The sequence below is a fragment of the Ursus americanus genome, chromosome X (assembly GCF_024610735.1).
Source record: "Ursus americanus isolate L20-20 chromosome X, mUrsAme1.1.p, whole genome shotgun sequence".
NCBI classification, from domain to species: domain Eukaryota; kingdom Metazoa; phylum Chordata; class Mammalia; order Carnivora; family Ursidae; genus Ursus; species Ursus americanus.
Window position 1 is genome coordinate 76,721,876 of NC_142164.1, and position 288,358 is coordinate 77,010,233.

General features: G+C 41.2%; 5 protein-coding genes, 1 non-coding gene and 1 pseudogene across 18 annotated transcripts; 3 read left to right on the forward strand and 4 right to left on the reverse strand.

Moving 5' to 3' along the window:
* Window positions 1-93,311: 93,311 nt before the first annotated feature.
* ALAS2 (5'-aminolevulinate synthase 2) lies at window positions 93,312-118,275 on the forward strand. Of its 2 annotated transcripts, none has more exons than XM_045793859.2 (11): window positions 93,312-93,446; window positions 98,415-98,610; window positions 99,274-99,396; window positions 100,241-100,351; window positions 103,105-103,327; window positions 103,885-104,069; window positions 109,961-110,140; window positions 111,906-112,070; window positions 112,636-112,904; window positions 114,062-114,224; window positions 117,990-118,275. In XM_045793859.2, the coding sequence occupies exons 2-11, from the start codon at window positions 98,430-98,432 to the stop codon at window positions 118,151-118,153; spliced, it is 1,764 nt and encodes a 587-aa protein (XP_045649815.2). In that variant the 5' UTR covers window positions 93,312-93,446; window positions 98,415-98,429; the 3' UTR covers window positions 118,154-118,275. The 2 variants fall into 2 exon arrangements, with proteins under 2 accessions (XP_045649815.2, XP_087715662.1); XM_087859536.1 differs by having other exon boundaries at window positions 114,131-114,224.
* A 949-nt stretch (window positions 118,276-119,224) lies between these two features.
* APEX2 (apurinic/apyrimidinic endodeoxyribonuclease 2) lies at window positions 119,225-128,321 on the reverse strand. The gene is made up of 6 exons (XM_045793881.2): window positions 127,847-128,321; window positions 126,734-126,817; window positions 124,583-124,763; window positions 123,892-124,038; window positions 123,061-123,130; window positions 119,225-120,501 (listed from the first exon to the last, which is right to left on the reverse strand). Exons 1-6 carry the CDS (start codon window positions 128,178-128,180, stop codon window positions 119,593-119,595), a joined length of 1,725 nt encoding a protein of 574 aa, XP_045649837.1. The 5' UTR covers window positions 128,181-128,321; the 3' UTR covers window positions 119,225-119,592.
* LOC123789960 (small EDRK-rich factor 2 pseudogene) lies at window positions 126,164-126,343 on the forward strand (annotated as a pseudogene).
* A 1,376-nt stretch (window positions 128,322-129,697) lies between the features above and the next one.
* Window positions 129,698-216,402, forward strand: PFKFB1 (6-phosphofructo-2-kinase/fructose-2,6-biphosphatase 1). 10 transcript variants are annotated; one of them, XR_015723271.1, is made up of 16 exons: window positions 135,636-135,791; window positions 173,750-173,875; window positions 177,252-177,345; window positions 178,198-178,264; window positions 179,478-179,552; window positions 180,051-180,107; window positions 182,962-183,083; window positions 186,672-186,879; window positions 189,642-189,788; window positions 193,955-194,059; window positions 203,623-203,752; window positions 206,416-206,478; window positions 207,542-207,606; window positions 214,396-214,534; window positions 215,785-216,063; window positions 216,191-216,402. XR_015723271.1 is itself a non-coding variant. In XM_087859539.1 (14 exons), the coding sequence occupies exons 1-14, from the start codon at window positions 129,991-129,993 to the stop codon at window positions 212,489-212,491; spliced, it is 1,398 nt and encodes a 465-aa protein (XP_087715665.1). In that variant the 5' UTR covers window positions 129,698-129,990; the 3' UTR covers window positions 212,492-212,509. The 10 variants fall into 10 exon arrangements, 7 of the variants coding, with proteins under 7 accessions (XP_087715665.1, XP_087715664.1, XP_087715663.1 ...); XR_015723270.1 differs by having other exon boundaries at window positions 215,785-216,402; XM_087859539.1 differs by lacking the exons at window positions 135,636-135,791; window positions 214,396-214,534; window positions 215,785-216,063; window positions 216,191-216,402 and adding exons at window positions 129,698-130,018; window positions 212,381-212,509.
* On the reverse strand, window positions 209,679-219,649 carry LOC123789890 (uncharacterized). 3 transcript variants are annotated; one of them, XM_087859535.1, is made up of 6 exons: window positions 214,023-214,046; window positions 213,887-213,929; window positions 213,415-213,477; window positions 212,737-212,851; window positions 210,080-211,968; window positions 209,679-209,905 (listed from the first exon to the last, which is right to left on the reverse strand). In XM_087859535.1, exons 4-5 carry the CDS (start codon window positions 212,761-212,763, stop codon window positions 210,091-210,093), a joined length of 1,905 nt encoding a protein of 634 aa, XP_087715661.1. In that variant the 5' UTR covers window positions 212,764-212,851; window positions 213,415-213,477; window positions 213,887-213,929; window positions 214,023-214,046; the 3' UTR covers window positions 209,679-209,905; window positions 210,080-210,090. The 3 variants fall into 3 exon arrangements, with proteins under 3 accessions (XP_087715661.1, XP_087715660.1, XP_087715659.1); XM_087859534.1 differs by lacking the exons at window positions 213,415-213,477; window positions 213,887-213,929; window positions 214,023-214,046 and adding an exon at window positions 219,482-219,515; XM_087859533.1 differs by lacking the exons at window positions 212,737-212,851; window positions 213,415-213,477; window positions 213,887-213,929; window positions 214,023-214,046 and adding an exon at window positions 219,482-219,649.
* On the reverse strand, window positions 213,082-213,210 carry LOC123789985 (small nucleolar RNA SNORA11). The gene has a single exon (XR_006778970.2). It is a non-coding gene; the product is annotated as a small nucleolar RNA SNORA11 (small nucleolar RNA).
* On the reverse strand, window positions 215,379-217,887 carry LOC148106948 (trophinin-like). The gene is given in 4 exon segments (XM_087859541.1): window positions 215,379-215,805; window positions 216,693-216,955; window positions 216,958-217,467; window positions 217,470-217,887. Coding segments are annotated over 4 exon segments (1,521 nt in total). The 3' UTR covers window positions 215,379-215,475.
* Window positions 219,650-288,358: the final 68,709 nt, after the last annotated feature.

Genomic DNA, 288,358 nt, shown 5'->3' on the forward strand with positions numbered 1-288,358 from the left:
TGGAAACTAAGAACCATCCTGCTCAAGAATGATTGGGTAAACCAGGAAATTAAGAATCAGTTTAAACAATTTATGGAAACAAATGAGAATGAAAACACAATGGTCCAAAACCTATGGGATACTGAAAAGGCAGTCCTAAGGGGAAAATACATAGCCATCCAAGGCTCATTCAAAAGAATAGAAAAATCTAAAATGCAGTTTTTATATTCTCACCTAAAGAAGCTGGAACAGGAACAGAAGAAAAGGCCTAATCCACGCACGAGAAAGCAGTTGATCAAGATTAGAGCAGAGATCAATGAATTAGAAACCAAGAGCACAGTAGAGCAGATCAACAGAACTAGAAGCTGGTTCTTTGAAAGAATAAATAAGATCGATAAGCCACTGGCCAGACTTATTCAAAAGAATAGAGAAAGGACCCAAATTAATACAGTTATGAAGGAAAAGGGAGAGGTCACAACCAACACCAATGAAATAGGAAGGATCAATAGAAACCTTAATCAACAGCTTTATGCCAATAAATTAAACAACCCGGAAGAAATGGATACCTTCCTGGAAACCTATAAACTACCAATACTGAAACAGAAAGAAAGTGATTATTTAAAGAGACCAATTAATTATGAAGAGATTGAAGAGGTGATCAAAAACCTCCCCAACACAAGAGTCCAGGGCCTGAAGGATTCCCTGGGGAAATCTAACAACCATTCAAAGAAGAAATAATACCTATTCTCCTGAAGCTGTTTCAAAAAATAGAAACAGACACTCTGGAAAACAGTGTGGAGGTCCCTTAAAAAGTTAAAAATTGAGCTACCCTAGGACCAGCCATTGCACTACTGGGTATTTACCCCAAAGATACAGACGTAGTGAAGAGAAGGGCCATATGTACCCCAATGTTCATAGCAGCAATGTCCACAATAGCTAAATCATGGATGGAGCTGAGATGCCCTTTAACAGATGACTGGATTAAGAAGTTGTGGTCCATATATACAATGGAATATTACTCAGCTATCAAAAAGAATGCTTTCTCAACATTTGCTGCAACATAGACAGCACTGAAGGAGATAATGCTAAGTGAAATAAGTCAAGCAGAGAAAGAAAATTATCATATGGTTTTTCTCATCTATGGAATATAAGAACTAGGAAGATCGGTAGGGGAAGAAGGGGATAAAGAAAGGGGGTAATCAGAAGGGGGAATGAAGCATGAGAGACTATGGACTCTGAGAAACAAACTGAGGGCTTCAGAGGCGAGGGGGGCAGGAAATGGGATGGACTGGTCATGGGTAGTGAGGAGGGTGTTATATGTAACTAATGAATCATCGAACTTTACATCAGAAACCAGGGTTGTACTGTACGGTGACTAACATAATATAATAAAAAACATTTAAAAAAGAAGAAAGAAAGAAAAGAAAAAATTAATAAATAAAATTTGATAAATTTGAATAATGAAGCCAATCCTGAATTTCCTGGAATAAATTCCACTTGATCAGAAAAAAAAACAAGGAAAACTACCAAACTCATTCTATGAGGTCAGAATTACCTTGACCCCAAACCAGGAAAAGACCCATCAAAAAGGTGAATTAAGACCAATTCACCTAATGAATATGGACACCGAAATGCTCAACAAGATCCTAGCTAAAAGGATCCAATAGGACATTGAAAGGATTATCCATCAAGACCAAGTGGGATTCATCCGTGGAATGCAGGGGGGTTCAACATTCACAAATTGATCAGTGTGAATGATCACATTAATAAGAGAAGAGACAAGAAATATATGATCCTCTCAATTGATGCAGAAAAAGCATTTGATGAATTTCAGCATTTTTCCTGATTAAAACCCTTCAGAGTGTAGGGATAGAGGGTACAATCCTCAATGTCATAAAAACCATCTATGAAAAGCCTACAGCAAATATCATTCTCAATGGGGAAAAGCTGAAAGATTTCCCCTTAAAATCAGGAACACGACAAGGATGCCCACTCTTGCCATTATTATTCAACATAGTACTAGAAGTCCTTGCAACAGCAATCAGACAACAAAAGGGATAAAAGGTATCCAAATCAGCAAGAAGAAGTCAAACTGTCTCTCTTCACAGATGATGTGATACTCTATATAGAAAACCCAAAAAACCCCACCCAAATTACTAGAACTTACAGAGCAATTCAGTAGTGTGGTAGCATACAAAATCAATGCTCAGAAATCAGTTGCATTCCTTTTTTTTTAATGATTTTTTATTATATTATGTTAGTCACCATACAGTACATCCCCGGTTTCCGATGTAAGGCTCGATGATTCATTAGTTGTGTATAACACCCAGTGCACCATGCAATACGTGCCCTCCTTACTACCCATCACCGGTCTATCCCATTCCCCCACCCCTCTCCCCTCTGAAGTCCTCAGTTTGTTTCTCATAGTCCATAGTCTCTCATGTTTCATTCCCCCTTCTGATTACCCCCCCTTTCTTTATCCCTTTCTTCCCCTACCGATCATCCTAGTTCTTATGTTCCATAGATGAGAGAAATCATATGATAGTTGTCTTTCTCTGCTTGACTTATTTCACTTAGCATTATCTCCTCCAGTGCTGTCCATGTTGTAGCAAATGTTGAGAACTCGTTCTTTCTGATAGCTGAGTAATATTCCATCGTATATATGGACCACAACTTCTTAATCCAGTCATCTGTTGAAGGGCATCTCGGCTCCTTCCACAATTTAGCTATTGTGGACATTGCTGCTATGAACATTGGGGTGCATATGGCCCTTCTCTTCACTACGTCTGTATCTTTGGGGTAAATACCCAGTAGTGCAATGGCTGGGTCATAGGGTAGCTCAATTTTTAACTTTTTAAGGGACCTCCACACTGTTTTCCAGAGTGGCTGTACCAACTTGCATTCCCACCAACAATGTAGGAGGGATCCCCTTTCTCCACATCCTCTCCAACAATTGTTGAGAAATCAGTTGCATTCCTATACATGAACAATGAGATGGAATAAAGAGAAATTTGGGGATCCATTACATTTACAATAACACCAAAACTCATACGTTATCTCAGAATTAACTTAACCAGAGAGGTAAAGGATCTATATTCTAGAAACTACAAATCTCTCGTGAAAGACATTGAAGAAGACACAAAAAGATGGAAAAATATTCCATGCTCATGGATCAGAAGAATTAACATACTTAAAATGTATACACTACCCAGAGCAATCTACACTTTCAATGCCATCCCGATCAAAATACCAATGACATTTTTCAAAGAACTGGAACAAATAGCCCCTAAATTTGTGTGGAACCAGAAAAGGCCCCAAATAGCCAAGGAATTATTGAAAAGGGAAATCAAAGCTGGGGGTATCTCGTTGCCGGATTTCAAGCCGTACTACAAAGCTGTGACCACAAAGACAGCATGGTACTGACACAAAAACAGACACATAGACCAATGGAACAGAATAGAGAGCCCAGAAATGGACCCTCGGCTCTTTGGGCAACTAATCTTTGACAAAGCAGGAAAAAACATCCGGTGGGAAAAAGACAGTCTCTTCAATAAATGGTGCTGGGAAAATTGGACAGCTACATGCAAAAGAATGAAACTTGACCACTCTCCCACACCATACAGAAAGATAAACTCCAAATGGATGAAAGACCTCGATGTGAGACAGGAATCCATCAAAATCCTAGAGGAGAACATAGGCTGCAACCTCTTTGACGTGGGCCACAGCAACTTCTTTCATGACACATCTCCAAAGGCAAGAGAAACAAAAGAAAAAATGAACTTGTGGGACTTCATAAGATAAAAAGCTTCTGCATAGCCAAGGAAACATTCAAAAAAACGAAGAGGCAGCCCATGGAATGGGAGAAGATATTTGCAAATGACACTAAAGATATAAGACTGGTTTCCAAAATCTACAAAGAACTTCTCAAACTCAATACACATGAAACAAAAAATCAAATCAAAGTATGGGCAGAAGATATGAACAGACACTTTTCCAAAGAAGAAATACAAATGGCGAACACACACATGAAAAAGTGTTCACAATCATTAGCCATCAGGGAAATTCAAATCAAAGCCACCTTGAGATACCACCTTACTCCCATTAGAATGACAAAAGTTGACAAGGCAGGAAACAAGAAATGTTGGAGAGAATGTGGAGAAAGGGGATCCCTCCTACATTGTTGGTGGGAATGCAAGTTGGTACAGCCACTCTGGAAAACAATGTAGAGGTCCCTTCAAAAGTTAAAAATAGAGCTACCCTATGATCCAGCAACTGCACTGCTGGCAATTTACCCCAAAGATACAGAAGTAGTGAAGAGAAGGGCCATATGCACCCCAATGTTCACAGCAGCATTGTTCACAGTAGCTAAATCATGGAAGGAGCCGAGATACCCTTCAACAGATGACTGGATTAAGAAGTTGTGGTCCATATATACAATGGAATATTATTCAGCTATCAAAAAGAACGATTTCTCAACATTTGCTGCAACATGGATGGTACTGGAAGAGATAATGCTAAGTGAAATAAATCAAGCAGTGAAAGACAATTATCATATGGTTTCTCTCATCAATGGAACATAAGAACTAGGAAGATCAGTAGGAGAAGAAAGGGATAAAGAAAGGGGGGGTAATCAGAAGGGGGAATGAAGCATGAGAGACTATGGACTCTGAGAAACAAACTGAGGGCTTCAGAGGGGAGGGTGTTGGGGAATGGGATAGGCTGGTGATGGGTAGTAAGGAGGGCACATATTGCATGGTGCACTGGGTGTTATACGCAACTAATGAATCATCGAAGTTTTCTTCAAAAACCAGGGATGTACTGTATGGTGACTAACATAATATAATAAAAAAAAATTAAAAAAACTACAAGATGGTTCTTTGAAAGAATAATAACATTGATAAACCACTGGCCTAACTTGCCAAAAAGAAAACAGAAATGATTGAAATCATCCAAATTAATAAAATCATGAATGAAAGGGAAAAGATCATGACTAACACCAAGGAAATTGAAACAATTATGAGAAATTACTACCGGCAATTATACGCCAATAAATTAAGCAACCTGGAAGAAATGGATGCCTCCCTGGAAACTTACAAACTATCAAGACTGAAACAAGAAGCAATAGACAATCTGAACAGACCAATTGCCAGTAACAAAATTGAAGCAGTAATCGAAAACCTCCCCAAAGACAAGAGTCCAGAGCCAGATGGCTTCCCAGGGGAATTCTACCAAACTTTAAAGAAGAAATAATACCTATTCGACTGAAGCTGTTCCAATAAATAGAAACAGAAGAAAAACTTCCAAACTCCTTCTATGAGGTCAGCAGTACACTGATCGCAAAACCAGGCAAAGACCCATCAAAAAGGAGAATTACAGACCAATATCCATGATGAATATGGATGAGAAAATTATCAACAAGATCCTAGTCAATAGGATCCAACAATACATTAACGAGATTTTTCACCATGACCAAGTGGGTTTTATTCCAGGGATGCAAGGGTGGTTCAATATTCACAAATCAATCAATGTGATAGAACACATCAATAAAAGAAAAGACAAGAACCATACGATTATCTTAATTGGTGCAGAAAAAGCATTTGACAAAATACAACATCCTTACCTGATTAAAACTCTTCAGAGTATAGGGATAGATGGATCATTTCTCAAAATCATAAAAACCATCTATGAAAAGCCCACAGGGGATATCATTCTCAATGGGGAAGAGCTGACAGCTTTTCCCTTAGGATCAGGAACACAACAGGGATACCCATTCTCACCACTATTGCTCAACATAGTACTAGAAGTCCTAGCCTCAGCAATCATACAACAAAAAGAAGTAAAAGGCATCCAAATTGGCAAAGAAGTCAAATCTCATTCTTGCAGGTGACATAATACTTTTTGTGGAAACCCCAAAAGACTCCCCCTCAAAAATTGCTAGAACTCATACAGAAATTCAGCAATGTGGCAGGATACAAAATCAATGCACAGAAATCAGATGCTTTTCTATAAACTAACAGTGTAACTGTAGAAGGAGAAATTATGGAATTAATTCCATTCACAATGGCAACAAAAACCATAAGATACCTAGGAATAAACCTAACCAAAGAGGTAAAGGATCTATACACTAGAAACTACAGAACACTTATGAAAGAAATTGAGGAAGACACAAAAAGATGGAAAAACATTTCATACTCATGGATTGGAAGAGTCAACATTGTTAAAATGTCTATCCTGCCCAGAGCAATTCGCACTTTCATTGCCATCCCTATTAAAATACCATTGGGGAAGAAAGAGATAAAGAAAGGGTGGGTAATCAGAAGGGGGAATGAAGCATGAGAGACTATGGACTCTGAGAAACAAACTGAGGGCTTCAGAGGGGAAGGGGGTGGGGGAATGGGGTAGACTGGTTATGGGTAGTAAGGAGGGCATGTATTGCATGGTGCACAGGGTGTTATACGCAATTAATGAATCTCGAACTTTACATCAGAAACCAGGGATGTACTGTATGGCGACTAACATAATAAAAAAATTAAAAAAATAAAATACCATTGGCATTTTTCAAAGAGCTGGAACAAAATCCTAAAATTTGTATGGAACCAGAAGAGACCCTGAATTGCTAAGGGAATGGTGGAAAAGATAAACAATGCTAGAGGCATCATGTTACCTGACTTCAAGCTGTATTTACAAAGCTATGATTACCAAGACAGCATGGTACTGGCACAAAAACAGACACATAGATCAATGGAACAGAATAGAGACTCCAGAAATGGACCTTCAACTCTATGGTCAACTAATCTTTGACAAAGCAGGAAAAAATATTCAGTGGAAAAAAGACAGTCTCTTTAATAAGTGGTGTGGGGAAAATTGGGCAGCTACATACAGAAGAATGAAACTGGACCATTCCCTCACTCCATACACAAGGATAAACTCTAAATGAATGAAAAACCTTGATGTGAGACAAGAATCCATCAAAATCCTAGAGGAGAAAATAGGCAGTAACCTTTTTGACATCAGCCACAGTAACTTCTTTCAAGACACAACTCCAAAGGCAAGTGAAACAAAAGCAAAAATGAACTTTGGGGACTTCATCAAGATAAAATCTTTTGCACAGCAAAGGAAACAGTCAACAAAACTAAGAGAAAACCCACAGAATGGGAGAAGATATTTGTAAATGACACTACAGATAAACAGCTGATCTCAAAGATCTATAAAGAACTTCTCAAACTCAACACCAAAAAAACCCACTAATAACCCAGTCAGAAAATGGACAGAAGGCATGAACAGACACTTCTCCAAAAAAGACATAAAAATGGCTAACAGACACATGAAAAAATGTTCAACATCACTAGCCATCAAAACCACAATGACATACAACCTTACACCAGTTAGAATGGCAAAAATTAACAAAACAGAAAGCAATTGTTGGTAAGGATGTGAAGAAAGGGGAATCCTCTTACAGTTTTGGTGGGAATGCAAGCTGGTACAGGCACTCTGGAAAACAGTACGGAGTTTCCTCAAGCTGTTAAGAATAGAGCTACCCTATGACCCAGCAATTACACTACTGGGTGTTTACCCCCAAAGATATAGATATAGTGAGAAGAAGGGGCACATGCACCCCAATGTTCATAGCATCAATGTCCACAATAGCCAAACTGTGGAGGGAGTTGAGATACCCTTCAACAGATAAATGGATAAAGATGTGGTCCATATACACAATGGAATATTACTCAACCATCAGAAAGGATGAATACCCACCAGTTGCATCAATACTAATGGAAATGGAGGGGATTATGCTAAGTGAAATAAGTCAAGCAGAGAAAGACCAATTATCATATGGTTTCACTTACATGTGGAACATAAGGAATAGCATGGAGGACATTAAGAGAATGAAGGGAAAGATGAAGCGGGGAAATCAGAAGGGAATATGAACCATGAGAGACTATGGAAATAGTCTGAGGAAATAATCTGAGGGTCTCTGAGGGGCTAGCCCAGTGATGAGTATTAAAGAGGGCACGTATTGCATGTAGCAGTGGGTGTTATGCACAAACAATGAATCATGGAACACTACATTGAAAACTAATGATGTACTGTATGGTGACTAACATAACATAATAATAAAAAATACAGAAAAAAAAAGAAAACTCATGAGTTATTTCTGGAAACACTCCAACTCATGGCCTTATAGTTATTTCAGCTATAAGTGCAACAAAATTCTGCGTTCTTGTCCTCAAACACAACAATTTCTCTCCCGTTTGTTGTTTAAATTTGCGTTATGGCAGCAGTGACTTTTGGCAATAAGGGGAGAACTGAAAAGGACAGAATGGATATGGAGACGTATTTACATATAGTTTGTACACACAAACTCCTCATCCCCACACACACCTTTTAAAGGTCATTATATTGCTGCAAAATAAACCAGGAAGCTCCTGCATTCAGAAAGTTACAAACAAGTGGGGCGCCTGGGTGGCTCAGTCGTTAAGCATCTGCCTTCAGCTCAGGGCATGATCCCGGCATTCTGGGATCGAGCCCCACATCAGGCTCCTCTGCTGGGAGCCTGTTTCTTTCTCTCCCACTCCCCCTGCTTGTGTTCCCTCTCTCACTGCCTGTCTCTCTCTCTGTCAAATAAATAAAATCTTTAAAAAGAAAGAAAGAAAGTTACAAATGAGCTGTGCAAGACAGAAAATTCAAAACCATAACCAAAACCTGGCATAGGAGGAAGAAACTACTGCACAAGGGGAAGTATTGGTTAACTTTGAGTGTCACTGAAGTATTCTCTAAGCTCAGCATTAGAGGACAAGACACCTGAGAGGGGCCTTGAGCACAGTCTGGTCACTCCTTTGGAAGCTGTGGTGCAGGAAACAGTGGAAAGCAGAAGCTCTTTTCCACAGGTGTGAAACCTGCCCCATGACCTCACTGAGGTGTTTGGGACACAGTGAGGTCACTGGTCCAGGTGCTGCAATAGGAATAGGAGTTTGGTGAGCCAAGCAGAGTGGCTCTGTTCCCCTGTAGAGGAAGAGGTGGAGAGCAGATGGCCTTGTTTCAAAGTATAAGACTCCGCATCTTTGTGTTTATAACCCTGGCTTAGGTGCTCTGGAACTGGCCCCCAGTTCATTCCCCAGTTTCCCTCACACACCAGACTTCTTCCAGAGACCCTCTCCCACGTCCTCCATCCAAGGTTGATCCCTAGACATCTTTGGGGGTTTCTCCTATGAAAAAGTACTCGCCTGTCTAAGGGAAGAGCCTAACTCACACACTTTGGACTCAGCTCGAAGGGGGAGCATTCCTGTCCTCCTTTCACTGGCTCTCTGATCCACCCAAGATAAGTTATTTAGCAGTTTCTTCAGACCGTCTCCCCACTTCAGAATAGTGATTCCCTCAGTTCTGGGTTCAATAGTGTCTCTTCATGGCAGCCATGAGAATGTGTCTCACAGACCTCCTACTACATGGAGTGTATTTTGTGGAAGGCCCCAGCTGCTGAGTTTTGCAGTCCCTAATATGCTCAGCTGTGAAATCCATCACAGGTTCTGTGTCAGTGCCAAGCCTCCTGCAGGGTTCTCTGGGCTAATGACTGAGTATTGTGGGAATACTAAGGTAGACCCAGTCCTGGGAGACACGTTGGTTCAAGCACTCTCCAAAGGCTCTGTCAAACCTTCTTTATACAATACAGCAGTCTAGGACATCTTTATGCAACTTCCTTTCCTTTTCAGGCTTGCATCGCAATCTGATGACTCTGCCTACCTTCTCTAGGTCCCTTCCAACTTCTTTGCACTCAGGTACTTTTCTTAACAAAATGCTTGCATGTTAATTTATTCTTGGCATCTGCTCCTCAGAGGACCAAGACTTACACAAAACAATCCTCTATACAGAATTTCTTGCCATTTTTTTCTTTTCATAACCCATCCATCTCTCTTTGTTGTTCCCACTTTCCCCAAAAACATCCATCTTCTCTTGCCTCAAAAATAATTCGAATTTCCCAAATAGCTGTTTTACTTTTTAAAGCTCTTATTGGAGGGAAGGAAGTACAAAGTATTCCCTGCAACCCTGCCATTACTTTTATGATGGACAAACATTTCCGATTTAGTGAGCCACAGCTTCTCTGATTGACTTATCCTAAATGTCCTTCTCCCAAAAGAGTAATAATCACACATGATGGAGAAAGATACAGTCCAAAGCACATCTCAACATTTGAGCCACAACTTGCTTTCACAGAGTGTTGACCCACAGACGGCCAATAGAAAGCACATGGAGGGGAAGACAGATAGGAACAGAACTCTTGTTTTTTGGGGTTTTTAAAATCATGTTCTATTTTTTTATGTCCTGTTATGTTAGTCACCATGCAGTACATCATTAGTTCTTGATGTAGTGTTCCATGATTGATTGTCAACGCAAATGGATGCTATTCATTCATTCTGATGGTTGAGTAATATTCCATTGTATATATGGACCACATCTTCTTTATCCATTCATCTGTTGAAGGGCATCTCGGCTCTTTCCACAGTTTAGCTATTGTGGACAATGCTGCTATGAACATTAGGGTGCATATGGCCCTTCCCTTCACTACATCTCTATCATTGGGGTAAACACTCAGGAGTGCAATTGCTAGGTCATAGGGTGGCTCTATTATTAACTTTTTAAGGGACCTCCACACTGTTTTCCAAAGTGGCTGTACTAACTTACATTCCCACCAACAGTGTTAGAGGGTTCCCCTTTCTCCACATCCTCTCCAACATTTGATGTTTCTTGCCTTGTCAATTGTTGACATTCTAACAATGTGGTTTTGATTTGAATTTCCTTGATGGCTAATGATTTTGAACATTTTTTCATGTGTCTGTTAGCCAGTTGTATGTCATCATTGGAAAAGTGTCTGTTCATATCTTCGGCACATTTTTTGATTTGATTATATGTTTCACATGTATTGAGTTTGAGTTCTTTATAGATCTTGGATACCAGTCTTTTATCTGTAGTGTCATTGGCAAATATCTTCTCCCATTCTGTGGGTGGCCTCTCTTTTTTGATGACTGTTTCCGTTGCTGTGCAGAAACTTTTTATCTTAATGAAGTCCCACAAGTTCATTTTATCTTTTGTTTCTCTTGCCGTTGGAGATGTGTCATGAAAAAGGTGGCTGTGGCCGATATCAAAGAGATTGCAGCCTGTGTTCTCCTCTAGGATTTTGATGGATTCCTGTCTCACATCGAGGTCTTTCATCCATTCAGAGTTTATCATTGTATATGGTGTGAGAGAATAGTTAAGTTTCATTCTTTTGCATGTAGCTGTCCAATTTTCCCAGCACCATTTATTGAAGAGACTGTCTTTATTCCACTGGATGTTTTTTCCTGCTTTGTCAAAGATTAGTTGCCCAAAGAGCCGCGGGTCCATTTCTGGGTTCTCTATTCTGTTCCATTGGTCTATGTGTCTGTTTTTGTGCCAGTACCATGCTGTCTTTGTGATCACAGCTTTGTAGTACAGCTTGAAATCCGGCAATGTGATGCCCCCAGCTTTGTTTTTCCTTTTTAACAATTCCTTGGCGGTTTGGGGCCTTTTCTGGTTCCACACAAATTTAAGGGCTATTTGTTCCAGTTCTTTGAAAAATGTCATTGGTATTTTGATTGGGATGGCATTGAAAGTATAGATTGCTCTGGGTAGCATAGACATTTTCACTATGTTAATTCTTCCAATCCATGAGCATGGAATGTTTTTCCATCTTTTTGTGTCTTCTTCAATGTCTTTCAAGAGTGATCTGTAGTTTCTAGAATATAGATCCTTTACCTCTCTGGTTAAGTTAATACCGAGATATTGTATGATTTTTGGTGCTATTGTAAATGGAATGGATTCCGTAATTTCTCTTTCTTCAGTCTCTTTATTCTTGTATAGAAATGCAACCGATTTCTGAGCATTGATTTAGTATCCTGCCACACTACTGAATTTTTTTTATCAGTTATAGTAATTTGGGGTTGGAGTCTTTTGGGTTTTCCATATAGAGTATCATGTCATCTGTGAATAGAGACAGTTTGACTTCTTCTTTGCTGATTTGAATACCTTTTATACTTCTTTGTTGTCTGATTGCTGTTGCAAGGACTTTTAGTACTATGTTGAACAATAATGGCAAGAGTGGCCATCTTTGTCGTGATCTTAAGGGAAATGCTTCCAGCTTTTCCCCATTGAGAGTGATATCTGCTGTAGTCTTTTCATAGAGGGCTTTCGTCTATCCCTACACTCTGAAGGGTTTTAATCAGGAAAGGATGCTATATGTTGTCAAATGCATTTTCTTCATTAATTGAGAGGATCATATGGTTCTTCTCTCTTCTCTTATTAATGTGATCATTCACACTGATAGGTTTGTGAATGTTGAACCACCCCTGCGTCTCAGGGATGAATCCCACGTGGCCATGATGGATAAGCCTTTTAACGTCCTGTTGGATCCTATTACCTAGGATCTTGTTGAGAATTTTGGTGTCCATATTCATCAGGGATATCGGTCTGTAATTGTCCTTTTTGATGGGGTCTTTGCCTGGTTTGGTGATTAAGGTAATACAGGCCTCTTAGAATGAGTTTGGTAGTTTTCCTTCTGTTTCTATTTTTTGAAACAGCTTCAGGAGAATAGGTATTATTTCTTCTTTGAATGTTTGGTAGAATTCTCCAGGGAATCCGTCAGGCCCTGGACTCTTATTTTGGGGGAGGTTTTTGATCACCTCTTCAATCTTTTCATAATTAATTGGTCTGATTAAATAATCAATTTCTTCCTGTTTCAGACTTGGTAGTTTATAGGCTTCGAGAAATGCATCCATTTCTTCCAAGTTGTTTAATTTATTGGCATATAGTTGTTGATAATAATTTCTAATGATTGTTTCTATTTCCTTGGTGTTGGTCACAGTCTCTTCCTTTTCAGTCATAATTTTATTAATTTGGGTCTTTCTCTATTCTTTTGAATGAGTCTAGCCAGTCCCTTATTTTTCGTGTTTATTCTTTTATGGAATCAGCTTCTAGTTCTGTTGATCTGCTCTATGTGCTCCTGGTTTCTAATTCATTGATCTCTGCTCTAACCTTGATCACCTGCCTTCTCGTGCATGGGCTAGGCTTGTTATTCTATTCTAGCTCCAGCTTCTTGAGTTAAGAATATAAAAACTGGGGGGAGGAGTTAAGATGGCAGAGGAGTAGGGGACCAGTATTTCAGCTGGTCCCCTGAGTCGAGTTGGATAGGTACCAGACCAGCCTGAACATCCACGGAATCAGCCTGAGATGCAGGAAGATACATCTGGATCTCTACAAATGAACATCTTGAGCACTGAGTATTGAGGTAAAGCGGGGAGCCATGAAACCGTGCACAAATATCGGAAGATAAATGGAAGGGGGAGGGAGCTGCCGTGTTCAGGCCCTGGCAAGCAGTAGCCACCTGCACAAGGGAGCGGGCAGACTCATGGACCAGCACACACTAGAGAGCAGACTGAGACTGTGAGCCGGGGAATGCGTGCCACCAGACTGTAACGGAGCTCCGGTGTGCTCACTGCAACCAGACTGAGACTGGGAGCTCTGGGAGCATGTGGGGGCAGCTGGCGGCTGGCTGTGTTAGAAACACAAAAGAAAGAGATGCGCTGGACCTGAAAGTGAGGGCTGGGATGCCAGGTGTGGGGCACACATCCCGGGATGATGCACGGTTGAGCAGCACCAACAGAAACAGAGTTAAAGTGGCCAGAACATCAGTGGAGAATGGTCGGCGATCCCTCTGTTCTGAGACAGAGGCTGAGATTCGGCCACTGCTGCTCTGACTCTCAGAAGAGGCACAGCAAACCACCAGGGAAAGCCGCCACAGAACAAAAGCCTGGAAATACCAGCTCACAGTGTGCCCACCCCCATCCCCTTTTGCAGGGGACATGAAGACTCTACCCAAACAGGGTTGCCTGAGTATCGGCATGGCAGGCCCCTTCACCAGAAGGCAGGCTGAAAAATCAAGAAACCCACATCCCTAAGATTCCTATAAAACAAGGGCACATGGCCTGGGTCCCGGTCAATAATTTGGGCTCTGGACAACCCCACAACCTCTCCTCATCAGAAGGATGAGACGGAGAAATCCCCCCCCCCAGCAAAGAAAAGAAAATGAGTCTGTGGCCTCTGCCACAGAACTAATGGACATGGATGTAACCAAATTATCAGAAATGGAGTTCAGAGTAACAATGGTCAAGATGATGTGTAGACTTGAAAAAAGTATTAATGAAAATGTTAATGAGAATATAGACTCTCTAAGGGAGGAAATGAGTGCAAATTTGGCAGAAATTAAAAATTCTGTGAGCCAAATGCAGTCAAAATTAGAGGCTCTGACGGCCAGGGTGAATGAGGCAGAAGAACGTATCAGTGAATTGGAGGATGGGATAGTAGAAGACAAAGCTAAAATAGAATCTGGACTTAAAAAAATCCACACTCAAGAATGTAGCTTATGGGAGATTACTGACTCAATGAAACGTTCCAATGTCAGAATCATCGGCATCCCTGAGGGGGTGGAGAAAAACAGAGGTCTACAAGAGATATTTGAACAAATTGTAGCTGAAAAGTTCCGTAATGTAACAAGGGAAACAACCATTTGTGTCCAAGGGGCAAAGAGGACCCCTCCCAATCTCAACCACAACAAAACTACACCACGTCACGTCATAGTGAAATTCGCAAATATTAGATCCAAGGATACAGTATTGAAAGTGGCCAGGGCAAAGAAATTTATCACGTACCAAGGCAATGGTATCAGAATTATGTCAGACCTGTCTACACAGACCTGGAATGAGACAAAGGGTTGGGGGGGCATTTTTAAAACTCTTTCAGAGAAAAACATGCAGCCAAGGATCCTTTATCCAGCAAGGCTGTCATTCAGATTGATGGAGAGATAAAGACCTTCCAGAATCGCCAGTCATTGACCAATTTTGGAACCATGAAACCAGCCCTACAGGAGATATTAAAGGGGGTTCTATAAAGGTAAAAAGGCCCCAAGAGTGATACAGAACAGAAAGTCACAATCGATAGAAACAAAGACTTCACTGGCAACATGGCATCATTAAAATCATATCTCTCAATAATCAGTCTCAAGGTAAATGGCCTAAATGCTCCCATAAAATGTCACATGTTTGCAGATTTGTTAAAAAGACATGACCCATCCATTTGCTGTCAATAAGAGACTCATTTTGAACCTAAAGATATATCCAGACTGAAAGTAAAGGGATGGAATACCATCTTTCACGACAATGAACCTCAAAAGAAAGCTGGGGTAGCAATTCTTATAGCAGACAGATTGGATTTTAAACTAAAGACTATAGTTAGAGATACAGAAGGGCACTCTATTATTCTTAAAGGATGTATCCAACATGTGGATGTGACAATTATAAATATATATGCCCCCAACAGAGAAACAGCAAGATACACAAGCCAACTCTTAACCAGAATAAAGAGACATAGATAAAAATACATTAATAGTAGGGACCTCAATACTCCACTATCAGAAATAGGCAGAGCACCCATGCAGAACATCGAGAAAGAAACTAGGGCTTTGAATGCCATACTCGACGAGTTGGACCTCATAGATATATATAGAACACTACACCCCAGAACCAAAGAATACTCATTCTATTCTAATGCCCATGGAACATTTTCAAGAATAGACCATGTTCTGAGACACAAAACAGGTCTCAACCGATACCAAAGGACTGAAATTATTCCCTGCATATTCGCAGACCACAATGCTTTGAAATTGAAGCTCAACGAAAGGGAAAATTTTAGAAGAAACTCAAACAGATGATTCTTAGAGACTAAGAACCATCCTGCTCAAGAATGATTCGATAAACCAGGAAATCATAATGAAAATTAAACAATTTATGGAGATGAATGAGAATGAAAACACAACGGTCCAAAACCTATGGGATACTGCAAAGGCAGTCTTAAGGGGGAAATACATAGCCATCCGAGTCTCACTCAAAAGAATAGAAAAATCTAAAACTCAGTTTTTATATTCTCACCTCAAGAAGCTGGAACAGCAACAGAGGAACAGGCCTAATCCACGCACGAGGAAGCAGTTGACCAAGATTAGAGCAGAAACCAGTGAATTAGAAACCAGGAGTACAGTAGAGCAGATCAACAGATAGAAGCTTGTTCTTTGAGAGAATCAATAAAATTGAAAGACCACTGGCAAGACTTATCCAAAAGAATAGAGAAAGGACCCAAATTAATAAAATTATGAATGAAAAGGGAGAGGTCACAACCAACACCAATGAAATTGGTAGGATTATTAGAAACTTTGTCAACAGCTTTATGCCAATAAATTAAGCAAACTGGAAGAGATGAAGACCCTCCTGGAAACCTATAAACTACCAAGACTGAAACAGGAAGAAATTAATTTTTTAAACAAGCCAATTAATTATGAAGAGATTGAGACAGTGATAAACAACCTTCCAAATAACAAAACTCTAGGCCCAGACCATTTTCCTGGGGAATTATACCAAACATTCAAAGAAGAAATAATACCTATTCTCCTAAAGATATTTCAAAAAATAGAAACAGAAAGAAAGGTACCAAATTCATTCTATGAGTCCAATATTACCTTGAACCTCAAACCAGGCAAAGATCCCAACAAAAAGGAGGAAAACAGACAGATTTCGCTAATGAATATGGAAGCCAAAATCCTCAACGAGATCCTGGGTAATACAATCCAACAATACATTAAAGGGATTATACATCATGACCAGGTGGGATTCATCCCTGGGATGCAAGTGTTGTTCAACATTCGCAAATTGATCGATGTCTTCGATTTTATCCAGAAAAAAAATTCAAAAATCATATGATCCTCTCAATAGATGCAGAAAAAGCATTTGACAAAATACAGCATCCTTTCCTGATTAAAACCCTTCAGAGTGTAGGGATAGAGGGTACATTCCTCAATCTCATAAAAGCCATCTATGAAAAGCCTACAGCAAATATCATTCTCAATGGGGAAAAGCTGGAAGCCTTTCCCTTAAGATCAGGAGCACGACAGGGATGCCCACTCTCACCACTATTATTCAACATAGTACTAGAAGTCCTTGCAACAGCAATCAGGCAACAAAAAAGGATAAAACGTATCCAAATTGGCAAAGAAGAAGTCAAATGGTCTCTCTTCACCGATGACATGATACTCTATGGAAAATCCAAAAGAATCCACTCCAAACTATTAGAAGTTATAGAGCAATTCAGTAATGTGGTGGGATACAAAATCAATGCTCAGAAATCATTTGCATTTCTATACATGAATAATGAGACTGAAGAAAGAGAAATTAGGGAATCCATCCCATTTACAATAGCACCAAAAAGAATACGTTACCTTGGAATTAACCTACCCAGAGATGTAAAGGATCTATATTCTAGAAACTGCAAATCACTCTTGAAAGACATTGAAGAAGACTTAAAAAGATGGAAAAATATTCCAGGCTCATGGCTCAGAAGAATTAACATAGTTAAAAAGTCCACGCTACCCAGAGCAATCTACACTTTCAATGCCATCCTGATCAAAATACCGATGACATTTTTCAAAAAAACTGGAACAAACAGCCCTTAAATTTGTATGGAACCGGAAAAGGCCCCAAATTGCAAAGGAATTGTTGAAAAGGAAAAACAAAGCTGGGAGCATCACAATGCCGGATTTCGAGCTGTACTACAAAGCTGTGATCACAAAGACAGCATGATACTGGCACAAAAACAGACACATAGACCAATGGAACAGAATAGAGAACCCAGAAATTGACCCTCGGCTCTTTGGGCAACTAATCTTTGATAAAGCAGGAAAAAAACATCCAGTGGGAAAAAGACAGTCTCTTCAATAAATGGTGCTGGGAAAATTGGACAGCTACATGCAAAAGAATGAATCTTGACCACTCTCTCACACCATACACAAAGATAAACTCCAAATGGATGAAAGACCTCGATGTGAGACAGGAGTCCATCAAAATCCAAGAGGAGAACATAGGCAGCAACCTATACAACATGGGCCAAAGCAGCCTTTTTCATGGCACATTTCCAAAGGCAAGAGAAACAAAAGATAAAATGAACTTGTGGGGCTTCATCAAGATAAAAAGCTTCTGAACAGCCAAGGAAAAGTTCAAAAAAATGAAGAGGCATCCCATGAATTGGGAGAATATATTTGCAATTGATGCTACAGATAGAAGACTAGTATCCAAGATCTACAAAGAACTTCTCAAACTCAATACACAAGAAACAAATAAACAAATCATAAAATGGGCAGAAGATATGAACAGACACTTTTCCAATGATGACATACAAATGGCTAACAGACACATGAAAAATGTTCAAAATCATTAGCCATCAGGGAAATTCACCGGTGATGGGTAGTAAGGAGGGCATGTATTGCATGGTGCACTGGGTGTTATTCGCAACTAATGAGTCATCGAACTTTATATCGGAAACCGGGGATGTACTGTATGGTGACTAACATAATATAATAAAAAATCATTAAAAAATTTTTTTAAAATGGAAATTCAAATCAAAACCACACTAAGATACCACCTTACACCAGTTAGAATAGCAAAAATTGACAAGGCAAGAAACAACAATTGCTGGACAGGATGTGGAGTATGGGGATCCCTCCTACATTGGTGGTGGGAATGCAAGTTGGTACAGCCACTCTGGAAAACAGTGTGGAGGTCCCTTTAAAAGTTGAAAATTGAGCTACCGTATGACCCAGCCATTGCACTACTGGGTATTTACCTCAAAGATACAGACGTAGTGAAGAGAAGGGCCATATGCACCCCAATGTTCATAGCATCTTTGTCCACATAGCTAAATCGCGAAAGGAACCGAGATGACCTTCAACAGATGACTGGATTAAGACGTTCTGGTCCGTATATACAATGGAATATTACTCAGCTATCATAAAGAACGAGTTCTCAACATTTGCTGCAACATGGACGGCACTGGAGGAAATAACGCTAAGTGAAATAAGTCAAGCAGAGAAAGACAATTTTCATATGATTTCTCTCATCTATGGAACATGAGAACTAGGAAGTTCAGTAGGGGAGAAAGGGATAAAGAACGGGGGCGGTAATCAGATGGGGAAATGAAGCATGAGAGACTATGGACTCAGAAACAAACTGAGGGCTTCACAGAGGAGGGGGATGGGGGAATGGGATAGGCTGGTGATGGGTAGTAGGGAGGGCACGTATTGCATGGTGCACTGGGTGTTATACGCAACTCTTGAATCATCAAACTTTACATCAGAAACCAGGGATGTACTGTGGCGCCTGGGGTGGCACAGTAGTTAAGCGTCTGCCTTCGGCTCAGGGCATGATCCCAGAGTCCTGGGATCGAGCCCCACATCAGGCTCCTCTGCTGGGAGCCTGCTTCTTCCTCTCCACTCCCACTGCATGTGTTCCCTCTCTCGCTGGCTGTCTCTCTGTCAAATAAATAAATAAAAATCTTAAAAAAAAAAAGAAAGAAACCAGGGATGTACTGTATGGTGACGAACATAATATAATAAAAAAGTATTAAAATAAAAAAATTTAAAAAATATAAAAACTGTATTTTAGATTTTTCTATTCCTTTGAGTGAGGCTTGGATGACTTTGTATTTTCCTCTTAGGACCGCCTTTGCAGTATCCCATAGGTTTTGGACTGATGTGTTTTCGTTTCATTGTTTCCATACACTACTTAAGTTCCTTTTTAATTCCCTGGTTTTCCCAATCATTTTTGAGCAGGATGGTTCTTAGTTTCCAAATGTTTAAGTTTCTTCCAAATTTTTCCTTGTGACTGAGTTCCAGTTTCAAAGCAAATGTTGTCTGAGAATATGTGGGGAATAATCTCAGTCTTTTGGTATTAGTTGTGACCTGTTTTGTGACCCAGTGTATGGTGTATTCTGGATAAAGTTCCACGTGCATTCAAAAAGAATGAGTATTCTGTTATGGGGTGTAGTCTTCTGAATATATCTATGAGGTCCATCTGGTCCAATGTGCCATTCAAAGCTCTTGTTTGTTTGTTGATTTTTCTTCTTAGATGATCTATCTATTGCTGAGAGTGGAGTGTTGAGGTCCCCTAATATTAATGTATTTTTATCTGTATGTCTCTTTATTCTGGTTAAGAGTTGGCTGTGTATCTAGCTGATCCCTGTTGGGGGCAAAGATATTTATAATTGTCATATCCACTTGCTGGATACATCCTTTAAGATAATACAGTGTCCTTTTGTATCTCTAACTACAGTCTTTAGTTTAAAATCTAATCTGTCTGATATGAGAATTGCTACCCCAGCTTTTTTTGAGGTCCACTGGCATGAAAAATGGTTTTCCATCCCTTCACTTTCAGTCTGGATGTATCTTTAGGTTCAAAATGAGTCTCTTGTAGACAGCAAATGGACGGGTCATGTCTTTTTATCCAATCTGCAACCCTGTGGCATTTATGGGAGCATTTAGGCCATTCACATTGAGAGTGATTATTGAGAGATATGATTTTAATGATATCATTTTGCCTGTGACGTATTTGTTTCTACAGATTATAAATTTCTCTTCTGTATCACTCTTGGGACCTTTTTACTTTTATAGAACCCCCCTTAATGTTTCTTGTAGGGCTGGATTGGTGGTCATGTATTCTTTCAGTTTCTTCTGGTCTTGTAAGGGCTTATCTCACCATCCATTCTGAATGACAGCCTTGCTGGATAAATGATCACTGGCTGCATTTTCTTCTCAGTGCTCTGAATGTGTCTTGCCAGCTTTTTCTGACTTGCCAAGGCTCTGTAGACAGGTCTGACATTATTCTGATGTTCCTTCCTCTGTAGGTCCAGTTTCTTTTCCTCATGGCCACTTTCAAGATTTTATCCTTGGACCTAATATTTGCGAAATGCACTATGATGTGACGTGGTGTAGGTTTGTTGTCATTGACCTTGGGAGGGGTCCTCTCTGCCTCTTGGACACGAATGCTTATTTCCTTTGTGAGATTAGGGAAGTTCTCAGCTACAATTTGTTCAAATATCTCTTACAGACCTCTCTCTTTCTCTACCCCCTTGGGGATGCTGATGATTCTGACATTGGAATGTTTCATTGAGTCAGTAGTCCCCCATACTCTACATTCTTGAGATTGGATCTTTTTGAGCCACGTTTCCGTTTTTACTTTCTCTTCCACCATCCCCTCTTCCAATTCACTAATTCATCTTCTGCCTCATTTACCCTGTCTGTCAGAGCATCTAGTTTAGACTTCATTTGATTTGTAGCATATTTAATTTTTGCCAGATTCGCTCTCATTTCTGTGCTTAGAGATTCTATATTCTCATTAATATTTCTGTTAATATTTTTTTCAAGCCTACACATCTTCTTTACCATTGTTACTCTAAACTCCATTTCTGACAATTTGGTTATATCCATATCCATTAGTTCTGAGGCAGAGGCCACAGTCTCTGTTTCTTTCCTTTGTTGAGGCTTCCTCCTCATTATCATTCTGATGAGGAGAGGTTGTGGGGATGCACAGAGCCCAAATTATTGACTAGGACACAAGCAATGTGCACTTGTTTTATAGGGAACTTAGGGATGTAGGCTTCTTGGTTTTTCAGCCTGACTTCTGGGGGAGGGGCTTGCCGTGCTGATACTCAGGCAACCCTGTTTGGGCAGAGTTGCCCTGTCTCCTGTGTGAGTGGGGGATGGACACAGTGCAAACTGGTTTTTCTGGACTTTTGTTCTCTGGTGGCTTTCCCTGGCAGTTTTCTGTGACTCTTCTGAGAATCAGAGCAGCCGTAGCTATATCCTAGCCTCTGTCTCAGAGCAGAGAGATCGCAGTCTGCTCTCCACTGAGCTCTCCAGGCCACTTTAATTCTGTTTCTGTTGGTGCTCCTAAAAGCCCCGCAGTGTCCCATGTTGTGCACCCCACAGCCGCTCTCCCAGTCCTCAATCCCAGGGTCAGCATGTGTCTGTCCTTTGTGCTTCTAACATTGCCAGCCGCCCCTGGTTCCCACGGGCACTCCTGAGCTCCCTGTTTCAGTGTGGTTCGTGAATGCTCCGGAGCTCCAGTTTTCAGTCTGGTTTCTCGGCGGCTACTGGTCTGCAAGTTGGGCCATTCACCAGTGAGGGAGGCTACTGTTTTCCGGTGCCCGAGTGGGGCGGTCCCACCCCCTTTTTTTATCTTCCAATATCTGTGAGCAGATTCACGGCTCCCTGCTTCGTACCTTAATACTCAGCCCCAGGGATGTTCATCTGTAGAGATCCAGATGTATCTTCCTATGTCTCAGGCTGATTTCATGGGTGTTCAGGATGATCTGGTAGATATCCAGCTTGATTCAGGGGACTAGCTGAATAAAGGTCCCCTACTCCTCCGCCATGTTTTTTCCCTTTGTTGATTTTCTGCTTAGACAATCTGTCTATTGCTGAGAGTGGACTATGGAGGTCCCCTACTATTCATGTATTATTATCTATATGTCTCTTTATTTTAGTTAACAATTGGCTTATGTAGTTGGCTGCTCCCATGTTGGGGACATAGATATTTATAAAAGTTAGATCCTCTTGTTGGATAGACCCTTTAAGAATGATTTGGTGTCCCTCTGTGTCTCTAACTGCAGTCTTTAGCTTAAAATCTAATTTATCTGAGTTGAGAATTGCTACCCCAGCTTTCCTTTGAGGTCCGTTGGCATGAAGAATGATTCTCCATCCCTTCATTTTCAATCAGGATGTATCTTTAGTTTCAAAGTGAGTCTCTTGTAGATAGCATATGGATGGGTCATGTCTTTTTATCCCATCTTCAACCCTGGGGTGTTTTATGGGAGCATTTAGGCCATTGATATTGAGAGTGATTATTGAAAGATATGAAGTTGCCTGTGAAGTCCTTGTTTCTATAGATTGTCTCTGTTAATTTCTGTTCTGTATCACTCTTGGGATCTTTCACCTTATAACCCATCCCCCCTTAATATTTCTTGCAGGGCTGGCTTGGTGGTCACACATTCTTTCAGTTTCTGCTCATCTTGGATGCTCCTTGTCTCCATCCATTCTGAATGACAGCCTTGCTGGATACAGTATCCATGGCTGCATGTTCTTCTCATTTAGTACCGTGAATATGTCTTGTCAGCTCTTTGCTTTCCAGGTCTCTGTGGACAGGTCTAATGTTATTCTGATGTTCCTCCTTCTGTACTTAAGATATCTCTTCCCCATCTCCACTTTCAAGATATTTCCTTGGATCTAAGATTTCCAAATTGTACGATTATATGTCATAGTGTCGGTCTGTTCTCACTGATTTGGGGAAGGGTCCTCTCTGCCTCTTGGACACAAATACTTGTTTCTTTCCCCAGATTAGAGAAGTTCTCAGCTCTGATTTGCTCAAATATATCTTCTAGACCTCTCTCTCTCTCCACCCTCTCGGGGATCCCAATAGTTCTGGTATTAGAACATTTCATTTATTCAGTAATCTCTCTTGGTTTGATTCCTTGAGATTTAATTTGTTTTTCCCACACCACCTCATTTTCCTTCTTTTCCATCCTCTTATCCTCTAACTCACTAATTCATAGTTCTGCCTTGTTCTTAGTCATTCTGTTGAGGAGCAGTTGCAGGAATGTACAGAGTCCAAGTTATTGACCACAAACCAAGCAAGATGCACCTGTTTATAGGGACCTATAGGGACGTGGGTTTCTTGTTCTTCCATCCTGCCTTCTGGGGGAGGGGTCTGCCATGCTGTTACTCGAGGCAACCCTGTTTGGGCAGAGTTGCCATGCCCCTTGTGGGGGGGGCGGTGAAAACAGGTTTATTGGGGCTTTTGTTCTCTGGTGGCTTTCCCTGGCAGCTTTCCATGTCTCTTCTGAGAGTCAGAGCAGAACTTACCATAGAACAGAGAGATTGCAGTCTGCTCTTCACTGAGCTTTCCATGCCATACTGTCTCCTTTTCTGACTGAGCTGCTAAAACACATAACATCTTGGGTTGGGCACCCCACAGCAGCTCTCCCAGCCGTCACTCCCAGGACCGGGCATGTCTCTGCCCTTTGTGCTTCTGAAACCACCAGGAGCCCCTGGAGCCCCAGGAGCCACACACAACCTCATAGCTCCAGGTTTCAGTCTGGGGGCTGCCCTAAAATCCTTTCCCCACTGCTACTGGTCTATGAGCCTGTGCTTGGTCTCCAGCACGGGAGGCTTTTGCCTTTGTGGCACAAGAGCACAGAGGCTCCCTCCCCCTTCCATTTATCTTCCTATATCTGTCAGAATCTCAGCTCCCTGCTTCATACCTTGAGACCAACCTCCGGAGAAGTTCTGTTTGTAGAGATTCAGATACATCTTCTTACATCTCAAGCTGATTTTGTGGGTCTTTGGAATGGTCTGGTGGATATCCAGCTTGATTCAGGGGACCAGTTGAAATAGGGTACCCTAGTGCTCTGCCATCTTTCCCCTCCCTCAAACATTGCCTTTCTTAGAATATTATATAGTTGGAATCTCACAGTATGTGGCTTTTACAAATTGGACTTTTTTTACTTAGCAATGTGCATTTAAGATCCCTCCATATCTTTCCATTGCTTCATACCTCGTTATTTTTAGTAATGTATATATTCCATTGTCTGAGTGTACCACAGTTTACTTACCCATTCACCTACTGCAGGACATCTTGGTTGCTTCCAATTTTGGGAATTATGAATATAGCTGTTATTAACATGTGTGCACAGGTTTTTGTTCGGGTATAACGCTAACACTTTTAGGTAAATATGAAGGAGTGTAATTGCTAGATCATATGTTAAGAGTGTCCTTAGTTTTTTTTTTTAATGTTTTTTTATTATATTATGTTAGTCACCATACAGTACATCCCTGGTTTCTGATGTAAAGTTCGATGATTCATTAGTTGTGGATAACACCCAGTGCACCATGCAATACATGCCCTCCTTACTACCCAACACCAGTCTATCCCATTCCCCGAACCCCCTCCACTCTGAAGTCTTCAGTTTGTTTCTCAGAGTCCATAGTCTCTCATGCTTCATTTCCCCTTCTGATTACCCCCCTTTCTTTATCCCTTTATTCCCCTGCCGATCTTCCTAGTTTTTATATTCCATAGATGAGAGAAATCATATGATAATTGTCTTTCTCTGCTTGACTTATTTCACTTAGCATTATCTCCTCCAGTGCCGTCCATGCTGCAGCAAATGTTGAGAATTCGCTCGTTCTGATAGCTGAGTAATATTCCATTGTCTATATGGACCACAACTTCTTAATCCAGTCATCTGTTGAAGGGAATCTCGGTTCCTTCCACGCTTTGGCTATTATGGACACTGCTGCTATATACATTGGGGTGCATATGGCCCTTCTCTTCACTACGTCTGTATCTTTGGGGTAAATAACCAGTAGTGCAATGGCTGGGTGTTAGGGTAGCTCAATTTTCAACTATTTCAGGGACCTCCATACTGTTTTCCAGAGCAGCTGTACCAACTTGCATTACCACCAGCAATGTAGGAGGGATCCCCTTACTCCACATCCTCTCCAGCAATTGTTATTCCTTGCCTTGTCAATTTTTGCCATTCTACCTGGTGTAAGGTGCTATCTTAGTGTGGTTTGGATTTGAATTTCTCTGATGGCTATGGTTTTGAACATTTTGTCCTGTGTCTATTAGCCATTTGTATGTAATCATTGGAAAAGTGTCTGTTCATATCTTCTGCCCATTTTATGATTTGTTTATTTGTTTCTCGTGTATTGAGTTTGAGAAGTTTTTGTAGATCTTGGATACCAGTCTTTTATCTGTAGCATCATTTGCAAATATATTCTCCCATTCCATGGGATGCCTCTTCATTTTTTTGACTGTTTCCTTGGCTGTGCAGATTTTGATCTTGATGAAGTCCCACAGTTCATTTTATCTTTTGTTTCTCTTGCCTTTGGAGATGTGCCATGAAAAAGGTGGCTGTGGCCGATGTCGTATAGGTTGCTGCCTATGTTCTCCTCTAGGATTTTGATGGATTCCTGTCTCACATCGAGGTCTTTCATCCATTTGGAGTTTATCTTTGTGTATGGTGTGAGAGAGTGGTCAAGTTTCATTCTTTTGCATGTAGCTGTCCAATTTTCCCAGCACCATTTATTGAACAGACTGTCTTTTTTCCAATGGATGGTTTTTCCTGCTTTATCAAAGATCAGTTGCCCAAAGAGCCGAGGGTCAATTTCTGGGTTCTCTATTCTGTTCCATTGGTCTATGTGTCTGGTTTTGTGCCAGCACCATGCTGTCTTTGTGATCACAGCTTTGTAGTACAGCTCGAAATCCGGCATTGTGATGACCCCAGCATTGTTTTTCCATTTCAACAGTTCCTTGGCGATTTGGGGCCTTTTCTGGTTCCACACAAATTTAAGGACTATTTGTTCCAGTTCCTTGATAAATGCAATCAGTATTTTGATCGGTATAGAATTAAAAGTGTAGATTGCTCTGGGTAGCATAGATATTTTCACTATGTTAATTCTTGCGATCCATGAGCATGGAATATTTTTCCATCTTTTTATGTCTTCCTCAATGTCTTTCAAGAGTGATTTATAGTTTCTAGAATATAGGTCCTTTACATCTCTGGTTAGGTTAATTCCAAGGTAATGTATGGGTTTTGGTGCTATTGTAAATGGGATGGAGTCAATAATTCTCTTTCTTCAGTCTCATTATTCGTGTATAGAAATGCAACTGATTTCTGAGCATTGATTTTGTATTCCTCCACATTACTGAATTGCTCTATAACTTCTAATAGTTTGGGAGTGGATTCTTTGGGGTTTTCCATATAGAGTATCATGTCATCTGTGAAGAGAGACATTTTGACTTCTTCTTGCTGATTTGGATATGTTTTTACACTTTTTGTTGTCTGATTGCTTTTGCAAGGACTTCTAGTACTATGTTGAATAACAGAGGCGAGAGTGGGCATCCTTGTCTTGTTCCCGATCCTAAGGGAAAGGCTTCCACCTCTCCCACATTGAGAATGATATTTGCTGTAGGCTTTTCATAGATGGTTTTTATGAGATTGAGGAATGTCCCCTGTATCCCTACATTCTGAAGGGTTTTAATCAGAAAATGATGCTGTATTTTGTCAAATGCTTTTTCTGCATTAGTTGAAAGGATCATATGCTTCCTGAGTCTTTTCTTGTTGATATGATGTATTACGCTGATCAATTTGTGAATGTTGAACCATGCTTGCATCCCAGGGATGAATCCCACGTGATCATGATGGATAATCCTTTTAATGTACTGTTGGATTCTATTAGCCAGGATCTTGTTGAGGATTTTGGCGTCCATATTCATTAGGGAAATCGGTATGTAATTCTCCTTTTTGATGGGTTTTTTGCCTGGTTTGGGGATCAAGGTAATATTGGCCTCATAGAATGAGTTTGGTAGCTTTCCATCTGTTTCTATTTTTTGAAATAGCTTTAGGAGAATAGGTATTATTTCTTCTTTGAATGTTTGGTAGAATTCCCCAGGAAAACCGTCTGGGCCTGGAGTTTTGTTATTTGGAAAGTTGTTTATCACTGTCTCAATCTCTTCATAATTAATTGGCTTGTTTTAAAAAATCAATTTCTTCCTGTTTCAGTCTTGGTAGTTTATAGGTTTCCAGGAAGGCCTTCATCTCTTCCAGATTGCTTAATTTATTGGCATAAAGCTGTTGACAAAGTTTCTAATAATCCTACCAATTTCATTGGTATTGGTTGTGACCTCTCCTTTTCATTCATAATTTTATTAATTTGGGTCCTTTCTCTATTCTTTGTATAAGTCTTGCCAGTGGTCTGTCAATTTTATTGATTCTCTCAAAGAACTAGCTTCTAGTTCTGTTGATCTGATCTGCTGTACTTCTGGTTTCTAATTCATTGATTTCTGTGCTAATCTTGGTCAACTGCTTCCTCCTGCGTGGATTAGGCCTGTACCTCTGTTGCTGTTCCAGCTTCTTGAGGTGAGAATACAAAAACTTTAGACTTCTATTCTTTTGAGTGAGGCTTGGATGGCTGTGTATTTCCCCCTTAGGACTTAATTTGCAGTGTCCCATACGTTTTGGACCATTGTGTTTTCATTCTTGTTGGTCTCCAAAAATTGTTTAAATTGATTTTTGATTTCCCGGTTTATCGAGTCATTCCTGAGCAGGATGGTTCTTAGTCTCCAAGTGTTTGAGTTTCTTCCAAATTTTTCCTTGTGGTTGAGATCCAATGTCAAAGTGTTGTGGTCTGAGAATATGCAGGGAATAATTTCAGTCCTTTGGTATCGGTTGAGACCTGTTTTGTGACCCAGAACATGGTTTATTCTTGAGAATGTTCCATGGGCATTAAAATAGAATGAGTATTCTTTGGTTCTGGGGTGTAGTTTTCTATATATATCTATGAGTTCCAACTCGTCAAGTATGGCATTCAAAGCCCTTGTTTCTTCGTCGATTTTTTGCATGGGTGTTCTGTGTATTTCTGATAGTGGAGTATTGAGGTCCCTACTATTAATGTATTTTTATCTATGTCTCTTTATTCTGGTTAAGAGTTGGCTTGCGTATCTTGCTGCTCCCCTGTTAGGAGCATATATATTTATAATTGTCACATCCACTTGTTGGATACATCCTTTAAGAATAATAGAGTGCCCTTCTGTGTCTCTAATTATAGTCTTTAGTTTCAAATCCAATCTGTCTGATATGAGAATTGCTACCCCAGCTTTCTTTTGAGGTCCATGGGTGTTAAAGATGATATTCCATCCCTTTACTTTCAGTGTGAATGTATCTTTAGGTTCAAAATGAGTCTCTTATTGACAGCAAATGGATGGGTCATGTCTTTTTATCCAATCTGCAACCCTGTGGTCTTTTATCGGAGCATTTACGCCATTTACATTGAGACTGAATATTGAGAGATATAATTTTAATGATGCCATGTTGCTTGTAAAGTCTTTGTTTCTATCGATTGTGACTTTCTGTTCTGTATCACTCTTGGGGCCTTTTACCTTTATAGAACCCCCTTTAATATCTCCTGTAGGGCCGGTTTCGTGGTTACGAGATTGGTCAATGACTGGCAATTCTGGAAGGTCTTTATTTCTCCATTAGTTCTGAATGACAGCCTTGCTGGATAAAGGATCTTTGGCTGCATGTTTTTCTCTGAAAGAACTTTAAAAATGTCCCCCCAACGCTTTGTCTCATTCCAGGTCTATGTAGACAGGAGTGATGTAATTCTGATACCTTTGCCTTGGTAAGTGAGAAATTTCTTTGCCCTGGACGCTTTCAATACTGTATCCTTGGATCTAATATTTGTGAATTGCACTATGACGTGACATGGCATAGGTTTGTCGTGGTTGAGCTTGGGAGGGGTCCTCTTTGCCTCTTGGACACGAATGGTTGTTTCCCTTGCTAGATCAGGGAAGTTTTCAGCTACAATTTGTTCAAATATCTCTTGTAGACCTCTGTTTTTTTCTACCCCCTCGGGGATGCTGATGATTCTAACATTGGAATGTTTCATTGAGTCAGTAATCTCCCATAACCTACATTCTTGAGTGTGGACTTTTTTAAGTCCAGATTCTATTTTAGCTTTGTCTTCTACTAACCCCTCCTCCAATTCACTGATACGTTCTTCTGCCTCATTGACCCTGGCCATCAGAGCCTCTAGTTTTGACTGTATTTGGCTCATAGAATTTTTTATTTCTGCCAGATTTGCTCTCATTTCCACCCTTAGAGATTCTATATTCTCATTAAAATTTTCGTTAATACCTTTTTCAAGTCTACACATCATCTTGACCATTGTTATTCTGAATTCCATTTCTGAATATTTGGTTACATCCATATCCATTAGTTCTGTGGCAGAGGCCACAGACTCATTGTCTTTTCTTTGCTGGGGGGGATTTCTCCTTCTCGCCATTCTGATGAGGAGAGGTTGAAGGGTTGTTCATAGCCCAAATTATTGACCGAGACCCAGGCCGTGCACCCTTGTTTTATAGGGATCTTAGGGATGTGGGCTTCTTAATTTTTTCAGCCTGCCTTCTGGGGGAGGGGCCTGCCACGCAGATCCTCAGGCAACCCTGTTTGGGTAGAGTCTCCGTGTCCCCTGCAAGGGGGGATGGGGGTGGGCATACTGTGAGCCGGTATTTCCAGGCTTTTGTTCTGTGGCGGCTTTCCCTGGTTGTTTTCTCTGCCTCTTCTGGGAGTCAGAGCAGCAAGAGCCGAATCTCAGCCTCTGTCTCAGAACAGAGGGATCGCGGACCATTCTCCACTGATGTTCTGGCCACTTTAACTCTGTTTGTGTTGGTGCTGCTCAACCCTGCAGCGTCCTGGGATGTGCGCCCCACACCCGGGGTCCCAGCCCTCACTTCCAGGGCCAGGGCATCTCTGTCCTTTGTGTTTCTAACACCGCAAGCTGCCAGCTGCCCCTGCGCACTCCCGGAGCTCCCAGTCTCAGTCTGGTTCCAGTGAGCACAACGGAGCTCCGTTTCAGTCTGGTGGCGTGCGTTCCCTGGCTCACGGTCTCAGTCTACTCTCTCACAGGTGCCGGTCTGTGATTCCGCCTGTTCCCCCATGCAGGTGGCTACCACTTCCCGGGGCCCGAACACGGCAGCTCCCTTCCCCTTCCGTTTATCTTCCAATATCTGTGTGTGGTTTCACGGCTCCCTGCTTCGTACCTCAATACTCAGCACTGGAGATGTTCATTTGTAGAGATCCAGATGTATCTTCCTGCATCTCAGCCTGATTCCATGGACGTTCAGGCTGGTCTGGTACCTATCCAGCTCGACTCAGGGGACTGGCTGAAAAAGGGGTCCCCTACTCCTCCGCCATCTTAACTCCCTCCTCCAAGAGTGTCCTTAGTTTTTTAAGAGATTGTCAGATTGTCTTCAAGATTTGGTTAAACCATTTGTATTCCCACCAACCATGAATGAGACTTTATTTGCTCTACATCCTCGCTAGCATTTGGTCTTGTCAGTATTCCAGAATCTGACCATTCTAATAGGTGTGTAGTAGTATGTTGTTTTTTTAATTTGACTTTCCATGGTAATATATGATGTGTAGCATATTTTCATATACTTATTTGTCATGTGTATATCTTTTTTTGGTAACACATGCTCAATGAATATACAGGCTAACAATGATAATGAGTATTAGGGAAGCTAGTACTCAGCATCAACTATGAAAACCCAGCACTAAATAGCTAATTTCATCAAATGAACTTCCAAATTTTATTTACTATTCAAAATGATAACAAGTAATTTCATATTATCATTTATCAGAATATTGCAATATGGACCTAACCTCAAAGAAAATTTATGTTTGAAAATTAATATTCAAGCATTGGAATGTAGCACATGGCACAGAAAATTTTTACTAGTTTTCCTTAATTTTGTAAAACAATCTAACCATTCTGATTCTTCACTTCCACATCTATTGTAAAAAGGCATCATAATAAACCAATGGAGAAAATCAGCAAAATCCAAAAGTTGGTTTTTTGAAAAGACAAATAAAATTGATAAGCCTTTGTCCATGGTAACCTAGAAGAAAAGAAAGGGTGTGAATTGCTAATATCCAAAATGAGAGGGGAGCCTGCCTGGCTCAGTTGGTAGAACATGTGGCTCTTGATCTCAGGGTTGTGAGTTCAAGCCCCACATTGGGTGTGGAGATTATTTTAAAAGACATTTTTTAAAAATGAGAGAGATCAGACAAGATTGGGTGCATTCAGGGTGGATACAGAATGGAGAGGTTGAGGGATGGGGTAACCAGGTGATGGGTATTAAGGAGGGTACATATTAGGATGAGCACTGGGTGTTATACATAACTAATGAATCATTGAACACGTCAACAAGAACTTATGTTGTACTATATGCTGGCTAACTGAACATAATAAAAAATAAATAAAAGTAAAAATATAAATTAAAATTAAAAAATGAGGGAGAAGAGATCACTATCAATCACATAGGTATTGAAAGGATAATAAAGTAATACAATGAACAAGTGTATGCCCAAACCTTGATAACCCCAATGAAATGAATAATTCCTAGAAAGACACACTCAGCCAAAACTCTCACAAGAAGAAATAGAGAGAAAATAGGCACTATGAATAACCCTATATCTATTTAAATATTTGAATCAATATTTAATAACCTTCCAAAACAGAAAGCAACAGGCCAAGTTGGGTTGGCTGTTGAATTCTAACACACACTTAAGGAAGAAATTATACCAATTCTGTACCATCTATTCCAAAAGATAAGAGCAGGTAGATTATTTCTTAACTCAGTTTAGGAGGCCAGCATTACCCTAATACCAAGCTCAGATATAGATCTTACAAAAGAAGAAAACTACAGATCAATCTCTCTCACAACACAGATGCAAAATCCTTGACAAAGTATTAGCAAACAAAATACGATAATTTATAAAACAACCATACACCATGACTATTTGGAATTTATTCAGGTATTTAAGACTGGTTCAACATTTGAAAATCAATTAATGGAGTCTATCATATCAACAGGCTAAGGAAGATAATTCACATGTTCATATGTAGATGCAGAAATAGCATTTGACAAAATCCAACACTCATTTATGATAAACAATTTCATCAAACTATGAACAGGGGGGAACTTCCTCAACTTGATAAAGACCACTTTATCCGGCCCACCATCTAAGCCAAAAGTCCATGAAAAGACACACTGAAGAGGGCAAGAATAGGTTCACTTTATTCATATCACTCCTCTCCAAAAACAGCACAGCTCAGTGCCAGGACAGCTCCCCTCAGCCCATGATTTATCTCACGGGTGAAAGTGAAACCTTAGTGAGCTTCCCCATCCATGTAGGATGCTACCCAAGAGGTCCACTTTTTTGTTTGCTGTTTGTTTGTTTGTTTTGTTTTTTGTTTGTTTGTTTTTCTTTTGTTTTATTTTTGTTTTTGTTATGTTATGTTAGTCACCATACAGTACATCATTAGTTTTTGATGTAGTGTTCCATGATTCATTGTTTGCATATAACACCTAGTGCTCCACACAATACATGCCCTCCTCAATACCCATCACCAGGCTAGCCAATCCCCCCATCCCCCTCCCTTATAAAACCCTTAGTTTGTTTCCCAGAGTCCATAGTCTCCCATGGTTCATCCCCCGCCCCCCGTCACCCTCTTCATTTTTCTCTTCCTTTTCCTAATGTCTTCCCTGTTATTCCTTATGTTCCCCAAATAAGTGAAACCATATGAAAATTGTCTTTCTCTGCTTGACTTCTTTCTTTAAACATAATCTCCTCCAGTTCCATCCACGTTGATGCAAATGTTGGGTAATCAGCATTTCTGATGGCTGAGTAATATTCCATTGTATATATGGACCACATCTTCTTTATCCATTTATCTTTCAAAGGGCATCTCGAAGAGGCCCACTTCTTTTTCATCCCTCCAAGAATACTGAGGTGATCAACATGTCTGAGAGGATGGGAGAATTTGGGTGCAGGGAAGAGAAATGGGTAGGTACTCAAGAGCCAGGGATCAGTTTCAACAAATGGACATCGGTCCTACTAACTGCTTCACAGACCCCATCAGGAAGCACTTTCATGAGTCACTTGTGATGCCTCATCTTCACACCTTCCCCCTAACTGGCCTACGGTAACTCCCAAAAGATGGCACTCCACTCCTTTTATTATGTTCAGTTCCCATTTGTGACCCCACAGCTGATGAGTGGAAACTTCCGCAGACAGCTTGAGAGAGTATGCAGATAGCCATCTTGACTCTGCAGGATTGGATGAAGGCATACAAACTTAAGCATTTCAGGACAATGATCCATGGAAAACAAACAGGGAGCTCTCAGCACCTTGCCTGGCATTGTGGGATCAAGAGAAGTTATACAATCTTAGGAATTACCTCCCCTACTTCTATGCAGTGAATGCATCCATGGAAAATGCCTGAATGCATCTCAGAATCTTTAGCTGGGCTGATTGGTGAAGGTATTTCTCTCCATACCCAGTCAGTACAGACTGGAGGAGGTGACTGCATCTTCAAGTATATAAACAGCAACACGAGACTTCATAGAACATGGGATATCAAGGAAACATGACAGCACCAAAGGAAGACAATAATTTTCAAGTAACTGACCCCAAAGAAATGGAGATCTTCAAATTGTCTGACAAAAATTCTAAATAATTGCTTTAAGGAAGCTCAGTGAGCTATATGGGAACGGAGATAGATAACTCAATGTTCCAATGGTGGTCTGGAACTATGAAGGATGCTAATTATAGCACAAAATAATATGAAAGTATAGAACTCAGAGACTGGAGTTAAGATGGTGGAGGAGTAGGGGACCTCCTTTTCAGCCGGTCCCCTGAGCCGAGCTGGATAAGGACCAGACCAGCTTAAACAACCAGGGAAGCAGCATGAGACACAGGAAGATACATCTGGATCTCTACAAATGAACATCTCCAGCGCTGAGTATTGAGGTACGAAGCGGGGAGCTGTGAAACCGCGCACAGATATCAGAAGACAAACAGAAGGGGGAGGGAGCTGCAGCATTCGAGCACCGGGAAGCGGTGCCCACCTGCACTGGGGAGCGGGAGAACTCGTGGTCAGCACCCGCGAAACAGCAGACTGAGACCCTGAAACGGGTGCATGTGCCACCAGGCTTCTCACGGAACTCCAAAATCCCGGTGTGCTCACCAGATATAGACTGAGACCCGGAGATCCGGGAGCGCGCGGGGGCGGCTGGCAGCTGGCGGCGTTAGAAACACAAAGGACAGAGACTCCCAGGCCCTGGAAGTGAGGGCTGGGACGCCGGGTGTGGGGCACACATCCCGGGACGCTGCAGGGTTGAGCAGCACCAACAGTAATGGAGTTAAAGTGGCCAGAACATCAGTGGAGAATGGTCTGCAATCCCTCTGTTCTGTGACAGAGGATGAAATTCGGCCGCTGCTGCTTTGACTCTCAGAAGAGGCCCAGCAAACTGCCCGGGAGAGACACCAGAGAACAAAAGCCTGGAAGTACCGGCTCACAGCGTGCCCATCCCCATCTCCCCTTGCAGGAGACACGGAGACTCTACCCAAACAGGGTTGCCTGAGTATCAGCGTGGCAGGCCCCTCCCCCAGAACACAGAAGGCAGGCTGAAAAATCAAGAAGCCCAAGATGCGGGGCGCATGGGTGGCACAGTCATTGATAGCCTGTCTTTGGCTAAGGGTGGGATCCCGGCTTTCCGAAAAGGAGTCCCTCATCGGGCTCCTCCACTGGGAGCCTGCTTCTTCCTCTCCCACTCCCCTGCTTGTGTTCCCTCTTTCACTGGTGGGCTCTCTGCCACATATAAATAAATAAAATCTTTAAAGAAGAAGCCCACATCCCCAAGATCCCTATAAAACAAGGGGCACGGCCTGGGACGCAGTCAATAATTTGGGCTCTGGACAACCCCGCAACCTCTCCTCATCAGAATGACAAGAAGGAGAAGCCTCCCCCCCCCAGCAAAGAAAAGACAGTGAGTCTGTGGCCTCTGCCACAGAAATAATGGATATCGATGTAACCAAATTATCAGAAATGGAATTCAGAGTAACGATGGTCAAAATGATGAGTAGAATTGAAAAAAGTATTAACGAAAATGTTAATGAGAATATAGAATCCCTAAGGACAGAAATGAGAGCGAATCTGACAGAAATTAAAAATTCTATGAGCCAAATGCAGGCAAAACTAGAGGCTCTGACGGCCAGGGTCACCAAAACAGAAGAACAGATTTAGTGAATTGGAGGATGGGTTAATAGAGGAAAAAACGAAAATAGAAGCTGGTCTTAAAAAAATCCACGCCCACGAATGTAGGTTATGGGAGATTACTGACTCAATGAAACGATCCAATGTTAGAATCATCAGTATCCCCAAGGGGGTGGAGAAAAACAGAGGTCTAGAAGAGATATTTGAACAAATTGTAGCTGAAAACTTCCTTAATCTAGCGAGGGAAACAAACATTTGTGTCCAAGAGGCAGAGAGGACCCCTCCCAAGCTCAACCACGACAAACCTACGCCATGCCACATCGTAGTGCATTTCGGAAATATTAGATCCAAGGATACAGTATTGAAAGTGGCCAGGGCAAAGAAATTTCTCACGTACCAAGAAAAAGGCATCAGAATTACATCAGACCTGTCTACACAGACCAGGAATGAGAGAAAGTGTTGGGGGGGGCATTTTTAAAGCTCTTTCAGAGAAAAACATGCAGCCAAGGATCCTTTATCCAGCAAGGCTGTCATTCAGAATTGATGGAGAAATAAAGACATTTCAGAATCGCCAGTCATTAACCAATTTCGTAACCACGAAACCAGCCCTACAGGAGATATTAATGGGGGTTCTATAAAGGAAAAAAGGCCCCAAGAGTGATACAGAAAAGAAAGTCACAACCAATACAAACAAAGTCCATACTGGCAACAAGGCATCATTAAAATTCTATCTCTCAATTCCTAGTGCCAATGTAAATGGTTTGAACACTCCCATAAATGACCACAGGGTTGCAGATTGGATAAAAAGAAATGACCCATCCATTTGCTGTCTACAAGAGACTCATTTCGAGCCCAAAGATGCATTCAGACTGAGAGTAAGGGGATGGAGTAACATCTTTCATGCAAATGGACCCCACAGAAAGCTGGGGTAGCAATTCTCATATCAGATAGATTGGATTTTAAACTACAGACTATAGTTAGAGACGCAGAAGGGCACTATATTATTCTTAAAGGAAGTATTCAACAAGGGGATATGACAATTATAAATATATATGCCCCCAACACTGGAGCAGCAAGATACACAAGCCAACTCTTAACCAGAATAAAGAGACATATAGATAAAAATACATTAATAGTAGGGGACCTCAACACTCCACTCTCAGAAATAGACAGAACACCCTGGCAAAAACTAAGCAAAGAATCAAAGGCTTTGAATGCCATACTTGACGAGTTGGACCTCATAGATATATATAGAACACTACACCCCAGAACCAAAGAATACTCATTCTATTCTAATTCTCATGGAACATTCTCAAGAATAGACCATGTTCTGGGACACGAAACAGGTCTCAACCGATACCAAAAGATTGAAATTATCCCCTGCATATTCTCAGACCACAACGCTCTGAAATTGGAACTCAACCAAAGGAAAAATTTGGAAGAAACTCAAACACTTGGAGACTAAGAACCATCCTGCTCAGGAATAACTCGATAAACCAGGAAATCAAAAATCAAATTAAACAATTTATGGAGACCAATGAGAATGAAAATACAACAGTCCAAAACCTATGGGATACTGCAAAGGCAGTCCTAAGGGGGAAATACATAGCCATCCAAGCCTCACTCAAAAGAATAGAAAAATCTAAAATGCAGTTTCTATATTCTCACCTAAAGAAGCTGGAACAGCAATGGAGGGACAGGCCTAATCTATGCACGAGGAAGCAGTTGACAAAATTAGAGCAGAAATCAATCAAGCAGAAACCAGAAGTACAGTAGAGCAGAACAACAGGACTAGAAGCTCGTTCTTGGAGAGAATCAATGAAATTGACAGACCACTGGCAAGACTTATCCAAAAGAAAAGAGAAAGGACCCAGATTATTAAAATTATTAATGAAAAAGGAGAGGTCACAACGAACACCATTGAAATTGGAAGGATTATGAGAAATTTTTATCAACAGCTATATGCCAATAAACTAAGCAATCTGGAAGAGATGGAATCCTTCCTGGAAACCTATAAACTACCAAGATTGAAACAGGAAAAAATTGATTTCTTAAACAGGCCAATTAATTATGAAGAAAATGAGTCAGTGATAAACAACCTTCCAAATAACAAAACTCCAGGCCCGGACTGTTTTCCTGGGGAATTCTACCAAACATTCAAAGAAGAAATAATACCTATTCTCCTAAAGCTATTTCAAAAAATAGAAACAGAAGGAAAGCTACCAAACTCATTCTATGAGGCCAATATTACCTTGATCCCCAAACCAGGCAAAGACCCCCTCAAAAAGGAGAATTACAGACCGATATCCCTAATGAATATGGACGCCAAAATCCTCAACAAGATCCTTGCTAATAGAATCCAACAGTACATTAAAAGGATTATCCATCATGATCAAGTGGGATTCATACCTGGGATGCAAGCGTGGTTCAGTATTCGCAAATCAATCAGCGTGATACATCATATCAACAAGAAAAGACTCAGGAACCATATGATCCTCTCAATCGATTCCGAAAAAGCGTTTGACAAAATACAGCATCCTATCCTGATTAAAACCCTTCAGAGTGTAGGAATATATGGTACATTTCTCAATCTCATAAAAGCCATCTATGAAAAGCCTACTGCAAATATTATTCTCAATGGGAAAAAGCTGGAAGCCTTTCCCTTAAGATCAGGAACACAACAATGATGCCCACTCTCGCCACTATTATTCAACATAGTACTAGAAGTCCTTGCAACAGCAATCAGATGACAAAAAGGGATCAAAGGTATCCATATCGGCAAAGAAGAAGTCAAACTGTCTCTCTCCGCAGATGACATGATACTCTATATGGAAAACCCAAAAGATTCCACTCCCAAACTATTAGAAGTTATAGAGCAATTCAGTAATGTGGTGGGATACAAAATCAATGCTCAGAAATCAGTTGCATTTCTATACACGAATAACGAGACCGAAGAAAGAGAAATTAGGGAATCCATCCCATTTACAATAGCACCAAAAACCGTACGTTACCTTGGAATTAACTTAACCAGAGACGTAAAGGACCTATATTCTAGAAACTATAAATCACTCTTGAAAGACATTGAGGAAGACATAAAAAGATGGAAAGATATTCCATGCTCATGGATCGGAAGAATTAACATAGTTAAAATGTCCATGCTACCCAGAGCAATCTACACTTTCAATGCTATCCTGATCAAAATACCGAGGACATTTTTCTAAGAACTGGAACAAATAGTCCTTAAATATGTATGGAAACAGAAAAGGCCCCGAATCTCCAAGGAACTGTTGAAAAGGAAAAACAAAGCTGGGGGCATCACAATGCCAGATTTCAAGCTGTACTACAAAGCTGTGATCACAAAGACAGCATGGTACTGGCACAAAAACAGACACATAGACCAATGGAACAGAATAGAGAACCCAGCAATGGACCCTCGGCTCTTTGGGCAACTAATATTTGATAAAGCAGGAAAAAACATCCGGTGGGAAAAAGGCAGTCTCTTCAATAAATGGTGCTGGGAAAATTGTACAGCTACATGCAAAAGAATGAATCTTGACCACTCTCTCACACCATACCCAAAAATAAACTCCAAATGGATGAAAGACCTCGATGTGAGACAGGAATCCGTCAAAATCCTAGAGGACAACGTAGGCAGCAACCTCTACGACATTGGCCAAAGCAACTTTTTCATGACACATCCCCAAAGGCAAGAGAAACAAAAGATAAAATGAACTTATGGGATTTCATCAAGATTAAAAGCTTCTGCACAGCCAAGGAAACAGTCAGAAAAACTAGGAGGCAGCCCATGGAATGGGAGAATATATTTGCAAATGACACTACAGATGAAGGACTCGTATCCAAGATCTACAAAGAACTTCTCAAACTCAATAAATGAGAAACAAATAAACAAATCAAAAATGGGCAGAAGATACAAACAGACACTTTTCCAATGAGGACATACAAATGGCTAACAGACACATGAAAAAATGTTCAAAATCATTAGCCATCAGGGAAATTCAAATCAAAACCACACTGAGATACCACCTTACGCCAGTTAGAATGGCAAAAATTGACAAGGCAAGAGACAACAATTGTTGGAGAAGATGTGGAGAAAGGGGATCCCTCCTACATTGTTGGTGGGAATGCAAGTTGGTACAGCCACTCTGGAAAACAGTGTGGAGGTCCCTTAAAAAGTTAAAAATTGACCTACCCATTGCACTACTGGGTGTTTACTCCCAAGATACAGACGTAGTGAAGAGAAGGGCCATATGCACCCCAATGTTCATAGCAGCAATGTCCACAATAGCTAAATCGTGGAAGGAGCCGAGATGCCCTTCAACAGATGACTGGATTAAGAAGTTGTGGTCCATATATACAATGGAATATTAGTCAGCTATCAGAAAGAACGAATTCTCAAATTTGCTGCAACATGGACGGCACTGGAGGAGATAATGCTAAGTGAAATAAGTCAAGCAGAGAAAGACAACTATCATATGATTTCTCTCATCTATGAAACATAAGAACAAGGATGATCAGTAGGGGAAGAAAGGGATAAAGAAAGGGGGGGTAATCAGAAGGGGGAATGAAGCATGAGAGACTATGGACTCTGAGAAACAAACTGAGGGCCTCAGAGGGGAGGGGAGTGGGGGAATGGGATAGACTGGTGATGGGTAGTAAGAAGGGCACGTATTGCATGGTGCACTGGGTGTTATATGCAAATAATGAATCATAGAGCCTTACATCAGAAACCGGGGATGTACTGTATGGTGCCTAACATAATATAATAAAAAATCATTTAAAAAAGAAAGAACTCACTGGTAACGTTAAGTATACAGTCAAACTCAGAATATTTTAATATTGTAATGGTGGTGTGCAAATCACTTTTAACTCAATCAAAAATGTTAAAAGAGAAAATAATTTAAAATAGGATAGTGATGAGCACTGGGTGTTTTACACAACTAATGAATCATTGAACACTACATCCAAATCTAATGATGTACTATATGTTGGCTAAATGAATATCATCATCATCATCATCATCATCATCATCATCATCATCTATAATAATAATAAACCAAAATAGGCATAGTGAAATAATTTAAAAATAGATAAACAAAATAAAACAATATATATTTTGTCATCAAAAACATGAATGTGAGGGGAACTAAAAGTACAGAATTTTTGTATCAAATCAATGTTAAAGTGTAAAAAAGCAGTTAAAGTGTTATCAGCTTAAAGTAGTCTATTATAATTATAAGATATTTTATGTAAGCCTCCTGCTAATAACAAAGGAAAAACCTCTAGTTGATATACTAAAGAAATGAAGAAAAGAATCATGAGGTTTGAGAGTCAATCAAGAGCTAGGGTAGGATTAAACAATAAGGCTTATTTCCTACATTAGTCTGGAAGGAGGTGGCTGCTTTATTTAATGCATAGATACCAACACAGAGTTCAAGTAAAATGAAGAAACAGAAGAATAAGTTCCAAAGAAAGGATGACATAAAACTGCAGAAAAAGAAATTCATGAAATGGAGACAAGTGATTTAACTGATAGAGTTCAAAATGATGGTCATAAAGGTACTCACTGAGCTCAGAAAATGAATGAATGAAAAAAAGTGAGATGTCAAAACATATAGAAAACGTAAGTACCATACAGAAGGCACAGTGCAGAAGAATACAAAAACTAAATTAAAAAAAAATACACTAAAGGGTTTCAAAAGCAGACTGTGGATGAAGCAAAAGAAAGGATCAGTGAACTGGAAAAATGAGCAATCGAACTCAACCAGAGCAGAAAAAAGAAAAGAGAATAAAAAGGAGTGTAGATCGCTTAGAGGACTTATGGGACAATATCAAGCATACTGATAATTGAATTATAGGCATTCCAGAAGGAAAAGAGAGAGAAAAAAAAAGGCAGAAAACTTATTTGAAGAAATACCTGTTGAACCCCTAATCACTAACCCCTAAACCTAACCCAAACCATACCCTGACCCTAAACTTGACCTTTCTGAGGGGTGTCTCAACAGCAGGAGAATAGGCACATACCCTCACCCTGGCCCTAACCCTAACCGTAACCCTTATTCTAGCCTTAAACCAAACCATATTCCAAGGTCTGAGGAAATAAAAGAATTGGTATAGATGTACAATGGAATTTTACTTGGCCTTACAAAAGAATGAAATCTTGGCATACATGACAACATGGATGGAGCTAGAGAGTATTATCCTAAGCAAAAACTTCCTCTTAACCCAAATACTCACCCTAACCCCTAACTTCTAATGCCTAACCCTTATAGTAATCATAACCCTATCCCCAAATTTATCCCTCCAGAGAGGTCACTGAACTGCAGGAAAATAGGTACACATCCCCACCCCAGCCCTAACAGTAACCCTAACGCTTATTTTACCCCTGAAAGGAGCCCTACACCAAAATCTGAGAAAGATAAGATTATATATATAAACGATGGAATCTTACACAGTGCTACAAAAGAATGAAATCATGCCATTTGGGATGACATGTTTGGAGCTAGAGAGTATTATTCTAAGCAAAAATCTCATCCTAACCCACATACTAACCCTAATCACTAAGCCATAAACCTAGAACCAACCATAACCTTATCCCTAAAATTCTCTCTCTGGAGAGGTCTCTGAACTGCAGGATAATAGGTACATATGTTCACCCTGGTTCTAAGCCTAACCCTAACCCATATTCTATCTCTAATCTGAACCCTAACCAAAAATCTCAGAAAAGAAAATATTTGGTATGGTTATACAATGGAATATTGCTCAGCCCCACAAAAGAAAGAAATTTTGTCATTTGCAATGAAATTGATGGAACTAGAGAGTGCTTTTCTAAGTGAAAAACCTCATCCTAAACATACAACCTAAACCCTAATCACGAACTCCAACCCTAACCGCAAATAACCCTAACCAAAACTTCTCCCTTCAGAGAGGTATCTGAAATGCAGAAAAATAGGCATATACCTTCACACTGGCCCTAACCATAACTCTAACACTTATTCCACCCCTAAACTGAAACATATTCCAAGATCTGAGGAAAGAGAAAATTTGGTATAGATATACAAAAGAATCTTACTCAGCTGGAAAAAAAATAAGAATGAAATCTTGGCATTTGTGACAATGATAAAGCTAGAGAGTACTATTTTTAGCAAAATCCACCTCCTAACGCAAACACTCACCCTAACCACTAACCACTAACCACTAAACCCTAAGCCTAACAAAAACCATAAAACTAACCTTGAATTCCCCCTCTGGAGAGGTCCCCAAACTGCAGGATAATAGGCACATACCTCCTTTTCGCACTAGCCATAACCCTAACCCTCATTCCAGGCCTAAACTGAACCCTAATCCAAGATCTGAAGAAATAGATACACAATGAAATCTAAATGTGCCTTACAAAGGAATGAACTCTTGCCATTTGTGACAACATGGATGGAGCTAGAAAATATTACTCTAAGCAAAAACCTCATCTGGGGTTCCCTGGGTGGCTGTCAGTTAGGCATCTGACTTTGACTCAGGTCATGATCTCAGGGTCCTGGGATCGAGTCCCATGTGAAGATCCACACTCAGCAGGGAGTCTGTTTGTCCCTCTTCCTGTGCCCCTCCCCATGCGTGTGCTCTGTCTGTCTCTCAAATAAATAAATAAATAAATAAAATATTTTTAAAAACCTCATCCTAACCCAAACACTCACCTACTACTTAACCACTAACCCCTAATCCTAATCCCAACCATAACTTTAACCCTCACCCTGGCCATAAACTTAACAATAACCCTTATTTTATCCCTAAACTTAACCCTACCCCAGGATCTGTAGAAAAATATGATATGGTATAGACGTGCATTATTCTGCCCCAAGAAAGAATGTATTTTTGATATTTGCAACAACATGGATGGAGCTAGAGAGCATTTTTCTGAGTAAAAACCTCACTCTAACTCAAAACACAACATAACAACTAACCCCTCACCATAACCCCAAATTTAAACCTCTCCCTCCACAGAGGTCTCAGAACTGCAGGATAATAAGCACATACATTCATCATAGCCCTAATACTAACAGTAACACTTATTCTAAAACTAAACCAAACCCTAATCCAAGATCCGAGGAAAGAAAGGATTTGATGTAGACATACAATGGCAATTTACTCAGCCTTACAAAAGAATGAAAGTTTGTTTACAGTGAGATGGATGGAGCTACAGAGTACTATGCTAAGCAAAAACCTCATCCTAACACAGATACCCTAATTATTAACCCCTAACTCCAACCATGACCCTAACACTAAACTTCTCCCTTTTGAGAGGTCTCTAAACTGCAGGCTAATAATAAGCACGTACCTTCACCAGGGCCCTAACTCTTATGCTAGCCCTTATTCTAGCTCTACACCGAACCCTAACCCAAGATTTGAGGGAAGAAAAAGATTTGTTATAGATATACAATTGAATCTTACTAAGCATTAAAAAAATAAAATAAAATCTTGCCACCTGAGATGACATGGATGGAGCTAGAGAGTATTATTCTAAGCAAAAAGTTCATCCTAACCCCAACACTAACCCTAAAACATGATCACTAACCCCTAACCTTAAACCGAACCCTAACCTAACCCCAAACTTCTCCTTCTGGAGAGGTCTCTGAAATACAGGATAACAGGCACATACCCTCACCCTGGTCCAAACTTTAACTCTAACCCTTTTGTTTTAGCCCTAAACTGAAACCTACACCAAGATCTGAGGAAAGAAAAGATTTGGTATAAATATACAATGGAATATTACTTGACCCTGCAAAAGAATGAAATCTTGCCATTTACAATGACGTGGAAGGAGCTAGAGATTACTATTCTAAGTGACAACCTCATCCTAACTCAAAACACTCACCCTAAGCACTAACTCTTAACCAAAAACCAACCATAACTCTAACCTGAAACTGCAGGATATTAGGCAAATTGGCTCACCTTGGCCCTAACCCTAACCCTAACCCTTATTCTAGCCCTAAATTGAACCATGTACCACAATCTAAGGAAGGAGAAGATTTGGTATAGATATACACAAGAATCTTACTTGGCCCTACAAAAGAATAAAACCGTGCCATTTTCAATGACATGGAAGGAGCTAGAGTATTATTCTAAGTGAAAACCTCATCCTAACCCAAAAGCTTACCCTAACCTGTAGCCACTAACCCCTAACACTAAACCCAACCATAAGCTTAACCCTAAATTTCTCCCTACAGAGAAGTCTGTGAACTACAGGATAATAGTCACAAACCTTAACCATGTCTCTGCCCTAACCCTATTTATTACTCCATCCCTAAACTGAACCCTAATCCATGATCTGAGGAAAGAAAAAATTTGGTATAGATAAACAATGGAATCTTACTTGGCAAAAAAGAATGAAATCTTGCCATTTGTGATGACATGGATAGACCCAGAGAGTATTATTCTAAATGAAAACCTCATCCTAACCCAAACACTCACCCTAACCCCGAACCACTAATCCCAGACATAATCCTAACCTACACTTCTGCCTCTGGAGAAGTCTCTGAACTGCAGGAATAAAGACATACACTAACCATGACCCTAACCTTATCCCTAAACATTGTTCATTCTCTACTTTGAACCCTAATCCAAAATCCAAAGAAAGAAAGAAAAGATTTGATATAGATATATACACTGGAATCTCATACTGCCCCAGAAAAGTATCATATCTTGCCATTTGTGATGACATGGATTGAGCTAGAGAGTATTATTCTAAGTGAAACCTCATTCTAATCCAAACACTCACCCCAACTCCTAACCACTAACCCCTAACCCTAACCCCAACCAAATCCTTAGCACTAAATATCTTCCTCTGGAGCGGTCTCTGAACTGCAGGAAAATAGACACATATCCTTACTCTGGCCGTAACTCTAACGCTAACCCTTACTCTAGCCATAAAATGAAACTCTCTAAGATCTGAGTTTAGAAAAGATTTCTTACAGATCAACAATGGAATGTTAATTGACCTTAAAAATATGGAAGCTTGTCAATTCTAACAACATGGATAGAGCTATAAAACATTATTTTAAGCAAATACCTCATCCTAAAAAAATACTCTCCATAACCCCTAACTATTAACTGCTAACCCGAATGTTTACTATAACCCTAAGCCTAAAATTCTCCTGCCTCAAAGGTCTCTGAACTGCAGGACAATAGGCACATATGTTTAAGATGGCCTTAACGCTACCCCTAACCTTTATTCTAGCCCTAAACCAAACCTTATTCCGAGATCAGAGGAAAGAAAAAATTTAGGATAGAAAAACACTGGAATTGTACTAGCCCTGCAAGAGAATGAATTCTTACCTTTTGAGATAACATGGATGTAGCCAGAGAGTATTATTCTAGGTGAAGACCTCACCCTAACACAAACACTCACCCCAACTCCTAACCACCAACCCCTAACAATAACCCACCACAATCCTAACCCTACCTTTCTCCCTCTGGAAGAGTCTCTGAACTGCAGGATAATTGTCACACACTAACCATGGCCCTACCATAACCCTAAACCTTATTCTAGTCCTAAACCTAACCCTAATCCAGGATAGGAAGCATGTGCGTAGATACACAATAGAATCTTACTCTGCCGTTAAAAAAAGAAGAAGAATGAAATCTTGCCATTGCAACATCATTGATGGAGCTAGAGAATATTATTCTATGTAAAAACTTCATCCTAACTCAAACACACACCCTAACTCCTAACCACTAACCTATAACCATTATCCCAACCATAGCCCTCACCCTTAAATTCTCCCTCTGGGTAGGTTTCTAAATTGCAGGATAATGGGCAAATACCCTCACCCAGGAGCTAACCCTAACCCTAACCTTCCATCTGGTCCTAAGCAAAACCCTAATATGGAGTTTGAGGAAAAAACAGATTCGGTACATATAACCAATAGAATGTTACTCAGCCAGGAAAGCAGAAGGAAATGTTGCCACTTGCAATGACATGGATGGAACAGAAATTATTATTCTGAGCAAAAACCTAATCCTATCCCAAACCCTCAATCTCACCACTGACACAGCACCAGAAGCATAAACATGACCCTGACCATCACCATAACACTAACCTTCATCTTATCCCACTAAGGAGTTCTCTGAACTGCTGGCTAATAGGCACATACCCTCACATGGGTCCTATCCCTAAATCTTACTTTTCTTCTGGCCCTAACTGGAACTCTAATCCTAGGTATGGGACAAAACCAATTTGGTATATATAACCAAAGTAATATTAGTCAGCCAGGAACACAAAAATCTTGTCATTTGCATTACCAGTGATAGCTCTAGAGAGTATAATTATGAATGAAAACTTAATCTTAACCCAAACCCTCAGCTTAGCAAATGGTCCTTAGGCCCTGAGCCTTAAATCAAACATTGACCTTAACCATAACACTAGTCCTCTCCTCAGGAGAGTTCTATGAACTGCCAGTTAATAGCACATACCCTCACCTGGGAGCTAACCCTAACCCTTCTTGTGGTCCTAACTAGAATCATAATCTTAGGTTTGAGGAAAAACTGATTTGGGCCATGTAACTGAGGGAATATTACTCAGCCAGGCAAACAGAAGGAAATCTTGCCATTTGCAATAACATGGATGGTGCTAGAGAGTATTATTCTGAGTAAAAACTTAATTCTAGCCCAAACATTCTGCCTAGGCACTGAACCCTAAACCTAACCTTGACCCTAAACAATAACACTAACCCTCAATGTATCCATCTGGAGAGGTCTCCAAACTTTGGGCTAAGAGGCACATAGCCTCACCTGGACCCTAACCTTAACCCTTACCTTTCCCCCAGACCTAACCCAAACCCTAATGCTGGGTATGAGGGGAAAACTGAATTCGTGCTTAAAACCTACATGGTATTACACACCCAGGAAACAGAAGGAAATCTTGCTATTTGCAACAACATGGATGGAGCTAGAGTTTATTATTCTGAATAAAAAAACTAATTTTAACCCAAAAATTCAGGCTCACTCCTGATCCTTAGCCTCTGAAACCTAAACCTAAACTTGATCTTAACCAAGAAACTAACCCTCAACTAATCCCTCCAGAGAGGTCTCTGAACTGCCAGCAAATACCTTAAACCTAACCCTAATCTTTGTTCTGACCCTAACCTGAACCTTATCGCTAGGTCTGAGGGAAAAAATGATTTGGTCCATATAACCAATGGAATATTACTCAGCAAGAAAACACGAAGGAAATCTTGCCATTTACAAGGCCATGGATGGAGCTACAGAGTCTTATTCAGAGTAAAACATAATTGTAAACCAAATCCTCAGCATGGCCCCTGAATCCTAAACTAAACCCTGACATTACCCATAATTCTCACCCTCAACTTATCCCTCCTGAAAGGTCTCCAAACTGCCTTTTAATAGGCACATAACCTATTCTGGGTCCTGACCTGAACACTAATCCTTGTCCTTCCCCTAATCGAAACCCTCATCCTGGGTCTGAGGGGAAAAAAAACTTTTTGGTATTTATAACCTATGGATTATTATTCATAAAGGAAAAGAGAAGGAATTCTTGCTATTTACAATGACCCTAAACCTAACCCTGACCCTAGCTTTCAAATTCTGCCTCTGGAGAGGTCGCCATACAGCTGACTACTAAGTAAAGACACTTACCTGGGCCCTAACCCTAAGCCTTGTTCTCGCCCTAAACAGAACTTAATTCTTTAGTATGAGGGGAAAAACGACTTGGTCCATATAACTGAAGGAATATTATTCGGTGAAGAAAACAGAAGGAAATCTTGCCATTTGTAATGACATGGATGGCCCTAGAGATTATTTTTCTGAGCAAACACCAATACTAACCCAAAACTTCTGCCAGACCCTGAACCCTCAACTTAAACCTGACCTTAAGTTCAAGTACAGTGCTCAACTGATCCCTCTAGAGAGGTTTTTGAATGGCTGTCTAATAGGCATGTACTCTCACCAGGGCCCTAACTGTAACCCTGTCCCTTGTTCTGGCTCTACACAAAAGCCTACTCCTGGTTCTCAAAAAAATTTTTTATTCGGTCCATATAACTTATGGAATGTTACTTAACCAAGAAAACATCAGGAAATATTGCCTTTTGCAAAGACATGGATGGAGCTATAGTGTATTATTCAGAGTGATACATAATCCTACCACTAATCCTCAGCCTAGCCCCTGAATCCCAGCTCCAAACTCCTAACCCCTAAATGCTAATCTCAGTCATAATCCTAACCCTAATTTTCTCCCTCCAGAGAGATCTCTGAACTTGCAAATGGCAAGATAGTATTCTTTTTGATGGCTGACTAATATTTCATATATATATATATATATATATATATATATATATATATATATATATATATATCACCTCTTCCTTATCCATTCATCTGTCAATGGATATTTGGGGTCTCTCCATGATTTGGCTATTGTTGATAATACTGCTATAAACATTGAGGTGCATGTACCCCTGTGAATCTGTATATTTTTTAATCCCTTGGGTGAATCCCTAACAGTGCAATTGCTAGGTCGTAGGGGAATTCTAATTTTAACTTTTTAAGTAAATTCCATGTTGTTTTCCAGAGTGGCTACAATAGTGTGCACCCCACCAACATCACAAGAGGGCTCCACTTTCTCCCAATCCTCACCAACACTTGCTATTTCCTGTGTTGATAATTTTAGTCATTCTGACAGGTGGGAGTATAGACTATCTTTGGGGAGTATAGATATTTGAACAATGTTTATTCTTCCAGTACATAGGCATGGAATTTTTTCCCATTTCTTTGTACCTCTTCAATTTCTCTCATAAGTGTTCTATAGTTTTCAGAGAACCAATCTTTTTCTTCTTTAATTAGCTTTACGCCTAGGTATATTACGGTTTTTGGTGCAATTATAAATGGGGTCGATTCCTTTCAATCTCTCTGTTCTCAGACAGAGGCTAGGATTTGGCCACTGCTGCTCTGACTCTCAGAAGAGCCACAGAAAACTGCCAGGGAAAGCCGACAGAGAACAAAGCCCAGAAATACAAGCTCACACTGTGCCTATCCACATCCCCCCTCGCTGGGAATACGGTGACTCTACCCAAAAAGGGTTGCCTGCATTACAGCATGGCAGGTCCCTCCCCCAGAAATCAGGCTGAAAAATCAAGATGCCCACATCCCTAAGGTCTCTATGAAACAAGGGCACACTGCCTGGGTCCTGGTCAATAATTTGGACTCTGGGCAACCCCGCAACCTCTCCTCATCAGAATGACGAGGAGGAGCAATACCCCCCAGCAAAGAAAAATAATGAGTCTGTAGCCTCTGCCACAGAACTGATGGATATGGATATAACCAAATTTTAAGAAATGGAGTTCAGAGTAACAATGGTCAAGATGATGTGTAGACTTGAAAAAAATATTAACAAAAATATTAACGAGAATATAGAATCTCTAAGGGCGGAAATGAGAGCGAATCTGGCAGAAATTAAAAATGCTATGAATCAAATGCAGTCAAAACTACATGCTCTGATGGCCAGGGTAAATGAGGCAGAAGAATAAATTAGTGAATTGGAGGATGGGATAGTAGAAGAGAAAGTTGAAACAGACTTGGCTCAAAATAATCCAATCACAAGAATGCACATTACGGGAGATTACTGACTCAATGAAACGTTCCAATGTCAGAATCATCAGCATCCCCGAGAGGGTGGGGAAAGAGCTCTAGAAGAGACATTTGAACAAATTGTAACTGAAAACTTCCCTAATCTAGCAAAGGAAACAAACATTCATGTCCAAGAGGCAGAGAGGACCCCTCCCAAGATCAACCACAACAAACCTATGCCACATCGCGTCATACTGCAATTTGCAAATATTAGATCCAAGGATACAGTATTGAAAGCAGCCAGGGTAAAGAAATTTCTCACGTACAGAGGCAAAAATATCAGAATGCATCAGACCTGTTGACACAGACCTGGAATGAGAGTAAGGGTTGGCAGGGTATTTTTAAAGCTCTATCTGAGAAAAACATGCAGCCAAGGATCATTTATCCAGCAAGGTTGTCATTCAGAATTGATGGAGATATAAGGGACTTCCAGGATCGCCAGACACTGACCAAATTCATAACCATGAAACCAGTCCTACAGGAGGTATGAAGGGGGATTCTATAGAAGTAAAAAGGCCCAAAGAGTGAAACAGAACAGAAATTCAATCTATAGAAACAAAGACTTTAGAGGCAACATGACATCATTAAAATCATATTTCTCAATAATCACTCTCAATGTGAATGGCCTAAATGCTCCCATAAAACGCCACAGGGTTGCATATTGGATAAAAAGACATGACCCATCCATTTGCTGTCTACAAGAGACTCACAAGCCAACTCTTAACGAAAATAAAGAGACATATAGATAATAATATGTTAATAGTAGGGGACCTCAACACTACACTCTCAGCAATAGACAGATCTCCTAAGCAGAAAATCAACAAAGAAACAAGAGCTTTGAATGACATACTGGACCAGATGGACATCATAGATATATACAGAACACTACACCGCAGAATAACAGAATACCCTTTCTTTTCAAATGCACAGAGAACATTCTCCAGAATACACCATATGCTGGGCAACAAAACAGGTCACAACAGATACGAAAAGACTGAGATCATTCCCCGCATATTCTCAGACCACAATGCTTTGAAATTGTAACTCAATCACAAGGAACAATTTGGAACAAACTCAAACACTTGGAAACTAAGAACCATCCTGCTCAAGAATGATTGGGTAAACCAGGGAATTAAGGAGATTAAACAATTTTTGGAGACCAATGGAAATGAAAACACATCCATCCAAAACCTATGGGACACTGAAAAGGCAGTTCTTGGGGGAAATACATAGCCATTCAAGCCTCACTCAAAAGAAGAGAATAATCTACAATGCAGTTTTTATATTCTCACCTCAAACAGCTGGAGCAGGAACAGAAGAGGCCTAACCCATGCATGAGAAAGCAGTTCATCAAGATAAGAGCAGAGATCAATGAATGAGAAACCAGGAGCACAGTAGAGCAGATAAACAGAACTAGAAGCTGGTACTTTGATGGTTCTTTGAAAGATAAAATAAGATCGATAAGTCACTTGCAAGACTTATTCAAAAGAATAGAGAAAGGACCCAAATTAATAAAATTGTGAATGAAAGGGGAGAGATCACAGGCAACACCAATTAAATAGGAAGGATCATTAGAAACTTTTATCAACAGCTTTATGTCAATAAGTTAAACAACCTGGAAGAAATGGATGCCTTCCTGGAAACCTATAAGCTACCAAGACTGAAACAGGTAGAAATTGATTATATAAACAGATTGATTAATTATGAAAAGATTGAAGCCATAATCAAAAACCTCCCAAAAACAGGAGTCCAGGGCCAGATAGATTCCCTGGGGAATTCTACCAAACATTCAAAGAAGAAATAATACCGATTCTCCTTAATCTGTTTCAAAAAATAGAAACAGAAGGAAAACTACCAAACTCATTCTATAAGGCCTGTATTACCTTGATCTCCAAACCAGGCAAAGACCTCACCAGAAAGGAGAATTATAGACTGATATCCCTGATGAATATGGACACCAACATTCTCAACAAGATCCTAGCTAATAGGAACCAACAGTACATTAAAAGGATTATCCATCATGACCAAGTGGGATTCATCCCTGGGATGCAGGGGTGGTTCCACATTCGCAAATCGATCAGTGTGATAGATCATGTCAACAAGAAAAGAGTCAAGAACCATATGATCCTTTCAATTGATGCAGAAAAAACATTTGACAAATACAGCATCCTTTCCTGATTAAAAAAATTCAGAGGTTAGATATAGAGGGTACATTCCTCAATTTCATAAAAACTATCTATGAAAAGCCTACAGCGAATATCATTCTCAATGGGAAAAAGCTGGAAGTCTTTCCCTTAAGATCAGGAACACGACAAGGATGCCCATTCTCGCCATTATATTTCAACATAGTCCTTGCCACAGCAAACAGACAACAAAAAGGGATAAAGCGTACCCAAATTGGCAAAGAAGAAGTCAAACTGTCTCTCGTCACAGATGACATGATACTCTATACGGAAAACCCAAAAGGCTCGACCCCCAAATTACTAGAACTTATAGGGAAATTCAATAATATAGTGGGATACAAAATCAAGGCTCAGAAATCAGCTCAATTTCTATACACTAATAATGAGACCGAAGAAATATAAATTAGGGACTCGATTCCATTTACAATAGCACCAAAAACCATAATATATCTTGGAATAAACCTAACCAACGAGATAAAGGATCTATACTGTAGAAACTACAGAACACTGATAAACACATTGAAGAAGACACAAAGATAGAAAAACATTCAATGCTCATGGATCGGAAGAATTAACATAGTTAAAATGTCTGTGCTACCCAGAGCAATCTACACTTTCAATGCCATCCCGATCAAAATAACAATGACATTTTTCAAAGAGCTGAAACAAACAGCCCTTAAATTTGTGTGGAACCCGAAAAGGTCCCGAATCACAAAGGAATTGTTGGAAAGAAAAACAAAGCTGGGGGCATCACAAAGCCAGATTTCAAGCTGTACTACAAAGCTGTGATCACAAAAACAGCATGGTACTGGCACAAAACCAGACACATAGACCAATGGAACAGAATAGAGAACCCAGAAATGGACCATCGGCTCTATGAGCAACTGATCTTTGATAAAGCAGGAAAAAACGTCCAATGGAAAAAAGACAGTCTCCTCAATAAATGGTGCTGGAAAAATTGGACAGCTATATGCAAAAGAATGAAACATGACCACTCTCTCACACCATACACAAAGATAAACTCCAAATGGATGAAAGACCTTGATGTGAGACAGGAATCCATCAAAATCCTAGAGGAGAACAAAGGCAGCAACCTCTTTGATATCAGCCACAGCAACTTCTTTAATGACACATCTCCAAAGGCAAGAGAAACAAAAGAAAAAATGAACTTGTGGGACTTCATCAAGATCAAAAGCTTCTTCACAGCCAAGGAAACAGTCAAAAAAACTAAGAGGCATCCCACAGAATGGGAGAAGATATTTGCAAATGACACTACAGGTAAAAGAGTAGGTCTAAGATCTACAAAAAACTTCTCAAACTCTGATTTAATCAGAAGGGGGAATGAAGCATAAGAGACTATGGACTCTGAGAAGCAAACTGAGGGCTTCAGAGGGGAGGAGGTGGGGGAATGGGGTAGGCTGGTGATGGGTAGTAAGGAGGGCACATATTGCATGGTGCACTGGGTGTTGTACACAACTAATGAATCATCGAACGTTACATCAAAAACCAGGGATGTACTGTATGGTGATTAACATAATATAATAAAAGATATTATTATAAAAAAAAGAACTTCTCAAACGCAATACACGAGAAACAAATAATCAAACGAAAAAATGAGCAGAAGATATGGACACTTTTCCAAAGAAGACATACAAATGGCAAACAGACACATGAAAAAACGTTCAAAATCATTAGCCATCAGGGAAATTCAAATCAAAACCACCTTGAGATACCACCTTACGCCAGTTAGAATGGCAAAAGTAGACAAGGCAAGAAACAACAATTGTTGGAGAGGATGTGGAGAAAGGGGATCCCTCCTACATTGTTGGTGGGAATGCAAGTTGGTACAGCCACTCTGGAAAACAGTGTGGAGGTCCCTTAAATGTTAAAAATTGAGCTACCCTATGATCCAGCCATTGCACTACTGGGTGTTTACCCCAAAGATACAGACATAGTGAAGAGAAGGGCCATATGCACCCCAATGTTCATAGCAGCTCTGTCCACAATAGCTAAATCATGGAAGGAGCCTAGATGCCCTTCAACAGATGACTGGATTAAGAAGTTGTGGTCCCTATATACAATGGAATATTACTCAGCTATCAAAAAGAACGATTTCTCAACATTTGCTGCAACATGGACAGCACTGGAGGAGATAATGCTAAGTGAAATAAGTCAAGCAGAGAAAGACAATTATCATATGATTTCTCTCATCTATGGAACATAAGAACTAGGAAGATTGGTAGGAGAAGAAAGGGATAAAGAAAGGGGGGTAATCAGAAGGGGGAATGAAGCATGAGAGACTATGGACTCTGAGAAACAGACTGAGGGCTTCAGAGATGAGGGGGTGGGGGAATGGGATAGGCTGGTGATGGGTAGTAAGAAGGGCATGTATTGCATGGTGCACTGGGTGTTATACGCAACTAATGAATCATGGAACTTTTCTTCAAAAACCAGGGATGTACTGTATGGTGACTAACATAATATAATAAAAAAACATTAGGGGCGCCTGGGTGGCACAGCGGTTAAGCGTCTGCCTTCAGCTCAGGGCGTGATCCCGGCGTTCTGGGATCGAGCCCCACATCAGGCTCCTCTGCTATGAGCCTGCTTCTTCCTCTCCCACTCCCCCTGCTTGTGTTCCCTCTCTCGCTGGCTGTCTCTATCTCTGTCAAATAAATAAATAAAATCTTTAAAAAAAAATAAAAAAACATTAAAAAAATAGAGCTACCCTATGATCCAGCAATTGCACTGCTGGCAATTTACCCCAAAATTACAGACGTAGCGAAGAGAAGGGCCATATGCACCCAAATGTTCATAGCAGCATTGTCCACTAAGTTGTGGAAGAAGCCAATATGCCCTTCAACAGATGACCGGATTAAGAAGATGTGGCCCATATATACAATGGAATATTACTCAGCCATCAGAAAGAACAATTACCCAACATTGGTAATTTTGCAGCAGCAACATGGATGGGACTGGAGGAGATAATGCTAAGTGAAATAAGTCAAGCAGAGAAAGACAATTATCATATGGTTTCACTCATTTATGGAACATAAGAAATAGGAAGATCGGTAGGAGAAGGAAGGGAAGAATGAAGGGGGGCGTTTAAACAGAAGGAGGAATGAACCAGGAGGGACTATGAACTCTCGAATCAAACTGAGGACTTCAGAAGGGAGGAGGGAGGGAGACTGGGATAAGTCAGTGATGTGCATTACGGAGGGCACTATTGCGTGGTACACTGGTTGTTATATGTAAATAATGAATCATGGAACACTACATCAAAAACTAAGGATATACTGTATGGTGACTAAATAACATAAGAAAATATTATTATAAAAATTATAAAAAAATAAAATCTGGTGTTTCTGATATAAGGATGGCTACTCCAGCTTTCTTTAGTCTCCATTTGCATAAATGGTTTTCCACTCTGTCACTTTCAACCTGGAGGTGTCTTTGGGTCTAAAATGAGTGTCTTGTAAGCAGCATATTGATGGTCTTTTCTTTTATCCATTGTGATATCCCATGTTTTTTGATTGGAGCATTTAGTCCATTTACATTTAGAGTAATTATTGAACGATACGAATTTAATGCCAGTATATTACCTGTAAAGTTGCTGTTTTGATAGACTGTCTCTGTTCCTTTCTGGTCTTTGTTACTGTTGGGTTCTCTCTGCACATAAAGGATCCCCTTTAATATTTCTTTCAGGGCTCGATTAGCATTCACATATTCCTTTGGTTTTTGTCTCATTGAAACTCTTTATCTCTCCTTTATACTGAATGATAGACTTGCTGTTTAAAATATGCTTGGATAAATTTTTGTCCCATTTAGCAGGTTGATTTTCTCATGCCAGTCCTTTCTGTCCTGCCAGGTCTCTGTGGACATTTCTTCTGCCAGTCTTATATGTCTACACTTGTAGGCTAAGGACCTCTTTTTCCAACCTGCTTTTAGGATTTTCTCTTTATCTTCTTAATTTGCGAGCTTCACTGTAATATGTTGAGGTGTTGCCCTAATTTTGTTTGTTTGTTTTTTTTTTTTTTTGAGGTGGGTTCTCTGCGCCTCCTGGACTTGAATACCTGTTTCTTTCCCAGGATTAGGGAAGTTATCCTCTATAATTTGTTTAAATAACCTCTCTACCCCTTTCTCCTACTCCTCATCCTCTGGGATCCATGTAATACAGATAATATTTTGCTTTGTGGAATTGCCAAATTTCCTAAGTCTTCCTTCATGATCTAAAGTTTTCATTCCCTCTTTTCAGCTTCATTATTTTCCATAATTTTATATTCTATATCACCGACTCACTCTTCTTCATATATCCTCATTTTTTGGCCTCCACATGTGTCTCATGGCATCTCAGTAATAGCAATTTTAATTTTGGCCTGACTATATTTTAGTTCTTTTATCTATACAGTAAGGGATTCTCTACTGTCTTCTATGGTTTTTTCAAGCCCAGCTAGTATCTTTATCATCATTGTTTTAAATTCTAGTTCAGTCATCTTACATATATCCATATTGATTAAGTCCCTGGCAGTGAGTAGTACCTCATGTTCTTTCTTTTGGGGTGAATTTCTCCATCTCATCATTTTGTCCAGAATAGAAAAGAAGAAAGAGAAGAAACAACAATACCAACAACAACAGCAACAACAACAAAAAGCAAAACTAGATCCTGTGGTGTTTTTGTCTACTTGTCGAAAGAAACTAGATCCCAAATAAGAAATAAAGAAGAATGGGGTGCCTGGGTGGCACAGTGGTTAACCGTCTGCCTTCAGCTCAGGGCGTGATCCCAGCGTTATGGTATCAAGCCCCACATCAGGCTCCTCTGCTATGAGCCTGCTTCTTCCTCTCCCGCTCCCCCTGCTTGTGTTCCCTCTCTCACTGGCTGTCTCTATCTCTGTCAAATAAATAAATAAAATCTTTAAAAAAAAGAAATAAAGAAGAAAAACATATATATAACAAAATAAAATGAAAGGAATCAAAAAATAATATATTTATAAAGTATATACAAAAATTAAAATTAAAAAAGAATAAAGTAACACTTGAAAAAATAAGAAAATAACTGAAAAAAATCATAATAAAAGACTAAAGAATAAAAATACAAAGAATGCTATATGCTTTTTTTCCTTAACCCTGAAGCTTTGAAGTCATCTATGATCAGTAAACTTGGTGAGAGCAAGTTGTTTGTGTGGGTCCTCTGTGGCAGGCGCCTCCATTGTTGATTCTCAGGTGGACTTGCCCTAGTGGAAACATGCCTCCATTGCTCAGGGAAACAAGCCTTGGTGTAAGAGGCTCCAGACTCCACCAGGTGGTGCTGTTTTGTTCCCTGAACTCATTCAGCCCTGATCATGGGGATTAATATTTCAGCGCACTGCTCTCTAGCCCAGAGCTGAAAATTTCTGTCCCCCACTCTTCAGTGAGACCTCACAGAAGAGCAATCAATTACTCTTGTCTCCCTCAGTTTCTGTCAGAACTGTGTTCACCTTACCCATGTCTGAGTGTTCTTATCTCCGGCACGTGATTGTGTTTCGAAACTCAAAATTTAGGGACTCCTATGACACAAACCCATGCTGTTCCTTCCAGGGAAGGTCTCACCTGGCTTCTGCCGTTTTCTGGACCCATCCCAGGAAAGCAGTTGTACGACTCTGCAGTGGTTTGCAATTTATGGCAACAAAGAGCAGAAAGCTGTCACCTAGACTCACTGTTCTCAGTCAGCTTCCACACTCCTATGCCTGGAAACTGGGCTGCATGTAGGCACCACCCATTCTTCTTGCAAATCCAGAGATCCTCAGAACATTCTGTCACATCTCGGATTCAGCCCCGCTTCACCACCCGAGCACCTTTAAGCCAGGCACGTCCTCCACTGTAGCAGACTTCTAAAAATTAAAATTTTGCATTCTGCGGCTTATAATACTTTGCAGTAGCCTCCTTAAGTAGCCTCCCTCCCCACTACCAAAATGGTGGTTGCTTTTCTACTTCTAGATTTGCAACATTTCTTTTCTGAGACATCCAACTGATTCAATTGTACATGATGGTTTGATAACTATCTAGTTGTATTTGAGGAACGAGACAAACTTAGAGTCCGCCCACTCCTCTGCCATCTTAACTCTTACTGTTTATAATTTTTGTATCGATTTCAATTTAACATTATAAGATGTGCTACTTTTTCTCTAGCAACACTTTTTGTATTAAAGTCTATTTGTCTAGTATTACTATACCCTCTTCAATCCTTTTACGGTTATTATTTGCATTCTATATATTTTTCCATTTTTTTATAATGATTTTTTATTATATTATGTAGTCACCATACAGTACATCCCCGGTTTCCGATGTAAGGCTCGATGATTCATTAGTTGTGTATAACACCCAGGGCACCATGCAATATGTGCCCTCCTTACTACCCATCACCGGCCTATCCCATTCCCCCACCCCCCTCCCCTCTGTAGCCCTCAGTTTGTTTCTCAAAGTCCATAGTCTCTCATGTTTCATTCCCCCTTCTGATTACCCTCCCTTTCTTTATCCCTTTCTTCCCCTACTGATCATTCTAGTTCTTATGTTCCATAGATGAGAGAAATCATATGATAATTGTCTTTCTCTGCTTGACTTATTTCACTTAACATTATCTCCTCCAGTGCCATCCATGTTGTAGCAAATGTTGAGAACTCGTTCTTTCTGATTGCTGAGTAATATTCCATTGTATATATGGACCACAACTTCTTAATCCAGTCATCTGTTGAAGGGCATCTCGGCTCCTTCCACGATTTAGCTATTGTGGACATTGCTGCTATGAACATTGGGGTGCATATGGCCCTTCTCTTCACTACGTCTGTATCTTTGGGGTAAACACCCAGTAGTGCAATGGCTGGATCATAGGGTAGCTCAATTTTTAACTTTTTAAGGGACCTCCACACGGTTTTCCAGAGTGGCTGTACCAACTTGCATTCCCACCAACAATGTAGGAGGGATCCCCTTTCTCCACATCCTCTCCAACAATTGTTGTTTCTTGCTTTGTCTACTTTTGCCATTCTAACTGGCGTAAGGTGGTATCTCAGTGTGGTTTTGATTTGAATTTCCTTGATGGCTAATGATTTTGAACATTTTTTCATGTGTCTGTTAGCCATTTGTATGTCTTCATTGGAAAAGTGTCTGTTCATATCTTCTGCCCATTTTTTTATTTGTTTATTTGTTTCTCGTGTATTGAGTTTGAGAAGTTCTTTGTAGATCTTGGATACCAGTCCTTTATCTGTAGTGTCATTTGCAAATATCTTCTCCCATTCCGTGGGCTGCCTCTTAGTTTTTCTGACTGTTTCCTTGGCTGTGCAGAAACTTTTAATCTTGATGAAGTCCCATAAATTCATTTTATCTTTTGTTTCTCTTGCCTTTGGGGATGTATCATGAAAAAGGTTGCTTTGGCCGATGTCATAGAGGTTGCTGCCTATGTTCTCCTCCAGAATTTTGATGGATTCCTGTCTCACATCGAGGTCTTTCATCCATTTGGAGTTTATTTTTGTGTATGGTGTGAGATAGTGGTCAAGTTTCATTCTCTTGCATGTAGCTGTCCAATTTTCCCAGCACCATTTATTGAAGAGACTGTCTTTTTCCCACCGGATGTTTTTTCCTGCTTTATCAAATATTAGTTGCCCAAAGAGCTGAGGGTCCATTTCTGGGCTCTCTATTCTGTTCCATTGGTCTATGTGTCTGTTTTTGTGCCAGTACCATGCTGTCTTTGTGATCACAGCTTTGTAGTACAGCTCGAAATCCGGCATTGTGATGCCCCCAGCTTTGTTTTTCCTTTTCAACAGTTCCTTGGAGATTCGGGGTCTTTTCTGGTTCCATACAAATTTAAGGACTATTTGTTCCAGTTCTTTGAAAAACGGTCTCGGTATTTTGATCGGGATAGCATTGAAAGTGTAGATTGCTCTGGGTAGCATGGACATTTTAACTATGTTAATTCTTCCGATCCATGAGCATGGAATATCTTTCCATCTTTTTATGTCTTCCTCAATGTCTTTTAAGAGTGATTTATAGTTTCTAGAATAAAGGTCCTTTACGTCTCTGGTTAAGTTAATTCCAAGGTAACGTACGGTTTTTGGTGCTATTGTAAATGGGATGGATTCCCTAATTTCTCTTTCTTCGTTCTCGTTATTCGTGTACAGAAATGCAACTGATTACTGAGCATTGATTTTGTATCCCGCCACGTTACTGAATTGCTCTGTAACTTCTAATAGTTTGGGAGTGGCTTCTTTTGGGTTTTCCATATAGAGTATCATGTCATCTGCGAAGAGAGACATTTTGACTTCTTCTTTGCCGATTTGAATACCTTTGATCCCTTTTTGTTGTCTGATTGCTGTTGCAAGGACTTCTAGTACTATGTTGAATAATAGTGGCGAGCGTGGGCATCCTTGTCGTGTTCCTGATCTTAAGGGAAAGGCTTCCAGCTTTTCCCCATTGAGAATAATATTTGCAGTAGGCTTTTCATAGATGGCTTTTATGAGATTGAGAAATGTACCTTCTATTCCTACACTCTGAAGGGTTTTAATCAGGAAAGGATGCTGTATTTTGTCAAATGCTTTTTCGGCATTGATTGAGAGGATCATATGGTTCTTGAGTCTTTTCTTGTTGATATGATGTATCACGCTGATTGATTTGCGAATATTGAACCACGCTTGCATCCCAGGTATGAATCCCACTTGATCGTGGTGGATAATCCTTTTAATGAACTGTTGGATTCTATTAGCAAGTATCTTGTTGAGGATTTTGGTGTCCATATTCATTAGGGAAATCGGTCTGTAATTCTCCTTTTTGAGGGGGTCTTTGCCTGGTTTGGGGATCAAGGTAATATTGGCCTCATAGAATGAGTTTGGTAGCTTTCCTTCTGTTTCTATTTTTTGAAATAGCTTTAGGAAAATAGGTATTATTTCTTCTTTGAATGTTTGGTATAATTCTCCAGGAAAACCGTCCGGGCCTGGAGTTTTGTTATTTGGAAGGTTGTTTATCACTGACTCAATTTCTTCATAATTAATTGGCCTGTTTAAGAAATCATTTTCTTCCTGTTTCAATCTTGGTAGTTTTTAGGTTTCCAGGAAGGATTCCATCTCTTCCAGATTGCTTAGTTTATTGGCATATAGCTGTTGATAAAAATTTCTAATAATCCTTCCAATTTCAATGGTGTTCGTCGTGACCTCTCCATTTTCATTCATAAGTTTAATAATCTGGGTCCTTTCTCTTTTCTTTTGGATAAGTCTTGCCAGTGGTCTGTCAATTTTATTGATTCTCTCCAAGAACCAGCTTCTAGTCCTGTTGATCTGCTCTAGTGTACTTCTGGTTTCTGCTTGATTGATTTCAGCTTTAATTTTGGTCAACTGCTTCCTCGTGCGTGGATTAGGCCTGTCCCTCTGTTGCTGTTCCAGCTTCTTGAGGTGAGAATATAAAAACTGCATTTTAGATTTTTCTATTCTTTTGAGTGAGGCTTGGATGGCTATGTATTTCCCCCTTAGGACTGCCTTTGCAGTATCCCATAGGTTTTGGACTGTTGTATTTTCATTCTCATTGGTCTCCATAAGTTGTTTAATTTGATTTTTGATTTCCTGGTTTATCGAGTCATTCCTGAGCAGGATGGTTCTTAGTCTCCAAGTGTTTGAGTTTCTTCCAAATTTTTCCTTGTGGTTGAGTTCCAATTTCAGAGCGTTGTGGTCTGAGAATATGCAGGGGATAATTTCTATCTTTTGGTATCGGCTGAGACCTGTTTTGTGTCCCAGAACATGGTCTATTCTTGAAACTGTTCCATGGGCATTAGAATAGAATGAGTGTTCTTTGGTTCTGGGGTGTAGTGTTCTATATATATCTAAGAGGTCCAACTTGTCGAGTATGGCATTCAAAGCCTTTGATTCTTTGCTTAGTTTTTGCCAGGGTGTTCTGTCTATTTCTGAGAGTGGAGTGTTGAGGTCCCCTACTATTAATGTATTTTTATCTATATGTCTCTTTATTCTGGTTAAGAGTTGGCTTGTGTATCTTGCTGCTCCCCTGTTGGGGGCATATATATTTATAATTGTCATATCCACTTGTTGAATACTTCCTTTAAGAATAATATAGTCCCCTTCTGCATCTCTAACTATAGTCTGTAGTTTAAAATCCAATTTCTCTGATATGAGAATTGCTACCCAGCTTTCTTTTGAGGTCCATTTGCGTGAAAGATGGTACTCCATCCCCTTACTCTCAGTCTGAATGCATCTTTGGGTTCGAAATGAGTCTCTTGTAGACAGCAAATGGATGGGTCATTTCTTTTTATCCAATCTGCAACCCTGTGGCGTGTTAAGCAAGAATTTAAACCATTAATGTTAAGGCTGAGTACTGAGAGATATGCTTTTAATTCTGCCCTGTTGTCAGTAAAGTCTTTGTTTGTATTGGCTGTGACTTTCTGTTTTGTATCACTCTTGGGGCCTTTTTACTTTTATAGAACCCCCCGTAATACCTCCTGTAGGGCTGGTTTCATGGTTACGAAATTGGCTAGTGACTGTAGATTCTGAAATGTCTTTATTTCTCCATCAATTCTGAATGACAGCCTTGCTGGATAAAGGATCCTTGGCTGCATGTCTTTCTCTGAAAGAGCTTTAAAAATGCTCCCCCAACCCTTTCTCTCATTCCAGGTCTGTGTAGACAGGTCTGATGTAATTCTGATGCCTTTGCCTTGGTACGTGAGAAATTTCTTTGCCCTGGCCGCTTTCAATACTGTATCCTTGGATCTCATATTTGCGAATTGCACTATGACGTGACGTGGTGTAGGTCTGTCATGGTTGAGCTTGGGAGGGGTCCTCTCTGCCTCTTGGACACGAATGTTTGTTTCCCTTGCTAGATTAGGGAAGTTTTCAGCTACAATTTGTTCAAATATCTCTTCTAGACCTCTGTTTTTCTCCACCCGCTCGGGGATGCCGATGATTCTAACATTGGATCGTTTCGTTGAGTCAGTAATCTCCCGTAGCCAACATTCGTGGGCGTGGATTTTTTTAAGACCATCTTCTATTTTTATTTTTTCCTCTATTAACCCATCCTCCAATTCACTAACCCTTTCCTCTGCTTCCGTGACCCTGGCCATCAGAGCCTCTAGTTTTGCCTGCATTTGGCTCATAGAATTTTTAATTTCTGTCAAATTCGCTCTCATTTCTGCCCTTAGGGATTCTATATTCTCAGTAACATTTTCCTTAATACTTTTTTCAAGTCTACTCATTATCTTGACCATTGTTACTCTGAATTCCATTTCTGATAATTTGGTTACATCCATATCCGTTACTTCTGTGGCAGAGGCCACAGACTCACTGTCTTTTCTTTGCTGGGGGGGCTTCTCCTTCTTGTCATTCTAATGAGGAGAGGTTGCGGGGTTTTCCAGAGCCCAAAATTATTGACTGGGTCCCAGGCCGTGCCCCTTGTTTTATAGGGATCTTAGAGATGTGGGCTTCTTCTTTAAAGATTTTATTTATTTACTTATCTGAGAGAGAGAGACAGACAGTCAGCAAGAACGGAACAGAAGCAGGGGAGTGGGAGAGGAAGAAGCAGGCTCCCAGCGGAGGAGCCCGATGAGGGACTCCTTTCCGGAACTCTGGGATCACGCCCTAAGCCGGAGACAGGCGCTCAGTGACTGCGCCACCCAGTGCCTCGGGTTGTGGGCTTCTTGATTTTTCAGCCTGCCTTCTGGGGGAGGGGCCTGCGGCAATGATACTCAGGCAACCCTGTTTGGTTAGAGTCTCCATGTCCCCTGCGAGGGAGGATGGGGATGGGCACTCTCTGAGCCGGTATTTCCAGGCTTTTGTTCTCTGGTGGCTTTCCTTGGTGGTTTGCTGTGCCTCTTCTGAGAGTCAGAGCAGCAGAGGCTGCATTGTCACAGAACAGAGGGATTGCGGCCCATTCTCCACTGATGTTCTGGCCACTTTAACTCTATTACTGTTGGTGCTGCTCAACCCTGCAGCGTCCTGGGATGTGCGCACCAACTCCGCGTCCCTGCCCTCACTTCCAGGGCCGCGTCTCTGTCCTTTGTGTTTCTAATGCTGCCAGCCGCCAGCCGCCTGCGCGCTCCCGGGTCTCCCGGTCTCAGTCTATGCCCGGTGAGCACACCTCGATTCCGATTCCGGAGTTTCGTGAGAAGCCTGGTGGCGCACGCACCCGGTTCAGGGTCTCAGTCTGCTGTTTCGCGGGTGCCGACCACGAGTCCGCCCGCTCCCCCGTGCAGGTGGCCCGCCAGCCACCAGCCGCCAGCCGCCCCGCGCGCACTCCGGGAGCTCCCGGTCTCAGTCTGGATCCCGTGAGCACACCGGGATTCCCGTGTTCCGGGAGATGCCTGGTGGCGCGCGTTCACGGCTCACAGGTCTCAGTCCGCTCTCTCGCGGGTGCCCTCTGTGAGTTCGCCCGCTCCCCCGTGCAGGTGGCTGCCGCTTCCCGGCACCCAAACGCGGCGGCTCCCTCCCCCTTCCGTTTATCTTCCAATATCTGTGCACGGTTTACAGCTCCCCTCTTCATACCTCAATACTCAGCGCTGGAGATGTTCATTTGTAGAGATCCAGATGCTTCATCCTGCGTCTCAGGCTGATTCCGTGGTTATTTAGGCTGTTCTGGTACCTATCCAGCTCCACTCAGTGGACCGGCTGAAAAAGGGGTCCCCTACTCCTCCGCCATCTTAACTCCTGGGCTATATTTTTCCATTGTTATTTCAAACCATTTATGTCTTTGAATCTAAAATCATGTCTCTGATTGATAGCATATTGGAGATCACGGTTTTTTTATTCTGCAACTTTCTGCCTTTTAAATGTTTAATGCATTTAATGTAATTATTGATAAGGTAAAATTTATATCTGCCATTTGGTTTTTTGTATGACGTCTTTTTTTGTTGTCTAAAGGGATCTTCAATAGACAATCTACATTTCTTTTTTTAAAAAAAGATTTTATTTATTTATTTGACAGAGAGAGAGACAGTGAGAGAGGGAACACAAGCAGGGGGAGTGGGAGAGGAAGAAGCAGGCTCCTAGGGTAGCAGGGATCCCAATGTGGGGCTCGATCCCAGGACACTGGGATCATGACCCGAGCCGAAGGCAGATGCTTAATGACTGGGCCACCTAGGCGCCCCAAAAATCTACATTTCTATGTTTCCTTAGAAAGGTGTACCAAATATGAATAATGAAATCTAAATTTCTATTATTATTCTAATAATAAACAAATATTGTTTCCTAGTGTACTATTTTTAATTTCCTTGTTCTCTTTCCTATATTACTGGGTTTTTTTTATATTATGTTAGTACCATACAGTACATCCCTAGTTTTTGATGTAAAGTTCCATGATTCATTAGTTGCGTATAACACCCAGTGCACCATGCAATACGTGCCCTCCTTACTACCCATCACCAGTCTATCCCATTCTCCCACCCCTTCCCCTCTGAAGTCCTCAGTATGTTTCCCAGAGTCCATAGTTTCTCATGGTTCATTTCCCCTTCTGTTTACACCCCCTTTCTTCTTCCCTTTCTTCTCCCACTGATCTTCCTACTTTGTATGTTCCATAAAAGAGTGAAACCATATAAGTGTCTTTCTCTGTTTGACATATTTTGCTTAGCATTAACTCCTCCACTCCTGTCCATGTTGCAGCAAATGTTGAGAAATCGTTTTTTTTTTATGGCTGAGTAATATTCCATTGTATATATGGACCACATTGTCTTAATCCAGTCATCTGTTGAAGGGCATCTCGGCTCCTTCCACGGTTTAGCTATTGTGGACAATGCTGCTATGAACATTGGGGTGCATATGACCCTTCTCTTTACTACGTCTGTATCTTTGAGGTAAATACCCTGTAGTGCAATTGCTAGCAATAGGCTAGCTCTACTTTGAACTTTTGAAGGGAATTCCACACTGTTTTCCAAAGTGGCTGTACCAACTTGCATTCCCACCAGCATGTAAGAGGGATCCTGTTTCTCCACATCCTCTCCAACAATTGTTGTTTCCTGCCTTGTCAATTTTTGCCATTCTAACTGGTATAAGGTGGTATCTCAGTGTGGTTTTGATTTGAATTTCCCTGATGGCTAATGATTTTGAACATTTTCTCATGTGACTGTTTGCCATTTGAATGTCTTCATTGGAAAAGTGTCTGTTCATATCTTCTGCCCATTTTACGATTTGTATATTTGTTTCTTGTGTATTCAGTTTGAGAAGCTCTTTGTAGATCTTGGATACCAGTCTTTCATCTGTAGTGTCATTTGCAAATATCTTCTCCCATTCTGTGGGCTGCCTCTTCATTTTTTTGACTGTTTCCTTGGCTGTGCAGAAGCTTTTTATCTTGATGAAACCCCACAAGTTCATTTTCTCTTTTGTTTCTCTTGCCTTTGGAGATGTGTTATGAAAAAAAGTTGCTGTGGCTGATGTCAAAGAGGTTGTTGCCTATGTTCTCCTCTAGGATGTTGATGGATTCCAGTCTCAAATCAAAATCTTCCGTCCATTTGGAGTTTATCTTTGTGTATGGTGTGAGAGAGTGGTCAAGTTTTATTCTTTTGCATGTAGCTGTCCAATTTCCCCAGCACCATTTATTGAAGAGACTGTATTTTTTCCATTGGAAGTTTTTTTCTGCTTTGTCAAAGATTACTTGCCCAAAGAGCCGATGGTCCATTTCTGGGTTTGCTATTCTGTTCCATTGGTCTATGTGTCTGTTTTTGTGCCAGTACCATGATGCCTTTGTGATCACAGCTTTGTGGTATAGCTTGAAATCCGGCAACGTGATGCCCCCAGGTTTATTTTTCCTTTTCAACAATTTCTTTGTGATTCGGGGCCTTTTCTAGTTCCACACAAATTTAAAGGCTATTTGTTCCAGTTCTTGGAAAAATGTCATTGTTATTTTGATCAGGATGGAATTGAAAGTGTAGATTGCTCTGGGTAGCATGGACATTTTAACTATGTTAATTCTTCCGATCCATGAGCCTGGAATATTTTTCCATCTTTTTGTGTCTTCTTCAATGTGTTTCAAGAGAAATTTGCAGTTTCTAGAATATAGATCCTTTACGTCTCCGGGTAAGTGAATTCCAAGATAACGTATGATTTTTGGTGCTATTGTATATGGAATGGATTCCCTAATTTCTCTTTCTTCAGGCTCATTGTTCGTGTATAGAAATGCACTGATTTCTGAGCATTGATTTTTGTATCCTGCCACATTACTGAATTGCTCTCTAACTTACAGCAGTTTGGGGGGTGGATTCTTTTGGGTTTTCCATATAGAGTACCATATCATCTGTGAAGAGAGACAGTTTGACCTCTTCCTTGCCGATTTGAATACCTTTTATCCCTTTTTGTTCTCTGATTGCTGTTGTAAGGACTTCTAGTACTATGTTGAATAATAATGGTGAGAGTGGGCATCCTTGTCGTATTCCTGATCTTAAGGGAAAGGCTTCCACCTTTTCCCCACTGAGAATGATATCTTCTGTAGGCTTTTCATAGATGTTTTTTATGAAATTGAGGAATGTGCCCTCTATCCCTACACTCTGAAGTGTTTTAATCAGGAAAGGATGCTGTATTTTGTCAAATACTTTTTCTGCATCAATTGAGAAGCTCATATGGTTCTTGATTCTTTACTTGTTGATATGATCTATCACACTGATCGGTTTTCAAATGTTGAACCACCCTTCCAACCCAGGGATGAATCCCACTTGGTCGTGATGGATAATCCTTTTAATATACTGTTGGTTCCTATTAGCTAGGATCTTGTTGAGAATGTTGGTGTCCATATTCATCAGGGATATCGGTCTGTAATTCTCCTTTTGTATGGGGTCTTTGTCTGGTTTGGGGATCAAGGTAATACTGGTCTCACAGAATGAGTTTGGTACTTTTCCTTCTGTTTCTATTTTTTGAAACAGCTTCAGGAGAGTAGGTATTATTTCTTCTTTGAATGTTTGGTAGAATTCCCCGAGGAATCCATCAGGCCGTGGACTCTTGTGTTTGGGGAGGTTTTTGATTATGGCTTCAATCTCTTCATAATTAATCAGTCTGTTTAAATAATAAATTTCTTCCTGATTCAGTCTTGGTAGTTATAAGTTTCCAGGAAGGCATCCATTTCTTCCAGGTTGTTTAATTTATTGGCATTTAACTGTTGATAAAAGTTTCAATGATCCTTCCTATTTCATTGGTGTTGGTTGTGACCTTTCCCTTTTCATTCATAATTATTTTAATTTGGTCCTTTCTCTATTCCTTTGAATAAGTGTTGCCAGTGGCTATCGATCTTATTTATTCTTTCAAAAAATCAGCTTCTAGTTCTGTTGATCTGATCTACTGTGCTCCTGGTTTCTAATTCATTGATCTCTTCTCTAATCTTGAGCAACTGCTTTCTCATGCATGGGTTAGGCCTCTTCTTTTGTTCCTGCTCCAGCTTCTTGAGGTGAGAATTTAAAAACTGAATTTTATATTTTTCTACTCTTTCGAGTAGTCTTGGATGGCTATGTATTTTCCCCTTTGAAGTGTCCCATAGGTTTGGGACTGATGTGTTTTCATTTTCATTGGTCTCCATAAATTGTTTAAATTGATTTTTAATTTCCTGGTTTATCCAATCATTCTTGAGCGTTTGAGTTTCTTCCAAAAATTTTCCTTGTGGTTGAGTTCCAATTTCAAAGCATTGTGGTCTGAACATATGCAGGGAATCATTTCAGTCTTTTGGTATCGTTTGAGACCTGTTTTGTGATCATGTATATGATCTATTCTGGAGAAAGTTCCATGTGCATCCAAAACGAATGAGTATTCTGTTGTTTTGGGGTGTAGTGTTCTCTATATATCTATGAGGTCCATCTGGTCTAGTATGTCATTCAAAGTTCTTGTTTCTTTGTCGATCTTCTGCTTAGGTGATCTGTCTATTGCTGATAATGGAGTGTTGAGGTCCCCCACGATTAGTGTATTATTATCTATATGTCTCTTTATTGTGGTTAAGAGTTGGCTTGTTTATCTTGCTGCTCCCCTGTTGGGGACGTAGATATTTATAATTGTCATATCCACTTGTTGGATACATCTTTTAAGAATAATATAGTGTCCTTCTGTATCTCTAACTATAGTCTTTAGTTTAAAATCTAATCTGTCTGATATGAGAATTGCTACCACAGCTTTCTTTTGAGGTCCATTGGCATGAAAAATGGTTTTCCATCCCTTCACTTTCAATCTGGATGTATCTTGAGTTTCAAGATGAGTCTCTTGTAGACAGCAAATGGATGGGTCATGTCTTTTTATCCAATCTGCAACCCTGTGGTGATTAATGGGAGCATTTAGGCCATTCACTTTGAGAGTGATTATTGAGAGATATGATTTTAATGATGTCATGTTGCCTCTAAAGTCTTTGTTTCTATTGATTGTAACTTTATGTTATGTATCACTCTTGGGGCCTTTTTACTTTGATAGAACCCCCCTTACTATCTCCTGTAGGGCTGGTTTTGTGTTTACGAATTTCATCAGTGTCTGTCGATCCTGGAAGTTCCCTATATCTCCATCAATTCTGAATGACAGCCTTGCTGGATAAAGGATCCTTGGCTGCATATTTTTCTCAGATAGAGCTTTAAAAATACCCTGCCAACCCTTACTCTCATTCCAGGTCTGTGTCGACAGATCTGACGTATTCTGATATTTTTGCCTCTGTATGTGAGAAAATTCTTCACCCTGGCTGCTTTCAATACTGTATCCTTGGATCTAATATTTGCGAATTGCACTATGACACGATGTGGTATAGGTTTGTTGTGGTTGAACTTGGGAGGGGTCCTCTCTGCCTCTTCGACACGAATGCTTGTTTCCTTTGCTAGATTAGGGAAGTTTTCCGCTACAATTTGTTCAAATATCCCTTCTAGACCTCTTTCCTTCTCCACACCCTCAGGGATGCTGATGATTCTGTCATTGCAATGTTTCATTGAGTCAGTAATCTACCATAACCTACATTCTTGAGATTGGATTTTTTTGAGCCAAGTTTCTGTTTTAACTTTCTCTTCTACCATCCCATCCTCCAATTCACTAATTTGGTCTTCTCCCTCATTTACCCTGGCTGTCAGAACATCTAATTTTGACTGCCTTTGATTCATAGCATTTTTAATTTCTGCCAGATTCACTCTCATTTCCACCCTTAGAGATTCTATATTCTCGTTAATATTTTTGTTAATATTTTTTTCAAGTCTACACATCATCTTGACCATTGTTACTCTGAACTCCATTTCTTATAATTTGGTTATATCCATATCCATCAGTTCTGTGGCAGAGGTCACAGACTCATTATCTTTTCTTTGCTTGGGGGGATTTCTCCTCCTCGTCATTCTGATGAGGAGAGGTTGCGGGGTTGCCCAGAGCCAAAATTATTGACCAGGACGCAGGCAGTGTGCACTTGTTTCATAGGGACTTTAGGGATGTGGGCCTCTTGATTTTTCAGCCTGCCTTCTGAGGGAGGGGCCTGCCATGGTGATATTCAGGCAACCCTGTTTGGGTAGAGTCTCCCTGTCCCCTGTGAGTGGGAAAGGGGATTGGCACATTGTGAACTGGTATTTCCGGGCTTTTGTTCTCTGGTGGCTTTCCCTGGCAGTTTTCTGTGGCTCTTCTGAGAGTCAGAGCAGCAATAGCCGAATCCTAGCCTCTGTCTCAGAACAGAGAGATCACAGTCCGCTCTCCACTGAGCTCTCTTGGCCTCTTTAAATTTGTTTCTGTCTTTGCTGCCAAAAACCCTGCAGCGTCCTGGGTTGTGCACCCCACAACCGGTGTTCCAGTCCTCACTTCCAGGGCCGGCACATCTCTGTCCTTTGTGTTTCTAACACTGCCAGCCGCCCCAGTTCTCACGCATGTTTCTGAGCTCTCTGTTTCATTGTGGTTCGCGTGCACTCCGGAGCGCCGGTTTTCAGTCTGGTCGTGCGTGCGCTCCCGAGCTCCCAGTATCAGTCCGTTTCCAGTGAGTGCTCTGGAGTTCCGGTTTTCAGTCGGGTCCCGCATGTAATACCAAGCTCTTGGTTTCAGTCTAGTTCGAGTCTGCGCTCCGGAGGTCCGGTTGTCAGTCTGGTCGCTCACGCATTCCCAGGCTCATGGTCTCAGTCCAGTCTCTTGGGGGTGCTGGTCCCTGAGTCTGGTCCGCTCCCCGGTGCAGGTGGCTACTGCTTCCTGGAGCCCGAACATGGCAGCTCCCTCTGCCTTGCGTTTACGTTTCGATATCTGTGCGCGGATTCATGGCTCCCCGCTTCATACCTCAATACTCTGCACTGGAGATGTTCATTTGTAGAGATCCAGATATATCTTCCTGTGTCTCAGGCTGATTCCATGGGTTTTAGGATGGTCTGGTACATATCCAGCTCAACTCAGGGGACCACCTGAAAAAGGGGACCCCTACTCCACCATCTTAACTCCTCCCTTCTCTATATTACTGGGGTTTTTTACTCTACTTTAAAATTTTCTGAATGTGAGTGCAATCTGGCTGTGACACATGTCACCCCACTGATCACTAGGGTTGATTTACCTGATCTGACTGGCCAGGCAGGTGGCCCCTTCCTACTTCATTGCTTCATGTGCAGCACTCCCAAAGCTGCACAAAGAGAACAACCTTCCCCAATAGAGAAGGATGTTCTTTGGTCAAGGTTATACAAGTAGATGCATTCCCCTGCTAGAACCTCCAAACAAGTTCTCAATGTCCATTTTTAGGAGAACATAGGGTAGTCACGATCCCAAGACACCAGACACTTCCAAATAAGTTGCTGCATATAGCAGTTTAACTTTCTTTATTTTATTATTGGTTGGCCTGGTGATAATGAAAATCAATGTCCTAACTTACAGCAACCTTGTTCCAACTAATGCCAATTTAATTTTAATTATATACAAAAACAATTGCCCCATCTCTCACCGCAGCTGCCCACACCATTTTGTTAGTATTATATATAAATCTTATACCTTTTATGCTATCAACATAGATATATATATATATATATATATATTGCTTTATGCAGTTTTCTTTTTAATCAAATAAGAGGGGAAAAGAATTATAAAATTACATCATAAAATATTTTAATATTTGCAAGGTAATTACCTTTACCAGAATTCTTTATTTCTTCATCTGGATTTGTGTTACTGTCTACTGTACTTTTATTTCAATCTGAAGGACTCCCTCTAGCATTTCTTGTAGGGAAGTTCTGCTGGTGATAAAATGTTTCAGTCTGTATTTTGGAACCTATAAATTTATCTTTACTTTGAAGCATAAGTTCACTGGATATTGCATTCTTGTCTAACAGTATTTTCATTTCAGCATTTTGAATATATCATCCCATTGCCTTTTAGTCTCCAAGTTTTGTTTGTTTGTTACTTTTTAAAATTTTGATTCCAGATCGTTTTTTTTTCTTTTTAATTCCAGCTCAGTTAACATACAGTGTTATATTACTTTCAGGTGTATAAAATGCTGATTCAACAATTCCATGTATTACTCAGTGCTCAGCAAAATAAGTGTACTTTTAAACTTCTTCACTTATTTCACCCTTGTCCCTACTTACCTCCCCTCTGGTAACCATCAGTCTGTTTCCTATAATTAAGAGCCTGTTTCTTGGTTTGTCTTTTTATTTTCTTCATTTGTTTTGTTTCTTAAATTTCACATGTGAGTGAACTCATATGCTATTTTTCTTGCTCTGACTGGTTTACTTCACTTAGCATTATACTGTCTAGCTTCATCCATCTTGTCACAAATGGTAAGATTTCATTCCTTTTTATGAGTGAATAATTATATATATATATATGTATGTTATACATATATAATATATATATGTATATATATATAACATCTATCACATCTTTATCCATTTACCTATTGATGGACACTTAGGATGCTTACATAATCTAGCTATTGTAAATAATGCTGCAATAAACATAGGGGTACATATATCCCTTCAAATTAGTGTTTTTGTATTCTTAGGGTAAATACCCAGTAGTGTAATTACTGGGTCATAGGATAGTGCTATTTTCTATTTTTTTTAGGAACCTTCATACTGTCTTCTACAGTGGCTGCACCAGTTTGCATTCCTATGGATAGTGGAGGAAAGACCCTATTTCTCTACATCCTCTCCAACACTTGTTATTTCTTGAGTTTTTTATTTTAGCCATTCTGACAGGTGTGAGTTGATATCTCACTGTAGTTTTGATTTGCATTTCCCTGATAATGAGAGAAGTTGAGCATCTTTTCATGTGTCTGCTGGCCATCTGTATGCCTTCTTTGGAAAAATGTCTGTTCATGACTTCTGTTCATTCTTAATTGGATTATTTTTGTTGTTCTTGAGTTTTATAAGTTATATATGTATTTTAGATTTAACAACAAAGTGCACACAATGAATGGGGGGGTAAACAGAAGGGGGAATGAACCACGAGAGACTATGGACTCTGGGAAACAAATTGAGGGCTTCAGAGGGGAGGGGGGGTGGGGGATTGGGATAGGCCAGTGATGGGTATTAAGGAGGGCACATATCGTATGGAGCACTGGATGTTATACACAACAACGAATCATGGAACACTACATCAAAAACTAATGATGTACTGTATGGTGACAAACATAATAAAAATATTTTTAAAAGTGCACACAACGCACATAGGAGATATCACTGAAACAACAGTTTCTGGTGAACATGGGACACTCCACTGCAGGGCACTATAGGATCTCTTCTTCATAAGACCTTCACTTTCAAGAGCAGAGATGTAGCTGACATTTCTAACACAGAGAAACGGACATAAAGAGTTAGGCAAAATGAGGAGACAGAGGAATATATCCCAAATGAAAGAATAGGACAAAATCATAGAAAGAGATTCAAGCAAAGTGGATATAAGTAATATGCTTGATACAGAATTTAAAGTAATGATCATAAAGATACTCACTGGACTTAAGAAAAGAGTGGAGGACATCATTAAGACCCTTAACAAAAAGATTAAAAAATAACCAGAGATGAAGAACATAATAAACGAAATAAAAATAGATGGAATTCCACTAGATGGAGTAAGTGCCAGGCTAGAAAAAGCAGACTAATGTAATAGTGACCTGAAGTACAGAGTAATAGAATGTAATCAAGCTGGGCAGGGGAGAGAAAAAATTATGCAAAATTAGAATAGTCTTAGGGAACTCAGAGACTCCATCAAGTGTAATAACATTTGCATTACAGGGATCCCTGGCCTCCATACTTTTGATGAAATAGCTCTTAATCTTCTGAGGATACACTGTTCAAAATGAGTCATTTCTCTCTATTTTAAAGATTTTATTTGGCTTTGGCTTTTGACAGTTTGATTGTGATGTGTTTATGTATCAATCTCTAGTTTTTTTCTACCTGGAATTTGTTGAGATTTGTTTTAAAAGATTTATTTATTTTAGAGAGAGGGAGCACAAGTGGGAGGCACAGAGGAAGAAGGAGAGAAAATCTCAAGCAGACTCTGTGCTGAGCATGGAGCCTGACACAGCACTCTATCTCACAAGCCTGGGATTATGACCTGAGCTGAAACCAAGAGTCGGACACTTAACTGACTGTGCCACCCATGCACCCCAATTTGTTGACTTTTTTGAATGCCTAGATTGTCACAAAATGTAGGAAGTTTTTTGCCAATATTTATTCAAATATCCTTACTGCATTTTCTCTCCTCTCCTTCTTTTACTACCATTATTCATATTTGGTACACCTTTATAAGCAAAGAATTATCTCCAGTTGGTGGCACTAGGGGAAGTCAGATTTGAAGCATAAGAACTTGATGAATGGTCACTGGCTTGAGGATGGAAGAAGCCATCTAATGAGGACCATGGGTAACTTCTAGAAGCTAAGAAAAGTCTCCACGTGAAAATCAAAGGATTGGTTATTTTCACACTCTTACTACAAGAAACTGAACTTTCCAAATACCAGGAATGAACTTAGAAGATTTCAAGTGTAGATGAAGATGGCAGTGGAGTAGGCGGACCCGAGGCTTGCCTCATCCAACAAACACAACTATATAACTATCAAATCATCTTAAATACCCCAGAAATTGAACTGAAGAATGACAGAACAAAGTCCACAATTAAAGGGAGAGAAGAAGCCACTCCAAGAAGGAAGAAAGGCAAAGATATGATTTAGGGGAGAAACAGATTGTGGGTTCTGCAGAACGGAGAGAGGTGTGGTCGTGGAGAAAACTGTGAGAGAGAGAGAGAGAGAGCACACAGGGGAGTGAACATGAAGAGCATTTCCCTAAAGCCATTGGCTTGGAAGACAAAAGGGGATGAATTTTGTGAGTTCTTGCAATCAGGGGGACTTAAAATCTATATTTTAAGGGTCATCAGGCTTGAATGGAATGGAGCCCTGAGGGCACTGCCCTGCTTCTGGAGAGAAGGCAGGCAAACAACCTGAGGGAAGATAATATGAAAACAGTGATCTGAAGAGCACCTGGGGCATACAGTAGGGACAATATTCACTCTCCTCAGTACATTCCTGAGAGGAAGCATGCACAGAGACAGCATTTTGGGAACAAAGGAGCTGGCCAGAGCTAATTCCACCCCCATCACCATAAACATAGAGCCATCTGAGGGAAAAGCTCAGCACTGAAACTGGCTGCCTAACTTGCATACACCAAGCCCCACTTCCCAGCACTCTGGTGGAAATGCCTTTCTCAGTAATACTTGCCTCAGTCCCAACAACTTAAGTCCTTCCCCCATAAGACCAGCACAAATCCCTGCCCACACCAAGTCTCCTGAACAGAGTTCTACAGGGCCTCAGTTCCAGTGGAGATGGTAACAGGTCTCACTTCACAAGCAGATCAGAGCATACCTACTTAAAACTCAACACCTTCAGGCCAGGAACCAAACATTTCCCACAGCTGGTAAGGACATCCAGTGCAGATGGCTGGCCTGAAGGATACAACAGCCAAAATGCAACAGCAGAGCACACACAGCACACATTAGAAACACTCCCTGAAGTGCCAGGCCCTGGCATGACCTCTTCTTTGTAAGGCCATTACTTTCAGGAGCAAGAGATATAACCAGCCTTTCTAACACAGAGAAGAAGGCAGAGACTTATACAAAATGCCAAGATGGAAGAATTTATCCCAATGAAAGAATAAGATAAGGACATGGCCGGACATCTAAGCAAAACAGATATAAATAATGTGCCTGCTGAATTTAAAGCAATGATCAGAAGGAGACCCACTGGATTGAGAAAATAATGGAAGACATCAGTGACACCCTTACCAGATATAAAAGAGTTAAAAAAGAATCAATCAGAGATGAAGTGTGCAACAAATGGAATTAGAAACACACTTGATGCAATGAACAGCAGGCTGGAAGAAGCAGAGGAATTAGTGACCTAGAATACAAAGTAATGGAAAGTAATGAAGCTGAACAAAAGAGAGAAAGAAGACTCATGTAACACAAGAATATACATAAGGAACTCAGTGACCATCAAACGTAATAACATTCATATTTTAAGAGTCCCAGAAGAAACACAGAGAAAAGGTGGCAGAACGTTTGTTTGAAAAATAATAGCTGAAAATTTCTCTAATCTGGGGAAGGAAAGAGACATCCAGATCCAGGAGACAGAGAGAATTCCCATCAAAATTAACAAAAGCATGCCAACACCAAGACCTATTGTAATTACATTTGCAAAATAAAGTGATTTAAAAAATCTCAAAAGCAGCAAGACAAAAAAAAAAGTCCTTAAGTTATAAGGGAAAACCCACAATATGGCTAGCTGCAGATTTTTTCACAGAAACGTGGCAATCCAGAAGGTAGTGAAGTGATATATCCAAAGTGCTGAATGGGAAAAATCTGTAGTCAAAAGTACTCTATACAGCAAGGGTATCATTCGGAATAGAAGGAGAGATAAAGAGTTTCCCAGACAAACAAACACTAAGGGTGTTAATGACCACTAAACCAGCCCTGCAGAAATAATAAAGGGGACTCTTTGAGTGCAAAGAAGAGACAGAAAATGACAAAGATAAGAAAGGGTTAGAGCAAATCTCCAGGAAAAAAAAATGACAAAACAAGTAATAAAATGACAAACTAGACTTCAAAATAAACACTGTAACAAGAGATGATGAAGGACAATATATAATAAAAAAGGAGGACAATCCAATAAGAGTATCTAACAATTATAATTATTTATGCACCCAACATGGGAACACCAAAATACATAAAACAATAACAAACATAAAGCAACTAATTAATAATAATATAATAGTAGTAGGGGACATTAACACCCCACTTACAGGGAAGGGGAAAGATGGTGGAGGAGTAGGGGACCCTATTTCAACTGGTATCTTGAATAGAGCTGGATATCTACCAGACCATTCTGAACACCTATGAAATCAACCTGTGATGTAAGAAGATATATCTGGATCTCTACGAACAGGACATCTCCAGTGGTTGGTCTCAAGGTATGAAACAAGAAGCCGTGATTCTGTGGGCAGGTATCAGAAGATAAACGGAAGGGGAGGGAGCCTCCATGCTCTTGTGCCAGGAAGGCAAAAGGCTCCCGTGCTGGGGACCAGGCACAGACTCATAGGTAGCAGCGGGGAAAGGACTTTAGGACAGCCGCCCAGACCGAAACCTAGAGCCATGGGGGTGCATGTGCAAACCGGGGAGGTTGGAGGTTTTAGAAGCACAAAGGGCAGAGATGTGTCCAGTCTTGGGAGCAAGGACTGGGAAAGTGGCTGTGGGGTGCACAAATCAGGGTGCTGTGGGATTTTAGCAAAACAGACAGAAAAGGAGTCTGTGACCTAGAGAGCTCAGTGAAGAGCAGACAGCGATTTTTCTGAACTGAGACAGAGGTTTGGTTCGGTCACTTCTGCTCTGACTCTCAGAGATGCAGAAAGCTGCCATGGAAAGCAACCAGAGAACAAAAGCCCAAAAAAGTGGTTTTCACTGAGCCCAACCCCAACCCCAGAAAGAGAGCAGGGCAAGTCTGCCTAAGCATGGGTGCCTGAGTAACAGTACGTCAGGCCCCTCCCCCAGAAAACAGGCTGGAAAAACAAGAGGACGACAACCCCAAGGTCCATATAAAACAGGTGCATCTTGCTTGGGTCATGGTTAATACTTTGACTCTGTACATTCCCTCAACAACCCCCTAACAGAATGACTAAGAGGAGGAACTCCCAGCAAAGAAAAGAATCAGAGACTGTGCCATCTGCCACAGAAATAATGGATATGGATATAACCAAGATGATAGAAATAGACTTCAAAGTAACAATTATAAAGTAGAAATCTGTGCTGGAGAGAAATATTAGCCACAATATAGAATCTCTTAGGGCAGAAACGAGATCTCATCAGGCTGAACGTATAAAAGCTATGAATGAAATGCAGTCTAAACTGGGTATACTGGGAAAGAGGAGGTAAGATGGCAGAGGAGTAGGGGACCCCTTTTTCAGCCGGTCCCCTGAGTCGAGCTGGATAGGTACCAGACCAGCCTAAACAACCACGGAATCAGCCTGAGACACAGGAAGATACATCTGTATCTCTACAAATGAACATCTCCAGGGCTGAGTATTGAGGTACGAAGTGGGGGGCCGTGAAACCGCGCACAGATATAGGAAGATAAACGGAAGGGGGAGGGAGCCACCGCGTTCGGGTGCTGGGAAGCGGTACCCACCTGCACTGGGGAGCGGGCGGACTCACGGACGGCACCCGCGAAACAGCAGACTGAGACCCTGAAACGGGTGCGCGTGCCACAAGATTTCTCACGGAACTCCGGAATCCCAGTGTGCTCACCAGGAATAGACTGAGACCCGGAGATCCGGGAGCTCACGGGGGCGGCTGGCGGCTGGTGGCGTTAGAAACACAAAGGACAGAGACGCGCAGGCCCTGGAAGTGAGGGCAGGGACGCCGGGTGTGGGGTGCATATCCCGGGATACTGCAGGGTTGAGCAGCACCAACAGTAACAGAGTTAAAGTGGCCAGAACATCACTGGAGAACGGGCCGCAATCCCTCTGTTCTGAGACAGAGGCTGGGATTCGGCCGCTGCTGCTCTGACTCTCAGAAGAGGCACAGCAAACCTCCAGGGAAAGCCGCCAGAGAACAAAAGCCTGGAAATACCAGTTCACAGCTTGCCCATCCCCCCTCGCAGGGGACACGGAGACTCTACCCAAACAGGGTTGCCTGAGTATCAGTGGCGGCAGGCCCCTCTCCCAGAACACAGAAGGCAGGCTGAAAAATCAAGGAGCCCACAACCCGGGGCACCTGGGTGGCGCAGTCATTGAGCACCTGTCTTCGGCTTAGGGCGTGATCCTGGCGTTCCGGAAAGGAGTCCCTCATCGGGCTCCTCCGCTGGGAGTCTGCTTCTTCCTCTCCCACTCCCCTGCTTCTGTTCCCGTTCTTGCTGACTGTCTGTCTCTCTCTCTCAGATAAATAAATAAATAAAATCTTTAAAGAAGAAGCCCACATCCCCAAGATCCCTATAAAACAAAGGGCACGGCCTGGAACCCAGTCAATAATTTGGGCTCTGGACAACCCCGCAACCTCTCCTCATCAGAATGACAAGAAGGAGAAGCCACCCTACCCAGGAAAGAAAAGACAGTGAGTCTGTGGCCTCTGCCACAGAAATAATGGATAGGGATGTAACCAAATTATAAGAAATGGAATTCAGAGTAACAATCGTCAAAATGATGAGTAGAATTGAAAAAAGTATTAACGAAAAAGTTACTGAGAATATAGAATCCCTAAGGACAGAAATGAGAGCGAATCTAACAGAAATTAAAAATTCTATGAGCCAAATGCAGGCAAAAGTAGAGGCTCTGACGGCCAGGGTCACTGAAGCAGAGGAACGTGTTAGTGAATTGGAGGATGGGTTGATAGAGGAAAAAACGAAAATAGAAGCTGGTCTTAAAAAAATCGATGCCCACGAATGTAGGTTACGGGAGATTACTGACTCAATAAAATGATCCAATGTTAGAATCATCGGCATCACCGAGGGGGTGGAGAAAAAAAGAGGTCTAGAAGAGATATTTGAACAAATTGTAGCTGAAAACTTCCCTAATCTAGCGAGGGAAACAAACATTCGTGTCCAAGAGGCAGAGAGGACCCCTCCCAAGCTCAACCATGACAAACCTACGCCACATCATGTCATAGTGCATTTTGCAAATATTAGATCCAAATACAGTATTGAAAGCGGCCAGGGCAAAGAAATTTCTCACGTACCAAGGCAAAGGCATCAGAATTACGTCAGACCTGTCTACACAGACCTGGAATGAGAGAAAGGGTTGGGGGAGCATTTTTAAAGCTCTTTCAGAGAAAAACATGCAGCCAAGGATCCTTTATCCAGCAAGGCTGTCATTCAGAATTGATGGAGAAATAAAGACATTTCAGAATCGACAGTCATTAACCAATTTCGTAACCATGAAACCAGCCCTACAGGAGATATTAAGGGGGGTTCTATAAAGGTAAAAAGGCCCCAAGAGTGATACAGAAAAGAAAGTCACAACCGATACAAACGAAGACTTTACTGGCAACATACCATCATTAAAATCATATCTCTCAGTATTCAGTCTCAATGTGAACAGCTTAAATGCTCCCATAATACACCACAGGGTTGCAAATTGGATAAAAAGAAATGACCCATCCATTTGCTGTCTACAAGAGACGCATTTCGAACCCAAAGATGCATTCAGACTGAGAGTAAGGGGATGGAGTAACATCTTTCATGCAAATGGACCCCACAGAAAGCTGGGATAGCAATTCTCATATCAGATAGATTGGATTTTAAACTAGAGACTATAGTTAGAGATGCAGAAGGGCACTATATTATTTTTAAAGGAAGTATTCAACAAGGGGATATGACAATTATAAATATATATGCCCCCAACACTGGAGCAGCAAGATACACAAGCCAACTCTTAACTAGAATAAAGAGACATATAGATAAAAATACATTAATAGTAGGGGACCTCAACACTCCACTAACAGAAATAGACAGAACACCCTGGCAAAAACTAAGCAAAGAATCAAAGGCTTTGAATGCCATACTCGACAAGTTGGACCTCATAGTTATATATAGAACACTACACTCCAGAACCAAAGAATACTCATTCCATTCTAATGCCCATGGAACATTTTCAAGAATAGACCATGTTCTGGGACACAAAACAGGTCTCAGCCGATACCAAAAGATTGAAATTATCCCCTGCATATTGTCAGACCACAACGTTCTGAAATTGGAACTCAACCACAAGGAAAAATTTGGAAGAAACTCAAACACTTGGACACTAAGAACCATCCTGCTCAGGAATGACTCAATAAACCAGGAAATCAAAAATCAACTTAAACAATTTATGGAGACCAATGAGAATGAAAACACAACAGTCCAAAACCTATGGGATACTGCAAAGGCAGTCCTAAGGAGGAAATACATAGCCATCCAAGCCTCACTCAAAAGAATAGAAAAATCTAAAATGCAGTTTTTATATTCTCCCCTCAAGAAGCTGGAAGAGCAACAGAGGGACAGGCCTAATCCACGCACGAGGAAGCAGTTGACCAAAATTAGAGCTGAAATCAATCAAGCAGAAACCAGAAGTACAGTAGAGGAGATCAACAGGACTAGAAGCTGGTTCTTTGAGAGAATCAATAAAATTGACAGACCACTGACAAGACTTATCCAAAAGAAAAGAGAAAGGACACAAATTATTAAAATTCTGAATGAAAAAGGAGAGGTCACGACCAACACCATTGAAATTGAAAGGACTATTAGAAATTTTTATCAACAGCTATATGCCAATAAACTAAGCAATCTGGAAGAGATGGAATCCTTCCTGGAAACCTATAAACTACCAAGATTGAAATAGGAAGAAACTGATTTCTTAAACAGGCCAATTAATTATGAAGAAATTGAGTCCGTGATAAGCAACCATCCAAATAACAAAACTCCAGGCCCAGATCGTTTTCCTGGGGAATTCTACCAAACATTCAAAGAAGAAATAATACCTATTCTCCTAAAGCTATTTCAAAAAATAGAAACAGAAGGAAAGCTACCAAACTCATTCTATGAGGCCAATATTACCTTGATTCCCAAATCAGGCAAAGACCCCCTCAAAAAGGAGAATTACAGACCGATTTCCTTAATGAATATGGACGCCAAAATCCTCAACAAGATACTTGCTAAAGGATCCAACAGTACATTAAGAGGATTATCCATCATGATCAAGTGGGATTCATACCTGGGATGCAAGCGTGGTTCAATATTAGCAAATCAATCAGCGTGATACATCATATCAACAAGAAAAGACTCAGGAACCATATGATCCTCTCAACTGATGCAGAAAAAGCATTTGACAAAATAAACATCCTTTCCTGATTAAAAACCTTCAGAGTGTAGGAATAGAGGGTATATATCTCAATCTCATAAAGGCCATCTATGAAAAGCCTACTGAAAATATTATTCTCAATGGGGAAAAGCTGGAAGCCTTTCCCTTAAGATCAGGAACACGACAAGGATGCCCACTCTCGCCATTATTATTCAACATAGTACTAGAAGTCCTTGCAACAGCAATCAGGCAACAAAAAGGGAAAAAAGGTATCCAAATTGGCAAAGAAGAAGTCAAGATGTCTCTCTTTGTAGATGACATGATACTCTATATGGAAAACCCAAAAGATTCCACTCCCAAACTATTAGAAGTTATAGAGCAATTCAGTAATGTGGCGGGATACAAAATCAGTGCTCAGAAATCTATACACGAATAACGAGACCAAAGAAAGAGGAATTAGGGAATCCATCCCATTTACAATAGCACCAAAAACCATACGTTACCTTGGAATTCCCTTAACCAGAGACGTAAAGGAGCTATATTCTAGAAACTATAAATCACTCTTGAAAGACATTGAGGAAGACATAAAAAGATGGAAAGATATTCCATGCTCATGGATCAGAAGAATTAACATAGTTAAAATGTCCATGCTACCCAGAGCAATCTACACTTTCAATGCTATCCCGATCAAAATACCGAGGACATTTTTCAAAGAACTGGAACAAAGAGTCCTCAAATTTGTATGGAAACAGAAAAGGCCCCAAATCTCCAAGGAACTGTTGAAAAGGAAAAACAAAGCTGGGGGCATCACAATGCCAGATTTTGAGCTGTACTACAAAGCTGTGATCACGAAGACAGCATGGTACTGGCACAAAAACAGACACATAGACCAATGGAACAGAATAGAGAACCCAGAAATGGACCCTCGGCTCTTTGGGCAACTAATATTAGATAAAGCAGGAGAAAACATCCGGTGAGCAAAAGACAGTCCCTTCAATAAATGGTGCTGGAAAAATTGGACAGCTACATGCAAAAGAATGAAACTTGACCACTATCTCACACCATACACAAAAATAAACTCCAAATGGATGAAAGACCTCGATGTGAGACAGGAATCCATCAAAATTCTAGAGGAGAACATAGGCTGTAACCTCTACGACTTCGGCCAAAGCAACCTTTTTCATGACACACCCCCAAAGGCAAGAGAAACAAAAGATAAAATGAACTATGGGACTTCATCAAGATTAAAAGCTTCTGTACAGCCAAGGAAACAGTCAGAAAAACTAAGAGGCAGCCCACGGAATGGGAGAATATATTTGCAAATGACACTACAGATAAAGGACTGGTATCCAAGATCTACAAAGAACTTCTCAAACTCAATACACGAGAAACAAATAAGCAAATCAAAAAATGGGCAGAAGATATGAACAGACACTTTTCCAATGAAGACATACAAATGGCTAACAGACACATGAAAAAATGTTCAAAATCATTAGCCATCAGGGAAATTCAAATCAAAACCACACTGAGATACCACCTTACGCCAGTTAGAATGGCAAAAGTAGACAAGGCAAGAAACAACAATTGTTGGAGAGGATGTGGAGAAAGGGGATCCCTCCTACATTGTTGGTGGGAATGCAAGTTGGTACAGCCACTCTGGAAAACAGTGTGGAGGTCCCTTAAAAAGTTAAAAATTGAGCTACCCTATGATCCAGCCATTGCACTACTGGGTGTTTACCCCAAAGATACAGACACAGTGAAGAGAAGGGCCATATGCACCCCAATGTTCATAGCAGCATTGTCCACAATAGCTAAATCGAGGAAGGAGCCGAGATGCCCTACAACAGATGACTGGATTAAGAAGTTGTGGTGAATATATACAATGGAATATTACTCAGCTATCAGAAAGAATGAATTCTCAACTTTTGCTGCAACATGGACGGCACTGGAGGAGATAATGCTAAGTGAAATAAGTCAAGCAGAGAAAGACAACTATCATATGATTTCTCTCATCTATGGAACATAAGAACTAGGATGATCAGTAGGGGAAGAAAGGGATAAGGAAAGGGTGGGTAATCAGAAAGGGGAATGAAACATGAGAGACAATGGACTATGAGAAACAAACTGAGGGCCTCAGAGGGGAGAGGGGTGGGGGAATGGGATAGACCGGTGATGGGTAGTAAGGAGGGCACGTATTGCATGGTGCACTGGGTGTTATACGCAACGAATGAATCATCGAGCCTTACATCGGAAAATGGGGATGTACTGTATGGTGACTAACATAATGTAATAAAAAATCATTTAAAAAAACTGGGTATACTGACTGCCAGGGTAAACAAGGCAGAAAACAAATTAGTGAGTTAGAGGATAAGATGATAGAAAAGAAGGAAAACAAGGTAGCATGGGGAAAACTAATTAAATGTCAAGGAATCAAAGTGAGAGAGATTACTGACACAATGAAACGTTCCAATAACAGAACTATTGGGATCCCCAAGGGTGTGGAAAAAGAAAGAGGTCTAGAAGATATATCTGAGCAAATTATAGCTGAGAACTTCCTTAATCTGGGGAAGGAAACAAGCATTCGTGTCCAAGAGGCAGAGAGAACCCCTCCCAAAATCAGTGAGAACTGACCAACACCGTGACATACAATAGTACAATTTGCAAATCTTAGAGCCAAGGAAACAATCTTGAAAGCGGCAAGGAAGAAGAGATTTCTTATGTACAGCGGGAGGAACATCAGAATAATGTCAGACCTGTCCACAGAGATCTGGCAAGCCAGAAAGGGCTGACAAGACACATTCAGGGTAATAAATGAGAAGAATATGCAGCCAAATATAGTGTACACAGCAAGGCTGTCATTCAGAATGGATGGAGAGACAAGGAGCTTCCAAGACAAGCAGAAACTGAAAGAATATGTGACCACCAAGCCAGCCCTGCAAGAAATATTAAGGGGGTTCTATAAAAGGTGAAAGACCCCAAGAGTGATACAGAACAGAAATTTACAGAGACAATCTGTAGAAACAAGGACTTCACAGGCAACATGATGACATTAAAATCATACCTCTCAATAATCACTCTCAGCATCAATGCCCTAAATGATCCCATAAAACACCACAGGGTTGCAGATTGGATAAAAAGACATGACCCATTCATATCCTGTCTACAAGAGACTCACTTTGAATCTAGGACACATCCTGACTGAAATTGAAGGGATGGAAAACCATTCTTCATGCCCACAGACCACAAAAGAAAGCTGGGGTGGCAATTCTCATATCAGACAAATTAGATTTTAAGCTAAAGACTGTAGTAAGAGATACAGAAGGACACTGTATCATCCTTAAAGGGTCTATCCAACAAGAGGATCTAACAATTATAAATATCTATGCCCCAACATGGGAGCAGTGAACTACATAAGCTAACTGTTAACCAAAATAAAGAGATATATAGATAATAATACATTAATACCAGGAGACCTCAACTCCCCACTCTCAGCAGGAGACATGTCATCTAAGCAGAAAATCAATAAAGAAGCAAGAGCTTTGAATGACACACTGGACCAGATGGACCTCATAGATATATCCAGAACATTACACCCTAAAACAACAGAATACTCATTCTTTTCAAATGCACCTGGAACTTTTTCCAGAACAGACCACATACTGGGTCACAAATCAGGTCTCAACTGATACCAAAAGATTGAATTATTCCTTGCATATTCTCAGACCACAGTTCTTTGAAACTGGAACTCAATCACAAGAAAACAATTGAAAGAAACTCAAAGACATGGAAGCGAAAGACCATACTGCTTACAAATGTTTGGATCAACCATGAAATCAAAGAACTTAAACAATTTATGGAAACCAATGAGAATGAAACCATATACATCCAAAACCTATGGGATACTGCAAAGGCGGTCCTAAAGGGAAAATACATAGCCATCCAAGCCTCACTCAAAAGAATAGAAAAATCTACAATACACACTCTATATTTACACCTGAACAAGTGGAGAAGGAACAACAAAGGAGGGCTAAGCCAAGCAGGAGAAGAGAATTAATTATGATTGGAGCAGAGATCAATGAATTAGAAATCAGAAATACAGTACAGCAGATCAATGAAACTAGAAGCTGGCTCTTTGAAATAATTAATAAGATCAATAAACAAAGGCCAGGCTTACCCAAAAGAAAAGAGAGAGGAAAGAAAATAATAAAATCATGAATGAAAGGGAAGAGATCACGACTAACACCAAGGAAAAAGAAACAATTATTAGAAATTATTATCAACAACTATATGACAATTAATTAAGCAACCTGGAAGAAATACATGCCTTCCAGGAAACCTATAATGTACCAAGATTAAAACAGGAAGAAATTGATGACCTAAATAGACCAATAACCAGTAACAAGTCTGAAGCAGTGATCAAAAATCTCCCAAAAAACAAAAGTCCAGGGCCTGAAGGATTCCCTGGGGAATTCTACCAAACATTCAAAGAAGAAATAATACCTATTCTCCTAAAGCTATTTCAAAAAATAAAAACAGAAGGACAGCTACCAAACTCATTGTATGAAGTCAATATTACCTTGATCCTCAAACCAGGCAAAGACCCCATCAAAAAGGAGAATTATAGACCGACACCAAAATTCTCAACAAGATCCTTGCTAATAGGATCCAACAGGACATTAAAAGGATTATCCATCATGACCAAGTCGGATTCATCCCTGGGATACAAGGGTGGTTCAACATTCACAAATCTATCAGTGTGACAGATTATATCAACAAGAAAAAGGCCAAAAATCATATGATTCTCTCAATAGATGCAGAAAAAGCATTTGACAAAATACAGCATCCTTTCCTGATTAAAACTCTTCAGACTGTAGGGATAGAGGGGACCTTCCTCAATCTCATAAAAACCATCTATGAAAAGCCTACAGCAAATATCATTCTCAATGGGGAAAAGCTGGAAGCCTTTCCCTTAAGATCAGGAGCACGACAAGGATGCCCACTCTCGCCATAATTATTCAACATAGTACTAGAAGTCCTTGCAACAGCAATCAGACAACAAAAAGGGATAAAAGGTATCCAAATCGGCAAAGAAGAAGTCAAACTGTCTCTCGTCACAGATGATATGATACTCTATATGGAAAACCCAAAAGAATCCACCCCCAAACTACTAGAAGTTATAGAGCAATTCAGTAATGTGGCAGGATACAAAATCAATGCTCAGAAATCAGTTGCATTTCTACACATGAATAATGAGACTGAAGAATGAGAAATTAGGGAATCCATCCCATTTACAATAGCACCAAAAACCATACGTTACCTTGGAATTCCCTTAACCAGAGACGTAAAGGATCTATATATTAGAAACTACAAATCACTCTTGAAAGACATTGAGGAAGACACAAAAAGATGGAAAAATATTCCATGCTCATGGATCGGAAGAATTAACATAGTTAAAATGTCCATGCTACCCAGAGAAATCTACACTTTAAATGCTATCCTGATCAAAATACCGATGACATTTTTCTAAGAACTGGAACAAATAGTCCTTAAATTTGTATGGAAACAGAAAAGGCCCCGAATCGCCAAGGAATTGTTGAAAAGGAAAAACAAAGCTGGGGGCATCACGTCGCCAGATTTCAAGTTGTACTACAAAGCTGTGATCACAAAGACAGCATGGTACTGGCACAAAAACAGACACATAGACCAATGGAACAGAATAGAGAACCCAGAAATGGACCCTCGGCTCTTTGGGCAACTAATCTTTGACAAAGCAGGAAAAAACATCCGGTGGGAAAAAGACAGTCTCTTCAATAAATGGTGCTGGGAAAATTGGACAGCTACATGCAAAAGAATGAAACTTGACCACTATCTCACACCATACACAAATATAAACTCCAAATGAATGAAAGACCTCGATGTGAGACAGGAATCCAACAAAATCCTAGAGGAGAGCATAGGCAGTAACCTCTACGACATCGGCCAAAGCAAACTTTTCATGACACATCCTCAAAGGCAAGAGAAACAAAAGATAAAATGGACTTGTGGACTACATCAAGATAAAGAGTTTCTGTACAGCCAAGGAAACAGTCAAAAAAACTAAGAGGCAGCCCACGGAATGGGAGAATATATTTGCAAATGATACTACAGAGAAAAGACTCGTTTCCAAGATCTACAAAAAACTTCTCAAACTCAATACACAAGAAACAAATAAACAAATCATAGAATGGGCAGAGGATATGAACAGACACTTTTCCAATGATGACATACAAATGGCTAACAGACACATGAAAAAATGTTCAAAATCATTAGCCATCAGGGAAATTCAAATCAAAACCACACTAACATACCACCTTACGCCAGTTAGAATGGCAAAAATTGACAAGGCAAGAACAACAATTGTTGGAGAGGATGTGAAGAAAGGGGATCCCTCCTACATTGTTGGTGGGAATGCAAGTTGGTACAGCCACTCTGCAAAACAGTGTGGAGGTCCCTTAAAAAGTTAAAAATTGACCTACCCTATGATCCAGCAATTGCACTACTAGGTATTTACCCCAAAGATACAGACGTAGTGAAGAGAAGGGCCATATGCACCCCAATGTTCATAGCAGCAATGTCCACAATAGCTAAATCGTGGAAGGAGCTGAGATGCCCTTCAACAGATGACTGGATTAAGAAGTTGTGGTCCATATATACAATGGAATATTATTCAGCTATCAAAAAGAATGATTTCTCAACATTTGCTTCAATATGGATGGCACTGGAGGAGATAATGCTAAGTGAAATAAGTCAAGCAGAGAAAGACAATTATCAATGATTTCTCTCATCTATGGAACATAAGAACTAGGAAGATTGGTAGGAGAAGAAAGGGATAAAGAAAGGGAGGGTAATCAGAAGGGGGACTGAAGCATGAGAGACTATGGAATCCAGAAACAAACTGAGGTCTTCAGAGGGGAGGGGTGTTGGGGAATGGGAATGGGGGTTGGGGAAACACCAACAATGTAGGCTGGTGATGGGTGGTAAGGAGGGCACATATTGCATGGTCCACTGGGTGTTATACACAACTAATGAATCGAGCTTTATATCAAAAACCAGGGATGTACTGTATGGTGACTAACATAATATAATAAAAATCATTTTAAAATATATATATATATATATATAATTTAAAAAATTAAAAAAAAGAAATCAGTTGCATTTCTATACATGTACAATGAGACTGAAGAAAGAGAAATTAGGGAATCCATCCCATCTACAATAGCACCAAAAACCATACGTTACCTTGGAATTCACTTAACCAGAGACGTAAAGGATCTATATTCTAGAAACTATAAATCACTCTTGAAAGACATTGAGGAAGACACAAAAAGATGGAAAAATATTCCATGCTCATGGATCGCAAGAATTAACATAGTGAAAATGTCATGCTACCCAGAGCAATCTACACTTTCTATGCTATTCTGATCAAAATACCAATGACATTTTTCAAAGAACTGGAACAAACAGCCCTTAAATTTGTGTGGAACCAGAAAAGGCCCCGAATCGCCAAGGAATTGTTGAAAAGGGAAAACAAAGCTGGGGGCATCACAAAGCCGGATTTCAAGTTGTACTACAAAGCTGTGATCACAAAGACAGCATGGTACTGGCACAAAAACAGACACATAGACCAATGGAACAGAATAGAGAACCCAGCAATGGACCCTCGGCTCTTTGGGCAACTAATCTTTGACAAAGCAGGAAAAAAAAAACAGTGGAAAAAAGACAGTCTCTTTAATAAATGGTGCTGGGAAAATTGGACAGCTACATGCAAAAGAATGAAACTTGACCACTCTCTCACACCATACACAAAGATAAACTTCAAATGAATGAAAGATCTCGATGTGAGACAGGAATCCATCAAAATCCTAGAGGAGAACATAGGCAGCAACCTCTTCAACCTCGGCTGCAGTAACTTCTTGCTAAACATGTCTCCAAAGTCAAGGGAAACAGAGGCATAAATGAACTACTGGGACCTCATCAAGATAAAAAGCTTTTGCACAGCCAAGGAAATAGTCAACAAAACCAAAAAACAACCAACAGAATGGGAGAAGATATTTGCAAATGATATATCAGACAAAGGGTTAATATACAAAATCTATAAAGAAGTTATCAAACTCAACACCCAAAGAACAAATAATCCAATCAAGAAATGGGCTGAAGACATGAACAGACATTTTAGCAAAGAAGACATACAAATGGCCAATGGACACATGAAAAATTGCTTCACATCACTTGCCATCTGGGAAGTACAAATCAAAACCACAATGAGATATCACCTCACACCAATCAGAATGGCTAAATTGAACAAGTCAGTAAACAACAGATTTTGGCAAGGATGCAGAGAAAGGGGAACCCTCTTATACTCCTGGTGGGAATGCAAACTGGTGCTGCCACTCTGGGAAAACAGTATGGAGGTTCCTCAAAACATTGAAAATAGAGCTGCCCTATGATCCACCAATTGCACTACTGGGTATTTACCCCAAAGATACAAATGTAGTGATCCAAAGGGACACCTGTACCCCATTGTTTATAGCAGCAATGTCCACAGTAGCTATTCAATGGAAAGAGCTCAGATGCCCATTGACAGATGAATGGATAAAGAAGATGTGGCATATATATATACAATGGACTATTGATCAGCCATCAAAAAATGAAATCTTGCTATTTGCAATGATATAGATGGAACAAGAGGGTATTTTGCTAAGCGAAATAAGTCAATCAAAGAAAGACAATTATCATATGATCTCACTGATATGTGGAATTTAAGCAACAAAACAGAGGATCATAGGGGAAGAGAGGAAAAAATACAAGATGAAATCAGAGAGGGAGACAAACCATAAGAGACTCTTAATCATAGGAAACAAACTGAGGTTTGCTGGCGGGGAGGGTGGTGGGGGGAATGGGGTAACTGGGCGATAGACATTAAGGAGGGCACATGATGCAATGAGCACTTGGTATTATATAAGACTGATGAAACACTGACTTTTACCTCTGAAACCAGTAATAAAGTATATGTTAATTAATTGAATTTAAATTTTAAAACATAAATAAATGACAAAATTAAAAAAAATAAAAGGCAGTCTAAGGAATGGAAGAAAATATTTGCAAATGGCATATCAGATAAAGAGCTAATATCCAAAACCTATAAAGAAATTACCAAACTCAACACCCCAAAACCCAAAAAAGTCCAGTCAAGAAATGGGCAGAAAACATGAACAGACATTTCCCTAAAGAAGACATACAAATGGCTAACAGACACATTGAAAAATGATCAACGTTACTCAGCATCAGGGAAATACAAATCAGAACCACAATGAGATACCACCTCACACTGGTCAGAATGGCTAAAATGAACAACCCAGGAAACAGCAGATGTTGGCAAGGACACAGAGAAAGGAAGACCCTCTTATACTGTTGGTGGGAATGCAAACTGGTGCAGACATTCTGGAAAACAATATGGAAGTTCCTCAAAGAGTTCAAAATAGAACTACTCTATGACCCAGCAATTGCACTACTAGGAATTTACCCAAAGGATACAAACACAGTGATTTGAAGTGGAACATGCACCCCAATGTTTATAGCAGCAATGTCCACAATAGCCAAACAACGGAAAGAGCCCAGATGTCCATTGCCAGGTGAATGGATAAAGAAGAAGTGGAATATATCTACAACGGAATATTACTCAGCCATCAAAAGGAATGAAATCTTGCTATTTGCAACGACGTACATGGAACTTGAGTGTTTTATGCTAAGCAAAATAAGTCAGTCAGAGAAAAACAAATCCCATGTGATTTCACTGATATGTGGAATTTAAGAAACAAAACAGATGAATGTAGGAGAAAGGAAGGAAAATAAAATAAAAATAGAAAAAAATAAAAACCATAACAGACTCTTAACTCTAGGAAACAAACTGAGGGTTGGCTGGAGGGGAGGAGGGGGGGGGGAATAGGGTAATTGGGTGATGAGCATTATGGAGGGCACTTGTAATGAGCACTGGGTGTTACATGCAACTGATGAATCACTAAATTCTACCCCTGGAACTCATAATACACTCTATGTTAATTAAATTGAATTTGAATAGAAAAAATTTTTTTAAAGAATGTGAGTTCTGAAGAGTGTAATTTCCAGAACCAGACTGCTTGGGTTCACAGTGGGGCTCTGACCTTACCTAGCTGGGTAATTATCAGTTAGTTACTTCACCTCCCCAAGCCTCAGTTTCTTCATCTGTAACATGAAGATAATAGCACCTATCTCATAAGGTCCTTATTGGAATGGGCTAAATTAATCCCTGTAAAGCACTTAATGAAAGGTCTGTGCATAGTAATCAGTCAACATTGGCTGTTACTTCTTTGAATCAGGCACTGTGCAAATTTTTTTTTTCTGTAGATGATGTTTTTAAATTGTTACAATGGCCTGAATGTAGTCTAAGGAAGCTGCCTGTTTGAGGCCATTCCCACTTGTGCTACAGCTCTTCTGAGTTTTATTGTCCTCCTTTCATATTGAGGAAACCAAGAGTCAGAGAGGTGGTTTTGCTCAAGGTGCCCTAGCTATATATAGATTATCTGATTCCAAAACCCAGCAAGTTCATTTTACTACTCCAGAGGGAGAAGAGAAAGAAAATAGGGGAAAGGCAGTGCTAAATGATGGGGTTGGGTGACAGGGGACTACACTGGGTTTTATCTCTAGCAAAAGCCTGAGATACTTTTGGGGCCAATGCAGAGCCTGGCCAGCAGGAGAGAAGGGTGGAGCTGAGACATGGGGGAAGGGATAAATGCCAGGTCCTGACTCACAGCACCCACCCGTCGTTCGTTCGTCCTCAGTGCAGGGCAACAGGTAAGAGTTGCTTTCAGCCTGCGTGTGCTCTTTCTGGTCTGCTGCTCACCTCAAGGCTGCACATTGTCTCTGGCCTGACTAGATATGACTTTGTTCCTTAGAATCTGTCTCTCTGTCATTTTCTCTCTTATCCCCTCTTATATCTTTTTTGGCTTTCCCTGTTTTTGGCTTTCCTTTGTCTTGCCCCCTAACCCCCATTTACTCTCCCTTGTTAGTTTTCAGGATCATTCACTTCAGTTCATCTCTCTCTGACCTCTAGGTTTCTTTTATTTTTCCTCTGCCTGAGTTCAGTCTGTATATTCTTCTCTCAATCTTTTTCTTTCTTCTACCCTGCATCTTTTAGTCTCTTTCTGTCTCTATTCTTCTCCTTCTCTGTCTCCCAGAAAGTTGTTTTGGCATTTATTCCAGTAATTCCTCCATTCCTCCCTCACTTTGACTCTTTCTCTCTGCTCAGCTGAGGCAGAGCTCAGTAGGTCAGTGCCTAGGGGGTCAGAGGTAGGGAGAGAAAATCAAGGGAATGTGGGGATGGTGGGAATGATGAATTGGGTAGAGAGAGATTTGAAGGACTTGGGTTGATTAGCATAAATAAGGAGAGAAGGTGGAAGAGGAATTTTGCATCACTAAAAGGGCCCTATGCTGAAAGTCAATAAATTTGTATTCTCACCCTAATTCACTGTAAGACCTAGGCAAGACATTCATTCTGAAAAAAAAAAGGGGGCTTGTCCTATAACCTCCACAGTCTCTTCTAATTTTGATTTTGTGGTCTTCTAAAATTTTGTTTCTAAAAATTTCTGGTTCTATGATTCCAAGTATCTAAAATTCTCTGACTCTTCTATGATGGTGAGAGAATGCTAGGAGGGGGGAGTAAGGCTTGAAACACCCAGTTCCTGAAGAAAAGTGATCACCTCCCCTCCAGACCTGATTTTTGCAAAGCAGGCCATGAAGGGGAGAGAGGGAGCAAGGAATGTGGCAATGAGTGGTTTCTGGCTCTCTGCTGGCGTAGTGTTGTGGTTGGCCCTTCTGATCTCTGGGACTACAGATTGGCTGCTGACATGAAAGAGAATTTTAAGGTGCAGAGGAACACCTTTGAGTAATGATCTGTCATTTGGGCTGAAATTTCACCATTATATATTTGGCTGAAAGCATTGTTTTATGAAAATCCTTAGCAAAGATTGACACACAATGGGTGCATAAGTTGTTATATGGAATAAATGAATGAATGAATGAATGTTCACCCATGCCTGAAATTCCATTTCAGTTAGAAATCTGTTCCTTTGGTAAAGACATTTGTCACAGTCCAAAATCAAATGTCCCAGAAAGGGGCCTGCTAGTGCAGCAGAGGAGATTGATGTCTGTAGTCAGGCTCTCAGTCAAGAAAATATGTAGTAATATTTGAATCACAGATCCATAGTGGTTAAGTTAGCAGGCTCTGAAGCCAGATTGCCTAGGTTTGAATCCTGCTTCTCTAACTTACTAGCTCTGTGACCTGGATAGGCTACTTAATCTTTGGGGTACTCAGTTTCCTTAGGTTTGAAATAAAGTTGATATTAGTGTCTACCTTACAGAGTTGTTGTGAGAATTAAATAAGTCAATGCATGTGAAGCATTTACAACAGTGTTTGACACAGTGAGTACTCCGTGAGTGTTTGACTATTAGAACCAAATAAAATCTATGAAGTTATCTAGTCCAATGCCTATGGAGAAACTGAGGCCCACAGTGGGAAAGTACAGAGCCCAAGTTCACATAGTAAGTTGTAATAGGATAAGGATAAAAATCAGGATTGAGACAAGAATCAGTTTTAAGTACTAGTCTGGTGTACAGACTAGTGAAGGTACATTCCTTGGATGTACCTTCACTTTCTCTACATAGAAAATATAGAAAATATAAATAATAAGCTAACATTGTTTTCAGTATTTAAGATAGGCACTCTTTTATATACTTTGTATAGATTATTTTACTGAATCTTCACAGCATCCCTGTGAAGTAGCTTGTCTTTGTTATTATCTACATTTTACAGATGTAAGATATAGAGAAGAGATACAAGTTCTAAGGTCCCAGGATTCAAAAATGTCTGGCTCCAGAGGCTGTGCTCTTAATACTCTAAATTGCCTAAAATACTTTCTTGATTCAATTTTACTCACTCCAATCCCACTACTATAGGTAGTGAGATGGAATGGAAACAGAGCTGAAGGTAAATAGACTGCAAGACTATGGATCATAAAAGTGGGCAGGCAGAGTGGGGCTGGGAAAATTTGAGGAAAGAGTATCAGAACAGAGAAATTGGAAATGAAGTTTGAAAGAACTTGATATTTTAACAAATTTCAAGATGTAGTTATATTTTTCCAGGTCCCTGAGAATATCATGGCCAAAAGTCCCTTAGAGATGATGAGTGTATTGAACTACACATGGGGGGGGGGGGTGGCGGATAGGCCTTAAACCACCATCATCCCAAGGCAGGACTGGACTCTGCTTCCAATCTTGGGGGCTTTCCTTCCCATTACATATCCCAATGTTGTTGTCATTATTGTTGCCAAGTGTTGATGTTGTGGAAGGGAGTTTGCAGGAGCCTGGAACCTGGACATCTTCTTTGCCTGCCTTTCCCTGGATCATCCACCCATCCTTACCACATATTGCCAGAGTCACCTCCAGACAGATGCTCAGACATGATTGTAGAAAGGAGCTCTCCTTCTCCCCCACACCCTGGTCTCAGTTTAGGGAGTGGTCAGACCCCAGTGGTGATAAATGCTGGGAGCTTTATCTGTGGTGTGCAGACTCAGCCCTAAGTGCTTTGGCCTTTGGAGGCAGGCAGGGGAAGGGAAACTGATATCTCCACATGTGATGTAGGCATTGGATCCAATTCATTACTTACCATATGAAGTAGGCATAAATACCTTACATCTGACAGCTGATGAAAGCTAAGACCCAGAGAGAGGAAGTAGCTTTCCAAGAACATCCAACAGGTAGTTGGGAAGCTGAAATTGAAATAAGGAAAGCTAACACTTACTGAAAATTTACCATGCACCGGGCATTATCTTAAAGGCTTAAACATGAGTTTCACTTAGTTTTTTCGATACCCCTTGGCCTCTCCCAATTTCAAGGTCCACACACCCTGCCTCACATACTGACCTATGTTCCTATGACAGCCTGTGAATGTTGGAGGGAGAATGATCTTGGATAAACAAGGAAAACAGATTTATGAATTAGGGGGAGGGGTGTTGCTCTGTAAGAAATGAAGGGGGTTGCCATATGAGGACAGTGCCATGAGTCCTCCTGTTCACTTTTCCCTTACAATATAAAGTCCTGTATACTAGAGGTGCTGCTAGATTCTGCTCAGTAGCTCTCCTGGTGGTGCCAGGGCCTTAGTCTTCCCACACTCCCCCATATGTCTCCTATTGTCCTGTCCCGTATTTTGTCTCACCTTCAGATGTTGGATCTCCAGTTTGCCCTTTTCCTTTTAATCTATTCCTCCTTCTTGTTCTTTGTCTTTCCCTTTGTATCTCTTCGCCCTCCCTCATCCCAACCCTCAACACAACTTAACCACCTCTCCATCTCTATTCTTTGATCTTGTCTCTATTCCCTTCTCTCTGTTGCTCAGTCTCTCTCTCATCTCCCTCACTAGGGTCAATCTCCTCTTACCCTAACCCTTCTGTGTTGCTCTCCCCCACCCCCATTATCTCTGGCAGCATTTATCCTTTATCTTTGTGCCTGACTGACTCTCTGCTCCTGCTGGATTCCCTTCTCTCCTGCACTCAGTTTTCTGAGTCTTTGTATATTCCTGTATGTTCCTTGATCTCTCCTCACATCCATTTTGTGTCCCTCTGTCTGTCTCTGCCTCTACCTCTGCTCTGTCACTCAATCTCTCTCTCTCATCTAGGTCTCTTTCCTTATCCTTTTGTAGTTCCCACCATACTTTTTTCCTGTTTTTCTGATCAGTCTTCCTGTCCCTGTTCATATCATGAGCCTATCCCCTTTCCCTATGTTATTGATCTCTTTCGCTCTCACAATTTCTGTTCTTTTAATTTTACCACTACCTCTGTACCTTTGTTCTTTCTCACTTTCCTCCTTTTATCTTTCCCAATTTCTCTTTTCTTCTGACTCGTTCCCTACCCTTCCTTTCTTTCTTTTACTTCAGTCCCTATTCATTCATTAATTTACTCCCAAATTCAACACGTATTTATTGAATGCTTATTATGGCTATTTGTTATCTTTTTTTCTGATCTTCATTCTGTCCCTTCTCTTCTCTGTCTTATCTTCTGCCTCTTTCATTAGTGTATCAACTTGTTTCCCAGACCCCTTGGGTCTTGTTTTCATCCCCTCTAACTGTCCTTTTCTAAAATACAGGGGCAAGTTCAAAGGCAGCAAAATACCAGTCTGATGGCACATGGCCTGTATAGCCTGCCCTTTTGTCCTATTCCTTGAATCTACTTAAGCTGGTACCTGTGGCCTCAAACTCCTTTAGCCTCTCTTGTTGGGCCTGCTCAGTAAACACTCTAAGCCAAGCCTCAGGAGCCCTGGCCAATGGCATCCATCTGCATTAGCAGGTTGAATATTAACTTGACTGAGGCTAATATTCTTAGAAAGACTTTTAGCCTTAAGTGTTATAAACAGTAGGTGGGTTATCAGCTCTCATCCTGCCACATACAATCACATTTCAGTAATCCTCACCATCACAGAAGGGGTCAGTGGCAGAGTCTGAATCAGAATTTAGGCTTTCTGACCTTCAGTTGGAACACTTTCCTTTACGCCATTGTCTAATGGTCATTGTCTCATTTCTTCCTCCCTGATGCCTTATTGGTACATTTTGACATTGGGAAAAGTTCTTACTGTGGAAGGACAATAAGGGCATCTCTGGAGAGGGCAGTGTACATTGGGTGGGAAGCTAAAGGCAAAGGATCAAACACAAAAATGACCCTTGGCTTTTGGCCATGCCTTCATGATGGACTCTCATCTCTTCCACATCTTGTTCAGGACTTCGGGCTCAAGATGGTAGCAGCAGCCATGTTGCTACAGCGCTGTCCAGTGCTTGCCAGGGGCCACATAGGCCTCCTGGGCAAAATGATTAAGACTCACCAGGTCCTGTTTGGTATTGGACGCTGTCCTATCCTGGCCACCCAAGGACCAAATTGTTCTCAAATCCACCTTAAGGCAACCAAGGCTGGAGGAGGTAAGAAGAAGTTTCTGGCAAATGGGGGAGAATGTCTGGGTCCTGGAGACAAAGTTCCAAGTCATACTGGCCATCGTTGCCTAATAAATGAGAAGGTTCATGTGAAAAGCATCAAGGCTAAATGAGCTGGCCCCAAAACACACCTGGGTTCTGACTTCTGCCAATATCTCTCAATAGTCTCACTCTCATGCTCCTCACACTCTATATACTCCAGTCATGCTGATACCACTTAAAATTGCCTGGATCAACTCTATTGTCTCAAACTTCTGTGTCTTTGTTTCTGTCAAATGACCCTCCCCATACCCTTTATCAGAGTCTCTCATACTTCCCATGTGACACTTAACTTGGGCATCATCTCCTCTGTGAAGCTTGTCTAAACCTCCAGCCTGTCCAATTCCAGTTCTGGATCATGTCCCCTCCCTCTTTTAGACTTCCGTAGCCCATGTCCTCCCACTCATCCCAGCACTGTTCATAATGTGTCTTCAGTGTATACCATTTCTGCCAGCCTAGAAGCTCTCCTAGCACAGGACCAGACTCATCCATTTCTGTATCTCTACCATAGCCTGAGATAGAGCTTTGGGATACAGTAGGTCTTAGTAATCGTTGTTAAACTAAACTTATGGCTAGAAATGCACTGCCACTTACTCTCTTACCTTTGCATAGACTCTTCATCTTGGGCCAAGAGCCACTGTCCATTTATGCTGTCAGAACTCCAGGATGGTAAGAGCAAGATTGTGCAGAAGGCAGCTCCAGAAGTCCAGGAGGATGTGGAGACTTTCAAGACAGGTAGGAGTCAACTGCCACCTCATCCAGGCTCTACTCCTAATGCTTGAATTCACTTCATTACAGTCCTGATATAGGCTAATTCTAGGTCAGCTAGTATACATCCCATGATGGCAAGTCGAGTCTTTTCCAAAGGGACCATTGTAGGCAATAGATTAGACAGCACACTGAGATCTACCCTCCCCAACACACATACATGCACAGGCTCTTGTAACTTTAAGCCATTAGTCTAAAATGAGCCCTCTAGAGTTCTGCCTCCTCTCTCCCAAGTGGCTAAATGGATCCCAACAGTTTGGGCTCCCACATTTAACCAATACCACTCTATAACAATCTGGATTTGCATGAAAGAGTAAGTGTTGAAAGCAGGTACATCTTTTAGCAGGGTATGAAGCCCCAGGTCAACTCAATTGGTGCAGACTGTTCAAGATAATCACACTTGAAATATGGCCACACTGTTGACATTTTTCATAGGCCCTTTTGGTATATCATTAAAGGTAAAAATTTCAAAATTGAATTTTAATGACATTCGGAAAAGAAGAGTAAGGTACACTGCCCTGCATTTACCTCCCAAGTACAAGATTCAGGGTGGCTGCCCCAGTTACTTTACTCAAGGGAAAACTCTAATGGGGGTAAAATGTAACATCTTATGGAATGTACCCTGACACAGAAGTTTCCACTTGGGGAGATGAGTAGGGGCTCACTTCACAGAATATCTCTTCCCTCTGTGCAGGCTTCTCTACTTCACAAACTTGAATTTTCATGTTGTATTGAGTTTAAAGAGGACAACAAATACTTTCTTTTTTTTTCTCCCTTCTCTTTATGACCAATGAATCTCACACTCTGTCAGACATGCCCAGATCCCTGGCCTCAACCAGCCTGAGAAAGCCATTCTCCAATCCCCAGGAGCCAGAGCTAATTTCAGAGAAGGTCACACAACTGGTTCAGAACAACATGGTTGGTGAGTTTGTTGAACTGGAAATAAAAGGGGGTAGGAAAGTGGAAGGAGTGCTGAAAGGGCTTCTGAAACAGTAGAGGAAATGGCAAAGAAGTGCTTTGGAACCAAAGGGAGTCTGGGTTTAAATTTTAATGCTGGCACTTGCTGGATCAGTGTGCTTTGGCAAGTAAGTCACTTCCCTTTAGTGAGCTTGTAATGCTTGCCTCAACATGTTATCATAAGGAAGAAATAAAATTAGATTTATGGAAGTGTTTCTAGCTGTTTTGAGGTCTCATAAAATACTAGGTTTATTCCTATTATTTCTTCTCCATGCTTCCCTCAAAAACTCATCCTTTACAGACAGACTTTTCCCCTTTCTTGTATGTGTTTATATTCATTTTTCATAATGGAATTTGGCTTTTTTCTAATATAAGAGAAAGACGATTCATTGTAAAGTATTTTTCAACAGATATAGGAAAATATAAAGAAGGAAATTTAAATCACTCAGAGTTCCACCATCCACCATTAACTTGTTATATTTTCTTCCAGATATTTTTCCATAAATAAGCACACACACACACACACACACACACACACACACAGATACACACACCTCCTAGGCTTCCCTCCACACACGTTTTTATTAGAACTGTGATTTTATTCCACTGTTTTTGTTATCTTGCTTTGTTTACCTAAAAATATATCATGGGCATCATTTCATGTCCCTAAGCATAGAGATGCATAAAAATTAATAATGGTTGAAGTTTGTTCTGTAGCATGGATGCAACATCATTCAGTTAATCAAGCATCATTCAAATTAATTCAGGTTATTATTTTCAATTTTTCTTGTGCTTTATTCTGGTTTATAGTTTATGTTGGTTTTACATACATATAAATGTACTCAAAGATAACATACAGTATTATCTTAGACCTAGTATGGATATACTAGAGATCATTTAGATATTCCCCCATTGGGTTGCTTACAAATTTCCCTATTACAAACAGCGGTGCAACAAACAACTTTGAATGTACCTCTTCATGCACATAGGTCAGTTTTTTTTCCTCTAGGATAGCATTAAGAGGTGCAAATTCTTAGGGTGTTAGGTTGTGTACATTTTTAATATTAATAAATATTGCCAATTAGCCCTCCAAAGTGCTGTACCAGTTATCAAAGAGAGTATCCATATTCTCACACCCTCTCTAGCACTTGATATTATCAAACTTTTAAATATTTATCAGTATTGGTGAAAATTTTTTATTTTGCAGTTTGGTTTTCCTTGATTAAGCATCTTCTACAACTATTGAATTTTCTGTTTCTATTCTTTGCCCATTTTGCTACTTGGTTGAAAAGTTTTCTTAGTAAGTTTTCAGAAGTGTTTTGCTGTTGTTGTTGTTGTTGTTGTTGGTGGTGGTGGTGGTTTTTAGAGGGAGAACTGGGGGGCAGAAGGAGAGGGAGAATCTTAAGCAGGCTCCACACCCAGTGTGGAACCTGATTCAGGGCTCAATCTCACAACCCTGAGATCATGACCTGAGCCAAAATCAAGAGTCAGACATTACTTGACTGAGCCACCCAGGCACCCCAATTCTTTTTTAAAAAATAAGTTCTGGATATCAAACATTTTTTTTTCTTTTTTTAAAATATTTTTTTATTATATTGTCAGTCACCATACAGTACAACCCTAGGTTTTGATGTAAAGTTCCATGATTCATTACTTGCGTATAACACCCAGTGTTCCATGCAGTACTGCTGCAAATATTTCTCTAGGTGTGCCAGTATTTGCATTTAAAAACTCTTGATACATATTTTCAAACATCCCTGCAGCAAAGATGTTACCAGCTTACATCCCTACCACATAAGTTGTCATCTGCAACAATGATGATTTCTGTCTCATGTATAGAGTTCTAGAATTTAACAAGTCCTTTGGCATATATTATTTCAATTTATCCTGAAAATAGTATTTCTCCATTTTGTAGTAAATAGCAGTTTTAAAAGTAAACTCTAGGTCACTTACTTGTAGGTCACTTATTTGCTGCATAACCTTGGTCAAGTTACCTAACCTGTCTATGTCTCCATTTCCTCATCTGTAAAATGGAGATATTAATACTTTCCATGTAGGGCTATTGTGAGGAATACAAGAAATAATATTTATAAAGTTCCTAAGAGAAGGCATTACATGTAATAGGCACTCATTAAATATTGGTTATAACAATTAAATATTAGCTACTACTACTACTACTATAATTGTAATAATAGTACTACGTACCAAACATTAGTTTGGCTGTCTGACATTCTGTCTGTCATCAAATGCTCACAATTATCCAAGAAGTTATTATTAGCCCCATTCTACAGATGAGGAAATTAAAAACTAAGAGAAAGGACTCAATACTCGCTCAATGTCACATAACTAGGAAGGGGCAGAGAAATAACTAGAAACCAGATCTGTTGATACTCTTTCCACTGAAACTAGAAGTAGTGATTTCAGCAAGAAGGCCACCACAATAACCTTAGAAAAAGAGAGGAGTCCATGCCAGGGGTAGGAAGCCTGAGTGAATGTATGAATAATTTACTGAGTGAATGAGCAAGTTGAGAAAGCAAAACGATGATTGAATGAAGTAGTGGAGAGTTACTGTGGCTCGGTAAGTTAATGACTGATCAAACAAATGAATAAATGGAAAGAGAACTGGAGAACTCAAAATCAACAGCACGGGTAAAATATGGACTAATCAGGAAGTGATTTAAAAATGAATTCTTTTCATCTCCATCTCTACTTCTGCAGGAAACCATGTTTTTGGTTATGACCAGTTTTTCAGGCATAAGATCATGGAGAAGAAACAGGACCACACTTACCGTGTGTTCAAGACCGTAAACCGCTGGGCTGATGCATACCCCTTTGCCCAACACTTCTCTGAGGCATCTACGGCCTCAAAGGATGTGTCTGTCTGGTGCAGTAATGACTACCTAGGCATGAGCCGGCACCCACGGGTTTTGCAAGCTACAAAGTGAGTAGTAAGATCTAGGGCATGAGCTGTGGGGACACATACAGAGAAGAATCAAAGCCACACATGGAAGGGAAAGGCAGAGCTGACAGTAGAAACCTGAGTTCCACCTACCACCCCTTTTGTCCGTGGTCTTCCAGCATGTCTAATCTTCAGATATGAACCATGTCAGTCAACAAACCATGATTTCCAAACTCTTGATTGTTCAGTTTTATGGAAAAGATGGAAGACTGAGCAAGGCCCACTTTCCATGAGCTTTTACTGTGGCTACAGAATGAGTATTGCCAGAGATACTGTGTGACCTCCCATAGAAGGTCTTCCAAGATGTTCAAATTCAACCTAGTTTTTCCCTCCATTCCTGAAAGCCATCAGCCTGAGAAGGAGGACCCATGTATCCTCATTGTCTCCATCCTGCCCTCTACTTGATTATATATGACACAGCTAATATAAGATTACTAAGTCAACACTGACCTCCATCAGTGAAGAGAAACCTGCCCAGTTCCTCAATGCCTGACAAGGGTTTTTCCCTCTCCTTGTTTTCTCTGTTTTCTCCTGGCCAGGGAGACCCTGCAGCATCATGGAGTTGGAGCTGGTGGTACCCGCAACATTTCAGGTACCAGTAAGTTTCATGTGGAGCTGGAGCAGGAGCTGGCTGAGCTGCACCAAAAAGATGCAGCCCTGCTCTTCTCTTCCTGCTTTGTGGCCAATGACTCTACTCTCTTCACACTAGCAAAGATCCTGCCAGGTAAGCCTGGGGCCTGAGTTCTATTCAGGGTTGGTATCTTGCACTACAGCATGCAGTCTTACTGTCTTCATCACCTTTTCCCTCTATTCTGAGTTCGCTCACTGCCATTGCCCTTCCGTCTTACCCACTTTATGTATCCTCAACACTGGATGACTATATCCCTCTCATTTCTCCCTTCTTCAGTTAGGCTGAAGAATACTACTGAGGAGCATTGCCCAACCTCACAGAAGGGTAACACCATACATTTATCACCATTCCCGCAACTCAACTGGGCTCCTAACACTCACAAATAGCTCTTTTATGTCCCTATACTAGCTTTTTTATTTTTTTTATTTTTTAAAGATTTTATTTATTTATTTGACAGAGAGAGACAGCCAGAGAGAGAGGGAACATAAGCAGGGGGAGTGGGAGAGGAAGAAGCAGGCTCCCAGCAGAGGGGCCTGATGTGGGGCTCGATCCCAGAATGCTGGGATCATGCCCTGAGCCGAAGGCAGATGCCCAACAACTGCGCCACCCAGGCGCCCCAATATACTAGCTTTTTAAAAAAACATTCTTCTCTTTTAGAACTTGTGACTACCTCCTCCTTCACTCTTAAGCAAATAACATCACATCTCATATCACAAAGAAAACAGAAGCCACCAGACAGAAACTCTTTTAATTTAAAGCCATCAAATCTACAAACTTATCTGATTTTTCTCTTTTTTAATAATATTTTTTATTATATTATGTTAGTCACCATACAGTACGTCCCTAGTTTTTGATGTAAAGTTCCATGATTCATTACTTGCGTATAACACCCAGTGCACCATGCAATACATGCCCTCCTTAATACCCATCACTGACCTATCCCAATCCCCCACCTCCCTCCCCTCTGATACCCTCAGTTTGTTTCCCAAAGTCCATAGTCTCTCATGGTTCATTCCCCCTTCTCTTTACCCCCCCTTCCTTCTTCCCTTTCTTTTCCTACCCATCTTCCTACTTCTTATGTTCCATAAATGAGTCTACCCTTCTTTCATTCTTTCCTTTTACAATTTGAAGGCACACCTATTCTGCCTAAAGCCAGTCATTTCATTGTATAGAGGATCCCATCTGGACCTGATCTTCCCAATCTCCCATTCTCTAGCTAATAATGTCCTCAACTCATATGCCTGTTGCCATTCCATCACATCCCCAACCACAGACGAATATAACCCTCCACCTTCTCCACATCAATCTTAGGTGCACATAATTACTCAGGTGGGAGCCACTAAAAATTCATAGTCCCCAACCTTTACCAGGTCCTCTATGCTGTCTAGCAAGCCTGTTCCCAAGGCCAGCCTTCCAAATCTCTAGGGCAGTTTTGCAACCCCCCATTCTTCTCAGCTTTCCCACTTCCACCTCACCCTCAACCACAGAGATAACTTCACCTCCTTCCTCACTGAAAATATAAATCCTCAAGTAATGTCCTCAACTCCTTGGCACAAACTACCTACAAACTCACAAACACCCCCACATGTTCTTTCCTCCCTTTTTCTCTCCTGTCACAATGAAAGAGGTACCCTTTTTCTTGTTGACTAATCCTTTTGCTGGTGCTCTGTGTCTCATTCCCCTCTACTTCCTCAGGAACCTTGATCTATCACTTCCTTCTCTCCTTCTTGTATCTTCAGCCTCTCCTCTTTAGACATGCTAAAGTCTCTTTCATCTAAAAAAAAATGTCCTCTCATCACTCTCTAGCTACTGCCCTATCTCTCTCCTTCCTATAATGGACAAACTGCTTGACAGAAGTCTCCACACTTGCTATCTACTTCCTTACTTCCTATTGACACTTCATGACACTGTAAACATCCCCACTGCTTCTCAGAAAATTTTCTGAGAGCACACACAACCCCAACTAAATCCAAACTCTTTGGGAATTTTTTCAGTGAACATCCTCCTCAACCACTGGAATTAAACATTTTTCCATTCCTACTGCCACCATCCCAGCCTAGACAAACATCATTTTCTTTTTTTTTTTTTTTAGATTTTATTTCCTTACTTGAGAGAGTGAGCAAGCGAGAGAGAACACAAGCAGGAAGGGGCAGAGAGAGAGGGAGAAGCAGGCTCCCCACTGAGCAGGGATCCTGATATGGGGCTCAGTCTTGGGACTCCAGGATCATGACCTGAGCTGAAGGCAGGCAGACACTTAACCAACTGAGCCACCCAGGCACCCCCAACATCATTTTCTTGATTTCACTTTTGCCCTCCTATATTCTGTTCTTCCCAACAGTCAGAATAATATTTTTTTTTTAAATGCAAACCCCCTTAGGACCAAACCCAAACTTTTTATCATGGCTTCTAAAGACCTCAATAATCTAGCTCCTAGCTACTTCTTTGGTCTCATCTTTGATACCCATCCTCACTCTTTCATTCAGTAATATATTCATTTGCTCACTTATAAATCAGTAATTTGTTTATCCATCCATTCGTTCAAGAAATGTTTACTTAGCATCTACTGTGTACTTAGACCTATACTGGGTACCAGAGGCAGAAAGATAAAATATGTGATTCCTTTCAGTTTTGTTGATTATTCCCTTCACTGTGCAGAATATTTTATTTTGATGAAGTCCCAATAATTTATTTTTGCTTTTGTTTCCCTTGCCTCAGGAGACATATCTAATAAGAAGTTGCTATACCCAATGTCAAAGAGGTTACTGCCTATGTTCTTCTCTAGGATTTTCATGGCTTCAGGTCTCACATTTAGGTCTTTAATCCATTTTGAATTTATTTTTGTGTATAGTGTAAGAAAATTGTTCAGTTCAGTCTTTTGCATGTTGCTGTCCAGTTTTCCTAACACCATTAGTTTAAGAGTCTGTTTTTTCCCCCATAGAATATTCTTTCCTGCTTTGTTGAAGATTAATTGACCATACAGTTCTGGGATCATTTCTGGGTTTTCTCTTCAGTTCCATTGATCTATGTGTCTATTTTTGTTCCTGTGCCATACTGTTTTGATCACTACAGCTTTGTAATCTAACTTGAAGTCCAAAATTGTAATGCCTCCAGCTTTGCTTTTATTTTTCAAGGTTGCTTTTGCTATTCAAGGTCTTTTGTGGTTCCATACACATTTGAGGATTGTTTGTTCTAGCTCTGTGAAAAATGCTGTTGATATTTTTAAGATTTTTTTAAATTTATTCATTTGACAGAGAGAGAGACAGCCAGTGAGAGAGGGAACACAAGCAGGGGGAGTGGGAGAGGAAGAAGCAGGCTCATAGTGGAGAAGCCCGATGTGGGGCTCGATCCCAGATCGCGAGCCAGGATCACGCCCTGAGCCGAAGGCAGACGCTTAACGACTGCGCCACCCAGGCGCCCCTGCTGTTGATATTTTGATAGGGATGCATTGAATGTGTAGATTGTTTTGGGTAGTATAAACACCTTAACAATATTTGTTATTCCAATGCTTGGGCATGGAATGTCTTTCCATTTCTTTGTGTCATCTTCAATTTCTTTTATCAGTGTTTTATAGTTTTCAGAGTATAGGTCTTTCACCTCTTTGGTTAGGTTTATTCCTAGGTATTTTATTATTTTTGGTGCAATTGTGCCCATTTTTTTTATTGTTTCTGGTACAATTATAAATGAGATTGATTCCTTAATTTCTCTTTCTGCTGCTTCATTATTAGTGTATAGAAATGCAACAGATTTCTGTACATTTGTGTCCTGTGACTTTACCAAATTCACTTATCAGTTCTAGCAATTTTTGGGTGGAGTTCTTTGGGTTTTCTATATAGAACATCATGCCATGAGCAAATCATGGAAATTTCACTTCTTCCTTGCCAATTTGGATGCCTTTTATTTCTTTTTGTTGTTTGATTTCTGTGGCTAGGACTTCCAGTACTATGTTAAATAACAGTGGTGAGAGTGGACATCCCTGTCTTGTTCCTGACCATACAGGAAGAGCTCTCAGTTTTTCCCCATTGAGGATGATATTGCCTGTGGGTTATTCATATATGGCCTTTATTATGTTGAGATATGTTCCCTCTAAGCCTACTTTATTGATGGTTTTTATCATGAATGGATGTTGTACTTTGTCAGATGTTTTTTCTGTATCTATTGAAATGATCACTTTTTTCTTATCCTTTCTTTTATTAATGTGGTGTATCACATTGATTGATTTGTGAATACTGAACCACCCTTGCAAACCAGGAATAAATTCCACTTGATCGTGGTGAATGTTTTTTTTAAATATATTGTTGGATTTGGTTTGCTGATATTTTATTGAGAATTTTTCCCTCTGTTCATCAGGGATATTGGCCTGTAGTTGTCTTTTTTAGTGGAGTCTTTATCTGGTTTTGATATCAGGGTAATTCTGGTCTCATAGAATGAATTTGGAAGTTTTCCTTCCTTTTCAATTTTTTGGAATAGTTTGAGAAGAGTAAGTATTAACTCTTCTTTAAATGTTTGGTAGAATTTGACTATGAAGGCATCTGGCACTGGGCCTTTGTTTGTTGGGAGTTCTTTTATTATTGATTCGATTTCTTTGCTGGTTATTGGACTGTTCAAGTTTTCTATTTCTTCCTGTTTCAGTGTTGGTATTTTATAATCAACAAAAGTAAAAGGCAATCTATGAAATGGAGAACATATTTGCAAATGACATAGCTGATAAAGCGTTAGTATCCAAAATATATAAAGAACTTATAAAACTCAACACCCAAAAAACTAATCATTCAATTTAAAAATGGGAGGAAGACATGAATAGGCATTTTTCCAAAGAAGACATACAGATGGCCAACAGACACATGAAAAGGTGCTCAACATCACTGATCATCAAGGAAATACAAATCAAAACTACAAATAACATCTTTCATTAACATATGTGTTTGTAAACTTATGTGTAGAAGCAGAAGGGAATAGCTGTGTTTAACTCAATGAAACTATGCTGTCTATAATGCATCTTTCAAGGAACATCTTCTTTCACTAAGATATAAGTGTTTGTAAAGGTATTTGTAGAAGCAATGGGAATAACCATATGCTTAACTCATTGGAACTACACTGTGTATAATGCATCCTTCAAATAACATCTTCTTGCATTAACAACAACCAAAATGTGTGATTCATGCTCTCAAGAAACTCCCAGTCTAATTTCCTTCTTGGCAGGTCCTCTAGGAAGTCATGCCTGATTTCCTCAGTTAGAAGTGATAACTCACTCTAATGAAAGGCCACAATTCTTTGATGTCAGTGTAATTTGGGGGGAGCCAAGAATCAATTCCCTCTACCAATTTCCCACCTCCACCTGCTCTCCCATATTTGTTCAGTGAAAAGCCCTGCATTCCTCAGGCCCTAGAGAAAGGTCCCTCTCCTCTGTAGACCTCAGATTCCTCACTTATAACAGTTAAGGAGCTGGACTCCATGTTCACTAATGTTCTGATCTGCTCTGACATGCCATGAGCTTATGATTCAAATGGAAATTTTGTTAAGTATCCATCCTGTAACTATAAGAAGAGGGATGCTACCTGGAAGAGCTGGGATTTCATCTAGACCAGGAAGATTCTATTATCAGTCAAAGTCAACAAATCCAGTCCCATTCCCTGGGATAAACTCTTTCCAAGGCTTGATCTTATGTATCTGGGAGTAGGAACCTAGACCCTGTCCTTAAGAAACTCTAGAGCTTCTTGGGAATTTAAGTTTCCTCCACCCCAAGATAGTCAGTGCCAGATCAGGCTTAGAAATGACTGAAGGGAAGGGTGTAGGGGTCAGAATTTCAGGGCAGGGGAGTTCTTTCAAGGGAGGAAGAGGTGTCACAGAAGATTCCAGAGGAGAGGGAAGCAGACAGGGTCTTCAAAGGGAGGGACAGCTGGCTCTCTGGCCCTGTCAGGTCAGCCCTGAGGTTGAAGTGGAAATACTGGAACAGAAGCTTAAGGAATATACATTTGGTTCTTCAGGGTGTGAGATTTACTCAGATGCAGGCAATCATGCTTCAATGATCCAAGGTATTCGCAACAGTGGAGCAGCCAAGTTTGTCTTCAGACACAACGACCCTGACCACCTGAAGAAACTTCTAAAGGAGTCCAACCCTAAGACACCCAAAATTGTGGCCTTTGAGACTGTTCACTCCATGGATGGTATGTATATCATAAAAACCATGATAACAATGATAATAGCTGACATGTATAGAATTTGTTTATATGCCAAGCAAAATTATTAGTATTTTACACATATTAATTCACTTAATCTTCACAATAATTCTATGAAGCAGGTGCTATTATTATTTCTATTTATTTACATGAGGAAACTGAGACATAAACAAGTAAAGTAACTTGCCCAAGATCATACAGCCAGTAAATGCCAAAGGCAGCTATTATACTGATCTTACAGGTTAAGAAACTGAAGTTCAAAGACAGCACCCAACTTGTCTTGGTTGGCTCAGTAAATTGGTGCCAAAGTATTTGTGCCCTAGAACATCTGATTCCAATTCCTTCACATAACACTCCCTCCATTAGAAATGATGTACAAATCAATCATTCTAGTGTCTGGTTTCTGGAATGAAAAATTTTACAAACTTTTGGCTGGGAGTTTTTTTCAGGTTCCGGTATGAAGCACTGGAATCAAAACATGTTTTCAAGTGAGACAGACCTGGGTTCAAATCCTACCTCTGGCACTTACTTGCTCTATGATCTTGGGTAACTCTTCAACTCCCTGAGCTTCAGTTTTCCCCAACATAAAATATCTGGTTGTAAGAATTAGAGACAATGGAAGTCATTCCATCTATTATGATCTAAGTAAAAATAAATGAACTTTATCCTCCTACCTCTTTTCTTTCCCCAACTGAAACAATGCCCAAATCATTCTATTGCTACCCCTCTTGAGCAGAAATCATGTGCTTTAGGCATCACCTTGTGGATTTATTAAAGAAAGAGGTCCTCGCTTCATTTCAATTTGTTGTTTTTCCAACCGAAACAAAGGAGAGTCCATAGTATTACCTGATTTGGCTAACATAGATGCCATCAGCATCATGTAACTGTGAGGGAGGGTTCCCTCAGAGATGAGAGAAAAATGCACTCCCACGGAGACACAGAAAAGACAGAGACAGAGGCACAAAGAAACTCAGAGACACAAATGTACAGGGAAAGAAAGTCTGAAGCAGAGAGATAGAGGTAGACAGAAAGGGACACAAACAGTGAGAAAGAGAAGTGATTGATGGAGGGGAGGAAGGGAGGGAAGGAGAGAGAAAAAAGAGAGAGGAGAAGGAAAGAGGAGAAAGAAAAACAAAAGCAGAGACAGAAAAATGGAGACATAGAAATAATGATGGAAATAGCTATGAAAAAAAGAGATAGTGACAGAAATCCAGAAAGATAGAAACAGGGAGGATCAGTGCAGTAAAAAGACATTGACAAGGCTTCTAAAAGCATCTGCCTGAGGGTATGAGTTGGGTCTGAAATCAGGACTGCATTAACCTGGAGCAAAAAGTTGCTTTTTTGAATTTATTAAAACAAAGGGATCATATGGGCCAGTGCCAACCCTAAGTGGAAATACACAGACCTGGGGAGGGGGGGAAACAAAGAGAGGCTGGAAAATGGCTTAAACAAGACAGATATTGTCAGAAGTAAAAATAGGAAAACAGAGAGGCAAGCCTTGATTACAAAATAGGGAAAATACACACACACACACACACACACACACACACACACACACACACACACACACACCTTGAGTGGGCATGAGGTGGAGGCAGTCAACACATTTAAGGAGGTTTGAAATAGTCCCAACTGAGTGTGCACACCCTCACCCTTTTCCAACCCAAAGCAGTTATGGGTCACAAATTCCACACTGGAGGTGGGGCTGGGGAAGGGTTGTGATCTCCTACCTCTATTCCTTGGCTTTTCTCAGGTGCCATCTGTCCCCTTGAAGAGTTGTGTGATGTGGCCCACCAGTATGGGGCTTTGACCTTCGTGGATGAGGTTCATGCTGTAGGACTATATGGGTCTCGGGGTGCTGGGATTGGGGAGCGTGATGGAATTATGCACAAGATTGACATTGTCTCTGGAACTCTTGGTGAGTGAGTGCCTTGGGATGCCCTTATATATAATCCAGAAAGGAGGCCCCTTCAAGACCCTTTCCTTCCCCCTCCCCAAAGCTGTAGAAGTTATTTGGGTAGAATTCATAGCCTCAGGCTATGGAATTCCTGGATTCCTTTCTTCCACTCCTACCCCACTGCAGAGTTGCTGAGAAAGTCTGAAGGACTTTTTGAGAAGAACCTTAAGCAGGGCCAAATAGCCAGGTTCAAGTCAGTACATGGAGAGTTGTGGTTCTAAATTCCTCCCCCACTCCATCCCCAAGCTTCATCTTAGTTCTACCTTTGGGCGTAACCAGCTAAAGGTCCCCCACCCAGCTACTGCCTATCTAGTCACTGCACCTGGCAGGCCTTGAAGTCCTACCTAAAAGCAGCAGAATTATCAGCTGTCTGTCTTGACATGGACAAGAGAGATAAGCAGAGGCCTGGGAAAGGAGTCTAGAGCTCCAGCTTCTGGTACACATTCTTGTGTTATCTGGACATGATCCTGTTCCTCTAAAGACTAATTATGATCCCTGTGCTTATCCTCCCCCTCCTTGTCTCCAGGCAAGGCCTTTGGCTGTGTGGGCGGCTACATCGCCAGCACCCGTGACTTGGTGGACATGGTGCGCTCCTATGCTTCCGGCTTCATCTTTACCACATCACTGCCTCCCATGGTGCTCTCTGGGGCTTTGGAATCTGTGCGGCTACTCAAGGGAGAGGAGGGCCAAGCCCTGAGGCGAGCCCACCAGCGCAATGTCAAGCACATGCGCCAGCTACTAATGGACAGGGGCCTTCCTGTCATCCCCTGCCCCAGCCACATCATCCCCATCCGGGTGAGAGCCCCACCCTGACCATTGCCCTACCCACTTATCTCTTCTGGGAGCCTTTCCACACCAGCAAACCAACACCTGCTCCTCTTACCAATCCTTTACTTTCCTGTTAACTACCCTCCTTATTTTGAGCTATGTTACCCTTTTGGAAAATTGTCAGCCATTCTGGATTAGTCACCTCTTCTTGCATTAGCTATTATCTCACAGTTATTAGGCTGTCCTGACCCTCACAATATTGGGTACCCATGACCTATAATTCAGTATTTTGGGAACTGTGGATCAAGACCATTAGTGGGTCACAAAATCAGTTTAGTAGGTTATGACTAGTATTACATATTTTTTAAAAATAGAAAAAAATTTTATTAAATAGAAATGAAAATGTTGGAATACATCACACATGGAGAAGATTATCATTTTGTGAGAAATGTTTCAGTTTCTATACATGTGTATATGCATACATGTGTATATGTGTATGTATAATACAATCATGATGTGAAACTTCTCTTAGTAAGAATTGAAGTAAAAAAAATTGAAGTCAGAAAATAGAAAGTCAAACACCATGGCTCAAAGTGCTATTTTGGATTTCCAACCATGTTGATTTACTGCCTTTAAAATGAACTACTTCTTTTTAAAATATCGTCTATTTGTGTGTGTATGTCAGGGTGTGGTAAGGACACTTTTTTCTGTGACTGCTTTATGGATGAGAAAGAAATAGTCACTGCTTGGGCTAAGCCAATATTCCTTTTTGGGAATATTGGGGGAATTGGGAAAGACTATTTTTGAAATATTTGTGTTTTTTTTTTTTTAATTAAGCCAACGACAGCACCCCAGAGGTAGCTTGGAAGGTTCATCTTCTTACCGAGAATGACCCCAAATTAACATAGTCTTTAGGTAAAACCAGTGTGCTTGCTCTGCAAACAGCTTCAGGACAAGGTACCTAGCACCACCTCCATCCCAAGCCCTTCAAATTTAATTGCTGCCTCTGAGCAACTCCTTGATAGAAATTCTGGAGCTGCCACTAAGCCCCTTATGAAAAACAAAAAAAAATCTGTCCCAAATTCAATGATGTTCGTTGGTCTGGTTCCCTCCACCTGCTTAATGGAACTAGTGATAGTGGGGCCAGGGTAGCAGATACTGACAGGCTTTTCTCCTGAGCCCAGGTGGGTGATGCAGCACTGAACAGCAAGATCTGTGATCTCCTGCTCTCCAAGCATGGTATCTATGTGCAGGCCATCAACTACCCAACTGTCCCCCGGGGTGAAGAGCTGCTGCGTCTGGCACCCTCTCCCCACCACAGTCCTCAGATGATGGAAGACTTTGTGCGTAAGTCCTCAATATGGGTGTCTATAGCACTCTCTTTCCCTTCAGCCCTAGGATCTGAAGAAGTTAAGGGAATGAATGCCATTCAGTTTAAAAGTATATTTCTAGAACATCTATTGTGTGCCAGACCCTATACTTGGGTAATAAATGGATGAGAAACAGTCCCTAGACTCATAGGGCTCCAGTTCAGGTGAGCCATAGCAAACACAATGACTTTAAGAGGCCATCACATTTCAACAAGGACAGTGCATCAGAGTTGTGGGAGCAGAGAGGAGAGGTCTGACCCAACATGCAGGAGGTGACACCTGAGCTGAGTTTTATAAGGTGAGTGGTATTGGACCAAGAAGAGAAAGAGAGAGTGGAAGTGGTATTTCTTGCAGAAGGAAAAGCATAAAGAAAGGCAAAGAGAATGGTGTGAAGCTGTTTGAGTTATATCAAGAACAATAAGCAGGTGTTACTGAAATGTAGGGTAGTAGGAATGGAGTGGAAGAAAGGAGAGCCAATCTACGAGTCTACAAAGACAACACAAGACAGGGACTGGATTGAGAGGTTTGTAGAGCTACTGAATAGCCTGGGTTTTATCCTAAATGATGCCGTTTAGTCAATTCACCTAAAATTTACTGGATTCCCGTTGGATGCAGTTTTTAGCAGAGGTCCTGGGATACAGCAGATGTTCATTCCAAGTCTGCTGGACAAAAGACATAGGCAGTTGACAGTCTAAAAAGGAGACAGACATAGACATAGACAGTACTGGTCCAGTATGACGAGCTTCAGTGTTCTGGGAGCTGGAGGAAGAGTGATCACCAATGGCTAGAGAAAGCAGGAAGCAGGAAGTTAGGAAGGCTTTGTGGGTGAGGAAGTCCTTGTGTTGTACCTTGAAGTACATGTGGTATAGTGCAAAGACATTTCAGAATAAGGAAATTCCATGAGCAAGGACCTAGAGATAGGAAAACAGAAGACATGCATTGGCAACAGTGACTCTGTTTGTCTGGAGTATAGGTAGTATGAGAGTTCGAGGAAGACAAGATAGGTAGGTGCCATTCATTCAAAAACATCAAATAATGCTAGCCAACATCTATTAAATACTTAACATGTACCAAGCACTGTTCTAAACTCTTTGCATGTATTAACTCATCTAATACTCATTAGGCTGAGATACTATTATTAACATTTCCCTTTTATATATGTGGAAACCGAGGCACAAAATATATAGTAACTGGTCCAAGGTCACACAGTGACTGGATTTGAACTGAGGAGTCTGTCTCTGCCTTCACAGTCATAACCACTAGGTCTACTGCCTGAGCTGATGATCCAGACTCCTGGACCTTTTGCTCAGTCCTCTAAGTTGCTCTGGGCTTCAATTATAGAGTCCTCAGTATTCTTGGTTCTCTGAGTGTCCATTTATGTTGAGCTTTTGCAGGAAAGAGAAATGAGAGGCATTTACCATGACTCCACCAGTCCTTTAACCCTAGTCAACCCATCCTGAAATCCTGCAAATGGTTTCTACAGTCTCTCTCAAATCTGTTCTTTTTTCTATTGCCAGTTTTTGAATACATGTCAATGTGATTTCTTCCTAATTTTCCTGCTTCTCTCTTGGTCCCTTCTAATCTCTTGTCCATAGTGACCATCAGAGGGATTTTTCTAAACATCTGACTATATATGTCCCTTGCTTAAACCTCTTCGTGTTTCCTACCCATCTAGACTAGAACAATGGTCTCCAATGTGAGGTATGCGAGATGACCCATAGGGTGAGGGGGGTTATTAGAATTTTGTGTTTCCTTTTTTAATCTTAAAAATAGGAAATTAGGCATTACTGATATTGATCTTTAACATTTAGACTGACAATGATACACGTATCCATATATAAAAAAACATACATAGATTTGTGGCATGTGCTAAAATGTTTATACCAATAAAATGTACGGTCCAAAATTTGGAGATCACTGGCCTGTAGAACAGTTGAAGCTCCCTGGCATGGCATTCCATGCCTTAAACATGGTGATCTCTGTGCCTTCACCTCTTTTCCACATTCATTTTATTTTTCCAGCTACACCGAGTAACTTGTAACTCCCTTATTTTGCTCTACTTTCTTACCTTTGGTACTTTGCTAATAATGCTCCCTTTTTATTGGAATGCCCTCCCTCATTCCTTCCTCTGGCTTACTTCCTTTATCTTCTAGACTTAGTCATCCTTTCAACAAATATTTACTGAGTATCTACTGCTTGCTAGACACTGTTCTAGGAGCTGGGGATCCAGTAGTAAACAAAACAGACACAAAATCACTATCCTTCTGGAGCTTACATTCTAGTGGAAGGAGAGAGCCAAAAAACTAAAAAATAAGCAATGCATATAGCATGATAGTTTTAAGTGTTATGGAAAAAATAGAGCAGGATAAGGGAACAGGAAGTGTTGGTGTAGAGGGGCTGGTTTGGAGGAGGGTTGTACCATTGAGTGTTAAGGGTAGAGATCATTGTGGTGACACTTGAGCAAAGCTATGAAAGAAGTGAAGGAGTCAGATGGGCAGATAGCAAAGGGAAGGTCATCCTAGGCAGAGGGAATAGACTAAGGCAGGGAAGACCCTATTAAAGGAGTATTCTTCTATACTTGAGAAACAATAAGGAGATGAGTGTGGATGGAGTGGTGTAAGCAAGAGGCAAAGAGAAAACTGAATAGTGAGGGGAATGTGAGGCCAGACTGTAAGGATTTTGACTTTAACTCTGAAACAGACAGTCTTTTGAGGGATTTGAGCAGAGGAATGACACAGTTGACTCAGGTTTTAACAGAACTGGTCCAACTTCTCGTGAAGGAGAAATGGAGAATGAGTGGAAGCAGAATGAGTGGAAGCAGAGATCCATTTGGGGGCTACTATAATAACCCAAGTAAGAGAGGATAGTCACTCAGACCTGATGATGGCATTAGAGGTGATGAGAAGTGGTCTGAATTTTGAAGGTAAAGTCAATTGTTACTTGCTGACAGATGGGATGTGTGGTGAGAGAGAAAGAGAAAAATAAAGAATGGCTCTAAAATTTGTGGACTGAACAACCAGAACTGCCATCAACTGAGAGATGGGTAAGGCTAAAGGTAGAGAGCAGACTAGGTGAAACGCTGGGAGATCAGTTCAGCTGTGCTCATGTGAAATTAGAGATGCTGATTAGACATCCAGGTGGAAATAGAGAAAGGCAGTTGGACATACAAGTCTAGAATTCATAAGAGGGGTCTATGCTAAGATGAAAAGTTCAGAATCATCAGCATATAAATGGTGTTTAAAGCAATGAGACTAAACAAGATCTCCCAGGGAGTAAACATAAAAACAACGTCAAGGACAGAGCCCTGCCACATACTTGAGGCACTTCCAACAATGGGGTCAGGTTCTCTCCTCTGGGTTCCCACCCACTCCAGAATAACCCCTGCCTGACTCCCAGGTCACAGATGATGACACTGTATGGTTACTGGTCACTGTTATCTTCATTAGGCTCACTTTACTGATGATGGATTCACTTCTTGGGTCACAGCACATCCTGTACTTAGGAAGTGGTCCACGCCAGGCTAGTACAGCTTTAAATTACATCAAATGAGTGCTTCCCAATTGCACCCATACACAAATGGTAACATTCATAGCACACAATGGAGGAAACAGGAATTAATTCTGGTTCCAAGATATCATACAGGCTTGAAGGGATCATTACCTTGGTATATCTGTATTGTGACACAAGAATTAAGATCTAGTCTAACCAATTCTTTCCTTCTCCACCCCCTACCACCTTTTAGAGAAGTTGCTGTTAGCCTGGACTGAGGTGGGGCTGCCCCTCCAGGATGTATCTATGGCTGCCTGCAATTTCTGTCATCGGCCTGTGCACTTTGAGCTCATGAGTGAGTGGGAACGTTCCTACTTTGGGAACATGGGGCCCCAGTATGTCACCACCTATGCCTGAGAAGCCAGCTGCCTCAAAGCCCCACCCCATCTGTACTTCACATGGGACTGAGCCTCCACCTGTCCTCTGCTTTGTTGTGTGCCTCTAGCTAACTTCAGCCTGAAAATAAAGAACAAACTGCATCATTTGTAGCCCTTTGTTAGAAAGGAAAGAGCATTATATCTGACTCCTTCAGACAAGTGGCAGAGCCATAAGGAAACCATAGATCACTTGTTGGTCTGACCAACCCATTTTGCTGATAGGGACACTGATCCAGAAAGAGGAAGATATCAGCCAAAAACTACACTGTGCGTTGCATACAAAGAGCTGGGACACTTGGCAGGTTTATTTGAAATGGCTCTTCCCCAATGGTTTCAACAAAAATCCAGGGATTGACTCTTCACTGGTAGACCTGGAAACTTTATGCCCATGTAGCCCCTGAAGCCAGGAAATGGAATCAGCCCTAACTGAACTGCCTAGAAGAGAGAAATAGTTCCTCAAAACTTTGGAGGTATTTTCCAGCACACAGAATGGATGTCCTCAATCCATTATCCTCTCCTCTCCACAGTACCTTATAGAACAGGACCTACCAGCTCTATTTTCCAAGATGGGAAAGAGACTTGGCTGTAACAAGCAACTTTTTCGAGGCAATGCTCCCTATCTTTCCAGGTGATAGCACACAGAAAACATTTGTATGGCATACCTGGGTGAACTAATGATACTACTTGCCTAGGAGCCACTCTCTCTTGACATTTGTGCTCTACCTGGCAACTCTAGGGCCACTTCTTCCCACTCTATAACCCATTTTGTGGCAGCTGTGGGACACACTAGTTGGGAAATGCTGGTTTAAAGCCATGCAACCCACCTGAGCTTTCTAACACACCACACCCACCTCCCTTGCTGATCTAACTTCAGCAGCGCAGGGAACCCTTAAAACTCAACAGAGCACCTTTAAGGTGAGTACCACTCCTCCTTCCTCCCCCCTTCCTAGGAGTTGTATCATCAGGCTACAGGCAGCTGGTAAACCTAGTGCTGAGATAATGTCTCATTCAACCTCATGAAGCACATCCAAAATGTCTACAGGACATGGTGTGCTAAAACAAAAACACAGACTTTATTTAGACACAGATATATTTCTCAGCAAGAAAGAAAAGGGTTTAAAATCAACTTCCTGAGGCAACTGGTTCCTGTGCATTTCTGACAGGAAGGTGGGAAGTAGGGTGGGGAACTGGGTCGCAACATTAAAGGAATAAGAAGCTCACCAATGAGGAGGAGCTAAGCAGGAAGAAGAGAGAGTCAGAGAGGCCTTAAAGGAGAAAGAGGAAGAGGAAAGGAAGGGTTTTTCAGGAAAGTGGAAGAGGAGGAGGAATCCTTGGGGGAGAGAGAGGCAGCTTAGGAGGGAGCTGGCTTCAGATTATGTACAGGGTTGACCATGCCAGGCATGTGTACCTTGGGTTGGTTCAGCTGGGCCTGCTCCAGAGGAAGAAGTTGCAGCGGGAGGAAGGGTCAGTGGGAGGACCCTGGGGCCTGGCACACATATAGAAGTGGCGGCCCAGATTGGGTCCTGGCTTCTTCACAGTTCGCATCACACATGGCTCCCTGTGCCCCCCACAGAGGGGCATGGGCGAGGGCCCCCCCAGCACAGACTTCCAAAAAGAAGTCCGTACCTCCTTTTCATCCTTGGCCTCTGAAACACTGGCCTGCCCCTCCACCACTCTGGCCATCGCCTCCTCTTCTAAAGTCTTTGGGGTCATGAGGGCACCCACACTAGGAAGCTCCAAGATAGGAGAAACTTGGGGACGACTGGAGGATGGCTGGAAGTAGTTTGTCAGGTTTTTTTGGCCTCTGCTGGAGCCAGCATGACTTGGCCGAGGCCTGGCTGAGCGCACACGGGCTTTATTTTGGTGCATCTGTACCTGGGTTTGTTTGCCAAGTCGCAGTGCTGAATGCTTGAAAACAGGATCTTGTTTGAGACGAACCAGGAAGCGAAGGATCTTGAGCTGGGTGCCCGCAAACTCAGGGAGGAAGCGGGTGCACAGAGGTGGGCACTGTTTTGCTGGCATAGAGGACACACTCAAGACTGCACCCACGGGACAATGGTCAGAGCCCATCACCTCAGGCAGCCGGAAGGAGTCCTGGAAGGTGTCTATTACCAGGGTCCGGTCCCCCAGCACATAGTCAAGCCGGGAGCCGTAATTCAGATGGCGAGCACCACTGACTGCTGACCAGCAGGTGAATGCCCCCTCCTGCTTTGGCTGGAAGCAGCGGTAGCTATCAATGAAGGGCCGTACATGGGACCCAGCCTGGCATCCCAGGTTACTGAGCAAGCCGTCCATCCACTTGCGCCCTGGGTCCTCTTCAAAGCATTCCTGGAGAAGGGGGGAGGGGGATGAAGACAGAGGCAAAACTAGATGCCTACACCTGGAAGAGACTTAGACTAACTGCTTCATTTTTCAGACAAGAAAATGTGATTGTTCCAAAAAAGACTACTACTCAGGGTCACAGGGTCCAGAACTGGTAGAGCTGGGATTAAATGTCAAATCTGAAAGCTTGTCATTTGATTAATCAAAGCAATTCTCAGAACTGCTCACGAAAAGGATGGAAAGCAGGAAGTTAAAAGTGGTTACCTCTAGGAAGCAGGGCTGGGATTAGGACTTAAGAAAACTGTTACCTTTTCTTTTAAACCCTCTGGAACTATTTGGCTTATTTTGTGTGTCAAAGGTCTCAGAGACCATCTCTTCTCTTCCCCACAAACTCCTCAGCTGAGGAGCTCCAGAAATCCATACCTAAATACTTCCTTTGGCTCTCATCCCCAATTCACCCATCCATCCAATCCACCTGGCCCACCCATTCAATGAAAAAACGTTCAAAGAACACTGATTATGTGAAAGGCATGATACAAGGGATAAAGTGGGCACCTGAGCTCTTCCAGGGGACCAATGAGGCTTCCTTTCAGGAAGTGATCTGGAGCTGGAAAGTGAAGGCTGAGTAGGAGCAACCCAGGCAGAGGGTGTTATAAATTGAGAGTGCAGCCTCTGTAATGGGCCTGTGGAGAGAGGAAGCACAAACCCAAAAGACAAGGGGAGACCCGACTAGGGACCAGCAGACTGGCAGGAGATAACTATCATAGTCCATGTTAGCAAGAGATGATAATCACTTAGACTAGGGTAGAGCCAGAGGAGACAAAGAAAAATGAAATTAAGAGACGGTTTGGAACTAAAATCAACAGTACTCACTGATTAGCTGAATGTAGGAAATGGGGGTAGAGAGGAAGGACAATACTAACATAATTCCCAGGCTTCTGGCTATAGTAGCCAAGGGGAATTGAGGGGAGATGAAGACTACAAAAGCCAGTCTTTCGGGAAGTGGACATATTCTGCTATTTTGGAAAGACTGTGTTTGTCATGTGACTGGTACTATTAGTTCTCTTTTCCTGGAAGGAAGAATGTAAGAGGTGTACTTGAGAGATTTATGATAGTTCTGAACTAAGAAGAAAAGGCATAAAGTTATATGACACTATTGCACGAAGCAGAAAGAACAGACTGAGTAAACGTCTGATGAGAAATAAGGTAGGAAGGGACTGAAGACTCGCACTTTGTACACTCTCTTCTCTATCATACCACCACCACCACCACCATTCTTTCATTATCTCATTTCTGTTCATTTTCCCAACTGGGAGCCACATTTGTTTATGTGGCTCTTCTGCAAACTAATCAAAAAGACTCTTCCTACAGCCCCTTCTTTGAGCCAAGCCCAATGCTGAGTTGGACTATGCCGGCGTAAGTTACTAATCACTCCCCTCAGGAGGCAAGCTAAGATGAGAACTGGCTTGTAGATTTTAGTGCAGTGGTTCTCAAGCCTGACTATACAATAAAATCAGCCTGGGACCTTGTGAAATATACTGCTACCCTTGCCCCATACCCAAAAGATTCTGATTTATTTGGTCTGGGGTGGCACCAAGGTATTAATAGTCATGTAAAAGTTCCTTGTTCTAATGTGCTGTCAGGGAATGAGAACCATTGGCTTAGAAGGACTCAAAGATGAAAGGTTCATACAATAAAAAAAGACAGAGGGTACAGTGAGAAAAGTCAAAATGAAAGTAACTTTTGCAATGGACTGAGAGGAGACAACCTAGCTGGAGTGGACAGTGTGTAGGGGTACCGAGGATGCAAATAGAGATTGGGAAGAGTCCAGAAAAAGTCTTCAATCCATGCTTAGATGTTTTCTCTGCATTGCAGAGGTAACAGGGAGGTACTGAAAGTTCACAAGCAGGAAACAGTGTATTAGGGAAATGATCAAGGCAAAGTGGAATTCAAGGACCTCGAAACCTGGCCCCCAAAGGACTTTCTCACCCCATCTCTTGCCACTCACTTCCCTTCCCCTGTCAACCCCTAAGAAGAATGGGACTTGCAGTTCATCATGCATACCAAGCAAATTCTCACCTTGCAGCCTTTGCTCCAGCTAGAATGACTTCCTTCCCCCAGGCCCAAAGCTCTGTTTTACTCATCTTTTAAAATTCAACCATTTTCAGATGCCTCCCTAAGGTCTAGACTGGCCCAGGAATCCCATTTCTCCAGGCTCCCCTAGACTCCTGGCCTGCCATCTCTGCTTCAGCCCTGAAAATACCTTTCTGTAATTGGCTGGCCATAAGTCCATAGCCCCCTACCATGCTGAAACCTCTGAGGGGCCAAGAGCCAGAAATGACTGGTAACTGAGTCCTCAGCACATGGCTCAGGACCAAGCCAAGGGCCAGACAGTAATGTCTCCTGAATGAATGAACAATCCTCAGTGCTTTGAGAATAGTTATTTCAAACTAAGCTCTGCTTTTCCATGAAGGAAGCTACCCTTGGACCCAAAATCCAGCATTGGTTGGCTGGCTAAACAGAACCACAGTCAGAAGTGAGGAAAGGGGCCTGGAAGAGCCTTACCAGGTTGACTGCATCCCAGTGGTCAATGGGGCGGTGGGCTGTATTCAGGTCACCCAGAATGATCACATGGCTAAAAAACATGACATGGGATTATCAAATAGACATTCAAGAGACATTCAAGAGACATTCAGTAGTCCTGGCCCATCTACTTTCTTCTAGGACCAAGAGCTGAGATCAGTCCCTTCTCACACATTGAAGCCAAGGTGGGAGCCCACAGCAATGCATAGCAGCCTACCTCTCCAATCTTAGCATAACCCCTTGCTACATTTAATACCTGACCAACCCAATTCTGATCTCCAAAGATGACATCATTCCCTATCTGACATGATCATCTCATTGATCTCTACATAATGGCATCTTTCTGGTCCTTCAAAGTTGAACCCAGGTACTTCTTTTAGGAAGCATCCCTTGATTACTCTAACCCACCCTCACTTTCCTGTTCTTCCCTGGGACAAGACTTTTCATTTGCTCCCAGGCACTTTACCTTCTTCATCTCATTTCATCCTTAAAATTATACTGTAAGGTAGGGATTCATACACTCACTTAAAAAGAGAAAATAAAAGGAGAACTAGCCTCAGGACTCATAGCGAGTAAAAGGAGCCAGGACAGGGGCTTAGAGGTATCTGGGTACAAAACCCATATTTATATCACTTTACCTGGTCCTCACAGCTCATACAGAGCAGAGCCCATTCAGGCAAGCATGCTGGTGTCTCCAAATAGGCTGTAAAGGAACTCAAAAGACAAAGATCCCATATTCCTTCCAATGGAGCTTGACACCTAAATGGGTTGGGCACCTAGAACAAGCTCAAGTACCACCCAGGCTTACAATACCTGCCCGCTGCTAGGAGGGCTTCTGCTCGGATCTGCAGCAAGCGATAGAAACGCATTTTAAAGGACAGCCGCTCAGGTTTCCCAGCATCCGCGTGGGGGCAGTACACGTTGATTAGGGTCAAGGTCTTCTCTTTCCCTTCCCATGTCCTGAGGAAAAGAGACCCACACACAAAGAAAAGGTCATTTCCAAGCCTCCCTTTCCCCACACCATGTGGCTCCCACTTAATGGTTGCCTGTGGGATGGATATGAAGAAGGGGACAGAAAGACATGAAATGTACTGGCATGCACAGGACTTGGGGACTGACTACAGGTAAGGCAGGGGGAGGGGCATCTAGGGTAACAGCCAGGTAAACCAGGTGATGATGCTGCCATTCACAATGACAGGACACCCAGAAAAACAGCAACTTGGGGTGATGAGTTGTGCTAAGTTGCCTTTGAGGTGCCTGTGGTAATAAGAGAGCTGGACCTCCCAGCCAGTTCCCCACTGTAGGGATGGGGAACTCAAAGCTCAGAGGGGAACATGATTTGCCCGAGGTCACACAGTGAGTAACCCAGCCAGAACTAGAGTCCAAGAAAGGCAAATCTGGGACATTTTCCATGATGAATCTAGGCTTGTAAGGTGAGCCTCAGAATCACCACACTAAGAGTAGAAGCAGCAGTGCTCAGCGACAGGGGAATGTGGGCTATTACCGGATCTTGTGTTGTGTGAGGAGGGCCCGGCCCTCACTATCCAGAGCCCGAAGCTCCTCTTGGGTGAATTCATCCATGTTTCCATAGCAACCCACGTCCCCATTATGAGTGGCAAGTAGGCCACTCAGGCCTTCTTCAGCAGCCATGGGAGTAGCGCTGTCCTTACAGAAGGTGGCTACACCTGGAGACAGACAGGATACTCTGAATGGGCCTCGATGCCAACAGCCTATTGCACAGCTTGTTGCCCCCACATAGGTCACCTGAGTCATCTTCATCTACTGTGGCTGTTTTGACAATTCTCCCAACTCAAGGGCCACAGATGGCTCCCAAGAGACTGAGGCAATTCTACTCAAACCCTGGAGTCTCAGTTCCGTCGCGCCTGGAAGGCTGAGTCGGTTAAGTGCCTGCCTTCGGCTCAGGTCATGATCCCAGGATCCTGGGATCAAGCTCCGCATTGGGGTCCCTACTCAGCTCTCTCCCCCTGCTGCTCCCCCTGCTTGTGTTCTCTCTCTCTGTCAAATAAATAAAATCTTTAAAAAATTTAAAAAAACAAAAAAGCCACAGAACAGTAATAGCTAATAGTCTAAGTGTTTTACAAGGACACATGGTAAGTGCTCAAAAAATGTTAGCTATTATTATTATCACATGGACTAATTTGTTTAATCCTCATACAGGCATACCCCAATATACTGTGAGTTCAGTTCCAAAACACCACAAAAAGCAAATACTGTAGTGAAGCAAGTCAAATGAATATTTTGGTTTCCCAGTGCAGATAAAAATGATGTCACTATACTACAGTCTATTAAATGTGCAATAACATTAGGTCTTAAAAAAACAACATATATGCCTTAACTAAAAAAATACTTTATTGCTAAAAAATGCTGTCATCTGAGCTTTTAGCAAGTTGCAAGCACTGATCACAGATCACCATAACAGATATAATTTTAAAAGTTTGAAATATTGTAAGAATTACCAAAAAGTGACAAAGAGACATGAAGTGAGCAAATGTTGCTGGAAAAATACTGCCAAGAGATTTGCAACACAGGGTTGCCATAAAATCTTCAATTTATAAAATATGCAGTATCTACAAAACACAATAAAGTGAACTGTTTTACATATATGTGTATACATAAAAATATATTTATATATAGATATGTAAATTCATATACTTATTTACATATAAGTTTATATATAAGTATATGCATACATATATATATATATAACCATATATATACATACAAAACAAGGTATGCCTGTACTAGCCCTAGGTGGTAGGCATTATCTCCATTTCTCAGCTGAGAAACCTACAGCATAAAGAGGTTGACTAACCTGCCAGAGGGTACACAGCTAGGAAGTGAGGTAGGATTCAAACCCAGGCAGTCTGGCTCCAGAGCTCATACGATTAACTACCACACAGCTGACTGTGTTTCCAAAGTCAAATAGGATAATTTTACACATAAAAACTATCCTTCACGTAGCTTTATGTGACTTTAGCTCTGCGGAACAAAAGCCTGGGGGGCCTGCAACATCGGACAGAGCGAAGGGATGCAACAGAGGTAGGCCAGAGCTGCTGCCCTCATCATGACCCACGGTAACCAGCGTTAGCTCAACTGCCAGAAGAATATGAAAAAGCAGAGCTACTAGGTTAAGGGAAAGTGCCAAGATGACAGGCTTTCTGCTGACATCTGCAAGCAGAAGGACTCAGAGGTCATTCAGCAGAAGCAGAAATAGGCAAACGAGAAGAAGGAGGAACCCAAGTAGCTTTGTGGCTTCGTGTCCAACCCTCTTGACCTTCCCTGTGTACCTGGAGCCAGTCCCACCATGCTCAAGTTTTCTCCTGTAGTGCTCAGAGGTCCCAGCACCAACGGCATTCCTTTTGCCCTGAGTCTGCAATGGATCCCTTTTGCGCTTCCTTCCTCTCAGGTAGCCTCTCTTCCTGTGGACCATCCTGGCAGTGGGGGGTTACCCCTTCCCAGTATTTTTTATTTCTGTGGGGCTCACCCCAAAGTATTAAAAGCAGCTTTGTAATTTCAAAAAACTTTTAAAAATAAAAGCCTGAGTTTCTTATTAACTTCTCATCAAATACTGGAAATTCTTCACCCCCAACCTGCCTCCATCACTAATTTAAAATCCCCAGAAAGCCCCATTTACCAGAATAGCCACTGCGGTTGCGGCTGAAGCTGAAATAGGAGTTATAGCCCTCAATGATAGCCAGGGGCTCTGTCAGCACATCCCCTACAAAAAAAAAAAAAAAAAGATGTAAGATTGTGTCAGAGATAAAAGTAGGGCCCAGGACACAGAAAGGTCTGGAATTAAAGTTGTAGGCTACTTCCTTGCACACATCAGAGCCAGAGCTGGGAGGGAAAATGAAGTATCTATGATTAAAGGAGGAGCTAGAAAAGTGGGGACTAGCGAGGGAATTAATATCAGAATAAGAAGGGGGTAGGCTATGGAATGGGAGGAGGGAAATTAGGTGGGAGGAAGCCAGTGATTAGGTGAATGGAGGGAGCTGGAGGTGCAAAATGGGAATATGGGAGGGAGAACTGGAAATCTGAGCTGGGGATATGAGATAGGAGAGGGAGGCAATTAGAGGATCTGAACTGGGGATGGAGGAAAAAGTTGTTAGAGGGTCTTAGAGGGGGGTGCAAGGGAGAGGGAAGGAATGGGAGGTGTTGAGCTAGTGTGGGAGAGAGAGGGAACTAGGGGATCTAACCTTGGCGTGGGACATGAGATAGAAATTACAAGAGGTTCTGAGGCTGGGAAGGAGAAATGCGGGTAGAGCTCTAGGGGATCTGAGGAGAGAACTGAGGATCTGAGAGGGACAGGTAAAAAGGAAGAAATCAGAGAGTCTGAGCTGGGGGCAAAGATGGGGTGGGAATTAAAGGATCTGAGCTGGGGCCAGGGAAGGGAAATTGGTGGACCTAACTTGGGAGTTGGAGCTGGACAGTGTGCGAGGAGGAGGAAATTTGGGGTACTGAGCTGGGGCAGGAGAATGAGTGGGAATTAGAGGATCAGTGCGAGGAACAAGGTTGCATGGGTGAGGGAATTAAGGTTCTGCTGAGGGCAGGAGACGTAGTGGGAATTAAGACATCAAACTGGAGTGAGAAATAGGGGTTTAGGGGGAGGAGATCAGGATTCTGAACTGGGTCTAAGAGGAGGGCTCTACGGATAGAGAAATGGTAAAGTAAAATGAGATTAAGCAGGGTACAAAAGTTACTGGAAAAGATAAAGTATGGTAGGGATCCTGGATTTTTGAGCGCTCACTCGTCACTTTGGTCTCCTGAAGGCAGACGATGTCGGCATCCAGCTTGTCCAAAATGCGCCCCATGGCCATGGCGGCACAGTTGCTGGGCTCCTCGTATACCATCCCTTGCAGGGGGCTCCGGATCCCATTGATGTTCCAGCTCACCATGCGCAACATCTTGACGGCGAACTGCAACACCTCACAGTCCGCGCCCAACCTAGGGGACACAGGATGGCTGGACACCTCCAAGCAGGCCAGATCCCGCCTTCCGCGCGCACTGGCGGATACGTTCTCTTGCGCGCCACGAACTGGTCGGCGAGGGTGGGGCAGGGCTTCGATCCCCTCAGTTCTCATTTGCGGAAGGAGCGGAAGTTGATGGGGTGGTGCCACCGGCTAGGAGGAATGAATGGCAAGAGGAAGTCCTCCAGTTAGGCTCCTCCTCCTCCCGCTGCGTACGGGCCAAAGCACCAAAGTCGTATGGCTTTCCGGACTGCTCACAAGCCCCTTAGGTGCTTCCAATGACTTACAGATGGGACTTCGCCACTTTTTAAGCAGCGGAACCTTGGACGAAACCGCGCGGCAACCGAAGCCCCGCCCCCAGTGCGACTGACCTTACCTCTAAGTGCGCCACTGGCATCCTGGGAGTAATTGTTGTAACTGTGCTTGGGTGGGAGAGGGAAGGCTCGAAGGAACCGCGCAGCTTCGGGGAGCAGTAAGAAGTGTTCTAGGGAATTAGACTTAGGGGAAGGCCCCTGGCCTTATAGGGCAAGGGGAGGGGAAGAGAGGAAGCTGTCTCAAGCCCACCTTATAGCCATTATTTGTCTTGGGCCTGAACATTCCTAAGGACATGGCCCAACCACATACATGTTCGTGGCTCCATTTCTCAGATGAGTAAAATCGAGACCCAGGGTATTTAAGTGCGCTACCCAAGCTCCAGAGCAGCACTGTGTTCCAATGTACCCCATGGCTCTTCCGTATGCATTATTTCATTCTCTGGACAACCCTGTAATGGGGTATTAAGGCTAAGTATGACAGAATGAGTGAATTCACCCCAGTCTCAAAGAAGTGGTAGAGCCAGGATTCAAAGGTAGAGCCTATCTTAATCAGCTCAAGGAATACTTTCCTGAATAAGTTTTTCCTAACACCCACACACCTCCCCAGTTAGGTCTTTAACTTTGGGCCCCCACAGCACCCTCTGGTCCATTCTGTCACAGCACTTATCTCAACGCACAGCTACCATTGATTTCTGTTTCTGTCACACAACTGCCAGCCACTTGAGAGTAATGACCATGTCCGATCTATCTTGTTAGCCCCATCATCTAATCTAGGGTACAGCATATATTAGGAGTCAATAAATATTTCCTAACTTAATAAACAAACACAGGGCAAATGCAAGAGCAACAGATTAGTGACTTGTTTTTGAGAACACAAAAATAGGAAGGGTAGACATGCCCAATGTCCAAGGAAAAGCATGACTTTGCATTCTTAGGTTCCTCACCCCAAATTGCAGCATAATTTTTCCCCAGAATTCCATAGCCTTAGAGCCATCATCCTCCATGTCTGCAGAAAAGACCCAAGGAGCTGCTTTTCCACCTAGAGAACTTAAAGGTTACCTTACAGTTGTTGCCATCAGGATAAATAGCTCTGCAATTAAATAAAAATTTTAGTGCTTTGAGCTTTTTCATGCTTTGGCGGTTATTGGCTCAGGATTGAGTCCCAGGAGTGGGATAACTAGGACAAAGGAAATTAACATTTTTATTGCTCTTGCTTCATATTGCCAAATCACTGTCCAGTAAGAGATCGTGCCCATTTACACTGAAGACCAATCTGAAACTGAGCCCCGAGGAAATCCAGATCTTGCCTGTCTACATTGCTGGTTTTAATTTCCCCATTCTGCAGTTGCTTGTTAATATTAGTTCTGACCTTTGGGGCAAGGTGAACACATGGTTGGCCTGATGAGAAAAGGCTCTGGGTGGCTCAGGAACTTCTTTGACAACTAACACAGCTGATACTTCAACAGAGCGCACGCATGCCCCTCTTATCAAGGGTGCTTCCACAGCCTTTTCAAGGAACCAACCAACGACTCCAGACTCCTTCTTTGAGCCATCCCTGTACCTGCTTTGAAGGTCTAAATGCAAGAAAGCTGTGTGTCGGATAAGTAGTGATGGAAGAAAAAACCTCTAGGAGAACAGGTAGGTGAGACAGAAGGAAAAATAGATAGAGGTACACAAATCCAAATCCATTCTTTAGGCTCTCCAGAAAATTTTCTTTATATAGGGGTTACTTGAAGTACCTTAAAAGGTATGGGAAAGTTGGGGAAAAGATGATATCTGTATCTAATTATCTATCTATCTATCTATCTATCTATCTATCTATCTACCTACCTATGTGTCATCCATCCCCACCTGTCTTTGTGGAACACTGACTAAAAAGGCAGTTCCCTAGCACCTTTAGAAGTCTATCTTGATCTATTCCAGTTTTGAGTGAACTGGATGGTAGGGATTACATCTCTCACCCCTCCAATGGTGTATAAAGTAGGTCTGGTTTGCTGTGGCACTTTGAACAAGATTTTCGCCTTCTCTGGGCTTCAGTAACCTCCTTACTAAAATGGAAATTGAAGTCCCTGGCCTACTTCCTTCAGAGGGCTGTCTCAAGATGAAGAGAAGTAGGAAAACAGGAACCAAATTTTGGGAGATGTTTCAGGAATTCCATGCTCTGTCTGAGATTAGTGATCCTGCTTTTTCTTTTTTCTGTAGCCTCCACAGGCAATACCACCCACAGGCTTCCAGCTGTTCTTCTCCCGGAATGACTGTGGTCTGTAGAGAGCCACTCCTAGGACTAGGATGCAGTGAGCCTTGGGCTGCAGACATGGGGCTGAATATAGTGGGGAGATAGTGACCCAGGGCAGTGGCTAAGAAGGAAGTGGTACCTAGGCTGCTGCCACAGAAGGCCTAATACTCATGTATCAGCACATAAACTATAAGCATGTGGCCAGCCTCCCCTGTACACCCTTACCCCCCAAAAATGCATTTATACACACACTCCCAAGAATTACTAACAGAGATACCCCATTTGTGATTTTGTAACCGATCAGTATGGTCCTAATCGTGCTTTTAATAGGATTCTCCTACACGCCCCATACTTTGGGAGGATGGTCAGGATCTGTGGGCCTCAGGAAGTCACACTGTGTGCTTTTTCTCTCTAGAGTTAACCCCATTTTAGAATTTGTGGTTCAGATCTTGGTCTTGAGTGAGTCTCTGATCCTGAGTGAACTCTTTTTCTGCAACCAGTTAATTGGACTTTTTGGGATAGGGGACTTCATTCTTTTGTTTATTCTCTTCTGCCCCATTCAAGGTTGAGAAACTTTGTAGATACCACCTTATACTTTCAGATCTAGTTAGTTTGCCCAGCCAGTTCCATGCATAAATCTCAGTTATAACATTTACCTTTCTGAATGGGGATTATTTGTCTACCTGTTCATCTCATCTAGGGCAGAGAGATATAGATTGTACAAATACTCATTGAGCAAGTGTCTCCTCTTTGCCAGGACCTGAGCTGGACACTGGAAACACTAATCACAGATAATTGAGATCTAGTCCCCATCCTCAAGGAACTTACAGTCTAGTAAGGAAGTACACAAGTAAAAACTGGTGGATACTTGCTCAGATAAATGGAAGCATATAGACAATATGAGAACCAAAGATAATGCCTGTCCCAGGTTATAGGGAAAGCTTCCCAGAGAAGGTAACATTGAACCACTTCTTGAAAAGTGAGTCAGATTTCATTGAGAATGGAAGGAAAGAGAAGGCATTTCAGGTGAAGCAAAGGCCCAGAGTTAAAAAAAAAAAAGTATATGTTATGTTTGGGAACTCAGTGAGTGAGCCAGTGCAGTTTAAGCATGGGGGTCTAAAAAGAGACATGGCTAGAGAATTATATTGGGGCTTGATTTAGAACAGCCATTCTGAGACCTTTCCATAAAGCTTGTTTAGTTCTGCTTCTGGGATCAAAGTTGATAACAGAGGAAAACAAACAAACAAACAAACAAAAAACCCAGACAAACAACACACACACAACCACAAAAGCAAAATAAAACAAAACACAACAACAACAACAACAACCAACCAGCTAGCTAGTTCCAGTTCCAGGCAATTTTAACTTGGGTTTTCAAGCCTGGACCCCAGGTTTACCCTTTCAGACCTTGCCAATAGCCTGCTAGCCTCCTATCTCAGATTTCCTGCTGCTAAAATTATCTTTCTGCATCTTGGCAGGGTCGTGAGGACAAAACTGTAAACATAGAAGGGGGTTCATGTGACTGGCTCAATTACCTTGGACAAGCTACTTCCCCTCCCTAGACCTTAGTTTCCCTATGAGACTAGTGAGAATGTTTGTAAGGAGCAACTAGGATATGGAATATGTTGTTATTTTGTGGGCAATGGAAAACATTCATGTAAAGGGTTATTATTAAGATTATTAGCATTGCAAATAAAAATGAGATATTAACTTATATCTGTCAGAATGACTAAAATCAAAAACACAAGAAATAACAAGTGTTGACAAGGATGTGGGAAAAAAAGAAACCTTCATATTCTGTTGGTGGGAATGCAAATTGATGGAATCTCTGTGGAAAACAGTATGGAGGTTCCTCAAAAAATTAAAAATAGAAGTACCATATGATCTAGCAATTGCACTACTAGGTATTTACCCAAAGAAAATGAAAACACTAACTCAAGAAGATATATGCACCTCTATGTTTATTGCAGCCTCATTTACAAAGCTAAGATATGGAAGCCCCGCAGGTGTCCATCACTAGTTGAATGGGTAAAGAAGATGTGATATATATGCACACACACATACACACACAATGGAATACTACTCAAGCATAAAAAAGAATGAGATCTTGCCATTTGCAATGACAGGGATGGAGCTAGAGAGTATTATGAAATAAGTCAGTCAGAAAAGACAAATATCGTTTGATTTCACTCATTTGTGGAATTTAAGAAGCAAACAAAGAAGAAAAAAAGACAACACACTCTTAAATACAGAGAACAGGGGCGCCTGGGTGGCACAGCGGTTAAGCGTCTGCCTTCGGCTCAGGGCGTGATCCCGGCGTTATAGGATCGAGCCCCACATCAGGCTCTTCTGCTATGAGCCTGCTTCTTCCTCTCCCACTCCCCCTGCTTGTGTTCCCTCTCTCGCTGGCTGTCTCTCTCTCTGTCGAATAAATAAATAAAATCTTAAAAAAAAAAATACAGAGAACAAAATGGTAGATGCCAGAGATGAGGCAGATGGGGGAGGAGTAGAATAGATTGAGGGGATTAGAGTACTCTTATCTAGATAAGTACTGAGACATGCATAGAATTATTGAATTATACTATATCCCTGAAACTCATATAACACTGTATGTTAATTATAATTCAATTTAAAAAGTAACACAAAATATGCAATATTGCAATTTTGGTAAAAGAAAAAAAACAACTCAGTAACTAGCAAAGCCAATGCTGAGGAAAAAAAATATTAGCATTGGCAGAGTAATACTTATTAGGAGAGTTTTTAGGATTAAGAGAGTTGTATCTCTTCCAAAGCCTAGTTCTGAGACTCTAAACGTTCCGAGATCATTTGGAATACCATATTCTTAAATCAAGCTAAATTGATCAATTAACCAAAAAAAAAAAAAAAAGCCTTGGACTGGGAAAAGCAGATCCCCAGTGTTCTACTCCTGACTTGGGCACTTGGTTGCTACAGGACCTTAGGAAAATATTTCCCCTCTCTAGGCCTCCATTTTTTTTTTAAGATTTTATTTATTTATTCGACAGAGACAGAGACAGCCAGCGAGAGAGGGAACACAAGCAGGGGGAGTGGGAGAGGAAGAAGCAGGCCCATAGCAGAAGAGCCCAATGTGGGGCTCGATCCCACAATGCCGGGATCACGCCCTGAGCCGAAGGCAGACGCTCAACCACTGTGCCACCCAGGCGCCCCTCTAGGCCTCCATTTTCTTACCAGAGAAGGTTGGATGAAATGATTTTTAGGGCCTTCTGTATCACAAAACCAAAAAAGTAAAAGTAAATTTATCTTTCTAATTGATTGGCAGGAGCTCTTTATTATAAATGTTAACCCTTTGTTATATGTTATAAATTCGCCTTATTGTTTCTTGTATACCCAGCATTACATTAGAAGGTTCAGATTAGCCAAAGAGGTGATTATCATTTACTTCACAAAGGGAATAGGTGTTAACTAATGTATTTTGAACATTTCCCAGGTTGCTTTATGTGTGTTAACACGTTGAGTTTTCAACAGCCTTAAGTAGGTAGATACTCTTATCAGATGAAAAAACTGAGGCACAGAAAAGTTCTGCCCAGGATCTCATAATGGGGGAGGAGGTGGGATTCCACTCAGGTAGTATGACTCCACAGCCCATTGCTGTTAACCACTGTGAGTCTCTGCCTCAGTAGATTCATTTAGATGGGCATGCTCCAAAATGTATTGAAGGTTTAGAATGATTTATACACAACTGGAGGGAATCTAACTTTTGTATAGACTAGGATACTGAGAATAAACTTTTAGGGAACTTCTTAAAAGGCAAAGTACAGCAGAGAGCATTGGAGGAAAGGGATTGGAGATTTCTATACCCAAGAGCTTGTTCCCCATGTCGCCCAGTTCAATGGAAGAAAGTTGAGATTCCTTGTAGCCAATCACTGGAGGTTCATCAGGGGGTGGGAAGGTTGCAAAAGAATGAAGTAAGAGTACACTTGGACATATTCCAGGTAAGCTGTGTCATTACATGTGCTCTTTCCCCCCAGGGGAAGGGGGAAGGTAAAGTAGACACATCTGGGTGGGATGGGTCTGGCCTATGGACTTGTCCTACTTTGAGGTCATTGCTCCCTGCTCCCCAAGCTCAGCCTGCTGCAGCCTTCACCCTAAGCCTCCATCGCCACAGCTTGGCATGAAGAACTGTAGTCAGTTTCTGGATCAGATCATGATGCCTTTCTCCCTAGGGTACCTAATGGCAGCTGGCAGCCATGTGTTAGGTGTCAGGTTTACTCTAATTTATTTAGCCTTGGCTGGGGAGAACATAACGATCAGATAGTGCCCATCGCTCCCAAGAGTGCCCCCAAGCAACACATTTTAGAAGGGAGAGGCCCTGTGGTAGGAAAGGCAGCAGAATTCAGGGGAAGACAACAGTAGCAATAACATTTTGGGTGGGGGGAAACAGTGAGACAATGAACCTTCTACTTCCAGATCTGGTTTTTGATTGCTAGCTCAAAACATTGCATTTTTCAGTAGGGATTTTGTTTGTACTTGAGAACCTTGAATTTCTGATGTGGATCTCTGATTCTGGGTTAGAACTTGACATTCTACTTGGGCCCATTTTTTTTTTATTTTGAAGCTATAAAGGCTGCTGAGAACTGCCTCCATCACCTTTACCTTTTCCACCCTACACAGGACATATGCACATGATCTTTGATCTTTTATTTGCATACTCTACTAGTCCTGTCTTCATTGGAGGGAAGTAACTGGCCAGACCTAGGCTGTCTTGCTGGCTGCCTTCCTTGCTGGGCTCCAACTTATCTCCTATGTACACAGCCCTTGGAGTTCAGAGGCCTCTGCTGACCTCTGCCCAACCTCTCTCTCTTCACCCAAGCCCCCACTGGTACATACAGGTGCAGAGGCAGGCAAGTCAGGCAAGGACTAGGAAAGAGGAGAGGGGGCTGGAGACAGGCTGCCAGAGGGCTCAGAAGCCCAGTGCACCTCCCTGTCCCAACTCTGTCCACCTGCTGCTGTGGCCACATTAACAGAAGAGACAGCTAGTAAGACAGAAAGTGAGGCGCAGTACCTTGTGGACAGTGGTGTCATTAGCTGTGACGCCTAAGATGTCTCGAGAGATGGGAGAGCTAACCCAAACCAGGTTGCAGAAGATCTGGATTCCACACAGCAGTGGCAGCAGTGGGCTACAGCGGAGGAGGGGCTGTAAGTGTGGTTTGCTTTCATGGGCTTCAAGGTGGGTGGTGGTAGAGTGGGTGTAGATGAAGAGCAATGACATGCCCCCTCCCACAGCTACCCCCAACCCAACCTGAAAGTTGGACTAGATAAGCAGCTGAATGAAAGAGCTGTAGAACAACAAAAGGATAATGTCAGAAAAGATAGAGAAAGAACAAGAGAAAGACAGAAAGAGGGAGATGAAGGACAGAGAAAGAATGAAGATTAGGTAAAGACCATCTTAGTTAAAGGGATTTTTGATTAGGTACTTTTTTTTTCTGTCTTATCCAGAGCTTATTTGAAATGCTTCTTGTTTGAAATTTGACATTTTTAGTTTGTAATTGTTCAGTGCTAGCATAGAATGTTTCATTTTGGTGACTTCACTGAAGTGTCTAGAAATTGGTCCTGTCTGATAGTGCTTGGGTGAAATAAGGTAATAGTTCCTGGCATAATTTTTCAGGGAACAGGTGCTGGATATACAACAGTACCATGCCATTGGTCAGTTTTGCTCCTCCCTTTTCTCAAGGCTCTTCTAATAAGTCTATACCTGTCTTAAGCTGGGAAAGTCTGGGTGTCCTGTCTCCTGCATTGCCTTCTTGGCACACATGGACACTTTTGCTGCTCTGGGAATTTGAGAGAAAAATCACTCAGCCTCTCAGGAACAGGCCACTGTGTAATGTTCACTTTGAAAATTTCAGAAAGCAGGGACAAAGGAGAAGCAAACAAAACTTGTAAATATTTTTTTAAAACATGGAAGTATACCATTTCCCATAGATAACAGGGGATGGTTGTAGACCAAGTTGCTTCCAGCCCAAGGATAATGGCTTGAGGAGCCATGAGGTAGGCAGAGGTAAGACAGCTGTGGACTGTGGGACCCAGACATCTTGAGGTCCAGCTGACCAAGCTTCCATTATGCTAATGCTAGAGGAGGTCCTGGCTCAGTGCTATCGGGAGGAGAGGGAGTTGCTTAGAGAATACAGGAAGATGTAGGATATTAAATATGGCATGTAATATGTAAGATGTAGATGGAGGAAGAAGAGGAAGAGGCAAAAAAAAAAAAAAAAGCCCAGCCTCCTGTTCTCTTTCCTTCTCTCCACCAGCAGTTTCACTCACTCATCTAGAAATCTAGGAGCCTGGATGAGACAGAATCAGGAAAGCCAGTCTCTGCATACCTGGGTCCTTCAGAGTTAGGACCCTTATATTCCCATGAACTGTTTCAGGTTGCAGAAATAATATACATAAATCACCTAATATTGTCTCTGTCACACCGAGGTGCAAAACAAATATGTGCTCACTTTAGTTCTGAGCCTCTCTTTCCTCTGCTTCAAAACAGAACTAGTAACTATTTCTCACACTGTATTGTTGGGATGATTCAGTGAATCAGAGGTCTGGATCCAGACTGCCTAGGTTTGAATCCCAGCTCTGCCATCTCCTGCCTCTGTGACTTTGGGCAAGTCTCTTTTCCTCCCTGTGCTTCCATTTCTTCATCTGTAGAAAGAAGTGAATAATAGTGTTGTTATGAAGATTAGAGAGTAAAATATATAAAATGCTTAGAATGTCCAGCTCATAGTAAGTGCTCCATAAATGTTAGTTATTATTTAAACAGGAAGGTGGGTGTGTAGTCTTTCTTCCCATCATATCCTCAGCACCAAGCTCAGAACCTGGCACGTAGCAGATGTTTAATGCTTTACTTCCACTTGGTCTACTACTCACCATAGGCAAGCATGGGCTCTGTGCACAAGACGGTTGCTCATTAGTGATTGACTGAATTATGTCAGACCACAGACACAATAAACTTAGTGTTTGCCTAATCCTACCCTGGAAAATGTCTGCCTCACCTCCCTTGCTGGGGAGTCTATGTACCACTGAAAGATCTGAATCATCTTTTGCTTGGAGCATCCTCTCTAGGCCTGCCTGGTTCCAAAGGGGACAGTGGGTGAGGAGATGAACACAATCAATGATGTTCTGAGAATTAAATGCATTAACATGTGTAAAGTGCTTGAAAAGCTGTGTATGTTCATCTGGACTTGTTTTCTCATTCAATGTAATGTTTTATGTGCCATCTGTATTATTGTTGCGTGTAGTTATATTGTTTATTCTCCTTGCTGTGTAGTACTATATTTTGCAAATACCTCATGGTTTGTTTATCCATCTGTTTTTTAAAAGATTTTATTTATTTATTTGAGAGAGAGAGAGAGTGAGAGAGGGAGAGATCACAAGTAGGGGAGAGGTGCAGAGGGAGAAGCAGACTCCCCACTGAGCAGGGAGCCTGATGCTGGGCTCCTTGCAGGCTCCTGGTATCAGGACCTGAGTAGAAGGCAGCTGCTTAACCAACTGAGCCACCCAGGTGCCCCTATCCATCTAACTGTTGATGCAAATTTAGGTAGTTTCTAGTTTGGGGTTATGACTGCAGTAAAATTTTTTTTCTGCATAAATTTTGGAATCGGCTTTTCAAGTTACTCACACACACACACACACACACACACACACACACACACACACACAGAATTTTGGGATTTTGATTGGAATTGCTTTCAATCTGTAGATCAATTTAAGGACAGTTAACATCTCCGTGGCATTGAGTCTTCTGTAAACTATGCCTCTCCCAACTATTTAAAACCTTTTCATGTTATTCGAGTGAAGTTTTATAATTTGAAGGGACTTGCACATCATTATAAGAAATTCCTTTATTTCTTGTTGCTATTGTAAACAATACCTTTTTAGAAAATTACATTTTATAGCAGTTTATTGCTAATATATACAAATATAATTGTAGTTTTTGTGTATTGCATTTGTAACTAGAAAACCTGATAAACTTTCTTATTAAGTTTGAAATTTATGTGTAAATGACAATTTTCTTTTTTCACCTCCCAGTTTTATATTTTTGTATCTCTTTTTCTCTGAGACTGCACTCCTAGGACCTCTCATCTCCAACACAGACACACCATTTTAAGTACAGTGCTGAATAGAAATGTTAATAGTGTGCATTGTTATGTTGATCCTAATTTTAAAGGGAATGTTTTTAGTTTCACCATTGAGTAAATTTGCAGTAGCTTTTTATAGATATCATTTAATAGGTTAAGGAAGTTCCAGTTTATTCTTAGTTTGCCAATAGGATTTTTTTTAATGAATTTTATTAAAAGTGTTTTCTCTATTTCTTGAGATGGCATGTTAATTTTCTATTTTAATTTGTTAATGTGAATTATACTAGAGATGTTTCTTGTGTGAAACTGGTCTGGCAGTCCTAGGATAAATAAAAACTGCTGGATTTAGTTCATCAATATTTTATTTAAGAATTTGGTATTTTGTTCATGAATGAGCTAGGTTCGTAACTTTTCCATGGTTCTCATGTTTCTATATTTGATTTTAGTGACATAAAATGAAGTGGGAATGATTTCCTTTCATTCTATTTTGTGACAGAGGTCATCCAAGGAACTATGTGTTCTTTAAATATTTGGCACAACTTCCAAATAAAAACATCTGAGCCTGCTATCTTCTTTGTAAAAAAATTTTTAACTGATATAATCTTTTAAATGGTTATAGAATCATTCCAGTAGCTATTTCTACTTGTTAATATTGTTAAGTTATGGTTTTCTAGAAATTTTTCTATCTTAATATCACTTTTCAAATTAATTTGCTTGAAGTTCTTATAGTTGGATTTTTAAATGTTGCATTTGCAGTTATGTCCTCTCTTTTGTTCTAATATTGTTTATTGGTATCTTCTTGTTCTCGCCTTGATCAATCTTGCCAGAAGTTTGGCACTTTTACAAGTTTTTAAAAATAATCAACTTTTGGCTTTTTACTTTGCCGTTATGTCTTTGTTTTCTATTTAACTTTTTTTTCTTATCATTCTATTTCTTTCACTTTCTTTTGATTTTTTTTTTTAACTTCTGGAGTTAGATACTCAGCTCATTATTTTTCAGACTTTCCTGTTTTTGAGGATAAGCCTCGGATGCTATAATTTACCTACTAAATAGGGCTGATAAAAAAAAATAAGACTGATATTCTTCAGATGCATAATTGTATGGACATAAGGATTTTAAAATATTTCCAGATTATTTGGTAAATAAACACTGTTCCTGGCTTTCCTAGCTTCCCCACCACTTAACCGCATTGCCCTGGGCACCTTAGCCCTTTACTCAGGACTGCTGGGACCTACTAATCACCATTTAGCAACTAAAGGGTTAATGCCTGACACAGCAGGAGGCCTCCAGGAATTTCGTGCCTGTCAGCCAGCCAGCTTCTGTTTTGACAGTTCAGTGCCCCTGCCATTTCCAGTTTGATTACATTCTTGTCAGAGAACAAACTTATGATTTCAGTTCTTTGAGACCTATTTAGATATGCTTTATGGGCCAACAAAAGGTCGCTTTTGGTAAATGTTCCATAAGCACTTGAAAAAATACACATTTTATAGTTGGGTTTAGTGTAGTATATACTTCAGTTACGTCATGTTTGTTAATCTAGCTTAAATGTTCTACATTCTTCTGGGGTATTGTCTACTTTTGATATGAAAAATTCATCGCTGTCTCCTTGTTACTATGCCAGTTTTGAAGCTCTGTAAATAATTATTAAAAAATTTACAACAGCTGTATCTTCCTGGTGAATTTAATATTTTATCAACATGTAAGGAAATTATTTCTGGTAATTTAGTATCTTTGGCATTTTGCCCTAGAATCAAGTGTTTTTCTGATATTATTACATTACTTTTATTTAGCTTAATATTCGCTTGGTATAACTTTTCCTGTGCTTTCTAAAAAATTGTTTTTGATAGAGATATAATTCACACTGTGAAATAAATCATTTAAAAATATACAATTCAGTGGTTTTTATTATATTTACATGGTTGTATACTATCACCAGTAATTCCAGAACACTTTCAACACCCTCAAAAGAAACCCCATACTCTTTAGAGTCATTCCAGATCCCCCTTTCCTTCAGCCCCTGGCAACCACTAATCTGTTTATTGTCTCTATAGATTTGCCTGTTCTGGACATTTCCTACAAATGGAATCATACAATATGTAGCCTTTTGTACCTGCCTGTTCTCATTGGGCAAAATGTTTGCAAGGTTAATCCATGTAGTAGCATGTGTAGGTACTTATTTTTATAACTGCATGATATTCTACTGTATGGCTATACTACATCTGTTTATCTACTCATAAATTGATGGACATTTGGGTTGGTCCCACCTTTGGCAATTATGAATATGCTGCCATGAACATTGTTGTGCAAGTTTTTGTGTGGACATATGTTTTCGTTTCTTTGGGATGTATGCCTAGGAGAAGAATTGCTGAGTCATCTGGTAACTCAATCTATGATGCTTTGAGGAACTGCCAAACTGTTTTTCAAAGTTTTACATCCCCAAAGCAACATACGAGGGTTCTAATTTCTCTGTATCTTCACTAACACTTGTTATTGTCCATTTTTTTAATTATACCCATCTTGAGTATGAAATGATATCTCATGATGCTCATTTGCATTTTACTGACTATGATGTTGAGCATCTTTTCATAAACTAATTGGCTATTTGTATATCTTCTTTGGAGAAATGCCTATTTTTAAATTGGATTACTTGTCCTTTTAAAAATATTTATTTATTTATTTATATTTATTTATTTATTTGAGAGAGAGAGTGAGCGGATGGGAGGGGCAGAGGGAGAGGAAGAGAAAGAAACTTTAGCAGACTCTGCACTCGGTGTGAAGCCCGATGTGGGGCTCAATCTCATGACCCTGAGATCATGACCTGAGCCAAAACCAAGAGTCAGACACTTAACTGACTGTGCCATCCAGGTGCCCCAAGAGTTGTCTTTTTGTTAAGGTTGATTTGTATGAGTTGTTCATATACTCTGAAAATTAGAGTCTTATCAGATATATGATTTGCCAATATTTATTCCCATTCTGAGTTGGTTTTTCACTTTCTTAATAGTATCTTTGGAAGCAAAAAAAAATTTAAAATTTTAATTTAATTTTGATGACATCCAATTTACCCATTTTTTTTGTCATTTCTTGCTTGTGCTTTAGGTACCAGATCCCAGAAACCAATGTCTAATCCAAAGTTATTGGGTTTTTTTAGTTTTTATTTAAATTCCAGGTAATTAACATACAGTGTGATATTAATTTCAGGTGTACAATATAGTAATTCAACACTTCCATACATCACTTGTGCTCATCACAACAAGTGCACTCCTTAATCTCCATCAACAATTTCACCCATCTGCCCTGCCCCCTCCACTCTGGTAACCATCAGATTTTTCTCTATAATTAAGAATCTGCTTCTTGCTTTGTCTCTCTCCCTTATTTTTTTCTTTTGCTTGTTTTGTTATTTAAATCCCACATATGAATGAAGTCATATGGTGTTAGTCTCTCTATGACTGACTAACTTTTCTTAGCAGTGTATTCTTTAGTTCCATCCACATCATTGCAAATGGCAAGATTTTATTCATTTTTATGCATGAATAATATCCTTTTATAAATATATAACACATTTTCTTTATCCATTCATCAATCAGTGGATAATTGAGTTGCATCCATACCATGGGTATTGTAATAATGCTGCTATAAACATAGGAGTGCTCTTGTATTCTTTGGTTAAATACCCACTAGTGCCATTGCTGGATCATAAGGTAGTTCCATTGTTAACTTTTTGAGGAATTTCCATACTGTTTCCACAGTGGCTATACCAGTTTGCATTCCCACCAACAGTGCAAAAGGATTTCTTTTTCTTCACATCCTTTTGAACACGTGATATTTCTGGTGTTGTTGATTTTAGCCAGGCTGACAGGTGATATCTTATTGTAATTTTGATTTGCATTTCCTGATGGTAAGTGATGATGAACATGTTTTCATGTGTCTCTTGGCCATATTTGGTAGAATTTACCTGTGAAGCCATCTGGTTCTGGACTTTTGTTTGTTTGGAGTTTCTTGATTATTGATTCAGTTTCTATGCTGGTTATTGCTCTGTTCAAGTTTTCTATTTCTTCCTGTTTCAGTATAGTAGTTTATATATTTCTAGGAACATATCATTTCCTCTAGTTTGCCCAATTTTTGGCATATAGTATTTGTATTTCTGTAGTGTTGGCTGTTATTTCTCCTCTCTCCTTTGTGAATTTATTTATTTGAATCCTTCCTCTGTTTTTCTTGACAAGTCTGGCTAGAGGTTTATCAATTTAATTGATTTTTTCAAAGAACCGTCTCCTGGTTTCATTGATGTTTTCTTTTTTAAATTTTGTATATCATTTATTTTTTTATTTAAATTCAATTAGCCAACTTATAGTACATCATTAGCTACAGATTTAGTGTTCAATAATTTATCAGTTTCATGTAACACCCAGTGTTCATCACATCATGTACCCTCCTTGATGCCCATCACCCAGTTACCCCACCTCCCCACCCACCTCCCCTCCAGCAACCCTCAGTTTGTTTCCTAGAGTTAAGAGTCTCTCATGGTTTGTCTCCCTCTCTGATGACTTCCCATTCAGTTTTCCCTCCCTTCTCCTATGATCCTCTGTGCTGTTTCTTATATTCACATATGAGCGAAACTATATGATAATTGTCTTTCTCTGGTTGGATTATTTTGCTCAGCATAATACCCTTCAGTTCCATCCATGTCGATGTAAATGCTAAGTATTCATCCTTTCTGATGGCTGAGTAATATTGCAGTGTGTGTGTGTGTGTGTATACACACACACACACATATATATACCATACACACATATATATACCACACATATATATACCACACATATATATACCATACACACATATATATATACACACATATATACGTATATATGTATATATACATATATATATGTATATATACATATACATATATATACCACACATATATATACCATACACACACATATATATACACACATATATACCACACATATATATACCACACATATATATACCATACACACATATATATACCACATCTTCTTTATCCATTCATCTGTCAATGGACATCTTGGCCTTTTTCACAGTTTTGCTATTGTTGATCTTCTGCTTAGATGATCTGTCCTTTGCTGTGAGTGGGGTGTTAAAGTCCCCTACTATTGTTGTATTATTATCAATGTGTTTTTAAAATTTGGTCATTAATTGTTCTACATAATTGGCTACTCCCAAGTTAGGAGCATAAATATTTATAATTGTTAGATCTTCATGTTGGATAGACACTTTAAGTGTGATGTACTGCCCTTCTTCATCCCTTACTACAGTATTTGGTTTAAAATCTAATTTGTTGGATATGAGGATTGCTACCCCAGCTTTCTTTGGATGTCCATTAGCATGATAAATGGTTCTCCACCCCCTCACTTTCAATCTGGAGGCGTCTTTAGGTTCAAAATGAGTCTCTTGTACACAGCATGTGGATGGTCTTGCTTTTTTATCCAATCCGATACCCTGTGTCTTTTGATTGGAGCATTTAGCCCATTTACATTCGGAGTAACTAGTGAAACGTGAATTTAGTGTCATTTTATTGCCTGTAAAGTCCCTGTTTCTGTAGATTGCCTCTGTTTCTTTCTGGTCTATGTTACTTTTGGGCTCTCTCTTCTCTTAGAGGATCCCCTTTAATATTTCTTGCAGGGCTGGTTTAGTGCTCACATATTCTTTTAGTTTCTGTTTGTCCTGGAAGCTCTTTATCTCTCCTTCCATTCTGAATGACAGCCTTTCTGGATACAGTATTCTTGGCTGCATGTTTTTCTCATTTAGTACCCTGAATATATCATCCAGCCCTTTCTGGCCTGCCAGGTCTCTGTGGATAGGTCTGATGCAGACTGATATTCCTACCCCTGTAGATAAAGAACCTCTTGTCTTGAGATGCTTTCAGGATTTTCTCTTTATCACCGAAATTTGCAAGCTTCACTATTATATGTCAGGGTGTTGATCTATTTTTGTTGATTTTGAGAGGGTTCCTCTCTACCTCGACTGGCATGCCTGTTTCCTTCCCCAGATTAGGGAAGTTCTCAGCTATGATTTGCTCAAATATACCTTCTGTCCCTCTCCCTCTTTCTTCTTCCTCTGACACCCCAATAATTCTAATATTGTTTCACTTTATGATATCGCTGTTTTCTCAAAGTCTCCCCTCATGGTCTAATAGTTGTTTTTCTCTCTTTTCCTCATATTCCTTCCTTTCCATCAACTTGTCTTCTATGTCACTGACTCTCTTCCACACTCACTCCCCTCTCTTCAGTAAACCTTCAGGGATAAGCAGTCTTCACTTTTGTGTGTGCCAAACTCTGCAGTCTCCTGCAGTGCACGCCCACACTGATCCTCCCAGGGAAGGTGGAGGATTGCTGCATTTCTGTCCTTTGCAGCATCCCTCCCTGGACAGTGGTAACCCAGTCATGCATGCTTCTGCACCATCACTCCCAGGGGAAGGCAGAGGGTCCTCGCATTTCCACTGTTTGCAGGACCCCCACACGGAGAGCTGTTGCCCAACTGAAACTGAGCTGTGGTTCATGGTTTATGGCAAACCGAGTTGAGAGCCCCCTCCTGGGCTCACTGACCCTAACTGGTTTCCCCACTCCAATGCTTGGGAACTCTGCTGGCTCAGGCATGCTTGTTCTTTCTCTGACGCTGGGGATCCTGAGACCACACTGTCCCACCTAGGATTCTGCCCTGCTTCACCACCTGAGCACCTTTTAGGTAGGGACATCTTTCACTGGAGCAGATTTCTTTTTTTTTAAGATTTTATTTATTTATTTGACAGAGAGACAGCCAGTGAGAGAGGGAACACAAGCAGGGGGAGTGGGAGAGGAAGAAGCAGGCTCCCCGTGAAGGAGCCTGATGTGGGGCTTGATCCCAGAATGCCGGGATCATGCCCTGAGCCAAAGGCAGACGCTTAACGACTGAGCCACCCAGGCACCCCTGGAGCAGATTTCTAAAGGTTCTGATTTTGCACTCAGTGACTATATCACTTTCCTGTAGCTGGCTTATGGAGGCTCCCTCCCCCCAATGATTATCTTCCAAAATATTCTCTCAGATTCATTTTCTGTACCTCCTTCCTTGCAAAAAGTGGTCACTTTCTATTTGTAGAATTCCAGCAATTCTTTTCTTAAATCTCAGGTTGAATTAATAGGTGTTCAGAATGGTTTGATAGTTACCTAGCTAAATTCAAAGGACCAGATGAAACGAGGTCCCCTACTCTTCCACCATCTTGCTTCATCCCCTCTAGTTTTGTATATCATTTATTTCTGCTATAATCTGTATTATTTATTCCCTTCTGCTGGTTTTAGGTTACTTTTTTGTTCTTTTCCTAGCTCCTTTAGGTGTAAGGTTCATTTATTTTTTTTAATCTGAGATTTTTCTCGCTTCTTGAGGTAGGCCTGTATTGCTATATACTTCCCACTTAGGACTGATTTTCCTGCATCCCAAAGGTTTTGGACCATTGTGTTTCCATTTTTCAATTGTTTCCATGTATTTTTAAATTTGTTCTTTGATTTCTTATTTTATGCATACATTGTTTAGTAGCATGTTATTTAACCTCCATGTATTTGTGGTCTTTCCAGGTTTTTTCTTGTGGTTGACTTCTAGTTTCATAGTGTTTTGGTCAGAAAATATGTATGGTATGATTTTGATCTTCTTTAATTTGTTGAGGTTTGTTTTGTGGGCTAATGTGTGATCTATTCACATGTTATGTGAATGTTCCATGTGCACTTTAAAAGAGTGTGTATTCTGCTGTTTTAGGATGGAATGTTTTAAACATAGCTGTTAGACCCATGTGTTCTAGTGCATCATTCAAAGCCATTGCTTTCTTATTCATTTTCTGTTTAGATGATCTGTCCATTGATGTTAGTGAGGTATTAAAGTCCCCTATTAATGTATTATTATCAACTAGTTCCTTTATGTTTGTAATTAACTGCCTTATGTATTTGGGTGCTCCTATGTTGAGTGCACAAATATTTACAATTGTTATATCTTCTTGTTGGATTGTTCTCTTTATTATAATATAGTGTACTTCTTTGTCTCTTGTTACAGACTGTTTTAAAGTCTAGCTTGTCCTAAAGAAGTATTGCTACTCTGGCTTTCTTTTGACATCTATTTGTACGATTGATGTTTTTCCATCCTCTCACTTTCAATCTGCAGGTGTGTGAAGCTCTAAAATGGGTTGCTTATAGGCATCATATACATGGGTCTTGTTTTTTAATCCAATCTGTCACCCTGTGTCTTTTGACTGAAGTGTTTAGTCCATTTACATTCAAAGTAATTATTGAGAGATGTGTATTTATTGCCATTTTATTACTTGTTATATGGTTGCTCCTGAGGATTTTCTCTGATCCTTTCTTGTCTTTCTCTCTTTCATATTTTGCTGATTTTCTTTGGTGTTTTTTTATATCTTTCTCTTTATCCTTTGCATATTTATTGATCGTTTTGATTGTGGTTACCATTAAGTTTGTATATTATCTCTTCTGCATATAGCTATGTACATTAAGTCAATGATCATTTAAGTTTGAACCCATTCTTTTCTCCTCCCCTCCTCACATTGTAAGTATATGTTATTATATATTATATCATTTTATTGTGATTTCCTTGAATTATCTTTTACAGAAATGTTTATCTTACTGCTTTTGTGTTTCCTACCTCTAAATTTTCACTTTTGGTCTTTCTTTTCCACTCAAAGAGTCCCTTTTAATATTTCTTGCAGAGCTGGCTTAGTGGTCATGAACTCTTAGTTTTGGTTGTTTGAGAAACTCTTAGTCTCTCCTATCTGATTGATAACCTTGCTGGATAGAGTATTCTTGGCTGTGCATTTTTCCCATTGAGAAGTTTGAATATATCATGGCACTGTCTTCTAGCTTACAAAGTTTCTGTTGAAAAATCTAGCCTTATGGGTTTTCCATTGTAAGTTATTTTCTTCTTTTGCCTTTCTGCTTTTAGAATTTTTCTTTATCACTATATTTTGCAAATTTAATTACAATATGTTATGGTGTGTGTCTGCTTTTTTGATATTTTGGAGGGTTCTCTCTGTGTTCTGGACCTGGATATCTGTTTCATTCCCCAGATTAGGGAAGTTTTTGGCTATTATTTCTTCAAATAAATTTTCTGCCCCCTTTTCTTTCTCTTCTTCTGGGACTCCTGTAATACAATATTACACTTGATGGAAACACTGTTTTCTCTAAGTCTAATCTCATTTTGCATAAGTCTTTTCTCTCTCTTTTGTTCAGTGTGACTACTTTCCATTATTCTGTCTTCTAGGTCAGTATTTCTTTCTGCTGCTTCTTCCATCCTGCTGTTCATTTGATCAAGCATATTTCTCATTTTGTTCATTGTGCCCTTTATTTATGCTATATTATTCCTTATCTCTGTGTTAAAGGTCTCACTCATGTCTTCAACTCTGTTCTCAAGTCCAGGGAGTATCTTTGTAATCATTGATTTAAATTCTCTATTAGACATGTTACTTATATCTGTTTCATTTAGCTCTCTGGCTGTGGCCTTGTGCTCTTCTTTCATTTGGGGTATATTTCTGTCTCCTCATTTTGTCTGCCTCTGTGTCTGTTTCTGTGTGTTAAGAAAGTCAACTTTGTCTTCTCCTGAAAGTAGTGATTCTATGAAAAAAAAATTCTTGGAGTGCTGTCATGCAGTGTCCCCTATTCATCATAACCTAACACTTTAGGAAAGTATCTTATGTGTGTTACTTATTGTGTCTGAGTCACTTTTCCTTTCAGTGCAGTTGTCTACACTGACTGCCTGTTGGGAGCTATGCTTGCTCTCTGTGTTGTTAGTGGGACCCAGACTGTCCTGCCCTGATGGGGCATGCCTACCAGGGAACTTTGGAGCAGGGCGACACTGTTAGCAAAATTTGTACTGGGCCACTAGTCCTATGCCAAATCCTCTGAAACATTGCAATGACTGGGAGCTGTATGTCAGGGTAGCTGCGGGGTGAGAGGCTGGGCATGGTACTTGATGATATCTTGGTGGGGCTGGGCCTTGTGTACTATTGTGGTTGGGGACATGCAGCTGGGTACAATGAAGTGTTTGGGCCTGGCACCATGGCCAGGCATAGTGGGCAGCAGCAGCTGTACACCTGGCAGCTGGTCACAGCCTGTGACAGCAGCTGGGGACACATGCTGGGCATGGCATGTATTGGTGGCTGGGGTCCAAAGCTGGGTATGGTGTGGTGGTTCAGCCTGGCGTGGTCAGTGGCACAGGGCATGGTGTTAGCCATGCACCTAGAAGCTGGGCAGGGCACATATGTAGCTTTAACAAAACTTGCCCAGAGCCTAGGGCCAAAGCTATCAAGCTTGGAGTGAGTGAGTCCTCTGGAGAATTCATAGGTATGGTGCACTGCTAGTGTCTGTGTAGCCTTGCTTCCCACAGGTGTCTCTGTGTTTATGCTGGAGAGCAGGGGAGGAAAATGGCACATGCCAGCTCCCTCATTTTCAAAGATGTCCCCCAACTCATACTGTAATCAGTATGAACAGATATAATTCCTGTTTGCCCCCTGTGTTGTGTAAACTGCTGTTTTTATGTTTCTTTAAAGGTGGAAACCTAGCTATTACTTGCTCTCCCGGCTGGTCCAGTACTGTCTCAGCGGACTTTTAAATCTCTAGGCTCCAAGTGCCACCGGTTTTACAAACTCAAGGAGTTCAGCCCCTCTGAGTGTTAAAGCCAAACATTATGGGAAGTGTGAGCTCCTTAGTGTGAGGGCCTGTTTCTCTGCCCTTTCCATACACATAGCTCCCTCCCTCCTCTGGGCAGACTTGCTCTACCTTTCTGACCTTCCTAACCTTTCAGATGCAGCTTCTCTGTATTTAGTTGTGTTTGTTCTGCCAGTCTTTAAATCACTCCCTGGTTTATTGACATGGATGGGGAGGATATTTAGTTAAAAATGTGGGATGAGTGAGCTCAGGGTCTTCCTACTCCTTTATCTTCCCAAGCCCCTTATTGCTATAGTTTTTAATTAGATTTTGGAAAGTAAGTCCTCTAACTTTGTGAGATGATTTGGCTTTTCTAGTCCCCTTGAATTTCCGAGTGAATTTTAGGATCAACTTGGCAGTTTCTGCAAAGAAGTCAGCTGAAATTTAGATAAAAATTGTGTTGAATCTGTAGATCAATTGGAGCATGTTGTTTTTTAACAATAGTAAGTCTTAAGTCCATGAAAGTGAGATGCTATTCGATTTATTTAGCTTCTCTTTAATTCTTTTCAATAATTGTTTGTAGTTTTTAAAGTATAAGTTTTACATGTCTTTTAAATAATTCTATGTACTTTTTATGCTATTGTAAATTGAATTGTTTTCTTAATTTCATTTTGTTTGCTCTTGCTTCTTTTTTTTTTTTTAAGATTTTTTATTTATTTATTTGACAGAGATAGAGACAGCCAGCGAGAGAGGGAACACAAGCAGGGGGAGTGGGAGAGGAAGAAGCAGGCTCATAGCAGAGGAGCCTGATGTGGGGCTCAATCCCATAACGCCGGGATCACGCCCTGAGCCGAAGGCAGACGCTTAACCGCTCTGCCACCCAGGCGCCCCTTGCTCTTGCTTCTTTAAAGAAATAGAATTGATTTTTATATATTGATCTTGTATCCCAAAACATTGCTGAACTCATTTATTAGTCCTAGTAGATTTATTTTTTGGTTGATTCCTTGGAACTTTCTATATATAGCTACAAATATATATTTCTTCCATTCCAATCTGGATGCCTTTTATTTCTTTTTCTGGCATAATTACCCTGATAAGAACATCTAGTACAATGTTGAAAAGATAAGATGAGAGCAGACAGCCTTCTTTTGTTCCTGATTTTAGGGAGATAACATTCAATCTTTCACCATTAAGTGCACTATTAGCTCTGTGTGTGTGTGTGTGTGTGTGTGTGTGTGTGTGTGTGTGTGTGTGTGTAGCTATTTTTTATCAGGTTAAGGAACTTCCCTTCTATTCTTAGTTTGTTGCATATTTTTATCATGAAGAACTGTTTAATTTTTCAAATGCTTTCTGTATATGTATTGAGATGATTGTGTGGGTTTTGTCCTTTATTCTACTGATGTGGTGTATTATGTTACTTGATTTACAAAAGCCTAACCAACCTTGCATTTCTATAATAAAGCCAACTTAGTGACTGTGTGTAATCTTTTTATACTTTACTGAATTCAATTTGCTAGTTTCTTTTTGAGGAATTTACATCTATATTTATAACGTATTGGTCTATAATTTTCTTTTCTTCTGATATCTGTATCTGCCTTTGGCATTTCAGAAATCCTGGCCTCAAGGAATGACTTGGGAAGTATTTCATCCTCTTCTATTTTTTTGAAAGAGCTTTTGATTTTTTTTTTTGAACAGTTCCATGAAATTTTATTATTGCAAATCTCTCTAGGAATAATAACACTCTTCCTCCCCAACACCCCCCCAGTTTTATTGAGAAATAATTGACATATATCACTGTATAAGTTTAAGGAATATAGCATAATGATCTGATTTACATATATTGTGACATGATTACCACAGCAGGTTCAGCTAACATCCATCTTTTCCTATAGATACAATTAATAAAGAAAAGAAAAAAAGGGAAAAAAATAAAAATTTCTCCTTGTGATGAGAGCTCTTAGAATGAAATCTCTTAACAATTTTTATATACTATAAAGCAGTATTAACTACCGTTATCATGTTGTCCATTCCATCTCTAGGATTTATTTATCTTATAACTGGAAGTTTGTACCTTTTTGTCACCTTCCTCCAAATTGTCCTCCTCCTGCAAATGATATGATTTCCTAGTTTTTCATGGATGGATAATATTCCCTTGTATATATACCACAATATCTTTATTCATTTATCCATCAATGGACACTTAGGTTGTTTCCATGTTTTGGCTATTGTAAATAATGCTACTATGAACATGGGGATGCATATATCTTTTCAAGTTAGTGTTTTCATTTCCTTTGGATATATTCCCAGAGATGTAATTGCTGGCTCATGTGATAGTTCTATTTCATTTTTCTGAGGATTGATGTTAATTCTTTAAATGTTTGGTAGCATTTACCAAGGAAGCCATATAATCCCAAATGTTTCTTCATAGAAAGTTTTTTTTTATTTATTCAATCATTTTACTTGTTATCGATCAACTCCGATTTCTTTTTGAGTCAGTTTTGGGAGTTTGTATCATTCTCATAATTTGTATCATTCTCATAGTTCTCATAATCCATTTCATCTAAATCATCTGTTATCTTGGAATACAGCTGCTTATGGTATTCCCTTATAATTCTTTTTTTTTATTTCTATAGGGTCAGTAGTATTAACCCCTCCTTCGTTCATGAATTTATTAATTTGAGGGGTTTTTGTTGTTGCTGTATAGTTGAAGATTTGTTGTGTTAATCTTTTCAAAGAACTAACTTTTGGTTTTGTCGATTTTCTCTAATGCTTTCCTAATCTCTGTTTAATTATTAGAGTCTTCCTTCTGGTTCACATATTTGTAAATTTCCCAAAGTGCTCTCTGATATTAATTTCTAATTCCACACCCTTGTGATTAAAGAACATACTTTATATGAATGGAATCCTTTTAAATTTACAGAAGCTTGTTTTATGGCTTAGAATGTGATCTATACTGGAGAATGTTCAATGTGCACTTAAGAAGGATGTGTATTCTGTTGTTTTGGGGTGAAATGTTTTAAAGATGTCTGTTAGGACTTGTTTGTGCATAATGTTGTGCAAGTCCTCTGTTTCTCTATTGATTTTTTTTATTATGTTATGTGAGTCACCATATAGTACATCATTAGTTTTTGATGTAGTGTTCCATGATTCATTATTTGTGTATAACACCCAGTGCTCATTACAACCCATGTTCTCCTTAATACACATCACCTGGCTAACGCATCCCCCCACCAACCTCCCCTATGAAACCCTCAGTTAATTTCCCAGAGTCCAGTCTCTCATGGTTTGTCTCCCTCTGATTTCTCCCATTCAGTTTTCCCTCCCTTCCTCTGCAGCCCTCCACCCTATTCCTTATGTTATACAAAAGAGTGAAAACATATGATAATTGTTTTTCTCTGCTGGACTTATTTCACTTAGCATAATCCCCTCCAGTTCCATGTTGATGCAAATGGTAGGTATTCAACCTTTCTGATGATTGAGTAATATTCCACTGTATATATTAACCACATCTTCTTTATCCTTTCATCTGTTGAAGGGCATCACGACTTCCTCCACAGTTTGGCTGTTGAAGACAGTACTGCTATGCACAATGGGGTGCATGTGCCCCTTCTTTTCACTAGATCTGTATCTTTGGGGGAAATATCTAGTAGTGACATTGCTGGGTTATAGGGTAGCTCTATTTTTAACTTCTTGAGGAACCTCCATGCCATTTCCAAGGTGGCTGTAGCAGTTTGAATTCCCAGAAAGAGAAGAAGAGGGTTCCCCTTTCTCCACATCCTTGCTGAAACTTGCTTTTTCCTCTTTTATTAATTTTTGCCATTCTAACTGGTGTAAGGTGGTATCTCATTGTGGTTTTGATTTGAATTTCCCTGATGGCTAATGACATTGAACATTTTTTCATGTGTCTGTAAGCCATTTGTATGTATCCTTTGGGGAAGTGTCTGTTCATGTCTTCTGCCCATTTATTAAGTGGATTATTTCCTTTTTGGACGTTGAGTTAGAGAAGTTCTTCATAGATCTCTGTAATGTCATTTGTAAATATCCTCTCCCATTCCGTGGGCTGCTTCTTAGTTTCGTTGACTGTTTCCTTTGCTGTGCAGAAGCTTTGTATCTTGATGAAGTCCCAAAAGTTCATTTTGCTTTTGTTTCACTTGCTTTTGGAAACTTGTCTTGAAAGAAGTTGCTGTGACCAGTCAAAGAGGTTACTGCCTATGTTCTCCTCTAGGATTTTGATGGATTCCTGTCTCACATTGAGGTCTTTCATCCATTTGGAGTTTATCTTTGTGTATGGTGTGAGAGAGTGGTCAAGTTTCATTCTTTTGCATGTAGCTGTCCAATTTTCCCAGCACCATTTATTGAAGAGACTGTCTTTTTTCCACTGGATGTTTTTTCCTGCTTTGTCAAAGATTAGTTGCCCAAAGAGCCAAGGGTCCATTTCTGGGTTCTCTATTCTGTTGCACTGATCTATGTGTCTGTTTTTGTGCCAGTACCATGCTGCCTTTGTGATCACAGCTTTGTAATATAGATTGAAATCAAGCAACATGATCCCCCCCACCTTTTTTTTTTCCTTTTCAGCATTCCCTTGCAATTTGGGGTCTTTTCTGGTTCCATACAAATTTTAGGATTATTTGTTCCCACTCTGGAAAAAATGTCAATGGTATTCTAATAGGGATGGCATTGAAGGCATAGATTGCTCTGGGCAGTGTAGACATTTTAACAATGTTTATTCTTCCAATCCATGAGCATGGAATATTTTTCCATCTCTTTATGTCTTCCTCAGTTTCTTTCATAAGCGTTCTGTAGTTTCTAGAATATAGATCCTTTACTTCTTTGGTTAGGTTATTCCTAGGTATCTTATGGGTTTTGGTGTTATTCTAAATGGAATTGATTCCTTGATTTCCCTTTCTTCAGTCACATTATTAGTGTATAGCAATGCAACTGATTTCTGTATTTCAATTTTGTATCCTGCCACATTACTGAATTGCTATATGAGTTCTAGCAATTTGGGGGTGGAATCTTTGGGGTTTTCCACATAAAGTATCATATCATCTGCAAAGAGAGAGTATTTGACTTATTCTTTTCCAATCTGAATACCTTTTATTTATTTTTGTTGTCTGACTGCTGATGCTAGGACTTCTAGTACTATGTTGAACAAAAGTGGTGAGAGTGTTCCTGACCTTAAGGGAAAAGCTCTCAGTTTTTTTCCCCTTTGAAAATGATATTTGCTGTGGGCTTTTCATAGATGGTTTTTATAAAATTGATGTATGTTCCCTCTATCCATGCACTCTGAAGAGTTTTAATCAGGAAAGGATGCTGTATTTTGTCAAATGCTTTTTTTTTTTTTGCATCAATTAAGAGGATCATATGGTTCTTCTCTTTTCTCTTATTAATATGCTTTATTACATTGATTTGCAAATGTTGAACCACCCTTGCCTGCCAGGGATGAATCCCATCTGGTCATGACAGATAATCCTTTTAATTTACTGTTGGATCCTGTTGGCTAGGATTTTGGTGAGTATTTTGGCATGATGTTCATCACAGATATTGGTCTATAATTCTCCTTTTTCATGGGTTTGTTGTCTGGTTTTGGAATCAGTGTAATGCTGGCCTCATAGAATGAGTTTGGAAGTTTTCCATCTGTTTCTATTTTTTTGAAACAGCCTCAGGAGAATAGGTATTATTTCTTCTTTAAATATTTGGTAGAATTCCCAGGGAATCCATCAGGTCCTGGACTCTTGTGTTTTGGGAGGTTTTTGATGACTGCTTCAATTTTGTTACTGGTTATTGTTCTATTCAGATTGTCTACTTCCTGTCTCAGTCTTGTTAGTTTATAAGTTTCCAGGAAGGCATCCATTTCTTCCAGGTTGCTTAATTTATTGGCATATAGTTGGTGGTAATAATTTCTAATAATTGTTTCTATTTCCTTCGTGTTAGTCATGATCTCTTCCCTTTCATTCATGATTTTATTGATTTGGATCCTTTTCCTTTTCTTTTGGATAAGTCTGGCTGAGTTTTATCAATCTTATTAATTCTTTCAAGGAACCAGCTTTTAGTTTCGTTGATCTGTTCTACTCTTTTTTTTTATTTATTCATTCGACAGGATAGAGACAGCCAGCTAGAGAGGGAACACAAGCAGGGGGAGTGGGAGAGGAAGAAGCAGGCTCCTAGCGGAGGAGCCTGATGTGGGGCTCGATCCCATAACGCCAGGATCACACCCTGAGCCGAAGGCAGACGCTTAACCACTGTGCCACCCAGGCACCCTGATCTGTTCTACTCTTTTTCTGGTTTCTATTTCATTGATCTCTGCTCTAATCTTTATTATTTATTTTCTCCTATTTGGTTTAAATTTTATTTGCTGTTCTGTCTCCATCTCCTTTCAAAGTTGTAAGGTTAGCTTATACATTCGGTATTTTTCTACTTTTTTGAGAGATCTTTGGATGGCTTATGTATTTCCCCCTTAGGACGCCTTTGCAGTATCCCATAGGTTTTAGACCAATGTGTTTTCATTCTCATTAGTTTCCATGAATTTTTTTAAGTTCTTCTTTCCTTTCCTTTACTTTCATTCTTTAGCAGGATCATCTTTAACTTCCAAGTTTTTGAATTCCTTCCAATTTTTTTCTGGTGATTAAGTTCCAGTTTCAAAGCATTGTGCTCTGATAATAATCACAATTTTTTGATATCATTTGAGACCTGATTTGTGACCCAGTATGTGGTTTGTCCTGGAGAAAATTCCATCTGCATTCGAGTGAATGAGCATTCTGTTGTTTTAGGGTGGAATGTTGTGTAAATATCTACAAAGTCCATCTGGTCCAATGTGTCATTCAGAGCTCTTGTTTCTTTGCTGATCTTCTGCTTAGATGATCTGTCCATTGCTGAGAGTGGAGTGTTAAGGTCTCCTACTATTAATATATTATTATCAATATGATTCTTTATTTTAGTTAACAGTGGGTTTATGTAGTTGGCTGCTCCCCTGCTGGGGGCATAGATATTTACAGTTGTTAGATTTTCTTGTTTGATAGACCCTTTAAGTATGATATAGTGTCCCTCTACATCTCTTACTACAGTCTTTGGTTTAACATCAATTTTTTTCTGATATGAGAATTGCTACCCCAGCTTTCTTTTGAGGTCCATTTTCATGATAAAGGGTTCTCCATCTCTTCACTTTCAAACTGGAGGTGACTTTAGGTTCAAAATGAGTCTTTTCTAGACAGCATATGGATGGTTCCTGCTTTTTTATCCAATCTGAAACCCTGTGTCTCTTTATGGGAGCATTCAGCCCATTCACATTGAGAATAACTATTGAAAGATATGAATTTAGTGCCATTGTATTGCCTGTAAAGTCCCTGTTTCTATGGACTGTCTCTGTAAATTTCTGGTCTATATTACTCTTGCGATCTGTCTTCTTTTATAGAACCCCCCCTTAATATTTCTTGCAGGGCTGGCTTGGTGGTCATATACTCTTTCAGTTTCTGCTCGTCTTGGAAGCTCCTTGTTTCTCCATCCATTCTGAATGACAGCCTTGCTAGATAAAGTTTCCTTGGCTGCATGTTCTTCTCTTTTTTTTACCCTGAATATGTCCTTCTAGCCCTTTCTGGCTTGCCAGGTGTCTGTGGACAGTTCTGACGTCATCCTGATGTTCCTTCCATTGTACATAAGAAATCTCTTCCCCCTTTCTGCTCTAAGGATAGCTTTCTTGTCTCTAAGATTTGTAAGCTTCACTATGATATGCCGGATTGGTGGTCTATTCTCATTGATCTTGGTGGAGGCGGTCCTCTCTGCCTCTTGGACATGAATGCTTGTTTCCTTCCCCAGATTATGGAAGTTCTCAGCCATGATTTGTTCAAATATACCTTCTTGTCCTCTCTCTCTCCAAACCCTCAGGGATCCCAATAATTCTGACTTTGGTACCTTTCATGTCATCATTGATCTTTCTATGTCTGTTCTCATGGGCTTCTAGCTGCCTATCCCTATCTTCCTCAGCTTCCTTCCTTTCCATCAGCTTATCTTTTAGATCACTAATTCGTTCTTCTGCCTCATTTTCCCTGGCTGTTAGAGTAGAGGATGACTATTAAAAAAATAAAGAAAACAGGTGTTACAGAAGGTATGGAAGAATCGGAACCCTTTTAACTGTTGATAAGGTAGTAGAATGGTATGGCTTTATAAAACAGTATGGGTGTTCCTTTAAAAATTTAAAAAATATAACCACCATATAATCTAGTAATCTACCTCTTCTTATATCACTGAATATGAAATGCATTTCTTTTAGATGGTACAATGATGGATTACCTATATTTTTATCCACTCTTACAATCTCTGTCTTTAAATTTGTGTCAGTAGACCTTTTAACATAATTATTGATAAGTTAGTGCTTAAGTGTACCATTTAAAATTTTCTTTTCCTGTTAATTTTCTCTCTGCCTTATTCCTCTGCTTCTCTTTTTCTTTTCATTCTCTGGGTTACATTGGATTATATTGATATAGGTAGAATGAATCTATGACCCTTTTAACTGTTTTCTATTTATTGTATTTATTCTTCCACCTTCTTTTTTTCTGTGTTCTCTCATTTTAATTGAGTATTTTTTTGTGATTCCGTTTTATATCCTCTCTTCAGTTATTAGTGATGCTTCCTTTTAAAATATTTTTAATGATTTCCATAGGGCTTGAAATATACACTTTTAAATACTTTAAGACCATCTTCAAATAACACTGCCATTTCAGGTGTAGTGCAAGTACCATGTATGCAATTATTTGCAATTCTTCCATCCTTTCCCTTGAGATATTGCTGTTATTCATTTCACTTAATCATATGGTATAATAACCCAATAGATTGCTATTATTATTGCTTTACAAAGACAGTTATCTTTTAGATCAATTAAAAATATAAAAAATAAAAGTTTTTTTACCTTTTATTCATTTTCCCATTTTCTTCCATTTTTATGTAGATCCAAATTTCTGAGCTTTATAATTTTACTTCTGCCTAGAGAACTTTCAAACATTTCTTGCAGAGCAATTCTGCTAATGTTTTAGCTCAAACTGCTATAACAGAATGTCATTGACTAGGTGGTTTATAAACAGAAATTTATTTCTCAGTTCTGGAGGCTGGCAAATCCAAGATCAAAGTGCCAGCATATTCAGTATTTGGTGAGGATACACTTCCTTGTTGATAAATGGCTATCTTTTCACAGTCCTCACATGGCAGAAGGGACAAGAACTCTCTGAGGTCTCTTTTTTAAGGGTAGTTATTTCATTTATGAGGGTTCTATCTTCATGACCTAATCATCCCCCAAAAGTCACACTTCCAAATACATTGGGCATTAGAATTTAACATAAAAATTTTGGTGGACACAAACATTCAGTCTATAGCAACTACCAATGAATTAATACAAGTGTTTATATGAGAAGGTTTTGTTTCTTCACTTTTTAAAGAAAATTTTGCTGAGTTTCAATTTAGGTTTTTTCATTTAACACTTCAAAGATTTAATTCCAGTGTTTCCTTGCTTGTGTGGTTTCTGATGGGAAATCTTCTGTAATTCTTATCATTCTTCCTCCGTAAGTAAGTTACCTCCCCCATCCCCTTTATGGCTCCTTCAAGATTTTCTCTTTGTCTCAGAGTTTCTGAAGTTGGTTGTAGTTATAGGTACAAGAGGCTTTACATTTCTCTAGGGACCTTTTTTGTCTCTCCTCTTGGCTTTCGGGCTTTGCTTTAGGTTGTGCTTCAGAATCTCTCTCTTGAAGCTTTCCCAGTTGTAATTGCTGTTATTATTATTCAAGGATTATTAGTGTGGTAGAAAGGTGTGAGGGAAGGGTGGTGTTCTCCAGTCTTATCACAAGGTTTTAATCTTTGGATTGTACAATGGGCCTTTGATTGGGGGCTGTGTCCATTAGAAGTGTTTTTTTTTAAATGTTTTTTTATTATATTATGTTAGTCACCATACAGTACATCCCTGGTTTTTGATGTAAAGCTTGATGCTTCATTAGTTGCGTATAACACCCAGTGCACAATGCAACACGTGCCCTCCTCACTACCCATGACCAGTCCATCCCATTTCCTGCCCCCCTCGCCTCTGAAGCCCTCAGTTTGTTTCTCAGAGTCCATAGTCTCTCATGCTTCATTCCTCCTTCTGATTACCCCCCTTTCTTTATCCCTTTCTTCCCCTACTGATCTTCCTAGTTCTTACATTCCATACATGAGAGATATCATATGATAATTGTCTTTCTCTGCTTGACTTATTTCACTAAGCATTATCTCCTCCAGTGCCGTCCATGTTGAAGCAAATGTTGAGAACTCGTTCTTTCTGATAGCTGAGTAATATTCCATTGTATATATGGACCACAACTTCTTAATCCAGTCATCTGTTGAAGGGCATCTCAGTTCTTTCCATGCTTTGGCTATTGTGGACAATGCTGCTATGAACATTGGGGTACATATGGCCCTTCTCTTCACTACATCTGTACCTTTGGGGTAAATACCCAGTAGTGCAATGGCTGGATCATAGGGTAGCTCAATTTTTAACTTTTTAAGGGACCTCCACACTGTTTTCCAGAGTGGCTGTACCAACATGCATTCCCACAAATAATGTAGGAGGGATCCCCCTTCTCCACATCCTCTCCAACAATTGTTGTTTCTTGCCTTGTCGATTTTTGCCATTCTAACTGGCGTAAGGTGGTATCTTAGTGTGGTTTTGATTTGAATTTCCCTGATGGCTAATGATTTTGAACATTTTTTCATGTGTCTGTTAGCCATTTGTATGTCATCATTGGAAAAGTGTCTGTTTATATCTTCTGCCCATTTTATGATTTGCTTATTTGTTTCTCATGTACTGAGTTTGAGAAGTTCTTTGTAGATCTTGGATACCAGTCTTTTACCTGTAGTGTCATTTGCAAATATCTTCTCCCATTCCGTGGGCTGCCTCTTAGTTTTTTTTGACTGTTTCCTTGGCTGTGCAGAAACTCTTTATCTTGATGAAGTCCCACAAGTTCATTTTCTCTTTTGTTTCTCTTGCCTTTGGGGATGTGTCATGAAAAAGGTTGCTTTGGCCGATGTCGTAGAGGTTGCTGCCTATGTTCTCCTCTAGGATTTTGATGGATTCCTGTCTCACATCAAGGTCTTTCATCCATTTGGAGTTTATCTTTGTGTATGGTGTGAGAGAGTGGTCAAGTTTCATTGTTTTGCAAGTAGCTGTCCAATTTTCCCAGCACCGTTTATTGAACAACTGTCTTTTTCCCACCGGATGTTTTTTCCTGCTTTATCAAAGATTAGTTGCCCAAAGAGCCGAGGGTTCATTACTGGGTTCTCTCATTGTTCCATTGGCCTATGTGTCTGCTTTTGTGCCAGTACCATGCTGTCTTTGTGATCACAGCTTTGTAGTACACTCAAAATCTGGCACTGTGATGCCCCCAGCTTTGTTTTTCCTTTTCAACAGGTCCTTGGCGATTCAGGGCCTTTTCTGGTTCCACACAAATTTAAGGACTATTTGTTCCAGTTCTTTGAAAAATGTCATCGGTATTTTGATCGGGATAGCATTGAAAGTGTAGATTGCTCTGCGTAGCATGGACATTTTAACTATGTTAATTCTTCCAATCCATGAGCATGGAATATTTTTCCATCTTTTTGTGTCTTCCTCAATGTCTTTCAAGAGTGATTTATAGTTTCTAATATATAGATCCTTTACGTCTCTGGTTAAGTGAATTCCAAGGTAACGTATGGTTTTTGGTGCTTTTGTAAATGGGATGGATTCCCTAATTCCTCCTTCTTCAGTCTCATTATTCGTGTATAGAAATGCAACTGATTTCTGAGCATTGATTTTGTATCCCACCACATTACTGAATTGCTCTCTAACTTCTAATAGTTTGGGAGTGGATTCTTTTGGGTTTTCTATATAGAGTACCATGTCATCTGCGAAGAGAGACATTTTGACTTCTTCTTTGCTGATCTGGATAGGTTTTATCCCTTTTTGTTGTCTGATTGCTGTTGTAAGGACTTCTAGTACTATGTTGAATAATAGTGGTGAGACTGGGCATCCTTGTCGTGTTCCTGATCTTAATGGAAAGGCTTCCAGCTTTTCCCCATTGAGAATGATATTTGCTGTAGGCTTTTCATAGATGGTTTTTATGAGGTTGAGGAATGTGCCCTCTATCCCTACACTCTGAAGGGTTTTAATCAGGAAAGGATGCTGTATTTTGTCAAATGCTTTTTCTGCATCAATTGAGAGGATCATATGGTTCCTGAGTCTTTTCTTGTTGATATGATGTATCACGCTGATCGATTTGCCAATGTTGAACCACCCGTGCATCCCAGGGATGAATCCTACTTGGTTATGATGGCTAATCCCTTTAATGTACTGTTGGATTCTATTAGCCAGGATCTTGTTGAGGATTTTGGCATCCATCTTCATTAGGGAAATCGGTCTGTAATTCTCCTTTTTGATGGGGACTTTTCCTGGTTTGGGAATCAAGGTAATATTGGCCTCATAGAATGTGTTTGGTAGCTTTCCTTCTGTTTCTATTTTTTGAAATAGCTTTAGGAGAATAGGTATTATTTCTTCTTTGAATATTTGGTAGAATTCCCCAGGAAAACAGTCCAGGCCTGGAGTTTTGTTATTTCGAAGGTTGTTTATCACTGACTCAATCTCTTCATAAGTAATTTTTTTTTAGAAAATCAATTTCTTCCTATTTCAATCTTGGTAGTTTATAGGTTTCCAGGAAGGCCTCCATCTCGTCCAGATTGCTTAATTTATTGGCATAAAGCCGTTGATAAATGTTTCTAATAATCCTTCCAATTTCATTGGTGTTGGTTGTGACCTCTCCCTCTTCATTCATAATTTTATTAATTTGGGTCCTTTCTCTATTCTTTTGGATAAGTCTTGCCAGCGGTCTGTCAATTTTATTGATTCTCTGAAAGAACCAGCTTCCTGTTCTGTTGATCTGCTGTACTATACTCCTGGTTTCTAATTCATTGATTTCTGCTCTAATCTTGGTCAACTGTTTCCTCCTGCGTGTATTAGGCCTGTCCCTCTGTTCCTGCTCTAGCTTCTTGAGGTGAGAATATAAAAACTGCATTTTAGATTTTTCTATTCTTTTGAGTGAGGCTTGGATGTCTATGTATTTCCTCCTTAGAACTGCCTTTGCAGTATCCCATAGGTTTTGGACTATTGTGTTTTCATTCTCGTTGGTCTCCATAAATTGTTTAAATTGATTTTTGATTTCCTGGTTTATCGAGTCATTCTTGAGCAGGATGGTTCTTAGTCTCCAAGTGTTTGAGTTTCTTCCAAATTGTTCCAATTTCAGAGCACTGTGGTCTGAGAATATGCATGGAATAATTTCAGTCTTTTGGTATCTGTTGAGACCTGTTTTGTGACCCAGAGCATGGTCTATTCTTGAGAATGTTCCATGGGCATTAGAATAGAATGAGTATTCTTTGGTTCTAGGGTGTAGTGTTCTATATATTTCTACGAGGTCCAACTCTTCGAGTATGGCATTCAAAGCTCTTGTTTCTTTGCTGATTTCTTGCTTAGGTGATCTGTCTATGGCTGATAGTGGTGTGTTGAGGTCTCCTACTATTAGTGTATATTTATCTATATGTCTCTTTATTCTGGTTAAGAGTTGGTTTGTGTAGCTTGCTGCTCCCCTGGTGGTGGCATAGATATTTATAATTGTCATACCCACTTGTTGGATACATCCTTTAAGAATAATATAGTGCCCTTCTGTGTCTCTAACTATAGTCCTTAGTTTAAAATCCAATCTGTCTGCTATGAGAATTGCTACCCCAGCTTTCTTTTGAGGTCCGTTGGCGTGAAAGATGGTATTCCATCTGTTTACTTTCAGTCTGAATGTATTTTTAGGTTCAAAATGAGTCTCTTGTAGACAGCAAATGGATGGGTCATGTCTTTTTATCCAATCTGCAACCCTGTGTCATTATGGGAGCATTTAGGCCATTTACATTGAGACTGATTATTGAGATATATGATTTTTAATGATGCCATGTTGCCTGTACAGTCTTTGGTTCTATAGATTGTGACTTTCTGTTCTGTATCACTCTTGGGGCCTTTTTACTTTTATAGAACACCCCTTAATATCTCCTGTAGGGCTGATTTTGTGGTTACAAAATTGGTCAATGACTGGCAATTCTGGAAGGTCTTTATCTCTCCATCAATTCTGAATGACAGCCTTGCTAGATACAGGATCCTTGGCTGCATGTTTTTCTCTGAAAGAGCTTTAGAAATGCCCCCCCAACCCTTTCTCTCATTCCAGGTCTGTGTAGACAGGTCTGACGTAATTCTGATACCTTTGGCTTGGTACGTGAGAAATTTCTTTTCTCTTGGCTGCTTTCAATACTGTATCTTTGTATCTAATATTTGCGAAATGCACTATGACGTGACGTGGCGTAGGTTTGTCGTGGTTGAGCTTGGGAGGGGTCCTCTTGGACATGAATGTTTGTTTCCTTTGCTAGATTAGGGAAGGTTTCAGCTAGAATTTATTCAAATATCTCTTCTAGACCTCTGTTTTTCTCCACCCCCTCGGGGATGCCGATGATTCTGACATTGGAACATTTCATTGAGTCAGTAATCTCCCATAACCTACATTCCTGAGCGTGGATTTTTTTGAGTCCAGATTCTATTTTAGCTTTTTCTTCTACTAACCCATCCTCCAATTTGCTGATACGTTCTTTTGCCTCATTCACCCTGGCCATCAGAGCCTCTAATTTTGACTGCATTTGGCTCATAGATTTTTTAATTTCTGCCAAATTCACTCTCATTTCTGCCCTTAGAGATTCTATATTCTCATTAACATTTTCATTAATACTTTTTTCAAGTCTACACATCATATTGACCATTGTTACTCTGAATTCCATTTCTGATAATTTGGTTATATCCATATGCATTAGTTCTGTGGCAGAGGCCACAGACTCATTGTCTTTTCTTTGCTGGTGGGGATTTCTCCTTCTTGTCATTCTGATGAGGAGAGGTTGCGGGGTTGTCCAGTGCCCAAATTATTGACTGGGACCCAGGCCGTGTGCCCTTGTTTTATAGGGATCTTAGGGATGTGGGCTTCTTTTTTTTTTTTTTTTTAAAGATTTTGTTTATGTGACAGGGAGACAGCCAGCAAGAGAGGGAACACAAGCAGGGGAGTGGGAGAGGGAGAAGCAGGCTCCCAGCAGAGGAGCCCGATGTGGGACTCGATTCCGGAATGCTGGGAGCAAGCCCTGAGCCGAAGACAGATGCTTAAGGACTCCGCCACCCAGGCACCCTGGGATGTGGGCTTCTTGATTTTTGAGCCTGCCTTCTGGGGGAGGGGCCTGCCGCACTGATACTCAGGCAGCCCTATTTGGGTAGAGTCTCCATGTCCCCTGCAAGGGGGGATGGGATGGGCACACTGTGAGCCGGTATTTCCAGGCTTTTGTTCTCTGGCGGCTTTCCCTGGCAGTTTGCTGCGCCTCTTCTGAGAGTCAGAGCAGCAGTGGCTGAATCTCAGCCTCTGTCTCAGATCAGAGGGATCGCTGACCATTTTCCACAGATGTCCTGGCCACTTTAACTCTGTTCCTTTTGGTTCTGCTCTACCCTGTACCGTCCCAGGATGTGCGCCCCACAGCCAGCATCCCAGCCCTCACTTCCAGGGCCTGCGCATCTCAGTCCTTTGTGTTTCTACTACCACCAGCCGCCAGCCGCCAGCTGCCAGCCTCCCCCGCAAGCTCCCGGAGCTCCTGGTCTCAATCTGTTTCCAGTGAGCACACTGGAGTTCCGTAAGAAGTCTGGTGGCGCGCGCTCCCTGGCTCACGGTCTCAGTCTGTTCTCTCGCGGGTGCAGTCCTCGAGTCTGCCTGCTCCCCCGTGCAGGTGGCTACTGCTTACTGGCGCCTGAAATTGGCAGCTCCCTCCCCCTTCCATTTATCTTCCGATATCTGTGTGTGGTTTCATGGCTCCCTGCTTTGTACCTCAATACTCAGCGCTGGAGATGTTCATTTGTAGAGATCCAGATGTATCTTCCTGCGTCTCGTGCTGATTCCATGGATGTTCAGGCTGGTCTGGTACCTACTAGCTCCACTCAGGGGACCGGCTGAGAAAGTGGTCCCCTACTCCTCCGCCATCTTAACTCCTCCCCCCCCATTAGAAGTGTTTTGATCCTTCTCTGCCTATAGCATTGTTAGTCTATTACCTTAAAGTGCTCTCTTCTGTTGACTGTGGCTATTATTGTTCTCCTTAGGTGAGATATTAATGCTGGAGAAGTTGATGTGGGTCAGACTTTTCTTCCCCCAGCTGTTGTAAAATTTAGAATGGCAAAGTCCTTCCTTTTGGAATCCATGCATTTGTTAGGGAGAAGAGTCTAAGAGGAGTTCACAATGGATACCATTGCCCTCCTCTTGCCAGTGTCCTACTGGGAGCTCTCTTGTATCCTCAAAGTGAAAATCTTGTGGATTTCCTGAAAGAAATTTCTGCAAAAGTGTGGAGGATCCTAAGAACACAGGCCTCAGGTGCTCCTAATTCTCATGATAGTCCATAGTCTCCAGCAGTATGCCAAAATTACTATTTAATTGTTCCAACTAGTTAGTGCTTTCTGCTCCAGGTAAGTAAACTAGATGCTGTCTGTCTTAGAAATGCCTGACTTCATATCTCAGGGTGGCAGTTTTCTATATGACCTCAGTTCTCAGATGGGTCCAAGAAAAGTCCTTAATTTTCAGATTGACCAGTTTTTCATAAGGATAAGAGCACTAACTTACAAGCTGTTGGAACAGAAACGGGAAGTTCCTTGGTTATTTTATAAACCCCCAAATTAGACATTTTTATTGTCATTTTCCAAGTCCATGTTGGCTTCTTTTTACCTACATGTTTGCCATTTTACTTGTTCACCATTTCTTCTTTACTGTTAGCCTTCCTTCTGGGACCACTTTTCTTCTTCCTTATGTATATCCCATACAACCCCTCATACTGAAGGTCTGTTGATAAATTCTTTCAGTTGTTTGCTTGAAAATGTATTTATTTCGTCCTCATTCTTGAAAAGAGTTTTGGTGAATACACAATACTGACTTAATAGTTATTTTCTCATAAGACTTTGATGATATTATTCCTCTATCTCTGGTTTTCATTACTGCATTGATACGTGCATTGAAAATATAAATGTTGCTCTTATTAGGGATTATTTTTCCCTTATTACCTTTCAATATTTATTTGGTTTTAGTGCTCTTATATTTTATTATGATTTTTCTAAGTGTTGCTTCTTTTCATTTTTATTTTTTAAGCTGGGCTTTCCTTTCCTGAGCACTGATATTTTTCTTCAATTCTGAAAAATTCTCTCACATATAATTTATTCAAATGTTGCTTTTCCCACATTATTTCTATCTTCTCCTTCTGGAACTGCAATCAGGCTCATGATAGACTTTCCATTCTATCCATGCTTTTATTTCAATTTCATATTTTTATCCTTTTCCTATGGTACATTCTTTATAAATTCTTCAGATTTATCTTCAAGTTCATGAATTCTCTTCACCATTTTTAAATTTGCTGTTTAATCTAGACATTACATATTTAACTTCAATGATTTTATCTATTTTATATAAATTCAATTAAATAACATATAGTATAGTATTAGTTTCAGAGTTAGGGTTTAGTGATTCATCAGTTGCATGTAACAACCACTGCTCATTACATCAATTGCACTCCTTAATGCCCATCACCAGTTACCCCACCCCCTCATCCACCTCCCCTCCAGCAACCCTCAGTTTGTTTCTTATATTGAAGAGTTTCTAATGGGTTGTCTCCCTCTCTGAGTTTGTCTTATTTTATTTTCCCTCTCTTCCCCTATGTTCATCTGTTTTGTTTCTTAAATTCCATATATCAGTGAAATCATATGATATGTCTTTCTCTGACTGATTTATTTCATTTAGCATAAAACCCTCTAGTTCCATCCACATCATTGCAAAGGGCAAGATTTCATTCTTTTTGATGGCTGAGTAATATTCCATTGGATATATATCCCAAATCTTCCTTATCCATTTGGCTGTTGAAGGACATCTGGTCTCTTTCAATATTTTGACAATTGTGGATATTGCTGCTATAAACATTGGGGTACATGTGCCCCTTCAAATCACTATGCTGGTATTCCTTGAATAAATATGTGGTAGTGCAATTTCTGCATCACAGGATAGTTCTATTTTTAAATTTTTGAGGAACTCCCATACTGTTTTCCAGAATGTCTGCACCAGTTTGCATCCCCACCAACAGTGTAAGAGGGTTCCCTTTTCTCCTCATCCTCACCAACATTTGTTGCTTCCTGACTTGGTAATTTTAGCCATTCTGATTGGTGTGAGGTGGTTTTCTTATTGTGGTTTTGATTTGTTTTTCCTTGATGCTGAGTGAGGTTGAGCATTTTTTCATGTGTCAGTTGGTCATTTGTATGTCTTCTTTGGAGAAATGTCTGTTCATGTCTTCTGCCCATTTCTTGACTGGATTATTTGTTTTTTGGGTGTTGAGTTTGGTAAGTTCTTTATAGATTTTGGATACTAGCCCTTTAAGACATTTGTAAATATCATCTCCATTCTGTAGGTTGTCTTTTGGTTTTACAACTGTTTCCTTTGCTGTGCAAGTTTTTTACCTTGATGAAGTCCCAATAGTTCAGTTTGCTTTTGTTTCCTTTGCCTTTGAAGACATGTCTAGCAAGAATTTGCTGCAGCCAAGGTCAAAGAGGTTGCTGCCTGTGTTCTCTTCTAGGATTTTGATGGATTCTTGTCTCACATTTGGGTCTTTAATCCATTTTGAGTTTATTTTCCTGTATGGTGTGAGAAAATGGTCCAGTTTCATTCTTCTGCATGTGGGCGTCCAATTTTTCCAACACCATTTGTTGAAGAGACTGTCTTTTTTCCATTGGATATTCCTTCCATCTCTGTCAAAGATTAGTTGACCATAGAGTTGAGGGTCCCTTTCTTGGTTCTCTATTCTGCTCCATTAATCTATGTGTCTGTTTTTGTGCCAGTACTATACTGCCTTGATAACTACAGCTTTGTAATAGAGCTTGAAGTCCGGAATTGTGATACAACCAGCTTTGGTTTTCTTTTTCAACATCCCTTTGGCTATTTGGGGTCTTTTCTCATTCCGTATAACTTTTAGGATAATTCGTTCCAGCTCTGCAAAAAATGTTAATGGCATTTTGATAGGGATGGCACTGAATGCGTAGATTGCTTTGGGTAGCATAGACATTTTAACAATATTTGTTCTTCCAATATATGAGCAGGGAATGATTTTCCATTTCATTCTGTCTTTCTCAATTTCTTTCATAAGTGTGCTATACTTTTCAGAGTCCAGATCCTTTCCCTCTTTAATTAGGTTTATTTCTAGGTGTCTTATGGGTTTTGGTACAATTGTAAATGGGATTGTTTCTTAATTTCTTTTTCTTCTGTCTCATTGTTATTGTATAGAAATGCAACTGATTTCTTTGCTTTGATTTTATATCCTGCCACTTTGCTGAATTCCTGTATGACTTCTAGTGATTTTGGGGTGGAGTCTTTTGGGTCTTCAAGATAGAATACTATATCATATGTGAAGAGTGAGTTCGACTTCTTCTTTGCCAATGTGGATGTGTTTTATTTCTTTTTATTGTCTGATTGCTGAGGCTAGGACTTCTAGTACTATGATGAATAACAGTGGTGAGAGTGGACATCCCTATCTTATTCCTGACCTTAGTGGAAAAGCTCTTATGTTTTCCCCATTGAGGATATTCACTGTGGGTTTTTTGTATATGGCTTTTATGATGTTGAGGTATGTTCTTTCTATTCCTACATGGCAGAGAGTTGTTTTTTTTTCTATTCTCTTTTTTTAATGTTTTTTTTTTATTATATTATGTTAGTCACCATACAGGACATCCCTGGTTTCTGATGTAAAGTTCGATGATTTGTTAGTTGCATATAACACCCAGTTCACCATGCAATACGTGCCCTCCTTACTACCCATCACCAGCCTATCCCATTCCCCCACCCCCCTCCCCTCTGAAGCCCTCAGTTTGTTTCTCAGAGTCCATAGTCTCTCATGCTTCATTCCTCCTTCTGATTACCCCCCCCCTTTCTTTATCCCTTTCTTCTCCTACCGATCTTCCTAGTTCTTATGTTCCATAGATGAGAGAAACCATATGATAATTAATTACAATATGTATTGGTGTGGATATACTTTTATTGATTTTGTTGGAGTATCGCTGTGCCTCTTGGATCTGGATATCTGTTTCCTTCCTCAGATTAGGGAATTTTTTAGTTATTATTTCTGCAAGTGGATTTTCTGCCCACATTTTTCTCTCTTCTTCTGGGATCCCTATACTATGAATGTTATTATGTTTGATGGAGTCTCTCAGTTCCCTGAATCTATTCTCATTTTGTATAATTCTTTTTTTCTCTCTTTGTTCAGCTTGATCACTTTCAGTTACTCTGTCTTCTAGATCACTAATTTGTTCTTCTACATCGTCCAGCCTGCTGTTCATTTTATTAAGTGTGTTTCTCATTTATTGAACCCTTCATCTCTATTATGTTATTCCTTATCTGTGTGTTAAGGGCCTCACTGATGCCTTCCAGTCTTTTCTCAAGTCCAGTCTGTATCTTTATGATCATTACTTTAAATTCTTTGTCAGGCATGTCACTTATATCTGTTTTGCTTAGACCTCTGGTCATGGCCTTATCTAGTTCTTTCATTTGGAATAAATTTGTCTGTCTTCTCATTTTATGTAAGTCCTTATGCATGTTCCTGTATGTTAGGAAAGTCAGCTACTTCTCCTATTCTTGAGGATAATGGCCTTATGAAGAAGAGGTCCTATAATACCCTTTAGTATAGTGTCCCCTATTCCCCATGGCCTAGTGTTTCAGGGCATGTCTCCATTTGTGCTGCATGTGCTCTGCCATTGTACCCCTGCTGCTTTATCCTTTAGGCCAGTCATCTGCAAAGGCTCTCATTACCTGTTGTGGCCAATATTTTGTACCTGGTCTGAGTGTGGCAAGTTTTAACTAGTTGTGTTCTAGTCTGCTTGTGCTTTCACCATTGCTGCAAGAACCAAGGCCCAGCAAAACCCCTGGTTCGAGGGATGCAATGTGGGCAGGGTTTGGGGCTGGTCTTCTAGGGGAAGGGTCCTGCCATAACGGAACTGAGACAAGCATGACTAGGAAGGGCAGTCCCACCAGAGTGTGTGTGGGGGGGGGGTCAGTGTTTGGTATAAACTGGTTTGGTAGCAAGGGTAGGCCTTGGCTGGCTCCCACAAGTGGTCCTGTGCTTAAACTGAGGGGTGGGGGAGAGAAGTGGTGCCTCTCATTCCCTTTGTTCCCAGAGGGGTCTTTCCCTGAATGCTGCTACTAAGTGACACACTCCAAATAACCTCCCCATTGTGTGTCTCAGGCACTCTTCAGATTGCTGTTTTCAAGTTGTATGCCTGCGGGCTGTTTACCCTGCTTTCTCTCTAAGAGCATCTTTAATGCCTTCTGTGCTTTCCCAGAGCCAATCCTGCTGGCCATTAAACCTCCAGGCTTTAAGCCCTGGTAGTTACAAGAACTCAAAAAATTCAGCCCCTCTTACTTTCCAAGTCCATTTCCATGAGTGTTTGTCTTCCCCATGTGGGCTCCCCTGTGTGCTCATCTGTCTCTCACCCTCTTCTGCAACTGCAGCTTCTTCCCCACCATGGTGGCCATGATCTGTTTCTCCCCAAAGGTGTGTTTCCACACTTCTTACTTTCTTCAATGTGGCCTCTTCTCTACCTTTAGTTGTGGAGTTTGTTCTGCCAGTCTTCAGATTGGTTTGGGGGTTATTTAAGATGATTTGATAGTTATCTAGTTTTATTTGTGGGACAAGGCAAGCCTAGAGTTTTCCTACTCCACCACTGTCTTCCCAGACTTCTTTGTTTCTTTTTTTAATCTTTTTTTTTTGCCTTTTCCTCATCTTATTTGAGCATTTTCATGATCCCATTTTATTGTTTGTGTTTACTTATCATTTATATATCTTTGTGTTTTGGGTTTTTTGTTTGTTTGTTTGTTTACTTTTTTTAGTGGTCCCCCTAGGGTTTACAATGTATGTTTTAAAATAATTTGGGTTCACTTTCAAATAACACTATATTACTTTACATGTAGAACAAGTACTTTACAACAGAATATTCCCAGACTCTTCCTTCCTTTCCATGTGTCATTGTTGTTTCATTTCATTTTGATATATGCTATGAACACCCAATACATTATTACTATTATTGCTTTAAACAGTTATCTTTCAGAACAATTAAAAATATGCAAAATAAAAGATATATTTTGCCTCAGTTTATTCCTTTTCCAATGCTCTTAATGATGTAGATCCAATTTTCTGACCAATATCATATCTTTTCTGCCTAAATGTTGTTCTTTAATATTTCTTATAAGACAGGTCTGCCCATGATGAATTTCCTGTTTTTGTTTGTCTGAAATAGAAGTATTTATTTCGCCTTTGTTGTTAAAGGACATTTTTGCTGAATTTAGAATTCCGTATTGGCAGGGTTTGTGGGGCTTTTGTTGTTGTTGCTGTTGTTGTTTACTTTCAATACTTTAAATTTTTCATTCCACTATCTTTTTTGCTTATTTGGTTTCTGACAAGAAGTCCAGTATAATTTTCTTCCTTATTCTTCTGTAAGTAAGGTGTTCCAACCACCCCTTTTTCCTGGCTTCTTTCAGTACTTTATTTTTGCCTGATTTTCTGCAGTTTGAATTTGCTATGTCTAGGTGTGGTGTGCTTCTCTTTTAAATTTTATTTATCCTGCTTGGTATTCTTTGTGATACTTGGATCTGTGGTTTGGTATCAATAACTCAATTTTGGAAAATTTTGGCAATTCTTTCTTCAGATATTTCTTCTTTCCCATTATCTCCCTCTTCTCCTTCTGTTATTCTAATTACATATATATTGCATTCTCTATATACATTCGAATTACATATGTATATATATGATAGTTATATGTTGCAAATATATTACACTATTTGATACTTTCCCAAAGTTCTTGGATGTTTTGTTCTATTTTGTTTTGTTTGTTTGTTTTTTACTATTTTTTTTCTCTCTGCATTTTAGGGTGTGTAATTTCTACTGATCTATCTTCAATCTCATATATTCCTCCGCTACGTTAACTTATGAGAACATTGAAGACATTCTTCAGATCAATTACTGTGTCTTTCTCTTGCATTTACATTTGATTCTTTCTTATACTTTCCATCCCCATACTGAAATTATCTATCTGACCTTGCATGTTGTCCACCTTTTCTAAAAAGCTTTTAACTTATCAATCATAGCTATTTTAAATTCCTTGCCTGATAATTCCAACATGTGTATCATAACTGAGTCTGATCCTGATGATTTGTCTCTTCAGACCATTTTTTTCTTGCCTTGATTCTTCCCTTTGTGCTGCTCTCTGGAGACAATTATCTTTTGCATACTTTGAAGATGTACTCTTCTATTATTTTACTTATTTTAGTCTGGTAATAGGGAATAGGGGACTAATGACATTTCATGTTAGTCTGATTAAGCCTCAGTCTTAGGCAGGCTTATCCTCAGTCTTGGAGGTGTGACCTTCCCATGTGTTCCTGACTCTTCTTTAACTATAATGGTGGGCCTAGTGCATATTCCTATGCCTCCTGGGCTACAGCATTTTTTCCATTTTCCTTCTCCAGCTGTGGTGAATTTCTACCAGTGTCCTCAGTTTCTGTTGCCCTTGCTTCTGCAGATTAAGGCTTATTTTCTTTAGGGGAGATGGAGTAGATTGATTTCATCAGAGTTTCAATGGTGATGGCCATTCCTCTCTGTCAGCTGCGGTTAATTTCTACCAGTGCTCTCAAACTACAGTTGCATTCCCTTTCTCTGTGAAGTCTAAGGCTTTTGTTTCATAGAATACAGAGGGAGAATGGTCTGGGCATTTCAGCCCATGACTGCTATTCTGTTTTTCTCTCCAAGCCAGAGCTACAAGGCATCTTTCTCAGAATTCTTCTGTCTTCCCTGTCAGCAGGTGGAATTCCTAGAGGATGCAAAACCACCTATGTTTTCAGCCCCCAGGGGCTTCACATTCCCATACTAGCCCACAGTGAACCTTTAGCAATTTATTAAAAATTTTTAGCTGAGTCTTCTTATGAGTTTATATGTTGTGCAGTAGTATCTATGAAAGATAAACAAATACCTGGGCCCTATTGCTCCCTGCAGATGTCTGCCTGTCTCTATGAATTTGGGGTTAGCTGTTCACAATGTAATCTGTTTTCTAATGAATTCAAAAGTCTGTTTGAAAATTTCCAGGTTTTTGTTATTGTTGTTGTTGTAATGGTAGAGAAGATGTCTTTCCAATTCAACATCTCTGAGCTGATACCAGAAGATGATGGGAACCTGGGGATAAGATTTTGAGATTTTGTTTATCTTCCAGCATCAATACCACAGTTTACCAATTCCCCCACAATGGTGATCATGGTGGGTTTACCAGCTCGAGGAAAGACCTACATCTCCACGAAGCTCACAAGATATCTCAACTGGATAGGAACACCAACTAAAGGTATGTCTCTGAAACCCTTTGTTCTACAGCCCCCTCCTGGCCACTGGCTGAAGAGTAAGGTAGCAGGCCTCAGAAAGAACATTCCCTCAATACCAGGAATGCCTCAAAACATTATTACCAATCTTAGGATTACTACTACTACTACTACTACTACTACTACTACTACTACTACTACTGTAACTACTACTACTACAACCACCACCACACTCTTAAAAGTTCTACAATTTCTTGAGCACATACTCTATGCCTAACTGCATTCTGGGTACTAGGTATAGGAAAACTAGTAAGAGTAAATGTCTGTTCTCAGGGACCTCCAGTTTTGCAAGACTGTAACACAATCCTATCAGTAATATACTATTTTTATTACCATTGTTATTTTTTATTACCATTATTATTATTACCACACCAATATTACTATTTTGATTAGCATTACCATTTACTCAAAACCTTAAGATTTTCTTCAAGCCTTAGGTTATGTAGAATCAAGTACATTGAAGCCACAGCCCAGAGTTTCCCACAAGGTCTTCACTAAAGCTGGGCACCTTCATTCACCTCATCCTCTGGAGCTCAGAAGGTGTCCACTCTCTCCAAGCCTCTCTTTAGGTCTGGGCTTGTTGACTTCCCCTCCCCAGCTGGAAGTGGTCCTGCCTTTTTCCACATCCAGAAGGGCCTCCTTCTCTGCCTGTCAACCTCCTCCTTCACTCCCTATTTCCAACTTTCCATTCTCCTCAGTGTGGTCTCTTTTCTGCTTACTATCAGTTATTTAGTAATCACTCTCTCCTATTCCCCCATTTGATTTCTCTACCTACCCCCACCCTGTATCCCCACTCCTATTTGATTGTTCTGTTGCCCCTGAGAGGACTGTGGTTCTGTGAGCTCCCATACCAACCCTCCTGACAGCCCCCTCTATGCCAACACTAACTACAGAGTGTGTTGTTGTAGTGCATGTCTGGGTCTCTCTCCCCAGGAGCTGTTCTGGGGACAGAGCACCAGGTCATATTCCTTTCCCTCTCTCAAGTATGACCAGATTAAGACATTTAGAGGCTCTAAACAGTAAGAGATAGGGTGCCCCCACATCATATACAATTTAGGATATAAACGGTAAAGATAAGAAAGTCTGCCAATGTTTTTTATTTATCCCAGATGACTATAATGATGTTTTCAATGAATATCAACTTATCTGAAAAATTTTATTGGGACCATGTTCCTCCTTTCCTGGTGCACTACGCAAGTACTTAGACTCTCACTTGTGAAATGGAGCACTGCTCCCCAGTGCAGCAAACAGTTCTCCTTGGGCATTTATTTATTAAATCATTAATTATTCATTGAGAACATAGCTGTGTCAAAGCTGTTGTTGGGTATTGGGCAAAGACAAGTAGGATAGGATGCCTATCCTCAAAGAACTAACATCTACTCTTAAGCTCTAAAATGCCCATGAAAAAGAAACTAGTATTATCATCATTCCACAGTTGATTAAATTAATGCCCAAGAGGAGAAGTGCCTCTAAAAGCACATGGCCACCAAGTGACAGAACCAGGAAATGAGCCCACATCTGGTTGATTCCAAAGCCTGACACTCACTGTGCCAGGTCTGCTACTTGGCTTTATGGATGGAAAGAAAAAATAATCCCACATTGTCCCTATACTCACCTTTTCTCCATTATTTTTCTCTCCTTTCTCTTGCCCATCCCAGCACCTTATCTATCTTCCCCTTCCCTTCCTCTCTTCAACTCTCCTCCTCTCTTTCTCCCATTTCTTCTTTTCCTTCATGCGCTTTCTCTAATTCACTGGTGAAGGATTTCCCAATGGTTTTTATGTTCCAAAACCCATGCAAGGCATTGAAGATGCAAAAGTTCATGAGAGTCACACCCTGTCCTTGAAGAGTTTTCTATCTGTCTGGGATGCATACTAACACCTCATGGTCACTTATGGAATCCTAGAGCAGGGTACTGAGGGGGCTCACAGAGGAAATCACCAACTGGAAGGCAGAGAAAACTTCTAGATAGGGTATATTTGAGCTTGGTCCTGTGGGAGGAGTAGAACTTTGGCAGAAGAGGAGAGAAGGACTAGTTCTTGTGGAGGACTGCAGACTCCAAGTAGCTTCTGCTGGGTCTTAGGGGAGTATGGAATGGTGGTGGATGGGTCTCTGCCTTAATGCACATGCTTTCCATCTTCTCCAGTCCAGTCCATTCTCACAGAGAACAAAGCCTCAGAGTCATGTTTCAAAGCACAAAGCTTACCATACCTACAGCCTCCAAGGGTCTTCTTGGTCTGCTGGTTTAAGCCTGAGCTTTTTAGCCTGTTGTTCAAGGCCCTCCACAATTTGCCCCTGTCAGTCTCTCAGGCTTCAGTCACAGTGAATGACCCACCATCCCCCAAACATGTTCTGCTTCCTGCCAATGTCATACCTTTGCTTATGTGTTCCTCTACCTGGAATGTCTTTGTTCCCCACTCCCATCCCCCATGCCTGCCTATAAAAGGCCTGCCTTCCTAAAAGGACTGGTTCAAATGCTGCTTTCTCCAAAAAATCATCTTAGATTGCCCCAAGTGTAATTAATCTGTCCTTCCCCCTTATTCTTTTGAATGCCTCTGTCAAAGAACTCAACAAACTGTGTGGGAACTCTATGTTTACTGGTTTACTGTCTGTCCTACCTGCTGGATTGCGAGCTACTTGGGGCCCCATCATGAATATCTCATCTATCTTTGAGACTTCAGAACTCCTGTCCTGCTTCACAGAGTATGCATCAGAATGTATTTATCAAATGGATGAATGAAATATTGCATTAGCCTCTTATCCTTTTTCTCCGCTTTTCCTTATCTTCTCTCAGGTTTTTTCACTATTACTGATGAGAAAGTATGGCTTAGAGAGGGCAATAAATTTAGATTCTCTGTCATGATACAGGAAAATGTAATAATATGGGACTAGGATTCAGGAGGACCAGTCTAGTTCTGTTACCTGCTGACTCACTGTTTGATCCTTAGTGACTGATTTTTACTCACTGGATCTGTTTTCTTATCTTTCCAATAGACTAGAGCATTGAAAGGGTTAGAGTTTATGATAAAATAGAATTGTGGAAAGTCCACTAGCTTTGGAGCCAAACAGACCTGGTTTTTAATCCCAGCTTCCCACTTATTAACTAAGAAAGTTACTTCCTATTTCTGAACTTCAATTTCTTCCTTTGTGAAATGGGATTGTAATTTCTATGTTGCAGGGTTGTAGTGAGGAATAAATGAGATGGTAGCCATAATTTGAAGCTTTATAAGTGTATTATATAGCTATAAATTATACCTCCTTCTATCTCTAAATCCCTCCCAGCAATGAGATATTTTTCCACTAGAATCTTTTCAACCCCTTCACCAGGTCTCCCTGCTTTCAGTGTTTAATTTAGGCCAGTACCGACGAGAGGCAGTGAGCTACAAGAACTATGAATTCTTTCTCCCAGACAACATGGAGGCCCTACTTATCAGGAAGTAAGTGCCTAATATTTTAGAGATCAGTGCTGCCCCTAGTTAAAGGAGGGCTTTCTTCAGATAATGGGGGTGTGGAGCAGAATAATTTGGGTTAGGAAGGAGGTCTTCCAGACTCTCAAAGGGTGGTTGGGAAAGCCCTTCTTCTAGCCTGCCCAAAGCCTGTTTCTGGTCATAACCATCCCCTACTTAAGAACTTAGGAACTAATGGTCTCCTACTCCTTATGGGAGAGAGGGGAAATTTAAGAGTCTGAGCATTTAAGAGTCTCAATAGCTTGGCCCATTCCAGTCTCTCCAGTCCCATTTATTCAATCTCAAGTTCTCTCTCTCCTACAAGACACTGAGCACTTCCAGAACAGATCCCGGGTCTCATTTATTGATCCATGCCCTTATAATAGAACCCAGCAAAGAGTAATCACTAAATAGATTTTTTCCAAATGCACAAATATATTGCCACCACCATACCTGTGCTTGTACTGTTACCCATTCCAGGAATGCCTTCTACTTCACAGACCATATACTCAAATTCTACCTGGATTTAAGGACCAGTTCCACTTGAGCTCTATCACCTCAAAGGTTGTTTTTAATATTATGGCTTTGTCACTAGTCCACTTTTCTTGGGAATACCACTTTATGCCTGCCCCTAAGATGTGCACACAGAGCCACTTTCAACTGTGTGACCTGTCTGTGCTTATCATAGTGCCTAGAACATTGGATATCCTGTGTAGATGCTTCATAGATGAATAATTTAATGTGAGATATCTGAGAGATGGTGCAAAAGATAATGGAGAAAAATAGAAAGGAACTCATCTTGGGGACAGGGATTGTCTCTGTTTCTTTCTCCATCTTTTTCAGGCAGTGTGCCCTGGCAGCCCTGAAGGATGTCCATGACTATCTCAGCCATGAGGAAGGTCATGTTGCGGTAAGAAAATTTGCATTTTCCCTCAAGTTTCTGCCAGAATGAAGGACCCCTAATATGTATCGAGCACTTACTATGTTCTACACACTATTCTAAGTACTTTGCACATATTAATTTAATTCCACCCTCTCCCATGAGACAGGCATTTCTGTTATACTCCATTTTATAGCCCAGAAAAAAAAATGGCACAGAGAGATTGAATAATTTCCCAAGGTGGCATGTATGCAGCAAGGCCAAAACTAGAATTCAGGTTATATAGGTCCAAAATCTACACTCTTAACCACTATGTTTCACCACTCCATCCCCAAGAATGCAGTAAGACTATGGTATAGTTTAAGACTACAATACAAACACTTTTAAGTTCTAGAGATTTACCTAAATATCTAGTCAATTTAATCTCATAGACCCTTGATTTGTGAATTCTAAAAGGGGAAAAGATCCTCAAATGGTCCCACCTTAGATACTGAGAATAGGGAGTTGTTTCCTGTTCTTGAAGAGCTCCAAAGTAATGGGGAAGGAAGAAGCCACAACTAGGAGTTGAGAAGATACATTCTAGCTCTCCTAGCAACTCTTGGTGGCCTGGTTAAGGCAAATCTTTCCTCTAAGCCTCGGCTATTTTACCTATGAAATTACCCTAACAAAAATTTACAGTTTTCCTCATTTATACCTATAGTCTGCTACATTTCTGGACTGAGAGCAAGGGCTCAATGAATGCTTAAGAAATTGGCACAAATTGATTTCAAATCCTTCCCTTTTTTTTGATGTAAATTTCCATGATTCATTAGTTGCGTATAACACCCAGTGCTCCATGCAATATGTGCCCTCCTTAATACCCATCACCGGCCTATCTCAGTCCCCCACCCCCCTCCCCTCTGAAGCCCTCAGTTTGTTTCCCGGAGTCCATAGTCTCTCGTGGTTCATTCCCCCTTCTGTTTATCCCCTCTTCATTCTTCCCTTCCTCCTCCTACCGATCTCCCTGCTATTTCTTATGTTCCATAAATGAGTGAAACCATATGATAATTGTCTTTTTCTGCTTGACTTATTTTACTTAGCATAATCTCCTCCAGTCCCGTCTCTCACATCCTTCCTGTCCTTCAAAACTCAGTCAAGTTCTATCTCACCTTGGAAGCTCTCCACTTAGCATAAGGATAGTCACGGAGTAGGTGTTCTCTCAAAACCAGATTCAGAGTAAACCAATCTCATCATTGGTTTCTAGGTTTTTGATGCTACCAACACCACCAGAGAACGACGGTCACTAATTCTGCAGTTTGCTAAAGAACATGGTTACAAGGTATAGTAACACTCCCACTCTTATCTAGAACCTACTTATCTAGTACAAACCCCAAAGAAAGGCAAACCAGAGGACTCCAATCTGCCAAATCAGCTATAAATCAGGGTCAACATTTTCATTTGGTTATATGGCTTTCCAGATCACAGTTAGAAGAAACAAAACTGAACAGGAAAGAGGTGCCATATTAGGTAATGGAAGATAATTGCTGACAGGCTGACACTGTTGGGGGTGGAAATGAGGAAGGAGGGAAGAGAACTACTACAAAAAGCATATATAAGAACTAACAACAAGAAAAACATTAAAAAATAATCTAGGACCATTCAGTTTAGAGTCAATATGCCTCATAAAACTCAGAATCCTGAAAGTAGCACTGTATGAAATTATGTTGTCAGAGATGTCCCTAGGGATGACTCAGAGCCACTGAGAAGAGGTGAAGCTATGTTTAGCCCTACCAAATATAATTCCCTGCTGAAAATTTCTCTTCTTTTTCTCTTATAGGTCTTTTTCATTGAGTCCATCTGTAATGACCCTGGCATCATTGCAGAAAACATCAGGGTAAGGAGCAAAGACAACCTTACTCTTTCCTCCTTACTTTTCCTCAGGCTTGGATAATACCTAAAAAGACCTCTATGAGGTTTTAAGGTGGTATTCTTCTCCAAGCTTCTCTTCTTACTTCCTATAGGAAGTATTTCCTGACTATCCTGGCCTAAAATAAACCTATGAAATTTAAAAAAGCCATAATATAGAGTCCTTAATATGCACTGGGCACAAAGCTTGGCCCTTATTGATTTGTTACAACAAACCTGCATGTTAGGAATCATTTCATTGTTGGAGAGAGGAAACAGAGAATCCAACAGAAGAGTTTTCAAGGATTCATACAACCAGAAAGAAGTAGAACTGGGACTGGACCTCAGGCTTGTATCAGAAATATAACTACTTTTAGATTCTAGACATGTGGTCTAGAACTGGATCATTGGCCACATTTTATTGTTCCTTATTTCATGAAATTACTGGAGCTCAGAGACAGAAGAGACCTTATAGGTTACCTCCCTCAACCCTCCATCAGATACTTGAAATGGCAGCTAAATGTTTGTCTGTATCTTCTTTTCATACCTCCAATGAAAAGAGACTCAACGCTTTCATCAAATGCAGTCCAATCAAGCTGAAATCTGCCTCCCTGAAATTTTAACTGATTTGTCCTATTTTTGTCTCTTAAGGCATAGAACAGTTCCAATCCCTTTGTTCTTCATCCACCCTTCCATCTATCCATTTACTGATTCAACACAATTTGAATCTATACAACTGAACTGGGCCATTCTGTGTATTAGAGACATAGAGAAGAGTCCTGACCTTGAGCTCACAGTCTAGTGAGAGATACTGAGAGATACTGACAAGTTTATAGACATAACTGTGAGTCAGTGCTGAGATGAAAAAATAAAGGAGGCTCTGGGAGAACACTCTTGAGTACCTAACCTTGCATGGGAGGGATAGATATGTCTCAGGGAAGGCTTCTCAATGAAAGCAATAGCCGACTTGAATCTTGAAGAATGCATAGGAATTTGGCAGGTGAAGAATTGGAAATAAGGAAATAGCATATACTAATTATGGTATCTCTAGGGAACTATAACTAGTTCAAGTTGGCTAGAGCAAAGTGTGTGGAGGAAAAGGAGTGCAATGGGAGACAGATGAAGAAATCATTTTGGACTCAATTATGACAAATGGGTCACCCAATAAAATAGTTCACACTGTGCCCTAAAAGATATAAGGAAATGCTGAAGAGTTTTAAACAGGGGAATGCTATGGTCAGATGTGCATGTTAAAAATATATTTCTGGTTGCTAGTATGAGGAATACATCAGAAGTAACAAGACTGTAGACAAGATAAATTAGTCACAAAACTAGAGTAAGTGCCCAGTCAAGAAAGAATGAAAATCAATAGAAGGGTGTATTTAGAAGATAGAGTCGAGAGTATCTGGTGCCTGCTGAGAGGTGAGGGATGAAGACACATTTAGTATGACTCCCATATTCTTTTTAGGCTCGGGTAACTGGATGGATGATAGTGCCATTCACTGAGATGACAGATGTGGGTGGAAAAGATAGGCATTGGGGGATTAGGAGACATCAGCCTTTCAGAAATTTAAAGCCAATGTGTCATGTTCTCTCATTAAACACTCAATACATGTAAGCTATTATGACACCCGGCCAAAATCTCTTGTTCCTCTTCTTCAACCATTTCTCACATCACAATTTCTGGTTCTCTTTTATTTTTTCATTTTTTATTTAAATTCAATTAATTAACATATAGTATAGTATTAACTTCAGAGGTAGAGTTTAGTGATTCATCAGTTGCATATTACTATTGCTCATTACATCAAGTGCCCTCTTTAATGCCCATCACCCAGTTACCCCATCCCCCCATTCACCTGCCCTCTAGCAACCCTCAGTTTGTTTCCTGTAGTTTAAGAGTCTCTTATGGTTTATCTCCTTCTCTGATTTCATCTTATTTTATTTTCCCCTCCCTTCCTCTATGATTCTCTGTTTTGTTTCTTAAATTCCACGTATGAGTGAAATCAGGGTGCCTGGTGGTTCAGTTGGTTAAGCATCTGCCTTCCGCTCAGGTCATGATCTCAGAATCCTGAGATTGAGTCCTGCATTGGGCTCCCTGCTCAGTGGGGAGTCTGTTTCTCCCTCTTCTTCTGCCCCCCCCCACTTGTTCTCTCTCTCTCAATCTCTCTCTCTGAAATAAATAAATAAAATCTTTTAAAAAAAGAAATCATAGGATAATTATCTTTCTCTGATTTCCTTATTTCTTATTCTTATTTCTTATGACAGCTTAATACCCTCTAGTTCCATTCATGTCATTGATTTTATTTTTTTGTTGGCTGAGTAATATGTATAGCTACATCTTTTTTATTTTTATTTTTGTATTTAAATTCAATTAGCCAACCCACATCTTCTTTTAAATGTTCTTCTTAAACACGGTGTGCTCTAGAACTGAGTACAATATAACAAACCTTGTTTAATCACACAGAAATAAAGCATAAGGAGTCACACAGTCCCACTTCTCTTCAGTTGACTGACTTTGTAAACTTGGCAAGACCCTTTGTCTAAGTCTCAATTTCCTTATCTTTATGATGAGGGATGTTATACTCAATGATCTCTAAGGGCACTTCCAAAGGTCACTGTTAGAGTCTCTGTCTCTCGGGGCGCCTGGGTGGCACAGCGGCATTATGGGATCGAGCCCCACATCAGGCTCTTCTGCTATGAGCCTGCTTCTTTCTCTCCCACTCCCCCTGCTTGTGTTCCCTCTCTCGCTGGCTGTCTCTATCTCTGTCGAATAAATAAATAAAATCTTAAAAAAAAAAAAGAGTCTCTGTCTCTCACCGTTCCTCTGTTCTCCCTTTTCCTAGCAAGTAAAACTTGGCAGCCCTGATTACATAGATTGTGACCGGGAAAAGGTTCTGGAAGACTTTCTAAAGAGAATTGAGTGCTATGAGGTCAACTACCAACCCTTGGATGATGAACTGGACAGGTAAGAACCCAGAACCCTAAAATAGAAGACTGGATCTTTAACCCTATTTTGATGTCCTTCAGGACTTGGGGAAATATCCTCCCTCTCTGGGTCTCAGCTTCTCTATCTGTAAAATCAGGGAGCTATATTTGATGATTTGTCTTCAAGGACCCTCCAAGCTCTAATTATCTGAGGTAATTATTCCTTGAGGTATACAATGTCTATGAGAGGGTTTAAGTAGTGGCTTCCTGACCAATATGGGCAGATTAGGACCCTGATGTCTAAGAACAAATGCTTCCCTCCTGTGGTTGTTGCTATTTTTTTTTCAAAAGCATTCCTCACATATGGATGACACTTCAGTTTCCAAACATGTTCACCTTCTTTGTTTCATTGAATCCTCTTAGCACCCCTATAAAGGAAGCCAAAATAGATCTTATATTCATAAATTTTCAGGAAGAGGAAATCAAATCTTAGCTGAAACCATTTGTCAAGCTCACGGTACAAATCAAGGGGTAGAACTAGGATTCTAACCACATATTTTGTCTCCTGCTCATGTCTCTTTTCACAAAACCCATGTTATCTCTTCAATCAATAAGTATTTGGCCTCTTTGAGCTATGGCATACACAGGGGTATAAATAATGGCAAGAGAGGTGGTTTCTATATGCTGGTAGCTTCCATAGTGCCTTGACATATGGGAAGACACATGAAAAATACAAAACTCTTATTCATAATGTCAGCTAAAAATTGGAAACATGTTAGCTGGTAGTACAAGGAATATGTGAGTTTTAGACATAGGATATTCCAAGAATCCTCAAAATGAGTTGTGATGAGAAGAAACTCTAGTCACCCAGACCCTTTGGGCCCCAAGTGAGAAGTATGAATAGGCCTCAAATAGTCATTAAAACCTTAAGAAGTTTAAAAAGCATTCTTTCAGCTTTGCCCAACCAAAGTCCTAAGAGGTAAGTTTTGTTACTGCATTGTTCCTTAGATGGAGAAACTGAGACCCAGAACAGGGCAAGGACTTATCTAAGGCCACATAGTAAGTCAGTAGAACATTTATTCAAACCTTTATCTCAAACTTCCAGCCTAGTTCTCCCCCTCCCACATCCCTAAATCATAAAGAAGTGTCACATGAGACTTAGAGATTTGGTGCAAGGAGCAGGTCCTTTATGTATAATTGTAAAGATTGTTCACTGTGCAAGGACAACCAGGTCAAGGGTACACTTGTTTTTCTCACCAAGGCATGTGTACTGGAGTGAGAATGTTTCTGCCCTGAGAAAAGTGTAACTTATTCAAATTTCCACAAATGCACCATATAGGGTAGCAGCATATGGTGAAAAAGGCTTGAAGAAGGGGCGCTAAAATGAAAGAATGGCATTGAGAAAGCCCCTAGTCTTCAGCCTAGACTCCTGTAGGTGCTCAGTGTTTGATGAATCCATTTGGGCCTGAAGATGACATATTCTGAAGGTTGGCTTTATTTAATAATTTTTACATCAACAGACATTTATAGTCCATGTATCAGGCCCCAGTCAAAGCTGTGCCCTAGGAATCCAAAGAGAGAAGGGCTGTCCCTGCTGTGATAGAATACCCACTTGTTTGGAGAATCCAATGAATGTGCAGTTGATCAGAATTGTAGAAATGGTAAACCAAGTGGGCTAGAGGAGCACAAAGGAGAAAACTCAGCCCAGCTTGGAAAAAGACATCTGGAAGAGTAGGTTTACCTAGTATAGGTAGACTAGGCATGTGTTTGGGGTACCAGAAAGGTGGAGGCTACCAAAAATATGAATAAGACAATCTGGAAAGCTTTTACTATTTTAATTTCAAAACCAGCATCAATGTGGTAAAAATGGAAAAAGAAAACAAAATTTCATGGGACCTCCTCATATTATAATACAGTTTATAATTTTTATTTTAGATTACACATGGTAGAGGTAGCACTAGCTAATATATTACTTTTGGTGGGAAGCACCTCTAAATGACTTCACATCATCCTGGGCTCACAGAAGACTTCCTAGAGAGAGTGAATGTGCTGGCTCTTAAGGAATGTATGCATAGGAGCTCAGTTTTGGAAAACAGGCAAGGAATGTCTTTTCAAGCAAACAGAGCAGCATTTTGGAATGGTGTAGTCAAATCTGAATAAAAGTAGGAGAGTTTAGAGAATATTCCAGCAAAAGCATGAAGGCTAGATTGAAACAGAAATTATGGGCATAGGTGTGGCTGTGGAACCGCGAGGTGAGGCCAAGCAGGGCCAGTGTGTGAAGGTACCTAGAATGTAAGACTAAGTTGAGGAATTTAGAAGTTCTCCTAGAGCTACCCAGGACCTAGCATTAGGAACAGACAGTAATTAGGCAACAAGGCTACATCAGGTATTTTCTACCACTAGGTTCTGAGACTCTTAGACAAGATAGTTGGAGAGGTTAACCTTAAGCGAATCATTTCCTCTCTCTGTGCTTCAGTTTCCTCACCTATATAACAAAGCTAATAATCCCTGATTCCTGATGATTATGAGGATTCATGTATTTTGAAGTCCCCACTCCCTGCCAGATGCACAAAAGAAAATGCTCAGCAAGTGTAAGTGTCCTGTGGGAAACATTGGACATAGATGACAGGGATGGGCATGATTAAGTATGGTACAGATTAAAAAGCCCTTCTCTTGGAAGATCAGAGGAGAGGCTTTCTGAAACCAAACCCATCAGCCACTGCTTTACATGCCTTGGCTTAGTGTAGCTATTTCTGTTTACTGTTTTTGTTTTGCTACTGTGCATCCTGGGTTCCTGGTATGTCACCCCATTGGTGCACCCTTCCTGAACACCTCTTCCCAGGGATCTCCTTGAACCCCTATAGTCCAACAACTAAAGGACTCATTCCTGGTACACCAGGGGCCTCAGAAGACTTACTCTATGGTTCTAGTCTTCTGATTAGTCAGCGTTGCTCATTCCCAGCTCCTCTGCAGACAGGTTGTTGAATAGTTTATCACTCTGTGTATAGTTATTAGTTCATGATTATAGCACAGAATTGAGGGGATAAAAAAGGGACTTGAAGCAAGGACCACAAGATTTCCATGTTGTGGGCCATTTCTGTATCCCCACATCCCAATATTTGGCACACCTAAGAGTGAATGACTGTTTATGGAAGGATAATATATCATAGCAGAGACTTAAAGAATAGAGGTGCAGAGCTCAACTTGAGATTTAAAAGGTTGAGTAGACAATTCAGGAGCTGCCAGTAAGATGTGGAAAGCAGCCAGGGACACAGGATTACTGCTTTTCTCTGAGTATGTCCAGAGTTTGAACTACAAAGGACAGAACCCAGATCCCTAGAGTATAAAAAGTGAATGTGAAAAGCTAGCATGGATTAAGCTGAAACTGAAGAAAGGAGACAGGGGGAGATGGTAGCAGACAGTGAGCTCTTTGGGGTGGCCGGGAGCCAAGTCTCTAGAACAGGTACCCAGAATAGGGCAAGGCATGACATTTTGTTAGAGGAAAGGTAGGTGAAAGCGGCACTGTACAAGAGGCTTGAAGGCAGGGTGTGGTTGGGGCTTTGTCTTGGGATCAGCCTCTCCACCATCATCCCCTGAGCTGCCCTTGCTCCTGCTTGGGCTGGCCCAGCCACCTATCCTACATCAAGATCTTCGATGTGGGCACACGCTACATGGTGAACCGAGTGCAGGACCACATCCAGAGCCGCACAGTCTACTATCTCATGAACATCCACGTCACACCCCGGTCCATCTACCTATGCCGGCATGGTGAGAGTGAACTCAACCTCAGAGGCCGCATCGGAGGTGACTCTGGCCTCTCAGCTCGGGGCAAGCAGGTAGGAAGGGCCCCATGTACTCCAAGGCATTGGCTGAGCTGGCCCAGGTGGGCTGTGGGTGGGTGGTACAACCACTGCCTGGGTCCTGGGGCTGGGGGGACTCAGTGACAGGGTAAAAGCAGGTTCTGGTCATACCCACTCTTCCACCCAATTAGCCACTCAGTCTTGACCCATCCTTGAATGGCTTCCATGTGTTAACAGCATCTGCACGTCTGTTCGCTTAGTCTTGGCACTTCAGGCCTGCCCAGATCTGGCTACTCCTCCAGCTCCATTATACTGAGCACCCTTCACCCCTGCCTGACTGGTTCCCCTCCTCTCTTTCACAACTCTGTGCCTTTGCTTGTGCAGTTTCTTCCACCTAGGCTGCTCTCCTCTGTCAGCTGGTGACCATCACATGCCCTGACAGCTGCCCTGATGTGCCCCATCCTTGAATTTATTTTCTCCCTTACTCAGGGCTGATGTCATAGCCCCTCACCTCCACTTCAGGTCATTCCACTGTCAGCACTTGTCCCCCACCAGTTACCGCTATTTTCCTGCCCTCATCTCCCCCACCCCTTTCCAGGGCCCAGCTCCTGCTCCATGGTTTGGTCCAGGAAGCCCTCCCCTGTCCTCTCCTGCCGTCCCAGGCAGGTCACCATGCCCTGGGCTCTACCTCTCCCGGTTCTGGCCCATCTCTGACTGTGGCATTATTCTCTTCTCTCCAGCCAAGCATAGTAACCTGCATATTACAGGTATAAAATACAATAAGGACACAAATTTTCCTGTGTGTTTGGCCCTGTGCCTGGGCTTATTAACACAGGTATTGTTCTTGCTGAGGATGGCTTGGGTAGAACAAATGGAAAGTGGCGTGCAGGAGGGAGGAAGTGCTCTCTTTTATTAGGCACCTGTGCACAGTCACAGCACCATCTGCTTCCACATGTGTGGCCTCATTCAATCTTCACAACAGCTCTGTGGGGTGGACATTACCATTAATAGTTTATGAAACCTGAGGAAGCTGAGACCCAGGGAAGAGAAAAGAATAGCCCTAGGCCATTCAGCCAGTAAAAAGAGCCAGGATTAAAAACCAAGCTTTCCTGCCTGCCCCTCAGCATCCTCACTGTAGTGGTGGTAGTGTCCTAGGCAAGGTATTGCACTGGAAGGCCCAGTCCTCATGGCTCCCTTTCTGTTACCTTCAGACTGGCAGGCTCCCCTTAAGGTGGACACAGACCCTTGACTCCCACCCATCTTAATCCGCAGAGCAGAGCAGAGTAGAGGGTATTGGTAGCATCACTCCTGCCCCACGGCACCACCTGCAGCCAGGGGTCTCTTGGTTGGGGCCAGGTATGGCCCTGCCCACACAGTTCACTGCCCAGTTTGGACACATGGCCATCTCCACAATGCACACTGCCCTCACACACAAACATGTGTGCATGTACATGTAAATGCCCAGCACCAACCTTCATGCTTATGGGCACAGTACACCATGCAGTTTACAAAACACTTTCCCATCCACTGTCACCCATAATCAATCAGAGAGGCTGTCATTTACTGTGTGTCAGGGGGCACTCTGTGTGCTCCTCATCCACTATGTAATGTGATGCTCATAGGACAAGGTTCAGTGAGCTAATGTTGTTCACATCTTACAAGCAGAAGATATAAAGCCAGAGAGAAACAGGGATGTGTCCCAGGTCACACGGGGAGCATATAAGGAAGCTGGGAAAGTTTAACTCCTGTTGCCTACTTCCAATCAAAGGCTCCTTCTACCAGAGCACACTGACTACTGACTCATAATCCATAACTAGAATGTGTATACACAATACTTATATCTGTACATACACATATGTATATATAAATACATCTACACATTTTTGCCAATGTTCCTCACATACCACCTGTGACTAATAACATGACTCTATGAAGAAGAACAAATCACTTGCTCATTTGGGCTCCCACAGCTTTTCATGTTTCCTCTTGGTGCTGTCGTTTCCCTTCCTGGATTGGCTGTGTCTTGAGAACAGGACACCCTGATACCCAGCACATGACCATACACACTCAGTATATGTTTGAATGCCCTTAGAAGCTGGGTGCCAAGACCCCCACTCAAGCAAATGAGAATCCCCAGAGTCAAAAAGAAATGTCCCCCAAATCCCACACCCCCTACTTCTAGACCACACTCTGAGTACCCAAAACCCAGAATACCCCACCCTTCTGGTCTGGAGTCTGCTTTCCATGCCTGTGTGGGCCTATCCCAGAGTCTGTCCACCTGAGAGCAGACCACATCACAGTAGTGTTTACCCATAAGCAAAGGGGTGGACAAAGGGTCACTGTTTGTGGATCATGGAAATCAGTAGAATAGGGTGTGGACAGAATTTGGTCGTGTGACTAGGACTTTGGACATGTACTCAAGGCAGCTACAAGTGCAAGATGGAGGCAGAAATGGGAAGAGAAGGGAGGCTGACTGGGTAGAGTACCTCCATTTGTACTCTTCTCCCAGGCTCCACAAATGCCAGAAGAGGGCTATTTGAATGAATAACTGAGTAAGGGGTTTAATAAGCAAGAATCAATGAACACACACACAGAAACATACACACACATCAACACACATACCATTTTCTATTCCCTTGATCTTTGTCATATCCTTATTTACAAACTGGAAACATTTAAATTCTACTCTTTCTTGTTCATCATCATTTCACCATTTGTGGTAGATTTTACAGGTACTCTGTCTTCTTTCATCTCTCTCTTTCTCTGCTCTTCTCATCCTCTGCAACCCCATACCCCAGTATGCCTATGCCCTGGCCAACTTCATTCAGTCCCAGGGCATCAGCTCCCTGAAGGTGTGGACAAGCCACATGAAGAGGACTATCCAGACGGCTGAAGCCCTGGGTGTTCCCTACGAGCAGTGGAAGGCCCTGAATGAAATTGATGCGGTGAGATGGAGGGGGATGGATTTTCTGATGGTTGTTGGGACTTGACTCTGGGCTTATCCCCTGGATTGCTTCTGCTTTGGCTCCTATGAAAAACATAATTAATGCAACAGATATTCTCAATACCAGCCCTGTACCATATACTGTTCTGCGTGTTGGGATCATGGAGCCCAAACACAGACCATAAATAAGACATTGCATGTCCTATGACAAAAGGTTGTAAAAAGCGAAGTATAAGGGAGATGAGGTTGGAAAGGAAGTCAGCTCAAAGAGTTTTATAATTCACATTGAGGCATTTGGATGCTGCCCTAAAAATGGGAAGCCAATGATGTGGTCTAAGTCAAGGAGAAGTGGCCTGAATGTGATTCATATTCTTAAAAAAAAGACAATTATGTATTGTTTCACTCATATGTAGAATGTAATAAATGAACAAATGAACAAAGGAAAAAGAAGAGATAAAAGAAAAACAGCAAGTTGGTACAGCCACTCTGGAAAACAGTGTGGAGGTCCCTTAAAAAGTTAAAAATGGAGCAACCCTATGACCCAGCAATTTACCCCAAAGATACAGACATAGTGAAGAGAAGGGCCATATGCACCCCAATGTTCATAGCAGCATTGTCCACAGTAGCTAAATTGTGGAAGGAGCTGAGATACCCTTCAACAGATGACTGGATTAAGAAGTTGTGGTCCATATATACAATGGAATATTACTCAGCTATGAAAAAGAACAATTTCTCAACATTTGCTGCAACATGGACGGCACTGGAGGAGATAATGTTAAGTGAAATAAGTCAAGCAGAGAAAGACAATTATCATATGGTTTCTCTCATCTATGGAACATAAGAACTAGGAAGATTGGTAGGAAAAGAAAGGGACAAAGAAAGGGGGGTAAACAGAAGGGGGAATGAAGCATGAGAGACTATGGACTCTGAGAAACAAACTGAGGGCTTCAGAGAGGAGGGAGTGAGAGAATGGGATAGGCTGGTGATGGGTAGTAAGGAGGGCACATATTGCATGGTGCACTGGGTGTTATACGCTATGAATGAATCATGGAACTTTACATCAAAAACCAGGGATGTACTGTATGGTGACTAACATAATATAATAAAAAAATTATTATTAAAAAAACCAGATTCTTGAATAAATAAAAAAAAGACTGGTGGTTGCAAGAAGGAAGGTGGTCAGGGGGATGAGTGAAATAGACACAGCATATTAAGAGTACACCTATCTCTAAGAGCACTGAGAAATGTATAGAATTGTTGAATCATTATATTATACACCTAAAACTAATATGACAGTATATGTTAATTATACTTGATACATTAAATAAATAAATAAATAAATAAATAAATAAATAAATAAATAAGACCCTTCTGGTCATGTGTGGAAACTAGGTAGGAAGAGGGCCAGAATAAGCATGTAGATCAGTATGGGGATGGCTGCATTAATTCAGGCAAGAGGTTAGAATGGACCAGAGTAGTGGCATTGGAGATGGAGTGAAAAGGAAAGACCATCTGACCCTCATGACATGGCAGTCTTGCTTCAGAATCAGGTTTTCCCATATGCTCTTTGCAAAGACACCCCCCCCCCATTGTCTCACCCGAACTATAGGTATATTGACATCAGTTAGCAGTCCACAGGTTATGATTGTTAGACCTAAAAGTAAAAGTTTTATCACAAGAATAGGTAACTTGCATGTAGTTAGGTTAACTTTCTTGCCTGGTAGATATATTTCAATAATACAGAGAAGTATATGTGTGTCTACATACATAGACATGTCCTAGCTGCAGGTGTAGAGAAATATGGATATTTAGAAAAGGAATATATAGTATTGTCCTACGTATCACATATAGTTGCTATAAAATACATTAAGGCAAATATATAAACCCTTCATCATAAGAGATCAGTCACTACTTGTTTCTGGCTCACTTGTGGTATAAACATTTATTGGATACCTAATTTGTTTCAGGCTCTGGGGTGGTGCTGGAGAGAGATTGATTCTTGCCTCAACTGAATTTTCAGTCAAAACAGGGTAGATAGAAAAAAAAAACAGAGGAATACAAAACAGCATGTGTGATATAGTCTCTAATAGGGTAGGCCATGGATGCAGAGATGTCAGGGCAGGACATCTGACCCAGCCAGGATCTGCCTGGAGGAAGTGATGCCTAGCTGAGAGTTAATTAACAGTGAGTCAGGTAGAGAGGATCAGGAATCGTATGTCAGGCAGAAAGCCGCATAAACAAAGGTTGTGAGAGTGTGTGTGTGTGTGTGTGTGTGTGTGTGTGTGTGTGTGTAAAACTGCTAAGATTGTAGCAGTAGAGACAGGAAAGAAAAAGAAATAGATTTTTAAGAAATTTAGCAGATAGAATTACAGAAATTTGCTCTAGGGAGGAGTAAGGAAGAAGTAATAATTTATAATGATGCCTAAGTTTCTGGGTTATTTTCCATGATCAATAATATATTAATAATTAGTCACATTAATTGAGTCTTTAAAATGTGCCTTGTACATTCTGTGCTAGTTTCTTTTACATATATTATTTCTAATATTCAAAACACTTTGTGAGGTAGTTGTAATTCTCATTTTTCAGACGAGGAAAATAAAATTCAAAGAGGTTAGGAAATTTGCCTTAAGTCAATAAGTCAGTGGTCATTTCCACAGGCAACAGGCTCCCCACATGACTCAAAATAGAAAGTCGAAACCAACCTGGAAGGATCTTGTATATCCAGTAGAGTGCACTTTCTCCCATGGACAGTGTCAGCAGAGAAATTTGACACTGCAGATCTGTTTGTGGGCTATGGCGGGGTGAACTTCACCCGTAAAGAAAGGCTGGTATATGATTCAAAAGACAACCAGAGCCTGTTGCTCCCTTAAAGGAAAGTCTAATTGGAATCCACACAACCAAAGGAAACCTTATAACCACAACATTGCTTCCCACCCCAACTCCCATCAGCCACCTCACTTCTAGGGATTTTTCAGTGAACTTGGGAAGCTCTTGTATGCTCCTGAGGAACTCATTCTCTGAGCTCTGGATTCCTTCTTTGGGTGAGGATACTATATCTCTTCAAAGTCCCACTCTGAAACTGTTAGGAATTTATTAATTCTTGTCTTCTGAGATGTCTGTGGATACCTGTTTCTTTATCTGTCAGAAGTCCTGGAGCATAGGTAGGAGCAGAGGGGTGGAAAATGCTATAAAATGGGAGAGGACTGCTATGTGTGTGCATGCATGTATGTGCTTGTATACACAGTCATAGCCACCCACCACAAATATGCTTATACTCACAGACATACATTTCATAGACACATTGACCTGTTAGTCTAACATAGGATCCCTTTCAGACACATCTACCAGTCTACACCTGCACCATGCATGCACACACATGCACACTCACAGACACACTTAGACATACATATAGACACACTTACCATAGACACACAAGCAATCTTTGTATATACCTACATCACACGGACACAGAGGCATACCATGGATGGAAAAGTACATAGTGCAGGTGCATAACCTCAAGCATATTACCACAAATTCACATGACCTCAGGCATAGGCACACAGATACTCACATGTGTACACCTGAGACATAATCATAGACATACATACTCACAGAAACACATGCCACAGACACACTGAGACACACATGAAGAAACAGACCACAAAGAAACTCATGTGTGCATATTCTCAGATGCTCAGACACCCTGTACACATAAACTCACCAAACACACTACAAGTACTGAGACAAATACACAGATACAAGGCATATGTCTTTAAGCATACCAGCATGATACACATACACACACAAACACAGTCTCAAATGCTTAAGCCCATGTATTTATAATATAAATACTTAAATGTACAATGTACATCTACAAACCTATTGGGGTAATCACAGAGAAACACCACACACAGGTGCCCACCTTATACTATATACTCAAACTGAACACACCTGTACACATGCACACACCCACATCCACACATCCATACACCTCGTGCACAGACACACACACATGCAGTCAGACAGTAGGCACAAACTTACAGCTATGTTCACAGAAAACCAGGTGCTTGTGTGCTGTTGTTCCATAATCATTGGCCTCAGAATTATTGTAAGAGCTGTATGGATTTCACCTTGTGAATACTTTTGTCCCCAAATAATTTTTCTCAGGGCGTCTGTGAGGAGATGACCTATGAAGAAATCCAGGAACACTACCCTGAAGAATTTGCACTACGGGACCAAGATAAATATCGCTACCGCTATCCCAAGGGAGAGGTAAGGTTTGGAGGGGTTGCCTGACTCCTAGAACTCCTCCCAGTATCTTCATTCCAACAGCCAGAATTCTATAGTTCCCTGGACAGCTTTAGAAGCAGAATAAAGCATATTTTGTAGCACCTGCCATCCCACAAGGCACATGATAATCTAGCTCTTGGCTGTCTCTGCTTCATAGCTATCGGCAACAGATTCCTCTTTTATTAAAACTAAATAATTGACTCCTTATTTCCCACCTACTTTCAGGGGGGTTTCATCCTAGATTTTGACTATGGTATCCTTTCACTAAAGACACCTGAAGTAGTTCAACATACTCCTAACATTTTATTACCAAGTTGCCTAAAGATCCAGTCTCTCTAGACAGTGGGTTAGAGGCCCAAGGGACAATCGCTAATAGCTTAACCAAATTCTTTGCCACCACATGAATGAGACCATCAGTTCCCCAATTACCATATCAGGTGGATCCTCACTGCTTTCAACCCAGCAGCTTCATTTATCCAGTTCCACATCTTAAAGTATTTATTAGCCATACTCCATTTTTTATATACATTCCTGAGAATACCAGAGAAAGTAAAACGATAGATATTCTGTTACAAAGCAATTGCACACTTTTATCCTCATCCACAAAAATGACATTATAAAGTCAGTCTGAGTTTGCCTTTATTTTCCCTTATATATTTTGAGGCTATGTTATTACAGGAATACAAATGTAAAGCAATTATATCTTCTTAATGAATTGCATATTTTATTATGAATAATAATATTTTCCACTAATAATGTTTTTCTTTGCCTGAAAGTGTATTTTATCTAATATTAATATAGCTATACAATTGTTTTCTGGTTAATCTTTGCCTAGTTCATCTTTATTTAGTCATTTACTTTCAACTTCTATTGGTATTTTTGTTTTATGTCTCTTCGAAACATTATATAATTCCTTTTTTAGAAGACTTATTTATTTTATTTTAGAGATATAGAGAGCACGAGCAAGGGGAGGGACAGAAGGAGAGAGAAAGAGAGAGGAAGAGAACACTCCCCACTGAGCATGGAAACCAACATGGGGCTCAATCCCATCAACCAGAGACCATGAACTCAGCCAAAATCAAAAGTCACATGCCAAACTGAATAAGCCACCCAGGCGCCCCAAATTAGTTGTTGTTTTTTAAACAAATTTTTATTAGGTTATGTTAGTACCATACAGTACAATTCTAGTTTTGATGTAATGCTCCATGATTCATTACTGCATATAACACCCAGTGCACCATGCAATACGTGCACTCCTTAACACCCATCACCGGCCTATCCCAAACCCCCACCCCTCTCTGAAGCCCTCGGTTTTTTCCCCAAAGTCCATAGTATCTCATGGTTCATTCCCCCTTCTGTTTATCCCCGCTTCATTCTCCCCTTCCTTCTCCTACCGGACTTCCTATTACTTATGTTCCATTAATGAGTGAAACCATATGATAATTGTCTTTCTCTGCTTGGCTTATTTCGCTTAGCATTATCTCCTCCCGTCTCGTCCATGTTGCAGCAAATGTTGATAATCATTCTTTTTGATGGCTGAGTAATATTCCATTGTATATATGGACAATACCTTCTTAATCCAGTCATCTGTTGAAGGGCATCTCAGCTCCTTCCACAATTTAGCTATTGTGGACAATGTAGCTATGAACATTGGGGTGCATATGGCCCTTCTTTTTACTATGTCTGTATCTTTGGGGTAAATACCTAGTAATGAAATTGCTGGGTCATAGGGTAACTCTATTTTTAACTTTTTGAGGGACTCCACACTGTTTTCCAAAGTAGCTGTACCAACTTGCATTCCCACCAATAGTGTAAGAGGGATCCCCTTTCTCCACATCCTCTCCAACATTTGTTGTTTCTCGCCTTGTCAATTTTTGCCATTCTAACTGGCGTAAGGTGGTATCTCAAAGTGGTCTTGATTTGAATTTCCCTGATGGCTATTGATTTTGAACATTTTTCCATGTGTCTGTTTGCCATTTGTATGTCTTCATCGGAAAAGTATCTGTTCATATCTTCTGCCCATTTATTGATTTGATTATTTGTTTCTCGTGTATTGAGTTTGAGAAGTTCTTTGATATCTTGGATAAAAATCTTTTATCTATAGTATCATTTACAAATATCTTCTCCCATTCCATGGGCTGCCTCTTAGTTTTTTTGACTGTTTCCTTGGCTGCGCAGAAGTTTTTGATCTTGATGATGTCCGACAAGTTCATATTTTCCTTTGTTTCTCTTGCCTTTGGAGATGTGTCATGAAAAAGGTGGTTGTGGCCGATGTCGTAGAGGTTGCTTCCTATGCTCTCCTCTAGGATTTTGATGGATTCCTGTCTCACATCGAGGTCTTTCATCCATTTGGAGTTTATTTTTGTGTATGGTGTGAGATAGTGGTCAAGTTTCATTCTTTTGCATGTAGCTGGCCAAATTTCCCAGCACCATTTATTGAAGAGACCGTCATTTTTCCACTGAATTTTTTTCCTGTTTTGTCAAAGATTAGTTGCCCAAAGAGCCGAGGGTCCATTTCTGGGTTCTCTATTCTATTCCATTGCTCTATGTGTCTGTTTTTGTGCCAGTACCATGCTGTCTTTGTGATCACAGCTTTGTAGTACGGCTTGAAATCAGGCATCGTGATGCCCCCGGTTTTGTTTTTCCTTTTCAACAGTTCCTTGGCAATTCGGGGCCTTTTCTGGTTCCACACAAATTTAAGGGCTGTTTGTTCCAGTACTTTGAAAAATGTCATTGGTATTTTTATCGGGATGGCATTGAAAGTGTAGATTGCTCTGGGCAGCATAGACATTTTAAGTATGTTAATTCTTCCAATCCATGAGCATGGAATATTTTTCTTTTTGTGTCTTCTTCAATGTCTTTCAAGAGTGATTTATAGTTTCTAGAATATAGGTCCTTTACGTCTCTGGTTAAGTTAATTTCAAGGTAACATATGATTTTTGGTGCTATTGTAAATGGGATGGATTCCCTAATTTCTCTATCTTCAGTCTCATTATTCGTGTATAGAAATGTAATTGATTTCTGAGCATTGATTTTGTATCCCACCACGTTACTGAATTGCTCTGTAGCTTCTAATAGTTTGGGAGTGGATTCTTTTGGGTTTTCCATACAGAATATCATGTCATCTGCAAAGAGAGACATTTTGACTTCTTCATGCCAATTTGTATAACTTTATCCCTTTCTGTTGTCTGATTGCTGTTGCAAGGACTTCTAGTATTATGTTGAATAATAGTGGCGAGAGTGGGCATCCTTGTCATGTTCCTGATCTTAAGGGAAAGGCTTCCAGCTTTTTCCCATTGAGAATGATATTTGCTGTAGGATTTTCATAGATGGTTTTTATGAGATTGAGGAATGTATCCTCTATCACTACACTCTGAAGAGTTTTAATCAGGAAAGGATGCTGTATTTTGTCAAATGCTTTTTCTGCATCTATTGAGAGAATCATATGATTTTTGAATTTTTCTTTCTGGATTAAACCTATGACACTGATTGATTTGCGAATGTTGTACCACCCTTGCATCCCAGGGATGAATCCCACTTGGTCATGATGGATAATCCTTTTAATGTACTGTTGGATTCTAGTAGCCAGGATCTTGTTGGGGATTTTGGCGTCCATATTCATGATGGAAATCGGTCTGTAATTCTCCTTTTTGATGGGGTCTTTGCCTGGTTTGGGGATCAAGGTAATATTGGCCTTATAGAATGAGTTTGGTAGCTTTCCTTCTGTTTCCATTTTTTGAAATAGCTTTAGGAGAATAGGTATTATTTCTTCTTTGGATGTTTGGTAGATTTCCCCAGGAAAAACGTCCAAGCCTGGAGTTTTGTTACTTGGAAGTTTGTTTATCACTGACTTAATCTCTTCATAATTAATTGGCCTATTTACAAAATCAATTTCTTCCTGTTTCAGTCTTGGTAGTTTATAGGTTTCCAGGAAGGCCTCCATCTCTTCCAGATTGCTTAATTTATTGGCAAAAAGCTGTTGATAAAAGTTTCTAATAATCCTTCCAATTTCATTGTTGCTGGTTGTGACCTCTCCTTTTTCATTCATAATTTCATTAATTTGGGCCCTTGCTCTATTCTTTTGGGTAAGTCTTGCCAGTGGTCTGTCAATGTTATTGATTATCTAAAAGAACCAGCTTCTAGGTCTGTTGATTTGCTGTACTATACTCCTGGTTTCTAATTCATTGATTTCATCTCTAATCTTGGTCAACGGCTTCCTCCTGTGTGGATTGGGTCTGTCCCTCTGTTGTTGCTCCAGCTTTTTGAGGTGAGAATATAAAAACTGCATTTTAGATTTTTCTATTCTTTTAGTGAGGCTTGGATGGCTATGTATTTTCCCCTTAGACTGCCTTTGCAGTATCTCATAGGTTTTGGACCATTGTGTTTTCATTCTCGTTGGTCTCCATAAATTGTTTAAATTGATTTTTGATTTCCTGGTTTATCGAGTCATTCCTGAGCAGGATGGTTCTTAGTCTCCAAGTGTTTAAGTTTCTTCCAAATTTTTCCTTGTGGTTGAGTTCCAATTTCAAAGCGTTGTGGTCTGAGAATATGCAGGGATAAATTTCAGTCTTTTGGTATCGGTTGAGACCTGTTTTGGGACCCAGAGCATGGTTATTCTTGAGAATGTTCCATGGGCATTAGAATAGAAATATTATTCTTTGGTTCTGGGGTGTAGTGTTCTGTATATATCTATGAGGTCCAACTTGTTGAGTATGGCATTCAAAGCTCTTGTTTCTATGTTGGTTTTCTGCTTAGGTGCTCTCTCTATTCCTTGTAGTAGAGTGCTGAGGTCCCCTACTATTAACGTATTTTTATGCATATGTCTCTTTATTCTGGTTAAGAGTTGGCTTGTGTATCTCGCTGCTCCCCTGGTGGGGCATAGATATTTATAATTGTCATATCCACTTGTTGGATACATCCTTTAAGTATAATAGAGTGCCCTTCTGTATCCCTAACTATAGACTTTAGTTTAAAATCCCATCTGTCTGATATGAGAATTGCTACCCCAGGTTTCTTTTGAGGTCCATTGACATGAAAGATGGTATTCCATCCTTTTACTTTCAGTCTTATTGTATCTTTAGGTTCAAAATGAGTATTGTAGACTGCAAATGGATGGGTCATGTCTTTTTATCCAATCTAAAACCCTGTGGTGTATTATGGGAGCATTTAGTCCATTTACATTGAAACTGATTATTGAGAGATATGATTTTAATGATGCCATGTTGCCAGTAATGTCTTTGTTTCTTTCGATTGTGGCTTTCTGTTCTGTATCACTCTTGGAGGCTTTTTACTTTTATAGAACCCCCCCTTAGTATCTCCTGTAGGGCTGGTTTCGTGGTTATGAAATTGGTCAATGACTGGCGATTCTGGAAGGTCTTTATTTCTCCATCAATTCTGAATGACAGCCTTGCTGGATAAAGAATCCTTTGTTGTATGTTTTCTCTGAAAAACCTTTAAAAATCCCCCCCAACCCTTTCTCTCTTTACAGGTCTGTGTAGACAGGTCTGACATAATTCTGATGCCTTTGCCTTGGTACGTGAGAAATTTCTCTGCTCTGGCCACTTTCAACACTGTATCCTTGGATCCAATATTTGCGAATTGCACTATGACGTGACGTGGCATAGGTTTGTCGTGGTTGAGCTTGGGAGGGGTCCTCTCTGCCTCTTGGACATGAATGTTTGTTTCCTTTGCTAGATTAGGGAAGATTTCAGTTACAATTTGTTCAAATATCTCTTCTAGACCTCTGTTTTTCTGCCCCTCTTCGGGGATGCTGATGATTCTGTCATTGGAACGTTTCATTGAGTCAGTAATCTCCTGTAACCTACATTCTTGACCGTGGATTTTTTTAAGTCCGGATTCTATTTTAGCTTTCTCTTCTACTAACCCATCCTCCAATTTGCTGATACATTCTTCTGCCTCATTCACCCTGGCCATCAGAGCCTCTAGTTTTGCCTGCATTTGGCTCATAGAATTTTTAATTTCTGCCAGATTCGCTCTCATTTCCGCCCTTAGAGATTCTGTATTCTCATTAACATTTTTGTTAATACTTTTTTCAAGTCTACACATCATCTTGACCATTGTTACTCTGAATTCCATTTCTGATAATTTAGTTATATCCATATGCATTAGTTCTGTGGCAGAGGCCACAGGGTCATTGTCTTTTCTTTGCTGGGGGGATTTCTCCTTGTCATTCTGATGAGGAGAGGTTGCGGGTTTATCCTGAGCCCAAATTATTGACCAGGACCCAGGCAATGTGCACTTGTTTTATAGGGATCTTAGGGATGTGGGCTTCTTGATTTTTCAGACTGCCTTCTGGGGGATGGGCCTGCCACACAGATTCTCAGGCAACCCTGTTTGGGTAGAGTCTCCGTGTCCCCTGCGAGGGGAGATGGGGATGGGCACACTGTGGGGCAGTATTTCCAGGCTTTTGTTCTCTGGCGGCTTTCCCTGGCGGTTTGCTGCACCTCTACTGAGAGTCAGAGCAGCAGTAGCCGAATCTCAGCCTCTGTCTCAGAACAGAGGAATCGTGGACCATTCTCCACTGATGTCTGGTCACTTTAACTCTGTTTCTGTTGGTGCTGCTCAACCCTGCAGCGTCCAGGGATGTGCGCCACACACCTGGCGTCCCAGCCCTCACTTCCAGGTCCGGCCTGTCTCTGTCCTTTGTGTTTTTAACACCGCCAGCCATCAGCCGCCTGCCACCCCATGGTCTCCGGAGCTCCCGGTCTCAGTCTGGTTCCAGTGAGCACACTGGAGCTCCATTTCAGTCAGGTCACGCGTGTTCCCTGGCTCAGGGTCTCAGTCTGCTCTCTCGCGGTTTCGGGTCCGCGAGTCCGCTTGCTCCCCCGTGCAGGTGGCTACCACTTCCCTGCACCCAAACGTGGCAGCTCCCTCCCCCTTCCATTTATCTTCCAATATCTGTGCGCGGTTTCACAGCTCCCCGCTTCGTACTTCAATACTAAGCACTGGAGTTGTTCATTTGTAGAGATCCAGATGTATCTTCCTGCGTCTCAGGCTGATTCCGTGGATGTTTAGGATGGTCTGGTACCTATCAAACTCAACTTAGGGGACCAGCTGAAAAAGGGGTCCCTTACTCCTCTGCCATCTAAACCGACCCCCTGAAATGCAACTGATTTCTGAGGTTTGATTTGGTATCCTGCCACATTACTGAATTGCTCTATCACTTCTAGTAGTATGGGAGTGGAGTCTTTTGTGTTTTCCATATAGAATATCATGTCATCTGGGAAGAGAGTCAGTTTGACCTCTTCCTTGCCAATTTGGACACCTTTTATCCCTTTTTGTTGTCTGATTGCTGTTGCAAGGACTTCTAGTACTATGTTGAATAATAATGGTGAGAGTGGTCATCATTGTCGTGTTCCTGATCTTAAAGTAAAGGCTTTCAGCTTTTCCCCATTGGGAATGATATTCACTGTAGGCTTTTTGTAGATGGTTTTTAAGAAATTGAGGGATGTACCCTCTATCCCTACGCTCTGAAGGGTTTTAATCAGGAAAGGATGCTGTATTTTGTCAAATGCTTTTTCTGCATCTATTGAGAGGATCATATGGTTCTTGACTCTTTTCTTGTGTTACGATCTATCACACTGTTTGATTTGCGAATGTTGAACCACACTTGCATCCCAGGTATGAATCCCACTTGGTCATGATGGATAATCCTTTTAATGTACTGTTAGATCCTATTAGCTAGAATGTTGTTGAGAATTTTGGCATCCAAATTCATCAGGAATATCGGTCTGTAATTCTCCTTTGTGATGGGGTCTATGCCTGGTTTGGGGATCAAGGTAATACTGGCCTCATAGAATGAGTTTGGTAGTTTTCCTTCTGTTTCTATTTTTTGAAACAGCTTGAAGAGAATGGGTATTATTTCTTCTTTTAATGGTTGGTAGAATTCCCCGGGGAATCCGTCAGGCCCTGGACTCGTTTTGGGGGAGCTTTTTGATCACTGCTTCAGCCTGTTCATAATTAATCAGTCTGTTTAAAAAATCAATTTCTTCCTGGTTCAGTCTTGGTGGTTTATTGGTTTCCAGGAAGGCATCTATTTCTTCCATGTTGTTCAATTTATTGGCATAACGTTGTTGATAGAAGTTTCTAATTATCCTTCCTATTTCATTTGTGTTGGTCGTGATCTCTCCCCTTTCATTCATAATTTTATTAATTTGGGTCCTTTCTCTATTCTTTTGAATAAGTCTGGCCAGTGGCTTATCAATCTTATTTATTCTTTCAAAGAAGAAGCTTCTAGTTCTGTTGATCTGCTCTACTGTGCTCCTGGTTTCAAATTCATTGATCTCTTCTCTAATATATATATATATATATTCCTGTGGATATATACAGTATATATAGAAATGTATATATATGTATATATTTCTAGTTTACACTTCTACTAAGGATGTAACCCTTTGAGTGTCTCAGATTTATGTGAAAATTTTAGTCCCAATTCTCCACCTCGTGAACACCTAAGGCCTTGTTTCCTGTCTCTATAAGGTTTTAAAATCTCAAGCTTCTGAGATACTGTGATTGAGAAATGCTCCCAGGGCTGTTGTGGCTTCTACATCCACTCACCACTCTTTTTTTTTTCAATTTTTTCTTCATTTTGGAACCCTACATTCATGTTTTCCTTTATTTTGTTGAAAGGTCAGCAGTGGGGGTGCCTGGGTGGCTCAGTCATTAAGTGTCTGCCTTCGGCTCAGGTCATGATACCAGGGTCCTGGGATCGAGCCCCACATCGGGCTCCCTGCTCAGTGGGAAGCCTGCTTCTTCCTCTCCCTCTGCCCCTGCTTGTGTTCCCTATCTTGCTGTCTCTCTCTCTGTGTCAAATAAATAACTAAAATCTTAAAGAAAAAAAAAGAAAAGAAAGGTCCGCTGTGCAAACATTTATTTTATCTAGTTTTTCTAGGAATTTTATTTTAAGGAGGAAAAATACTATTTTTATTTATTTATTTATTTTTATTATGTTCAGTTAGCCAACATATAGTACATCATTAGTCTTGGATGAAGTGTTCAGTGATTCAGTAGTTGCATATAACACCCAGGGCTCATCACAACACGTGCCCTTAATAGCTATCACCAATTTACCCCCTCTCCCACCAGGGGAGGAGGGGCCCCTCTGTAACCCTCAGTTTGTTTCCCTGAGTCCATTTGCATCGACATGGATGGAATTGGATGGAATTATGCTAAGCGAAATAAGTCAAGCAGAGAAAGACAATTATCATATGGTTTCACTCATATGTGGAACATAAGGGATAGTGCAGAGGACCACAGGGGAAGGGAGGGAAAACTGAATGGGAAGAAATCTAGGAATTTTATATTGAGACATTTTGTTATTATTGTTCCTTGGTCCACTGTATTGAATGCTCCCATTTAGTAGATGAGAAACTAAGACACTAAAAAAGAAGTGAGTGGTCCAAGGTCATACTACTGGGTCAACAACTGAACTGGTGCCAGAACCAACTTTTCCTGATTCCTATAAGTTCTTCTCTGGGCAAATCTCTTCATCTACCTTTTTTACCCAAATATTCTGTCATTTTTAGTCCTATGAGGATCTGGTTCAGCGTCTGGAGCCAGTTATAATGGAGCTAGAACGGCAGGAAAATGTACTGGTGATCTGCCATCAGGCTGTCATGCGGTGCCTCCTGGCCTACTTCCTGGATAAGAGCTCAGGTACCACTCTCCTCTCTGTTCCTGGCATAGGGAACTGGATATGATTGGAACCCTGACACCAGCAGTCTGTGGTTTATATCTTAGTGGTTAAGAGCACAGTATCTAGAACAAGAATCCTTGAGGTCAAATTCTTGCTCTGTCACATACTAGCTTTGGTAAATTACTTTAGCCTCTCTGACCTCAATTTCCTCATCTGTAAAATGGGGAGAACAATAATAAAATTTAAATAAATTAACATATGTAAAGAGCTTAGGACAGTTCATGACACATAGTATGGGCTACATAAGTGTTAGCTGCTGTTATTAGTATTAGTATTATTCCGAGTTAATGTTTTCAAAGCCAACCTTAACAGTAAGAATCAACCTGAAAAAGCTGAGACAGTACTTCTCTAAAACATGCTGTCATCAGTTGGTAATGGGACCTTTTGTTGCCTCATGATCCTCATTATAGGTTTCTGTCTTTGCTGTGGGGACAATTTCTCCCCCAAGATAGTGATATTTTCATTTTATTTTTTAAATGATAATTTCTTTTGTAAAAGATATCTAGACATTGTAATTTACAAAGTATCTATACACTGACAACATATGCTGAACTGCAAACTAGGGAAGGGAGCCTAGTAAGGGACTGTTATGTCACTCTTTGGTTTGACAGTCCATTTCTGATGTGGATGCTGAAGCATTAGCATCTCCAGGATACTGTGAGGGTGTGTGAGGACCTTGCAAAGTTATACTTGAAAATTATATTGTGCAATGTCCTGCAGACTTGAGTCTTCTCTACTATGCTAGTTTCCCAAAAAAGGGAACTTGTAATATGGAGTCATCCAAAACTGAAACCTGGGGAACTTGAGAACTTGATATTAGACAAGTCATTTCCTCTGCCTGGTTCTCAGTCTCCTCACTGGAAAGGGGATGGGGTTTGGGGTGAGGGCTTTTGTGCTACTAGATTCCCGATAACTTCCAATCTCTATTGCTTGGTACTGTCTTTGAGACCATGAGGCAAGCACTGTAACCCTGACTGTGCAGATGAGGAAGAGGAGGCTCTGAGAGGTGAAGTGACTTACCCAAGGTTGTGGGGCTTAGAGGTCAGGGAGGGGTGTCAATCTCAGGTGCTTTCCAGAGGACCCCCACCTCAGACATATGTAGATTGAGGGAGGGGCACATGCACCTGTCATTCTCACACTGCTTTACCTACTTCCTACCTTCTTTCATACACAGGTCACATCAGCTGCTCCCAGCTGCCCTGGGAGCTGGGCCAGGCAGTGCTGTGTACATGCTTTTACCCCTATTACTCAGTGAGGACACTTGAGGCCCAGAGAGATGATGTGACTGGGAAAGCAGACCCACAGGACCTCAGAGCTGGGGCATCCTCAGAGTACATCTGTCTAACCCAATCCTGTGCTGTGAGAGGTGGGATCTCTGAGGGCCAGAGAGAGAAAAAGCTGGGCCAAGGTCGCTTGTCCAGGTGGTGGCAGAGCTAGGTCAGAGACCTCAGGCAAGTCACTTCCCTCTCTGAGTCCATTTTGTAATGTGTGCCATGGGGAACAGTGACCCCTGCAGAGTATCAGCAAGGATGGAATGAGATCTTTCACCCAAAGCACCGGGCCCCAGGGCCTGATAATGATGATTATGACAAAGATGAGAAGGAGCAGGATGGATGCCCAGGATATCACCAAACCTGATGTCTCAGGAGGCTGGGAAGGTGGCGGTGGCCTTAAAAGCCCAGGATGAACTTTGGGGACAAGAAAGCTATGAGGGGTTTGGTTCTGGCTCAGTGAAGGGAGATAGTCTAGTGGTAAGGGAAACCTGGGTGGTTGAGGGTGGTTGTTGTTGGAGAGTGGTGAGAGATGGGGGTGTTGCTCCCACAACACCATGAGCCCCTCCAAGGCAGTGGCAGCTGGCTGCAGTGGGCAGAGCATGCATTTAGCCTCAGAAGATCTTAGGTTCAAGCCCCAATGCTGCCACTTCCTGACTGTGACATAGGACAAGTGTCTTTCCTCTCACACCCTTAGTGTCCTCATCTGTGGAATGGGCCTGATCATCTCCTTCTCTCAAGGATGTCTAATAAATGAAAACCTAGGCTCATATAAGAAATGGTACATAAATATTCAAAACAACTTTATAAGTAATAGTCAACAACTGGAAACAAGTGAATCAAAAAATGCTTGTCCATCAAGTATAAGAAAGCACAGGCCTGGGCTGGAAAGAAAACTGTGGTAGCTGCCAAGGTACATGTATACCTATTCAAGGGCCCTGGCACATAACAAGGCCTTGGAAAACACTTGCCAAGACACATTTGTGGACCTTCATGCTAGAAGAGCCTGTGAAAGGCCTGAGGTTGGGGGAAGGAGGGAGGTCTTCCTTGGTCTCATGTTTGCCCTGTGAGTGAGGAGATAAGCCACAACCCAGATGACCAGCCTGTCCCTCCTGAGGAACTCACAGTATGTCCACATTCCCCAAGGCCTTCTTTCCTCTCTGATCTAGAGGCCACCTTTCTGCATTCTTCCTCACTGCCCACCCTGTTCTCAGTAGTGCCCGTTGCAGAGCGTGGGGGAGTGTGACCCTGATGAAGCTGACCATAGGAAGGGGGTATGGAAGAGGAAGCCTGAGGAGCTGGTACCCTCCCCAATACCTTGTCTCTGATGGCTGCTTTCTCCTCCTTTCCAGATGAGCTGCCATATCTCAAGTGTCCTTTGCATACAGTGCTTAAGCTCACACCTGTGGCGTATGGTGAGTGCCCCCACTCTCATCTGAGGAAAGACACATAGAGGGCATGAGCATGCTTCCAGTGCATACCATTTGCCCAGCAGAGTCCTAGGGGAGGTTTCTTGGATGTGTGATTGGATGTCCTGGTGAAGGAAGAATTGGCAGTAATAGGATGAGAATAGGGAAGAACTGAGATAGCCTCTAAATCCAGGGCCTGTCCTACACTTTCTCTGGCTCTACCAAAGTACCAAGAATGGAACACTAACCTGTAGAAGAAGAGGTCCCCGAAGGGAACCAGAGGAATAAGTGTAGGTTGGGCCAATTTGAAGAAAGAGCTCAAAGATTGGCCTGGTCTGTTTAGACTGTCTCTTGGGGCATTAGTTTGTTATGAAATATTCATGAGCAGGGGAGAGAGAGACTCAAATATATTCTGGGGTGTGAATAGGAAAGACAGTGCACTGAAGCCCAGAGTAGGTTGCAATCCACAAGGATGGAGCTAAGGGGGGCTTCCATAGGCATTGGGCCTCCTCTGCCAGCCCCCAGGCCCCAGTGATACCACTCTCCTTTTTCTTCAGGCTCTCAGAACTCCCACGTGACCTTCCACACCTCTGTTGTTGCCATAACCATTTTGTCCTCTAAATAAAATTTACCTGGGACTGATTGCCTTAAGGCAGTGGCCCCAGGACTCTTCCACCACTTCAGCACTTAACACAGATTACCAGGTCCACAGGGCTCCATCACTATTATATAAATTAGATTGCTGTCTCACAGAGCACAAGAGTCGGGGGAGTCCCCAGAGATCATCTATTCTCATCTTCCCATTCACAGTTGAGCAACTGAGGCTCAGAGAAGTCTGAGACTATTAGGGGCAGCTGGGAGAACATCCCTTTGGCTTCTCTTGGACCTGGTGTCTTCCCCATACATCACACAGCTGGTCTACATTCCCCTCCCTACAGAGTAGTCACAATCTGCACACAGTGTGGAGCTCAGGGTAAGGGTGGTGATGGGTGAGGTAGCGAATGACAGCTTAAGGAAGATCTGTGCTTACCTTGGGGGCTTATGGATGGACTGGTTGTTCTTTTCTGAGGCTGCAAAGTGGAGTCCATCTACCTGAACGTAGAAGCCGTAAACACACATCGGGAGAAACCTGAGGTAGGTGAGGGGCTCTGTGGCCTAAGCTGGCACATGGTGAAAACACCCACCTGCACGGAAAGGCCACCCCAATCCCACAGAGCTTGGGTGTTTCATACCAACAGGTAGAATAACCAGCATCCAGAAATGCAGGAACCATGTCTTAGGCCTGAGGTGCCATAGGGATGCAGGGCTAGAACAATCCCATATCCCCAAAGTCCTCAGGTTGAGATTCCCCAGAGGCTTGCCTGAGAAAAGGGTCAGGATCCAGGCCTGGCTGAAGGAGGGGAGCCTGGCAGCGAGGACAAGAGGCAGGGGAGGGGCTGGTGCTCCACAGTGTGAGCTCCTTCCTATTGATCCTGGGCTCTCTCCTCTCAGAATGTGGACATCACCCGAGAACCTGAGGAAGCCCTGGACACTGTCCCTGCCCACTACTGAGCCCTTTCCAAGAAGTCAAACTGCTTTGCTCTCACTGTCTCCCACCTTTAAGAGCTGCTATCCTTGCACTTCTCTTACCTTAAGACCCTGGACTTGGCCTACTGGAAGAGCCCTGCTTCCAGTGAAGAAGCCCTCAGCAGCTCCAAAACAGGTCTTTATTTCTAGCTACAACCAAGGAGCTGTCTAGCTCAGAAAGAAATTTTTTCTTTCTTAATTACTAAACCCTTATCAATAAAGACTTCTCTTGCTGCCTACAAAAGGGGAGAGGAAGTCATTGTGAGGCTTCTCCCAGAGGATCTTCTTAAGATCCCAACCTTGTGAAATGCTTCTGCTGCTGTGGCGTATGGAATGGATGAGGGCTTCCTAGAGGGAAGGGTTCTGGGGTAGCACCTTTAAAGGCGAGGGAGGAGATAGGTCTCTGTGAGTACATATGGGCCTTGTTCCTTGGTGGGCAGCATGGCTGAGGACCTGACACCTTCATTCCTACACTCAGAAGAATCTGTACCTGGACCACAGTGTTCCTTTCTTCTCTAACTCCTGGTGCTATCCTGAGTGATTTCACTGTCCATAAAAATTATCCAAATAATACACTGGCCTCCTAGTACCCTGACCCCCTCAACTCCAGTGATCATTTCCCCCTCAGCCATCCACCCCATGGATCTTAGCATCATCTAGACATCCTGCCCCCAGTATGACTTCTTAAATACAAGGATCCCACTATCTTACCACTGGCCCCCAGTCCTTACAACTCTCTGTGTCATCCACAGGATCCCTAGAAGCATGCCTCCCACATAGTGGGCATGTGAGTAATATTTCTTGAATGAACAATATTTGTTCTTGTACTGCATCAAGAGTATAATCCTTTGATTCCTTCATTGTCTTCCAATCCACCAGTTCTCTTCCTCCTCATTGTTCTACCATCCCTAGCCAGCTTGAATCCTATATTCCATTTCTTCAGCCACTCTCCATGCACCTAGGTATCAGCAACCCAGTGGTGACGAGACAGACTCAAATACTCACTGCCTTGATTCCTTTGTTCTTCCATCATAGCCACCAGCAATACCCAAACCTTGTATAATCCACATTATCCTTTTTGGGAGGAACTACTTTTTGAAACAAACCTACATTTATCTGCTTCCACAGCCACTCTTAAATCCTATTCAAAGTCAGGTTCACCCTCTATCCCTCGTAATCTATCCAATCCCACCTTCTCAGGCATGGGCTACTTCAGTCAATTCTTGACTGTTCTATATCTATCTCCTGTTTGGATTTTGCCCCCACACTCTCTGCAACATGCTCAGATCTCTCTCCCCTATCTTCAGAAAACGCTCTCTTTTTCATGTGTCCACATCTAGTCCCACTCTATCTCTTCATTCTTATGCAAATTTCCCAAAATGAATCTGTATTTACTGTCCAGAACCCTCTCCCTTTGCCTTCTATTACAGGCTTTCCCCATCCGTATCTTTGCTCAAGCTATAATCCCCTTGCCTGCTGTGCTTTCTCCAGGTCTCTATCCCATTGAAATCAAACTTTCATTTTAACCTAAAGCTGCAGCCCACCTTCTCTGAAGAGCTACACTCATCTCTAGTTCTTCTATGAACCTGAAACATCACTCACAACAATGTAAGCACATTAAAAAACAGACAAAAAACCAATTCATCTTGCAAATTTAATGTAACTCTGATACCAAAATATGACAGCACACAAAAAGCAAACAACAAAGCAGGATCAGCAAGCAGATTTTTCATAGCGTGTCACCCTCAGCTGATTGATAATATCTGCTTATACTGCCGTGTGGACAAAAATTCCAAGGATGTACATTGGCTCCTTGGGAAGAACTGCTGCAATTCATTAGCTGTATCTGTAAACCTGGGAAATAAACCTGAAAACAAAACACCAAACAGGAACACATTTTAGCACCAAATATACTGTTTTCTCACACTTCCTTCATTGTCCTCATCTCCCCACCCAAACCTCCCACTTTGGGGTTTCTTGTAACATTCCCCAGCTCTTATACCCACCCCATGGGCCATGGTTGTGCAAATGTTGTAATTACCTGAAACCTCACTAGCCATAGGAGAAGCTACAGGCACCAAGGCTGGTGGCTCCACCACCAAAGCCAGCACCATTTCTTGGTCCACTGCTGAAGCCAGCACCTGTGCTTGGTCCACTGCTGAAGCCAATGATAGAACTGGGTCCACCACTGAAGCTGGTGCTGGTGCAGGGTTCGCCAATAAAGCCAGTGCTGGTGTTGGAACCACTGCCAAGGCCAATGATGGTACTTGGTCCTCCGTTGAAGATGTTATTAGGCCCAGCACGAAAGCCATCACTGATGCTGAGGCCACCACTAAAGCCAGCACTTGTGCCAAGTATGCTGTTAAAACCAGCATTGGTGCCCAGTCCATCACCAAAGCCATTGCTTGAGATCAGTCCACCACCAAAGCCAGCACTGGTGCTCAGTCCATTACCGAAGATAGCACTAGTTCCTAGTCCACTACCGAAGACAGCACTGGTGCTCAGTCCACCACTAAATCCAGCACTGGTGCTTAACCCATTGCCAAAGATGAAACCAGCAGTGGTACTGGATCCATCACCAAAACTAGCACTGGTAGCACCACTAAAGCAGGTGCTAGTGCTAGGAGGGCCACCAAAGCATAGATTGGTGTTAGACACACTGCCAAAGGAGAGGCTGGTGCTGGGAACTCCACCAAAGCCATTGGTGGTACTGGGGGCAATGCCAAAGTCTGTAGTGGTGCTAAGTGCCCCACTGAAGTCAGCACTGGTGCTGAACACACTGCCAAAGCCAGAGATGGTGCTGGGTGCACTGCTGAAGCTGGCACTAGTGCTGACAGCACTGTTAAAACTAGCACTGGTGTTGAGTGCACCACCAAAGCCAACACTAGTGCTGAATGCACCACCAAAGCTGGCACCAGTGCTGGGGGAGCCACCAAAGCTGATGCTGGTGCTTAGTGTACCACCAAAGTCAGCGCTGGTGCTGGAAGAGCCACCAAAGGAGACACTGGTGCTGAGCATTCCATCAAAACCAGTGGTGGTGCTAGGAGAGCTGCCAAAGCAGATACTGGTATTAAGTGTGCCACCAAAGCTTGCACCAGAGCTGGGAGAGCCACCAAAGCAGACACTAGTGCTCACTGTGCCACCAAATCCAGCGCTGGTGCTAAGTGCCCCACTAAAGACTGTTCTGGTTCTGGGTATACTGCCAAAGCTGCTACTGGTAATGAGTGTACCACTGAAGCCAGCAGTGGTGCTGAGTGTGCCTCCAAAGCCAGAGCTGGCTCCACCACTGAAACTGGAACTACTGCTGAGTGGGACACTGAAACTGGAGCTGACCCCACCACCAAAGCTGGCACTGGTACAAGGTGTGCCACCAAAGCTAATGCAGGCTTCACTGTTGAAACTAGAGCTGGTGCTAGCTGCACCACTGAAGCTAATGCTGGCTGCACCACTAAAACTAGTGCTAGTGCTGGGAATGCCACTAAAGCAAATGCTGGCTGTACTGCTGAAGCTGGCACTGGTCCTGGGTGTGCCACCAAAGCTAATGCCAGCTCTGCCACCAAATCCACCACCGGGGCTGGGCGCACCACTGAAGCTAATACTAGCACTATCGCTGAAGGTAGCCCTGCTAGCTCCTCTGCTGAAGTCGATGTTGGTGCTGGCTTCTGCATTTTCTTGGGCTCTGGTCTCAATTTCAAATGAAAATCTGTTCCAGGACTGAGCATCATCGCCTAACTCTTCCCTTGTTAGGCAGTCGATATCCATGTCATCCCAATTCCAGGGCCCAGCCACAGCTTCCTCTCCAATCCCCATTTGGGCTCTTGCCTCAGCCCTTGCCTCAGCCTCAGCCGCAGCCACAGCTGCAGCTTGGACTTCCATCTCCACTGCCTTCTGGTACTGAGCAGCCCAGTCCTTGGGGTCTTTCTTTTGCACCTGAAATGGGAATGATAATCAATATAAGGGACAATAACATTTGTAATTATGTATTAAGTACATACTATGGGCTTTGTATAAAATCGATAGCAGTATTTTTTTTTTAATTCTTAGTTTTCTGGTGCTCTATCAGTCCCAAGATCCAGTTTCAGCTCTGATAACTAAGGTGTTGTGTGACCTTGGACAAGTTACTTAACCTCACTGAGAAGATGGGAAATGATAAGACAGTACGTTATGGATTGAATGTTTGTGTGCCCCCCTGCAAATTCATATGTTAAAGCACCAGCCCCCAGTGTGACTACATTTGGAGACTGGGCCTTTATAGAAGTAGAGTTAAATGAGGTCATAATGGTTGGGCCCTGGTCCAACAAGATTAGTGTTTTTATAAGAGGCTCTTTCTCCACCGTGTGAGAACACAGCAAGAAGATATTCATCTGCAAGCCAGAGGGAGAGGCTTCATCAGAAACTGACACTGCTGGACCTTGATCTGGGACTTCCAGCCTCCCGAACCATGAGAAAATAAATTTCTGTTGTTAAGCCACCCAGTCTGTATTATTTTGTTATGACAGTGCAAGCAGACTAACACAAATTATGAAAGAAAGAATGAAACAATGTAAACTTCATGTTCAGCAGCATTCTCAGACATCAGTGAAGTTTCATACGCTTATATACTAACTGCAGGCTGCCCTATACCTGACCGTCCCTGCACATAGCCTGCCCGAGCTAGGGTACCCTTAATATGACAAGTCAGGGCAGCTCTCCTATTACCTTGCATGCAAACTTGAGGACTTTCATCTTGCTAGTCTCATGGTAGGAGCGCAAACCCCAGAAGAACTCATATTCAGGTGGTCTGTTGTTAGGGACCCTCTTGTACTCCAGGTACCTTGGAAAAAGGAGATGAAACTTGCTTCTAACCAAACAAATCTGTTGTGTAACCACTGGGCACAAGGTGGCAACCTCCTTCAAATACTAAACCCAGCTCCTGGAGAAGGATTTCTAAGACCTTCCTTCCCCAGACTCACTCCCAAACACAGTTCATGGTATTGGTCTCTGATTTTGAGTCATTTCCCTTTGGACATATGCAAGGCAGTCACTTGATGCTTTAGAGAAGGCATGTATAGGGTATGATGTCACAGGAAAGCCAAAGTATCTTGCCACCTGTGAGGAGTAAACCCAAGTTCCTGTTGGGTGTGTTGTAAACAGAGGAGCCATTCTTCAGTCACCCTGCTCTGAGCACACCCCAAAGCAAGGGCCTTCTCTTTGGTCTAGCCCAGTCCTGGAACTGTCCACTCATGGGAATTGTGGGCAGGACTCAGTTCTAGGGCATAGGATGCCCATACTACCTCTAAAACTAGTGTAATAAAAGGGCTGGTTGAGCACTTTCTGAACCAGACCAGCACACTCAGAACACTTCAGGGCCAGAAAAAGTCCCCAGACACCACTTACTTCTGCTTCACAAACTCGTCTGTGATGAGCTTCCTTACTTCCCCAAAGAGCGAGTGCCTCACCCTGACAATGGGAAAAATAACCCATAAACAGAGATAAAAACTTCCTAGATGAGGGAAGAGGCATTTCTCAACATGAAAGAGACCTCTCTAGCACATGCAGCCATCCAAATGAAGCCAGGAAAGTAGTGAACACATGGTCACTAGAAGCGGTAAGTTGAGGCTAGATGGTTCTTTGTCAGGGATGCCCCTGAAGTTCTATCTTCTATATCAGCTTAGAATGACATAAGGGTGGGAAGATGCAGAGAGTACAGGACCATTTCCCCATCTACCCAGGTCAGAACCCTGGACCCTCTACCCAGTCCAGCACCCCCACCCATTCCACCAGACCACCAAGCTGATGCAATCCTGGGGCCATCCTCTCTTTCCAAATGACAACACGGACAGCAAGCGCTGAGAGAGCCCAATCATACCCAGGGCGCAGCCCCAGCTTGCGCAGCACCTCCCAGATGACAGCTGCAAGGGGAGGCAAGAGGAGACAGGGACAGAAAATAAACATGTGGTATTCCAACTGTGGTCACCCATTCAGCTGCATGCTCAGCCACTCACCCTCACTGGCCTTGTTGCCATTCATAAAAATGACAGAATCACCATGAGAAGACCTAGTTTGGGTGTGTCCTTGGTCCTAGGGGAATAACAGGGTAGAGAGAAGGTTTATGTCCAGTGGCCATCTGCAAAAAACACACCAGCCAGCTCACTAGGCTATCCTCTACCAGATTCCTCAGACACGACAAATTCTTCCCAGTCTATGCTTCAAGCTCTATGCAACCCTGAGCAAGGCACTTGAGTCTCAGTCTCCTATTGAGTAGAATGGAAAAATCCAATCCTCCCCTGCCCAGGTTGCCAAGAGGAGAGAAGAATGCCTGTCAACCTGGGACAACCCAGGCACCCAACCAATGTGAGTCCCTTTTTTCTCTCTCAGGTCTCTCTGCCCCAAAAGAATTCTAGGCACAGCCCCAGTGATGCTCCTGTCCTTCAAGCATCATGATTCACCCACACCAGGAAGCCCTCCCTTGAGAACCAGTCTACCAAAGCCATCAGGAAGAGACAAGCAATGACAGGTCTGCTTTCCTGGGATGCTTCCTGAGAAACAGAAAACCTGACAGGAGGAATGCACAGCTCCAGGCTTCTACAACCTTCAGTCAATCATAATCAGCACCACTACCGTGTGCAGGGCTCCAGCTATGTGAGGGAGCTGGAATCGGGTTTTTTAGGCTCTGTCTTCCTGCCTCTCCAAGGAGTTGTAGGGAAAGATGACAGGGATGGGGTAGTGCCATAGACAGAAGCAGAGCTTCCCTCCTATCCCAGCCCATTCACAGCTTACATTCCCAGTATGCCTGAAGAAGATTCCTGAGTGCTGATGAGAATATATAAGCTACTTTGCTTATCAATTTCCTTCAGATTGACTCAAAACATCTGCCAAGTAAAAGAATAGCCTGTGAGATCACAAAATCCAGGTTAGGCATCAGTGAGCTTCCTGAGCATCCCACAGTTCCCTGTGTAGATAGAATTTTGAGTGTGTATGAGAAATCAGTGAGATAGTGCAGGTAAAGCACTTAGCTAAGTGGCCACCACTACAGAAAAGAGATAAGAAATGTACTACTATCAGTATCACCTTTGTAATTAGTGAGAATTTAGGGAGATAGAGAATGGGGAATGAAAAGGAGAGATGAGCATCTGAAATACATTACAGGACACGACCGGCATCAGACAGGACTAAGTTAGGAGGTTTGAGTCCTAGCTGTGTTTTACCACTGACTTGTTGTGTGACCCTGGGCTAGTCTATGTTCCTACTTAGGCCACTGTCTGTCCAACTACATAGTGATGGGGATGGATTATGAGTCTCTGTGGTCTCTCCCAGAAGGAACATGTATGTCTTTGTCGATTCAAGGCTTCCCCATTGTGCCCATCCCCCAGGGCTGCCCCTTCACCTTCTCCAGAGTGTAGCTTGCTCGTTCAATGATCTCTGGGAAATATTCATCATATTCTTGGATGACATCCTTCAGCATGTCTGTAGGAGGGGTGAGGTGGGAGCAGCTGGGCTGAGCAGGGCCACAGAGCTGCAGCCTTTTTGCCAGCCTGTGGGGTCAGTGCAGTCTGAATTCTGAACTGTGTTAATGGGAGATGCCAGCCATGGCAAAGTGTGAGGAGGGTAGGAGAGGACATATGAGAGAATGAAGAGGCTATAAAAGCAAATGGTTACTTCAGGGCATGGGAGAGAGGGGAGTGGAGAGGAGATTTCAGGGAGGAGGGCTGGTATGACTCTACCTGAGCGCTTGATGGGGATCTTTGTCTGGTCCTTAACCAACAGGTATTTCACCAACTTATTTGCCTGGGAGAAGAGGAATACATGGGGAGATCTCAATATGTTTTTAGAAAACTTGGAAGAATGACAAAAAAGAAGGAAGGTGAAAAAGAGAAGAGACTGGGCAACACTGGATTCTTACCCTTTCTTGCAAAATGGCCACATCTCAGGATGGCGGAGGCCTCCAGCCCCATGAGATCAACCTGTAATTACTGCTACCTCTCTCATCCCCATTCAGATGATTTGAGTACATCATCAGAAAGAAGGAAGGTCCAGAGTCACCAGGTGAAAGAGAGGTCTCTGTCTCCTTACCATACCTTGTCCTGAAAATCCCCCAAACCCTTCCTATAGTGGGCCCTGACCTTACAATTGGCCACCCTAAGTCCTAGATTTGTCTTTCACTGTCTTCCAGCCAGGAATTTCATTTCCCTATCAGGATAGAAGCAACCCAAGGGCAGGACCTGGAGTTCCTCCTCTTCTTTTGGCCACCACTAACTCTGCTAGCTGTATCCCTTGGACAAGTCACTTCACTTCTCTGGGACTCAGTTTTCTCATCTGTAAGACTGGGATCTGTGATCCCTACATAGTAGGAGTTACTTTTAAAACATAAAGACACAACCTGTATGACTGTACCCAAGACCCTGGAACACGGTAACTACTGTGTAAATACCAGTTGAATTATATCCAGGTTGTAGCTAAGTATATGGATGTACTATTTCCCCACCAATCTGTGAACTGTCAGGGAGCAGGAACTATATTACATTCTTCTCAGCATCTCTCAAAGCCTATCCAAACACAGGGACTGGCTCAGAGTAAAAAGTCTCAGTAAACTTTTATAGAACAAATGAACAAACTAGGAGGATAGGAATGGAAAAGAAGTGAAAAGTTAAGGATGGTGATGTCGGAGATCTCACCTTTCGGTTCGTCTTGCCCCGGGTCCTGGTTGTAGGCTCCAGACTCAACTGGGCCAGGTAGTCATCTGCCAGGGCCTGGACAGCAGCAGCAACCTGAGTCTCAAGGGCACTTATGTTGGTCTTAAAGGTGGCCATCTTGGTCTGGGCCCCTTGGTCAACAATTTTAGTCTGGCTTTCAGCTGCCTGGGCCTTAGTGGCAGACTTACGAATCCTGGACCCTCTCTTGACCTGAACGGCAGCTGCTAGGGCTCGGTTTGTGACTTTTGAGCAGCAGGTAGAGCCTCAGAGATATCATAGGCAGAATTTGGGCCTTTATTGGCAGCCTTCTTGACCTTGAATTTTTTGGGCCAGTTAGCTACTCCTGAGGCCTCAGTCTGCCTGCTAGCTCTCTCAGCATTTGGGGTCTCTAGGAGTTCAGTGTCAGTATTTATGCCCTTAACAGTTGCCTTCTTGGCTTTGGAGGCTTTTTTAGTTCTGATGAAGGCTGCTGTGGCATGGGTAGTGGCTGCCTCATTAGTAATTTGGAATTGGGTGGTAGCTGTGTGGGTAGTGGTTGCACCCAATGAGATATCAACAGCACTAGTTATGGCCTTATTGACAGCCTTCTTAGCTTTGGAAACTTTCTTAGACTTAGTGGGGGCTATCAAGGCCTGGGAGGAGGCTGACCCACTGATAACTGGAGCCTGGATAACCTGCAGGATGTCTGGTAGGTTTAGGGCCTGCAAGGATGACTTGATCACTGTAGTGATACTCTCCTTGACAGTTGGATACTGGAACCTTGGGCTGCCTTAGCAGTAACTTTTTTTGCCTTATTGGCTTTCTTAGGCTGAGCAGTGACTGAAGAAGCCTGAGTATTGGCTGCTTCAGTGGTAGCTGAAGCCTGGTTGATCTGGGGGATGATAGGCAGGTTTAAAGCCTTCAAAGTTACTTTAGGCTTGTTAGTGGCAATCACATTGGCAGAGGAGACTGTAGGGGCAGCAGGTATGGCCTTAGTAATAGCCTTAATAGGGGTCTTCTTGGTCTTGCTTTCCTTAGGCCGGTTGGCAACTGGTGGGTCCATGGCCAGAGGGTCCTTGGTTGCTGCCAAGAGGGTATGCATCAGCAAAACACTATTCTCTTCTGTGGTCTCAGTCTGTATATCTGAGGGAAGTGAAGCCCCAGGCCCCCAGGGGGAAGCAGAGGGCCCTACACACATAGGATTATGGTCTGCTAGCCATCTGGCCTCCCTACAGCCCACCCTTTCCACGAAGGCCTGCCCTTCCTCTGAGCAGTGACCGAAGGGGAGGATAAAGGGAAGAGGTAGGGAGCAGGAGCTAAAGTCAGGCAGGTTTTCCTCTCTCCTCCTTCACCTTGCAGGGGACGACTGAGACAAGTTAGGCAGAAAATTCTTCAACTACAGGGTGGCAGGGGGCTCAAGATCAGTAAATGAACTCAGTACTGGGCGGACGACCTGGTGAGAATGCAGAGAGGCCTCACCTGGAATGGGAGCATCTTATAACCGCAGTCATTTCTCCTATCCATTTTTCTGAAAGGCCTGAGGGGAAGGGGCCTGAATTAGGGGAGAATGAGAAGGAGAGGGAGATTCACCAGACCTCCCAACTATCCTGAAAGAAGGGGGATCTCATCCAACTTTGGACCCCAAACGCTTCAGTTATTGGGTTCTCATACCTAAAAACCCAGACCACCTATCTGAACCCTAGCTCCATTGCCTCCAGGAAACTGCAAGTCAGTTCTACAGCCCCGCCCCTTAATCGTACACACGCCCCCTCCTGCAACTTAATAGTGCGCATGCGTGCCAACTGGAGCACATACGCTTTGGTGGACTGGACCGTCTGACCACCTCAGTCTCACAGACGCCCCCTGCTCTCAGAGCAGCAGAACATTTCGGACAAGCCCTTGACTCGCTCTTCCTAACTGCATCACATTTCGGTCCAACCCTTCTCCAACATCAGCCCGCTCCCTCGGCAGTACTGCTTTGCACCGCCCCTTCCCTAACACCGCCCACCTCTACTCTGCGGTACAGACATGCACCGCCCCTTCCCGATATGCCCCCTCCCTCTTTTCTGCAGTACTTCTCCGCACCTCCCCTTTCCTTAATACGCCCCTTCCCTCCTCTCTCCAGTGTGTCCCTGCACTGCCCCTTCCCCAAAACCGCTCCCCCACTTCCACGTTTGCAAGTGACCGGTCCCACCCTTTCTGCGACATCGATACCCCACCCACAAATCCAACGGTATTACGCTTTTGTGTATTCCTTGTTCCCTAATATTACCAGGTTCTGTCCCTTCCCTTTTCAAACCATAATCAACCAGGTCCTAGCCCCTCTTTCCCTCCGTCTGAACCAGGTCATTCTTGCTATACAAAATGGATTCTGCCCCTCATTTCTGGGTTCTGATCCCTACTTTCTGTGGCCCAAACCGGATCCTGTCCCCTTTCACCAGCCTATCGGAGTCCTGCCATAGCTTATCACCCTCCGGAACTGGATCCTGCTCCTTTCTACTGCCTGAACGATTGTTTTATCTTCCCGCAGTCCGAGCCGCGTCTGCATCCCTCCTTTCTGCGGCCCGAACAGAGTCCAGATCTCTCCATTATAAGGCCCAAAGGGGATTCTGCCCCCTCCATCTACCCTACGAACAGGGTCCAAGCACCTCTAAACCCGACCACATTAATGCAGTTAGCTCTGAATCCGCAGCAGATTTTCTTCACCTTAGGGTGTGTGGAGTCAAGCACATTGAAGCCATAGCCCAGAGGCTCCCACAGGGTCTTCACTAAAGCTGGGCACCTTAGCTCACCTCGTCCTCTGGAGTCCAGAAGGCGTCCGCTCTCTCCAAGCCTCTCCTTAGGTCTGAGCTTGTCGGCTTCCCCTCCCCAGCCGGAAGTGGTCCTGCCTTTTTCCACCTCCAGAGGGGTCTCCTTCCCTGCTTGTCAACCTCCTTCACTCTCGACTTCCAACTCTCCATTCTCCTCAGTGTGGTCTCTTTTCCGCATACTATAGGTTATTCAGTAATCGCTCTTTCCTAGTCCCCATTTGATTTCTCTATTCCCAACCTGTGCCCCCGTTCCTATTTGATAGTTCTGTCCCCCCTAAGAGGACTGTGCTTCTCCGAGCTCCCATATCACTTCCTACAGCCCCCTCTATGTCAACACTAATTACAGAGTGTGTTGTTGTAGTGTGTGTCTGGGTCTCTCTCCCCAGGAGCTGTTCTGGGGACAGGGGACCAAGTCATATTCCTTTCCCTCTCTCAAGTATGACCAGATTAAGACATTTAGAGGCTCTAAACAGTAAGAGACAGAAGGCCCCCACATCATATACAATTCAGAATAAAAACAGTAAAGGTAAGAAAAGTCTACCAATGTTGTTGTTGTTGTTTTTAATCCCCGATGACTATATTGATGCTTTCAATGAATATCAACTTATCTGAAAAATTTTATTGGGACCATGTTCCTCCTTTCCTGGTGCACTACGCAAGTACTTAGACTCTCTCTTGTGAAATGGAGCACTGCTCCCCAGTGCAGCAAGCAGTTCTCCTTGGGCATTTATTTATTCACTCAATCCTTAATTATACATTGAGCACATGGCTATGTCAAGGCACTCACTGGATATGGGCAAACAAAGACAAGTAGGATAGGATGCCTGTCCCTAAAGAACTCACTCATTTATGGAACATAAGAAGTAGGAAGATCGGTAGGAGAAGAAAGGGAAGAATTCATGAAGGGGGGGGGGTAAACAGAAGGGGGAATGAACCATGAGAGACTATGGACTCTGGGAAAAAAACTGAGGGCTTCAGAGGAGAGGGTGGTGGGGAATTGGGATAGGCTGGTGATGGGTATTAAGGAGGGCACAAATTGCATGGTGCACTGGGTGTTATACCCAAGTAATGAATCATGGAACATTACGTCAAAAACTAGGGTTGTACTGTATGGTGACTAACATAATATAATAAAAAATTATTATAAAAAAAAAGAACTCAATTCTATTCCTTTTTTTTTCTAAATATTGTTTTAAATAAGTTATTTTTTAAGTTTTTATTTTAATTCCAGTTAGTTCACATACAGTGTGATACTAACTTCAGGTGTACAATATGTGATTCAACACTTCCATACATCATCTTGTGCTCATCAGGACAAGTGCACTCCTTAATCCCCATCACCTAATTTAACAGATTCCCCCACCTATGGTAACCATAAGTTTGTTGTCTATAAATAAGAGTCTGTTTCTTCATTTCTCTCTCTCTCTTTTTTCCCTTTTTGTTTTGTTTCTTAAATACCACACATGACTGAAATCAAATGGTATTTGACTTTCTCTGACTGATTTTGCTTAGCATTACACTCTCTAGATCCATGTCATCACAAGTGGCAAGATTTCACTTTTTATGGCTGAATAATATTCCATTATATATATCTACCACATCTTCTTTATCCATTCATCAATCCATAGACACTCTGCTTCCATATCCTCCTTATTATAAATAATGTTGCTATAAACATAGGGTTACATCTATCCTTTTGAATTAGTGTTTTTGTGTTCTTTGGGTAAATGCCGCATTAGTACAATTGCTGGATCATAAGGTAGTTATATTTTTAACTTCTTGAGGAACCTCCATTCTATTTTCCAGAGTGGCTGCACACCAGTTTATACTCCCACCAGCAGTGCACTAGTGTTCCTTTTTCTCCACATCCTTGCCAACACCTGCTGTTTCTTGTGTTACAGGTTTTAGCCACTCTAAGGGGTGTGAGGTGATATCTCACTGTAGTTTGGATTTGCATTTCCTTGATAAGGGATGATGAGCATCTCTTCAGTCTGTTGGCCATCCGTATGTCATCTTTGGAGAAATGTTTATTTCTTTTTTCTGCCCATTTTTTAAAAATTGGATTATTTGGTGGTTTTGGGTGTGTTGAGTTGAATACATTCCTTGTATATTTTGGATACTAACCCTTTATCAGATATGTAATTTGCAAGTATCTTCTCCCATTCTGAGGTTACCTTTTAGTTTTGTTGATTGTTTCCTTCACTGTGTAGAAGCTTCTTATTTTGATGTAGTCCCAATAGTTTATTTTTGCTTTTTTTTCCCTCTTGCCTCTGGAGATATATCTAGTAAGAAGTTGCCATGGCCAATGTCAAAAAAGTTATTGCCTGTGTTCTCTTCTACATTTTAAAAAATGATTTCAGGTCTCATATTTAGGTCTTTAATCTATTTTGAATTTATTTTTGTGTATGATGTAAGAAAGTGGTCCAGTTTCGATTCTTTGCATGTTGCTGTCCAGTTTTCCCAGAACCATTTGTTGAAGAGACTGTCTTTTTCCCATTGGATATTCTTTCCTGCTTTGTCATAGATTAACTGACCATATAGTTGTGGGTTTATTTCTGGGTTTTCTATTCTGTCCCAAGGATCTATGTGGCTGTTTTTGTGCCAGCACCATACTATTTTGATCACTACAGCTTTGTAATATATATAACTTGAAATCTGAAATTGTGATGCCTCCAGCTTTTCTTTTAAAGTTGCTTTGGCTATTCAGGGACTTTTGTGGTTCCATACAAATTTTAGGATTGTTTGTTCTAGCTCTGTGAAAAATGCTGTTGGTATTTTGATAAGGATTGCATTAAATGTGTAGATTGCTTTAGGTAGTATAAACATTTTAACAGCATTTGTTCTTCCAATCCATGAGCATGGAATGTCTTTCCATTCCTTTGTATCCTTTTCAATTGCTGTCATCTGTGCTTATAGTTTTCAGAGTGCAGGTCTTTCACTTCTTTGGTTAGGTTTATTCCTAGGTATCTTATTACTTTTAGAGCAATTTTTAATGGGATTGTTTCCCTTAATTTCCCTTTCTGCTACTTCATTATTGGTGTATAGAAATGTAACAGGTATGTCCACAATGATTTTGTATTCTGTGACTTTACTGAATTAGTGTATCAGGCCTAGCAATTTTTTTGATGGAATCTTTCTGGTTTTCTATATAGAGTATCATGTCACGTGTAAATGGTGAAAGTTTTGCTTCTTGCTTGCCTATTCAGATGCTTTTTATTTCTTTTCATTGTCTGATTGTTGCGGCTAGGATTTCCAGTATTATGTTAAATAACAGTGGTGAGAGTGGACATCTCTGTCTTGTTCCTGAGTGTAAAGGAAAAGCTCTCAGTTTTTTTATTTTTTTCCCATTGAAGATGATATTAGCTGTGGGTTTCCATATATGGCATTTATTATGTTGAGATATGTTTTCTCTAAACTTAGTTTGTTGAGGGTTGTTATATGAATGGATGTTGTACTTTGTCAAATACTTTTTCTGCAACTATCAAAATGGCCATGTGGTTTTTATCCTTTTTTTTATTAATGTGCTGTATCACAATGATTGATTTGCGAATATTGAATCACCTTCACAAGACATGAATGAATTACACTTGATCATGATGAATGATTTTTTAATGTATTGCTGGTATCAGTTTGCTCATATTTTATTGAGAATTTTTGCATCTATGTTCAGCAGGAATATTTGACTGTAGTTCAACTTTTCAGTGGAGTCCTTATCTGGTTTTGCTATCAGTGTAATATTGGCCTCATAGAGTGAATTTGGACCATTTCCTTCCTTTTCTATTTTTTCAATTATTAAAAAAGAATAGGTATTAAATATTCTTTATTTTTTTATTTTAATGTTTTTTTAATATACTATTATAGTCACCATACAGTACATCCTGGTTTCCGATGTAAAGTTCGATGACTCATTAGATGCGTACAACACCCAGTGCACCATGCAATACATGCCCACCTTAATACCCATCACCAGTCTATCCCATTCCCCCACCCCCTCCCCTCTGAGGCCCTCAGTTTGATTCCCATAGTCCATAGTCTCTCATGCTTCATTCCCCATTCTGATTACCCCCCCTTTCTTTATCCCTTTCTTCCCCTACCGATCTTCCTAGTTCTTATGTTCCATAGATGAGAGAAACCATGTGATAATTGTCTTTCTCTGCTTGACTTATTTCACTTAGCATTATCTCCTCCAGTGCCGTCCATGTTGCAGCAAATGTTGACAACTCGTTCTTTCTGATAGCTGAGTAATATTCCATTGTATATATGGACCACAACTTCTTAATCCAGGCATCTGTTGAAGGGCATCTCGGTTCCATCCATGCTTTGGCTATTGTGGACAATGCTGCTATGAACATTGGGGTGCATATGGCCCTTCAATTCACTACGTCTGTATCTTTGGGTATAAATACCCAGTAGTGCAATGGATAGGTTATAGGGTAGCTCAATTTTTAACGTTTTAAGGGACCTCCACACTGTTTTCCAGAGTGGCTGTACCAACTTGCATTCCCACAAACAATGTAGAAGGATCCCCTTTCTCCACATCCTCTCCAACAATTGTTGTTTCTTGCCTTGTCTATTTTTGACATTCTAACTGGCGTAAGGTGGTATCTTAGTGTGGTTTTGATTTGAATTTCCCTGATGGCTAATGATTTTGAACATTTTTTCATGTGTCTGTTAGCCAATTGTATGTCTTCATTGGAAAAGTGTCTGTTTATATCTTCTGCCCATTTTATGATTTGTTTATTTGTTTCTCGTGTATTGAGTTTGAGAAGTTCTTTGTAGATCTTGGATACCAGTCTTTTATCTGTAGTGTCATTTGCAAATATATTCTCCCATTCCGTGGGCTGCCTCTTAGTGTTTTTTGACTGTTTCCTTGGTTGTGCAGAAGCTTTTTATCTTGACGAAATCCCATAAGTTCATTTTATCTTTTGTTTCTCTTGCCTTTGGGGATGTGTCATGAAAAAGGTTGCTTTGGCCGGTGTCGTAGAGGTTGCTGCCTACGTTCTCCTCTAGGATTTTGATGGATTCCTGTCTTACATCGAGGTCTTTCATCTGCTTGGAGTTTATTTTTGTGTATGGTGTGAGATAGTGGTCAAGTTTCATTCTTTTGCATGTAGCTGTCCAATTTTCCCAGCACCATTTATTGAAGAGACTCTTTTTTCCACCAGATGTTTTTTCCTGCTTTATCAAAGATTAGTTGCCCAAAGAGCCGAGGGTCCATTTCTGGGTTCTCTCTTCTGTTCCATTGGTCTATGTGTCTGCTTTTGTGCCAGTACCATGCTGTCTTTGTGTTCACAGCTTTGTAGTACAGCTCGAAATCCGGCACTGTGATGCCCCCAGCATTGTTTTTCCTTTTCAATAGGTCCTTGGCGATTCGGGGCCTTTTCTGTTTCCATACAAATTTAAGGACTATTTGTTCCAGTTCCTTGAAAAATGTCCTCGGTATTTTGATCGGGATAGCATTGAAAGTGTAGATTGCTCTGGGTAGCATGGTCATTGTAACTATGTTAATTTTTCCAATCCATGAGCATGGAATATTTTTCCATCGTTTTATGTCTTCCTCAATGCCTTTCAAGAGTGATTTATAGTTTCCAGAATATAGGTCCTTTACGTCGCTGGTTAAATTAGTTCCAAGGTAACTTATGATTTTTGGTGCTATTGTAAATGGGATGGATTCCCTAATTTCTCTTTCTTCAGTCTCATTTTTCGTGTATAGAAATGCAACTGATTTCTGAGCATTGATTTTGTATTCCTCCACATTACTGAATTGCTCTATGACTTCTAATAGTTTGGGAGTTGTTTCTTTTGGGTTTTCCATATAGAGTATCATGTCATCTGCGAAGAGAGACATTTTGACTTCTTCTTTGCCGATTTGAATACCTTTGATCCCTTTTTGTTGTCTGATTGCTGTTGCAAGGACTTCTAGTACTATATTGAATAATAATGGCGAGAGTGGGCATCCTTGTCATGTTCCTGATCTTAAGGTAAAGGCTTCCAGCTTTTCCCCATTGGGAATGATATTTGCTGTAGGCTTTTCATAGATAATTTTTATGAGATTGAGAAATGTGCCCTCTATTCCTACATTCTGAAGGGTTTTAATCAGGAAAGGATGCTGTATTTTGTCAAATGCTTTTTCTGCATCAATTGAGAGGATCATATGGTTCCTGAATCTTTTCTTGTGTATATGATGTATCACGCTGATCAATTTGCAAATGTTGAAACACGCTTGCATCCCAGGTATGAATCCCACTTGGTCATGATGAATAATCCTTTTAATGTACTGTTGGATTCTATTAGCCAGGCTCTTGTTGAGGATTTTGGCGTCCATATTCATTAGGGAAATTGGTCTGTATTTCTCCTTTTTGATGGGGTCTTTGCCTGGTTTGGGGATCAAGGTAATATTGGCCTCATAGAATGAGTTTGGTAGTTTTCCTTCTGTTTCTATTTTTTGAAATAGCTTTAGGAGAATAGGTATTATTTCTTCTTTCAATGTTTGGTAGATTTCCCCATGAAAATGGTCCGGGCCTGGAGTTTTGTTATTTGGAAGGTTGTTTATCAGTGACTCAATACTTCATAATTAATTGGCCTGTTTAAAAAATCAGTTTCTTCCTGTTTCAGCCTTGGTAGTATAGGTCTCCAGGAAGGCCTCCATCTTTTCCAGATTGCTTAATTTATTGGAATAAAGCTGTTGATAAAAGTTTCTAATAATCCTTCCAATTTCATGGTGTTGGTAGTGACCTCTCCTTTTTCATTCAGAATTTTAATAATTTGGGTCCTTTCTCTATTCTTTTTGATAAGTCTTGCCAGCTGTTTCTTAATTTTACTGATTCTCTCAAAGAACCAGCTTCTAGTCCTGTTGATCCGCTCTACTGTACTTCTGGTTTCTAATTCATGGATATCTGCTCTAATCGTGGTCAGCTGCTTCCTCGTGAGTGGATTAGGCCTGTCCCTCTGTTCCTGCTCCAGCTTCTTGAGGTGAGAATATAAAAACTGCATTTTAGATTTTTCCATTCTTCTGAGTGAGGCTTGGATGGCTATGTATTTCCCCCTTAGGACTGCCTTTGCAGTATTCCATAGGTTTTGGACCGTTGTGTTTTCATTCTCATTGGTCTCCATAAATTGTTTAAATTGATTTTTGATTTCCTGGTTTATCAAGTCATTCCTGAGCAGGATGGTTCTTAGTGTCCAAGTGTTTGAGTTTCTTCCAAATTTTTCCTTGTGGTTGAGTTCCAATTTCAGAGCTTTGTGGTCTGAGAATATGCAGGGGATAATTTCAGTCTTTTGGTATCGGTTGAGACCTGTTTTGTGTCCTAGAACATGGTCTATTCTTGAGAATGTTCCATGGGCATTAGAATAGAATGAGTATTGTTTGCTTCTAGGGTATAGTGTTCTATATATATCTACGAGGTCCAACTCATCAAGTATGGCATTCAAAACTCTTGTTTCTATGTTGGTTTTCTGCTCCAGTGCTCTGTCTATTGCTGATAGTGGAGTGTTGATGTCCCCTACTATTAATGTATTTTTATCTATTATGTCTCTTTATTCTGATTAAGAGTTGGCATGTGTATCTTGCTGCTCCCCTGGTGGGGGCATAGACATTTATAATTGTCATATCCACTTGTTGGATACATCCTTTGAGAATAATATAGTGCACATCTGTGTCCCTAACTATAGTCTTTAGTTTAAAATCCAATTGTCTGCTATGAGAATTGCTACCCTAGCTTTCTTCTGAGGTCCATTGGCGTGAAAAATGGTATTCCATCCCTTTACTTTCAGTCTGAATGTATCTTTAGGTTCAAAATGAGTCTCTTGTAGACAGCAAATGGATGGGTCATGTCTTACTATCCAATCTGCAACCCTGTGGCACTTTATGGGAACATTGAGGCCATTTATATTGAGACGGATTATTGATAGATATGATTTTAATGATGCCATGATTCCTGTAAAGTTTTTGTTTCTATAGATTGTGACTTTCTGTTCTCTATCACTCTTGGGGCCTTTTTACTTTTATAGAACCCCCCTTAATATCTCCTGTAGGGCTGGTTTTGTGGTTACAAAATTGGCCAATGACTGGCGATTCTGGAAGGTCTTTATTTCTCCATCAATTCTGAATGACGGCATTGCTGGTTAGAGGATCCTTGGCTGCATGTTTTTCTCTGAAAGAGCTTTAAATATGCCCCCCCCCAAACCTTTCTCTCATTCCAGGTCTTTGTAGACAGGTCTGATGTAATTCTGATACCTTTGCCTTGGTACATGAGAAATTTCTTTACCCTGGCCACTTTCAGTACTGTATCTTTGGATCTAATATTTGCGAATTGCACTAAGAGGTGACATGGCGTAGGTTTGTCATGGTTGAGCTTGGGAGGGGTCCTCTCTGCCTCTTGGACACGAATGTTTGTTTCCCTTGCTAGATTAGGGAAGTTTTCAGCTACAATTTGTTCAAATATCTCTTCTAGACCTCTGTTTTTCTCCACCCTCTCTGGAATGCCGGTGATTCTGACATTGGAACGTTTCAGTGAGTCAGTAATCTCCCTTAACCTACATTCCTGTGTGTGGATTTTTTTGAGCCCAGATGCTATTTTAGTTTTTTCTTCTACTAACCCATCCTCCAATTCACCGATTCATTCTTCTGCCTCATTCACCCTGGCCGTCAGAGGCTCTAGTTTTGAGTGCATTTGGCTCATAGAATTTTTAATTTCTGCCAAATTCACTCTCGTTTCCACCCTTAGAGATTTTATATTCTCATTAATATTTTCGTTAATACTTTTTTCAAGTCTGCACATTATCTTGACCATATTACTCTGAATTCCATTTCTGATAATTTGGTCATATCCATATCCATTAGTTCTGTGGCAGAGGCCACAGACTCATTGTCTCTTCTTTGCTGGGGGGGACTTCTCCTCGTCATTCTGATGAGGAGAGTTTGCGGAGTTGTCCATAGCCCAAATTATTGACCAGGACCCAGGCCGTGCACCCTTGTTTTATAGGGATCTTAGGGATGTGGGCTTCTTGATTTTTCGGCCTGCTTTCTGGGGGAGGGGCCTGCTGCGCCGATACTCAGGCAACTCTGTTTGGGTAGAGTGTCCGTGTCCCCTGCGAGGGGGGGTAGGGATGGGCACACTGTGAGCCGGTATTTCCAGGCTTTTGTTCTCTGGCGGCTTTCCCTGGCGGTTTGCTGTGCCTCTTCTGAGAGTCAAAGCAGCAGTGGCCGAATCTAAGCTTCTGTCTCAGAACAGAGGGATCACGGACTGTTCTCCACTGATGTTCTGGCCACTTTAACTCTGTTACTGTTGGTGCTGCTCAACCCTGCAGTGTCCCGGGATGTGCGCCCCACAGCCGGCGTCCCAGCCCTCACTTCCAGGGCCAGCGTGTCTCTGTCCTTTGTGTTTCTAATACCACCAGCCACCAGCCACCAGCAGCCCTGCCCGGTCCAAAACTCCGGCCCTCAATCTGGTCTTTTGTGTTCCCGGCTCACGGTCCCAGTCTGCTCTCTCGTGGGTGCCGGGTCCGCGAGTCCACCCGCTCCCCTGTGCAGGTGGCTACCGCTTCCCAGTGCCCGAACGCAGCAGCTTCCTTCCCCTTCTGTTTATCTTTTTTTTTTTTTTTTTTTTTTTTATTAATAATGATTTTTTATTATATTATGTTAGTCACCATACAGTACATCCCCGGTTTTCGATGTAAGGCTCGATGATTCATTAGTTGTGTATAACACCCAGTGCACCATGCAATATGTGCCCTCCTTACTACCCATCACCGGTCTATCCCATTCCCCCACCCCCCTCCCCTCTGTAGCCCTCAGTTTGTTTCTCATAGTCCATAGTCTCTCATGTTTCATTCCCCCTTCTGATTACCCCCCTTTCTTTATCCCTTTCTTCCCCTACTGATCATTCTAGTTCTTATGTTCCATAGATGAGAGAAATCATATGATAGTTGTCTTTCTCTGCTTGACTTATTTCACTAAGCATTATCTCCTCCAGTGCCGTCCATGTTGTAGCAAATGTTGAGAACTCATTCTTTCTGATTGCTGAGTAATATTCCATTGTATATATGGACCACAACTTCTTAATCCAGTCATCTGTTGAAGGGCATCTCGGCTCCTTCCACGATTTAGCTATTGTGGACATTGCTGCTATGAACATTGGGGTGCATATGGCCCTTCTCTTCACTACGTCTGTATCTTTGGGGTAAACACCCAGTAGTGCAATGGCTGGATCATAGGGTAGCTCAATTTTTAACTTTTTAAGGGACCTCCACACGGTTTTCCAGAGTGGCTGTACCAACTTGCATTCCCACCAACAATGTAGGAGGGATCCCCTTTCTCCACATCCTCTCCAACAATTGTTGTTTCTTGCCTTGTCTATTTTTGCCATTCTAACTGGCGTAAGGTGGTATCTCAGTGTGGTTTTGATTTGAATTTCCTTGATGGCTAATGATTTTGAACATTTTTTCATGTGTCTGTTAGCCATTTGTATGTCTTCATTGGAAAAGTGTCTGTTCATATCTTCTGCCCATTTTTTGATTTGTTTATTTGTTTCTCGTGTATTGAGTTTGAGAAGTTCTTTGTAGATCTTGGATACCAGTCCTTTATCTGTAGTGTCATTTGCAAATATATTCTCCCATTCCGTGGGCTGCCTCTTAGTTTTTCTGACTGTTTCCTTGGTTGTGCAGAAACTTTTAATCTTGATGAAGTCCCATAAATTCATTTTATCTTTTGTTTCTTTTGCCTTTGGGGATGTGTCATGAAAAAGGTTGCTTAGGCTGATGTCGTAGAGGTTGCTGCCTATGTTCTCCTCTAGAATTTTGATGGATTCCTGTCTCACATCGAGGTCTTTCATCCATTTGGAGTTTATTTTTGTGTATGGTGTGAGATAGTGGTCAAGTTTCATTCTTTTGCATGTAGCTGTCCAATTTTCCCAGCACCATTTATTGAAGAGACTGTCTTTTTCCCACCGGATGTTTTTTCCTGCTTTATCAAATATTAGTTGCCCAAAGAGCTGAGGGTCCATTTCTGGGCTCTCTATTCTGTTCCATTGGTCTATGTGTCTGTTTTTGTGCCAGTACCATGCTGTCTTTGTGATCACAGCTTTGTAGTACAGCTCGAAATCCGGCATTGTGATGCCCCCAGCTTTGTTTTTCCTTTTCAACAGTTCCTTGGAGATTCGGGGTCTTTTCTGGTTCCATACAAATTTAAGGACTATTTGTTCCAGTTCTTTGAAAAACGTTCTCGGTATTTTGATCGGGATAGCATTGAAAGTGTAGATTGCTCTGGGTAGCATGGACATTATAACTATGTTAATTCTTCCGATCCATGAGCATGGAATATCTTTCCATCTTTTTATGTCTTCCTCAATGTCTTTTAAGAGTGATTTATAGTTTCTAGAATAAAGGTCCTTTACATCTCTGGTTAAGTTAATTCCAAGGTAACGTATGGTTTTTGGTGCTATTGTAAATGGGATGGATTCCCTGATTTCTCTTTCTTCGTTCTCGTTATTCGTGTACAGAAATGCAACTGATTTCTGAGCATTGATTTTGTATCCCGCCACGTTACTGAATTGCTCTATAACTTCTAATAGTTTGGGAGTGGCTTCTTTTGGGTTTTCCATATAGAGTATCATGTCGTCTGCGAAGAGAGACATTTTGACTTCTTCTTTGCCGATTTGAATACCTTTGATCCCTTTTTGTTGTCTGATTGCTGTTGCAAGGACTTCTAGTACTATGTTGAATAATAGTGGCGAGAGTGGGCATCCTTGTCGTGTTCCTGATCTTAAGGGAAAGGCTTCCAGCTTTTCCCCATTGAGAATAATATTTGCAGTAGGCTTTTCATAGATGGCTTTTATGAGATTGAGAAATGTACCTTCTATTCCTACACTCTGAAGGGTTTTAATCAGGAAAGGATGCTGTATTTTGTCAAATGCTTTTTCGGCATCGATTGAGAGGATCATATGGTTCTTGAGTCTTTTCTTGTTGATATGATGTATCACGCTGATTGATTTGCGAATATTGAACCACGCTTGCATCCCAGGTATGAATCCCACTTGATCGTGGTGGATAATCCTTTTAATGAACTGTTGGATTCTATTAGCAAGTATCTTGTTGAGGATTTTGGCGTCCATATTCATTAGGGAAATCGGTCTGTAATTCTCCTTTTTGAGGGGGTCTTTGCCTGGTTTGGGGATCAATGTAATATTGGCCTCATAGAATGAGTTTGGTAGCTTTCCTTCTGTTTCTATTTTTTGAAAAAGCTTTAGGAGAATAGGTATTATTTCTTCTTTGAATGTTTGGTAGAATTCCCCAGGAAAACCGTCCGGGCCTGGAGTTTTGTTATTTGGAAGGTTGTTTATCACTGACTCAATTTCTTCATAATTAATTGGCCTGTTTAAGAAATCAATTTCTTCCGGTTTCAATCTTGGTAGTTTATAGGTTTCCAGGAAGGATTCCATCTCTTCCAGATTGCTTAGTTTATTGGCATATAGCTGTTGATAAAAATTTCTAATAATCCTTCCAATTTCAATGGTGTTCGTCGTGACCTCTCCTTTTTCATTCATAATTTTAATAATCTGGGTCCTTTCTCTTTTCTTTTGGATAAGTCTTGCCAGTGGTCTGTCAATTTTATTGATTCTCTCCAAGAACCAGCTTCTAGTCCTGTTGATCTGCTCTACTGTACTTCTGGTTTCTGCTTGATTGATTTCAGCTTTAATTTTGGTCAACTGCTTCCTTGTGCGTGGATTAGGCCTGTCCCTCTGTTGCTGTTCCAGCTTCTTGAGGTGAGAATATAAAAACTGCATTTTAGATTTTTCTATTCTTTTGAGTGAGGCTTGGATGGCTATGTATTTCCCCCTTAGGACTGCCTTTGCAGTATCCCATAGGTTTTGGACTGTTGTATTTTCATTCTCATTGGTCTCCATAAATTGTTTAATTTGATTTTTGATTTCCTGGTTTATCGAGTCATTCCTGAGCAGGATGGTTCTTAGTCTCCAAGTGTTTGAGTTTCTTCCAAATTTTTCCTTGTGGTTGAGTTCCAATTTCAGAGCGTTGTGGTCTGAGAATATGCAGGGGATAATTTCAATCTTTTGGTATCGGCTGAGACCTGTTTTGTGTCCCAGAACATGGTCTATTCTTGAAAATGTTCCATGGGCATTAGAATAGAATGAGTATTCTTTGGTTCTGGGGTGTAGTGTTCTATATATATCTAAGAGGTCCAACTCGTCGAGTATGGCATTCAAAGCCTTTGATTCTTTGCTTAGTTTTTGCCAGGGTGTTCTGTCTATTTCTGAGAGTGGAGTGTTGAGGTCCCCTACTATTAATGTATTTTTATCTATATGTCTCTTTATTCTGGTTAAGAGTTGGCTTGTGTATCTTGCTGCTCCCCTGTTGGGGGCATATATATTTATAATTGTCATATCCACTTGTTGAATACTTCCTTTAAGAATAATATAGTGCCCTTCTGCATCTCTAACTATAGTCTGTAGTTTAAAATCCAATTTATCTGATATGAGAATTGCTACCCCAGCTTTCTTTTGAGGTCCATTTGCGTGAAAGATGGTACTCCATCCCCTTACTCTCAGTCTGAATGCATCTTTGGGTTCGAAATGAGTCTCTTGTAGACAGCAAATGGATGGGTCATTTCTTTTTATCCAATCTGCAACCCTGTGGCGTTTGAAACCAGAATTTAAACCATTAATGTTCAGGCTGAGTACTGAGAGATATGCTTTTAATTCTGCCATGTTGTCAGTAAAGTCTTTGTTTGTATTGGCTGTGACTTTCTGTTTTGTATCACTCTTGGGGCCTTTTTACTTTTATAGAACCCCCCGTAATACCTCCTGTAGGGCTGGTTTCGTGGTTACGAAATTGGCTAGTGACTGTCGATTCTGAAATGTCTTTATTTCTCCATCAATTCTGAATGACAGCCTTGCTGGATAAAGGATCCTTGGCTGCATGTTTTTCTCTGAAAGAGCTTTAAAAATGCTCCCCCAACCCTTTCTCTCATTCCAGGTCTGTGTAGACAGGTCTGATGTAATTCTGATGCCTTTGCCTTGGTACGTGAGAAATTTCTTTGCCCTGGCCGCTTTCAATACTGTATCCTTGGATCTCATATTTGCGAGTTGCACTATGACGTGACGTGGTGTAGGTCTGTCATGGTTGAGCTTGGGAGGGGTCCTCTCTGCCTCTTGGACACGAATGTTTGTTTCCCTTGCTAGATTAGGGAAGTTTTCAGCTACAATTTTTTCAAATATCTCTTCTAGACCTCTGTTTTTCTCCACCCCCTCGGGGATGCCGATGATTCTAACATTGGATCGTTTCGTTGAGTCAGTAATCTCCCGTAGCCAACATTCGTGGGCGTGGATTTTTTTAAGACCATCTTCTATTTTTAATTTTTCCTCTATTAACCCATCCTCCAATTCACTAACCCTTTCCTCCGCTTCCGTGACCCTGGCCGTCAGAGCCTCTAGTTTTGCCTGCATTTGGCTCATAGAATTTTTAATTTCTGTCAAATTCGCTCTCATTTCCGCCCTTAGGGATTGTATATTCTCAGTAATATTTTCCTGAATACTTTTTTCAAGTCTACTCATTATCTTGACCATTGTTACTCTGAATTCCATTTCTGATAATTTGGTTACATCCATATCCGTTACTTCTGTGGCAGAGGCCCCTGACTCACTGTCCTTTCTTTGCTGGGGGGGGCTTCTCCTTCTTGTCATTCTGATGAAGAGAGGTTGCGGGGTTTCCAGAGCCCAAAATTATTGACTGGGTCCCAGGCCGTGCCCCTTGTTTTATAGGGATCTTAGAGATGTGGGCTTCTTCTTTAAAGATTTTATTTATTTACTTATCTGAGAGAGGGAGACAGACAGCAAGAACGAAACAGAAGCAGGGGAGTGAGAGAGGAAGAAGCAGGCTCCCAGCGGAGGAGCCCGATGAGGGACTCCTTTCCGGAACGCTGGGATCACGCCCTAAGCTGAAGGCAGGCGCTCAATGACTGCGCCACCCAGGCGCCTGGGTTGTGGGCTTCTTGATTTTTCAGCCTGCCTTCTGTGTTCTGGGGGAGGGGCCTGCCGCGCCGATACTCAGGCAACCCTGTTTGGGTAGAGTCTCCGTGCCCCTGCGAGGGAGGATGGGGATGGGCACTCTCTGAGCCGGTATTTCCAGGCTTTTGTTCTCTGGCGGCTTTCCCTGGCGGCCGGCTATGCCTCTTCTGAGGGTCAGAGCAGCAGAGGCTGCATTGTCGCAGAACAGAGGGATTGCGGCCCGTTCTCCACTGATGTTCTGGCCACTTTAACTCTGTTACTGTTGGTGCTGCTCAACCCTGCGGCGTCCCGGGATGTGCGCACCAACTCGGCGACCCTGCCCTCACTTCCAGGGCCGGCGCGTCTCTGTCCTTTGTGTTTCTAATGCCGCCAGCCACCGGCCGCCCCGTCTCTGTCCTTTGTGTTTCTAATGCCGCCAGCCACCGGCCGCCCCGCGCGCTCCCGGGTCTCCCGGTCTCAGTCTATGCCCGGTGAGCACACCTCGATTACGGAGTTTCGTGAGAAGCCTGGTGGCGCGCGCACCCGGTTCAGGGTCTCAGTCTGCTGTTTCGCGGGTGCCGACCGCGAGTCCGCCCGCTCCCCCGTGCAGGTGGCCCGCCAGCCGCCAGCCGCCCCGCGCGCGCTCCGGGAGTTCCCGGTCTCAGTCTGGATCCCGTGAGCACACCGGGATTCCGGTGTTCCGGGAGATGCCTGGTGGCGCGCGCGTTCACGGCTCACCGGTCTCAGTCCGCTCTCTCGCGGGTACCCTCTGTGTGTCTTCCCGCTCCCCCGTGCAGGTGGCTGCCGCTTCCCGGCGCCCAAACACGGCGGCTCCCTCCCCCTTCCGTTTATCTTCCGATATCCGTGCACGGTTTACAGCTCCCCTCTTGGTACCTCAATACTCAGCGCTGGAGATGTTCATTTGTAGAGATCCAGATGCATCATCCTGCGTCTCAGGCTGATTCCGTGGTTATTTAGGCTGGTCTGGTACCTATCCAGCTCGACTCAGGGGACCGGCTGAAAAAGGGGTCCCCTACTCCTCCGCCATCTTAACTCCCATTCCTCCCCTTCTGTTTATCTTCTGATATCTGTGCACGGTTTCACGCCTTCCCGCTTCATACCTCAATACTCAGCGCTGGAGATGTTCATTTGTAGAGATCCTGATGTATCTTCCTGCGTCTCGGGCTGAGACGTCAATGTTCAGGCTGGTCTGGTACCTATCCAGCTCGACTCAGGGGACTGGCTGATAAAGGGGTTCCCTACTCCTCCGCCATCTTAACTCCTCAACCTCATGGAATGTTTTTGCATCATTTTGTGCCTTCTTCAGTTTTTTTCATAAGTGTTCTGTAGTTTCTAGAGTATAGATCATTTACCTCTTTGGTTAGGTTTATTCCTAAGTATCTTATGGTTTTTTGTACTACTGTAAGTGGAATGGATTCCTTAAACTCTTTCTATAATTACATTGTTAGTGTATAGAAAAACAACTAATTTCTGTGCATTGATTTTGTATCCTGCCACATTACTGAGTTGCTGCATGAGGTCTAGAAATTTGGGGGTGGAGACTTTTGGGTTTTCCATATAAAGTGTCATGTCAACTGTGAAGAGAGTTTGACCTCTGCTCTGCCAGTTTGGATGCCTTTTATTTCTTTTTGCTGTCTAATTGCTAAGCCTAGGAATTCTAGTACTATGGTGAACAGGAGTGGTGAGAGTCGAAATCCCTGTCGTGTTCCTGACCTTAAGGGAAAAGCCCTAAGCTTTTCGCCATTGAGAATGATATTCGCTGTGAGCATTTCATAGATGGTTTTTATGAAATTGAGGAATGTTCCTTCTATCCCTACACTCTGAAGAGTTTTAATCAGGAAAGGATGCTGTATTTTGTCAAATGCTTTTTCTGCAACAATTGAGAGAATCATATGGTTCTTGTATTTCTTTTATTAATATGTTCTATCACATTGATTGATTTGCAAATATTGAACTCTCTTGAATTCCAGGAATAAATACCACCTGGTTGTGATGGATAATCCTTTTTATATACTGTTGGGTCCTATTGAGTAGGATCTTGTTGAGAATCTTAGCATCCACATTCATCAGGGATATTGGTATGTAATTATCTTTTTTATGTGGTATTTGACTGGTTTTGGGATCAGGGTAATGCTGGCCTCATACAATGAGTTTGGATTTTCCTTCTGTTTCTGTTTTTTGAAACAGCTCTAGGAAAATGAGTATTATTTTCCTTTCAAATATTTGGTAGTATCCCCCTGGGAAACCTTCTGGCCCTGGACTCTTGTTTTTTGGGAGGCTTTTGATGATTGTTTCAATTTCCTTACTGGTTATTGGTCTGTTCAGATTGTCCATTTCTTCCTGTTTCAGGCTTGGGAGTTTATAGGTTTCCAGGAAGGCATCCATTTCTTCCAGGTTGCTTAATTTGTTGGCATATAATTGCTGATAATAATTTCTAATAATTGTTTCTATTTTATTGGTGTTAGTCATGATCTCTCCCCTTTGAGTCATAATTTTATTAATTTGTGTCCTTTCTCTCTCTCTCTCTCTCTCTCTCTTTTTTTTTTTGATAAGTCTGGCCAGAAGTTTATCGATCTTATTAATTCTGTCAAAGAACCAGCTTCTAGTTTTGTTGATCTGCTTTACTGTTTTTCTGGTCTCTATTTCATTGATCTCTGCTCTAATCTTTATTATTTCTCTTCTCCTGTTTGGTTTAAGTGTTATTTGCCATTCTTTCTCCAGTTCTTTTAGGTGTAAGTCTAGCTTGTGCATTCAGAATTTTTCTACTTTTCTGAGTGAGGCTTGGATGGCTATGTATTTCCCCCTTAGGACTGCCTTGCACTATCCCATAGATTTTGGACCAATGTGTTTTCATTCTCATTGGTTTCCATAAATTGTTTAAGTTCTTCTTTGATTTCTTGATTGACCCAAACATTCTTAAGCAGAATGGTCTTTAGCTGCCAAATGTTTGAATTGTTTCCACATTTTTTTCTGGTGATTGAGTTCCAGTTTAAAAGCACTGTGGTCTGAAAATATGCAGGGAATAATCTCAATCTTTTTGTATCAGTTGGGACCTGATTTGTGACCCTGTATGTGGTCTATTCTGGAGAAAGCTCCCAGTGTGTTTGAGAAGGAGTCAGTTGTTTTAGAGTGGAACTATCCAGATATATCTATGAAGTCCATCTGGTCCAGTGTGTCATTCAAAGCTCTTTGTTGATCTTTGTTGATCTGCTTAGTTGATCTATTGCTGAGAGTGAAGTGTTGAGGTCTGCTACTATTAAAGTTATTACCACTATGATTCTTTATTTTGGTTAACAGTTGCCTTATGTTGTTATCTCTTCCCACGTTAGGGGCATAGATATTTACAATTGTTAGATCTTCTTGTTGGATAGACCCTTTAAGAATGATATAGTGTCCCATTGTACCTCTTACTACAGTTTTTGACTTCAAATCTAATTTGTCTGATATGAGAATTGCCACTCCAGCTTTCTTTTGAGGTCTGTTGGCATGAAAAATGGTTCTTCATCCCTTCACTTTCAGTCTGGATGTATCTTGAAGTTCAAAATGAGTCTCTTGTAGAGAGCATATGGATGGGTCATGTCTTTTTATCCAATCTGCAACCCTGTGCCATATCATGGGAGCATTTAGGCCATTCATATTGAGAGTGAGTATTGAAAGATATGATTTAATTCCATAATGTTGCCTGTGAAGTCCCTGCTTCTATAGATTTTCTCTGTAAATTTCTGGTCTATATTACTCTTGGGGTCTTTTTTCTTTTATACACCCCCCCTTAATATTTCTTGCAGGGCTGGCTTGGTGGTCACATATTCTTTCAGTTTGTGCCAGTCTTGGAAGCTCCTTGTCTCTCCATCCATTCTGAATGAGATCTTTGCTGGATAAATTTCCTTGGCTGCATGTTCACCTCTTTTAGTACTCTGTTTATGACTTGCCAGCCCTTTCTGGCTTGCGAGGTGTCTGTGGACACGTCTGACGTTATTCTGATGTTCCTCCCTCTGTACCTAAGAAATCTACTCCCCCTAGCTGCTCTCGGGATTGTTTCCTTGGTTCTAAGATTTGCAAGTTGTACTATTATATGTCGTGGCATTGATCTGTTCACATTGATCTTGGGAGGGGTCCTCTCTGCCTCTTGGACATGAATGTTTGTTTACTTCCCCCAAATAGGAAAGTTCTCAGCTATGATTCACTCAAATATATCTTCTAGACCTCTCTCTCTCTCCACCCCCTCAGGAATCCCAATAATTCTGACATTGGAAAATTTCATTGCATCATTAATCTCTCTCAGTCTGATCTCTTGGGCTTTAAGCTGTTTGTCCCTGGTCTCCTTGGTTTCCTTCTTTACATCACCTTATCCTCCAGCTCGTAATTAATCTTTTGACTTTTTTACCCTGGCAGTCAGAGTATCCAGTTTAGACTGCATCTCATTCATAGCATTTTTAAGTTTGGCCTGATTATATCTCATTTCTGTCCCTAGAGATTCTATATTGTTGCTAATATTTTTTTCAAGCCTAGATATTTACTTCATAATTATTAATCTGAAGTCTATCTCTGACATCTTGCTTATATCCATATCCATTAGGTCTGTGGCAGAGGCCATAGTCTCTGATTCTTTTCTTTGTTGGGCATTCCTCCTCTTAGTCATACCTGTTGGAGGATGGTTGAGGCAATGTACAGAGTCCAAAGTATTACCCATGACCCAAGTGTGATGCACCTGTTTTGTAGGGACCTTAGGGCTGTGGTCTTCTGTTCTTCCAGCCTGTGTTGTGGGAGAGGGGCCTGCCATGCTGTTACTAGGCAACCTGCTTGGGCAGAGTTGCCCTTCCCCCTTGTCTGGGGAGGGGTGGACTCAGTGAAAACCGGTTTTTTGAGTTTTGTTCTCTGGTGGCTTTCCCTAGTGGCTTTCCACATCTCTTCTGTCTCTTCTGAGAGTGAGAGAGAAATGACCGAACCCAAACCTCTGTCCCAGAGCAGAGAATTCATAGTCTGCACTTCACTGAGCTCTCCAGGACACACAGTTGCCATTTCTGTCTGCACTGTTAGAAGCCGAACCTCCCCAATTGTGTGTTCCACACCAACTTCCCCAGAGTTCGATCACAGGGCCAGGTATGTCTTTGCCATTTGTGCTTCTAAAACTGTGAGCCACCCCAGGTTCACACAAGCACAACTAGAGCTCCTAGATCCTGTCTGGGGGCTTCTCTAAAGCCCTTTTCACAATGCCATCACTCCACTAGTCTGTGCCTGGTCCCAGCATGGGACGCTTTTGTGTTTGGTGTTTTATTTATTTATTTATTTATTTATTTATTTATTTTTAATATTTTCTTATTATATTATCTTAGTCACATACAGTACATCCCTCATTATTGATATAAATTTCGATGATTCATTAGTTGCGTATAACACCCAGTGCACCATGCAATCCGAGTTCTCCTTACTGCCCATCACCAGTCTATCCCATTCCCCCATCCCCCTCCCCTCTGTAGCCAACAGTTTGTTTCTCAGAGTCCACAGTCTCTCATGTTTCATTCCCCCTTCTGATCACCCCCCCTTCTTTATCCCTTTCTTCCCCTACCGATCTTCTGAGTTCTCATGTTCCATAGATGAGAGAAATCATATGATAATTGTCTTTCTCTGCTTGACTTATTTCACTCAGCATTATCTCATCCAGTGCCGTCCATGTTGCAACAAATGTTGAGACATCGTTCTTTTTATAGCTGAATAATATTCCATTGTATATATGGACCACAACTTCTTAATCCATTCATCTGTTGAAGGGCATCTCAGTTCTTTCCACGATTTAGCTATTGTGCACAGAGCTGCTATAAACATTGGGGCGCATATGGCCCTTCAATTCACTCCATCTGTATCTTTGGGGTAAATACCCAGTAGTGCAATGGCTGGATCATAGGGTACTCCATTTTTAACTTTTTAAGGGACCTCCACACTGTTTTCCAGAGTGGCTGTACCAACTTGCATTACCACCAACAATGTAGGAGGGATCCCCTTTCTCCACATCTTCTCCAATATTTGTTGTTTCTTGCCTTGTCAATTTTTGCCATTCTAACTGGTGTAGGGTGGTATCTTAGTGTGGTTTTGATTTGAATTTCCCTGATGGCTAATGATTTTGAACATTTTTTCATGTGTCTGTTAGCCATTTGTATGTCATCATTGGAAAAGTGTCTGTTCATATCTTCTGCCCATTTTATGATTTGTTTATTTGTTTCTCGTGTATTGAGTTTGAGAAGTTCTTTGTAGATCTTGGATACCAGTCTTTTATCTGTAGCATCATTTGCAAATATATTCTCCCATTCCGTGGGCTGCCTCTTAGTTTTTTTTGACTGTTTCTTTGGCTGTGCAAAAGCTTCTTATCTCGATGAAGTCCCACAAGTTCATTTTATCTTTTGTTTCTCTTGCTTTTGGAGATTTGTCATGAAAAAGGTTGCTTTGGCCGATGTCGTATAGGTTGCTGCCTAGGTTTTCCTCTAGGATTTTGATGGATTCCTGTCTCACATCAAGGTCTTTCATCCATTTAGAGTTTATTTTGTGTATGGTGTGAGAGAGTGGTCAAGTTTCATTCTTTTCCATGTAGCTCTCCAATTTTCCCAGCACCATTTATTGAAGAGACTGTCTTTTTTCCACTGGATGTTTTTTCCTGCTTTGTCAAAAAAAAGTTGCCCAAGGAGCCGAGGGTCCATTTCTGGGTTCTCTATTCTGTTCCATTGGTCGATGTGTCTGTTTTTGTGCCAGTACCATGCTGTCTTTGTGATCACAGCTTTGTAGTACAGCTTGAAATCTGGCATTGTGATGCCCCCGGTTTTGTTTTTCCTTTTCAACAATTCCTTGGCGATTCTGGGCCTTTTCTGGTTCCATACAAATTTAAGGGCTATATGTTCCAGTTCTTTGAAAACTGTCATTCCTATTTTGATAGGGATAGCATTGAAAGTGTAGATTGCTCTGGGTAGCATGGACATTGTAACTATGTTAATTCTTCTGATTCATGAGCATGGAATATCTTTCCATCTTTTTATGTCTTCCTCAATGTCTTTCAAGAGTGATTTATAGATTCTAGAATATAGGTCTTTTACGTCTCTGGTTAAGTTAATTCCAAGGTAATGTATGGGTTTTGGTGCTATTGTAAATGGGATGGATTCCCTAATTTCTGTATCTTCAGTCTCATTATTTGTGTATAGAAATGCAACTGATTTCTGAGCATTGATTTTATATACCTCCACAATACTGAATTGCTCCATAGCTTCTAATAGTTTGGGAGTGGATTCTTTGGGGTTTTCTATATAGAGTATCATGTCATCTGCGAAGAAAGACATTTTGACTTCTTCTTTGCCGATTTGGATACGTTTTATCCCTTTTTGTTGTCTGATTGCTGTTGCAAGGACTTCTAGTACTATGTTGAATAATAATGGCGAGAATGGGCATCATTATCGTGTTCCTGATCTTAAGGGAAAGGCTTCCAGCTTTCCCCATTGAGAATGATATTTGCTGTAGGCTTTTCATAGATGGTTTTTATGAGATCGAGGAATGTACCCTCTATCCCTACACTCTGAAGAGTTTTAATCAGGATATGATGCTGTATTTTGTCAAATGCTTTTTCTGCATCTATTGAGAGAATCATATGATTTTTGGCTTTTTTCTTGCTGATAATATTTAAGACAGTAATAGTTTTGTGAATGTTGAACCACGCTTGCATCCCAGGTATGAATCCCACTTTTTCATGATGGATAATCCTTTTAATGTACTGTTGGATTCTATTAGCCAGGATCTTGTTGAGAATTTTGGCGTCCATATTCATTAGGGAAATCGATCTGTAATTCTTTCTGATGGAATCTTTCCTGGTTTGGGGATCAAGGAAATATTGGCCTCATAGAATGAGTTCAGTAGCTTTCCTTCTATTTTTTGAAATAGCTTTAGGAGAATAGGTATTATTTATTCTTTCAATGTTTGGTAGAATTTCCCAGGAAAACGATTTGGGCCTGGAGTTTCGTTTTTTGGAAGGTTTTTTATTACTGTTTCAGTCTCTTCATAATTAATTGGCCTGTTCAAAAATTCAATTTCTTCCTGTTTCAGTCTTGGTACTTTATAGATTTCCAGGAAGGCCTCCATCTCTTCTAGATTGCTTAATTTATTGGCATAAAACTGTTGATAAAACTTTCTGAGAGAGGAGTTAAGGTGGCAAAAGGAGTAGGGGATCCCATTTTCAGCCGGTCCCCTGAGTCAAGTTGAATAAGTACCAGACCAGCCTGAAAATCCATGGAATCAGCCTGAGATGCAGGAAGATACATCTGGATCTCTACAAATGAACATCTCCAGTGCTGAGTATTGAGTTACAAAGCGGGGAGCCGTGAAACTGTGCACAGATATCAGAAGTCAAAAGGAAGGGGAGGTAGCCACTGCATTTGGGTGCTGGGAAGTGGTAACCACTTGCACGGGGGAGCAGCCGGACTCACTGCCCAGCACCCGCAAGAGAGCAGACTGAGACCTATCCCCCCCGTGAGCCGGGGAATGTGCTCGACCAGACTGAAATGGAGCTCCGTTGTGCTCACTGGAACCAGACTGAGACAGGGAGCTCCAGAACGTGTGGGGGCGGCTGGTGGCTGGAGGTGTTAGAAACACAAAGAACAGAGATGGGCCAGCCTTGGAATTGAGGGCTTGGACTCCAGGTGGTGGGCGCACATCCCGGGGCACTGGAGGGTTCAGCAGCACCAACAGAAACAGAGTTAAAGTGGCCAGAACATCAGTGGAGAATGGTCCGCAATCCCTCTGTTCTGAGACAGAGGCTTAGATTCGTCAACTGCTGCTCTGACTTTCAGAAGAGGCACAGCAAACCACCAGGGAAAGCCACCAGAGAACAAAAGCCTAGAAATACTGGCTCACAGTGTGCCCATTCCTATTGCCCCTCGCAGGGGACATGGACACTCTACCCAAACAGGTACCTGAGTACCGGCACGGCAGGCCCTTCCAACAGAAGACAGGCTGAAAAATCAAGAAGCCCACATCCCTAAGATCCATATAAAACAAGGGCAAATGGCCTGGGTCCCGGTCAATAATTTGGGCTCTGGACAACCCCACAACCTCTCCTCATCAGAATGACGAGAAGGAGAAATCTCCCCCAGCAAAGAAAAGGCAATGAGTCCGTGGCCTCTGTCACAGAACTAATGGATATGCATATATTCAAATTATCAGAAATGGAATTCAGAGTAACATTGGCCAAGATGATGTGTAGACTTGGACAAAGTATTAACGAAAATGTTAATGAGAATATAGAATCTCTAAGGGTGGAAATGGGAGCGAAACTGACAGAAATTAAAAATTCTATGAGCCAAATGCACTCAAAACTAGAGGCTCTGACGGCCAGGGTGAATGAGGCAGAAGAACGTATCAGCAAATTGGAGGTGGGTTGGTGGAGGAGAAAGCTAAAATAGAATCTGGAATCAAAAAAATCCATGCTCAGCAATGTAGGTTACAGCAGATTATTGATTCAATGAAACGTTCAAATGTCAGAATCATCAGCATCCCTGAGGGGGTGGAGAAAAACAGAGGTCTAGAAGAGATATTTGAACAAATTGTAGCTGAAAACTTCTCTAATCTAGCAAGGGAAACAAACATTCATGTCCAAGAGCCAGAGAGGACCCCTCCCAAGCTCAACCACGACAAACCTACACCACGTCACAAATATTAGATCCAAGGATACAGTATTGAAAGCGGCCAGGGCAAAGAAACTTCTCACGTACCAAGGCAAAGGTATCAGAATTATGTCAGACCTGTCTACAAAGACCTGGAATGAGAGAAAGGGTTGGGGGGGGGCATTTTTAAAGGTCTTTCAGAGAAAAACATGCAGCCAAGGATCCTTTATCCAGCAAGACTGTCATTCAGAATTGATGGAGAAATAAAGACCTTCCAGAATCGCCAGTCATTGACCAATTTTGTAACCATGAAACCAGCCCTATAGGAGATATTAAGGGGGGTTCTATAAAAGTAAAAAGGCCCCAAGAGTGATACAGAACAGAAAGTCACAATTGAAAGAAACAAAGAGTTTACTGGCAACATGGCATCATTAAAATCATATCTCTCAACAATCAGTCTCAATGTAAATGGCCTAAATGCTCCCATAAAATACCACACGCTTGCAGATTGGATAAAAAGACATGATCCATCCATTTGCTGTCTACAAGAGACTCATTTTGATCCTAAAGATACATTCACTCTGAAAGTAAAGGGATGGAATACCATCTTTCAAGCCAATTGACATCATAAGAATATGGGGTACAATTCTCATATCAGACAGATTGTATTTTAAACTAAAGAGGATAGTCAGAGACACAGAAGGGCACTCAATTATTCTTAAAGGATGTATCCAACAAGTGGATATGAGAATTTTAAATACATATGCCTCCAACAGGGGAGCAGCAAGATACACAAGCCGACTCTTAACCAGAATAAAGAGACATATAGATAAAAATATACTAATAGTAGGGGACCTCAACACTCCACTATAGTCCATAGACAGATCACCTAAACAAGAAATCAGCAAAGAAACAAGAGCTTTGAATGCCATACTCAAAAAATTGGACCTCATAGATACATATAGCACTACAAAACAGGTCTCAACCAATACCAAAAGACTGAAATTATTCCCTGCATATTCTCAGAACACAACTCTCTGAAATCGGAACTCAACCACAAGGAAAAATTTAGAAGAAACTCAAGCACTTCGAGACTAAGAACGATCCTGCTCAGGAATGATAAGATAAACCAGGAAATAAAAAATCAATTTAAACAATTTATGGAGACCAACGAGAATGAAAACACAATGGGCCAAAACCTATGGGATACAGCAAAGGCAGTCCTAAGGGGGAAATACATATCCATCCAAGCCTCACTCAAAAGAATAGAAAATGTAAAATGCAGTTTTTATATTCTCACCTCAAGAAGCTGGAACAGTTACAGAGGGACAGGCCTAATGCATGCACGAGTAAGCAGTTGACCAAGGTTAGAGCAGAAATCAATGAATTAGAAACCAGGGATAGAGGGTACATTCCTCAATCTCATAAAAACCATCAATGAAGAGCCTACAGGAAATATCATTCTCAATGGGTAAAAGCTGGAAGCCTTTCCCTTAAGATCAGGAACACGACAAGGATGCCCACTCACACCACTATTATTCAACATAGTACTAGAAGTCCTTGCAAAAGCAATCAGACAACAAAAAGGGATAAAACATATCCAAATCAGCAAAGAAGAAGTCAAACTGTCTCTCTTTACAGATGACTTAATACTGTATATGGAAAACCCCAAAGAATCCACTCCCAAACTATTAGAAGTTATAGAGCAATTCAGTAATGTGGCAGGATACAAAATCAATGCTCAGAAATCAATTCCATTTCTATACACGAACAATGAGACTGAAGAAAGAGGAATTAGAGAATCCATCCAATTTAAAATAACACCAAAAACCATACCTTACCTTGGAATTAACCTAACCAGAGACATAAAGGATCTATATTCTAGAAACTATAAATCACTCTTGAAAGACGTTGAGGAAGGGACAAAAAGATGGAAAAATATTCCATGCTCATGAATCAGAAGAATTAACATAGTTAAAATGTCCATGCTACCCAGAGCACTCTACACTTTCAATGCCATCCCGATCAAAACACCAATGACATTTTTCAAAGAACTGGAACAAATAAGCCTTAAATTTGTATAGAACCAGAAATGGCCCCGAATCGCCAAGGAACTGTTGAAAAGGAGAAAAAAAGCTGGGGGCATCACAATGCCAGATTTCGAGCTGTACTACAAAGCTGTGATCACAAAGACAGCATGGTACTGGCACAAAAACAGACACATAGACCAATGGAACAGAATAGAGAACCCAGAAATGGACCCTCGGCTCTTTGGGCAACTAATCGTTGATAAAGCAGGAAAAAACATCCAGTGGGAAAAAGAGAGTCTCTTCAATAAATGGTGATGGGAAAATTGGGCATCTACATGCAAAGAATGAAACTTGACCACTCTCTCACACCATACACAATGATATACTCCAAACGGATGAAAGACCTCAATGTGAGACAGGAATCCATCAAAATCGTAGAGGACAACATAGGCAGCAACCTCTAAGAAATCGGCCAAAGCAACCTCTTTCATGACTCATCTGCAAAGGCAAGAGAAACAAAAGATAAAATGATCTTGTGGGACTTCATCAAGATCAAAAGCTTCTGCACCGCCAAGGAAACCATCAAAAAAACTAAGAGGCAGCCCACGGAATGGGAGAAGATATTTGCAAATGACACTACAGATAAAAGACTGGTATCCAAGATCTATAAAGAACTTCTCAAACTCAATACGCGAGAAACAAATAAACAAATCAAAAAATGGGCAGAAGATATGAACAGACACTTTTCCAATGATGACATACAAATGGCTAACAGACACATGAAAAAATGTTCAACATCATTAGCCATCAGGGAAATTCGAATCAAAACCACACTAAGATACCGGTAACCTTATGTCAGTTAGAATGGCAAAAATTGACAAGGCAGGAACAAAAATTGCTGAAGAGGATGTGGAGAACGGGGATCCCTCCTACATTGTTGGTGGGAATGCAAGTTGGTACAGCCACTCTGGAAAACAGTGTGGAGGTCCCTAAAAAGTTAAAAATTGAGCTCCCCTATGACCCAGCCATTGCACTACTGAGTATTTACCCCAAAGATACAGACGTAGTGAAGAGAAGGGCCATATGCACCCCAATGTTCATAGCACCATTGTCCACAATAGCTAAATCGTGGAAGGAGCCGAGATGTCCTTCAACAAATGACTGGATTAAGAAGTTGTGGTCCATATATACAATGGAATATTACTCAGCTATCTAAAAGAACGAGTTCTCAACATTTGCTGCAACATGGACGGCACTGGACGAGATAATGCTAAGTGAAATAAATCAAGCAGAGAAAGACAATTATCATATGATTTCTTTCTTCTATGGAACATAAGAACTCGGAAGATCGGTAGGGGAAAAAAGGGATAAAGAAAGGGGGGTAATCAGAAGGGGGAATGAAGCATGAGAGACTATGGACTCTGAGAAACAAACTGAGGGCTTCAGAGGGGAGGGGTGGGGGAATGGGATAGGATGGTGATCGGTAGTAAGGAGGGCACATATTGCATGGTGCACTGGGTGTGATACTCAACTAATGAATCATCAAACTTTACATCAGAAACCAGGGTGTACTGTATGGTGACTAACAAAATGTAATAAAAAAACATTTAAAAAAAGTTTCTAATAAGCCTTCCAATTTCATTGGTGTTGGTTGTGACCTCTCCCTTTTTATTCATAATTTTATTAATTTGGGTCCTTTCTCTTCTTTTGGATAAGTCTTGCCAGTGGTCTTTCAATTTTATTGATTCTTTCAAAGAACCAGCATCTAGTTCTGTTGATGTGCTCTACTGTACCCTTGATTTCTAATTCATTGATTTCTGCTCTAATCTTGATCAACTCCTTTCTTGTCCATGGATTAGGCCTGTCCCTCTGTTGCTGTTCTAGCTTCTTGAGGTGAGAATATAAAAACTGCATTTTAGATCTTTCTATTCTTTTGAGTGAGGCTTGGATGGCTATGTATTTCCTCCTTAGGACTGCCTTTGCTGTATCCCATAGGTTTTGGACTGTTGTGTTTTCATTCTCGTTGGTCTTCATAAATTGTTTAAATTGATTTTTGATTTCCTGGTTTATCGAATCATTCTTGAGCAGGATGGTTCTTAGTCTCCAAGTGTTTGAGTTTCTTCCAAATTTTTACTTGAGGTTGAGTTCCAATTTCAAAGCACTGTGGTCTGAGAATATGCAGGGAATAATTTCAGTCTTTTGGTATCTGTTGAGACCTGTTTTGTGACCCAGAACATGGTCTATTCTTGAGAATGTTCCATGGGCATTAGAATAGAAATATTATTCTTTGGTTCTGGGGTGTAGTGTTATATATATGTCTATGAGGTCCAACTCGTCGAGTATGGCATTCAAAGCTCTTGTTTGTATGTCGATTTTCTGCTGATGTGCTCTGTTTATTTCTGATAGTGGAGGGTTGAGATCCCCTACTATTAACATATTTTTATTTGTATGTCTCCTTATTGTAGTTAAGATGTGTGTATCTTGCTACTCCCCCGTTGGGGGCATATATATTTAAAATTGTCATATCCACTTGTTGGATACATCCTTTAAGACTAATATAGTCCCCTTCTGTATCTATAACTATAGTCTTTAGTTTAAAATCCAATCTGTCTGATATAAGAATTGCTACCCCTGCTTTTTTAGGTCCATTAGCATGAAAGATGTTATTCCATCCCTTTACTTTCAGTCTGAATGTATCTTTAGGTTCAAAATGAGCCTCTTGTAGAGAGCAAATGGATGGGTCATGTCTTTTTATCCAATCTGTCACCCTGTGGCACATTATGGGAGCATTTAAGTCATTTACATTGAGCCTGATTTTTGAGAGATATGATTTTAATGATGCCATGTTGGCTGTAAAGTCTTTGTTTCTATAGATGTGACTTTCTGCTCTGTACCACTCTTGGGAGCTTTTTACTTTTATAGAACCCCCCTTAATATCTCCTGTATGGCTGGTTTTGTGGCTACAAAATTGGTCAATGACTGGCAATTTTGGAAGGTGTTTATCTCTCCAGCAGTTCTGAATGACAGCCTTGCTGGATAAAGGATCCTTGGCTGCATGTTTTTCTCTGAAAGACCTTTAAAAATGCCCCCCCACCCTTTCTCTCATTCCAGGTCTGTGTAGACAGGTCTGATGTAATTCTGATACCTTTGCATTGGTACGTGAGAAATTTCTTCACCCTGACCGCTTTCAATACTGTATCCTTGGATCTAATATTTGCGAATGTCACTATGTCATTATGTGGTGTAGGTTTGTCATGGTTGAGCTTGGGGGGGTCCTTTCTGCCTCTTGGACCCTAAAGCTTCTTTCCTTTGATAGATTAGGGAAGTTTTCAGCTACAAGTTTGACAGGTATCTCTTCTAGACCTCTGTTTTTCTCCACGCCCTCGGGGATGCCGATGATTCTCACATTGGAACGTTTTTTGAGTCAGTAATCTCCCGTAACCTACATTCTTGAGATTGGATTTTTTTGAGCCACATTTCTATTTTAGCTTTCTCTTCTACTAACCCATCCTCCAATTCACTGCTTCATTCTTCTGCCTCATTCACCGTGGCCATCAGAGCCTCTAGTTTTGAGTGCATTTGGCTCATAGAATTTTTAATTTCTGCCAGATTCACTCTCATTTCTGCCCTTAGAGATTCTATATTCTCATTAACATTTTCGTTAATACTTTTTTCAAGTCTATACATCATCTTCACCATTGTTACTCTGAACTCCATTTCTGATAATTTGGTTATATCCATATCCATTAGTTCTGTGGCAGAGCCCACAGACTCATTGTCTTTTCTTTCCTGGCGGTTGGGATTTCTCCTTCTTGTCATTCTGATGAGGAGAGGTTGCAGGGTTGTCCAGAGCCCAAATTATTGACCAGGACCCAGGCCGTGCGGACTTGTTTTATAGGGACCTTAGGGATGTGGGCTTCTTGATTTTTCAGCCTGCCTTCTGGTGGAGGGGCCTGCCACACCCATACTCAGGCAACCCTGTTTGGGTAGAGTCTCCGTTTCCCCTGCGAGGAGGGATGCGGTTGGTCACACTGTGAGCCGGTATTTCCAGGCTTTTGTTCTCTGGCAGCTTTCCCTGGCGGTTTGCTGTGCCTCTTCTGAAAGTCAGAGAAGCAGTGGCCGAATCTCAGCCTCTGTCTCAGAACAGAGGGATCATGGACCATTCTCCACTGATGCTCTGGCCACTTTAACTCTGTTTCTGTTGGTGCTGCTCAACCCTGCAGCATCCCAGTGTGTGTGCCCCACACCCAGCTTTCCAGCCCTCACTTCCAGGCCCCGCACGTCTCTGTCCTTTGTGTTTCTAACACCGCCAATGGCCAGCCACCCCCGTGCGCTCTGGAGCTCCCAGTCTCAGTCTGGTTCCAGTCAGTGCACCTGAGCTCCATTTCAGTCTGTTCACGCGTGTTCCCCGGCTCACGGTCTCAGTCTGCTCTCTCGTGGGTGTCGGTCCTCAAGTCCGTCCACTCCCCCATGCAGGTGGCTACCGCTTCCCGGCACCCAAACACGGAGGCTCCCTCCCCTTTCTGTTTATCTTCCTATATCTGTGCGTGGTTTCATTGCTCCCCGCTTCGTACGTCAATACTCATCGCTGGAGATGTTCTTTTGTACAGATCCAGATGTATCTTCCTGCATTTCAGGCTGATTCCATGGATGTTCAGGATGGTTGGTACCTATCCAGCTCCATTCAGGGGACCAGCTGAAAAAGGGTTCCCCTACTCCTCTGCCATCTTAACTCTGGGCTTCTGTGCTCTCGTGTATATCACCTTCCCAGCTCCAGCTTATAGTGGTTCCCTTACCTTTCTGTTTATCTTCCAGTATCTGCCCACAGAATCATGGCTCCTCCCTTCCTACCTCAAGAACGGTGGAGATTTTTAGAACACCAGTTTATTATAAAAGGATAGAACTCAGGAACAGCTAGATGGAAGAGATGCACAGGGTGAAACAGGGAAGAAAGTCGTGGAGCTTCCATGCCCTCTCCAGGGCACAAATCTCCTACCTTCCCTCATTCATAGGATTTTTAAGATCAGCCTGATTAGATATCATTTCTGCCCTAAAGATTCTGTATTGACATGTATTCTTTTTTCAAGCCTAGATATTAGCTTTATAATTGCTTTCCTGAATTCTATCTCTGACATCTTGCTTTTATCCATATCTATTAGTCCTGTGGCAGAAGACATTGTCTCTGGTTCTTTTCTTTTTTCATAGCAGTACTGTCCACAATATCCAAACTGTGGAAGGAGCCAAGCTGTCCTTCAACAGATGAAGGATAAAGAAGATGTGGTTCATAAATACAATGGAATATTACTCAGCCATCAGAAAGGATGAATATCTATGATTTACATCAACAAGGATGGACCTGGAGAGTATCATGCTGAGTGAAATAAGTCAATTAGAGAAACACAATTATCATACGGTTTCACTCATATATGGAACATAAAGTGTAGTGCAGAGGACAATAGGGGTGGGGGGAAATTAATGGGAAGAAATCAGAGAGGGAGACAAACCAACTGATACTCTTGACTCTGGGAAACAAACAGGGCTGTGGAAAGGGAGGTGGGTGGTGGGTGAGATAACTGAGTGATGGGGATTAAGGAGGGCACGTGATGTGATGAGCACCGGGTGTTATACTGAACGGATGAATCATTGAACATCATATCAAAAACCAATGCTATAGAATATCTTGGCTAATTGAATTTAAATAAATTTTTTAAAAAGTAGAAATGAACTATTGGGACTTCATCAAGGTTAACAAGCTTCTGCACACCAAAGGAAGCAGTCAACAAGACTAAACGGCAATGCGCAGAATGGGAGAAGAGATTTGCAAATGATATACCAGATAAAGGGTGAGTATCCAGGGGCGCCTGGGTGGCACAGCGGTTAAGCGTCTGCCTTCGGCTCAGGGCGTGATCCCGGCGTTATGGGATCGAGCCCCACATCAGGCTCCTCCGCTATGAGCCTGCTTCCTCCTCTCCCACTCCCCCTGCTTGTGTTCCCTCTCTTGCTGGCTGTCTTTATCTCTGTCAAATAAATAAATAAAATCTTTAAAAAAAAAAAGGGTGAGTATCCAAGTTCTAAAGGAACTTAACAGGTTTTTTTTTTAAGTGGTGACAAAGTTAGGTACCTCATTTCCTCTGGTCCCTTGATTTCACCTGGATATCTATCATACCATTCTGAACACACATGAATTCAACCTGAGATGTAAGAAGGTTTATCTGGATCTCCACAAGCAGAAAAGTGACTACTTTTTGCGAGGTAGGAGGTGCAGAACCTTGAATCTTGGGGGAAATATCCAAAGATAAGCAGAGTGGGGAGGGAGCCTCCATAAGCCAGCTACCAGAAAGTGATATAACACTGGAGCCAAAAAATCAGGAACCTTGGAAATCTGCTCTAGTGAGAGGCACCCCCTTCTGAAAAGGGCACAGGTAGTGAATAGGTCAGAATTCTAGGTGGATCATAATAGTTTCAGGATTCCAGGAGACTCAGAGAGAATGGGGGAGCCCGAACTGATAGAGTTTCTAAGCAGTGGAGTGGGGAGACTGCTTATGGTCAGTGAACCCAGAAGACTTTCAGCTCCGGGTAACATAAACCTCAAGCTAAGCCAGTAGAAGACCACCCTCTACCTGACCATCCTGAAAGGAATAGAAGGTGAGGGCCATCTAACATCCTAGGGGAGATATTGTACTGCTTGTGCCCATGACATGGACAACTTTCAGGGCTGTGTGACCCATGAAGAGACACTGGGGCGGCACCCAGCATGACCTAGGAGCTGTGGAAGTGGGTGCACGGGAAAGCCCATAGCTGATGGCAGTTGTGAAGTCACAAGTCAAAGAGACACTCACAGGTCCCCGTAGCTCCCCCGAAGAAGTGATGTGGTGGGAGCCACGGGATACAGTGGTTTGGCACACAAAGATCCCATGCCCATGACTGGGCAACACGTATGAGGATGGTATGACTCCCAAGGGACACTGGGGCAGCACTCAGTGTGACCTAGGGACTACAGAAGAGGTGCATGCACAAGCCCATGGCCACTAGCAATTGCAAAGTCATAAACGCTTGCAGGTCCCCATGACTCCCCCGGGAAAGTTGTGGTGGGCAAGAATTGCATGAGTCTATACAGTTTGGTATGTGCAGAGGTGGAGACAGATGGACCTGTAGAATTTGCTGAGGCGGGGGGACCCTGAAATTGCAGCTCTGGGCTGGAGATTCCCAAATGCCCGTGTTTGCTCTGACCCTCTAAGGAGAAGCAGGAAGATGCCAGGAAACAAATGCCGAGCTGCCAAACAGCTCACAGTAAGCACATCCTCCTGACAAGGGGTGGAGGAACTCCACCCAGGTAAAGACACCTGAGAAGCCAAGCAGCAGGGCCCTCCCCCAGAAGACAAACTGGAAGAACAGATGAATGATAAGCTTATTTTCCACAAGACTGTAAAACTCCAGCTTCTGGGGAAAATAATATAGGGAGCTCCAGGTGTTCCCTCACAACTCATTTATACTTCAGGCTGAAATTTTACATTTATTTTTTAGTTTCTTTTTTATTCTCTCTTTTTTTAACCCTACTCCTGTTTCAAATAGTTTCATATTTCCCAACCTATGTTTTTAAGTCATTTCTTAACTGTTATTTTTTTCACAATATATGTTTTATAGATTTATGCCCCATAATATACCTTTTTTTACTCTATTCAATTTTTTCATGATATATATGTAAGTTCTGATTTTCTTTTTGCAATTTTGGGGTGTAGTGACTTCTAACACACAGAGCAAAAATCAAACAGGAACAGACAGATCACCTGTTGTGTCCATCCTGAGAGATTATAATCTCTCTCTCTGCCCCCTCTTTTTTTTCATTTTTTTCTTTCTTTTTTTATTCTTTTGGATAATCTTGGCTTTGGTGGTGTACCTATGATAGCTTTTGACCACTTCGGATGTTTTCTAAGGTGCATTTTGCTTGGGTAGTGGTTGATATTTTGATCTCTGTCCATTGCCTCAACCATCTCTCAACAGAATGACTAGGAGGAAGAACTCCCAACAAAGAAAAGAACCAGAGAGAATGGTCTCTGCCACAAATCAAATGGATATGGATGTAAGCAATATGTCAGAGATAGACTTCAGGGTAGCAATCATGAAGTCAGCTGCTAGACTTGAAAAGAGCATTAGTGACAATATAGAATCTCTAAGAGCAGAAATGAGATCTAATCAGGCCAAACTTAAGAAATGTTATGAATGAGATACAGTCTAAACTGGATACCCTAACAGCCAGGGTAAATGAGGCAGAAGAATAAATTAGTGATCTAGAAGATAAGCTGATAGAAAGTAAGGAAGCTGAGGAAGATACGGATAGGCAGCCAGTAGCCCATCAGAACAGATTAGATAAATCGACGCCATGAAATGTTCCAATATCAGAATTATTGGGATCCCTGAGGGAGTGGAGAGAGAGAGAGAGAGAGAGAAGACTAGAAGGTATATTTGAGCAAATCATAGCTGACAACTTCCGTAATCTGGGGAAGGAAACAAGCATTCGTGTCCAAGAGACACAGAGGACCCACCCCCAAATCAATAAAAATAGACCACCACCCCAGCATATAATAGTGAAGCTTACATATCTTACAGTCAAAAAAGCTATCATGAGAGCAGCTGGGGGAAGAGATTTGTTATGTAAGGAGAGAACATCAGAATACCATCAGACCTATCCAAAGAGACCTGGCAAGCAAGAAAGGGCTAGCAAGACATATTCAGGGTACCAAATGAGAAGAACATGCAGCCAAGAATACTTTATCCAACAAGACTGTCATTCAGAACAGATGGAGAGATAAAGAGATTCCAGGACTGGCAGAAAACGAAAGAATATGTCAACCAAGCCAACCAAGAAATATTAAGGGAAACTCTATAAAAGAAGAAAAACCCCAAGAGTAATATAGACCAGAAATTAACAGAGACAATCTATAGAAATAGAGACTTTACAGGCATTAGGATGCATTAAATTCATATATTTTAATAGTTACTCTCAACGTGAAGGGACTAAATGCTCCCATGAAAAGGCACAGGGTTGCAGATTGGATAAAAAGCAGGACCCATCCATACGCTGTCTACAAGAGACTCATTTTGAACCTAAATAAACCTCCAGATTGAAAGTGAGGGGATGGAGAACAATTTATCATACCAAGAGACCTCAAAAGAAAGCTAGGGTAGCAATTTTCATATCAGACAAATTAGATTTCAAACAAAAGACTGTATTAAGAGATGTAGAGAGACACTGTATCATACTTAAAGGGTCTATCCAACAATAAAATCTAATGATTGTGAATATCTATGTTCCCAACATGGGAGCAGCCAACATATAAACCAACTATTAAACAAAAATAAAGAATCATATTGATAATAATGCATTAGTGTTTGGAGATTTCAACACTCCACTCACAAACATGGACAGATCATCTAAGCAGAAGATCAACAAAGAAACAAGAGCTTTGAAGAACATGCTGGACCAGATGGACTTCACAGATATATACAGAACGTTTGAATCTAAAACAACAGTGTGCTTATTCTCCTCAAGCGCACATGGAACTTTTTCAAGAATAGATCACATACTGGGTCACAAATCAAGTCTCAACAGATACCAAAAGATTGAGATTATTCCCTGCATATTTTCAGACCACGATGCATTAAAGCTGGAACTCAACCACAAGGAAAAAATTGGAAGGAACGCAAATACTTAGAGGTTAAAATACATCCTGCTAAAGAATGAATGGGTCAGCCAGGAAATTAAAGAGGATCATAAACAGTTCATGTAAAACAATGAAAATAAAACACATAATTTCAGAACCTATGGGGTACTGCAAAGGCAATCCTTAGCGGGAAGTACATAGCCATCCAAGCCCCTCTCAATAAATTAGAAAACTCCCAAATGCACAAACTAACCTTTCACCTAAAAGATCCAGAGTAAGAACATTAAATAAAACCTAAACCAAGCAAGAGAAGAGAAATAAAAAGATTAGAACAGAAATCAACAAAACAGAAACTTGAAAAACCGTAGAACAGATAGACAAAATTAGAAGCTGGTTCTTTGAAAGAATTAACAACATTGATAAACCTCTGGCCAGATTATGCAAAAGAAAAGAAAAGGACCCCAATTAATAAAATCATGAATGAAAGGGGAGAAATTGTGACCAATACCAAGGAAACAGAGACAATTATTAGAACACATTACCAGCAGCTATATCCCAAGAAACTAGGCAATCTGGAAGAAATAGATGCATTCCTGAACACTTATAAACTACCACGATTGAAACAGGAAGAAATAGACAATCTGAACTGACCAATACCTAGCAAGAAAATTGAAACACTTGTCAAAAACATCCCAAAAGACAAGAGTCCAGGGCCAGATGGCTTCCCAGGGGAACTCTACTAAACATTTAAAGAAGAAATAATACCTATTCTTCTGAAGCTGTTCCAAAAATTATAAATAGAAGGAAAACTTCTAAACTCATCCTAGGAGGCCAGCATTACCTGGATCCCAAAACCAGACAAAGATTCCATCAAAAAGAAGAATTACAGACCAATAACACTGATGAGTATGGATACCAAAATTCTCAACAAGATCCTAGCCAATAGGATCCAACAATACATTAAAAGGATTATTCCCCACGACCAGGTGGGGTTTATTCCTGGGATGCAAGGGTGGTTCAACAATCACAATCAACGTGATAGATTACATTAATAAGAGAAGAGACAAGAAGCATATGATCCTCTCAATGGATGCAGAAAAATCATTTGACAAAATACCATCATACTTTCCTGATTAAAACTCTTCAAAATATAGAGATAGAGGGAAGATACCTCAATATCATAAAAGCCATCTATGAAAACGAATATCATTCTCAATGGGGAAAAACTGAGAGTTTTTCCCTTAAGGTCAGAAACATAACAGGAATGCCCACTCTCACCACTATTGTTCTACATAGTACTAGAAATCTTAGCATCAAAGGGAGTTAAGATGGCGGAGGAGCAGGGGACCCCTTTTTCAGCCGGTCCCCTGAGTCGAGCTGGATAGGTACCAGACCAGCCTAAATAACCACGGAATCAGCCTGAGACGCAGGATGATGCATCTGGATCTGTACAAATGAACATCTCCAGCGCTGAATATTGAGGTACGAAGAAGGGAGCTGTAAACCGTGCACGGATATCGGAAGAGAAACGGAAAGGGGAGGGAGCCGCCACGTTTGGGCGCCGGGAAGCGGTAGCCACCTGCACGGGGGAGCGGGCGGACTCACAGAGGGCACCCGCGAGAGAGCGGACTGAGACCTGTGAGCCGTGAACGCGCACGCCACCAGGCATCTCCCGGAACACCGGAATCCCGGTGTGCTCACAGGATCCAGACTGAGACCGGGAGCTCCCAGAGCGTGTGCGGGGTGGCTGGCGGCCGGCGGGCCACCTGCACGGGGGAGCGGGCGGACTCGCGGTCGGCACCCGCGAAACAGCAGACTGAGACCCTGAACCGGGTGCGCGCGCCACCAGGCTTCTCACGAAACTCCGGAATCGAGGTGTGCTCACCGGGCATAGACTGAGACCGGGAGAACCGGGAGCCGCGGGGCGGCCGGGGACTGGCGGCATTAGAAACACAAAGGACAGAGACGCGACGGCCCTGGAAGTGAGGGCAGGGTCGCCGAGTTGGTGCGCACATCCGGGGACGCTGCAGGGTTGAGCAGCACCAACAGTAATAGAGTTAAAGTGGCCAGAACATCAGTGGAGAACGGGCCGCAAACCCTCTATTCTGAGACAATGCAGCCTCTGCTGCTCTGAACCTCAGAAGAGGCATAGCCGGCAGCCAGGGAAAGCCGCCAGAGAACAAAAGCCTGGAAATACCGGCTCAGAGAGTGCCCATCCCCATCCTCCCTCGCAGGGGACACGGAGACTCTAACCAAACAGGGTTGCCTGAGTATCAGCGCGGCAGGCCCCTACCCCGGAACACAGAAGGCAGGCTGAAAAAGCAAGAAGCCCACAACCGGAGGCGCCTGGGTGGCGCAGTCATTGAGCGCCTGTCTCCGGCTTAGGGCGTGATCCCAGCGTTCCGGACAGGAGTCCCTCATCGGGCTCCTCCGCTGGGAGCCTGCGTCTTCCTCTCTCACTCCCCTGCTTCTGTTCCGTTCTTGCTGACTGTCTGTCTCCCTCTCTCAGATAAGTAAATAAATAAAATCTTTAAAGAAGAAGCCCACATCTCTAAGATCCCTATAAAACAAGGGGCACGGCCTGGGACCCAGTCAATAATTTTGGGCTCTGGACAACCCCGCAACCTCCCCTCATTAAAATGACAAGAAGGAGAAGCCCCCCCCCCCAGCAAAGAAAAGACAGTGAGTCAGTGGCCTCTGCCACAGAAGTAACGGATATGGATGTAACCAAATTATCAGAAATGGAATTCAGAGTAACAATGGTCAAGATAGTGAGTAGACTTGAAAAAAGTATTCAGGAAAATATTACTGAGAATATAGAATCCCTAAGGGCAGAAATGAGAGCGAATTTGACAGAAATTAAAAATTCTATGAGCCAAATGCAGGCAAAACTAGAGGCTCTGATGGCCAGGGTCACCAAAGCGGAGGAAAGGGTTAGTGAATTGGAGGATGGGTTAATAGAGGAAAAAATAAAAATAGAAGCTGGTCTTAAAAAAATCCACGCCCATGAATGTTGGCTACAGGAGATTACTGACTCAACGAAACGATCCAATGTTAGAATCATCGGCATCCCCGAGGGGGTGGAGAAAAACAGAGGTCTAGAAGAGATATTTGAAAAAATTGTAGCTGAAAACTTCCCTAATCTAGCAAGGGAAACAAACATTCGTGTCCAAGAGGCAGAGAGGACCCCTCCCAAGCTCAACCATGACAGACTTACACCACGTCACGTCATAGTGCAATTCGCAAATATGAGATCCAAGGATACAGTATTGAAAGCGGCCAGGGCAAAGAAATTTCTCACGTACCAAGTCAAAGGCATCAGAATTACGTCAGACCTGTCTACACAGACCTGGAATGAGAGAAAGGGTTGGGGGAGCATTTTTAAAGATCTTTCAGAGAAAAACATGCAGCCAAGGATCCTTTATCCAGCAAGGCTGTCATTCAGAATTGATGGAGAAATAAAGATATTTCAGAATCGACAGTCACTAGCCAATTTCGTAACCACGAAACCAGCCCTACAGGAGGTATTACGGGGGGTTCTATAAAAGTAAAAAGGCCCCAAGAGTGATACAAAACAGAAAGTCACAGCCAATACAAACAAAGACTTTACTGACAACATGGCAGAATTAAAAGCATATCTCTCAGTACTCAGCCTTAACATTAATGGTTTAAATTCTTGCTTAACACGCCACAGGGTTGCAGATTGGATAAAAAGAAATGACCCATCCATTTGCTGTCTACAAGAGACTCATTTCGAACCCAAAGATGCATTCAGACTGAGAGTAAGGGGATGGAGTACCATCTTTCACGCAAATGGACCTCAAAAGAAAGCTGGGATAGCAATTCTCATATCAGATAAATTGGATTTTAAACTACAGACTATAGTTAGAGACGCAGAAAGGCACTATATTATTCTTAAAGGAAGTATTCAACAAGTGGATATGACAATTATAAATATATATGCCCCCAACAGGGGAGCAGCAAGATACACAAGCCAACTCTTAACCAGAATAAAGAGACATATAGATAAAAATACATTAATAGTAGGGGACCTCAACACTCCACTCTCAGAAATAGACAGAACACCCTGGCAAAAACTAAGCAAAGAATCAAAGGCTTTGAATGCCATACTCGACGAGTTGGACCTCTTAGATATATATAGAACACTACACCCCAGAACCAAAGAATACTCATTCTATTCTAATGCCCATGGAACATTTTCAAGAATAGACCATGTTCTGGGACACAAAACAGGTCTCAGCCGATACCAAAAGATTGAAATTATCCCCTGCATATTCTCAGACCACAACGCTCTGAAATTGGAACTCAACCACAAGGAAAAATTTGGAAGAAACTCAAACACTTGGAGACTAAGAACCATCCTGCTCAGGAATGACTCGATAAACCAGGAAATCAAAAATCAAATTAAACAATTTATGGAGACCAATGAGAATGGAAATACAACAGTCCAAAACCTATGGGATACTGCAAAGGCAGTCCTAAGGGGGAAATACATAGCCATCCAAGCCTCACTCAAAAGAATAGAAAAATCTAAAATGCAGTTTTTATATTCTCACCTCAAGAAGCTGGAACAGCAACAGAGGGACAGGCCTAATCCACGCACAAGGAAGCAGTTGACCAAAATTAAAGGTGAAATCAATCAAGCAGAAACCAGAAGTACAGTAGAGCAGATCAACAGGACTAGAAGCTGGTTCTTGGAGAGAATCAATAAAATTGACAGACCACTGGCAAGACTTATCCAAAAGAAAAGAGAAAGGACCCAGATTATTAAAATTATGAATGAAAAAGGAGAGGTCACGACGAACACCATTGAAATTGGAAGGATTATTAGAAATTTTTATCAACAGCTATATGCCAATAAACTAAGCAATCTGGAAGAGATGGAATCCTTCCTGGAAACCTATAAACTACCAAGATTGAAACAGGAAGAAATTGATTTCTTAAACAGGCCAATTAATTATGAAGAAATTGAGTCAGTGATAAACAGCCTTCCAAATAACAAAACTCCAGGACGGTTTTCCTGGGGAATTCTACCAAACATTCAAAGAAGAAATAATACCTATTTTCCTAAAGCTATTTCAAAAAATAGAAACAGAAGGAAAGCTACCAAACTCATTCTATGAGGCCAATATTACCTTGATCCCCAAACCAGGCAAAGACCCCCTCAAAAAGGAGAATTACAGACCGATTTCCCTAATGAATATGGACGCCAAAATCCTCAAGAAGATACTTGCTAATAGAATCCAACAGTTCATTAAAAGGATTATCCACCATGATCAAGTGGGATTCATACCTGGGATGCAAGCGTGGTTCAATATTCGCAAATCAATCAGCGTGATACATCATATCAACAAGAAAAGACTCAAGAACCATATGATCCTCTCAATCGATGCCGAAAAAGCATTTGACAAAATACAGCATCCTTTCCTGATTAAAACCCTTCAGAGTGTAGGAATAGAAGGTACATTTCTCAATCTCATAAAAGCCATCTATGAAAAGCCTACTGCAAATATTATTCTCAATGGGGAAAAGCTGGAAGCCTTTCCCTTAAGATCAGGAACACGACAAGGATGCCCACTCTCGCCACTATTATTCAACATAGTACTAGAAGTCCTTGCAACAGCAATCAGACAACAAAAAGGGATCAAAGGTATTCAAATCGGCAAAGAAGAAGTCAAAATGTCTCTCTTCGCAGACGACATGATACTCTATATGGAAAACCCAAAAGAAGCCACTCCCAAACTATTAGAAGTTATAGAGCAATTCAGTAACGTGGCGGGATACAAAATCAATGCTCAGAAATCAGTTGCATTTCTGTACACGAATAACGAGAATGAAGAAAGAGAAATTAGGGAATCCATCCCATTTACAATAGCACCAAAAACCGTACGTTACCTTGGAATTAACTTAACCAGAGACGTAAAGGACCTTTATTCTAGAAACTATAAATCACTCTTAAAAGACATTGAGGAAGACATAAAAAGATGGAAAGATATTCCATGCTCATGGATCGGAAGAATTAACATAGTTAAAATGTCCATGCTACCCAGAGCAATCTACACTTTCAATGCTATCCCAATCAAAATACCGAGAACGTTTTTCAAAGAACTGGAACAAATAGTCCTTAAATTTGTATGGAACCAGAAAAGGCCCCGAATCTCCAAGGAACTGTTGAAAAGGAAAAACAAAGCTGGGGGCATCACAATGCCGGATTTCGAGCTGTACTACAAAGCTGTGATCACAAAGACAGCATGGTACTGGCACAAAAACAGACACATAGACCAATGGAACAGAATAGAGAGCCCAGAAATGGACCATCAGCTCTTTGGGCAACTAATATTTGATGAAGCAGGAAAAAACATCTGGTGGGAAAAAGACAGTCTCTTCAATAAATGGTGCTGGGAAAATTGGACAGCTATATGCAAAAGAATGAAATTTGACCACTATCTCACACCATACACAAAAATAAACTCCAAATGGATGAAAGACCTCGATGTGAGACAGGAATCTATCAAAATTCTAGAGGAGAACATAGGCAGCAACCTGTATGACATCGGCCAAAGCAACCTTTTTCATGATACATCACCAAAGGCAAGAGAAACAAAAGATAAAATGAATTTATGGGACTTCATCAAGATTAAAAGTTTCTGCACATCCAAGGAAACAGTCAGAAAAACTAAGAGGCAGCCCACGGAATGGGAGAAGATATTTGCAAATGACACTACAGATAAAGGACTGGTATCCAAGATCTACAAAGAACTTCTCAAACTCAATACACGAGAAACAAATAAACAAATCAAAAAATGGGCAGAAGATATGAACAGACACTTTTCCAATGAAGACATACAAATGGCTAACAGACACATGAAAAAATGTTCAAAATCATTAGCCATCAAGGAAATTCAAATCAAAACCACACTGAGATACCACCTTACACCAGTTAGAATGGCAAAAGTAGACAAAGCAAGAAACAACAATTGTTGGAGAGGATGTGGAGAAAGGGGATCCCTCCTACATTGTTGGTGGGAATGCAAGTTGGTACAGCCACTCTGGAAAACCGTGTGGAGGTCCCTTAAAAAGTTAAAAATTGAGCTACCCTATGATCCAGCCATTGCACTACTGGGTGTTTACCCCAAAGATACAGACGTAGTGAAGAGAAGGGCCATATGCACCCCAATGTTCATAGCAGCAATGTCCACAATAGCTAAATCGTGGAAGGAGCCGAGATGCCCTTCAACAGATGACTGGATTAAGAAGTTGTGGTCCATATATACAATGGAATATTACTCAGCAATCAGAAAGAATGAGTTCTCAACATTTGCTACAACATGGACGGCACTGGAGGAGATAATGCTTAGTGAAATAAGTCAAGCAGAGAAAGACAACTATCATATGATTTCTCTCATTTATGGAACATAAGAACTAGAATGATCAGTAGGGGAAGAAAGGGATAAAGAAAGGGGGGGTAATCAGAAGGGGGAATGAAACATGAGAGACTATGGACTATGAGAAACAAACTGAGGGCTACAGAGGGGAGGGGGGTGGGGGAATGGGATAGACCGGTGATGGGTAGTAAGGAGGGCACATATTGCATGGTGCACTGGGTGTTATACACAACTAATGAATCATCGAGCCTTACATCGAAAACCGGGGATGTACTGTATGGTGACTAACATAATATAATAAAAAATCATTATTAAAAAAAAAAAAGAAATCCTAGCATCAGCAATCAGACAACAAAAAGAAATAAAAGGCATTGAAATTGGCAAAGAAGAAGTCAAACTCTCTCTCTTCGCAGATGATATGATGCTTTATGTGGAAAACCCAAAGTCTCCACCCCAAAATTGCTAGAACTCATACAGCAATTCAGCAATGTGGTAGGATACAAAATCAATGCACAAATATCAATTGCTTTTCTATATCCTATCAATGTAACTGTAGAAAGAGAAATTAAGGAATCAGTTCTATTTGCAATAGCACCAAACATCGTAAGATACCTAGGAATAAACCTAACCAAAGAGGTAAAGGAGCAATACTCTAGAATCTACAGAACATTTCAGATAGAAACTGAGGAAGACACAAAAAGATGAAAAAACATTCCATGCTCATGGATCAGAAGAATAACCATTGTGAAAATGTCAAGGCTTCCCAGAGCAATTTACACTTTCTACGTAATCTCTATCAAAATACCACTGACATTTTTACTTAGCTGGAACCAACAATCCTAAAATTTGTACGGAACCAGAAAAGACCCCCAATTGCCAGGGGATTGTTGAAAAAGAAAACCTACATTGGAGCATTACAATGCCTGACTTCAAGTTATAAAGCTGTGATCATCAAGACAGCATGATAGTCGCACAAAAACAGACACATAGACCAATGGAACAGAATAGAGAACCCAGAAATGGACCCTCGGCTCTTTGGGCAACTAATCTTTGACAAAGCAGGAAAAAACATCCAGTGGAAAAAAAAGACAGTCTCTTCAATAAATGGTGCTGGGAAAATTGGACAGCCACATGCAGAAGAATGAAGATGGACCATTCTTATACACCATCCACAATGATAAACTCAAAATGAATGAAAGACCTTGATGTGAGACAAGGGTCCATCAAAATTCTAGAGGAGAAAATAGACAGTAACCTCTTTGACATTGGCCACAGCAACTTTTTCATGACATGTCTCTAAAGGCAAGGGAATCAAAAGTGAAAATGAACCCTCAGGACTTCAACAAGTTAGAAAGGTTTTGCACAGCAAAGGAAACAGTCAACAAAATTAAGAGGCAACTCATGGAATGGGAGAAGATATTTGCAAATGACATTTCAGATAAAGGGTTAGTACCCAAGATCTACAAGGAACTTCTCAAACTCAACAACCAAAAAAATCTAGTCATGGGGCACCTGGGTGGCTCAGTCATTAAGTGTCTGCCTTCGGGATTGAGCCCTGTGTTGGGCTCCGTGCTCAGCGGGAAGCCTGCTTCTCCCTCTTCCACCCCACCCCCTGCTTGTGTTCTCTCTCTCACTGCCTCTCTCTCTCTCTCAAATAAATAAATAAAATCTTTTTAAAAATGTAGTCAATAAATGGGCAGAAGACATGAACAGACACTTCTCCAAAACAGACATACAAATGGCTAACAGGCACATGAAAAAATGCTCCACATCACTAGCCATCAGGAAAATACATATCAAAACCACAGTGAGATACCACCTTCCACTAGTTAGAAGGGCAAAAATTAACAAGACAGCAAAAAGCAAGTTTTGGAGAGGATGTGTAGAAAGGGGAACCCTCTTACACTGTTGGTTGGGAACATAAGCTGGTACGACCACTCTGGAAAACAGTATGGAAGTTTCTCAGAAAGTTAAAAACAGAGCTATCTTATGACCCAGCAATTTCCCTACTAGGTATTTATCCCAAGGATACAGACATAATGAAAAGAAGGTGCACATGCACCCCAATGTTCATAACAGCAATGTCCACAATAGCCAAACTGTGGAAGAAGTCAACATGCCCTTCAATATCTTGATGAAGTCCCACAAGTTCATTTTACCTTTTGTTTCTCTTGCCTTTGGAGATGTGTCATGAAAAAGGGTGCTGTGGCCATGTTGTAGAGGTTGCTGCCTATGCCCTCCTCTAGGATTTTGATAGATTCCTGTCTCACATCAAGGTCTTTCGTCCATTTGGAGTTTATCTTTGTGTATGGTGTGAGAGAGTGGTCAAGTTTCATTCTTTTGCATGTAGCTGTCCAATTTTCCCAGCACCATTTATTGAAGAGACTGTCTTTTTTCCACTGGATGTTTTTTCCTGCTTTATCAAAGATTAGTTGCCCAAAGAGCTGAGGGTCCATTTCTGGGTTCTCTATTCTGTTCCATTGGTCTATGTGTCTGTTTTTGTGCCAGTACCATGCTGTCTTTGTGATCACAGCATTGTAGTACAGCTCGAAATCCAGCATTGTGATGCCCCCAGCATTGTTTTTCCTTTTCAACAGTTCCTTGGTGATTCGAGGCCTTTTCTGGTTCCAAACAAATTTAAGGACTATTTGTTCCAGTTCTTTGAAAAATGTCATCGGTATTTTGATCGGGATAGCATTAAAAGTGTAGATTGCTCTGGGTAGCATGGTCATTGTAACTATGTTAATTTTTCCAATCCATGAGCATGGAATATTTTTCCATCTTTTTGTGTCTTCCTCAATGTCTTTCAAGAGTGATTTATAGTTTCTAGAATATAGAACCTTTACATCTCTGGAGGAGATAATGCTAAGTGAAATAAGTCAAGCAGAGAAAGACAATTATCATATGATATCTCTCATCTATGGAACACAAGAACTAGGAAGATCGGTAGGGGAAGAAAGGAATAAAGAAAGGGGGGTGATCAGAAGGGGGAATGAATCATGAGAGACTATGGACTCTGAGAAACAAACTGAGGGCTTCAGAAGGGAGGGGGTGGGGGACTGGGATGGACTGGTGATGGGTAGTGAGAAGGACATGTGTTGCATGGCGCACTGGGTGTTATACGCAACTAATGAAGCAGCGAGCTTTACATCAGAAACCAGGGATGTACTGTATGGTGACTAACATAATATAATTTTAAAAATTAAAAAAAATATGCCCTTCAATAGATGAATGGTTAAAGAGTAATTGGTCCATATATACAATGGAATATTACTCAACCATCAGAAAGGATGAGTACCTACCATTTGCATCAACATCGATGGAACTGGAGAGGATTATCTTAAGTGAGATAAGTCAAGCGGAGAAAGACAACTATCATGGTTTCACTCATATGTGGAACATAAGGAATAGCATGGAAGACCGTAGGGGAAGGGAGGGAAAACTGAATGGGAAGAATTCAGAGAGGGAAACCAACCATGAGAGACTCTGGGAAACAAACTGAGGGTTACAGAAGGGAGGGGATTGGGCTGATAGGGTAACTGGGTGATGGATATTAAGGAGGGCATGTGATGTGATGAGCATTGTGTGCTATAGGAAACTAATGAATCATTGAACACTACATCAAATCCTAATGATGTACTATATGTTGACTGAACATAATAAAAAAATGTATGATATATTGTCCCTCTTCATCTGTTATTACAATCTTTGGTTTAAAATCTATTTTGTGTGATATAAGGATTGCTACCCCAGCTTTCTTGGGATGTGCCTTAGCAAGATAAATTTTTCTCCACCATCTCACATTCAATCTAAAGGTGTCTTTAGGTATAAAATAAGTCTCTTGTAGACAGCATATTAATGGGTCTTGCTTTATTATCCATTATGATACCCCATGTCTTTTGATTGGGGTGTTTAGCCCATTTACAATCAGAGTAATGATTGGAAGACATGAATTTAGTCATTGTATTACCTGTAAAGTCCCTGTTTCTGTATATTGTTTCTGTTTCTTTCTGTCCTATGTTACTTTTGGGCTTTCTCTTCACTTACAGGTTCCCCTGTAATATTTCTTGCAGGGCTGGTTTAGTGATCACAAATTCTTTTAGTTTCTGTTTGTTCTGGAAGCCTTTTACCTCCCCTTCTGTTTTGAATGATACTCTTGCTGGATAAAATATTCTTGGCTGCATATTTTTCTTATTTTGCTCCCTGAATATATCATGCCAGTCCTTTCTTGCCTGCCAGGTCTCTGTGGATAGGTCTGTTGCCAGCCTTATGTTTCTCTGTCTGTAGGTTAAATACCTATTGTCCTGAGCTGCTTTCAGGCTTTTCTCTTTGTCACTGAGGTTTGCAAGCTTCACTATTATATGTCAGGGTATTGATCTGTTTTTACTGATTTTGAGGGGGGTTCTCTGTGCCTCCTGGACTTGAATTCCTATTTCCTTTCCCAGATTAGGGAAGTTCTTAGCTATAATTTGTTCCAATATACCTTCTGCCCCTCGTTCTCTTTCCTCTTCCTCTGGGACCCCAATTATTCTAATATTGTTTTGCTTTATGGTATCACTGATCTCTCAAATCCTTACCTCATTTTTCAGTAGTTGTTTATCTCTCTTTTCCTTAGTTTCTGTATTCTCCATAATTTTATATTCTATATCACTGATTCTCTCTTCTGCCTTATTTATCCTAGCAGGAAGAGCCTCCATTTTTTAAAAAAGATTTGTTTATTTATTTATTTATTTATTTATTTATTTATTTATTTATTTGATGGGGGTGGGAGAGGGAGGGTACAAGCAATGGTAGTGGCAGGCAGAGGGAGAGGATGAAGCAGGCTCCCTGCTCAGCAGGGATCCTGATGTGGCATTTGATTCCAGGACCCTGGGATGATGACCTGAGCCCAAGCAGATGCTTAACCAGGTGCTCCAAGAGCCTCCATTTTTTATTGCATCTCATTAATAGTCTTTTTGATTTCCACTTGATTAGACCTTAGTTCTTTGATTTCTCATGAAAGAGATTCTCTAGTGTCTTCTATGTTTTCTTTAATCCCTACCAGTACCTTTATAATTGTTTTTTTTCATATAAAATGCTTGTTTATATTTTTTATAAAAATTTTTTATTATGTTATGGTAGCCACCATACAGTACATCCCAAATTTTTGATGTAAAATTCCATGATTCATTACTTGCGTGTAACACCCAGTGCACCATGCAATACGTGCCCTCCTTAATACCCATCACTGGACTATCCCATTCTTCACCCCTATCCCCTCTGAAGCCCTCAGTTTGTTTCTCAGAGTCCATAGTCTCTCATGCTTCATTCCCCCTTCTGATTACCCCCCTTTCTTTATCCCATTCTTCTCCTACCGATCTTCCTACTTCTTATGTTCCATAAATGAGTAAAACCATATGATAATTGTCTTTCTCTGCTTGACTTACTTCGTTTAGCATTATCTCCTCCAGTCCCATCCATGTTGCTGCAAATGTTGTGAAATCATTCTTTTTGATGGCTGAATAATATTCCATTGTATATATGGACCACATCTTCTTAATCCAGTCATCTGTTGAAGGCATCTCGGTTCCTTCCACGATTTGGCTATTGTGGACAATACTGCTATGAACATTGGGGTGCATATGGCCCTTCTCTTCACTACATCTGTCTTTGGGGTAAATACCCAGAAGTGCAATTGCTGGATCATAGGGGAGCTCAATTTTTAACTTTTTAAGGGACCTCCACACTGTTTTCCAAAGTGGCTGTACCAACTTGCATTCCCACCAACAATGTAAGAGGGATCCCCTTTCTCCACATCCTCTCCAACATTTGTTGTTTCTCGTCTTGTAAAATTTTGCAATTCTAACTGGTATAAGGAGGTATCTCAATGTGGTATTGATTTGAATTTCCCTGATGGCTAATGATTTTGAACATTTTTTCATGTGTCTGTTAACCATTTGTATGTCTTCATTGGAAAAGTGTTCATATCTTCTGCCCATTTTTTGATTTGATTATTTGTTTCCCGTGTATTGAGTTTGGGAAGTTCTTTGTAGATCTTGGATGCTAATCTTTTATCTGTAGTGTCATTTGCAAATATCTTCTCCCCACTCCGTGGGCTGCCTCTTAGTTTTTTGGACAGTTTCCTTGGCTGTGCAGAAGCTTTTGATCTTGATGAAGTCCCACAAGTTCATTTTTTCTTTTGTTTCTCTTGCCTTTGGAGATGTGTCATGAAAAAATTTGCTGTGGCCAATGTCATAGAGGTTGAAGCCTATGTTCTCCTCTAGGATTTTGATGGATTCCTGTCTCACATCGAGGTCTTTCATCTGCTTGGAGTTTATCTTTGTGTATGGTGTGAGAGAGTGGTCAAGATTCATTCTTTTGCATGTAGCTGTCCAATTTTCCCAGCACCATTTATTGAAGAGACTGTCTTTTTTCCACCAGATGTTTTTTCTGCTTTATCAAGATTAGTTGCCCAAAGAGCCGAGGGTCCATTTCTGGGTTCTCTATTCTGTTCCATTGGTCTATGTGTCTGGTTTTGTGCCAGTACCATGCTGTCTTGGTGATCACAGCTTCGTAGTATAGCTTGAAATCGGGCAACGTGATGCCCCCAGCTTTGTTATTCTGGATTCTAGCTCTGACAAAATAGATTTTATTTTATTTTATTATTTTTTAATTTTAATTTTGTTAGTTAAGATACACTGCAATATAGATTTCTGGAGTAGAATTCAGTATTTCATCACTTATGTACAACACCTAGTGTCCCTCACAAAAAGTGCCCTCCTTAATACCCATCACCCATATAGCTCACCCCCACCCAGGTCCCTCCATCAACCCTCAGGTTGTTTTCTATCATTAACAGCAACCTATGGCTTGTATCCCTTGCACCATTTTTTTTCTTTTCCCCCTTCCCATACGTTTGTCTGTTCTGTTTCATAAATTCCAAATACGAATGAACTCATATGGTACTTGTCTTTCTCTGACTGACTTATTTTGCTTAGCCTAATACACTCTAGCTCCATCCATGTCCTTGCAAATGGCAAGATTTCATTCTTTTTGATGGCTGAGTAATATTCCATTATATATATATATTCCATTATATACATATATTCCATTATATATATATATATAATCTGTCATATATATATTATATATATTATATATATAATCACATCTTTTTTATATATAATTCATCATATATATTATATATATGGATTGGAAGAGCATATATATATATATATATATATAGTCACATCTTTTTTAATCCATCATCAGTTGTTGGACATTTGGGTTTTCTCCCTATTTGGCTGTTGTTGATAATGCTGCCATAAACATCAGGGTGCATGTATCCCTTTGAATCTGTATTTTTATATCGTTTGGGTAAATAACTAGTAGTGCATTGCTGGATGGTAGGGTTGTTCTTACCTTGTTAATTTTTGCCATTCTAACTGGTGTAAGGTTGTATCTCAATGTGGTTTTGATTTGAATTTCCCAGATGGCTAATGATGTTGAACAGTTTTTCATGTGTCTGTTAGACATTTGTATGTCTTCTTTAGAGAGGTGTTTGTTCATGTCTTCTGTCCATTTTTTGACTTTATTACTTGTTTCTTTGGTGCTGAGTTTGAGAAGCTTTTTGTAGATCTTAGATACCAGCCCTTTATCTGTAATGTCATTTGCAAATACTTTCTCCCATTCAGTGGGTTGCCTCTTTGTTTTGTTGACTGTTTCCCTTGCTGTGCAGAAGCTTTTTATCTTGGCGAAGTCCCAAAAGTTCATTTTCGCTTTTGTTTCCTCTGCCTTTGGAGACGTGTCATGAAAGAAGTTGCTGTGGCTGATGTCAAAGAAGTTACTGCCTATTTTCTCCTCTAGGATTTTGATGGATTCCTGTCTCACATTGAGCTCTTTCATCCATTTAGAGTTTATCTTTCTGTATGGTGTAAGAGAATGGTCCAGTTTCCTTCTTCTGTATATAGCTGTCCAATTTTCCCAGCACCATTTATAAAAGAGACTGTCTTTTTTCCATTGGGTATTTTTTCCTGTTTTGTCAAATATTAGTTGACCATAGAGTTAAGGGTCCATATGTGGGCTCTCTATTCTGTTCCATTGATCTATGTGTCTGTTTTTTTTAATAATAATTTTTTGTTATGTTATGTTAGTCACCATACAGTATATCCTTAGTTTCTGATGTAGTTTTCCATGATTCATTATTTGTGTATAACACCCAGTGCACCATGCAATACGTGCCCTCCTTAATACCCATCACCTGCCTATCCCAATCCCTCAAACCCTCCACTCTGAAGCCCTCAGTTTGTTTCCCAGAGTCCATAGTCTCTCATGGTTCATTCCCCCTTCTGTTTATCCCCTCATCATTCTTCTCTTCCTTCTCCTACTGATCTTCCTATTTCTTATGTTCCATAAATGAGTGAAAACTATGTGTCTGTTTTGTGTCAGTACCATGCTGTCTTGGTGATCACAGCTTTGTAATACAGCTTTAAATCAGGCAACTTGATGCCCCAGCTTTGTTTTTCTTTTTCAACATTTCCTTGGCAATTCAGGGTCTTTTCTGGTTCCATACAAATTTTAGGATTGACCTGATACTTTATGTGAAAAACCCAAAATACTACACCCCAAAATTACCAGAACTCATACAACAATTCAGTAATGTGGCAGGATACAAAATCAATGCACAGAAACCAGTTGCTTTTCTATACACTAACAATGTAACTGTAGAAAGAGAAGTTAGGGAATCAATTCTATTTACAATAGCACCAAAAACCATAAGATAGCTTGGAATAAACGTAACCAAAGAAGTAAAGGATCTACACTGTAGAAATCACAGAATACTTCTGAAAGAAATTGAAGAAGTTACAAAAAGATGGAAAACATTCCATGCTCATGGATTGGAAGAATAAACCTTTTAAAAATGTCTATGCTGCCCAGAGCAACCTATACTTTCAACATCATCCCAATCAAAATACCAATGGCATTTTTCAAAGTGCTGGAACAAACAATCATGTATGACTTCCAGGGACTTTTTGGTGAAGTTTTTTAGGTTTTCTAAATAGAGTATTATGTCATCTGCAAATAGTTAAAGCTTGACTTCTTCCTTCCTGATTTGGATTCCTTTTATTTCTTTTTATTGTCTTATTGGTGAGACTAAGACTTTTAGTACTGTGTTAAATAGTAATGGTGAGAGTGGACATCCCTGCCTTTTTACTGACTGTAGGTGAAAGGCTCTCAGTTTTCCCCCACTGAGGATGATATCAACTGTGGGTCTCTCATATAAGGCCTTTATGATGTTGAGGTATATTCCATTTATCCCTACTTTTTTGAGGGTTTTTCTCAAGAAAGTTTGCCGTGTTTTGTCAAATGCTTTTTCTGCATCTATTGACATGATCATATGATTTTTATCCTTTCTTTTATTAATGTAGTGTATCGTGTAGATTGATTTGCAAATATTGAGCCAACCTTACAGCCCAGGAATAAATCTGACTTGATCGTTGTAAATAATTCCTTTAATATACTGTTGAATTCAATTTGCTAGTATGTCATTGAGAATTTTGGCATCCATGTTCATTAAGGATATTGGCCTGTATTCTCCTTTTTAGTGGGGTCCTGGTCTGGTTTTGGAATTACGGTAATGCTGTCTTCATACAATGAATGTGGAAATTTCCCTTCCATTTATTGAACCAAAGATTAATGAAACCAAAAGGTGGTTCTTTGAAAAGATAAAGAAAATTGATAAATGTTAACAAGGCTCATTGAAAAAAGAGAACTCAAATAAATTAAATCAGTAAAGAAGGAGAAAAAATAAAAATCACCACCACAGAAATACAAAAAATTATGAGGCAATATTATGAAAAAAATATATGCCAACAAATTAGACATTCTAGAAGAAATGGCTACATTCTTGGAAACATGCAATCTTTCAAAACTGAATTAGGAAGAAATATAAATTTTGAATAGTCAAATTACTGGTAATGATATTGATTCAGTAAACAAAAAATTCCCAACAAACAAAAGTCCAGGACCAGACAGCCTCAGGAAAATTCTACCAATCATTTAAAGAAGAGTTAATACCTATTTCTTTCAAATTTTTTTAAATGTTTTTTTATTATATTATGTTAGTCACCATACAGTACATTCCCGGTTTCCGATGTAAAGTTCAATGATTCATTAGTTAGGTATAACAACCAGTGCACCATGCAATACGTGCCCTCCTTACTACCCATCACAGGTCTATCACATTCCCCCACCCCCCTCCCCTCTGAGGCCCTCAGTTTGTCTCTCACAGTACATGGTCTCTCATGCTTCATTCCCCCTTCTGATTACCCCCCTTTCTTTATCCCTTTCTACCCCTACCGATCTTCCTAGTTCTTATGTTCCATAGATGAGAGAAAACATATCACAATTGTCTTTCTCTGCTTGATTTATTTCACTTAGCATTATCTTGTCCAGTGCCGTCCATGTTGCAGCAAATGTTGAGAACTCATTCTTTCTGATAGCTGAGTAATATTCCATTGTATATATGGACCACAACTTCTTAATCCAGTCATCTGTTGAAGGGCATCTTGGCTCCTTCCATGCTTTGGCTATTGTGGACAATGCTGCTATGAACATTGGGGTGCATATGGCCCTTCTCTTCACTGTGTCTGTATCTTTGGGGTAAACACCCAGTAGTGCAACAGCTGGGTCATAGGGTAACTCCATTTTTAACTTTTTAAGGGACCGCCACACTGTTTTCCAGAGTGGCCATACCAACTTGCATTCTGATCAACAATGTAAGAGGGATCCCCTTTCTCCACATCCTCTCCAACAAGTGTTGTTTCTTGCATTGTTTTTTTTTTTTTTTTTTTGCCATTCTAACTGGCGTAAGGTGGTATTTCAATGTGGTTTTGATTGAATTTCCCTGATGGCTAATGATTTTGAACATTTTTTCATGTGTCTGTTAGCCATTTGTATGTCTTCATTGGAAAAGTGTCTGTTCATATCTTCTGCCCATTTCATGATTTGTTTATTTGTTTCTCATGTATTGAGTTTGAGAAGTTCTTTGTAGATCTTGGATACCAGTCCTTTATCTGTAGTGTCATTTGCAAATATCTTCTCCCATTCTGTGGGCTGCCTCTTAGTTTTTTTGACGGTTTTCTTGGCTGTGCAGAAGCTTCTTATCTCGATGAAGTCCCACAAGTTCATTTTATCTTTTGTTTCTCTTGCCTTTGGAGATGTGTCATGAAAAAGGTTGCTCTGGCTGATGTCGTAGAGGTTGCTGCCTATGTTCTCCTCTAGGATTTTGATGGATTCCTGTCTCACATCAAGGTCTTTCATCCATTTGGAGTGTATTTTTGTGTATGGTGTGAGAGAGTGGTCAAGTTTCATTCTTTTCCATGTAGCTGTCCAATTTTCCCAGCACCATTTATTGAAGAGACTGTCTTTTTTCCACCAGATGTTTTTTCCTGCTTTGTCAAAGATCAGTTGCCAAAAGAGCTGAGGGTCCATTTCTGGGTTCTCTATTCTGTTCCATTGGTCTATGTGTCTGGTTTTGTGCCAGTACCATGCTGTCTTTGTGATCACAGCTTTGTAGTACAGCTCGAAATCCGGCATTGTGATGCCCCCAGCTTTGTTTTTCCTTTTCAACAGTTCCTCGGCGATTTGGGGCCTTTTCTGGTTCTATACAAATTTAAGGACTATTTGTTCCAGTTCTTTGAAAAATGTCCTCGGTATTTTGATCGGGATAGCATTGAAAGTGTAGATTGCTCTGGGTACCATGGACATTTTAACTTTGTTAATTCTTCCGTTCCATGAGCATGGAATATTTTTCCATCTTTTTATGTCTTCCTCAATGTCTTTCAAGAGTGATTTATAGTTTCTAATATATAGATCCTTTACGTCTCTGGTTATGTTAATTCCAAGGTAATGTATGGTTTTTGGTGCTATTATAAATGGGATGGTTTCCCTAATTTCTCTTTCTTCAGTCTCATTATTTGTGTATAGAAATACAACTGATTTCTGAGCATTGATTTTGTATCCCACCACATTACTGAATTGCTCTATAACTTCTAATAGTTTGGAAGTGGATTCTTTTGGGTTTTCCATATAGAGTATCATGTCATCTGTGAAGAGAGACATTTTGACTTCTTCTTTGCCAATTTGGATACCTTTTATCCCTTTTTGTTGTCTGATTGCTGTTGCAAGGACTTCTAGTACTATGTTTAATAATAGTGGCGAGAGTGGGCATCCTTGTCGTGTTCCTGATCTTAAGGGAAAGGCTTCCAGCTTTTCCCCATTGAGAATAATATTTGCTGTAGGCGTTTCATAGATGGTTTTTATGAGGTTGAGGAATGTGCCCTCTATTCCTACACTCTGAAGGGTTTTAATCAGGAAAGGATGCTGTATTTTGTCAAATGCTTTTTCGGCATCAATTGAGAGGATCATATGGTTCCTGAGTCTTTTCTTGTTGATATGATATATCACACTGATCGATTTGCAAATGTTGAACCACGCTTGCATATCAGGGATGAATCCGACTTGGTCATGATGGATAATCCTTTTAATGTACTGTTGGATTCTATTAGCCAGGATCTTGTTGAGGACTTTGGCATCCATCTTCATTAGGGAAATCGGTCTGTAATTCTCCTTTTTGTTAGGGTCTTTTTCTGGTTTGGGCATCAAAGTTATATTGGCCTCATAGAATGAGTTTGGTAGCTTTCCTTCTGTTTCTATTTTTTGAAATAGCTTTAGGAGAATAGGTATTTCTTCCTTGAATGTTTGGTAGAATTCCCCAGGAAAACTGTCCAGGCCTGGAGTTTTGTTATTTGGAAGGTTGTTTATCACTGACTCAATCTCTTCCTAATTAATTGGCCTGTTTAAAAAATCAATTTCTTCCTGTTTCAGTCTTGGTAATTTATAGGTCTCCAGGAAGGCCTCCATCTCTTCCAGATTGATTGATTTATTGGCATAATATAGCTGTTGATAAAAGTTTCTGGTTATCCTTACAATTTCATTGCTGTTGGTCATGACCTCTCCTTTTTCATTCATAATTTTATTGATTTGGGTCCTTTCTCTATTCTTTTGGGTAAGTCTTGGCAGCGGGTGGCCAATTTTATTGATTCTCTCAAAGAACCAACTTCTAGTCCTGTTGATCTGCTCTACTGTACTTCTGGTTTCTAATTCATTCATTTCTGCTCTAATCTTGGTCAACAGCTTCCTCGTGCATGATTTAGGCCTGTCCCTCTGTTGCTGTTCCAGCTTCTTGAGGTGAGAATATAAAAACTGCATTTTAGATTTTTCTATTCTTCTGAGTGAGGCTTGGACGGCTATGTATTTCCCCCTTAGGACTGCCTTTGCAGTATCCCATAGGTTTTGGACCGTTGTGTCTTCATTCTCATTGGTCTCCATAAATTGTTTAAATTGATTTTTGATTTCCTGGTTTATCAAGTCATTCCTGAGCAATATGGTTCTTAGGCTCTAAGCGTTTTAGTTTCTTCCAAATTTCTCCTGTGGTTGAGTTCCAATTTCAGAGTGTTCTGGTCTGAGAATATGCAAGGGATAATTTCAAACTTTTGGTATCGGTTGATACCTGTTTTGTGTCCCAGAGCATGGTCAATTCTTGAGAATGTTCCATGTGCATTAGAATAGAATGAGTATTCTTTGGTTCTGGCGTATAGTGTTCTATATATATCTATGAGGTCCAAATCATCGAGTATGGCATTCAAAGACTTTGATTCTTTGCTTAGTTTTTCCAAGGGAGTTCTGTCTATTTCTGATAGTGGAGTGTTGAGGTCCCCTACTATTAATGTATTTTTATCTGTATGTCTCTTTATTCTGGTTAAGAGTTGGCTTGTGTATCTTGCTGCTCCCCTGTTGGGGCATAGATATTTAAAATTCTCATATCCACTTGTTGGATATATCCTTTAAGAATAATATAGTGCTCTTCTGTGTCTCTAACTATAGTCTCTAGTTTAAAATCCAATCTATCTGATATGAGAACTGCTACCCCAGCTTTCTTTTGAGGTCCATTTGCATGAAAGATGGTACTCCATCCCTTTACTTTCAGTCTGAATGTATCTTTGGGTTCAAAATGAGTCTCTTGTAGACAGCAAATGGATGGGTCATTTCTTTTTATCCAATCTGCAGCCCTGAATCATTTTATGGGAGCATTTAAGCCATTCACATTGAGACTGAATACTGAAAGATATGATTTTGATGATGCCACGTTGCCAGTAAAGTCTTTGTTTGTATTGGTTGTGACTTTCTTTTTTTTTTTTCCAACATTGTCCAAAAAAATCTTTATTTTTTTTTAATGATTTTTTATTATATTATGTTAGTCACCATACAGTACATCCCCGGTTTCCGATGTAAGGCTCGATGATTCATTAGTTGTGTATAACACCCAGTGCACCATGCAATACGTGCCCTCCTTACTACCCATCACCGGTCTATCCCATTCCCCCACACCCCTCCCCTCTGAAGCCCTCAGTTTGTTTCTCATAGTACATAGTCTCTCATGTCTCATTCCCCCTTCTGATTACCCCCCCTTTCTTTATCCCTTTCTTCCCCTACTGATCATCCTAGTTCTTATGTTCCATAGATGTGAGAAATCATATGATAGTTGTCTTTCTCTGCTTGACTTCTTTCACTTAGCATTATCTCCTCCAGTGCTGTCCATGTTGTAGCAAATGTTGAGAACTCATTCTTTCTGATAGCTGAGTAATATTCCATTGTATATATGGACCACAACTTGTTAATCCAGTCATCTGTTGAAGGGCATCTCGGCTCCTTCCACGATTTAGCTATTGTGGACATTGCTGCTATGAACATTGGGGTGCATATGGCCCTTCTCTTCACTACGTCTGTATCTTTGGGGTAAACACCCAGTAGTGCAATGGCTGGATCATAGGGTAGCTCAATTTTTAACTTTTTAAGGGACCTCCACACTGTTTTCCAGAGTGGCTGTACCAACTTGCATTCCCACCAACAATGTAGGAGGGATCCCCTTTCTCCACACCCTCTCCAACAATTGTTTCTTGCCTTGTCTATTTTTGCCATTCTAACTGGCATAAGGTGGTATCTCAGTGTGGTTTTGATTTGAATTTCCTTGATGGCTAATGATTTTGAACATTTTTTCATGTGTCTGTTAGCCATTTGTATGTCTTCATTGGAAAAGTGTCTGTTCATATCTTCTGCCCATTTTTTGATTTGTTTATTTGTTTCTCGTGTATTGAGTTTGAGAAGTTCTTTGTAGATCTTGGATACCAGTCCTTTATCTGTAGTGTCATTTGCAAATATCTTCTCCCATTCCGTGGGCTGCCTCTTAGTTTTTCTGACTGTTTCCTTGGATGTGCAGAAACTTTTAATCTTGATGAAGTCCCATAAATTCATTTTATCTTTTGTTTCTCTTGCCTTTGGGGATGTGTCATGAAAAAGGTTGCTTTGGCCAATGTCGTAGAGGTTGTTGCCTATGTTCTCCTCTAGAATTTTGATAGATTCCTGTCTCACATTGAGGTCTTTCATCCATTTGGAGTTTATTTTTGTGTATGGTGTGAGATAGTGGTCAAGTTTCATTCTTTTGCATGTAGCTGTCCAATTTTCCCAGCACCATTTATTGAAGAGACTGTCTTTTTCCCACCAGATGTTTTTTCCTGCTTTATCAAATATTAGTTGCCCAAAGAGCCGAGGGTCCATTGCTGGGCTCTCTATTCCGTTCCATTGGTCTATGTGTCTGTTTTTGTGCCAGTACCATGCTGTCTTTGTGATCACAGCTTTGTAGTACAGCTCGAAATCCGGCATTGTGATGCCCCCAGCTTTGTTTTTCCTTTTCAACAGTTCCTTGGAGATTCGGGGCCTTTTCTGTTTCCATACAAATTTAAGGACTATTTGTTCCAGTTCTTTGAAAAATGTCCTTGGTATTTTGATTGGGATAGCATTGAAAGTGTAGATTGCTCTGGGTAGCATGGACATTTTAACTATGTTAATTCTTCCGATCCATGAGCATGGAATATCTTTCCATCTTTTTATGTCTTCCTCAATGTCTTTCAAGAGTGATTTATAGTTTCTAGAATATAGGTCCTTTACGTATCTGGTTAAGTTAATTCCAAGGTAACGTATGGTTTTTGGTGCTATTGTAAATGGGATAGATTCCCTAATTTCTCTTTCTTCGGTCTCGTTATTCGTGTATAGAAATGCAACTGATTTCTGAGCATTTATTTTGTATCCCGCCACGTTACTGAATTGCTCTAAAACTTCTAATAATTTGGGAGTGGCTTCTTTTGGGTTTTCCATACAGAGTATCATGTCATCTGCAAAGAGAGACATTTTGACTTCTTCTTTGCCAATTTGAATACATTTGATCCCTTTTTGTCGTCTGATTGCTGTTGCAAGGACTTCTAGTACTATGTTGAATAATAGTGGCGAGAGTGGGCATCCTTGTCGAGTTCCTGATCTTAAGGGAAAGGCTTCCAGCTTTTCTCCATTGAGAATAATATTTGCAGTAGGCTTTTCATAGATGGCTTTTATGAGATTGAGAAATGTACCTTCTATTCCTACACTCTGAAGGGTTTTAATCAGGAAAGGATGCTGTATTTTGTCAAATGCTTTTTCGGCATCGATTGAGAGGATCATATGGTTCCTGAGTCTTTTCTTGTTGATATGATGTATCACGCTGATTGATTTGCGAATATTGAACCACACTTGCATCCCAGGTATGAGTCCCACTTGATCGTGATGGATAATCCTTTTAATGTACTGTTGGATTCTATTAGCAAGGATCTTGTTGAGGATTTTTTTTTTTTAAAGATTTTATTTATTTATGTGACAGAGAGACAGCCAGCGAGAGAGGGAACACAGCAGGGGGAGTGGGAGAGGAAGAAGCAGGCTCATAGCGGAGGAGCCCGATGTGGGACTCGATCCCAGTACGCCGGGATCACGCCCTGAGCCGAAGGCAGACGCTTTAACGACTGCGCTACCCAGGCGCCCCTTGTTGAGGATTTTGGCGTCCATATTCATTAGGGAAATCGGTCTGTAATTCTCCTTTTTGAGGGGGTCTTTGCCTGGTTTGGGGATCAAGGTAATATTGGCCTCATAGAATGAGTTTGGTAGCTTTCCTTCTGTTTCTATTTTTTGAAATAGCTTTAGGAGAATAGGTATTATTTCTTCTTTGAATGTTTGGTAGAATTCCCCAGGAAAACCGTCCGGGCCTGGAGTTTTGTTATTTGGAAGGTTGTTTATCACTGACTCAATTTCTTCATAATTAATTGGCCTGTTTAAGGAATCAATTTCTTCCGGTTTCAATCTTGGTACTTTATAGGTTTCCAGGAAGGATTCCATCTCTTCCAGATTGCTTAGTTTATTGGCATATAGCTGTTGATAAAAATTTCTAATAATCATTCCAATTTCAATGGTGCTCGTCGTGACCTCTCCTTTTTCATTCATAATTTTAATAATCTGGGTCCTTTCTCTTTTCTTTTGGATAAGTTTTGCCAGTGGTCTGTCAATTTTATTGATTCTCTCAAAGAACCAGCTTCTAGTCCTGTTGATCTGCTCTACTGTTCTTCTGGTTTCTGCTTGATTGATTTCAGCTCTAATTTTGGTCAACTGCTTCCTCGTGCGTGGATTAGGCCTGTCCCTCTGTTGCTGTTCCAGCTTCTTGAGGGGAGAATATAAAAACTGCATTTTAGAATTTTCTATTCTTTTGAGTGAGGCTTGGATGGCTATGTATTTCCCCCTTAGGACTGCCTTTGCAGTATCCCATAGGTTTTGGACTGTTGTATTTTCATTCTCATTGGTCTCCATAAATTGTTTAATTTGATTTTTGATTTCCTGGTTTATCGAGTCATTCCTGAGCAGTATGGCTCTTAGTCTCCAAGTGTTTGAGTTTCTTCCAAATTTTTCCTTGTAGTTGAGTTCCAATTTCAGAGCCTTGGGGTCTGAGAATATGCAGGGGATAATTTCAATCTTTTGGTATCGGTTGAGACCTGTTTTGTGTCCCAGAACATGGTCTATTCTTGAGAATGTTCCATGGGCATTAGAATAGAATGAGTATTCTTTGGTTCTGGGGTGTAGTGTTCTATATATATCTATGAGGTCCAACTCATCGAGTATGGCATTCAAAGCCTTTGATTCTTTGCTTAGTTTTTGCCAGGGTGTTCTGTCTATTTCTGAGAGTGGAGTGTTGAGGTCCCCTACTATTAATGTATTTTTATCTATATGTCTCTTTATTCTGGTTAAGAGTTGGCTTGTGTATCTTGCTGCTCCCCTGTTGGGGGCATATATATTTATAATTGTCATATCCACTTGTTGAATACTTCCCTTAAGAATAATATAGTGCCCTTCTGCGTCTCTAACTATAGTCTGTGGTTTAAAATCCAATTTATCTGATATGAGAATTGCTACCCCAGCTTTCTTTTGAGGACCATTTGCGTGAAAGATGGTACTCCATCCCCTTACTCTCAGTCTGAATGCATCTTTGGGTTTGAAATGAGTCTCTTGTAGACAGCAAATGGATGGGTCATTTCTTTTTATCCAATCTGCAACCCTGTGGCGTTTTATGGGATGGTTCAAACCATTTACATTAAGACTGATTACTGATAGATATGATTTTAATGTTGCCATGTTGCCAGTAAAGTCTTTTTTTGTATTGGCTGTGACTTTCTGTTCTGTATCACTCTTGGGGCCTTTTTACTTTTATAGAACCCCCCGTAGTATCTCCTGTAGGGCTGGTTTCGTAGTTACAAAATTGGTTAGTGACTGGCGATTCTGAAATGTCTTTATTTCTCCATCAATTCTGAATGACAGCCTTGCTGGATAAAGGATCCTTGGCTGCATGTTTTTCTCTGAAAGAGCTTTAAATATGCTCCCCCAACCCTTTCTCTCATTCCAGGTCTGTGTAGACAGGTCTGACGTAATTCTGATGCCTTTGCCTTGGTACGTGAGAAATTTCTTTGCCCTGGCCGCTTTCAATACTGTATCCTTGCATCTAATATTTGCGTAATGCACTATGACGTGACGTGGCGTAGGTTTGTCGTGGTTGAGCTTGGGAGGGGTCCTCTCTGCCTCTTGGACACGAATGTTTGTTTCCCTTGCTAGATTAGGGAAGTTTTCAGCTACAATTTGTTCAAATATCTCTTCTAGACCTCTGTTTTTCTCCACCCCCTCGGGGATGCCGATGATTCTAACATTGGATCGTTTCATTGAGTCAGTAATCTCCCGTAACCTACATTCGTGGGCATGGATTTTTTTAAGACCATCTTCTATTTTCATTTTTTCCTCTATTAACCCATCCTCCAATTCACTAACCCTTTCCTCTGCTTCTGCGACCCTGGCTGTCAGAGCCTCTAGTTTTGCCTGCATTTGGCTCATAGAATTTTTAATTTCTGTCAGATTCGCTCTCATTTCTGTCCTTAGGGATTGTATATTCTCAGTAACCTTTTCGTTTATACTTTTTTCAAATCTACTCATCATTTTGACCATCGTTACTCTGAATTCCATTTCTGATAATTTGGTTACATCCATATCCATTATTTCTGTGGCAGAGGCCACAGTCTCACTGTCTTTTCTTTGCTGGGGGGGGGGGGGCTTCTCCTTCTTGTCATTCTGATGAAGAGAGGTTGCGGGGTTTCCAGAGCCCAAATTATTGACTGGGTCCCAGGCCGTGCCCCTTGTTTTATAGGGATCTTAGGGATGTGGGCTTCTTCTTTAAAGATTTTATTTATTTATTTATGTGGCAGCCAACCAGCGAGAGAGGGAACAGAAGCAGGGGAGTGGGAGAGGAAGAAGCAGGCTCCCAGTGGAGGAGCCCGATGAGGGACTCCTTTCCGGAACGCTGGGATCACGCCCTAAGCCGAAGGCAGGCGCTCAATGACTGCGCCACCCAGGCGCTTCGGGTTGTGGGCTTCTTGATTTTTCAGCCTGCCTTCTGGGGGAGGGGCCTGCCGCGCCGATACTCAGGCAGCCCTGTTTGGGTAGAGTCTCCGTGTCCTCTGCGAGGGGGGATGGGGATGGGCACTCCCTGAGCCGGTATTTCCAGGCTTTTGTTCTCTGGCGGCTTTCCCTGGCGGCCGGCTATGCCTCTTCTGAGAGTCAGAGCAGCAGCGGCCAAATTTCAGCCTCTGTCACGGAACAGAAGGATTGCGGCCCGTTCTCTACTAATGTTCTGGCCACTTTAACTCTGTTTCTGTTGGTGCTGCTCAACCCTGCAGCGTCCCGGGATGTGCGCCCCACAGCTGGCGTCCCAGCCCTCACTTCCAGGGCCAGCGCGTCTCTGTCCTTTGTGTTTCTAATGCCGCCAGCCGCCAGCCGCCCCGCGCGCGCTCCCGGATCTCCCGGTCTCAGTCTGGATCCAGTGAGTGCACCAGGATTCCGGGGTTCCGCGAGATGCCTGGTGGCGCGCGCACCCGGCTCACGGTCTCAGTCTGCTGTTTTGCGGGTGCCGACCGTGAGCCCCGCCCGCTCTCCCGTGCAAGTGGCTACCGCTTCCCGGCGCCCGAACGTGGCGGCTCCCTCCCACTTCCGTTTATCTTCCGATATCTGTGCACAGTTTCATGGCTCCCCGCTTCGTACCTCAATACTCAGCGCTGGAGATGTTCATTTGTAGAGATCCAGATGCGTCTTCCTGTGTCTCAGGCTGGTTCCGTCATTGTTTAGGCTGGTCTGGTACCTATCCAGCTCGACTCGGAGGACCGGCTGAAAACGGTGTCTCCTACTCCTCCGCCATCTTAACTCCCAAAACATCAGAAGGCAAGGAATCACTGGAGGTCATTTTTGGATGCTGCTGTATCACAGGGAGTGAGGATGCTGGAGGCACTGTGGTATTAATGAGACAGTTATCAGCGTTTAGAATGAAGAGAGACCAAACCGACGCGACAGGTTCTCTAGAAGAGTCCAGGACCTGCTGTAGCTCTTAAACCAGGCTCATTTTAGGCTTTTTCCGCAGAGCTGGTTGTGACTTTTTTTTGTGTATCACTCTTGGGGCCTTTTTACCTTTATAGAACCCCCCTTAATATCTCCTGTAGGGCTGGTTTCATGGTTACAAAATTGGTTAATCACTTGCGATTCTGGAAGGTCTTTATTTCTCCATCAATTCTGAATGACAGCATTGCTGGATAGAGGATCCTTGGCTGCATGTTTTTCTCTGAAAGACCTTTAAAAATGCCCACCCAGGGGTGCCTGGGTAGCGCAGTCATTAAGCGTCTGCCTTTGGCTCAGGGCGTGATCCCAGTGTTCTGGGATCGAGCCCCACATCAGGCTCTTCCACTGGGAGCCTGCTTCTTCCTCTCCCACTGCCCCTGCCTGTGTTCCCTCTCTCGCTGGCTGTCTCTCTGTCACATAAATAAATAAAATCTTAAAAAAAAATGCCCCCACAACCCTTTCTCTCATTCCAGGTCTGTGTAGACAGGTCTGATGTAATTCTGATAAATTTGCCTTGGTATGTGAAAAATTCTTTGCCCTGGCCGCTTTCAATACTGTACCCTTGGATCTAATATTTGCGAAATGCACTATGACGAGACGTGTCATAGGTTTGTCGTGGTTGAGCTTGTGAGGGGTCCTCTCTGCCTCTTGGACGTGAATGTTTTTTTCCCTGGCTAGATTAGGGAAGTTTTCAGCTACAATTTGTTCAAATATCTCTTCTAGACCTCTGTTTTTCTCCACCCCCTCGGGGATGCCAATGATTCTGACATTGGTTCATTTCATTGAGTCAGTAATCTCCCGTAATCTACATTCATGGGCGTGGATTTTTGTAAGTCCAGCTTCTATTTTCATTTTTTTCTTCTACTAACCCATCCTCCAATTCGCCGATTCGTACTTCTGCCTCATTAACCCTGGCCGTCAGAGTTTCTAGTTTTGACTGCATTTGGCTCATAAAATTTTTAATTTCTGCCAAATTTGCTCTCATTTCTGCCCTTAGAGATTCTATATTCTCATTAACATTTTCGTTAATATTTTTTTCAAGTCTATACATCACCTTGACCATTGTTACTCTGAATTCCATTTCTGAAAATATGGTTACATCCATATCCACTAGTTCTGTGGCAGACGCAACAGTCTCATTGTCTTTTCTTTGCTGGGGGGGGGATTTCTCCTTCTCATCATTCTGATGAGGAGAGGTTGCGGGGTTGCCCAGAGCCCAAATTATTGACCAGGACTCAGGCCGCGCATCCTTGTTTTATAGGGATCTTAGGGATGTGGGATTCTTGATTTTTCAGCCTGCCTTCTGGTGGAGGGGCCTGCCGGGCCAATACTCAGGCAACCATGTTTGGGTAGGGTCTCCGTGTCTCCTGAGAGGGGGGATGGGAATGGGCACCCTGTGAGCCAGTGTTTCCAGGCTTTTTTTCTCTGGCGGCTTTCGCTGGCGGTTTGCTGTGCCTCTTCTGAAAGTCAGAGCAGCAGTGGCCGAATCTCAGCCTCTGTCTCAGAACAGAGGGATCATGGACCATTCTCCACTGATGTTCTGGCCACTTTAACTCTGTTTCTGTTGGTGCTGTTCAACCCTGCAGCGTCCCAGGATGTGCACCCCACACCCGGCTTTCCAGCCCTCACTTCCAGGGCTGGTGCTTCTCTGTCCTTTGTGTTTCTAACACTGCCAGGCACTAGCTGCCAGCCGCTCCCGCACGCTCCCAGATCTCCTGGTCACAGTCTGGTTCCAGTGAGCACACCAGAGTTCTGTGAGAATTCTGGTGGGGCGCGCTCCCTGCTCACGGTCGCAGTCTGTTTTCTCGCGGGTCCCTTCCGCGTGTCTGTCCACTCCCCCGTGCAGGTGGCTACCGCTTCCCAGCACCCGAAAATGGTGGCTCCCTCCCCCTTCCGTTTATCTTCTGATATCTGTGCGCGGTTTCATGGCTCCCCGCTTTGTACCTCAATACTCAGCGCTGGAGATGTTCATTTGTAGAGATCCAGATGTATCTTCCTGTGTCTCAGGCTGATTCCAAGAAACAGACTCTTAACTCTAGAGAACACACTCATGGTCACCAGAGGGCTATTCTTTTCAAATTATTCCAAAAAACAGAAGAAAAAGGAAAACTTCCAAATTTCGTCTATGAGACCAGCATTACCTTGATACTAAAACAGACAAAAAAAGAAAAAAAGAAAAAAAGAAAGAAAACTAAGCCCAATATCCCTCATGAAAACACACGCAAACGACCTTAACAAAATATTAGCAAACCAAATCCAATAATACATTCACAATAATATTCACCACTCATCCTCAGGGAAATGGAAATCTAAACAACAATAAGATATCACCTCACAACTGTCAGAATGGCTAAAATAAAATTAAAAAAACATAAGAAACAGTAAGTGTTGGAAAGGATGTGGAGAAAAATGAACCCTCATGCACTTTTGGTGGGAATGCAAACTGAGGCATGCAAAAGATAGTAATGACCACTTTCTTATACCATATACAAAAATACACTCAGCTTCAGAGGGGAGGGGGTGGGGGATTAGGATAGGCCAGTGATAGGTATTTAGGAGGGCACATATTGCATGGAGCACTGGGTGTTATATGCAAATAATGAATCACGGAACACTACATTTTAAAGTAAGAATATGCTGTATGGTGACTAACATAATAAAAAATTATTATAAAAATAAATAAATAAAAATAAAACAAAATAAAACAAAAATAAACTCAAAATGGGTTAAAGACCTAAATGTAGGACCTGAAACCATGAAACTCCTAAAAGCAAACATAGGCAGTCATTTTTTTGGACATCACCCTTGGGAGCATATTTATGGGTATGTCTCATTGGGCAAGGGAAATGAAAGCAAAAATAAACTATTGGTACCACACCAAATGAAAAGCTTCTTCACAGCAAAGAAAACCATCAACAAACAAGAAGATAACCTACAGAATGGGAAAAGATATTTGCAAATAATATATCCAATAAAAGATTAATATACAAAATATATAAAGAACTTACATAATGACACCAAAAAATGCAAATAAGCCAATGAAAAAAATAGGCAGAGGACCAGAATAGACTTTTTTCCAAAGAAGACATACAGATGGCCCACAGACAAATGAAAAGGTGCTCAACATCACTAATCATCAGGAGAATGCCAATCAAAGCCACAATGAGATACCACCTCACACCAGTGAGAATGGCTAGCATCAAAAGACAAAAAAAAAAAAAAAGCTAAGTGTTGGAGGTTCCTTCCAACATAATGATGCACGAAGACCCTGAACTCACTTTCATCATGGAACACTCCAAGTTACACCTATTTATAGAGCAATTACTCCTAAAGAAGAACTGAGGGCTGACTGAATAGCTTCTGCACAACTAAAAACAGAGAGAATGGCAAAAGAGAACAGCAAGAGAGATGGAGACATAGTAACAATGGGAACCACCAACCCTGATAGTAACTATGGGAACCACCAACCCTGATACTATGTACTGGGGAAAAGACAGTACTGAGGAACCGGGAGCAGATTCATCTGTCCTTGGGCACAAAAAGAAAGCCACAGTTTAAAAGAGCAAGTAGTTTATAAAAGATCCAGCCTTAGAACTCTGCCAAATGGCTGAGGAACTGCTGGGACTCTCTCTGAGGCAGAGGGATTGGTGAGTGGCACAGTTTACCTTCAAAAGTGCAGACCAAAACATGGTCTGGACACCATAGCTGGTTTTCTACTTCAGTAAACCCCCAAAATCTAGTCCACACTGGACCTGAACATGCTGGGGCATAGAATAAAAAGCTGCAAATTGAGAGCAACTAGCATATAAAAAAGCTAGCCCTGGAACTCCGTCAGATGATGAGGAAGCTGTTAGAACTCTCTTCTGGTGGGTTGAGCTAAAGACACAGTTTACACTCCCCCTTTATATTAATAATGTAAATAAGAACAGAGGCTGGGCACTCCAACCAGCCTGCCACCTCAGTGCTTAGGCCCTTCACCCACAACAGACCTACATATCCAGCAAAAGTGGCCAGAGGGCCATGTACACTGGGACACCCCTGATTAGTGCTCACTACAGCTCCATCCTTTGCACCAAGGTGACACAGACATAAAGAACCCTGGAACACTCCAGGCCCACATCACTTTGGCTTCAGAAGACTTGCTAAGGCACCCTCAATGCAGAGCACTCAGACCTTCTGGGTGACATCTACTTCAGATCCAGCAGCCCTGCCAGGTTGTCCCTATGCAGAGT

What these genes read in the sequence shown, in the direction of transcription:
- ALAS2 (XM_045793859.2), top strand. Translation starts at nt 98,430, where the DNA reads ATGGTAGCAGCAGCCATGTTGCTACAGCGCTGTCCAGTGCTTGCCAGG. An exon ending in CGGGTTTTGCAAGCTACAAA is followed by an intron (nt 103,328 to 103,884) that starts GTGAGTAGTAAG and finishes TCTCCTGGCCAG; the next exon opens with GGAGACCCTGCAGCATCATG. An exon ending in GACTGTTCACTCCATGGATG is followed by an intron (nt 110,141 to 111,905) that starts GTATGTATATCA and finishes GGCTTTTCTCAG; the next exon opens with GTGCCATCTGTCCCCTTGAA.
- APEX2 (XM_045793881.2), bottom strand. Translation starts at nt 128,180, where the DNA reads ATGAGAACTGAGGGGATCGAAGCCCTGCCCCACCCTCGCCGACCAGTT. An exon ending in CAACCGCAGTGGCTATTCTG is followed by an intron (nt 124,764 to 126,733) that starts GTAAATGGGGCT and finishes GTCTGTCTCCAG; the next exon opens with GTGTAGCCACCTTCTGTAAG. An exon ending in CTCACACAACACAAGATCCG is followed by an intron (nt 124,039 to 124,582) that starts GTAATAGCCCAC and finishes TCTTTTCCTCAG; the next exon opens with GACATGGGAAGGGAAAGAGA.
- PFKFB1 (XM_087859538.1), top strand. Translation starts at nt 135,695, where the DNA reads ATGTCTCGAGAGATGGGAGAGCTAACCCAAACCAGGTTGCAGAAGATC. An exon ending in GCTACAGCGGAGGAGGGGCT is followed by an intron (nt 135,792 to 173,749) that starts GTAAGTGTGGTT and finishes TTTATCTTCCAG; the next exon opens with CATCAATACCACAGTTTACC. An exon ending in GATAGGAACACCAACTAAAG is followed by an intron (nt 173,876 to 177,251) that starts GTATGTCTCTGA and finishes CCCTGCTTTCAG; the next exon opens with TGTTTAATTTAGGCCAGTAC.
- LOC123789890 (XM_087859533.1), bottom strand. Translation starts at nt 219,649, where the DNA reads ATGGAGAGTTGGAAGTCGAGAGTGAAGGAGGTTGACAAGCAGGGAAGG. An exon ending in TCTGGACTCCAGAGGACGAG is followed by an intron (nt 211,969 to 219,481) that starts GTGAGCTAAGGT and finishes TTCCCATTTCAG; the next exon opens with GTGCAAAAGAAAGACCCCAA.